Source organism: Numenius arquata, chromosome 8 (genome assembly GCF_964106895.1).
Source record: "Numenius arquata chromosome 8, bNumArq3.hap1.1, whole genome shotgun sequence".
Classification (NCBI taxonomy): Eukaryota; Metazoa; Chordata; class Aves; order Charadriiformes; family Scolopacidae; genus Numenius; species Numenius arquata.
In genome coordinates, this window is record NC_133583.1 from 59,484,376 (window position 1) to 59,728,168 (window position 243,793).

A 243,793-nucleotide genomic window follows, 5' to 3' on the forward strand; every position below is an offset into this window, starting at 1 on the left:
ATGTTCTGATGTGAAATATAACCATTCTACATTTTTACAATTTTAACTGTCTGTTGTCAAGACCTATTTATAACTACTGAAGTGCTTCCCTTGAGTACTCTTAGCAACTAATTTCAGGATCGGGATAAACAGAAAATAAACTTATGCTGGGCTGTGTAAACATTTATCAAATCAAATGATTACAGAAAATTAATCTTTCTATAGTGGTCTGTCAAGTCACGAGAAACCAAGTGCATTTTAAATGCATGAATCTCAATGGTAGGGGGAAAAAAAAACAACAAAACCCCACAACCACCCACCCAACCATATATATTGGCCCCATGAAAAAAACTAAACACGAACCATTTCCTTCTTTTTCCTCTTACTGTCTCACTAGACCTGCACTGCGAATTTCTTTAGCAAACAAACCAATTGGATGGGCAAATATTTGCTCAGTTTTCCAAGTATGTTTGGTCTGAATTTTTTCAGTTGCTGTCTGTTCAGTCAGTTCCTTTTTAAAAGCAAGATTTTTTGACTTTAGAACACAATCTTACATTTCTGTGGATCACCAGAACAAAAGGCAGACGCTTTGGCTACTCTCAGAGGGAAGAATTTGCCCATTATTAATTGAGATAATTTAATGCCATTCAGGGGACTTTAGCTTATCTGTATCTATTTTTCCTTAATGTCAAGTTTCTTTTTAGGAACCATGTAAGCTAAAATACTAAGGGCCAAACTTGAGAGGAGATTTTGATGCTTTAGCAGTTGTGTCATTGTAAATAAGGTCAGAATGTGGCTGCGGAAGCATCAAGAGCCTTTCCAATCTGCCCTTGGCACCAACAGGTGCTTGACCAGCCCAGCTAAGACTCTGCTTAGACATCTGTTGCTCTCTTCCCTTTGAATCCTAATCCTTTCATTTCCAGATATCCGTGCCCAGAGCGTGCTGCCTTCCAACAGGTGATGGTATGGATCTCTTTGGAGATGTTCCGTGCTGAGTACCCAACAGTTTTGCAGCGAAAGCAGCCCGTGACCCCACACACCTGAAGGAAACCCTCCTGCGATGCACCAGGCGCAGGCTCCCCTTCTCCTGCTCTCCAACAGGCACATTCCTGGAGCCACACATTTCTTTAACGTTACTGCCTCGTTGTCTTGACATTCATAATGTGCTAAGCTGGGAAAGTAATTAAAGTTAATTTCTGCTTTGGGGAGGATGAGAAAAGGTGGGGGGAGCATCCTCACTGTAAATTCTTATTCATATTTCTTTCCTGTTTTGTGATTCTCAATCGGAGTTTTCTAATAACAGATCATTTCTTTTTGTCTAACTTTAATCTGGCCCTGCTTGACAAGCACCATCCTTTTCATTGAAGGGTAAGACCACTTAAAGAAAGGCCAATAAGCCCTTGCACTGCTCAGCTGACTAGGGTGATTTGTCACCCTGTGCAGTGGTGGTCACACCAATGGATTTATCTCAAGGTAAATGGAGATGCTGAGACCTGGGACCCGGAGCTTTGATTAAGGCCCCCTTTTTGTAGTGTTGATAGATGTTGCTTGTGTTTATCTATTTGAAATGCCACTAAATCTGTGAATACAATGGAAAAAGAGAGTAGTTTGCAGCTGAAAACATATTAGTGATTTATGTTTCACTAAGAAGCACAATAAAGAGACAGAGGCTATTAAGAGGAGCTATTTTCATGAGAAATAGTTCTGCTTTAAAACATTATCAACCACACCTTGATAAAGACCTACATGCATGCATAATCGTGTTTACTTATCCCTTTAGTTGAGTGCAATATACATTTGGAATGCACAGCCCCAAATTATTAATAAGCCGGTAGACGCTTTGCCATGCAAATGCCTAAGAACAGGACACTTTGCATGTTAATTGTCTTTCAGAGAAAAAGCAAGCGTAATGCACTGACCCGGGACTTCAGCTGGACTCCACAGCCCTTAAAAAAGCTTCAAATTCTACTGACCATTATTGCCAGCATTTATTCACAACATTTTAGTAAAAATAACCAGTGGGGTGACACAAAAGGATTATAATGCATCGACATAACTTATAACATGAATCAATGTCAACAAGACGCACCCATTTAAATGAATAGGGTCAGATGAGAATGCTGTATCACCCTGACTCGTGTGACAGTTACAAATGCATAACCTAGTATGCATAATAGGAGTGTACAAACCAGTAGAGATTTGTAAACTTGGTTCATTTCAAGCAGAACTGACCCACAGGAATGGAAAAAGGAAAAGCCAACTGAGCTGTCTAGAAATAAGTGATTTTGTAGTTTGTTGTTTAACGAAAGGCATAATGAGATTTCATTTTCTCAAGCTTGAATAGAGAACATGGACCTAAACCGCTATTAGGTAGCCAAGCTGCTATTTATCTACAATGTTCAATTAAAAGAAAAAGATAACACATTTGCTTCCAAACACATTTCTGTTTACAAACGCAAAACAAAGCTTCAGCGGTCTGCCTCGTATATGCAAATATATAGGCAAACTGCAATTACATGTTTGGAATTAACTGTGCTGTGTTATGATTTATTGAAATGTTTAGAGGATTCCTCTTCAGCGTTAATGAACTGGGGGGGGGGGGGGCCGTGTGGATGGGGGAAGGCTGTATAATGTGTGTGCACCTGGAGCATGAAAACTAGTCCAGTAAGTTATGTACCTGTAGGGCGATGCTCTGGCTGTGGCTTGGCACCGCAGTGTGCTGACAGTCTAGCAAAGCTCTTAAATCTGGACAACACCTGCACCTCATTTGCTTTACAGAAGCGCCATGACCTGACTGCTGATGGTGAGCCCTCCCTTTCATCCTTAGGATTATGACAAGTTATTAATTGCCACCATTAGCTGCAGCAGCCTGCTTGAGATCTCTGCTGCTCTCTGGAGGTGAGAAACTATGTGCATGCGAATGCAGAGAGAAAAGACGGGAAGCACTGGGGCAAACAGAGCAACAATCTGCCCAAAAGGGATTGTGAGATTGTGAATAATTTATTAGAAAACATTTTTCTTTGTCCTTCCCACAGACCCACAAATCCTCCCTAAGCGCTCTTTACCAGCCTTGCAGATAATGTACTTACACATCTCAGAGCTTGCTAAATAGACTGAACAGGCCACAGAGTTCACTCCTAACACCGCTTCTTCAGAGCGCTTACACAGATGAAACACTCTCATCCTCTCCTGGAAGTCCTTCCTATGGAATTTTTTGTAATTCAGTAGAAAAGTGAATATAAAATGACAGGCCAATGCTTGGAAAATAATTTTTTTCCCTTTTGTTGTAACTATGTACTGAATTTGTGGGTTCCTAGCTAGAGCAGACCAAATTTCAGCTTGGATTCACACCTCATTTCACCCTTCTCCATGCACTTGCTTGAAGGTGCTCAACCTGTCTCATTAACATTTTCAGACACCAAACATCATATCTCACCACCTAATAAAAAAGGTTGTGGTTGAATCTGAGACACTTATGGGGAAAAGCAAGTTCATGATAGGGTAGAAAGAGGAGTGTCAACTTCAGGAACTTAATGCACAGCCACCAGCACACTATGGGTAAATTGGGGTATAAGTAAAAGATCACAATTTTCAGAGGGGACAGGAAAGGGAGATATGGCCAGTGACTGCTCCCAGACTAGAACCTCAGAAGGACTTCTTCAGGAATACAGGCATAGTCCAGTGGTGTAAATTGAAGAGAGAACCTGAAATGTCAGAGGAGCCAAGGACCATTTCCCCGTATTTTAGCAATCCTTTCACAGTATTTACAAGACATCCAATACCATCATGTTCAATCTCTAATAAAATAAAAATATTCTCTATTTTAACAGAATATATTTTAAATAGAATTTATCATTTTTGCTATCTGTCCAAACCTTTCAGTTCCTCTGCCTAGTCATCTTAAACAAAGTGTTCCAGTACTTGCATTTACGTGTGGAAATAAATTACATATGGAACTTATACACCTAAATAGCACTCCTCATCTGGCTGGGTGAGAAAGGATGCGGAATGCTTTTATAGGCCATACGTAGATAGAACATAATCAAAATTAGAGACTAGAAATAAGAGCTACCACTGACTCCATCAGAATCCTCTCCAAGAATTATAGAGGCCAAACATTTTATATTTAGCATGCAATCCCGTTCTTCTATTTGTTATGAGACAAACTTAAGTTTAAAAGTATCATCTTCTCAGGTTTGTTTATATACTTATCTATACAGTATCTCAAAAGCCGCACAAGATTTCATAGCTCCACATACCTTTCATACTTACACATAAAAAAAAAATAAATGTGGGAGTACAACTTGTATAGATCGTAAATTATTACTAATAATAGTACTAAAATATATGCTAAGTCTGAGTTTACAGAAAAGCCTACTGAAGTTTTAGGTCAAAGTAATGCAATTTTGTGAATTGTTTGGGCCAGTTCCCATGACTTTCTCTGTGGGACACTCTCACATCACTAAATAATGTTGTAAACTAAATGCCACAGAGACAAGTCTTAGCTGCTGGCCACGTGCTGCAACCACACAACCTTATCTGGTCACTAATCTCCTCCATGGGGTTACCTTCAAGTCTCCGTTGAGGAGTATGAGAAAGTCTTCAGTTTGAGCCCCAGAACGGGAAACTGCTGGACAAAGCAGAGGTTCAGGACAGAACCCAGAGACCGGAGAGGGACTGAATTCAACTCCTTGAGCAAAGAGCTCTGACTACTCTGTTGTCACATAACGCTCAACTTCTAAAAGGAATGAAATTCCTCCTTTCAAAGACTATTTTTAAGCTTCTATCATTAGGGGATGACTTGGGGCTCTGAATCTTAGGCAGAAAGAAGCGTGCACTTTGTGCCTAGACCCCGGCAGATACTATTATTTATTGGTTTGCTCAGTTTCCCAAATTCCTCGCGTTTGATCAGTCTTTCACAGTGCCAAACCACTGAACACAAAACTCAGCTTTTCAGCTCCAGTTTGACCCTGTACCTTTCCCAGACACCTAAGATACAGCTGTTTCTGTGCCTCACGCAGAGTCACCAGTCCTTACATCCATTAGGCCTAACCTCCTTCCTCCCCATCTCTTCTTCCTTAAAGTGTGTATCACACCATGCACTTGTCTTTTGCAACATGCAGGAATGGGAAGACTACCATTTTTTTCATCATTTTTACATTAAAAATTACTATTAAAATGTGTGAGTTATAATTCAAACAACTTATTAGTTACAGAGTATACTTAGAGTATACAGAAACGGAGAAGTTGTTTTCTCGGCGTACTGCAAATCTACTTTTAATTGGCCTTTTGTTATATAGCAAATTTAAAGTCCACCTAAAAAATGATTGTAAATGTTTTGAATCGTTCATTTTCCTAAGAGAGAAAGAGTTTAGATTAGAGCTGACAGCTACAGACTAAATGAGAGACTGGGTTTTCACATTTAAACTCAGAGGCTTTCATTCCTAAGTAGTTCAAAAGCAACTATTATGTGTTGTCTGTAATCACACAGATACAATGCAATAATCAGAGAAAGGATTATAAAGCATGAAACGTTACCACAGCTGAATAAAAATATCTGGTTTTTAATAAAGACAGAGACATTTTCTGTTGACTGTATGTATTTAGATGATGCCTGAAGCCTTTGGCATCCAACTGCTTTAAAATCACATCGTATTACTATTTATCACAGATAAACTGTAATTATTTATCACAGATAAACAAGCAAGGAGCATTCATCCAAATAAAGTAACAGTGTTAAGTATCTTTAAAGACCAGCAGACCTTCATGCTTCTGTGCCATTTCAAGTGAAACCCTGTGAGATACCAGGAGCTGAGAAAAGTCTGGCAGGGCAGAAATTCAAATGGGAGAGCAAACTGGTGCCGGCAGAGCTGATGCTCCCCAACACCAACATAACACAACGCTGGGCCACACAGAAATTTCTAAAATTGTCTTAAAAAAAGCTAACTCGTTTATGGTACACGTATTTGGTGCTACTTTGGCCAACACCCCAGTTTCTGAGAAAGCATGGACTGTACTTCTCTCTCTGTTTAGGGCTCTTGGGAAGAGGATGGTGCGAGACCTACTGTGACATGAGCATGGGGAGTTCTGTATTGAACAAGCCTGTGTTTCTGTCTAGCTGTATGAGAGAAACCCTTCTTGCCAGGGGTGTTTTATACAGCAGAGTGCAGTTCCTTGAGAGGCATAAAGTCTATCATCTCCTCAAACATTATGTTAAGGTTTGGGTTAGTGACAGAAAAGCACTGGTGAATTTCAGGGATATCTCAGATGGCTTAAGAGATAATTAAAGTTTTCATGTGGTGTCACTGATCCTTCCAGGTTTCTGAGATGAACAGGCTCATATTCAGAATGCACTATACTCTTTGCGGTATATAACATGCCATGTGAAACATACTGGTCTTGATCTAAATCTTGATAGACTACATGGAAAAACTCCCAGTAAATCCAAGTAACCTCTGCTACTTACATGTTATTCTTTAGTTTTAGGTGCTTGATTTTGCAACTCAAACAATGCTCTGTTCACACTGTTTAAGGAGCACGTAAAAATGCACTTTTCCTTACATTCATCATTCTTTGATATAACCATTAAAATATTTTAAACAGAAAAATAAATTATGTCAATTTTAACAAGTCCGAATGTTACGGTGTCCAATATGGACAATTAATATTTTACCGGCTTCATTTGCCTAACATAAAACTTTGTTCTCATCTGCTCACCCAAACCTCTCAGCAATACCGTCATTAATTCTAGTTCTTAATGGCAACTGATAGTAGTCATCGAAAAACAGTTAATATAACTGGACAGCACTGCATCAGCCCAGTACTCCCAACTGGGAGCTCACTGGGACTAGGAACCAGTATGATATAAGAACTAGCCTATTCAACAGTGATGCTGGTGATCAGGATTTATCCATATGTCATGACAGGTGCAGAAATACAAATATAGATGGTTTTATACAGGTACGGGTATATGTGCACAGAGCAGTGAGTAGCTCTACTGCATCCCGCTCTATGTCGTTTTGCAATGCTCAGGAAGGGATTAGCAAGTTTTGAATTTTAGTTTGACTAATGGTTCCAGAAGAGCAGGGGCAGAAAAGGGAAAGCCAGTCAGAGATCTAGCAGAGAGAGGTAAATTTAGGAATCATAAAAACCTCCTTTTTGGCAAGGCTGGGAATCCAAAGCTCACATCTACTCTGCTTTTCCAACGCTGTTTTGAGAACCAAACCTGTCTCTGATGGAGGTAGCACGTTACAGCTGAGAAAGCGAGAGGCAAAGGGTTAAGCTGCGGAGCAAGCTGTGTACACACTCAAGGTATGTTTGTTTCTGTAGGAATGAATAGAGTCACTGTGAGGAGCAGAGTGTTATTTTAACACCTATTCTCTCCTTGACTCTGTGGCCAGTTCACATGTAACTGAGTGTTTCCATGGAGGAGCGAATCCATCTGTGTTTTCTCACCTGCAGGTGTTGGGGTTTTAATTAAAAGCTCTAACTAATATGTTGCTATTTTGTGAAGGGATGTGAATTATAGCAAAGGCAAATTATGAATGATAATGAGAGACAGAATAACTCACTTGGAATCATTTTCTGTGTGCTTTTTTCCCCTTGTAACATAGGAGAATGTACTTTAATGAAATAATCAAGGATAAACACTAATTTACTCTCATGCTCTCTTTGTATGTGCAAGCAAGACAGGTATAGTTTCATTTATACAGGGGATTGCACCAATTTAATAAGCACAACCACTTAAAGAGCTTGACTATCAGTAAAAATCTTAAGATGCTAAGGAAACTAGACTTCTTGCAAAGAGCTTAAACAACCCTTCCAAACTCAGACACACGTAGCAAATTCATTTGCCATTTGCAATAATTTGTCATTCAAGCAGCTGCACTGTGTATATGCAGACACAGAGCTGAGTTTCACAACCCAGACTGGGCCACCCCAGCTTCCTGAATCTCTGGGCTGTTTGCATCCTTTCTGTTTATCAGTGTTAGATCTCATTTTCAGAGCAGAATACAAATAACTCTCTTGTATCTTACCAGAATGGTCCTACCTTCGCCACATACCTGCCATGATTGATGTGGAAGGATCCTTTTAGAAAACTTTTGTAAAGGCAGTCATGCAAAATCTCCATAAATTACCATTAGGACATGTCTCTCTTGCTTCTCCAGACCTCACCATCTCACAAGGGCTAACAGCCAAGGGAGCAAAGCAAACCCAGTGCCAGGCTTCCCTTAGTGCTCACTGCGAAAGCCAGTGGAAAGAACGGTAAATAAACTTGACCCAAGGAGGCTACCAGAGCCTGGGTCAGTATCAAAGGACTCGGAGGCATTAAAGGGCCATAATATATGGTGCAAGCTACAACACAGTTGCAGAAAGACATAAGTCTCTCACTCCCTATCAAAATACACAGTACAGATATGTCTCATGCCTATAAAAATCACAGAGAAATAAACTCGCCGCTCAAGGTGAAATAATAAAGGAAAAGAGGAAGGTGATGAAATGACGGAAAAGGGAGAAGGACAGCCAGTATGGACTTGTAAGTGGGAAGTAATTGGTCATTAGGTGAAAGTAGATAATTAGTCACTGAGGTAACACACAAAAAAAGGAGTAAGAGAAAAGCAAAAACGACAGGGAAGAACAGAGGAAAGGGAGATGGACAAAGCTTGATGCCAGAAAAAGCAGTTGTTAATTACAGTTTGGTGGATTTGCTGTAGACAGTAACGTAACCTATTCTATTCTATTAATCATGAGTATCTGGGTGCCTCCAACAGCACATGAAGTATGTGTTATTTGTCCTCTGGTCATTTCTCTGGGGACAGATGTGTGTTCAGTGGGTATGGATAGGTTCCTTTCCTTCTTTCTTAATATACATGTTGTTGTGTTTTCAGTTTTGAGATGTCAAGGTCAAAGAAATACTCCTTCCCTTGCACAAATATGTCTTTGAGGCATCAGGGAATTCAGGAGTGAGAGAAGAATCAAACAGAGCTTGTAAAAGCAAAGAGATCTTTAAATGTGTTTTTTTCTTCACCTGTTCCTTGGGTGTTTTTTGTTCAGACTTTTGAGATCACCTCACCTAAGAAAAATAAGACTGAAACCTCTACCACAGGCCTTTTTTCCTTCTCCTCCCTGCTGCTTTCATCAGAGCAGAGCTCTTCTTCAGACACTCAGCTCCTACCCAAGCAGAACCCCTACCTCTTGTACCCACAAAGCTGATGCTGAAGCTGCAGCACAAATGAGAATCTGGCGCAGCCCTGAGTCCCACTGCCCAGAGATATAGCTGGGTGAAAAACCACACCAGATAGGAAGATGGGACCTTTTTCTCAAGGAACCTACTATATGAACGAATTTAACCTAATTAACCTCTTTAACCACATCCCGCAGTAGGGCTCAGCAAAGATCCCCCAAGACTGGTATTCCTTGTGTGTGTGTAGCACAACCCCCTGCACGCTCATTATTATATCCTTGTCATTGATCTGACTCCTCATTCTTTTATCAATCATAAGTCACATCCAGACACAACTGATACAACATTGTCACTTGAGTGTCTCAAGGCTCTGACACAGCAAGAGTTCAAAGCACCATAAATTAACTTAGGATATATTAAGCACTCTGGGCACTGCAGCCTGGAAGTAGCAGGGAACACTGTAAGCACAACGGCCACTCAGCATCCGAGACCAGTGTGTGACAGGCACCATTAGCAGCATGTTTTTCCTAGTCTTAAGGAAGGTATATCACTGATCATTATAAATGGATAGTGATTGTAAGGCTAAATTCCCATCAAGGGGTTGATGAGTCATTAAAACCCCTCAAGCTTTGTTCTCACAGTTTATTGCCTCATCATCATCGCCACCCCTTCATGAAATTATTGTCTTTTAATTAGCTCTAGCCCTTTCATTACTATCTGTATCATTGCAGAGAAAGAAATAGGGAAACAGCTCAAATAAAGTATCTGATTGCCCCTTCTGAAGCCAGCAATAAGGTATTACCAGAGTGTCATTTAAAATGATGGCCTTCATGATATGGCAAATGAAGTTTTTTCCTAAAGGAAGGAAAACCTGGATATGTCCCCTGGTGCCTGGTCCAGGGGTGCAAGGATTTAAAACACTACTGCTGCAGCTTCATTCCCCTGCCACCAGGAAAGCCTCCAGTGGCTCCTGTCATTTCTCAGCCTCTCCCACCAGGTCAGAAGGTGCTGGGGCTGCTCAGCAGAGGGGCTGGTGGGCACCAGCGCTGTGAGATTCATCCAGCAGAACACCCTGCACGGGACCATTTCACCTGCTATCCAGTAACGCTATAAACTCACAGATTCTGTGTCTCCAATGGAAGATGCTGATTGGAATATGTTAAATAATAGCAACCATCCCAACTGTAGTGATCTCCTGTATTTAAAACACGGGTTTACATGCTTCATAAATTTCAGTATTTGTAATTATACGATATATATGAACAGAGTGAGTGAAAGAGAGCATATATATTATGTGAGGAAACAGCATTATCGATCCTGTATTATACAGTGCACAAGAAAATTAGTTAACCATACAGCTCATTGGTTTAAAGATGGCAGTAAAGTTTAAAGGCATTCTGTCGTGAAGTTAAATATAACAGCCACGACACAAATAGAACAATCGCTTTCCCCGGATTTCCCTGGCAGCTAAGGAATTCAGGGGCTGGATCCTGCCCCCCAGCACGCTGCTGCAGACCCAAAATAATCCTACAGGAACATATGGAGTTATTCCAGATTTACACCACAGTAGTTGGACCAGGAATTTGGATCCAGAGGTTTAAATAAGGCTTATGTAATAAAAGGGGAATTTATAATGGTTCCCTGTGGAGCTGGAAGGCAAAGTGAAAGCTCCATGTGCTTATATCAGAAACAGAGATAACAGAAAAGGACTTCAGCTCCCTACCACAAATTGTTTTATCTGAAAGACGTTTCCTTTTTTCAATGAAAACAGATCAGAGTAAGCAAAACTAATTACTAAAGGAGGTGCTCCTGGGAAAACAATCCTACTCTACCACAGTTTAAGGCAATTCCAGTTGTGTTCCAGCTTTTAGGCCACTTCTACCTGGGGTGAAGACTGGCCGCTGTGGAAGGAAGGCTGGCACACCACCAAATGCACGTCTGGTGGGGATGTTGGTGCATGGCAAGAACGGGAATGTCACAGGGAGCAGTGAAAGCCAGAAATCATGTGTCCTAGGTCTCATCCTGCTTCTGCCAGGCCTTTACTTTGGGACTTTCAATGTGTCACCCCTGTTCCTTCTCTCTGAGAGGTGCGAGACGGATGGGGACTACAGAAGGGATACAAGGTCTAATTATTCCACGCTGGGGAAGATTTTCTGTTTCCCTAAGAGAAAATTCTACAAAAATACAAAATGATATCCTAGTACTTCACAGTGGCCAGCCCTCTGGACACATCAATAGTTCTACATCGGGCTGCTGGCTACATGCAATCCAGAAGGGGAGTGCAGCAGTGGTAGTCAACAGAAAATACAAGGAATTGCAAAAATACTGGGCAGGAAGATGGAAAAATAATAAATTCTGCATTTAATTTCTCTCCCCCCATTTCATACAAATGTGATCTAATTTAATTTCAAAGAAATCTCTCTCCTGGATGCTTCGAAAAGGTTAAAATGCAATTTTCTGAAACTAAGTTATTAGATAGAGGAATATTAACCTTTGAGCCCCATAGACTTTTACTCTTTTTTATCTCCTTTTCATTTTTGTTTGTGGGTCTATTCATTTTTTGGTGATCTCCGTCATGTTGCTAGGTAACAGGCACTTAGCGTGCAGGCATGTTAGTCTATCTGTCTCTCGGCTCGGTCTGTCTGGTCCAGGCTACCTACTTCCCTAGCGCTTGCTGCCGGCAATGCAGTCCCTTACAAAAAGCATTTATCACGGCCTCGCACAGTAATGGCCACTCAGTGGAGGGGAAATTGAGCTGACCCGAAGGCCAAAGCTGTTAGGGAGACTGGTGGGAAGGGTAAAAGGGTCACAGTACCCTTTTCCCACCCACTTAGTGGGCAGTAAGCAATAGAACAGCAGTGCCACTGTTTTCACTAACATATCCTGAGGCTTTGCACCTGAAATAAATGTTTGTTTGACATTAACAATAAAAAAAAATAAAAATCTGGTTTCCTCACCAAAACTGGTTATGCTATTTAAACTTTAGCGAGGTAGGGGTAAAGAGGGGAGAACGGCTTAAGACGTGATTTGTTGGGCACTTCGGACAATATAATTATTTCCTTTTGATAGCAATAACTCTTGTGTGTTCCCATCTTCTTTGATTTAGAGAAGGCAGGAATCACAAAACCAAAACAGTAAGTCTTTTGTTTCCTTTGGGTTAAAAGCATCACCTACCATGAGTACCTGAAAAAAACAAGTTCTGTTGACAAATCAAATACATAAATAAATACCATCACCCCAAAAGCTACCTAAATATAAGCACAGTCTGATTTATACTTCTGAATGGTTATTGTATAGAAGCATTTTCTAATGTTAATTTAGGTGATTCTTTCAGGCTTATGGGGAAGCATTTACAAATTGAGAAACAAACCATTTTCCAATAAAAAACAGAGAGGGGAAAAAATGGAGAGACACTGCCCCATCTCTGGTTTCCCTTAATAACCTAAATGTCCAATTTCGTCCAGAGATAATATGTGTTCGTAAGAGCTGCAGGACTGAAATGTTAAAGGAAACAGAGAGCCTGGCTTTCTGAACACATTTTAAAGAGCCACATGTATTTATCTTGCTACATTCCATATATACAGGGACCTCAGGCTATACTCCAACCCCTCGTATGGGTAAGGTGCTCTCAGGCAGGTAACGCTCTTCACCATTAGACCCTTATGGAGACCCTTTAACTGGTGTCAGCAAAGAGCAGGACTTGGTGTCTATTAATTAGTAAACCATCATTGCTTATATTGCTTTTTTCTTATACAGATGCAGAACTGCTAGAATCATAATAAGATTGCTGCTGCTGTATCCAGTGTTCTCAAACAACAATATTTAACCAACAAAAAGAGACCGAGTCAATCTCAGTTTTAGTGATTCCCAGGAAAGTCATCAAATAAAAATGTGAACTTTAAAATTGATCAGGATTAATTTCACTGACACTGTATCATAACATATATCTCTTTGGAGACTCATTTGTTGGGCTGCAGATGCAAAGAAAGTAAGGAAAGAAATAAATCAGAATACAATAAGGCAATTAGACTTTTGCCATTGATAGAATACTAAAAATGTCTGATTTATCAAAGCATTAACAAACAGAAGTAAACACAAGATGTATATTTTCCTGCAAAATACCCGGTTAGGAAAAATAAAATAATAACCAAGACCATGTTTATCAATAAATTTAATTTCCCAATATTGTACCTTTCAATGTGGAATGCTATTTCATCTGCTAATTTCAAGAGCGCAGCAATATAAGATGATTTATCACATGAATACCAATACAGCAAAAATCCTATTCTCATCTCTGTGAAATTGTCTTGCTCAGAAGAGAAAATTCTCTCTTATACACTATTATATGCATATTAAGGATAAAATATTAAAGATTTACACGCACACACATATACGTGCACATATACCAATCTAATTTACAAACGTTATATTGAATTTCTGTGTGATTATGAGAGATTCCTTTAAGACTCAATGATTTGGAGCTCTGCAGGATTTACTAGAGATCTAGATAGTGGTAATACTCCTCATAATATTACTAAAGGCATGAAACACTTACATATTTCACAGTTGTTCTGTTATAATAATACAATGAAAACAGTCAGATTGCAAGTTTTATTTCCTATTTCTGGCTACAGTGAGGTAAAATCTAAATGATGTGATGTACTGCTGGCTCATGTATCATATTTAGGCTGCTTACTGTACTCGAACACCTGCAAAGATGGCTAAAGTGCAGTTCAGATAGTGTCGTCTTAAACATCTGAACAGAGTCAAGTCTTAATCTGGAGAGAAGATGGGATGCTGAGTTACCTAATGAACTTTAGAAATATCTGACTTAAAAGGAGCAATTTCACCTGTGAAATGGAGAGAAGGGAATAATCCTTACACGGGGTCCCTACAAGGGAATTTTCCTGCCATTGCTTATCAATCACCATGGTATCCAAATACCACTAGGACATCTGAGCAACTGTAGAGAATTTCTAAGACTTCCCAAAAATGTTTGTTCTTCAGAACAAACACAAAGCTTTTAGAAGGAGAAAAACTAAAGGAAATTAATTATTTTATAGAGAAAAGTGAAGGGTAGGGACTGAAGGCAGAGGTAGTTAAAATATGAGCTAATATTCCTATAAGCGTCTGAGCTATTGTTGGTCAAAAGCCTGGATTTTTATTTAAATTCTTTTATTAAAAAAAAAAGTAAGAAATCAGATGACAGAGATAAAGCCTAATGAGAAATTTAACAGATAAATGTGCAGTACAATACCAGTAAAATACAGATGGGGTATAATTCCCCATCAACTCCATAAGATGAGTTTTTCAATCAGTGTTCAAACCTGGATATACATGTTCTCCTACCACTTGCTTGTTCAGAAAACAAATTTCACTGAATTTCACTGAATTTTTAGAGTTGGAAGGGACCATATTGCATACCTTATATCCTGATCTAGTGCACGCATAACAAAAAATTTCCCTAAACAAATGCAAGAGCTGATTTCAAAAGGCAATCTGCAAATTATTAATTTAAGGAGACTGAACGAAGTGTACAGTGCTCTTTTATTGATCTGAATACAGTGGACCATAGCATAGATCCGTTTTCTATAAACAACAATGGGAAACTCCTCACTGAAGTTAGAGAGGGTCCATAAGCCAGCAGAGAATTTGGCATAAAGTATCTTAAATATGAGATTATAAGAAAGGCAAAGCACAAGTGTTTAACTGCTTTTGTACGCTAGACATTTTGAAACACCCCAGACTAGTCACTTAACAGATAGCAAATCTGGAAAGAATAATATAATTTGTTGAGCACAGCACCAACCTAAATCTAAAAAGCTATTTGAAAAACTAAGCAGGATCATACAAACTTCTATGATTCTATGACTTTAAAATAAAGCTATCGTACTTTCCCCTCTTCCCCCTGTTATCCATTCCTGGAACTATAACATATTGTCTCTTGTCAGGGACCAACATGAAAAGGAAATTACATGGCTGTCTAAAGTTATGTCTTCACTGCAAAACAGTCTTTCACCGCGGCTTTGCATTGATGGCTCTCTTGATGTTACAATATAAGCAAAAAGACCCGGTAGCTTTCTCTTGGTGTAACTTGTACGGGTCAACCTCAAATTGTGGGAAAGAAACAACCACAGCTAACTATACTGGGATGATAACAACATCAGACAGTCTCCTGTGATTATCTTTTATCCTGTTTTGCAGAAAAAATATGCTTTTACTGGGAAAAGAAAATATGAAGGAAATGTGGGAAATATTGACGGAAATCATGTAACAAGGTCTACCTGAGTGTGAAGAGAACCTGATGTAGGGACTGTTTCAGAAGCAGGACTGTCTCCTATTTACCTTAGTAGGTTAACAGCATCAAAACCCAGTAATTAAGCCCAGATGCTGTTAATGATTAATTGTTATCACTTTATAGAAAGAGCAAAGAGATAAACCTGTTCTTTCTGTATTTGCTGGGCCAGGATGCAGTACAGTTCTGAGTTCTCATCACTATTTCCTGCAGCAGAAATTCAGACCTTCCCATCCGTATTTGTTTGCACCTGGCTTGAATAATCCCCCCTAAATATTAGCCTCAGCTACCTTATGGTTACCAACCCTCCTCCTCATTGCCTCTCACTAGCAACAAGACTAGCATGTTTCCTAGCAGCTTCTACAATTAATTATTTCATTATATAGCAATTATGACGGACAGAAAATTTAAGAGCATAATAATGTTCACTGGATTTTAGATCAAATTATGCCAAACTAAGTGCACTAACCTGAAGTGGATTGCAATAGGAGCAGCAAGGAAATTCTGCAGTCCACGTCACTGCTTCACAACTGAAATTGTTCTCAGAGGCATCAGTACCAGCGAGGGGCTCAGTCTGAACATCAAGAGCTGGTTCCCTAGTGATTGTTTGTGCCATTGAAAAAGTCCCTCGAGATACCAGCACCTCTGAAACAGGAATTGTTCAAATCATAAATATCGATTTATTAGCTTTTAAAATATTTATTAAGGAAGAATTTATCAACTCTAAGAGAAGAGGGCAGTCACCACTCATTGATCCTCCATGGAAACCTGGTGCTCAATTGATGTCCTTTGAAAATTCTAAAGCAGAATAAAATCAAGTGATCAAGTGGCAAGAGTGGTCTCCATCCTTACCTGTCAGACCCTGCCGCCTGTGCTCTCATCTCACAAAAACCTACCCTCCTGTTCAGACTGGTCAGCTGTTTCAGAAGCAACATCTCAAGTGCTTCAACTTACAAACCCAACCAAGAGAAACGTGTGTCATTTTATCTTAGTATGTAAGGCTGTAAATACAGGAGTGCAGAAGCTAGTTTGCCATCAGCTGGGCTGTCCCTGCAGCACAGCCAAAGTCTGTAATGAGAGAGCAGCTCAGGCAGGTGGGGAAGGAGGGTCAGAAATCCCAACTTAAGATCTTACCACTGCCTTAGAGAACTATTTCAGGCACACTCACCCTAGACCTGTGAACTGTATCTCTTTATCAACAATCCCTTTTATAAGACTTTTTTATACAACTTATGTCAATCTTTGATGAGGTCCTGAGATCTACTGCACTTAAGAATGTTTAATTATCATTACAAATGACAGTAACCTTCTCCATCTGCAAGTATCATCTCTGTCACAGAGCTTTACACACAAGCACCACAAACCCGCAAGGAGCTTCGTAGCATCAGGCTTGCTTGTCTTAAGCGTCATCTGGGAGGAGGTCAAGATGGGGGAGGAAGGCTTTGTCTCATCACACTCCAACACCAAAAACGTTTGGAGAAAGGAAAAAGCAGCACCTTCCGTTCCGTTAACACGCAGCGGCCACTTTCCTGGACCAATCACTTTTTCAAAGCACCAGGATTGCAAATAAGCTTGCACCAGAAGCTCAAGAAAGTCCAGCGTTCTCCACTGCGCATTAGTGTCTGTGCACTGCTCTCCCCCTGCGCATTAGTTAATGCTAGAAAAATACAGCTGTCAATTCTCACGTAACAGCTGAGATTTGGTAGTTCTTAATGAAATACAAGCTGCGTTAACATGAGGCATGTTAAAACTGTCGGTTCAAATATGTGTTACTAAAACAGTCAGTAGTAAGCTTCACTTGTTCGATAGGCTGTTTACAGACTTACATACCGCAAGTCCAAGTTAATGTGAATAAAAACTGAAACTAAAGTATGAGTGATATCCTTTTGATGTGGCTTATGTGTGCACTTTCCTTTTATAGCAGATGGATATTTTTCTTGCAGGAGATTAAACTATAAATTGGAGAATGTTTTCTTTGACGTTTGACACTATGGTCCTGACGGAAATGAATGTGAAAAATTAACGTGAATGTTTTTTTTTTTAATTGAATTACTTGTCTTTATGCTCCTTGAAGTTTGTGGATGCTGAGTAATGCTGTGCTGTGCCCTGCATTCTCTTCATAGGTTCTATGCTGGCTAAATTAATTACAAGACAAGCCTTTGGAATTAAGTGTATTTTAAGTTCAGAGGCATCTGTTTAGAGTCTTCTAATACCTCCAGCCCCTTTGGAAATATACTTGTTAGTATGAGTGGTATAATTTTCATTTCCGCTGGCATGGTTATAGTAGGACTTCTTTAGTTTCACACACACTTCATTTGACCTATCAAGGGCATAAACTCTGAAAACGTTCTCTCACCATTTTTGTTTTCCTAGCAGATAGAAGTGAAAAGATTCATTTAAATATACCCTAAGTATTAGAAGACTGTTACTCCTGCTGTTATTCTCTTTAAATACCAAGACAATTGTTATTTTTAAAGAAATAAAAAATGCAAGAGAAAAAATGCCTTGAAGATCACAGAAAACTGTAAGAACAATGTACCCGTCTTCCCTGTAATTGGTGCAAAAATAAAATGTGTGAATAAAGTATTAAATATCAAATTCATTAAGTGGAATGGTAGCAATAGTAAGTGGGAATAAATTGCAAATAAAACTGAGACTTCAAGAGGCTTGAATTCAAAGCAGGAGTAGATTTTGCACTCTAAAATGATAAAACTTTGGTTTTGTTTTATAATTATATTGTGAAGGTGCTGAATTTCACATAAATACTCAACTGAAGGAAGAAATTCAAAAAAATATCTGCTTTTAGGGAAAGGATTAAAATCTTCTTCATCCTGGTAGATCTATGACCCACAGATCCCTAATATTCTCAGGGATGTGATTCCAGCAGGCGTTGCCCACAAGGGAAACTGGAGATTAGACAGGGCAGCACAAGTCCACCACGGCTACAGCAGCATTCCTACAACACACCGTGTTTACACCGAAAGCAGAACTGCAACCCAACACAGATACCAACACATACCTGAGCCATACTCATTCACTTGCTAACACAAAACAGAGCTGAATGTCTTCTCCTGAGACATTTTTGTGCACATAACACACACCACGTTGTCACTTCAGGGTTCTAGTGGTGCAGCTGCTCTGCTGTGCCAAAACTGTGGGAAAAGCAGCATAAAAGAAGAAGAGGATGATGTTATCTGGCATTGTGGCTGCTGCTGTTATTGTTGCTGCTTCCAGTCCCTGTCGGTGGCGGCCACAAGAAACACTTGAAAGATAGATGGAGCTCGGAAGGTAGAAACACAATGAGGAAACACCTTATTGCAAAGGGAAAGAACTGACGGAAAGGAAGGAAATCTTATGCCCAAGGGGAAGGAACCCTTCCCTGCAGATCTGCTCCGCAGGAAAACCGGAGCCATCAACTAGTGCAGAAGGACAGTCATCTATTCGGAAGGACGGATCACATTCTGCATTTCATATCGAACGTACACACTAACGCTAGGACTGCAGTCTTTCCTTTCTTGCACAATGGTCAACTACAGGAATATCTTAAAAATCTAAAGAAAGCAGAACCAAATCCTTCCAGGACATGCACTGGAAAAATTTACTGCCATTTACTTGCATCTGCGGACATTTGAAACCCCTCATTACGATACCGTTACTCTGCTGTGTAAACTGGACACAGTTTAAAATGTCATCAGCTGAAAGTGAAATGCCAAAGTACACAGGATTTAAAAGGTCCTCAGCCATCAACGGCTGTGGCCAAACCAGACATATCTTAGATTAAACATGTCAGCTAGCGAGGATACTTGTCATTGAAAGCATATCTCCCATGCAGGCCCCAGGGCGCGCAGAGTGACAGGAGACTCCTGCAGCGCTTTCCCTCCTTTCCACACTTTCCATTGTTTGGTTGTTGTAAGTGTAACACTAACTTAGAATTAATTTCCTGACATTCACTTGGCTCTCCAAACCACACTCTTCTATTACCTTCCTTTCCCTATCTAAATTATTGATAGGTATTTACAGCCTTACCTTCACCTTAATAAGGTTTTTTTTTTGTCTGGGAATTATATTGTGATGATAGTCAGAGCACAGTGAGGTGGTTCTGTACAGAGAGTACATTGCAAATCCCTATGTACTGTAAATCTCTTTCTATGGGCTGTATTAATATTCTACATATACCCCATCAACCCATAATCTCATGGCATTATTCATTTCTAAAGCACTGCTCATCCAGGCTTTGCATTAGCTTTTTCCTCAAAAACTTAACAGATAGAGAGTAAACTAAACTGATGTGAAAAAGCTCCGTTCATTGGAATCTAGGGAAAAAATAAATTGTGTTGGCATATTTTATTGTGTTTCTGAACAAAGCAATAAGGCTCCAGCCTTAGCTGAGAATAGCTGGAATTTTGGAACTCACCGAAAAGTTTTCTCTTGGAAGATGGATTAAATTGATCATTTTTTCCTAGACGGAGTGCACTTCAGGCTCATTTTGCTTTGTAATTAAGAAGAAAGCCAGAAACATCATTTACACATTAAGAATTTAATAGATATATTTTTCTAGCTTTATGCATTAGCACAGGACAGCCCATTAATGAAATAAGTCTTCCTTCAGGGTCAATTTAGATGGGCTGTAATCTTCTGCAAATATATTGCAAATGAGGATCATTTAATGATCTTAAAACTAACTGCCAGAAAAGGATTGTTATAACTCTCCAGACAACAAAAAAGGGTTTTGGCATGGCTTGTAGTACCTTTGTAGTTAGCAAATGTTTAATTTCAACCCACCACATCACAAAATTGAAAATATTGTCTTCAGTGGAGGTCAGCTTCCGACTCTCTGACCTGGGAGGTTAATTCTGAGAAAGGAAAAGCCTGGAGTTGTGTTTGTCAGTCAATAAAACAACAGCTCCAGCCCTCTCCTCAAATCTGGATGCTTCAGTTTGACATCTGAATCCCACCTCTGGATCATCAGACCCTGACATGCCAGGAAGCCCTAACTGAAAGGGTTTAGTAACAGCAACAGCAAATGAGTGAGAAGAATGAGCATTTTACTCAGGCTAGAATTAGTAAGTCTAACTCTGGTAATTGGACAGGTGTATTTTTTCTAGGCAGTCACACAAACCCACTTTTCCATCTCCCACTTTGTACTCTGTCTGTCTCAATGTCTCGTATTTCCCCATGTGTTCCTAGAATATCTTAATGCAATTGTATTTTGTGCTCCAAACTATGGCAGACAGATTCTCGGGAATTTGGGAAGTATATGTGAGTGGGTGAAAGTAGACAGTCAGGGACTCCACATATTTTTTAACATCAATTTTAACTGCTCTACAAGCCTTTTCTGATACTGCAGTATCACCTCTGATATTTCACCCTGCGGCCTTTAATAGCATAATAGCAACCGGAGCACCTTGCTAAAAGATTTGAATGCCCGAGTGAAGTGTTTTTGTTTCAAAATTGGGCTCGTGGAGTTTGTATAATGAACCATCACAATGGCTATTGACTCCTCACACCTTAGGAAATACACCACATACTTCATTCACAACTACAGCTTGTACACACACAACTGGCATTACCAGTGAGCACTGTTAATAGCAAACACTCAGAACTACTTTTTCCTTTTCTTGATAACAAGATCCTGACACCGAGTTTCACTCTCCCATGAGAAATGGTATCCACCAACGACCTGATTCTAGTAATATCTGGCAGCTAAGCACGAAGGAGAAAATGTAAATCTTCCCCTGGATTGTGACCAGAACATGATTTTTTGCATCTTTCTACAATTTACACAGCAGTTTTCTTTCTACCTCATCTTTCTACCAGGTGTAGAAGACACACCTTCAGCAAACAGACCAGCTGGAGTGTTTCACCAGCCCAAGCAAAGAGAAATTCGTATGCCTTTCCCAGACTGACTTTCAGTCCTGTGACAGTTTTTCTAAGGTGTCTTACTCAAATAAATGGGCAATTTGCTGGCTCCAGTTTGAAAAGTTGGTCTCTGTAGAACATTTCTGATTTCTTGTACCAGTAAAAACCTTGGAACGAATTTTGTATTACTGCAAGAAACACACTCTTGGTTCTATACAAGGTTTCCAACCTCTCCTCAAGCTTATGTGTAAAAATAAGTAATTTTCATATTTTCTTTGCCTTCTTTTTTTTCCTTTCTTTCAAAATCACTTTTAGGCATTACTTTTTGTTGATTCACATTTCCTTGTTTTGTGTTTCATACACCAAGAGTAGCATTTTTTGTAAATGGGAGTGGAGTAATGGTTGTTTTGTGCTTGGTTGGGAATTTCACCAATGATTTCAACAGAGCTCCATTTGGGTCAACACCAAATATTAATGGAGATTTTAACCTAAGCTTACTCATATCTGACCAGGTGCTGTTAATGGAAATATCCAGAGCTCAGGGATCTGCAAATCCAATAGCAACTGAATGGAAGTTAAGGATTCTGTGCCACCAGCAAGAGGCCCAGGGTCTTTGTTTTGCTTTAAGAGTGACTTTAGATGGACTTAAAGTTTTGTTTTAAAGAGAAGAATGTGGTAAACTGTGTTTCCCAAATTCTGACAGATTTTTTTAGCTCCTTTTGCTATCTGAGAAGATATTACCCTGTAGGAAAGTTATTACTGAGTGCAGTATTTCTGCAAGATCTGACCAACATGAAACAGATTTGGCTATCAGTTTTAAAGTGGGCTCTCTACCTACTATTTGCATAAAAACTCAAGGAAGGAAGGATTTGTGGGAACATCTCGTAAGCAGTTACTTCTCTAAAATCTTTTAATCATTGTTACGTGTATACTGTTAAAAATGCAAGATTACATGCAAATGGAATGGCAATCATTCGAGTGAAAACTATTTGCCAGCGTGACCGCTTTAATTCACTGGCTCAAACCCTAAGAAATAGTAGAGCTTTAAAAAAGGGCTCTATACATAGGCTGTATTGTTGCCATCAATTGAACTCCGTAAGGAAGAAAACCTCTGAGGCTAACTGGAGGCATTCTGTGCTTCCCTCTGTTTTATTGCACAACCTTGGACACAATGTGTAAAAAAGGTCAAGACATCATGTAGGCTTTTGCATTAAGCAGCAGAACACTAATTAGTTTTACTGACAATGAGGTTTTGTGCTTGTGTTCTAATATTTTGATGTTTAGTTTTGCTTGAAAACGAAGTCTAACATGATACAAAGCCTCTTCTATTCTTTGTTGTCTTTTCCTCAACATTATTTAAAACTCATCATGTGTTCTCCAGCTTGAGTGCTAAGTGTTCTGTTGCTTCGGTTTTAATTTAATGCTCCAACTCAAGCCAAAGAGAATAAAAAAGCAAAATCTAGTAGGCCATCGTATTCATCTCAGAAGTGGCATTTGTAGAAAACATCAGGTAGTAATTGTTTCCCCCAGCTCTGTCTCTGAAATTTGTCCTAATGATAGCCAGCTGCAGAGTTGTCTCTGTGTATTTAACTCACTGCACTCAAAACACATCTTTGCTTTTTATCCCAGGGATATTTGTTCTAGTTATAATGATTATTTGCTATTATTGTAACAAAATAATTATTACAAGTTGTTGTTTAGGTATGGGCCCTACCTAAACAGTGCGAAATTTGTTAATAGGCTTTTGCAACCAAATGATCTTTCATGAGTGCTTTCTGCTTTGAGATAATGCTACTATTGCATTAATTCAGACTCGAGGTTACTGCCTAAATATATATATGTTTGTTGGAAACAAATACCAGCCTCGGTGAGCTCTAAATGTCCTCATCTACAAAACAGTCATACATCTGATTTAGATTCACAGCCAGTTGATTGCTTTTTTGTAAAAAGTGAAACATATGTGTAAATATCTGCAAGATTAAGGTCTGTTAACATTGTGGTTCCCTGAATGCGTGGTGCCTACCCCAGTGAAATGCATATTTCATCACAGTCACTAATGGAATAGCAGTATTACGTAAAAATAATAATAATAACATATCACCATTAAATTATATCCCACCAGTTAAAACATATCCATCCTGCACATTCTCAGAAGAGACGAGCTGCCTCTGACTACGCCGTGAATCAGTCAAGTGTTTCAAGACAACTTTTGCTCAAATGCAAATCCAGTTTATTTAGTCCGGCGCAATACTGTGTTCATGCGGTTGCAGGGCTCTTGATTGGCTTGGAGAGCAGGCAGCCTGAATGCCTGCCTGCCCAGAATGTACTGTGGAGAAATAACCTCCATTTTTGGCACAGAAGTGCTATTTCATTCAAAACAATGATACTGTTAAAAGTACAACAGTTAGGAATGAGAGCATTGCAGAGGCATACTCAAAAGCTCAATTCAACAGCCACATGACAGGCTCAGAGGCAGCTGTAATGGCAGCAGTTCAAAGGTCTAAAGAGCTCAAAGAAGAAGGAAGCCAAAAGCTACTGCTGAGAAGAATTTGTCATAACTCAGTATCCTGAAGCACCCAAGTAAATAAAGCCAGTAAAAAAAAATACGTGCACTTTCCTCACCTTCTAGGAGAAATGGGGAAGGGGGAAGAAAACAGATTAAGTCATACGTAATAAAACAAGAGGGTGAATCTAAGCATTTTGTCCTGCTTTAATCACAAACCCACTGCAGTGGAGCACTTACGCTGATGGTCCCCACTGCTCTCCCTTTCCTGCACCACTGCCAGCAGTAACAAACTGGGTGCCAAAAACTGTCAGTGGGGGACTCCATTTTAAAGAGATGTACTGCTCTGCAGTGAGAAAGAACAGCGCTAACAAGGCTGGCTTTTTCTTTGGTGGTTTGGAATAAAATGGCCTAAGCAATAAAGCTCTAATTATACCTAGTTTTCCCCAAATTTGGCAGCTTTTAGTTTCTAGGTTCTGGTTTCAGGGAGATCCAACATGCAGTTTTCAGTAAAGACCCAGGACAGGATTCCCTGTCGCCATGGGAAGTTTGGATCCTCAGGTGGGGCCAGGTCATCGGCAATGTCCTGGCAGCGTGCAACAGACCCTCAGAGCACGTATCCCCTGTATTAACGTGGTGGCTGAGTCCTCCCATCCTCTTATCGAGTCAAACCAAGCTGGTACATCTGGGGATCCTGTGGTGGAACAGCCCTCTGCATAAGAACGTAAGGAGGGACACCGGGGTGGAATGGCACATGTCCCAGGCATTGCTCAGCCATCTTTCTAGAAGGTCTATGGAAATGTTACAGCACTACCTCACAGGACATTAGCTGACAGCACTGTGGAGGGAACTGGGGCTAATGGGAAGCAAAAACTCCTCTAACTTCCTCCAAGAGTCCAGCCTTGGGCTTAGGTGGAACACAGAGTGTCTGACTCAGTCTGCATTGGGCAACTGTGGGCCCGGCGTAATGTACTACAAAGTAAAAGGTTCAAGCTAAAAATTCTTTGTTGAACAGAAGAGCAGGCTTTTCCCAGTTTTACAAGTGTCCATAACAAACAAGGGTATCGTAAGTGTCTTTCAGGTCCTGATACAGCAGTCTGGGATATTACATATACAAGAACAAAAGGACAGGCTCTGTGCTGGAGGGCTCGTAACACCATAGTAGTTTCTACGCTTAGAACTAACTCTGTCTTGTTTACAATTGAGCCCTTATCAAGTCCATAACATTCAGGGGCCACATGCCCTGATACCTTTATTTCTATTGAGTAGCCTCCTCCTATGTGAGTCATCTTGAAATTTTCAAAGGGAACGCTCAGATAACAATCCACTATGCAGCGTGAGTCAGAATTTTGCCCGAAAGCCTTGCTGAAAATGCCATATAACCTATCTATTCCTGGAAGGAGAAAGGATGTTTAACTCTTTGCTCTTTTTGCTTATCTGCATATTCAGCATGGCTAATTTCACATGGAACTCAGAAATGGACTGTTGCTTGTTGGGGTTTTTTTTTGAAATTTCCTACTTGTCTTTCTACACTGTGTACATAGGAAGCAATACAGCAAATCATTTTGGAAGGACTTGGTTATTAGCGCATCACGATACACAGTGTGTCTTGTTACACAACTCAATATTTTTAATTACTTGCCTTTACTAGTGAGACAAAATTTAGAGTCAAGTTTCAACTAATCCCTTTTATTGGACTAATGCAGCAATATTGACAGTGGTGCTTTAGGGATATACAAAACTCCCTGCAGGTCAGGAAGGGGTTGACTCTAAAGAATGGATTCCTATACCCAGAAAGGTAGTTTGTCAATAGCGTACAGTTAGTCCAATAAAAGGGATTACTCAAACATTGGCTCTACACTTACTCTATAAAGAAAATATCCCAGCTTTTTAGTCAACACATTTATGACTTTAAGTATGTCCTTTTTGTGATGAATCACTTCAAACTTGAGGGTTGCTCTAAATAAACTGTAGTTACATCCTTACTACAAAAAAAAAAACAAACAAAAATCAAACAGTGGGTCCACAGCTTTCCTTGGTGTACATTTGAGTAGTTCTGTGTAGTTCAGAGAAGTTGCCTTGACTTACACAGGCTCAGAGGCTGTCCACAGACGTACAGTGTTAGTGTTTATGTTTATGTTTAGAAAGAACCTTTTATGGCCCTATAATAAGACAAGCAAACTACAAAAAACGAAGAAATTCATTGTCATAGAAGAGGTGTACCCACTTAAACCAAATCTGGATTTGGCCTAGCAGAGACCAAACTGGAAGGTAAGAGGCCATCACCCACTTAGATGGCAAACGTGTTTCATTTCTTGTACTCCCCCACTGAAAGCTTCACAGCCAAAATGAATTTGGTAATGGAGTTACAAGCTCCTGAAAATAGAGCTTTTATAGGGTAATATAAACCCTAACACAACCTTAATTATAGTGACACAATCTCTGTGCTATAAATAATGACATCTTTGACCAATATGATGCATAGTAACATGAAAAGTGATGTAACATAAGCAATGTCACTGCTAAAAGTTAAAGGGGAACACATTTTTCTCAGACAGAATACCCACTATCAATTCAGACAGCACGTATCTGATCTAGATTTATGGTAGTGAATAATAGTGTCATGAATGCTAAAGTGTCTGCGGCTTTCAAATAGTTTGGCAAATCTGTACATCAAAATCAGTCTGAAAAGGAAGCACAACCCTTCCTCTGAGACAACTGCAACTAGAATAACATCACATATACTTTTAACATGTTTTTTAAGGAGGGGCCTTCATCTTTTGTGCTCTTAATAAACACAGTGAAGAATGACGTTATGTATTGGCTGAAATATCTGGAAGAAGCAAGATCTATGCATCAGTGAAAAATCTTTAATAACATGGAGATTATTCAATATTTAGAGAAAATGGTAGATTTTTTTCTTGAAAACTTAGCAAATATTTTGGCAGCTAGTTAAAAACACAGCTTTACTTCAAAACCTCAGGTTTAAGTGTTGTATCAACATTTCATTTTTGATGCACTTGAGAAATGCCAGGCATCAGCACTAAAAACAACAGGTTGTGGTATTCAGGGATGCACTTTATGTTAACCACATATTTAAGTTAAAGCAAAATATCTACATTATTCCTGAGTGCCTGACCTTAATGGGATATATGCTTAAGCACCTACTTCAGTTATGGCCTGAATCATGAATTTTGAACAAAATTTTGACAGTCCTAATGAAATAAACTCCTGTTAAAGTTAATAGGAATTTTACTGGCTGAAAACTGAGTAAGATCTTCAGGATTTGGTCATCAGCCCAAAACATGGGTAATTTCCTCACTGCTTTTCATTCCTGGGAAAACCACTTCTATAACATCTTTACTCCCCAGGACGCTTTCAAAACTGGGAAATAAACACAGGATCCCAGTGAAACACAGCCTGCCCTGGGACAGAAAAAGCCACCAATCGGTACTCAACGCAGCACAGAGCTGCTGGAAAAGGAAACATTTTGCAATAGAAGTAATACTACACCTCATAAAATGGGCTGTGAAATACTGAGTAACTGGATAGAGAAATGAAGAGACTGACTTAACACCTGACACAGTCTCAGCCAGCCTCAGATGCATATATTCAGAGCAGAGACATCTCCAAGATCTTTGAAGGAGGTAAAGGTTATAGTGGGCTGAAACGCCCTTTGCCAGTGCCCCCCATCTCCTTCTGTCTCCCCCATTCTTTTATGACTGTTGTCTCGGTGATAAAAATAGCCATATTCTTCTTTTTTTTTTTTGGCCTTACAACATGGCCATGGTCCTGGCTCTAGATACATTAGATTATGGTGGAGGAAGCAAACCCTGAATCAATCTGGGGGGGTTATAAACCCCTGTACTAATATGGCTTAGCCCTGAGGAGGAACCCAGTGAGACAGACTCCTCGCAGTTCTGCTGCACTGTCTCTTTATTTAAGTATTTAAGTACTTCGGTGCCTTCCCAGCCAGGATTTCGGGGAAGTGCTGAAGCATGCAAAGGCTGAGAGAATATTGCAAAAGCTAACTTTGTTTCAAAGGGATATATCCAGATGATGAAAGAATACGCATGGATTTGCTTTTTAGTGTCTTTGGGACTGACTCTTTATCAGTATAAACCAAGAACAACATCACTGATGTAAAAAGAATTACACCAGCATAAAAGCAATGCTCTTCTGAAGCATGATCACTCATAGATTACTGTAAACATGCGGTGATTCAAACCGTACATAATTTTGCTATTTTGGATTAATATTTTTAACGTGATTAAACAAAGCCCAAAGAACACAATGGCCCTGGTAAGAAAAATGATTTCTTGCACATACATTTTAAATGAAATGCAATGAGACTTTGTGATTCAGACCTTAGTAGGCACAAAATTTAGAATAACTCTGTTTATCTGTGCAAACTTTCCTTAGCCTGTTGCAACTCCAAATGTTTTAACTGTTACACATGGGTGTTTGGTAGAATATACTAAATAAAAAGTTTACAAAGACTTTCTTTTTCTCCAGCCTACAAAGGACTCCAAATCTTTACTGTTCAGCACAGCTGCCTAGAATAGGCACACTGGAGCTTTTGTCCAGTGAGTCAAACTGAGTGGGAGTGAATACCATTAACCCTTAAAACAGAATTATCTTATTCTTTTGATTTTACTGGACACTGTAATATGTTTGTGGCCATATTTGGAACACATCCGGCTTGATCTAGAAGGACACAGGAATAATAGATATCATTCAGATCATAATTAGCCATGTACTTGCAATAGCGGGATGTAAAGTAAAAGGAAAAACACTGAAAATGTTGTTTTTTTGGACTGTGACAAAGAGCTTTTTAAATGAGTTTGGGCATTTTTAGTGTCTGACTCACGTCTGGAGATTTCTGCTATATTCCAGAATCCTTTAACTTTTGTGTTTTTTATTTCTGCCTTTGACAATGACATGCTAATAGCTTCAGGCTTCCTACTGCCTTCTTGTGCATATTGCTCTCCTTTGTTTTCTGTTAGAGAGAAAATGTCAGAATTTTAGAGAGTGGATTTTGTGATCATGGCAAGAGTTAAGGAAATTTTAGTGTATCCTGTGATGACAGATTAGACCTTCTTCAGACAGAGTTTTCACATTTTATATTCTGTTTCTTCTTTTTTCATGAGACTACATCATAAACTCGTAGCAGGAACAAGGAAATATCACTTTAAGAGCCACTGATTTATCAAGCATTTATGTAAGTAGAACATTTTTATTATTTTACCGAAGCTTTATACAAGGCCAATACATGTTAGAACAAGAATGACAGAATGGACTGAGGCCTGACCCTGCCCCCCTGAATTTCACGGCAGCAGTACCATTTTCTTCAGTCGTCTGATGGCCAGGGTCAGACCAGACAGCATTTAGTCTCAGGTAGAAGCCAGCACTTGTAACAGAGCACTCCACAACCAGAGACTTTGCAGGTTTGGCACCTCTGAGCCTGGTCCTGAAAACAACTGAAATCTCACTTTTCTTCTGTAATTCTTATGCAAGAGATTTTCACTAATCCAGTATAAGTATTCAGGTATTACAAATCTAAGCTTGACATTTCAAAAGTGTCTGTAACTTACAAAGGCACATTGGGCTTTTGAAAATGCACTTTAAATTCCATTTCAGAAATTATTTAGAACTCTCTGAACCAAAATACTCTTGGCTTTTCCACTGACCTGGGGTCGTAACAGCCCACATCTCTTTTAAAATAAGTTGAGACCCCTTAAATTTTGAACTGTTTCCAGTGGTAACCTGTGCTGTCTAGTATGGCTGACAATATCACACCATCCAGAAACCCTGGTAATACGGAACATGGCACATGTTACAGACTGACAGAGCCCAGAACACACTATATTATTTTGGTCTATCACAGCATTGCCTCAAACAAACGACCTTCTTCCTTTTAGGCAGCGGAGCTACGTAGCATGCCATCAGCATTCACATTGGCCTGAGGGGCAGATGACAGACATGTGCCTCCTCAGATCACACTCGCCATCCCATACTGCTCTGACACTTGGATAAAGAATGCCCAGAAAGAGAGTGATAAGGGCATTAATGACTTTACAGTGGCATTTGATGGTAAAGAGTTTCGATGACCAGTATATGTCCACACTTGAGAGAAGGTCCAATTGCACATGGCAAGAAAAGAAGGGTGGGTGTGAGAGAAAAAACAAAGGCCTAAAGTCTTTACTTACTGACATAACTCAGAAGTAATTCCTTTGATGGCACTGAATTTACAGTGGTGTCAACCTGATAGTGGAAGATGTCTAAAGATGGCAGAGACAGATGAGCAGGAGGATGGCAACAGGATGTAGAATAAAGTGAGAACAGATGCATATAGGATGAGTGTAAAAATAGAACAAAGCCCAGAGCCACAATTTTGCTGCAAGAGCAGCAAACTATTAATCGCAGTACTGGGGGGACGGAGCCCGCAGCACCTGGGCAGCCACAGTCCTGCACCTCTGTGAATTACACATTTGATGGCAGAAAAAACCGTACAAGCTCCTCCACATTTCGCTAAATGAAGGCTCTAACTGGTTGTGTAAAAGTGAGGAGGAATTCCTAGCATCACTGTACAAAACAAAGAGTCTTCCAGAGATGTTAAATTGGATCTGACCATCATCTTGTAGGCTCCAAATGAAGCTGGCGGGAGTGATTAAGCAAAAGCAGTGTGAAGAAAGCCTAAAACATTCAGAGAGATTAAAAAAAAATGCTCAGAGTAATTCTTTGCCTGTTGTTTTGGTTTTTTCCTTTCTTCCACTCAAATATTGGCTAGTAAAAAGGTGATAAAATGGTATTGAAAACATGCAGTCAGGTTCTTTGTAAATCCAAGAATATGAAAGCTAGCTTAAGGCTGAAGGGTGGCAAGTGCACAAGCTGGAGACTCCAAGAAACAGGAAAAGAAAGAGAAGAGGACATACTGTGCAGGAGGTAATGCCACATATACTGTCATCTTCACACCAAGGAATATTAGTAGGTGAATCTGAAACTGCCTGTAGATCTGATACTGGAACTGGAGGTGTTTGTACTTACATTTTTCTTGGATATGCTGGACTACTCACAATGTTTCAGTTTCCTTTATTAACTGATAACCGTTTAAGAAAAGCTATGGCCTTGTCTTCACTACACTGTTACGTTAGGGTATGGTATGGGTGCTACTCTCGTCCTGACTTTACTCAATACACAAACCAATTCAACCCAAGAGAGGATTTGTGCTCCAACTAATGGGGCGAGTCGGAGGAGAGACTGGGTTGCAGGTGGAAGCTTCTCTCCTGGCTAAGAATGCCACAGAAGCCCCAAGAGTCCTGCGATCTTCCATGCTTTCCCAAATTACCCTCTGATGGTACTTTCTGGGACCCTGTGTCTTTGCCAGCCAATCAGAGATAACCTCTTAAGGCATAATTATCACATTTTGACATGGGAGCTTTGCCTTAGTATGCAACTGCCTGCACCTGTGTTTTCTATAGCTTCACTGTAGCTGGGTAAGCAAATAGTATCTAAGGGTGAGACCCTTCTTCATAGCCCGTGGCTACGTGACCTGGCTACATGACCCAAGCCTTACCCTTCAGCTTCTTACTCATGGTTGTGCTGTGACACCAATAAGATTTATGCTTTGGGGGTCAGCACTTCAAATCAGCATGTTCTCATGACATCACACGCCGGCTGTCTGATGAAAGGATGCATAGGAGTAGTCACAATTGACAGCAAGAGAGAATGGATTAGAGACATTAAAAAACTTGAGTCCCTTCCCATGTTCTGAGCAGTTCAGGAAGACGCTTTCCACTACTCCAAAGCCCTGAATGTGTCTATCACAGGGCACTCAAGGACCTGGGAGAAAATTCATGAGACTAAGGAAGACCTGAAGTTGACATAAGCTTGCACTGGTGGCTATGGCCACTCTTACTGTTCCTAAAACTCCAAAGAGGCAAGAAGACTAGGCCCAGGAGAAACACGGTAAGAAACAAGCAATAAGTAAGACTGTCTGCCTAAGAAGAGGGAAAGCAATCCCTGATGATTAAAGACATATCATAGAAGAGACCTATCATTGCTTGCAGGGGACCACACCGTGCAGGGTAGAAGACGGGCAGTAGAAAAGCTAGAGGAAAAATTCATGGCATTCACCCTTCCTCCTTTGGCACACAAAGAGCTGAGTTTAGGTAATGATGTTCTCACATTCCCTTTTGGCCATAATAAGCCTCATTCTTCCAGTTCCGCACCTCAGTCTCTACCTCCCTTCCTTCAGCTTCTACTTTTACTTTCCCTTCTCATGATTTTGTTAACATGAAATTATAAAGCTGTATTTGACAAACTTACGATTTTTGTCACTAGATCAGAGGACAGCTTATCCTCACTGTAGCTTGTCTGTATTACCTGTTGCCCCACACTAAATCAGTATGTCAGGTGCATATAATGTAGAATTTCAAGAGCTAAATAAAACAAAATACCTAAGGGCAAAGTCACGTATTTTGGTGTCATTTGGGAACTTCATGCTGAGCCCAAACAGGTTTCCCAGAACAAAACGTTTGTGATATTCATTCTGTGATCTGTTAAAAACCAGTCAGTAGTAAAATGGATTTCATAGAGCTGGTGAAATTAGGAGAAAGAAATGAAGCAGATAGATAAAGAGAATATGAAAGAGATAATGAAAACTCTCCTATTGACCTTATTAAAGGATAAACAGAAAAGTAGGAGCTAAATTCTTTGCAGAGTACTGGAGAAATAAACAGAACATGATTAAAACCAAACTGTATCAGGAGGGGAATGCAGTAAAGTTTCTGCAGTCACCTCAGCACAAGGGTGACTGAAGTGACATCTCATGGCCATCTTTGACTCCTCAACCTGGATGATGAGGCAGCAGTTTGCAGGTGGATCCGCTGACAAACAGCCTTCAGTGGGGATCCAGAATAGGTTCAACTGTTTTAAGATACCTTAACTGATTTGTCAGTGCACCCAGGTTAAGACAGTGAAGAAGCCAATGAAAATTAATGAATTAACTCAAAGGACATTGCAGACTTTGATGGGAAGTATCCCTAAGAGAAAATGATGGAAGAAAGAGAGGAGTTTCAGTACTAAATCAGACCAATGGTCCATCTAGTACTAGATATAAAATCCCTATAATGGACAGTTATGCAATAAGATACCCATTGGGGAAATTCCTGATACCAGGGGATTTTATTCTAAAACATGTATTTCTTTCTTGCTTGCTATATCTGCAGATGCTGTTATTCTTCATACCATGGCCTAATCTTTTTTGTTTCTCTGTTTCTGCCTCACTGTCTAGTGACCCATAACCCAATATATTTTCAATATTTCAGTATTTCAATATTTTCAAAATGCTTTTTGTGTTACGTTCATGCAGTGGTTCCCTTGTTTGGGTTCTGGGACAAAAGTTAAAACCAACCATTTTTTTCTACTGTATACATTTCACACAACAAATAACATCAACCTTCTTGTTGAACTAAGAACAGAAACAACATTTTGGCTCCTATAGTATAGAAGCTTTTCAAGCTTCCAACAATATTTATTGCTCTTTTGGAGATCTTTGGTATTTCTGCTACATCTTTTTCAAAACACAGCAACTAGAACTGATCAGAAGGTCAAAGACAAGAATAGGACCTAACACTGATATAATGTTGAGGATGATTCTCCATTCCTTTCTAAATTTTTTTTTGACCAATCTTAGGCAGTGAGAAAACATTTTTACTACAGCCTGCCCACGCTATTACTTAGGTCTTCTTCGTCAGCATGATGCAAGAGAAAGCTGTCAGCTGCGTTATAAGGAATGGTCCCTGACCTGTTTTGCACTGGAAAAGGAGACTGGTATAAAAATGAAAATGTAAAGTCCCATCAAGCTTCACAGCTCCGGTCTAAGAAATGTACTACTTACTCATATTGATATGAAGAAGATTTCAGTCCTCCTTTGCAATGCACAGAAGTATTTCTGTAATCTGGCTGGAGATCTTGTGAGGAAAACTGAACACAGTCATGGCAGAGGTTGCCTTATACATGTTAGGAACCACGTGTACAACATGATTTGACTAATGCGGCTGGCAGTTTGAATTCAGTGTTGTGCCATTTCAACTGAGAAGCTATTCCCTCTTTCCAGAAGTGCCGTTGTTAAATTGACTGGAGAGTCATCCAGGATATTTCATTCATACAGTTCCTTTGACCTAACTTGTTCCCAATTCCAGAACTGAATTCAGAATATTCAAGAGCAACTTGAATATCGCAAAGAGAAGTAAGAAAATACTTAATGGGTCTTGTGATCAGCAAAAAGAGAGTTTAAAGGCTGGAAGGCACAGATTTCTTCGTCAATGGCAGCTTTCATCTTACCTAATGGGAAGATTCCTTTGCAACCATTTCAGCAATAAGGAAATGGGATGACTGTTTTACTAAATGATCTGTAATGCATTTCATCTCTTATTTATAGACAAGACACTCAAATGTACAGAGTCTATAAAGGAATAGAAGTTCAAATAAGTTAATTTGTTTAAGGAAGTATCATACAAATATTGTCCACAGGAAAGAGTAAAAAGCAATAGGAAGCTGATTTCCACACAAGGTCTCCAAAATTAATTAATGGTGAAAAGATTCTGTAAGACACAGTAAGGGTCCTCTCATCTATACACACACATATATTTTAAGGTCAAAGGGGACTGTCCTCTTGCATAACAATGGCCGCAGGACCTCCACACTCATTTCTCTAAGAAGCATACCTTACTGTGCAAGCTGTAATCCATCTTTAAGGGAAATATTCAACCTTAATTCACGACTCATTTTTACAGTTTGATGAACTCAAATTTATCAACAATGACAACAAACTATGTCAGAAGGAGAAAAACAGAATCCCAAATACTCTGTGTGACTGCGGTGCCACAACAAGCATGTTGGAAGAAAAGATGATGTTACAAAATTAAACCCTATTTTTTATCTTAGAATTTAATCTCATTTATTCAAACCCTGATTTTAGCAAACTGAGCACTGTGAACATGTATCACTTTACTAACTCATATTAAGAAAATATTAAGCAGATGCACTGAAATAATTCTCAGTCTCAGAAAAGTCAGTATTAGGATTTGTATCTTTCTTAACCACTGTGTCCTAAGGGCAGTACAGAAGTCCAGATACTTTAGACCAATAAAGTTGAATGTATTTCAGTAACTTCAAGTCCTCACAGAGAGCATGTTACATGGCAAGCTCTTAATACTTCATATCTGCAAGATACACATATACTGACAGCATGTGACAAGAGAAAACAAGAAATTAATGCAGATAAGAATTTACAGGTATCATTCCAGCTAAAGGTCATAAGTAAAATCAATCTTGTATGGGAAGCAGATTTCCCATTACTGAAATATCCCTGGTATCTCATGACTGCAAGATTGCTCAGTACATCTCTAGTAATAAGGTTAACTCTGGCCAGTATGACTTATCATATCAAGAGTTATATAAGAATTATGTTCAGAGAGCAAAAGGTGCTGGAATATGCAGAAGATGCTACCTGCAGCAAAGAATATTAATTGTGTTGGGGCTGGTGGAAAGGCGAGCAGATGAAAAGAAAGGAACTTTGAATGGCAGGGTCTCATCTAACAAAGTCAGAGTTTGTAGCATGTGAAAAACAAGGGTGATTACGAGATAACATCCTGGCGTATGCTGGCAGGGGAGATCTGGTGGCAATGGCAGGGAAGAGAGAACATACATTATTTTTAGTGTAAGTAATGTATTTAGAGGCAAGACGGCAAGACAGAAATAAGGAGGAAAAGGAGGTGTAGAATAAAACTGAATTTCATCCACACCAGAAATTGTTTTCCAGGGGGGAAAAAGTATTCTGAACATAAAGAAGAAAGGACACAAAACCATCATTTGTCTGCATTGCTGTGCCCTGTCTGTAATTAAGGAAAAGCAGCCTTGCAAAGATGGAAAGACACAAAAAGATGGATCCCGCATTATACGACAGTAAACAAGGAATGCGGGGGAAAGAAAGATCTAAAAGTAGATACTGTGTGCAACCACCAGGTGGTTGAGGAGTGTATGACATATGAGGAGCTTAGAAGATCAGCTGGCAGAGGGGATGATTGAGTGGATGCCAGCAGGGAAGAGGCCACATGAAAGACCAAATCCAAGAAATTGGGTCTATGTATCCAAAGCTCTAGGTGACAGCGTTAAAGCAATGAGATAAATGAATCGGCTCTCAAGGCAGCAATGATGATGGATAAGGTGGGATAGGATCAGCTGCCAAAGGAGTGTGAAAAGGTTCTAGAAATATTCAGAAATGCATCATGGAGGGGAGGGGGGAAGAAAGGGTATGGGAAGGAGTTGTTGGTTTACTTGGAAGGTATTATGGAACACAAGCAATTGGATTTTATTTGCTGTCTCAACAGTCATTTTGCTTTATGGAGTTTGTTAATGACTTTGTATAATGTCACTAAATGTGGATGCTAGGAGAATATTATGGGCTTCATCCCAGATGAGGCGCATTGTTTCTTTGACTCTCATGACTAGATACGTACATGCAGTTCTTGCAGGGGTGCTGAGCTCCATAATGGGCCAACTATGAAGAAAATGGCATGTAAGCCAATGTATCAACATTTGACTTACTGAGGCTGTGGAGAGGAAGGAAGCGCAGTCTCTCTCAGGATGATGTTTCAAATGAGAGAATAGAAGGAAATTGTTAGTTCTGTATCTTCACAGCACCTTACCCAAGGTCTGGTTTATTCCACCTTTGTGTGTGAGCTCAGAGCAACACATTGAAATGTAATGAGGAGGTCCCAAAACATTCTGCAGAGCTGTTCTGTCAAAGGTGCAGTGGTGATTGTAAAAAAGAGCCTTTCTCACTGACTTCTCAGGCACAGCTTGAAAGTAAACACGCAAATCCATCTCAAATCTGGACTGTCCAGATCACTTGTGCACTGAGCTTTCTTTATAAATCAAAGGGCAATTGTTCAGGCTCTCTGCTGAGTGAGGACAAAATCCCTGATTTTTTTTTCATAATAGTGTCAGCCTTCCCTCCTGAGTAAGGACTCCAGTTGTTTTAAAAATAAAACCAAATATTGCAGGCCCATTTGAAAACAATTATTCTGGGCCAAATCCCAGAAGGTGCTGAGTGACTTCAACCCCCAGTGCATGCAAGAGGGACTAAATGTGCTTAATGCCGTACATAATCTTAGTGATTTTCCTTAAGTGTAAGAGCAGATCCCCCATATCTTTTAACCTGAGGCACTGCTTACTCCTGCAAATAGAGCACAGCTTGACCCTGGAAGTCCTTTGCATGAAAGGTTGCACTTACTGCTGTGCCCAGCACCACTGACAATAATCTCTACCATCCATAATAAAGTTTTGCAGGATGAAGCCTTAAATAAAATTTATGTCACTGACCTACAACCAACAGCTGCAAGAAAAAAGTAAAAATTCCCAGCCCATTAACATGGATATTGCACTACTTCAGTTTCAGACAAAAGCTGCATTAACTCTATCCTTCAAAAATGATGCAGTCTAAACAGCTCAACGAGACTCATTAAACATCATAGTGGTTCCTCCGTACAATTTAAGGCCTCAAAATTTAAGCATACTTTAAATATGATTCATTAAAATTTTACTTGAGAGACCATCAGCAAGGTAAGTGAATTCCCCTTCGCAGTCTGTGCAGTAAAATGGACAGATGTTGGCTAAACACCAGTGTCTGGCTTTATGTCTTGCAAATGCCCACAGATTTATAAACAAATTATGAAAAGGGTGAGGAGTTAAGGCAGTGAACTGTGGTTCACTAAAACCTAAAGAGGAGACAGAGACTTGCTCTGACCACTATGTCCCTATTTGTACAACAATCTGAGAGCAACTACAAAGAACACTCCAGATTACCTTCATGCATCTGGCCCAGTACATTGAGTGTGCCTGTGTGTTTGTGTGTATGAATCTTCTGTCTGTGAAACGGTTAAAACTTAAGGTTACCCATCCAAGGAGCAGAAAATGAAGGTTCTCAGTTTGATGGACAACAGCTCAGAGATCCCTGATGTCCCAAAATATTAGGTTTCTCTTCTAATAATGTTGGAAATATTGCCTACTGTCATGATTAATCTTAGCAGCATCTCCGGCTGATTGCAGGTGACGCAGTCACAGCGCAGTGCCTGTGTTGGTTTCCACACACCGTCAAATCTGCTACAAATGCAGGGGTGAAGGGGAAAGAACTGTGATACCAGGTATCCCAGTGGCTAATAGATTGTGACATGAAAGAAGGAAACCTTTATTTTAATTCAAAAAACAAAAGCCAAATAGCAAAACTTATGTACGTGCCTAACTTTTTTTTTTCTTCCTCAAGTGGAAAACATTTCGCCTGCTAACAACTCTTGGCTGGCATCAAGGGAAAGTGGAGGTATTTGCAGATGTGGAGGAAGACATACAAAACATTTTTCAAATCAAAGGCTTGAATTATTGCACTGGGTTCATGAAGTTTCACAGGCATGTAGACACACCATTGTCTACACCCTGGAACAAGCTGCCCTTTCTTCGAGAAGGAAAAACAACCCAATGTTTCTTACAATCCGATCTGTATGTATCAGGGAGCTATCTATATTTTGAAATTCTTTGCATTGTCTGTGGTAAGGGTGTGCTGTTTTGGCCCAACAATGGCAACATTGATTTTAGAATTTCAGAATTTTGGTGCATAGAACAAACTGTGAAACAAAACCGGCCTGCTCTCAATAGTACAACAACAGTGCTCTTATATAAACTTGCCTTTCCTCCCCATTTTACATAGTCAAAGATCAATACTGTTCATTCAGCCAACATTATTAAAGCCATTTATCAGCGACTTTTTTTGTTGCTAATAAAAAGGATTTTGCCGACAAAGTTATGTCATCTTCCGCTCACTTGGTAGCAGCGCAGATAATTAGCTTTGTTGTGTCCCCAACAATTGGGCCTTGTTTATGAACTTACATTTATTAAGTGAAAGTATTTGGAAACTGATGGTACATTGAAGTTTGGTTGCCATGGGCAATAATCATCCCAAAAAAGTCATGACCTCCCTGTTATGCAGCTAGTAACTAATTGAAATGATACAAATTACTCTGATTCTCTGTCTGCCAATTTAGAGGCTGGTTGTGGTCAAGGGTCAAATGAGCTCCTATTCATGAAACTATGTTTGAAGTGGCTGCTGCCATAGCAAGGGGTTTGGTGTGGACGCTGCGACTCCTCTGGACATTACCCCATACTGTGGAGAGAGTGTTGCACAGATAGCAAAACAATAACCCTACCAAGACTACCTTCGGCTGACACATCAAAAGCTTCTCCTTGTCAGTCATTTAGCAGTAGTTGCTACCAACCAGGACATGGTTTACTGGGTAGAAATAAGTGTTGCATTCATCCCCAAGGGCTACCTTATACATTTAACTGATGCTACAATGCCTCCTGAGGTAGTTCTAAGAAATCAAAGTATCGTTTCGCTTGCACTCAGTTCACTAGGAAAAAAAAAGACCTCCTTTTCTGTGAGGCATAACAAGAGAAATTAAAATCTGATGAACTATCTGAGGTGTCATCCTTTAAAAACATCTGTGGTAATTCAACTATGCATTAAAAGAATACAACATGTTTATCTCAGTAAATATGGGGGCCTCAACACTAAAAAGTTAATAGTATAATGAGATTTTTGTCCTTCAGGAAATTCCAAGTGATTCCAGGGAACGTTACTCAAAGGGTTATTAAATATATGCCAAATGTACTGGTTTACTGGGTGAACATTTGCAATGCCATTAAAGAGATTTCTTTCTTTGTGTAAGCTCCTACAGCTTTAACGTGTCTAAATCTATTAAAAACGTGATAGAAGAGACCATGCTACATGAACAAGCCAGCCTCCTTGGATAATGAAGATTAACACTTTCTGTGTTTCAACATTATTTGAAAGATTTACCATGTAGTTTGAGTCCAGCATGTTTCAACAAACATTTTTGTCAGTACCAAGTGTGCTGTAGGCCAAACAACGACATGCCTGCACCACCTATGTCAGACAGACAGGATTCTCACAGCTAGATTTATCCCTTATCCGGCTACTTTTTTCTTTTCAGAAGATACTAGAAATAGATAACTATGCACCTACAGCTAGAGTAGCTCGGGATGATCCAAGCCAAGAGATACAATGTCAGAAGTGACATCATACACTTATCTTACCAAGCACTCTCTTCAGGCCATCCTCCAGGCTTCATTCACACCTCCTGTGCCATGAATGAATACATATGTGATCAATTCCCAGATATATCTGAAGCAGCTGCTAAAGAAAACACGGACAAATATATACTTAAACCAGTGGGGATGGAACTGGTCTTGCTCTGGACTCTGCTTTTATCTCTGTAACACAGTGCATGAGTGTCCTACAGTCATAGATATCCTAAATGTTAACTTGATGCATCGAGCACCCCGGAACCCCCATGAGACCATGGAGCTCAGAGTGGGCTAATTTGCCATGATTCTTGACAGAATTTTAATTTGCATTATGAATTTTAGGTTTTGGTTCTGTCACTTTCCCTGATTATGTCCTAGGAACTCCCATGTCACTAGCTGGGCTTAATAATATATTTTTTACACATAGTCTCCCTAAAATGTGGCTTAATTTTAAAACTGCTATCACTGATGCTCATGATCTAAGTAGTTGTCCACAGGTGGAGGTACAAGGCAGAGTGAAACAGAAAACATTCTGTTCCTAAGAAAATGATGTCTTTTTTTTCCACCTACATCAGTGTTTTCCTGGCAAAATTCCTGCTTCTTGTCAGGTAACAAAAAATGAAAAACGTTCATTTTCAAATTAAATGCATCAGTTTGGAAGTGTTGTTTTTTAACAAGACACTGTCATGCTTAGAGGAAAGTGGGCACCTGTCATGAAAAATATTCATAGTAGAAAACCTAATTTTCCTTTAAACACAGAAAAAAATTGACCAGCCCTATTACAGAAGTCTTTCAGTGCCATTCCTTGTCAGCGCTGTCATTACATCTCCTATTGTGAAGACAGTTAAGAACATGTCTTTGAAAATTTATTCTGGGGTCGACCTTCTGGCCTATTGATTGTGCTCTCGCTTCACGTGAGAGACCTGGGTTCGAGCGAGAGGGCTGCCAAGGCAGATGGGCTGCTCTGAAGGGACGGGGTGGTCCCCATGTGCTCCCACAGAAGCCATCCTGACCATCCAAAAGTTTCAAAGCTTATTTTAATCCCATCTTTTGCAGAATTTCCTGCAATGATGGTGTTGAAAGGTTTAAAGAGAGAAAAAAATATTTTTAAGTACTCAGAAAGGTACTAAGCACAATCCCTCTTGAGAAGAGAATGCTCCAGGGAGTGCTGCTGACACATGGGGAATGATGTGAAGGCAGCATAGCATTGCTCATTCCCCTAAACTGGGGAATTTTAAGAGGAATATTTGGACCTGATTCTTCAGTCTACCACAACAGGACAGCTAGAATCTTCTTCATTAGTTAGAAACTAAGTCCCAAAGAACAAAGTATCTATTTCCTTACTTTAAAACCTCTTTTAACTCCTGCTCATAACTAATTTCTGTTCTTGAGGATAATATTGGGCAAACAGCAGGCCTGCTTTTCCCCCCACTGATACCAGTTTGAAGTGTTTGTCCACCCAAACACTTCAGTGGAGCTATTTCTAATTTGTACCATCATGAGAGATGATTCAAGCCAACCTGTCCATACTATAAGCTAATCATAGGGGTGATAAAAAACCAGAGGCCTATGTTTTTCCTCACTGAACCTGCTATGAGTCAGCAGTAAAAGAAAGAGGAAATTACGGCTCTGGAAGAAGAACAGCACGTGTAAAAGACTCTCTCAGACAAAACCTTATCCTGCTGAAGTTACTTGGTCCCACTAAATTCAGTGAACTTGCACAGGCAAAGTCTTAACTGTACTTCACACGGCAGCACTTATAATTAAACAGTAAATTGGCTTCCAACTCAAACGCAGTGCATTCATTTCCATCTTATGACCACTTGCACAATAATAAGGGCAATCTTTAGGTCTGTGTCCTCAAAGACACTTCACAGATGCTGTTTATGGCTGTTATCTCCTCTGATGCCTCAGCTCTGCCAGCAGCACCACTGACTACTTTCATTGTGCAATACACACATTAAACATTGCCCAAACACATTTTAGCATGCGGGAACATATCAGCTTAAAAGAAGGGGCAGTGGTTTGTTGAGTTAATGACATGCTTTCTTCCAAAAGTCTAAATGCAGTGCTAGGTGTTTAATCTGCATTTTAAAAAAGCCTATAAACATACATTTACACAATAAAACATAACCATCTGAAAGAGCCATTACAGCCAATTGTACTTTGTGTCAACTAATTCCTTCCATTCCCTCCCCAAGGGGCTCAGCTGAGTCCCCCTTGGAGACCCTACTTCCAATAACAACAATTCCCTTCCTCCCCAAACCATCAAGCCCCCACCACATGGGCAGCTTCCCTCCTGGCCAGCCCTCTCCCATCCTGACCAAACCTTCAGCCTCTGCTTTCCTCCTCTGAGGCACACCAAGGGACTGCTGTATGTCCCCAAGGTAAAAAGGTCCTAAATCGAAGTGTGTTGAAAGCTTTTATGGTCACTGTTCTGATCTGTACCTACCATAGATGGAGATTCCCAAGATGTTTTTTTTTTCCCCGTTTTGGTTGAGAAACCTGAATTTCATAAAGAGTCTCAAATCTACTGCCCAGATTTTCCCCATCTCTTCTACAGACTAATATAAATCATTTCAAACATAAACCCAGGGGCTGTGTTCGCCAGCTCCTCACCTCTCCTGCTGATCTCACTGATTTGCTCGTGGCTGTATTGCAAGGCAAGCCCAGAGATCTGTGTCCCCAAACAGTGCATGCCTTACATGTATTTTCTTTGACTTCTATCTTAAGAAAGAAGGCATTACAATTCAAAGCACTAAAGACCAGATTCTCGTGGACTGACATTAAACACTGCCCTACTTCCCAAAAAGCCCGTTGCAATCAGTATTTATTTATATTATAAGGTAAATCTCAGCATGGTTAAAGGCAGTACAATCAGAGGCAGTTATATTTTTCCACATATGGAGGGTTGTAAGACTTTCAGCTCCAGTGAATAAAAACATTCAAAGACGATAAAACAAAAAAAGAAAACTGCCATGACAAAAAAAAAAGGACATGCAGATCTCCTCTGGAATATACCCTTTCCTTTTGCAGGGGTATATTCCTGCTTTTCTTCCCCAAATCATTATCCTCTTCATAACCAGCATAAGCTTTGAAATCCCCAAAATCGTAACAGATACACAACTCCTAGGATTGTTCAAAAGATGACAAACACATTTTTGAGTAATTATTAAAATACATATATGTATTCTATATGTAGATATGTATATACATATATATACATAAAGACATGATCAGCATTTTAAAGAAAATCTGCTCTTTTCTAGCAGAGAGTTTTGGCACAACAGCCAGTCTCACAACACTTCTAAATGGAGCACATTCTAACAGCATTTTGTACAGGTTTGGGCACTAGGTGATTTAAAAGACTTTGGATTAAAAACCCATCTTCAAACAGACCTGGGAAGTGCCCCCAGGATTTCTGCCCTAGCATGCAAGTCACTGGGCTACCCTCTGCACAGAGCATGGATCCTTTCTGTCCCATCCTGACTTCAGTACATCAGCTGGGAATGAAGGACCTTCAGGTTCACCTTCAGATTGCAGCAAAAGCTGCTACAGTCGCCCACAGGGCCAACTCCTGATCGTACACCCCAGGAGAGTTGAGGAGGATAGACAGCTGTCGAATGTTTATATTCCTTAGCTTTTTGCTTTTAAAGAATTTTCCCTTTTTAAAATTCATATTTTACAGGTTAGGTTGTTCACTAGTTCAAAAAAAGGCTACTTAAACTATCCTATACTGGGCCAAAACTAATTAATGCACTTGACTAAAATTCAATGAGAACAGAAAATAGATACAAAGTAAGAAAAATGGTATTAACTGATACCCAGTCCCACATCTGAACAAATAACAATGGACTGTTTATGCTGCATTACTCTTTTCTAATCTCCACATATTACTATAATTATTAACTACTAGTCCTAAAATCTATAGAGTTATCATTATTGTTATTATTATGAAACTCAATCTCATTTTCATGTCATAAAGATAAACCAAATCTCATTTCAATTAGTTGCAGCAGGAGGGAATGAACTTTAAACAGACATTTAATTTCTGAAAAAAAAATTAGGAAGTTCTTCATGGAAATGTTATGGCATTTTGAAACAGATTAATAGTTCGGTATGAACACATCCACCCTGCAGCTAAATGACGGCTGTACTGCGATCGGGAGACAGGTTAAATGAGCAAAATCAGTTGATACCACTGGTTTGGATCTAATCAAATAGTATTCATTTTTATGACTTTTTAGCTACATTATTTTTTCATCCCATGTGCTATCTGAATTGTTACTGTGGGTTATCTGCTTTGTAATCGGGTTATATTTGCCTTTACTGCATTTGATTGGTAAAGAAGTACCAGGACCAACGGAGTACTTTGCATTCTGGGTCCTGTCACGAATGGTTTGAAATCGCTGTCCCCACTGAGTGCGCTCTTGGACACACCATGCTTCACAGAAGCACTCTCATGCATATTTTATCACAACTCGAGGGCAGGATCTAACCTACACCAGGACAGGCTGCCTCCCCAACACACCTCGCCTCATCCTGTGCTGAGCTCAGGTGCTAAGCCTCACCCGTGCTGAGCTGTTTAAGGGTTGTACCACGAGTTTGCTCAACGGCAGTTGGATCCATGATGTCGACGCACGTGACAAGGCTGAGAGTACACCACGAAAGGTGCAGTTCTGGATCCTCTCAGCTGGGGAAAAGGAGTCCAATGCAGTTTACTGACTCACTGAACCCACGGCTACGGATGTGGCTCTCCAGAAAGTCTCTCCATCGTGCTCAGTGCTATGACAGACATTGCAATGGTGAAAGAAGCCCTCAAGCCTTGGGAAATCCTTGTGACATTATCAACTACTATAGGTCTCATACTGTGTCCTTTTTACAGATGCTTTTGCAAAGCTACAAAATGATGTAATTATTCATTGCCCATCAGTCCCAAGTTTTAAGCCAGAAGCTGAAAAATTATATAAAGAGATGAACAGACTGGGGATCCCCTCGACTGGCCCCCAACTCTGCCCTCTGCTTCCCCCCAAAGCTGTTGCACACCGCAGCAGCGCAGCTGTGCTGAGCCACTCTACCTTGGCCGTCCTCCCACAGAACACCCCCCCCTCCTGGTTGGCACCCAGATGACAGCTCCGGGACGGAGGAGGCATCCCACCCAAATCCTTCTCCCCAGTGGCAGTTTAACATGGTCATGCGTTTACCCTCTCCTGAAGAACGTTTAGACTTCAGAAACATTAGATGTTTGACATTAGATCCTAGAAACAAAAAGACACCCAGTAGATGTCGGCAAGTATTTCACAGATCCTGTAGATACGAGCTGAAATCCAGTCTCGTGAAGTTTCTCTCTCTCCTTTGGCTACTATCAGTTATTTCCTTCCTAGCACTCAGGCAGCAAAAAGCAGTGGGACATCCAGGAGGCAAGAGCCCTGGCTTGCAGAAAGGGGCACCATCAACCAGCATAGACCAGGAGACGCAGAGCTGGTGAAAGTCTCAGCATAACAGCTGGCAGAAAGAACGGGACCAGGGAATGCAGGACTGGAAGAAACGAGCAGGTGGGAAATTAGGGGGTGAACTTTATTAGCTGAGATACAAGGTTAAGAGAGAAACTGAGATTAAATTAGAGAAAATTCTCCATGTAAGGCCAAAGAGCTGGGAAAAAGCAGAGCAGGGAAGGAGGGAGTAATGGGTGAGAAGCAAGAAATGTTTGGAAGAGGCAGGACCAAGAAGAAAACAGGAAGTAGAGAAATGAAAGGGACTGAAATGAGAGTCAGGGAAAAGACTGTGACCATATCTTGAAACGTGAGGGGAATTCAGGTTTCTTGTATGTCAAAATTCCTCTGCTCTCAGCAAGCATCTGTGAAATCCAGTGGCAAAGTACATCTCATTCCAGTACTGTGCTGGTTCACACGTCAGGATGGCACCTTCTGTTATTAATGAATCCATTAATGCAAAATCCAGGTCACTGTGGTGAATCTAAAGATACCAGCTCTTCAGGCAAACTAAAGCAGTAGCCATATGATGTTTCATACAAGATTTTTCCAGTCGGACCCAGTTTGCCTATTTAACAGCCCAGGAAATCACACAGATAAAATCAACTTTAAAATAATAAACTCCATCACTCCCATTCAGGAATACCAGAATTAAGTTTGCTTCAAACAACTCTAATTTAGCTCCCTTTTATATTACAGCACAGCATTTAGAGATAATGTAATTAACATAATTATCTCCCATTTTTTTCCACAGGACTCTCTCACTGCAAGGGCTCTTAATATCTTTTTAATGCAGGGTTGGGGGTTATTTTGGCTGTAACATAAAATCGAGTGGCTTGTTTCCTTAAAGTAGATTAATCTTGAATTACGGCTATGTAATATCATTTTAGGTCTCTGGTTACTCAAGCAACACTCGCAGAGTTGGCAGCAGAACAGTCTGTTGGCCAGACAATGGGAGCCCCACTTGCCTTTTCTTTGCTTTATATATATTAATCCAATATGTATTTAACAAAAATGAACTGCATGAATTCATCAGATTCTCTCTTATTAATTGCAGGGAAGATCTAATAACAAAACATACAGCCACGGTGACTTCTATCATCACAAAACAAAGATGACTCCACCTTTCTCTTTTCTGCCTGATGCAGCGATCACACCTCATACAAGAATAACCCATAAAGAGCTTGGAAAACTTATTCTAAAGAAAAATAAAACGTAGCTAGTAGCTACTTTGGCTAACAGCCAAAATCACATGGCCAAGATTTCCAAAATGCAGTCATAGTATCAGCATGCACCTTTAAAATTGCTACTTTTCAGAAGATGAGAACTTGGCACTTTATGGATAAAATCAGGCTCCTTTTAGGACTGCTCCGTCTGGACCTCCAAACTCTCTAGCCATTTTGATAAAGCTGGCCCACATCTTCTAACAGTCCTACTGTAGTTATAAGCATCTACTGCAATGCTTCTTAAAATGAGTGAATGGCAGGGTGGTGATTTTCTGAAAGCTTTTGCTCCAATTCAGTGAGTTAATAGCAAGTCTGTAACTAAGGAAAACGTGGGGTTTAGCATATGAATCAGGTGGATCACCTGAGTCATTCAAATCACCAAGGCTTATTTGTTTGCTGTATTTCCTAATTGTTTCTGGAATCAGTTCAATGCTTTCCCTCAACAACAAGTTTGCCTTATTAAGCTTATCCATGCAAGAGAGAGCGAGATTCTTGACACGCTCTGGATTGCTTCTGCTCCCATCTGTGCTAACTAGCAGTGGAAGAAAGTTTTATGGTGCTTACAAACCCCGTAGCTATAAGGCTTCCCAGTCACACCAGATTATGATTTATTAGAGTCGTTAAAATAAAATGGGAGAAGAAATGGTTATAGGGCTTGGAAACTACAGAGAATCACCATTTAAACCACACTCAAATCTCAAAGGAAACAGGATTCACTTGAGAACAACAAAATACCGTGGGGTATGGTTCTCTCTCCACAGGCAGTTCATGCACCAGAGAGTGACTTCCCTTTGCCAAAGGACTTACACCTTAAAGAATCTTAGCCGTATTAGTGACATTTTATGATACTGTTAATGGAATCTCCAGATCTGTAATAATAATGATAATTTGACACTACGCAGTGTTTTCTATCCGAAGATTTATTTGGGATTCATCAGAAATACAGCCACATATGGAGTAGCAGGAATCAGCTATTTAGCAGCATACTGTGATACCACAATAGTGTCAGCTATTCAGAAGGGAAAGTGAAAAATGTATTTCACAGAGACCTCAAAAAGAATGCAGGAAGAGTGAATGTAATAATCCAGTTGTAGCCAAGGTGCCAGGGCTATCTGAAATAAAATCAAAAGATATTCCCCCAGGTTTTCAAGACCTGGGTTTCACTTTTCAAGCTCGCACATGCTACCTGTACAGTATTTGTTTGTATTACTATAGGGCACTACAGTTGCAGAAAGGAAGATACTGACTACCTCTGAGTCAGTGACATGCCATAGAGTTGAAGATTTGCAGTTATATCTGAAATGCTTTTGTTAAGTAAAAAAACTATAGTATTATTATACTAAGTAAGTATTGGCAATGCCTAGATGTCAATGCAACTTTTGTGATTCCCTCCTGAAAAGTTATTCTGCCAATAATGTTTATTTAATGTTTACTGGATGTTGGTGGTTCTCAAATCGAAGGCTTACATGTAAAAAAACCCACAACCTAACACCCATGACTTCTGTTTATGAAAGTAAACAGCAGTTTCATCTTCTTGTGTATCCCTTCTGACCAGTCTTCTTTTGCTTCCTCATTCAAGAATTGTATTCTTCTAGGCACCACTAACCAACAGGGTTTTATATATATATGCGTACATATACATATATAAAAATGCATTTACGTGTATACACACACACATATATATCTATGTATATAGAACTGACAGTCTTCATAATGTTTATTTTGTAAATACTCCTCTTAAAGACGCAGAAGGAGGCAGAGAATGCAATTAATTTCTCCCAAGACTTGCTTCTTGTGTACTACACTGCTGGCTGATGTATTTATTCAGGCCACAGATTTATGCCAGATGCACAAGATGAAACCATTGATCTCCATAATAACCTCTTCAGAACAGAACCGTTCTATGCCTTGCTTTGGAGGTTGCTGCCCAAGCACTGATTAGCCTCCATATTTACAGTCTTGAAGAGCTGTGGAGGAAATGTGCTGAGCCCATACTAGCTTTCGATACAAAGCTAAGGAGTGCTCAAAGCTGAGTGTGCCCCAAAGGAACCCCTCTGCAGGCAGAGGGACTTTACCTTGAGCTGTGAGGCTTTGCTGTAGAGAGCTTTGCCCTTTTTCCTGCCGGTTTGTAAACTGGCAGAACTAAATGAAATGTTCTGAGAAGGGTCACAGCAAAAAAATCCACCAATAGGAATGTTCTCGGAGTTCTTTTATTACTTCTCTGCATTTCAGGGAGGGGTTTGCTATTAATATCTTTCCTCCTGATCTCCTTCCAGGCTGGTCTTCATATTTTCAACAACCATTCTTTTATTTTAGGGCCCTCTCCAACAGTTTATAAATGTCACCATTTGTCATGTGTACATTCATTTTTAAAACAGACTAAAACCTTCCAAATTCATAGATTGGTCCAGGCCGGAAGAGACCTCCAAAGGTCATCTAGTCTGACCTTCCCACAGTCAGCAGGGACACCCCCAACTAGACCAGGTTGCCTAGGGCCTTGTCGAGCTTCACCTTGAATATCTCAAGGGAAGGGGCTGCAACCATCTCCCTGGGCAACCTGTTCCAGTGTTCCACCACCATCATAGTAAAGAACTTTTTCCTAATATCCAATCTAAATCTCCCCTTCTCCAACTTAAAACCATTGCCCCTCGTCCTGTCACTGCAGGCCTTTGTAAACAGACCCTCCCCAGCCTTCCTGTAGGCCCCCCTCAGGTACTGGAAGGCTGCTGTTAGGTCTCCCCGGAGCCTCCTCTTCTCCAGGATTCCCTTGCTGCAGTTCAATGACTGTCCCAATTCTAGAGCAATAAATACTTTGTTGTCTCTAATACTTCCTCTTCATAATGTCTTGACAATGCATCTTACAGGATGTGAGCTATCCCTTCACTTCAAGAACAGCCTGGTGTATGGAATGACAACACATTTGGTTTGGAATAAATATAGCCTTCGGGCAGCAATGTATGAACTGTATAAGTACTAACCAGCCAGCTCCTGTGACACCCTGAGACCAGGTCATTTTCTTTACATTGTACAGAAAGAAACAGTATGTTTCATGGTACCATGGTACCTGTACTCATGATACAATGATGCTGCAGCTGATCTAGGAAGTAGGATCACTTCCCTACTCCCTCAACACCCACTGGAGATTATTCCCCCCTTAGAGCAGCCAACACAACTGTTCAGGTAGCCATTAGTTAGTCCAGATCTGTCAAATGATTTGGCTTAGCTTAAAGAGTTTTAGTACAAGGTTCTTTGAAGCAGGATCACTTCTGACTGAGCTGGGTTAATGACTCATTACACCAGCAGTTGTGCTGTCATAGCTGAAGGCTGATAACCTGCAGAGGAAGCAGACATCATAACCCAGATCAGTTGCATCAGTAGCAGCCCTTCTGATCCTGAGATGACTTATACGAATTCATCTAAATTCAGATCCAGTGATTCTTAAAAATACACCAAAGCCTTGAACCTATCCCAAGAGATTCTGTTGCAGCAACAAACACTGTTGCTGGCTGCAAGGTTAAGTTGGTATTAGAGGGACAACCACACATGATCAGTCATTCACACCTATTCTGGCTTGTTGAGGTTTATGCGACATAAAAACATTACCATAGAGATAACAGTAAGATACTACACCTGTACCAAGGGTAACAACAGTAAGTCAATGTAATGTACTTGTGCATGTACTTTACAAAGCTGACAGGGAATAGTTAAGCATGAAGGATGAGAGAATAGAAGGCTAAGAACAGTTTTCGCCTCAGACTATAACATTTTCAGTTTTCAGATCTCCTCGATTGTGTTTTGTGACCCTTTTGATGGCTGAGAAATTTTGTACTGTACCTTGCTGCCTCTCACAAATATGGCAATAGCTTCCTAATAACTGGGGCTTATTCTCCAAGTTCTTAACTGAAGTCAGTAGAAATTTGCTCATGGACTTCACGTTTGGAGCCACAGACAGTTTACAAGCTGACATTTGGTATCCAGACCCTTAATGGAAAAAATGATACCAAATCTCAGAGAGGCAGATCAACAGCAACTCTGAGCTTGATTTTGCTCCTCTTCATGGGACTTTGTCTTTTACTTCAATAGATGCTAGGTCACTTACAGAAATCAAACACAATCAATAAATCCACTGCAGTATCACCTTATAATTTTACTAGAAAAGAACCATGCCATGAAAAAAGAGAATGGTACTGCCAACTCCAGACTGACAATATAGGAATAAAGCTAGAAATGGTGTCATGATTTGGGCCGGACTGACCATTGAAATGAAAAGTGTTCCTTAATCTCTTGCTAGTATTATTATTTATTTGCATTATAAAGCCACTTACAGGACACGACTAAGCAGAGAACTAAGCATGGGAAGTGCTGAACACACATGTAGCAACAGCCTGTCTGTCCCCCAGAGTTCACAAGCAAAGTAGGCAACTGAAATGTGAAACAATTTCTTCCCAGTATCATGGCTGGAGCCAACACAGAACGAATGAAGCTTGCAAAGAAGGTCTGAGTCCAGCTGGAGGGTGTCCTCCTAGAAAGGCTGAAAGCTGCCTTGTGCCCATGCGTATGAGGGTCAGCTGTCCAGAGGACGCTTGTGAGAAGGAAAGGTGGAACAAAACATGCTCATGACTGCTCTAGAAGCCAAGATGGAAAGAAATAAACAGTAAATTTATCACTTCCGCCAATGACTTTTATCACTTGCAGACCAGTGATCTCTTTTGGCTTTTGACTAGTTAATTAAGAGGTGACCAACTTCCCCATTACTGTATTGAAACCCCCCCATTCAGACTGGGAATTTGGTAACTGTCGGAAGGACATATAGTCCTTACTTCAGAAAAGGCTTAGGAAAAGTTCCCACCTATCTGGGATATTCTACTGCCACGAATGAAAGATATAAACAGTACATGAAGTAAAACAGAACAATTTTGTTAAAAAAGCATGCGTGAGATAAAGCAGACCAAAATCAGGACCAACCAAACACTAGCATCCTCTGCACTACCTTGAAAACATTGCCTGATATACAGATGCTACAGTAGGTTCACTTCTATTTCTAGTCTCTGGCACATATAATTATTATACTCATCTAGGCCAAATAGGCCTAAGTATCCCAACACCTGTACATATGATGTAACACCTGGCTTAAGGAGGCTGCTCTTCCGCAGCAGAGCTGGAATCTAGTACTGCTTCCTCAATTTTTTTTTTCAAGCTTATTTACATGACAAGAGCCTTCAGAATGAGGAGTAAGATAAATGGAGTGGAGTGGGGATGAACTGAATTAATCCAATTACTATGGATTTCCTTGGTAGCACACTGCAGGGGGCAGCACTCTAGACAGCAGAGGCTCAGCCTGGCTAGACTTAATGTTACTTCTTGGGCTGCAGGTCTGGTAGGTGATGAGCATTCACCCTGCTGGGGGTCTGATGGCAGATAAGCCACACGCGCATTGAGGTGGGTTTATTTTTCATTCAAGTCACCAGTTATTTTTTTGCAGTTCCCTTTTCTCACCCCTCTTCTTCCCTCTTTTCCTTCAGATCTGTTTCTTATCTCTTCCAATATACATCTTCTTAAGGCCAGCTATCTTTACCATGTAGAATAGTTTCCTCTACCTACCCTTGCATGTGTCAGTGAGTCAAGCAGACATCCTTGTTATTTCCTCACAGATGCTCAAAGGAGTTATAACCTCTGAAGCTCAGGTCCTTAGTAAGTAAAGTTAGGTCTTATCTCTCCCCTCCCTTCCTCCCAAATTGCAAGTAATCTATAAAATATGGCACACAGTACAACGTTCTCCAGTCTACATTACTCACCATCAATATGCTAATGCTATTCAATACCCATCTGCAGCCATGACTAGAAAAATGTCAGCAACGTGAAAGCAAAGGTAGTTTCACCAGCAATTTCCATCTTTCCATCCAATTTTCTCACTTTTTCCACCTTTCAGTTGTATCACATCTGCCCAGCATCTGCCCAGCAGTGCTCGTCCTAGATCCTGCCAGGCCATTGGATTACTCAGACCAAAAATCAACATACTATTATTATTGTAAGCATGAAAATTGCTGGTTTACAGTAATAGATATTTGGGTATCTGCTTGATTCAATTTAAATTATATCTGAATAAGATTTAGCTAAGTTTCAAAAGAAAACTGTGATTAAAGACCAATTGATTATTAAGAGTATGTTTATTGATATGTAGTAAGTACCACTGTTAAATTTAAAAACATTCTTAACAGTCTTTTTGGATCTGATTATCCTACAATAACTCTTACTAAATTTAAATCAAATCAGTAGCTGAGATACATAATTTAAACCAACTGCAATGAAAAAAACAGTCCAATTACAAAAAAAACCACCACCAAACAAAAAAAACTCAACCCAAAAAACCTACCTCAAACAAAATCCAAAACCAAATCACTTTGAATTAACAGGTGTTCACTAAGATTTTGACTGAAATAAAATGGTCTCAGTTGCTCAATTGTTACAGTTACTGGGGTTCTTGTATGTTGCAGGTGCCTGATTCAGCCACCTTTTGGTGAGTATGTAATTCACTGTGTTCTGGCTGTCTTCAAAAGCCATCTCTGATTGCTATTTGTTAGTAAGAAAAATATCAACTCATTCCTTCAGCTTCATCTGAGGCTGGAAAGCCCCACAGTTGAAAAGGAAAAAGTGCTTGGTAGCCTCAAAAAAAAAAAAAAAAATATTCTGCAATAAGCTCAGAAGTCTTTTTTCATCCTTTTTCATTTCCACCTATCTTCCCAACATTCTTCTACAGTCCTGCAAAAATGGGACATTCTGATACCCAGAATAACCTTCATCTATTTATATGGTGTACACTGTCTAGACTACCCACGGAACCCTTTCCAAAGCAATCCTGGGTGGAAAAGTGCACCAGTCTACACTCTCTGTATGGTACTAGACAGGTGAGAGTGACCTTTCCATAAGTAGGATACAGTATCAGTGATGTGTTACACTATACCATTTGTCATGTGCCAGCCAAACTGGTGTTTGTCACAACAGCACTCAACTCTTAGAAATACCAGTATCCTAAAACACAAGGCCACCCACAGCCAGATTCAGCATAAAATCAAATCAGTGCACAAAACCTAAATGGAACAATGGATGTGGAATTCTCAGGTGAGAAATCGTTCCACCCAAATGGACCATGAATGTAAACACTGACTAACGAGAGTGGTACAGATTGGGCCATTAAAAGCAAGGCAGAGATGAATGGAAATGTCTGAGCAGGAACATAAAACAGACCAATTTCTGCCACTAAGTAGGAGTGGGAGTATAACAGTCCTTGTTATAGAGTTGCTGGCAGTGATGTTATTGTTAAGGCTGAAAAAGACATTACATTCCAAATCTCTCTTTTCACTTGTAAAAGAGTAAGATTTTGAGCTTGATCCTTCACTTCAAAGGTAGCTACTGCAACTGCTTAACAAAGGAGAAACACAAGAAGGATGAGAAGAAAAAATCAAATGGGTTACAAAATGTTATACAGACTGCAGACCCAGATGAAGGTGAGATTTCGGTTCCACTGAAGTTCAGAGTTCTGGTCTTTTGGAGGCACCAAGATTTACCCCACGTCAGCAAGCCAATACAGAAACAGCTAGAGAATAACCCAATTACAGCAAAGATCACAGCCAGAAAAACACACATTTCAGAAGAGAGGACAGATGAGATGACAGCCAATTCCAGACAAAATGGAAAGGAGGTGAAACGGTAAGAACTGATGTCTATAATCTCGAGACTGGAAATGGGAGCCTGGTAACTAGAGTAAAGCAGATGTTCAGTTTTATCAGTGTTGCCTTTAGAAAATAAAAATACAAAAACATCTCTACAAAGATCCTTGACTAATTTTTTTGGCTTTATCCAGAGGTGTACAGAAAAACAGATTTGAGGAAAATGGGGAGGGTTTTTTTCTGTCTGTTTTGAAGAAGGTTAGGATTTATTTACTATTTTATCCATCAACAAACAGTTTTCATTCATCAGTTCCATCTGTGAATTCCAAAAGAACTAATTCATGGCTTGGTTTAAGAACAGTGTTTGGTTCCTAAAAATTGCTAACTGCTTCCACTGGGCTTCTCAGGAGTCAGGCTGAGAGCCATTCTGAGGAAAGGGAAAGAAGAGGCTCACAGTAGAGCTGAGCAAAGGATTTGAAGTTTGAACATTTGTCTTTGTTATGATCAGAAATGAAACCTGAAATTTTCAATGAAGGAAAATTTGTACACCGTGGGAAATAGTTTCAGTGCAAAATTGAAACAATAATTCTAACATGGCCTTTTAGAATTTGACCTTTTTATCTCCTAACAACATTCAAATATAATACAGAATTTGAATATTTGAAATGAAAAGTAATTTCAACATTTGAAATTTCCACTTTTTGCTCTGAAAATGTCAAAATGGGATATTTCAACTTCCTGAGAACTTTTTTCTCTCCCATTTTCACTTGAAAATGAGAACTTTCAGCTTGTGCTACTCATTTACTTGAATCACTGGGACAACTGGCTGTCAGCAGAAAAGGGAAAGCTGATGGACTGCACTATGACCTGTGATAACAAGCCCAGCCATTAATTTCCTATTGCCACCACCCAATACAGTTTATTTTTGATAGGTTGTGGAGGAAGAGGAGGCTTGGCTGGGTTGCGTTTCTTAAATAACTACTTTGTCACTTTGTTAACACATTCTATAGCCTAATCTGTGGCTAAAACTATGAAGTGGCACAAGAAAATACTTGGAAAAGAAAACAAGCAGAGCTTTCGGTGTCTTCAGAACTTTCACCAAAGATGATAATCAGTTGTTTGGTGCTGCCTCCAGTGTTTCACGTCCTGAGAACACTGTAGTTGCAAGGAACTTCTGCCCTATGCTACGAGCAATCCACATTATCTATAGCTTGCTTACCCTGAGCCAGTCTGAAGCAGGCACATGTTAACTGTTGGGTGACATGGCTTGCATACTTTGCAGAGTCCTTCAAATTTTTGGTGCCAGTAACTCAGAGTGAAACCTTGTGAGTTCTGCTGAATCATGCCGGAACAGTTTAAAGATACTTTAAAGATATTTTTGTTATTGACATGATTATGCAAATATTTTAGGCTGAAAATTGACTCTGCCAGCTGTTCATGGGGGAGAAATAGTGATGATAACCTTTTCAACTGCTTTGACTAAATCCAAACAGAACTGTGAATCAGAACTCTCAACCCATCGAGTAACCCTGATGCAAAGCTGGAGTGAGAGAAATCAATTTAGCCCATACTCATTGTCCAGTTCTGCAGTGGAGCTCCAACATGCTACATTTGCGCCTCGATCCAGCCATGCCTCCTGGACAACTGCTGGGCTCAATTCCTGTTCCTCTAAAAAGGAGCTAGTAATTCTACCCACATTTACAGATCATTTTGAGATGTCTGAGTGAAGAGAATTACAGAACAACTAAAAGTTATTATGTATCATGCATGTGTTTGCCCATAAATAATAAATTCCCGAAGCAGACATAAGAACAGAAGTTCCCACTATCATCTACCTTTATAACAAATTCATAAGCAATAGCATTGTACATGATTTCTCAGCTGTTCCTTTTTGAATGATACGTTTCATTCTAGATCCAAATCTATCTCTCTCTTTATCTAGGTTATATGGATTTTACTAGTTTTAGTCTTTCAGAATGGAAACACTGATTTGTGAAGCAAAAGTTTAAAAAAAGTATTTTGTCTTATTTGTTTCTCATTTTTTACACTATTATATTTCTAATTATCCTTATTGAGAGCTCTTGTCCTGCTTATAGTCCAGGAAGTTGCCAAACCTAATCTATACTGCTCACTGATGCCCGGGAGTCTGTCTGCATCAGCAACAGTCTAGTTGCCAGACTCTGTGTCTGGTGCTTTGGTGGTGGTGGCTCTGCTGTACCCATGTTTGGCCACCTGAAATGGCTGGTTGGGCTAATTTCTCTGCCTCTGCGCATCCTACCAGGATTTTACACTGGAAATAAATTGTCACAGGGAGAATATTTAAATTCAGGAAACAAAATGTTCCCCCTAATTCAATGTAGCCATCTCCTGCCTAGTAAAAGTTATGAGTTATGTGTGAAGTAAAAAACCTCTCTGCTGCATGAGATAATGAGAAAACGGGAATTCTTTATTCATTGTACTTGTCCCTCTGCACATAACATTTGTATATCATGCCAGGACTAACCTGTGTCACTGCACTTATAGCCACAGACCAGACTAAATGCCTGCCCTTCACTGTTTTTACGTCATGATTCATATACTCCCTCTGCTCTTTCTGACTGCCTGCAATTACTTGTGACAAATGATTCTTCAGTGTACTGTCTGCTTTACCTTTTCAAAATGTTTCCATGGTTCACAGATAAGTCAGCTAGTGTACACTGTACTGTCTTGTGGGAAGTAAATCCCAGGACACACACAGGAACGGATTCCACGCCATTTTACTCGTAGAACTGCAGACATCCACCTCACTCAGCTGCAGCGCATGTACTCCACATCAGACATGCCAGCCCTGCTGGGGCACCTCGGCTCCAGTGGTGCGGAGATCCCAAACAAACAGATTGTTACTTACAGCTATACTCTCCCAAAAATGTGAATCCTTGTTTCCAAAGGAGTTTGATATCATCTATAGCAAAATAACTGGTCAACATAAGATCATTATTTTGATATCTCCTATGAAAGAACATCCAGCTGAATGACCAGCAGCACTGCACCCATTGGCATGCTCGCTGACCACATATATACCCAGAGGTGAAAGCTACCTTGATTTAAACCTGTGAAAATCCAGGGGGACTGATTCTGCCTTCAGTTACAGTGGTGAATATCAGGGCAGCTCCACCAACCTCAGGGGATGTAAGTGCCAAGAGACTCAATCCACTGCCTCCTCCTGGTAGCACAAAGCATGAATTAGCATTTTGGCTTCTGGGTGACTCCCACCCTGCGATACACAGATCGTACTCATATAATGAGTTTCATGCAGTTATCTGTTCTCTGCCAACACAATGGATCAAAATGTGACAAGCACACATAAGGTGTTTTTTTCCTAGAAAATGATCTTCCATTTGAAAGTGAAACCTCTCAAAAAATAGCTAGCAGGACTTCCCTCTTGGAACACCTTTGATGTACTAGTTGATGTAGTGCAGATTTCATTTAAAACATTTTTACGGCACTGGAAGTTGCTCGTTCTTATTCCAGATCTTTTTTCTTTAATAAATAATAATAATTTTTTAAAATTGCAAAATACTTCAGTGTTTGGAACTATACAATAAATGCTGTGGTAAATGAATGTGGATTCATCGTGACAGCTGTGAACTGACAACAGCTTGAATGCTGGATTTTTCTATTCGAATTATTCTCCTCTTGTCCTCTGTCAAAGTCTGCTTAGGTATGTACACATCTCTTCTCATGACAATAACTTTCCTCAGCAAATCACAGAAACAGGATTCATGCTGCTAAGCTATAAACATTTTTTCTGGCCTCCTCCATGCATATTCCTCTGCCTTAGCTGAGTGATGATATCGTTAAAACACTTCTTCCAGGAAACCCCTCCGTCTGGCTCTGTACCTCTCTCCTCCTTGCTTCCCCTCTCTGCTTCTGAGAGTTACCTCTAAGCTGGATCTGATCGTGCCACTGTTGTGAAGGTGTTAGGAGTGAAAGATACTGTGACGTTCCTGGCTGCTCATTCTGCCCGCCTCCAACATATTTCACGTTCACATGTGGTCCTTGGCCTGCCTGTGCTCCTGCCCATCTGTTTGGGAGGCACTGTGCCTGCCTGCAAGTTGGTCAGGTCTTTGGCCAGCCACCAGGGGGGTTTAGATGGGCAGGCAGCATAACGCTGCAAATGGCATCTGTTCTGCAGGAAGTCGTCTTTTGTGGGAGCGATGGTGTTGCACACCCCCTTCCACTTGATTACACCTGTTGATCACCATGTGCCAAAGCAGAGAAGCAAAGCGGAGCAGGACAGGAAGTGGGTGTTCACAGGCACCTGTGCCGGCCCCTGGGAGAGACTAGAAAGCAACAGAGGTTTGTGAGGTCCCATGCTGTCGTCACAATGCATGGCACTGAAAAGGATCACCCGTCTTGTATTCCACTTACAGACCCGATTTTCCGGGCATCCTCATGCAAAACAGATGCAAAATGCTACCATCTGCTCATGACTATGCAAAAAAGTGAAAAAATACCTGCATGGGCAAGCAGTCTCCATCCAACCCAAAGGGAGACACTCAGTTGTAGCATACAAAGGAAATCATGCAGAAGGGTCATTGTCACAGTGGGTCATATTTCTACTGCAGACAAACATTTCCAGTTCTGAAATATTCAGACACTGTCTGGCACCTTAACCAAATAAAGGTACTTTACCGAATCCCAGTAAGAACAGAGTTTATGGATGTGGCTGGTCCTGGGAGAGAGCAAGAGTCCACTGCCAGGCCTCGAAATTACTTGTGCAGGGGGAACAAGAGAGACAAAACAAAAAATGCAGAGAAGTCATGCTGATGTGGTGTCAGGCTTCTGCCTGGGCTCCAGACCCAAGCACCAGCCAGCAACTCTGTGCTGTGGTTGCTACATATGGTAAAACCTGGGTCACCTTCCCTTCAACAGATTTTGTTGGCAAGATAATAATCAGCGTGGGCATGTCTTCCCATGCTCCAAATGTACCTTCAGTTTGCCATTTAGATGTACCCAGCAGGGCCATCAAGCTTCACAGACCCATCCACACAACTGTGCCTTTGACTAGAGAGAAAAAAATAAAAAAAAAAAGCTTCTGTGGGTGAAAAGCCCTAGAGATAATCCACAGAACAAAATGTGGGAAACTGATGTTCTCCTAAATGCTTTCCGTTCTTGTCACTGGTATTTCTGCTTCTGCTTTACCGCTGTCCACAGTGCACATTCACCCCGGATCCAGCGAAGCCAATTGCTGCTGCAGTCACAGCTGACTGTGCTGCCTCTGACACAAATCCCAACCAGAGGCAGAGGAGCTGGCATGGCAAATCCACACAGGACAGCAGCACCGCTCAAGTTATTTGTTTTTATGGACAGGGACACTGAACCCAGACTCTGAATTGTCAAGTCCCTCTTAGAATGCAGAATGCTAACACCAAAAAAAAGAAAAAGAAAAGCAATTCAGAGAGAAGAAAAGGATGGAAATATCTATCATTCAACAACACTGACAAAAAACAAACCCTGGCAGCAGCCTCCTATGCAATGCCTTGTTTATGCCAATGTTGGTTGCGGCTCCTGTGTGGATCAGAAGCACAACAAATTGTCTGTTCCTCTGAATCCAGCAGGCTCTGATAGCTAGTGACCATGCTGACAGAGCCCATTGCCTGCATTTGAATGGGAACGATGAATAGTAGGAACAGCCACACTTGAACACATACAAGATTGTTTTTATAAATCCAAGACTGTATTTACAAGTTCCAGCTTTTAAGGCCAGGGTATTTTATTTACTTTGCTGTTTTTTTAATGGTGAAAAAGCATGAGAGCAATCTATCTGTCTGAACTGGAAGCTTCTCATAAATAAACAACAATAAAAAACAACACATGAAATTCGGTTTGCCCACTTCTGTTTTGTCTGAGTCCCCCCCAGAATCTAAATCAACAAGAGATCAGACTGTAGTTTGTGAGTAAATTTCTTTCAACTGAAACAAACAAAAATAGACAAAGATAACCATCCTCCTTATACTTTATGCACAGTAATGCAAGTTATTTTCCACTCCATTTAGACTTTTCACCTTCCTTTCATTTACCCTGTTTTTTACAGTTCAATAAATATTTTTCCAAGCTCCACTTGCCAAACAAAAGAGTTTAGCTTCAGTGTTACTCCTGACAAATATCCTTATGGTGTTGCACATGTGAGCCATTGATAAACAAATTAAAATTCTGTCCCAGCTCAGAGCTCAGCTGGCCCATTTCATCTTGCGGTATGGGTTTGTAAAGGTCTGGGTGTCTGTCATCCTCCCCTAACCTTGTCTTTGTCAAAGGGATACAAAAGCCTGCACGCTCGGGGCCTTACGATACTGATTAGTGTGAGTGACAAAGTGGAGTAGCAAGTCCACTCAGCCCTTCATAATAAATCTATCAAAGAGTAATAGAATTCCATCAATTCTGCATCATCCCCGAGGGTCGCTGTGCTGGGATGGAAAGTGTGTTCCGCTGGGATTGTACAACTGTTATTATTCAATTACACTCTTTTCTTCCTAGTTAAAGACCATGATATCATTATCACTTAATGAATACATATAATTGGATCTGGACTCTATGTTTGGCTGATGAATACCACTCACTATTCATTCAGTCTCAGCTCATCTTCTGACCATTTATTATAGACTTTTGGCTGAAAACCATGATGACAAAGGGAATTTGAAATTAGCTGAGATTTCATTCAATGCTCAGTTAGACACAAAGGCAAAATACAATTCTGACGCATAAATGAGGCTGAGACCACACGGAGAAGTTTTGCCTGAAAGTTAATAGCTGTTGATTTCTACATAAACACACTGAGGTAAGTGCAAAGATATTTTTCAAGGCCGCCTCATAACTTTGCAAGCAGAGATTTTCTCCCTCTCTTCCCCAAACAGAAAAAAAAAAAAAATTGTCTCAAAGGTAAATACTAGATCTTTTAAGTTGGTACTTTATTTCCCAACTTAGGCAAAATATTAGCTTTAAAGATGTCATCTGAGGCCATTATGATCTTTAACTCAGCCCTGCTAAGCCAAACACCATTTTATGATTAAATAACATTTAAATCTGACAAAGCAAAAGTGCTTTCTATACAGTATATTTATTACACCTAATATCGAGACCATCATTAAGTTTCATCAAACAGCGTGCCCCCAAAGGAAACTGGCCCTCCTATTCATATTGTTGGGAGTAAATGTAGCATACCTCCTTTGGATCACTGGTGAACAGGCCACCTCATTAATCCTAGTTAGTAGATGCTGCTGGGCATGTGGAGCAGCCAAATCCAGATGCTACCCACAGAGCCTCTCCAGGCAGTTAGGGAATCACAGAGTACCACCTCAAGCCCTCCATACATCACTTCAAATTAAATTTACATTAAGTGCTACTCCATCAGAGCCGAGAGAAGCTGACATCTTTGGAAAATGCAGATGATAATCCATTAAATCCTATTATATACATGTCTTCTAATTTTACTTAAGCTCATGCATACCAAAGTGTGAGTTTGTGTTAAAAATTAAAGACCCTTTTACTAGAACAAAAGACTTTATGAACTGTTGACTTTGGGAGGGTTTATTACAGGATCAGGCTATTCTGTCAAGACAAGTAGACTTTTTTCCCCTGTAAAATTTCTGGTTAATCATTTGTTCCCGGGATCTTTTTTCAAACACACAATGTGTCTTTGCTATTTCCATCTCAAACTCTTTGTTCTCTCAAATAGAAGTGCAGCCTCTTTAACTTAATCAAATGTTATGAATGAAACAGTGGGACACATATTGTCTCCTTTTGCAATTAAGAAAATATTTGCTGGCAGCTTCCAAACTGGCAACAGTAAGAAGATGCTATAAAATCATCACAGTGAAAAAGCTAAGGATTTAATTGCCCTATTACCACATATGTTAATCCCTTTATATTTTCATAGTCCTTAGTCACAGTTACTTTTACTTTGATGAGTCTCTTCTAATTTCATAGCAATGATCTTATTATTTTTGATTCAAAGTACTTAAATTTTTATATTTAACCACTGTATTTTATGTTTATTTTTCCATCTGATTTACTTTTCTCCAAGACCTAAACTAAAATTGAAAATGCACAGATTTCAGGAAAAGGTAATAATTATTTCAGATATTAGGCAGAGTATATTATAAGAAAACATATCAAGAAATAAAATATATACATAGACATGCACACACAATTAATTTAAAAGCTATTTATCAAACCTTTTAAAATTTAATCAGAGTTTGGATTTCAGGCTTAGACTTGCTTTAACTTTCAAACCATTTCTTTCCAAGTATTTCACTGTATGTCTGCTTTACAGTACCTGTAGTACATATGTGTTAGTTTTTAACTATTGTCATTCTTCAGGAATTGAGAAAGTGCTGGGGCAGATTGTCATCTAACATAAATAAGTGTAGCACCATAAAATTCAAGTGAATTAATAAGCTGAAGTTTTTCAGTGCAGTATTTCTGATTCGTGCAAGCTGAGGATGTTTCCCTATATTATTTTCTACCATAGAAGAGAAGTAGCCGATGTTTACAGTCTGGGTTGCTCCGTTCTATCTGTCCAGTCTGGGCAATACCTATGTGAGCTGGTACTACCTTTTAAATGACTCCAGATGCTGCGGCAACAGGCAACAACATACTTTGTGGTGACAGGTTAGCTCACTAAAGCCTTAGCACAGCACACATTCTAATTTTGCAGTATTTTTTTAGTATTACAAATACTGGCTTCGAACAAGGCTCACAGAGGACAGATACTGAAATGAACACGTGCAATTTGGAGATGGCTATCAAAATGCACACAGCCAGTTTATGTGTCCCTAGGAGAGACGTTAGCTGCTCTCCCAAATCCTTACCCACCAGCCTGCCCGGCCAGCAGTTGTACCAAGGCTCCCTTACCAAGTATCAAGTACGACATATGACAAATAAAAACATGATGTAACTGATAAACTGGACAGTTTAGTTTCATCTTCTTGATGCACAGGGTTTTATGCATGTTAGTCCCATTAAAATTGTAGGAACCGCTTGCACAAATTCCCATTCGTCGAGATTACAACATTATCCAAACTATTGCTCTATAATATATTTATACCCTATGATTTCAGAAGCTCACCATCATGTTTGGGCAGTGCCCCTCGCAGCAGTGAGGGGGATCTGGTATGAAGGGCTATGGTAGAATGCAGAATTGTGGTTATTGTGGTCTGTATAAATAACTACAAAAGCTGCTGCTGTTTACACCACTAGGAAGCACTTCTGAGGAGATATTTTTGAATAGTGAAATGGGATACAGCCTCAGTTAGATTTTTTTGAGTCCTCTTCAAATGGCCATTAACACAGATGCACAGGATCTACCTAAACCACCAGGTTTTATTTAAACTGCACAACGTATTTTGAGGATAATGCTACTTGGGATAGGGTAAATATAGCTCACGTTTCTCTATATGTTACAAAACGTCCTCACCACCCCACAGAGAAATGAGTCTATCAGCCTGGAACTAAGTAGCTATTTCCCTTACCTCTGGACATCTCTAACTCCAATTTTAATGCATCATCCCATTAGGAAAATATCATACAACATCTATCATTTCAATTTTCTTATTTCATTTTTTACAAACGGACCTAAGTTGTTATTTAGCAGGAAAAGTGAAACTAGATGATCTTTAAGGTCTCTTCCAGCTCTAACCATTCTATGATTCTACTATTTATTTGCATTTGATTGGTCAAATTTTTAGAATCGCCTGTAACTGGTAATTGAATTTGATAAGTCAAGAACTAAATTGATCTTAACTATTAGGTTATACTTAGAATTAAAAGGATTCTTTGCAAGATGATGCTGAGTACATATACAAAGCAACATGCTCAATTTCACATTAAAAGCTATGTAGCACAAAGGAGGATCATTCTCTTTCTTCTCATATTTTAGACTGCCTTTTCCAGGGACTAAAGAGGAATCAGCCAGACACGAGCACAGTGGCAAACAAAATCCTAGGCTCCACTGTGGAATGCACAGCCCAGTCTCCATACCTGATTTCTACCAGAACAGAACAGAGATGCTTTAAGAGAGTTCCAGAATCTGACAACTGAAATGTCTCTGAAAAGGAAACAAGCCTATCAAAAAAGACATATGTTAAAAAAATGAACAAGTTTTCAAAAGTATCCATAAGGAATAATTTACTGATTCCAAGTACAACCAAAATTTACCTAAAGCTGGTGTCACCCCTACACCTAAAAGAGGGGCTTCAAAACCAAAATGATGGCTAAAAGGATCCTTGAGAAGAGAGAGTATTGCCACCGGTGAAAAACATTTCTGGTATAGCCCTGCTGACAGGTATGAATCTTGCCGTTACATGGAGTTCCCCAAAACCAAAAGAAATTTCAACCTAATTCTTCTAGAAAGAACAGCCATAATCTGAGAGCTCAGCTGCACAACCCAAGTCTGGGTTACCACAGCTTTCCACCTGGTTCACAGTAGATGCCATAAAACATCACATAATTCAACCTAATTTGGGCCAAGTAAGTCACCTTAGTTTCTATTTGCCACATGGCACACATCTGCCTCGTGACTGTACACTGTTGTCTCTGATGTTCAGTAAGCATCTGTAAATTGGGAATCCAGGCGCTGAGAGCTCGGGGCAGCTTGTGATGGCCAAAAGTTGCCTTACGTTGTGATCTGGAGGGCAGAGAATATCTTTCTGCTCTGTGCTTGTTTAGCACCTAGTAAAATACCTCATTAGAGGCTCTTCCTCATTTCTTTCTAGCTTGCCACCAGTTCATACAACCGCCTGCCAACTCATTCCCTTTCTGTGACTTCCTAGAGGAGGAGCTGAATGTTATTATTTACATGCAGCACCACTTGGAGATTAAGCCGCCGCAGAGGTCCCAGTGCGCTAGTCATGGTACACACATACAAACAGCAAGAGGTAGCCCTTGCCCTCAATAACTTACAGTCCAAATAAACAAGACAGACAGAAGGTCAGAGAGGAAACAGAGGCACAAAGAAGTGACGTGATTTGCCTGCAGTCACCTAGTAGATGATTGGCAGAGTCAGGATTAGACTAATAGATCACTGAATCAATCCACTGACTAAACATACTGCTTCCCATTATTTCTTGGGAGGCAAACCAGGAAGAATGATCTCACTCGGCTAAGAGCCATAATAAAAATAACAGCAGTACTGAGGGCAAGTTCAGAGATTTCTACATGATGTGCTATGGATCAATTGGTGGAGAGGCTGCTTTCTCCACCGCCATATTTTGAATTGTCTTCACGGCAGGAATGATGGAAGGCAGAGGAATGGCTGACAGTACTGAATAAAACTCCATGTAAATTCCCCTTATGAACATCTGATAAGTATTTATATGGGCATAAAGGGTTATTTATTTCCCTGTCCCCATGAATGATTTACATGTTACTCTCCATTTTTATAACGCACCCGCTCGGGCTTGAGCAGGAATGTACTCTGACTGGTTCTTTTTCCAGAGAAACAATTCGACACGGAGCTGGAGCCAGGATACTGGGTGGGGGTGGGAACATTTCGAGTGGTTTTAACTACCTCTCACAGTAGCCATTTTCCTCCCTCCTTTCTACTTTTGACCCTTTTTTTTTTCCTCCTGTCACTGAGTTTCATCTTCCCGTAAGTGTCTGTAGTCTCCAAACTCCTTTGCTCGTTCTGCAGGTAGAATACTCCATTTTTATGATGCGACATCTTTTAAGGATGAGATTCAGGAAAGAGACTGCAGAAGTTTTAACAATAATCACTCAGTGAATGAGACTGCAGTGCCTGGGAGCTCCCTCTGGTTCTTTAGCTTTCACGGTATCTCCAGCTGTGCCAGTATTGCCTCAAAGGGCTTTCCTATCCAAGGGCCTCGGTTAGATTTTTGAGAACTCAGTAATTCCACACCAAACTGAGCCTCAGAATTTGGGAATGACTCACTCTGAACCAAGATCCAGTTTTGTGGTTTATAAAGGGCAAAATCAACGTTGGGATCAATTCCCGATATGGAACTTACAGTTCTGCAAAATCTTAGTATTTCCCCCAAATTTGTTTCCTTCTCCCTGCCAAACGTGCATCTTAATAGCATAAATAGAACTTGAATGATGTTATGAGGAATATTACAGATAGATTCTATGTGGGACTTCTAAGGCACTTGGCCTTCTGATTCTAGGCAGATGAGTAGGAGTTCAGCTTGAGGGAGCGCATTTTTTTCCTCACTTCCAGTAATATCAGATTTAATGGATGCAATCCCACTCAGCTGAATTTGATAGCTGGAATAAACACAATAAATATGTTTACAAAGTGTTGGACAAAGATTCATCACTTACTTAAACTTCCAAGAAAATCCTTCTGAAGAGGTCGCATTTTACCAACCCATAGCTCTACAACTTATTCTCTGACCCTTCATATTCAGCCCCTAAAGTCTTAAGAAAATACAGCTACATTGTCTTCATTAGGAGTTCTACTGGATTCATACAGAATGGAGTTTACTAATGCTTTCCATTGGTCCACATTTCTGTAGTTGCATTGCAGTATTAGATTATTCTCAGAGCAAGACAGTCATGCTTGTAAAACACATTCACTGATGAAAAATAGAAAACTAAGGAAAATAAAATATAGAGCTATACATCAGATAGAAATGTACTGTGTACAGTACCTGTGTTGTCAGCTTTCCTTGCCTTGGTCTGCCATTCAAAGACTTCTGATATCAAAATGCCTCAAAAGGAAGACAGGGTCCGCACCAAAGCAAAAACATCAGCACAAATTCAAGGTTGTGCACTACCTAAACCAAGGAAAACAGAGTTAAGGCCTTGTTACCTCGATTCCTAGTTGTGCAAACATCAGACCAAGTTCCTATGAAGTCAGAGTAACCCCAAAGGCTACTACTGCTCGTAACAGCCTCTTCTAAACTTTTTTTAAGATATTCTACAATCCTGACTGTCCACCAGCCTGCCTGCAATAGCTTTGTCACAGCATAAAGCTCTAGGAAGGAGTTTGAAGTGGTGGGCAGCAGACCTTAGTCTCTTAACAACTTCGTATCACTTCTGAGGAGGGGGACTTTCCCCTCACATCCTTGTGCCTCAGTCTGTATAGCTACCAGACAGTTAGCTGCTCTCTTATTTGAATCTCAGTGCAGCTCATGGCCTACCCCAGCACAGGGCAGTCAGATACCTGAGGGACACCTCTGCCAGCCACCCTGTGAACCTATCTGTACAGCCAGCTTCCATTTACATCTCCTTCAGCGTTGGCTGAAACAGGGTGGGCAAACTGACCTGGAAACAGCAGTCCACAACACACTTTCCCCACACAGGCTCCTCAAGACCCAACATGGCGGCAGCCCCACCTCAGTGCCTCTCAGCCCGCCACCTCGCCTCAGGGGCAGCCAGGCTGCCTGGAAGCGTCTGATTGGTCAGGAATGCAGCTCCTCACATGGGGATTGGTCAGAAGCAGACAGGTGGCAGCCTGGGATTGGCTGCAAGGGAAGTGCTTTCCCGCCTCCCTGCTGTCTTTCACAGCAGCCTGAGGTGACCTGGAGCAGAGGGCTGAGGATTGGGGATGGGGAATGGGATGGGGTCATCCAGCACCTCCTCTGTCACTGCTGCCTTTGCTATCCCTGTCTTGGGACCAGTCAGACTGTGTGCTGAGGCAGGAATAATTTGGGGTAACATTCCTTGGACTGGGACCTCTGCCTCCCAGCTGGTTCCTTCAGGCAGGCAGACATGGCGTCCTGCCTCATCTGGGCCTGCGCCGCCTCCTCAAGGCCTTATCCCATTAAATTCAGTGGGGCTGCACTACTCCCTCACGGAGAGCCTGGTGACTGCGGCTGCAGTGGTGCTCGGGGCCGTCTGGATCAGCTGCTCTGGCTCTGGGGTTTTCAGCGGCCACAACAAACAGCCCAAACCCACAAGGGGCACAGTCCCATGCTCTGCTTTTCCTGATGGCGTGAAGCGGCCCAGGCCCACTGACTTCAGGCAGAATCAGCACATTCGTGTGACCATAGAGAGCCGTTGCTGATCATTTTGGTTGTGTTAGCAGGGGAATTTTCAAATGAACAACAACATTAAGAGACTGCAAGCAGAAGAAATTGCAAATAGTCCCCCCTGTTGGAGGGAGGAGTCTGTTTTGCTCCCGCTGCTATGAGATTTTATTGTTAGCTTATTGTCAACAGCTTAAATTACCATAACAAAAGTAGGGCCAAATTTCATGCAGGCAAAGAAGTGAATTACCACCTCGGAAATATTTCACATAGGTACAACAACGTTTCCACCTTCCCCAGGCTTCCCCAGCATGTGTTTGGTTGGTCAGCTTCCCTCGGTGACCTGGTTTTACTAACATTTTCTCACAAAACAAAGAAGAAATTATCATAAACAAAAATTGCATTTATTTTAACACTAAGCTTTTCACCAACATTTAACCTTTATGGGGAATCAAGTTATTTTTTTTCCATGACTAAGAAAAATCTAGTGATATGTAATTAAAATAACAAAGAAGAGTCCCACTCTATACAAGTGTAATTATGTTCATGTGGTATCACTGTAATTGAAACACAGAAGATGTTTCAGTCTGTATTAAAAGAGAATTTCTTTCAGTGGGTTTCCTGAAGCTCATTAGATATTCCCTGGCCTATTCTCCTAAGTAATTAGATTTTAACAGGATTTTCAACAGATCAGAGCAATCTCTGTGGGTGCCAATAGGAGACTCTCCCTCTGGCCTTACCAGCAGGGCAGCATGGATAACATCCAGGCTGGGAGTTAATAGGACAATTACTGGCCTCTTTTAAATGAGTTACATTAATGCACTTAAGCTAAATGGCTCTGCATATGATTAAATATTAACATCTGCAAAATATGAAATCATGATATGCAATCAAGTTTTGTTGTTTTAATTTCCCAAATGCCGGATTTCGGTGGTGTATGTAAATGTGCATTGGATAGTGTATGTTAAACTTTCAAAACACAGATCAACACTATTTGCGAATGGTTCTTCTGGAGCTACTTAGTTAAACATCTTAAAATAGCACAAGGCAAGAGGAAATTATCGAAAATTATATAAAAACAAGAAAAGGGAAAAAAAAACCCCACAACCTTCATTTTGAATACCTCGAAGTGAACCAGGTCAAGATTTCCATTGCAAACAACAGAAATCAAAATTTTAAATTCAGTTCCTCAATACCTCGGAGTTTCTCAACAGGAACAGGAAAAAGAACAGGAACCAGCTGAAATGTTAAATGGCATGGCCAGAGTGGATGCATGCTGAAATGGATAATGTTTTAAAAAAGACTGTTCTGTATGGGTTGCCTAAGGCTTCTTTGCATTATATGAAAAGTCCTGGGTTCGTTTCTTCACATTCCTGCACAGCACACATCAAATGAATAGACTTTTGAATGCCCACATATACGCACGCATGCGTGCGTGCGCACACGCATATACATACAGACATGTATACAGAGAGAGGGGTGTTTTATTTAGTAAGAAACTTTGTCACCACACGTTCAGAGGATTGAGTGATCAGGCCAGGACATACCTCTCATTTCTAAAATAGTAAACTGGGACTTGATGGAGTCTATTCGAAAGCTCATTCCTGTGGAGGAAAATATGTGAGTACTAACGTAACTTGCATTGATATGCATGACCGGGGGAGAGGGAGGCGTGAGCTCTATGGCCATATGACTAAGATTTGTCCCACATTACATTTATTTGTTGTTCTGCGTATCTCATCCACTCACCAGACCCTGTGCCCCGTCCATGCTCACCCTGACCTCTACTTAACGCGTCTGCTGCCGGAGTTAGTCTTCTCTGCAAGTCGACTTGGTTACCCTGGCAGGCTCCAGCCCTCTGCAACACGCTCACAAAATCATCTGACAAGTAAATAGGCCTTTTATGTGGGCTGGAAACACACTCACTTTGCAACAAGGAGACAGGCTGTGTGCTGATAGTTCTCTGTTAATTCCCCAAGTTCTTGCTGTGTGGAAGGATTTCTTTTTGGTTTTAAAGAGTTTTTTCCTGTCAAACCCTCTAAATATTCATTGGATTTCAAGAGCAGCAAGGACTGCACAGCACAGAGGCACTTCTACAGCTCCATCTTAGGCTCCAAAAGTTAATAATGTCAGCAATATGGAGCACATTCTTTCCAAAGTAGTCTACAAATACGAAATAATTACTCACTGCAAGTCTGCTGTATGGCAGAGAAATATTACTACTGTCTTTCAGCTGGGAAACTAGAGCAGAGGTTAAGACCCAAGTCCTTCAGTATCTAAATCCCAGTGAAATCAAATGCAAGGATCTGGTGTGAAAATGTTTGTCCAGTGTCCCTAAAGTGGGCAGGGAGCTGGGATGAACATTAATTCCTGGCTTCCAGATGGGATTTCGGTCCGGCATTTTCACAGAGGGAGTGGTCGGGCATTGGAATAGGCTGCCCAGGGAGGTGGTTGAGTCACCATCCCTGGATGTGTTTAAGAGCCATTTAGACGTGGTGTTGGGGGATATGATATAGGGAAGAACTTTGTAGAGTAGGGTAGATGGTTGGACTCGATGATCCCAAGGGTCTCTTCCAACCTGGATGATTCGATGATTCTATGATTCTATAAACTGTCTTGTGCTTGGCCAAGTCCATAGAGTCTGAAGGAGGACTAACAGTCCAGTCACAAACTCTCTTATTTCCTCCCGTGATGCAAATTTACCCTTCATCATGACTACCAGGCACTGGGTGATGGAACTTAATTTGGGGTACCGTGCAGTGATGTCTCTAGGTGACAGAAACAGCTACTCCTGCTGGGTTGTGAGGGCTGACAAAAGCATTTTATCAGTTGCCTCAATCTGAAATAAATGCAAAATTACTTCTCTTTAGAAAAAAAAAAAAAAAAAAGATAATTTCTATCATCTTTCTTTGCCCAAATTCCCCAGATTTTCTGACCAGTTCTAGCCATGCCCTGGTCTGAACACATGCCCCAGCCACAGTGCATGCTTCCAAGAGAGGGAACTCACCCCGGCTGCCTCGGGTGACAGCGCTGAGCTGTCACCATCTGCTATCTGGAAACACTGCCATGAAGGCAGGCCATGCCATAGCAGCCTCCTCACAAATCTGATGGAGAGACACAAATGTTCACGTGGTGCAGGAGCTAATGATGGCAGCCCTTGGAACCAAGTTGGAAAATATTAGTGTAACAGCATGACGGGAATGGAAAACAAAAGAGAAAAAGCAGGATGAAACAGAGACACAAAATTGGAATGTGAAACTCAGTAAACATGGAGATATTTCAGCCAATGATGCTATTATTAGCATCGTGCAGGCTTGCGATCGTCCAGGAGTTTACCCAGGCGGGCTCCCATGAAGGGTTATTGTGAATACCATGAAAAGTGGGGCAAATCAGTGCCTCCAGTTAAGCTTGTCTGACGCTTCCCATTGTATAAATCTGCTTTCAGTTGCCCGTACCTTTGCCAACCTTTACCCATTTGAGATGAAATATCCCATGATGACTGCCTGCCTCAAACCGGATTATCTTGCTACATTTCAGAAGAAAAAAAAAAAAAAGAAGAAAAAAAAGAGCAGATTCACATCTTCCTTAAAACAAGAATGAGGCAAAAGATTTTATTTTGCCCACATTAAAAGGAATCTCATGACCATTTCATTGAGGAAATCTCACTTCAGTGTGGTTTGTACTTAAAATTTGGCTGCAAGGCTTCCCTTGCTTTGGGGAATGAACTCTTGACTCTTCCCACAAAAACTGTCTGGATTCGGTCAAGTTTTAAAAAAAAATAATTAAAAAAACTCACTAGGGGGTTTAGGGTTTGTCAGCTACATTCTCCGAAGGCTCTGTCTTCTGCACATAGTACATTGCTTCTCCTCACAGCTCCCATCAACCAGGCAACTATGATCCCATCAGAGCAAGCAAGAGAAGAGCAGCCCACAGCTTTGGCACTTGAACAGGACTTCCCAGGCTCCCTCCTGCTTCCACCCACTCTCCCCACTGCACTCTCAGCTCTTCCCCCACAAAATCCCAACAGCACAGACCGGGAAGACATAAACCCTGGTGCAGAGGAGACAAGACCTGGCAGTAAGGAGGCAAACACAGGCACCTGGAACAGGGAGGCAGATGTCAAGGACAAGGACTGGAAGAAAAGGGAATTTTTCAAGTGGGAGGAAAGGGAGAACTACAGCTAGACAAGGCAGAGAGGAGCTTCAGAGACTGGGAAGTGACCAGAGCGTGCACGCGTGTTCATGTGGGCTTCAGAAGCCATCACAGACTCTTTGCCACAGGGTGGTTGTTGTCTCTAAGTTTGTACTTCTTTTTGTTGCAGAAGCTGGGATCATACAGCTGGAGACTCTTTCTCTATCCGGGCATAAGACAGAGACAAATTAAAGTGACAAGAATAGCCCTAAATCAGGCCTTTTCTAACTTTGGAATACTTGGATTGGCACCTTAGCTCTTCCCTCAAGTAATTTTTGGATGCATTCATCTAGTCCTGTAAAGCGAGCTCAGCGCTGCTCCGGGCTGAGAACACCATGGGGCCTGGCCCAGCGGAGCCCACATGGTGAGCGAGACAGGGGTTAGGCAGGGGAGAGTGCCAAGCAGTTCACGGAGACATTGATGTTGAAAGGCTTTGCAAAACCAGGAAGAGACTAGGAGAGTTTTGGTGTGAGAAGGTCACGCAACAGCTCCCCATTTGCACCTCGGATCAGTCCAGCTGCATCCCACCCCATCTCTTAGATTTGTCTCTAATATTCCAGCTAGAAATATCTGTTTAGTGAGCTCAATGTTTGTCAGCGCTGAGCAAAACTTGCCACGGGATTTTTGGTTCTTGAAGGGCTGAGCCTCAGCCCTGGGAGGACGTTTGCTCTATCACCCATGTAGGTACCTGTGTGTCACCACAGGGCTCAGAGCTGTGCCACACCGGGACCTCCTTACCCTTCAGGTAAAGGAGGAGGGTCCTTGCGCCCTGGGGGGAACCTCTCTGCCCCCCAAAGCCAGCTGTTGTGAGGGAACACATCTGGGTGCACATTACAGCTTCAGAGGAAAGGTCTCTGTGTTTCCTTTTGTGATCTGGACCAGCATGGCTTTTACAGTACTATAAGAGTGCTTTTATGAGATTCACCCCTTGCAATGTGAAGGTTTTTATTAGAAACACGCCTTCCCCTCTGTCATTTATGATAAATAATGTTTATTGATGTTCACTTCCTTCAGTGAAATAAAGTGTCAAACAGCACGTCGGTATTTGCCAATTTTCTTTTCACATTTCATGTTATGTGCTTTTTATGTTACATGCCTGATTAAAAATTTAAACATTGTCACCGTCAGTGCTAAAATACGTTGCCAGAGCATCTCTAATTATGCTTCCTTGTCTGCTCTGAGCGGGGACTGACATTTCTGGGTCAAGATCTGGTTGTTGATATGCAGCACAGGAAGTATCCAATAGCCACTTGCTGAAAAATAGCTCCTTCTCTCTCGCACAATTACGGTACACAATGCAGAGCAGGTACCCAGGGGAGACTGCTCGTGCCATGGTAATTCCTGGCTCAAGAGGCCTTATCCACTTTTCTGCACATCGTTTGGGTTTGCAGGTGGTGAACCCAAAATGAAAACAGAGCTGACAAAGTGCTAGAGGACCAACCCCGCTGGCGGAGCTGTGCCGGCAGGGGCGGTGGGCAGGGGTCCCAGCCTGCCCCCAGCACCTGCCTCACCAAAGCAGCAGCCTCAGCTTTGGCCCCGCAGCCTTTCAGGGATGACCTGAGCTTCAACTCGGACCCGAACCTTGTTCGTCCTCCTGGCCACACTGGCCACGTGCTCAGCCTCACCACAGCAGGAGATGCTGGGGGTATTTGTGCCATTTTAGACAGGCCTTGGGAAGCGTTATCCCCTTTTGGAGGAGACCTTGCTGTTCATGCACTGTGCAGGGACAATCACAGTTCCTTCAGTAGATCTTTCTGATTATTTTTTCAAAAGAAAGTGAAAACATGGCGTCATCTTGAGGTTTTTCTTCCTCTATCCAAACTGACAGACCTGCTTCCACTTGGTTAGTAAACATTTAGGACCAGGCTTTTCAGCAAGAGTTTCTTAAGCACACCACGTGTGTTTGGCTTTATATTTTTGACATTTTACTTTTCAAGTACATTTTCTGACACATGCAAGAGCCCGGGCTGGTCTGCAAAACTCCACCTGAGTATGCTAAGCTGCGGAGCGGGGCATCTAACAACACAACTGACCTCCAGGAGGAGCCTTTGTACATATAAAAATGCCAACAGTGATATATGCTGTTGGAAATACGGCTATTAAAAAAACCCTTACAATATTTGCTACATTTGTTTGCAACGGTAGCACACAAAATATAGTTAAAATGAGCTAGGTTTTCCAAAGGAATCGATATTCGGAAAATTCAGCTGTTCTCCTTGAGAGCTGATGGTTGATGAACAGTTATGAAATCCGGCCATAATTTATTGTGAATGTTCAAATTAATTAAAAGGTGGTATTATATATGGCTCAATGTTTCATCAGTACTTTAAAGAGTGTCCTTATTTGACCCATTAAATGCACATTATATGAAGACTGATAAGTTCTAAGGTATTGTAAAAGTCCTTCCTTCTTGTTGCCAGAATTTTTTTGCATTGTTATTTGTTCTCAGAAAATATTAGCATTTTCTCTTTGGAAATAAAAGAGAATAAGAAAAATCTGAAATGAGGCTTCAAATTTAAAAGTAGCCATTGAAATTCTAGAGGCTTTATCCAGTTTCCCATCATTTTCTGAAAACATTAGAATTATTTTTATACATCATTTTGCATGTAACATCCTGAGTTTGTGACCACTGACTGGCACAGAAGCATTAAAGGAAAAAAATTTAAATGGGTAAAGGGAATTTGCAAACAGTTGCAGGATCAGCTACAATTGTTGGATTTAGCTCTGCTGAACCTGGCTTTGAGTGCAGAATAAAAAATACCAGCAAAACAGAGTCAATTTTGGGGCCTTCAGTATCAAAAATATGTGTTTATGTCGCCTTTTCCCTTTATACATGTTACATTATCAAATGTAACATTTCTAGAGTAAATAGCACCAACTTGCCAAAGTACCTGTTGGATTTCTGGACTCGGATGATGTATCCATCTCCTGCAGAAGGAAACGCCCCCTGCCAACCTGCTGCTGTGTTTGGATGGTTGCACAGTTTGTTTAAATTTTTAATAAAACTTCACATTGTCCAGCAAGTGTCTAGTTAGCTGAAGAAATGTGTTCCTGCCACTTGCAATTACTATTTTATTTGCATGATTTTGCTGGAATCTGGATTTGGTCTTTTATTAGTGGTATCCTGTCTAATTAATAACGCGTATTAAGCCATGCTCTGGACACTGATCGCTGATGTATCTGAAAGTAAGGCTCCAATACAGAGTTAGGATTGTAAAAAGCTTGGGCTTTTACATCTGATTGATAGCTGACAGTGTGCTTTACCAAAATACGGGGGTGTTTTTGCCATTTCGTAACCAAGCTGCAAAAGGGGCACTAGAATAAGGAGGATTCAACAGCAAGAAGTGTCTGTCCAGGAGCAGATATTTCAGAGCTTCTGCAGAAGATCAGGTTGGATCTCCAGAAAAGCCACGGATTATCTCTGTGCAGACCTCAGTATGGTCTTCATGGTCCCACATGGTCCCATATTGCTCCTGAGGACACTCCTGTACGCTGGCAGCCCAGAAAGTCAACCACATCCTGGGCTGCATCAAAAGAAGCGAGGCTAGCAGGTCAAGGGAGGTGATTCTACCCCTCTACTCCGCTCTGGTGAGACCCCACCTGGAGCACTGCATTCAGCTCTGGAGTCCTCAGCACAGGAAGGACATGAACCTGTTGGAACAGGTCCAGCAGAGGGCCATGAAGATGCTGGGAGGGCTGGAGCCCCTCTGCTGTGAGGACAGGCCGAGAGAGTTGGGGTTGTTCAGCCTGGAGAAGAGAAGGCTCCGGGGAGACCTTAGAGCCCCTTCCAGTCCCTCAAGGGCCTCCAGGAAAGCTGGGGAGGGACTCTTGGTCAGGGAGGGGAGCCATAGAATGAGGGGAAAGGGTTTGACACTGAAAGAGGGGGGATTGACATGAGATGTGGGGAAGAAGTTCTTTGCTGTGAGGGTGGGGAGAGCCTGGCCCAGGTTGCCCAGAGAAGCTGTGGCTGCCCCATCCCTGGAGGGGTTCAAGGCCAGGCTGGATGGGGCTTGGAGCAACCTGGTCTAATGGGAGGTGTCTCTGTCCAGGGCAGGGGGGTGGAACTCGATAATCTTTAAGTTCCCTTCCAACCCAAACCATTCTATGACTCTATGACACTGAGAGGGAGATCGCAGAAGATGGAAAACAGGTCATCTTGCAGCCCCGTTCCCCACAACACAAATGCTGCAGTGACAAACAAAAACTGCAGGGCCAGGAGTGGCATTTAAAAAAATAAATGAAATGGTTTTAGTTCTTCAGTTCGATATAAAAAATCAGCATAAGCACAGAAATTCAAATGTACGTAGTTCTTCAGCAACAGCTCCAACAAGGAGCATGAGGCACGCTGCATCGCATGGCCAGGCGCAGGAGCTGGGCACCAGCGGTCTCTGTGGCATCAGGCTCGAGGAAAACATTGGTGGAAAACATGTCCAAGACCCTGAGATCCAGCTCTGAGCTCAAAAATCTGTTATTGCTAACGAGGATGGGAGTCATTTTGCAATAGCTGTAATAAACATTTGTTCAAACAAAAAGAAAAGTGAGATTAGAAAACATGCAATATGTCCCGGCATTAATGGAAAACCTATTTGTGCCATCTATTTTGGAAAAATTATTGAAGAACAGTTCACCCATGTGAAAATATTAGCACTGTAATTCTGTCAAGGTCAGTGAGACCTAGAGATTTGCTGAGAAATCACCTTCATTTCACCAGGTAAATAAAGAACTCGTTTTTCAAAGAAGCCTATTGAAGAAGGCACTCCATAGCAACAGTTAAATTATGAATACAGCACATATGTTCCATATCATATCATTTACAGCACACTTTAGCATAGACATAATGCTTAGTAACAAACTACAATACCATTCACAAAATGCATTTAAATAGCATAATTTAGTTCATTAAATTCAGTCATTTACAGTAAATCAAAATTATCACAGGAATTGAAGAGAGTACACAGTTGTTTGTTTGAATAGTTAAGCTAGGGAAGTCAATTCCTTTTTGAAGGTCAAGGACACAGTTGTTTCCATTTTCTGTTGTAAAAAAGATACAGCCTGTGTCATAAGATAATTTAGTATCATCTGAATGTGATCAAGTCCTTTCCCCCTGCTTGTTCCGTATTGTATAACTGGCGCGCCTCGAATATATCTAAGTCAAGAAAACGCTTTACGTATAATGTTATCAAATTAGACTTCTTTTTCTTTTACAGACTGAATGGATGTGATTCCGGGTTTTTAAAAGGATTTAGTCTTGCAAATCTGCAGCCTATTACTTGGAAGCAAAGATGTATGTTTTCCTCCAGTCTAGCCATCAATTGCTTGGCCTGTGGAAATATTATTATAAAAGAAAAGTGGATTTTTTTTGGCCTTTCTAAGAGATACATTCTGGCTTTTGCCGTTGGAGGTGCAGCGTGTGTCTGTGTGTGTGTGGTGTTGGGGAGGAGGAGGGTGCAGAAATGCCTTTGCAGCATAGACCGACTGCACAGGGAGCTCAGGATGAATCACCAAATCCCTCGGGGGAACTCCTGAGGTTTGAACCTTCCTGTCGTTTCTTGGGCATCAAAGGGAGGAAGGTGACAGGGCAGGGCATGGTGCATCCATGCATTCCTGCTCATAGGAGGGGAGACCAGCCCTGCTGCCCTCTGCACCACCCAAAGTCCAAAATCCTCCCAGGGCACCCAAGCCAGGCAACTCTGCTTATTTAGCACTGATAAGGGATATAGCCCCTTCCTAATGGCTCCGCTGCAGGGATGGAGGTGAGGGCAGGACCAGGACTTTGGACATATAGAGAGACTATAAAGCCAGGGAGAATGGCGAGGGTCCCTCAGTCTTGTCTCACATCACAGGTACAGACAATCCTGCCTGTTTAATCTCCAGCATTGCTTTCAAAGAAATGAATAATCCTGATTTTAAAATTGCCAGCAAAAACTCAAGCCACTGGGCCTCTTGTTGAATTGTTCCCCGTGTTTAAAACCACTGATTTTTAGCCTGAATCTACACCTTGCATCTCCTTGCGCCTCACTGTTGTCTTGCCTGATTGATATAGATTGGAAAGACCATGATGAAAGTTTTGTTGTCCTTGTAGAAACTTCTGGGTTAGCATCAAGTCTTCCTTAACCTGCTCTGGGTTGAGCTCGGTGGAGTCCTTTGCCCTAGGGCATGGCTTTGCATCCCTTTAAACCATCCCTGCCATCAAAATCACCTACAGGAAGCGAGAGCCCTCTGCAAGGTCTTCTCTCCCTTGCAAAATTTCGACTGCAATGGAGATGCCTCCACTGCATCCATGAGTGAAATGACAACTCTTTTCTGACCACCCAGGGGGGGAAACGAATGAATAAGCTATGATTTTCCATCAACAGACTATCCAAGCACCTTAAAGTGCTAATTAATTAGGCTTTATATCATCCTGGTGAAAGAGGGAAGAGTCTGGGTGGGCTTTTTTGTTAATGATTGCACAGCGCAATGTATACCTATATGAGTTGAGCTCTAAACGAGCTTATTTGGGTACTGATGGCAGTCTAGCTGCAGGAGGACAGAGGACAGGCACCTTTCCCCCTTCTCTGCTTCTTAGCTCAGCCCACACTGATGTCCCTCTGCTGCAGCCAGGCTCCTGCCAGGACCCAGATGGGTGCTGTGCAGCGGTGGTGCAGCCGGAGCAAACACCCACATCCCCACTCCCACTCTTCTCCTCTGCTCCAGTAGACATGCACCAGTTGCTACGCACAGGCAGGTCTGGAAACTGGGTGAACTGGTGTCCTGGGTTGAGAGACACAGGACTAACTTTTCTTCTAATGCTGGGGAAAATTACACTTTTAGAAGACTCTAGTGTCTGAATTTGTGAAAATATTTATTTTATAGCCAGCCAGGCTCTGTGGGATTCAAGGTTAGTGTTTTCGAGCCTTGCCAGGTGCAGGGACAAGGAGGAGCAAGGCCTGGGCATTTGACCCAGGCTGGCCAACAGGAGTATTTCATACCATGAACGTCACATCCAATATAAATTAGAAAAGTTTGCTGCGTAGCGGGCTCTCTCCCTGATGGCGGCGGTCCGGACAACTCCTTGCCCCGGTGCCAGAGCCCTGAGGCCTTCCCTTCCTCCTGAAGCCATTGCGCTCGCAGTGTCCGATACTTGCTATCCACTGCTGGGAGTGCACAGCTTCCTCCTGATATAGATGGCTGAGTATAATTTCTGTATATCTTATATCAGTATCGGGATTAATACTGATTCTTTAGTATTATTGTTAATTATTTAGTCTTAGTCTATTAAATCTATTTATACTTCAACCTTTGTGTTTTCTTTGTGTTCCCCGATTCCCCTTTCGGGTGGGGAGGGGTCATCGGGTGATAGAATAATTGTCTAACGACAATAGATTGTTATGGGCTCTCTCAAACCATAACAAATTTGGCGCCCAACGTGATATTTTAACAAAATTTGGCATGCGGTGTGGTATTTTAATGACCTTGATACTTAATGTGATAGTTTGCATGTTATTTAAATAGTGCTGGGAGAATCAGAGGCTTTAATTTGAGACTTCTGAAGGGTTGAAGTTGTAAACAGATTTGATCGGATTTGTAAAACAGTCATTATGGATCTATTGGAGTGGTTTCAATGTACTGTAAGCGGAGTTCTCTGGTATCTCTGTGCAGCTGTATGTGGGCAGCTATGGGAGTGGTGCAAGAGGTTGTTGCTATTTCTCACTGGTTTAGGGAAGTTTATCATTTCTAAATGTGGAGTTAAAAGCATTGCCTTGTTATTTTGTGCAGTGGTGTTTTGCTATGTTATTGGGTCTTCTGTAATTGTTCCGTTTTGTGTCACTTATGTAATTGCATCTCGCAAATCGCCGCGATTAGAATCACCTCAGAACGGGGAAGGATCCTTTTTGGGCACCGTGCATAATTACACCTTGGGTTATATTACGGGCCACTTAGTGAGGGGAGGGATATCTTTTAAGGAGTTGTATGTTCCGGTAGCATCAATAGCAACAGTTTTTGAGAGTTTGAAATACCCTTGGAATGTTTTGGTCATTGCGCTTATATTGTTAATTTTTGCGGGCGTGTTCTTTTTTATGGGCTGGATTTGCGGTAGCAGAAAGTGTCTGATAGAGATCCCACTGGCCCCCCCGACAGACACTGCTCCTTCAGAGAATCTGCCAGCCTCCCCCACAGTCAGTGCTCCTGTACAGCCCCCGCAGACTCCTGCAGCAGATGTTCCTCCCGCGCAGACACCGCCAGTCCCCGTGACAACTACTGTGCCTGTCCAGACCCCACTGGCCCCCCCGACAGACATCGCACCCGTGCAGACCTCGCCAGCCCTCCCGACAGACCCTGATCTTATCCAGACCATGCTGGCTCTCATGACAAGACCTGCAGCTGCACCAAGTACTGAATCTACTTCGACCTTAGTAATGGATGATGCAGCTGATCTACAGACTCAATCAGTGCCAGTGTCAGTCAACCCTGTACATAAGAGGAAGCGTGCCGTAGCATCAGATGACAATGGTCAACCAGGGACATCAGGCAATACAGTAACACAGGAAACTATTCGATCATTAACCCTAAGTGAGCTGCGAGACATTCGTAAGGATTACGGCCGCCAGGAAGGCGAGCAAGTGATTCCTTGGCTGCTCCGATGCTGGGACACTGGGGCTGATAGTTTGGACTTAGATGGTAGAGAAGCCAAGCGGCTAGCACCATTAGCTAGAGAATCAGGTATTGACAGAGCTTTTGGAAGACCACCACAATCCCTCACCCTCTGGAGGCGACTCCTGTTAAGTGTGAGAAGCAGGTATCCCTATAGGGATGATATCATGTACCAGCCATCCAAGTGGACAACTATTGAGAGAGGTGTTAAGAATCTGAGGGAAATAGCTGTGCGAGAGATGATTTTCAGTGACTTGGACGACCTGCAGACATCATTAGATCCAGATGCACTCCAAATTACTGGACCTGTTTGGCGCAAGTGGGTACTGAGTGCACCAGCAGCATATGCTAATGTATTGGCATTATTTTGCTGGAGAGATGATGAGGCACCAACAGTGGGTGATATGGATGCTCGAATGCAGCATTATGCAAATAATCTTCTTTCTGCCCCACAGGCCAGTGTCTCAGTGTTGAAGAAATCATTTGGCAAGGCCAATATCTTAGGTGGGGACAAACCCTTCCCTACTAAGCCTGGTAGAGAGAAGCAAAGCACACCACGACACATCCTGTGGTCTACCCTGCGTAGTCAGGGAGAAAACATGAGGAATTGGGATGGAAAACCTACTTCAGCTTTACAGACACGTGTACGTGAGTTGCGGAGTAAGACACCTCCCAGGAGGGGTTCTTCCAGGAGAAGTGTTGCTCCAGTTTCCAGAGAAAAGTCCCCTAGAAGGCAGAGATGGGCCTCAGAGCCTGATTTACGACACGCAACTGTCACAGATGGAAGCGGTGTGCCCTCTCTTCTAAACTAGGGTTGCCCTGCCTCCAGCCAGGGGGAGGAGAGGGACAATCGAGTTTATTGGACTGTGTGGATTCGATGGCCTGGCACACCAGAACCACAAAAGTATAGAGCCCTGGTGGACACTGGTGCACAGTGCACCCTAATGCCATCAAATCACATAGGGGAAGAACCTGTCACTATTGCTGGAGTGACAGGAGGATCTCAAGACCTGACTGTACTGGAGGCTGAAGTGAGCCTAACTGGAAATAAATGGGAAAAGTTCCCCATTGTGACTGGCCCGGATGCACCATGCATTCTTGGCATAGATTACCTCAGGAAAGGGTATTTTAAGGACCCGAGAGGCTACCGGTGGGCATTTGGTGTAGCGGCGGTGGAGACAGAGAAAGTTGTGCAACTGTCTACATTGCCTGGCCTGTCAGAGGACCCTTCTATTGTAGGGTTGCTCAGAGTCGAGGAACAAAATGTGCCCATTGCTACTACAACGGTGCATAGGCGACAATATCGCACTAACCGAGATTCTTTGCTCCCTATTCAGCAATTGATTCGTCAGTTGGAAAGCCAAGGGGTTATCAGTAAGACTCACTCACCCTTTAATAGTCCCATATGGCCAGTGCAAAAGCCTAATGGGGAATGGAGACTGACAGTAGACTATCGTGGCTTGAATGAAGTCACACCACCATTGAGTGCTGCTGTCCCAGATATGTTAGAACTTCACTATGAACTGGAGTCAAAAGAGGCTAAATGGTATGCTACAATTGACATTGCTAATGCTTTTTTCTCTATTCCTTTAGCAGCAGAGTGCAGGCCACAGTTTGCTTTCACCTGGAGGGGTGTCCAGTATACCTGGAATCGATTGCCCCAGGGGTGGAAACACAGCCCTACTATTTGCCATGGACTGATACAGACTGCACTGGAGAAGGGTGGAGCTCCAGAACACCTGCAATACATTGACGACATCATTGTATGGGGTGATACAGCAGAAGAAGTTTTTGAGAAGGGAGAGAAGGTAATTCAAATCCTCCTGGAAGCCGGTTTTGCCATCAAACGAGGTAAGGTTAAGGGACCTGCACAGGAAATTCAGTTTTTAGGAATTAAGTGGCAAGATGGGCGTCGCCAGATCCCAATGGATGTGATTAACAAAATAACAGCTATGTCACCACCTACTAACAAAAAGGAAACACAAACCTTCTTAGGCGTTGTGGGTTTCTGGAGAATGCATATTCCTGGTTACAGTCAGATTGTGAGCCCTCTCTATGAAGTGACTAGAAAGAAAAATGATTTTGAATGGGGCCCTGAGCAGCAGTCAGCCTTTGAGCAAATTAAACGGGAGATTGTTCATGCAGTAGCCCTTGGCCCAGTCCGAACCGGACAAGATGTAAAAAATGTGCTGTACACCGCAGCCGGGGAGAATGGCCCTACCTGGAGTCTCTGGCAAAGAGCACCTGGAGAGACTCGAGGCCGACCCCTAGGGTTTTGGAGTCGAGCATATAGAGGATCAGAGGATCGCTATACTACCACTGAGAAAGAGATATTAGCGGCATATGAAGGGGTTCGAGCTGCCTCGGAGGTAATTGGTACTGAAGCACAGCTTCTCCTGGCACCTAGGTTGCCAGTATTGAACTGGATGTTTAAAGGGAAAACTCCTTCCACACATCACGCAACTGATGCAACGTGGAGTAAGTGGGTAGCACTAATTACTCAGCGAGCTCGAATAGGGAACCCCAATCGTCCAGGAATTCTGGAGGTAATCATGGATTGGCCACAAGGCACAGATTTTGGAGGATCCCCAGAGGAGAGAGTGATGCGGGCAGAGGAGGCACCACCATATAATCAGTTATTGGAAAACGAGAGGCGATACGCGCTGTTCACTGATGGATCTTGTCGTATTGTAGGAAACCAGCGAAGGTGGAAAGCTGCTGTGTGGAGTCCTATTCGACGAGTCGCAGAAGCGACTGAGGGAGTGGGTGAGTCGAGTCAGTTTGCAGAAGTGAAAGCCATCCAGTTGGCTTTAGATATTGCTGAGAGAGAAAAGTGGCCGGTACTTTATCTTTATACTGACTCATGGATGGCGGCGCATGCATTATGGGGGTGGTTAAAGCAGTGGAAGAAGAGCAACTGGCAGCGCAGAGGTAAACCCATCTGGGCTGCTGACTTGTGGCAAGATATTGCTGTCCGATTAGAAAAGCTGTCTGTGAAGGTACGACATGTAGATGCCCATATACCCAAGAGTCGGGCCACTGAGGAACAACAAAACAATCATCAAGTGGATCAGGCTGCTAAGATTAAAGTGTCCCAAGTAGACTTGGACTGGCAACGTAAAAGTGAATTGTTTTTAGCTCGGTGGGCCCATGACACTTCAGGCCATCAAGGAAGAGATGCAACATATAGATGGGCTCGTGACCGAGGGGTGGATTTGACTATGGACACTATTGCACAGGTCATCCATCAATGTGAAACATGTGCTGAAATTAAGCAAGCCAAACGATCAAAGCCTTTGTGGTATGGAGAACGGTGGCTGAAATATAAATTTGGGGAGGTTTGGCAAATTGACTATATCTCTCTTCCACGAACTCGCCAGGGAAAACACTATGTTCTTACTATGGTGGAAGCAACCACCGGCTGGCTGGAAACATATGCAGTGTCTCATGCCACTGCTCGTAACACTATTTTAGGCCTTGAAAGACAAGTCCTGTGGCGACATGGTACTCCGGAGAGGATTGAGTCAGACAATGGGACTCATTTCCGAAATAATCTTATAGATGCCTGGGCTAAAGAGCATGGTATCGAGTGGATATATCACATCCCCTACCACGCACCAGCTGCTGGGAAAGTAGAACGATGCAATGGACTGCTGAAGACTACACTGAAAGCGATGAGTGCTGGAACATTTAAAAAGTGGGATGAACATTTAGCAAAAGCCACCTGGTTAGTCAACACCAGGGGAACTGTCAGCCGAGCTGGTCCTGCTCACTCAGAGCTTTTACCTACTGTAGAAGGGGATAAAGTCCCTGTGGTGCATGTAAAGAATATGTTGGGAAAAACAGTCTGGGTTACCCCGGCCTCAGGTAAAGGCAAACCCACTCGTGGGGTTGCTTTTGCTGAAGGACCAGGGCATACTTGGTGGGTGATGCAGGAGAATGGAGAGGTTCGATGTGTACCTTTAGGAGATCTGATTTTGGGTGAGAATCCTTAATTTAAATGATACGGTGTCAATTGTTGCCTAATACTAACAGTGTTCAATAAGTGTTTTTCAGGATAATGTAATGGTAACGGACCCAGAGTCAGTTCTGTCGAATGGTGTCCAGCGACAGGGAACATGCTGGCCGTGAGCACAACATCTTATATGGATGCGCCCAACTCTAACCATCTGCGTTCCTGTATTGAGGCCTGGTCCTGATCTGACAACTGAGTGAATGCCATATCACTTGTTCCTACCCTAAAAGATTATTATGATAGATGGAACTCACAGTTTTGGACTAAAGAAATTTAATGGACCTTTTAGAGGAATAGCTCATAACTTTAGAGGATTATATATGTCTCTCTCTATATATATGTATATTAGAAGATAAATATAATAGTACGCTGAAGTGTGACATATATATGGTATGAAATAAGGGGTGGAATGTCCTGGGTTGAGAGACACAGGACTAACTTTTCTTCTAATGCTGGGGAAAATTACACTTTTAGAAGACTCTAGTGTCTGAATTTGTGAAAATATTTATTTTATAGCCAGCCAGGCTCTGTGGGATTCAAGGTTAGTGTTTTCGAGCCTTGCCAGGTGCAGGGACAAGGAGGAGCAAGGCCTGGGCATTTGACCCAGGCTGGCCAACAGGAGTATTTCATACCATGAACGTCACATCCAATATAAATTAGAAAAGTTTGCTGCGTAGCGGGCTCTCTCCCTGATGGCGGCGGTCCGGACAACTCCTTGCCCCGGTGCCAGAGCCCTGAGGCCTTCCCTTCCTCCTGAAGCCATTGCGCTCGCAGTGTCCGATACTTGCTATCCACTGCTGGGAGTGCACAGCTTCCTCCTGATATAGATGGCTGAGTATAATTTCTGTATATCTTATATCAGTATCGGGATTAATACTGATTCTTTAGTATTATTGTTAATTATTTAGTCTTAGTCTATTAAATCTATTTATACTTCAACCTTTGTGTTTTCTTTGTGTTCCCCGATTCCCCTTTCGGGTGGGGAGGGGTCATCGGGTGATAGAATAATTGTCTAACGACAATAGATTGTTATGGGCTCTCTCAAACCATAACAACTGGGAGAAGGGAGCAATCAGCTACGGGCAGGTCCATTTCGGAGTCCCAAGGAGCACACATTGCCCCTCCTGCCACCACCACTAGGGCTGAACAAACCAGATCCAGGTTACATATGCTGATAACTCAGTCCTGACATGTCTCCTCCTCAAGGCTACACAAACATCAAACAAACTCTTTGCAAGGGGCCAAATGAGACATCTCAAAGCCTTTGGTTTCTCATCCGAACGAGCAGATAGCACCAATCCTGCATCTTCTCAGAGCTGCCCTCTTCTGAACAGGGCTCCACAGGAGGGTTGGGAATCGGGCAGTAGCAGCCTCCCAGCACAACACCTATCTTGGAGGCAGCAACATCTTAAACTGCCCCAAAGTTGTTTCCTTGGAGCTTTCCCAATCCCCGCTCACGTTGAACACCATGAGAGCCCCTCGGAGCAGAACGTGTTCTGCGGGGGGACAGGAACAGCACAGTAGCCATCACTTGGCAGTCAAGGGCTGACCCTGCTTCGATGGAGCTCTGTGAAACACCCCAGGGAGAGCCTGGGAATAGCTAGGCAAGCAGCCAGCCATGTACAGGGAGGGACAATTAGGGCCCAAACAGAATGAATTATGCTAGAGAGAGCAAATTGCTTGTTGACACTGCTGCACAACAAAGAGGGAGAAGGAGAAAACATTCTTAAGACAAATAACCTTCTCCATCTTCCCGGGCACAGGGGGAGAAGCCATGAGCAGGCACAAAGGACACAGATGGCAGTTCAAATCCTTTGTAAGAGACACTGCCATCACAGCTGTCCTGGGACTGCCAGGGAACCGACCTGTTACAGATTACCCTGGGCACCGAGGAAGCACCAAGAGGGCTCACCAGAGTAAAAGTGCCAAAGTTTTTAAAGGAGAGAGCTGTGAGCCAAGGGTCAGCGCTGCAGAAATGTGTCTTGGTGCAGCTGGAGCCTCCTGTCCTTGCCAGAGTCCCGGAGCACTGCGAGGACCAGCCTTGAGGGGCTGGTGCCCAGGGAGCAGGGTATTGGGTGCCAGCAGCCCCAGCAAGAAATGGACTATGGAGTCACTGAGTCTTTCTCAACTTGTTAGCTTCTCAGCCAACGTCTGGAAGAGTTAGCAGTTTGTTACAGGCTGGGAAACTAAGCTTCAGACCTCTGCAAACCAACTTGGTGGAGACTGGGAAGGAAATTGCACTGATGCAGGGTTTGTGGACTAGATGATCTCCTGAGGTCCCTTCCAATCCCATATCATTCTGTGATTCTGTGGTGGCCATCACCAGGGAAGCCCACAGCAGAGCAGAGCTCACCTGGGAAGGTGCAAGACTTACTCACGTGCATGAAAACCACACATGCAATAGCAGCCTCAGCTAGGAACAAACACAAACAAAAAGCATCCAATATTTTCCACCTCCACCTGCAGGATAGTAAATTTGCCCCAGTTCAACCATGCATTAGTTGTTTCCCCGTTGGGACAGCGTGTGTGACCATGTCCTGTGAACAAACCGGGCCAGTGGACTGTTTTACAGCATCAGTAGGTTGGATTACTCTGCATGTCTCATTTGGATGCCAAAAATGAATTTTAGCTGCAGCCTGCACTGCAGGGAGCAGGGCTGAGTTACGAGGATCAGGATGCTTGAAATGTAAATGCCCATGTACCCACTTGGGCACAGATATCAGACATCAAAGTCACATAGAAAGAAAGGCACATTCCCTGTCTTACACTGTCTACCTTCTTTGGGCAAGCATGGGATATAGCTGTTAAGCAATAACAAATGCATTTACCTAGGACTAGTTTTAGCACTGATTTTGCTTCAAGAAGAGTTGGGTTGATTGTAATCCCCCTTTCCTGCTCTGGGGTATTTCCTATACAGCGCTTTTCTGAAACAGATTTAAATCATTTTATAGAAAAGGCAGGATCTTTACTGATTTTATAGATGTGGAAACTGAGGCACAAGGAAAAAACAGTTACTTGTTCCTGGAGAGCTGCAGCCCGGGGAAGCTCCAGCTTCCAGGCCCCCAGTCTTCTGCTAACTGGTCTGGAAATTGCACAAAATCATTAACTCATCCTTGAAAATTTTTCATGATAGATTGTCACTCTTCAGTCTGTCATCTCCAGAGCCTGCCTCTCTCGGGAATTATAACTATGTACCTGAGGGCTGCCACTACAGAATAGCAGAGGGATACATCACATTGGCTGCCAGGCAATCCTTGATGCGGCTGTGTTTGATTGCTGCCGGGTGTTATTGGTACTAGTACTTCTATTGTTCTTACTTTAACGCTACAGTGTTAATTTGGCACCAAAACTGTATTTAAGGCTTCACAGTGGGACTGGGAAGCAACGAGCTCAGGAGGAAAATTCCAGCCTCACTTTGAGGTAATTATAAATCTTCTCTCTCCCATTCAGACACTATATTAAGGCTGCTGCGTTGTCCCAGAATTTTATCTTTAATTTCCACTTTTCTTCTTTGGATGGGCTTGGGGAGGGGCGGGGGGGGTGGCGCATAGCTGAGCACTGACAAAGGGTCTTATTCACAAACCAGCAGCAGCCCCATTTGCAAGTTCCCCCTGCACCCCGGAAGCAACTATGCCGTGACAGGAGAAACTTGCACATCAGACAAACTCCAGATTTCCCCTGCAGCGACCATTTCCTGATAACGCCACATCTGCACTTCCAGGCACCGTGCTGCCTCCGACACGGCCTCGCACGCTCCTCTTGTCAGGCTTGGAGACCTTAGGCAGCAGCTGTTGCAAGCCGTCTGCCCAGCACTGTGCCAGCCAAGGTGTTATCATTTATTAAAAAAACTTTGCTTCATTCTAAAAAAGTGTCTCTGATTAAGTTCATAGAATCATAGTGTCATAGAATGGTTAGAGTTGGAAAGGATCTTGAAGATCATCTAGTTCCATGGGCAGGGACACCTCCCACTAGACCAGGTTGCTCAAAGCCCCGTCCAACCTGGCCTTGAACCCCTCCAGGGATAGGGCAGCCACAGCTTCTCTGGGCAACCTGGGCCAGGCTCTCACCACCCTCACAGTGAAGACTTTCTTCCTAATATCCAATCTAAATCTCCCCACTTCCAGTTTAAAACCGTTAGTCCTTGTCCTATGGCTCAAGAGTCCCTCCCCAGCATTCCTGGAGCCCCTTTAGGGACTGGAAGGTGCTCTAAGGTCTCCGCGGTGACTTCTCTTCCCCAGGCTGAACCCCCCCAACTCTCTCAGCCTGTCGTCACAGCAGAGGGGCTCCAGCCCTTGGATGATCTTCATGGTCTCCTCTGGACCCACTCCAACAGGTCCATGTCCTTCTTACATTGGGGGCTCCAGAGCTGGTTGCAGTACTCCAGGTGGGATCTCATGAAAACAGAGCTGAGAGGCAAAATCACCTCCCTCAATCTGCTGGCCACGCTTAAGTTAAAGGACTCTGAGCCAACCTCACCAGTATTTCTTGGTCTATACCATTAACTCACCTGGGATGTTGAGCTCAACAGGAATGGATTGCCTGTGTCTGGGACATGGGAATATTACACCCCAGCAGCCGGAGAGGGCTTGGGAGCAAGCAACAGCTGGTGGGTGCCCTTGCCCCTGTAGCCTTACCCCTATAGTCTTGCCCCTACAGCCTCCTATGCAGCCCCGTCAGTGTCCACACTACCGGGGGCAATTTGGGTCCACAGCACTCCCTTCTGTTCTTGTAGAGCTTCATCCCAGTGCCTGGAGTTGATTTGGGCTCGTTAGGTAGACATCAGCCTTGAGGTGTCCGCCCGACCACAGCACCCAATGCGGAGATGAACAACAGCATGAGCAGGTTGAGAACTGCTTGCCTGCTTCAAGTATCTCCTGGTCGAAGTAAGCCCACACAAAACACAGGCTGCAGCAAACACCACTGCCTTCCTGGTGGGTGCTCTAGGGTGGGGTATGTACAGCTGAGACCTTTCAGCAGCAGCAGACGCTCCCCAAATACTTACAGTGAGAGGAGACCTCATCCAGATGGTGATGACCAGAGTCAGGGTCCCACTTCTAATTTCTCTCCGGTGGTATTTCTCTTTCTCTCCATTGAGCACGTAGAAACCCCAGAGCAGCTGGAGAGGGAAACCAAGCAATGGAAAAGCAAGGAACAAGAACACGGTAAGCCAGGCACACGGCTACCCATGGCAGTGTCCCCACCAAAACATGGCGACAAGGTGGCCATACGTGGCACAACCTTGCTTGAGCGGAGATGGGCAAGGCTGGCAGCAGAGCTCTCTGCTCCCAGCCTGCGACAAACCAGCACCCAAACAAATGCTTCGTGCAGCAATAAACCTGTTGAAGGAATAAATTAGCTGTACAGCAAGGTTATGCTTTGGGAATGTCTCCACTATGGCAAAGGTATCTGCTCTACCTAGTGATTAGGTTTATATTACAATGTGGCTCTTAAGGCTCGCTGTGCTGAATAAAAATTTAGGCAATTAGCAATCTTATTTCTCAGGAAGAACTGCTTGCTATCGTATATTAATACAGATTTTGCTCTATTAAAATTGTTCGCAGTCAGCAAAAACAATTTCTGCACTGTAATGAAATAATGAAATAATTATATGCAAGGGAGGACTTCTGATCTTTTTAATTATTCTATTCTTCATTTTTAAAAGGGCTATTTGAAAACGCACTCTTATAATTGATTGCTATAAATCAGTCAGAAGCATTCTAAGGATCATAAATATTCTAACTTTTAAAAGACAAAGAAATGCTAAATATTCAATGAAATCCTTCAATATTCAGAAAATTTAATCTAGGGTAAAAGGATAGACTGCTCTTTTGAAAATAAAAAGTAAATTTGTTGTCCTGTGAAAAATGAAATATCTTGAATGTCAGTAACAGAAATGGAATTAACAAGAGATCTTTTTATTGTTTTTTAAGGTCATTAGGCTGTGAATTCTATAATTATGGAAATTGTCAGTCCAGTTCTGTGGAGTGTTTGCTCCCATCCATAAGGTATTGGAATGTTCAATCAGTCTCTCTCGTGGGAAAGTTAGGTCATAACTGTAAGTGTACCAGCAAAATTGAATTAAGCAAAGAGATTTCATTAGTATTTATAGCCAGAAGGCATCTGTAAAAGTACAGGGCAAAGAAGTTATGTGGAAGTCAAAGGAGAAAAAAAAATGGGTTTCTGGTGACAAAGGCGAATCTGAAAGAGATATAAGTGTATAATGAATAAGAGCTATTGAGCGCTGCTCCAAAGAGGGAGTTGCAAAGATGTCAAATATTGATTTTCTTGTGTATGCCTTTGGACTACATATGTAATTGTTTGGATTTGCTGTCTTCATGATACAACAATATTTGTTGTTGAAGGTTAAAAAGCAGAGTGCGAAACAACCCAAAAAGTCTGAAACGTGTTGGAGAATTATAATAATTCTACAAGGGGGATTGCATGAGCAGAAGCCGGCACTTTCTAGCAAATAAACATTTTTATGACAGTCGAAAGCATTGGTGTATTGAAAATACTGCTCCGGGTGCTGCAGAAGCACACGTTGTATGCAGTGCCATTGAGCCATATTGCATTTATTGATTGAAAATGCACTATTTGCTTCTAATGAGTTTCTCCAACTTTTTATGCCATGAAAATACTCTGCGATCGCGTATATATATGTGCGAAGTAGTGTATGTGCTTTTGTATGCGCTCGTTGTATGTGTCCACTGATAGATAAATATGATCCTCATCCGTGAGTTATTTATATAGGAATGGCAGCGCCTCTCCGGGTGTTAGCGCGGAACTGATAATATATTCCCTGATGCTGATTATTGCCTTAATGAAATAAACCTCTTGAAATATTTTCATTCCGTGGAAACAAGTACCCAAATCACCTTAAAAATTGTTCTCATCTTTGGTAGTTACATAACGCTGATGCGGTGTTTCTTTATATTTCTACACAAAAGGGATTTGTGACTATTTATTTGGAGTGACGCATCATGGGTGACATTTCACACACGTGATCCTTACGTTGGCACACACGGCAATCGAATCTCTGTGGGAGACCTGTGGGAACTTTGTCCCCGACTCCAGCGGGATGTGGGCTTCAAGCAGAGGGTCTCTTGGAGATGTTGGGGAGCTAAAAGCAAAGGGTATCCCTGGAAAGCTGGAGATAACCCCGCTGTCAGAGCCCACCTAGGTGATTCAATCGCTTTTCAGGTGGTCAAGTTGGGAGGTGGGGTCTTAATTTCCAGAGGCACTGGACTCAGGAAAACCCAACAGAGTCTGACAGTCAGGTCTTAGACAAAGAAGTGCCAGGAAGGAGCAGTTTGGGAAAAAAGCCCAAACCCCAGCTGTAAACAAGAACAAGAAAGGGATCAAACTCCCGGTGAACCCTGGCTCTGCTAAAGTCGGTGTCAGAGCTCCCATTGCTCTCTGTGGGGCTGCACCCACCGCCTGTACGAGCTGGGAAGTGGCATAATCCTTGGGGAGCCTGGGGAAAGGTGTTCTCCTTAACGTGTCTAAATGTGTAAAGATCTCTCAGGAAACTTGCTGGTTACCTCCTTGCCACTGTCTCATTAAAGGTATCAAAGCAGCTTATCTTTCATCCAAGTCAGTGCTGCAGAGCAGTCGGTGGTGACAACAGCAACGCTGCGTGCTGAAATCGCGCTGGAGTCGGTAATTCCACTTCCAAACCCTCCTGTGCCTGTAAGTATTATTATTCCCACTCAACAGAGAAAATTAGGAATGTTTTGCCCTGACTCTTCCCTCATTCAGCACAGTTTTACTCTGCCTTACACAGGTGTAACTCTATTTACTCTGTTACTTGTGACCACCAGCGAGATGGGACTAGAGCACAGAGAGATGAAGTGATTTACCCAGGGCCATATGATAAGAAAACCAAGGATTAGAAATCTATGACTCTGATATCCAAATCTATATAAACTTCTCTAGGCTATGCTATAGTATTTTTTTCCTTAATTCAACAAATTCTCCTTAAGAACTTCTCTTTAGAACATCCATTGCATCTCTAGGATAAGACTAATCTCAAATTAAATATACATTTGCTGATCTTAAGTAAAAATACTTTGTATTAAGGCATGTTTAACACCAGCTTCCATGAAAATAACATTTCCAGACCCGCTAAACCGGGAAACTGCTTGATTTTGCAAACATCCCTGAAAGTGCAGGGCAGGACAGTGCTGTCCCTTCTCCAGCCCCAAAATCTCGCGGCTCGCTCTGCCAAGTAGTGAAGGGGCTGGAAGTTTTTGGAGCCCTGCTGTCAGAGCACAATGTTGCCTAAGCAAGCATTAAGAGATTATGGTAATAATAGGTATGCTTACTCCAAATAAAAGGTTTCATTAATCAAGCCATATTGAGATAAACCTGTCAGTGGACAGAGGAAACTAGAAATCAAATGCTGTGAAAGTTCTGACAGATTGTTAAATAGAAACCCTTTAAAACTGAATTTAATTTACTGTGATATTACAGATATTTATGCATCAATAGGCAAGTGCAGATTGAGTTCGGAGGTCAGCTCTGGTGCTTGAAAAATAAACGCGCAGAATGAAACAAAAGGTGACAGTTACCTTTGTCAGAAATTACGGTTTATTAAACTATATATGAAGCTCTCATCTGATTCGTGTTAAACAGGAAGGCACGGGGCTAGGGCATAATTTACTGCAGTAGATTGGTTAACGAATAATTGCAGAAAATACTCCCCCTATTTTTAAAGTTGCATCTATAAACTTTGCCAGAAGAAACCAGGGACAAATCTTGCACCGTAGAAGCACAGTAAGGTACCAAGGGGCAGTGAGCACAGAGACCTTTCAGCAAGATTGTTCACTAATTATGCCATTAAAGCGCTGCTCTTCCGTCGGGCACTGTGTGTTTGACTTCTATACCTAGCATTTATTTATTTAATTTCCCCTTTTGGATCTTTTTTAAACCTCTCCATTTTCAGAGTCGTAGCTTCTTCAGTCAGGACATTCCTCTGCCTGCCTCTTCCTCCTCCTTGGCTTCATGAGCTCAGGCAAGTAATGTGGGAGAAAAGTAAATTTAAGGAGAGGTTTCTGTCCAGGACATTCTGCCTGCAAGATGCGCAAAGTGGTTTGCAAAGGGAAGTGCCATTCACCTGGGCAAGAGCTGCAGCTCTGCCTGCTTCATGGCATTCTTTGAAGGACTAAGACCCCGGAGACTGGTCGCTGAAGTGTCATGGGCAGATAGAAACTAAAACATCGTTCCTGTTTCGAGGTGTTACCTAATCTTGTACAGACAGGCTTAAATCTCTTTGCCATTGATAGGACGGATCCATATCTAACATTAACGTTGGACTTAAACATCATGGTTACATTGCATAGCATGTTTTTCTTTCAAACAGATGGCTGCAGTTTGAAGGGAAAATTTGGACCTAATTATGTTCCAGCTAAGCCAACACGAAGGCTTTTGCTGACTCCACCAAGCACAGAAAGAAGTCCTTGAATACAAGCAGACCGAAGTGAAAATAAGTATGTCAGTGCTATATGATAGGAACATATTTATCTGCCAAACTTATATGAGATCATATCTAAATACATGACTCCAAAACATATAAGTATATTACATTTCACACACATAAGAAACACGTAAAACATGCAGGACATGTTAGCTAAAGCTATGCTAGACATATGTCCTTCCCAGAACGACAGCCCGAAAAGTCCTTACCAGTCCTTACCCTCTTATTCATGCCAATAATTACTGTAATGGAAGCAACCACACGAGTAAAGCTATTCAGGATTTGGCCCATCTTTCTGAGTGAACGTCCTTTTTTGTCCACTTAAGGGATGCAGGACTGAGCCATTAGTTAGTGGTTAACAGGAGCCAAACGGGCAGGATACTGTGACAAAGTCTGAGCCGTGAGCCTCCTCCGGTCATCATCTCTCGTGCCTTAACTCAAACCAGCCCTGCGGGACCCTTCCAGCGCCGCTGACGTTACTCAGGAGCTGTGTTGGCTGCGCCTTCAATACAGGAATGACCATTGCTCCAGGTCGAGGTTCACTAAGAAATGAATATAAAATGGTAAAATCTATCAGGAGAAAGCAAGGAAGGAAGAACTATCATATTTCACATATATGAAGATGAAAATTTACCTTACAAATTTTAACAAGACTTATCTGGAAAATGAAACTCCAATTCAGCTTCAGAATACAGGTAGCTTGAAGCACGTGTTTAAGTCCCATTAATTTACACGGTTTAAATGCTATGCCACTTAATTCTGGAAACACGGGCTATAGGGCTGGAAGAATATTAGGGAAGTTCATCCCTTTGCTTAGAGGAAGACCCTGATGGACCTAACAAAGCCAGACCTGTAACTGCGGGCTGTAAGTGTAGACGGAAGTCGCTTCTACTCCAGAAACAAACCCAACGCGTAAGAGAGGAGCCACCTTCTCACCTGCCAACCCTTGCAAGCTTTACGCTGTCCTGAAACCACACCAGGATCTGACCTGACGTCTTGTGAGTACTAACCCCATCCCAAAAAAAGTGCAATTAGTTTAAATACCAATTCCCGGGCTACAGATAACATGTACGTAGAGGCAGGTCCCAATGGGCATAGGGACCCAATAACTATATTCACCTTTGAAAAACTGCAGCCGTTTCCTATTTCTGGGCAGTTCAGGAAAGGCTGGAGAGGGCAGAGGTCTGCTTTTGGCCACCAGTCGGTAACCTTCAACCCCAGAGCCAGGAAGGACCAAATAAGAGCTTATTGGAAGTGAATCCAGCAAGCCCTTTCTCACTGCTGCAGCGCAGTTACCTGTCCTCTGGGGGCCCAATGCTCTTAGGGTGAAATGGAGCCTGTCCTCCTGCCCTGAGAAACCATCTCGTTCCGATTTTGAGGAGGAAAACCATCTCCCCTCTTATTTGGAGCAGGGCAGAGACTAAAAGCGAGGGATCATAGAATCATTGAATCATCTAGGTTGGAAGAGACCTTTAAGATCATCGAGTCCCACCCTCATGAGGATGAGGATGAGGATGAGGATGAGGATGAGGAGGACTTGGCAGAGCCTGCAAGAAGGACGAGGCTGCAATCCCCTGAGGACAGACCTACATGTTGGGCACTAACTGGGGTTGCTCCTTGTGAACCCCAGTATCTTCCCTTGCAGCACTGGGGAACAATAATGCTTTTCTGTAGTTAAATGAGTTACACAAGTGAAATTCATTCATTTCCGTTTCGTGTTTTGAGATCACTGGCTTGAAAGCTTTATGTCAGCACAAATGTCTTCTTATTATGAATGAACGTTAACTCTGCATTGGTGGTAAGAGGTGTAACAGGCAGTAATGAGTTAAAATTAATAAATGGCCTATGTAGACCAACGACAAGGAGCAGTGTTTCGTAGGTGGTGGAATGTTTTCCTAAGGGAAATGGGGAAAAACCCCACAAATCGGAAAGTTTTAAATAAACCCAAGGAAACGGAAGGACCCCTCTTAGACCTGTGCTGCGTGAGTCCTCAAAGTAAATGATGTACAAGTATCACACAGAGCCATTTTCCCTAGTAAAACTTCAAAGCAGCAGCGAAAAAAACTGAATAAAGAGGAGCTATGATGGCTGTGAGAGTTTCCAGCAGGGCCAAACGCCGCCCGAGTGGCTCCTGTCCATGGCAAAAGGCTGGTGCAGAGGATCGGTCCCCGCATCAGCCAAGCGGCCGGTGGGGCGGCAGCCCCTGGACACCCCCATGACCCCTCCGAGCCCAGAGCTGTGAAACCTTCCCACCCTCCCTCACCATCTGCCATAAACCCCCCCCAGCAGCCCCGAGAGAGGAGTGAGCCCAGCCCTGGGCAGGATTAGGTCTTTTATCGCCTGCCACATAGACCACGTAGCAGAGAGCTGCGACAGCCTTGCACGTTTTATTTATTTAGATGAGTTTACAAAGCAATTAAGACATTTTGGCAAATGCCGAGGTGCAGATTTCCTCCCTTATGATAGATCATTCCTGGCTTTTTTTTTTTTCCCTCTCCTTCTGGACAGATAAATGTTTCATGGTCCCACAGACATATTTTCTCTCTGCCCAGTTGCTTAGAATCCATTTAAACATGCCTGTTGAACTCCTCCATCATGTAATATTTTAACAAGAGCCCCTAAATAAGCTTTATTTACAGACTGTAAATACTGCCTGACAAGCTCAATACACTGTTTCATCACCTCCTTAGCTGGAATTCCTCTTGGAAATCTTTCTTACTTGGGCAAAAGCAGGAAATCCAACCCCAAAAAATTAATGTTGTTGGGGTTTAAGGAATAAACACTGATTCTTCACATCCTCCCTTTTCAGTTGGAAATACCACCCACCCTTTAATGATTTTTGTCAAAATTAAACCCCTCCCTGGCTTTATCCATCCCATCCTAGGCATGAGCTGAATTCCCAACCCGTGCCGACATCACACAAGTGCTGGAAATGCTCATCCGGGCTCTGCGCTGCCTGTGGTCCCTCAAAGAAGCTGCTGAAATCAGTGGGGTTTTACAACATGCCTTGGAAGGCATTAAAATCCTTTAATAAAAGGTTTAATAAAGGTTCCTCTAATAAGGTGAAGGATCTAAATTGAATTCACAGAAGTACCCTAATGGTCAAACTGACAAAGAAGCTTTGTGGGGAACGGCAGGAAGCAGCTCTGCTGGAAATGGTGCATGTTGCCCCCCAAAATAGGAAAAAAAATATATTTTGGCCCAAAAAAGGGATTTGGAGGAAAAAAACCACAAAGACCCCAAACTTTTTTCATTCTGAAGCTGCTGGTTCTGTTTCCGAGAAGTTTGTGGAGGGCACCCACTTCTCATAGAAAGATTGTGATAACTCAGTTCTGTATTTAGAAGGTAGAGGAGGAAAATGTTGGACCGGCGCAGACGTGTGGCAAATCAGGATGGCCCTTTGGTAACTCCCCTTCCTCTGCCGCTAAACCAGGACTTGGAGGGGTTTAGAAATGCATATTTACTTTACAGAAAAAAATAAAAAAAAAAAAGGAGAGAGTCCCCTAAAACGCGTTACAGCGCTCTCCAGAAAAAAGGAGCTACCTGGTTTAGCAGGTGAAGAGGTGCTTGGGGAGTTTTTGACAGAGAGATTATGGACCTGATTACATTAATACCTAGCATGGGTTTTAACCTGCATTTTGGGTAAAATTCACCGTTCTGCAGAAGGCCCATAAAAGGCCTGTGCACCACTTACGCCCCACCAAGGCACCATTTGGATGGTGTACGTGGAGCTGCGGTGATGCATAGGCCCTGTGCCGGCCGCCGGCGTCGGGGGGGGGGTTCATCCGGTATGTATCAATAATATTCAATGTGTTGGGGAAAAATATTAGCGGAGTAATTTTATTAACAACAGCGATAATTCACCGTTTGCCTTTCCGTGCTTAATAAAGGGAATCGAGGGTGTTATACACGAGCCAGAGGAACGGCTTACAAAACTATCCTGGAAAAAAACAAACAAACGAAGCCCTGGGAAGCATGAGAGCACGTGGAGGGGGAGCTGGCTCCCGCCCGTGTCCTGGCTGCCCTGATTAATAAAAACTAATCCTGAATCAGCTCGTGGTGTTCCCTGGGCGCTCCGAGGATGTGCGAAATCTCGGGGGAGTGTCTCTGGGTTCAGTACGCGTTGGCTTCACGCTGGGAGAGAGGTCTGGGCCAGCCCATGGAGGGCTCCCAGCGACGCTGCTTTCGGCAAAGGGATTTCCTGGCATCTCTGGAAATCCTCTTTGCTTCTTCTCAGCCCTTCGCATCTCACGGGCAAGGGGAACATCTGAGAAAAAAGACTGCTGTGCCTTCCTCACACCTCCCGCCTACCTGCAAAGGCAGTAGGAAAACACACAGGGGCAGCGGTTTGAAATGAGCTTCCCCCGCTGCCTCTCCGCTGACACTGGTTTTGAGTTGTGTCCCTTCTTTTTTTGGGTTGCGTCCCCTCTTTTTGAGGCGTGTCCCCATGTTTGCCACCAAATTGGCGCTGTTTCCACCATCCCTTTGGGCCACGCATAGGTGAAGGGAAAAATGTTCTCTCATGATTTACTCCTCTTCCTCGGACAAATAAAGGCGTCTTCATATAAAATGTATCTTCCCTCCCCATCTCTCCTCCCAGACATCCCTGGATTTTGAAGAAGCAGCAACGGCCTGAGCACATCCCTTCCCTGACCAGCCATTCCCTGGAGCACAAGCTGGAGGGTGAGAACATCGCATCCCGGCATCACCGCTGTGTGCGGAGCCGGGCCAGGGGCTGCCACCCCCGGAGCTGGACCAGGGTCACCCCTTCCCACCCATCCCTTCCCTCGATAAAGTCAAATAAAGCAAATTTAAAGGAATTTTTTTTTTTTTTTGAGACTTCCCTCTGCTTTTTCTTCCTGTGCATTTATTATGCCTCCTCCAGGGACAGGGATTTGACAGGGTGTTTAGAGGATGAGTTTTGGCCATTTTGTTGGAGGTGGACGGGGACGCGAGCGGGGCCCTCCCAGGACACCCAGGGCTGTTCGGGGCTGCAGAGCGGATGCGGGGTGCTCGCAGGCACAAACTGGGGACACCTATCTGTTCGTTTCGAGCGGGGATTTGCAAAGTGAAAAATTAAAGAGTAAACGATTTTTGCTTGAACGACTGCCAACCGGTTTGGTTTCTTTTCCTTTTTTTCCTCTTTTTTCCAAATCAGATCCCAGCTAACTTTGTCTTGCACAGAAGGCAGCAGAGTTCCTCTGCTCACGCAGCCCCATTTGCCCAATAATAATTCCGTATTTTAACTTACTTGATTAATTTTGCTGTCTCCCTGCTTTGCAAAGCACCCGAATCTCCAAGCTGTACGGGGTGAAATTCGGGTGATTTGGGGTTTATTTTGTGAGGCTGCGTTATGGGGGCACCTGAGCGCTGCCGCCTGGTTTTGCCGGGTCCCCGGGATGTTCCTGCCCGTGTCCGATCCAGGGCTGTCCCCTGGGAGCCAGCACCGCCGGGTCCCCCTCCACCAGCATCCCTCCACCGCCCGGTTCAGCTCCCAGGGGAGGGCAAGGCAGAGAGGGAGGCAAATGGCCAGCGCCGGTCCCTCGCCCCTTGCGGCAGCCCCGAGGGGGGGGTCCCGAAGTCGCCCTCCCCTGCGCGGCCGCGCAGCCCTCACGGGGGAAAGTCCCGCGTCCGCGGAGCGCCGGCCGCCCCCAGCTTGGGTTTCCCTAAAGGCGAACTGGGGCTAAATAATGAATCGATCTAAAATTAACCGGAGGAATGGAAATGCTCTAAAAATAAGCCAGCAGCTGCCGTGGTCGCAGCCCCCCGCTCCCGTGGGGGCTCCTCCGGGGGCTCCGCGGGGCTGCGCGGGGCCGCGCGGAGCGGCCGAGCCCGGGTTGCAGCGCCGGGAGGGCAGCCGGGATTTACGAGGCGTTCACCGCGGCTCTCCGCGGGCGCGGAGGAGGAGAGCGAGGTTGCGGCCGCTCCGCACCTCGGCGCGGACGGAACCCCCCAAAACTTCCCCGCCTGCCCCGCTGCCGGCCGCTCCCAAACCGGCAATTTATTTTTTTTATTTTTATTTTATATGTATTTTGTAATTTATTTTTTGCGCACTCACACACACCTCCTCCTCTTTCCTCCTTTTTGATCCACGCAGCGATCCTATATTCTCCCGGCTTGTCTCTTTTATTCTTTTGTACTCAGGCGTGTTGTCCTGGCCGGCAGTGTGAACGGGGGCTTTGTAAAACGGGACAGATAAAAATGAGCAACATCATATTGTTTGACAGAATGATCCAAAATGATAAAGTGCCTTCTCCGGAGGGGGTGAAAATGGTGAATTCCTAAAAAACAAGAGCGTCGCTTCTCTCCTCTGCCTCCCTGCGCTGCTCGCAGTAGCCTAAAGGGATCTGCCGCCTGCACCAGCCCGGATCACGTCCAGCCACTCTTTTCAATGGGAAGTCCTCCTTTTAAAAGCCTTCATTTATTTATTTTTAAATAAATAAAGAAAAGGGGGGGGGGGCGGTTTCGACTTGGGACCCCCCGTCCTCCTCGCGGCAAATGGAAAGCACAATTTTCGAGAGAAAGGCTCGTTTTGATTAAATCTGACATGCTGCTGATAACTCCATGCTAATGTGAAATAATTAACATAATAGCCATAATTAAAAGCACGCTAACAATGCCATAAATTTATCACACAATTTTACTAGCTTTCTGCCCCTAACTGCTCTCTCATCGTTAATTAAACGTGTTGCCTTTTACAGAATGGATGTTTATACATTTCCAATACAAATAAATCCGAAACCGTTTTGGAAACATGACCAATTTCGTTTTGCGCTGAGATCTGCCGCTTGCACAGGCGATGTATTACAATTAAAAAAAAAAAAAAAAAAAAAGAAAGAAACAAACAAAAGAAAGAAAGAAAAAAAGAAATCAAACACGTGCGAATAGAGGCCTTTAATTTTTTTTTTTTAATTTTTTTTTTTTAAAGGCAGATATATTTTAAAATCTGCATCCTTAGCGAAAAGCCCGGCCTGGGCCGGGGGCAGGGGGGGGTCCAGGCCCGGGGGCCGGCGGTGTCCCCGCAGCTCCGGCCCCGCCGTTCACCCCGCTCCGGCCCCGGCCGGGAGATGTTTGTGTGTGTGTGTGTGTGCGTGTGTGTGTGTGTGTGTGTGTCCCCTTGGATGTGTTTATTTTGCCGGGATTTCTCCCCCGCAGCCCCTCTCCTGCGAGCCCCTTTACCCCCGCACGTCTGTAACGAACCACAATTGCTGGTTTAATCCAGGTCAGGTCAACGATTTATATAACTCATTAGTGAAAGTAATAGGCTTAAGGAGATGAAAGGGGACACCTTTGGTTTCTCCTTCCTTTAAAACGATTACAGAAGCAGAAATTGCCCCAGCCCTGCCTTTCCTCCTCAGTCCCCCCCCTCCCACCCCCGAGGCTCAGCCTCCGGATTTATTTTTAACTCGCTTCGCAGCCAGGATCTTGCTTTGCCATATTAGAATTAAATTGAGTTGTAATTAATTTCTCCCTCTCTATCATAACTTGTCCCATCCTCCCTTTCCCCGGTGCTCGCCGTGTCTCTATTTGACTCCGTATCGATCCGGACGATACAGTTTGTTTTTCTCCTGTTGCTAAATCTATCTGTCTATATGGGCGCCCGCTTTCTATTTCTGGCGGTGTCATTATGGTGGGTTCCCACCTCCGCGTGGCCTGTTTTTAATGATTTTATCGCTTCGCAGGGCGCAGCCCCTGCTCCTGCTCACGTTCAGCCCTTGAACTTCACCCGCTTCGGGGGCTCCCGGGATATTTCGGGGAAAGTTTCCCGATTTTTAGAAAAACACATCTCCTTCCCCACTCCGCCCGGGTGGGCTCCTAAATACTTTCCAGCCGGGTGGGCTCCTAAATACTTTCCTATACTTCGCTACCTGAAGCCCTGGGAGCGGCAGCAGCCTCCCTGGCCCGCGGAGGGGCGCGGAGGGGCGCGGAGCGGGGCCGCCCCGCCGGCAGCCGTGATCGAACAGGGGATTAGCACAATAGAGCCCTAATCGAGGGGAAACGTTTCTTTTCACGCTAAGCACCGTAATTAATGGTATGAATCAATTAATTTGACTTTTATTGTGCCGAAGAAAAGCGCAACAAATGAAACAGGGGGCTGCGGAGTTGGTCTTTTTTTCCTCCCTTTTCCCCGGGAGACCTTTTTGGGATGCAGCGGGGGGGGGGGGGGGGGAGGAGGGGAGAGGGGGGGCAGCGTGAGTGTGAGTGTGCATGTAGGCATGTGAGTGTGAGTGTACGTGGGAGCGGGCGCTGCGCGGGTGCGGAGGCCAGGGTCACGGTCCGCGGAGATCCGCCGGGAAACGCGTAAAAATGGGGCTGGGGTGGGCTGGGGGTGGGAGTGGGTGGAATCCCGCGGGATGCCAGAACCGCTCGTGGGAAATGGTTCTCTCCTGGGGTATTTTCCTAATTTTATTTAATTTAATTGTATTTCCCGAAATCCGACGACACGTGCGAGAACTACAATAAGGAGGCTACGAATTAAAAAGCAAAAGCCCCGGGAGCCACCCGCGGCCGAGGTCCCGGGTGGGGGTTCCTTCTCCTGGGCGCAACGGGGTAGGGGTGGGCGGCCGAGCCCCCCACCCCCAAACCTCCCCCCCCGCCCCGCCGGGCGCCTCTCCCCGGGCCGGGGCTTACCTGGGGCCGCGTCAATACGGTCCTCACATTCACACACACTCCCTCATTTCCTACTTTTTCATATGCTAACGCCCGCAACGATTAAGTCGTTAACACCTCTGCGAAAAAAAAAAAAAAAATAAAAAAAAAGAAAAAGAAAAAAGAGAGGGGGAAAAAAAAATAAAAGGAACAGGCTAAAAGCTTCTTTATTTATAGTTTCCCTTTGTTATTTTACGTCTTTTTTATTTCTCCCTGCAACTAGCCTAATAGATTAATCAATAGCCATTCTCTGATCTTCCGTTCCCAGCTGGCGCTGCTGTTGAAAAAATAAAATTAAAAAAAAAAAATTAAAAAACAAACCAAAAAAAAAAAAAAAAGAAAACCACGGAAAAGTGATTTCAGAGCCCAAACTTGGTGGGTTTAAGCGCTCTTAACGGCGGCGCATCCGCTGAGCCTGCGCCGGGCCGGAGCGGCCGCTACCGATCGCACCGCGCCGGTCTGCGGGCCCGTCGCCCCGGTGAGCGGCGACGGCAGGTCCCGGCGCGGTAATTTTTCCGCGGGGAGCGGCTGGCGGGGTCCCGGGGCCACCGGGCGGCCCGACGGGGCGGGCGGAGCGGAGCCGCCGCCGCTCTTTGTTGACAGTCCATGAAACAACTCGAGTTTTGCATGACTTCACGGCGGGGCGCCTGACGTCACGCGGTCACGTGGCGCCGCCTCCGAGTATATCTTTAACGGGAAAGTAATCTATCAGGCAGTCCGGACCGCCGCGCTTCCAAAGTGGCGAGCGAGGCCCCGCGACGCCCCGGCCTCCTGCCCCCGCCCCGCCCGGCCACCGGGAGCTCCGTCCCCTCCCTCCGCCAAGGGGGGGGGGAAAAAAACCGACCCAGGAAAGAGGAGGAAAAAGGAGAGAAGGGGGAAAAAAAAGCCCCCAAAAACCAACCAAAAAAAAAAAAGAGAGAGAGGGGGAAAAAAAAAAACCAAAAAACCAACAAAACAAAAAAGCCGAGGGCGGCGGAGCGGTGCGCGGCGGGGCCGCGGCCGCGGAGCGGAGCGGTGGAGCGGCGGGTGCCCGCGGAGCCGCGGCGGCGGCGGCCCCATGCCCGGCGCCCGCGGGCGCCCATCGCGGCGATCGGGATCCATCGTCGCCGCCTGATCCCCGATGCCCGGCGGCGGGAGCGGGTCGCGCAGCCGGAGGTGACCGGGCGGCCAGGGCAGCCCCGCGCCGCGGGACGCCGCGGACGGGAGAGGAGCGGGCGCGGCCGCCCCATGCCCCGCGGGGACGGGGCCGCGGGGGGCAGCCGGGCCGCTCGGGTCTAGCCCCAGGGGCCGGTCGGAGGAGCGGCGGGAGGGGGGCGCGGGGGGAGCCCGCCGCCCCGCCGGGTGCGGGCGGGAGGCCCCGCCGCCGCCGCGCCCCGTCCGCCGTCGCCGAGCGGGGATGACCCTTTCGGGCGGCGGCAGCGCCAGCGACATGTCCGGTCCCGCCGTCCCGGCGGCCGAGGATGTGGATATCGACGTGGTGGGCGAGGGAGACGACGGGCCGGGCAAGGAGAGCGACGGCGAGGCCGGCAGCCCCGTCGCCCTGCCGCGCCTGCCGCTGGACGAGGCGGCGGAGCTGGCCCTGCCCGCGGAGGCGGGCGCGGGCGCGGAGAGCGGCAGCAGCGGCAGCGGCAGCCCGGCCGAAGCGGCGGCGGCGGCGGCGGCGGAGGGCGGCAAGGGGGGCGGCGAGGAAGGGGCGAGCGGCGGCGGCGGCGGCGGCGGGGCGGCGGGGCAGAGCAAGCCCAAGAGCAGCCTGGTGAAGCCGCCCTACTCCTACATCGCCCTCATCACCATGGCCATCCTGCAGAGCCCGCAGAAGAAGCTGACGCTCAGCGGCATCTGCGAGTTCATCAGCAACCGCTTCCCCTACTACCGGGAGAAGTTCCCCGCCTGGCAGAACAGCATCCGCCACAACCTCTCCCTCAACGACTGCTTCGTCAAGATCCCCCGGGAGCCCGGCAACCCGGGCAAGGGCAACTACTGGACGCTGGACCCGCAGTCCGAGGACATGTTCGACAACGGCAGCTTCCTCCGCCGCAGGAAGCGCTTCAAGCGGCACCAGCAGGAGCATCTGCGGGACCAGACGGCGCTGATGATGCAGGGCTTCGGCGCCTACGGCCTCGCCGGCCCCTACGGCCGCCCCTACGGGCTGCACCCCGGCGCCTACACCCACCCGGCGGCCGCCGCCGCCGCGCTGCAGTACCCCTACATCCCCCCGGTGGGGCCCATGCTGCCGCCGGCCGTGCCGCTGCTGCCGTCCAGCGAGCTCAGCCGCAAAGCCTTCAACTCCCAGCTCAGCCCCAGCCTCCAGCTGCAGCTCAACAGCCTGGGGGCCGCCGGCTCCATCGTCAAGTCGGAGCCCAGCAGCCGCCCCTCCTTCAGCATCGAGAACATCATCGGCGTCCCCGCCGCCAGCTCGGCCGCCAGCGCCCAGACTTTCCTGCGGCCGCCCGTCACCGTGCAGTCGGCCCTGATGGCCCACCAGCCTCTGGCGCTGGCCAGGACCACCGCCGCCATCGCCCCCATCCTCAGCGTGCCTACCAACATCATCGCGGGGCAGTTCCTGCAGCCCGCAGCCCCCGCCGCCGCCGCCGTGCAGGCCAAGTGGCCGGCGCAGTAGCCCCGCGGGCGAGTAAGCCCCCCTTCCCCCCCCCCGTTCCCCCCCCCCCCCCCCCGCCGCGGGCAAGGAGCTCCCGCAGCCCCGCCGCCGGCCGCCCCCTCGGGGCTCGGCGGCCGCCCGGGCTGCGGGCTCCGAGCAGCGGGCGCCGGCCCTCCGTACCCCCCCGCCCCCGCCGCTTGTACATATTTGTATCAAAAATCACTGACGTTGCTTTCGGGGTTTTTATTTTTCTAAAGAGGCGAAATGACGGTCGCGATTAGGAGCTGCGAACTTTCACTTTTTTTGAAGGTTCCGGCGCTCCGAGCGGTTTTATCCGAAATAAACGAACAAACGAGAAAAAGAAAAAAAATGTATTAAAAAAGAAATAAGCGGGGGAAATTTTAAATATTAAACGAACGAACAAAAGGAAAAAAAAAAAAAAAAAAGAATTTTGGAGGAAAAAAAAAAACCACAAAGGAGGAAAACGCTGTCATTCTATTATAGAAGTCTGTTTATATATGAATGAATATATGTATTCTAAATGTTATCCCTTCGTGTTGTACACAACTTTGTAAATAAATTTTTAAAATGCTCTGCCCGTCTTTGTGTGAGAGGCGTATCTTTGAGCACCCACCCGAAGGACGAGCCGCGGAGGCTGGAGAACCGCGCGGAGCGACCGCGACCGCGGAGCGCCGGCCCGTTCCTTCCCGCGGAGGTTTGGGTTTCGCCGGTCTCGGTGGGGTGCGGGCGGGTTTCCCACGGTCCCCCGCGTACCTTCTCGCCGCTTCGGGATGCGCCTTCCGCGGCGGCGCAACGACCGCGACCGGCCCCGCCGGTTGCCGGACCTGTCGCCGCGGCGGGGCCAGCATCGCACCGATTCCTCCAAAATTAAATCCTTCCTCGGCAGATCCGAGACTCCCTCAGCCCTGCCGTAATTTTTCCCTAAATATATTAATTTTTCGCAGCCCGGCTTCGGCTCCGCAGCCCGGCGCTGCGGGATCCTGCCCCTGCCCGCCCGGACTAGGGAGGCTTTGGGTCGTCTTCCGCGGTTAATTATAAGGAAAATCGTTTTAAATAAAATAAAACGCGCTGGGGCGATCTAAGCAACGTTTACTATTTATTTTGGCGGGGAAAAAAAAAAAGTAAAGCCGTGCCCGTGCGGTGGGAGAGCGCGGATCTTTCGTTTAGATCAGGAAAATAATCGGTGTGGAGCGGCTCCGCGTTCCCGCGGAATAAGGAACGGCCTTTCCCAGCTAATTCCTAATAACTTTTAATGAGGAAAAAAAAAAAAAAAAAAGTACATTTGTGTGCACTTCGGGGCTAAAATAAAGAGACAGCCAAGGGGGAAATAAAATAATAAGAAAAATAACTCTGTAGCGCATTACAAAATTTAAAAGGCCTCTTTGGGGGTTTAGTCTGGCGACATCTCGGGTGCCGCAGCGCTCGGTGCTTGGTTCTCTCTCTCTCGCAAAAGGTTGAATTTTCGTCGCTTTTGCCAAACCTTCGCGGATTTTTCTTTTTTTTTTTTTCTTTCTGTCATTTTCTTTTTTTTTTCTTTCTTTCTTTTTTTTTTTTTTTTTTTTTTTTTTTCCGCCCAAATAATGCGCTGGCTTTGTTAGGAAAACCGGCGGCGTAAAACGCAGGCGGGATGCAGCGGGTTTCGCTGCGGGAGGAGCTGGAAGAGGCGCTTGTTTCACCTCGAACAGCCGCCGGGAACAGCGGATTTTAAAAAAAAAAAAAAAATTAAAAAAAAAAAGGGGGGGGGGAAGAAAAAAAAAAATAAAAAGGTGTCCTTGCTTTCCTGGTAAGCAGTAAATATTATTTCTTCCTAAGTAAATATTTATACCTCCGCATACATAGACTAAAATAAAACAAGCAGCTCGGTGATGAGATAGTTTGAACTTTATAAATAAGGACTCGCTGATCATCTGGCGCGGGGAGGGAGCCCGGGCACCTGAAGCCAGCGGGGGGGGGCTCGGTGTCACCGGGGCCCGACCCGGGCTCCCTTCCCCGCCGAAAGGGAGCTAAATTTGTGTGTGCGGGGCGGCTGTAAAAGTCACAAGTTGTTTCACAGTTGTGTCTGGGCTAATCGGTTTTTACACAAACAGCAAATGGGAGGTGATTTGTGCAAGACGCGCGGGGGTTATTTCTATATTTAGCGGATACCCCTGGGAAAAGAGCAAGGAGCCTCTTCTGGGATTCGCTTTTAGGCTCAAGAAGCTGCTGATCCCGGGCTTCCAGAGGACACCGGATAACAGGGGCTCATTCCATTCCCCAGCCTTTGTTACTTATAAAATTACTCGCTCATATTTCCCCACATAGCAGCAATACCTCGGGCTCGGCATCTGCGCGCCGGCGGCGGAGGAACCGGCAACTTTCCTCCCCGCCGCTTCTCCCCCGGTTACCTCCGTCCTCTCTTTTCTCTCTCCGCCCCCCCCCCCCCCTCCGGTTTGTGTCCCGGCCCCCCCCCCCCTCCAATTGCCGAGGAGAGACGCCGGCGGGACCCTGCGGAGAAGCCATTCCCGGGGAAGGGGCGGCGGCGGCTCCCGGGGCCGGGCAGCACCGGGAGGGAGCGGGGCTCGGGAAGGGCGGCGGAGGCGGCGAACCCCCGTCCGTCCGTCCATCCGTCTGTCCGGCGGGAGCCGGGCCGGGAGCGGCAGCCCCGCGGGCAGGTGAGGGCTCCCGGTGGCGGGGCTGCAGTGTCCCACCGGGGCCTGCAGGGGGCGCGGCGGCTCCCGCTGCACCGGCGGGGAACGGGCCCCCCCTTCCTCCCCGGGGCCAGGACCCCCCTGCAGCCCCCGGGGCCGGGAGCATCCCCGGTGCCCGGGCCGGGAGCGCTCTCGCAGCCCCGACGGCTACAACGGGGAGTCCCGGCGGGTGGCGCAAAGCCACCGGCGGGGCTCGGGGGGACACGGGGGGGGCGAGAAGTCGGTCCCCAAACCGGGGAGGGTTTGCAGCCGGGACCGGCAGCAAGCTTTCCGTGCTGCCCAGCGGAGAGCCGGGCCCGGGGGCGGCGGCTGGCCGGGGACAGCATCTCCCGGCGAAGTTTCCGCAGCCACTCGCTTCACCCACACAACTGAAAGGTTGTTTTGGGTGTTTGGTTGGTTTTTTTTTCTTGTTTTTTGTTGTTGTGTTTTTTTTTTTTCTTGTTCTTTCTCTTCTTTTTCCTTCCACAAACTTGTCCGACGCATGTGGCAAAACTTGACACGGCCGGTGACAGACGCTTATTAGTGTAAGACGTGTCGTGTCGGTCCCTGGGGGGGTATTGAAAGTAACTAGAGCCCAAGCACCGGGGAAATGTCCACCCTCGCCCCCCGGGGAGTTTATCCAGAGCCAGATTCCATCCCCTCTCCCCAACCCTCCCCGTTATTTATTCCAGTTGCGGACCCGCCGCTCTCTCCGCCCGGGGCCGGTGCCGGAGAAGGCACAAGGGAGACAGGATCTGCCCCCAAATCCTCTAAACCACCACCTTCCTTGAAAAAAAGGGACGAGATGGGGCCCATCAGGGCCATTTCCTCGGCCGGTGAGGGTCTCCCGGGGAAGAGGAGAGACCCTCTCTCTCGCCCTCCCAAGCCGGCGGGGCCGGGCGCTGCGCGGCCGCGGGAGTTGCGCTCCCTCTCCGCGCTAACTGCGCTCAACGCCGCCTATTTATAGCAGAATCGATCTCCCCTACCCTCCCCCCCCCCCCCCCCCCCCCCGGGCACGGAGCGGGGCCGAAAGTTAGAGGCTGATGGGTGCGGGAAGACCGCGGCGAGCCTTTGGAAAGGCAGGGAAAGATCTTTTGCGGTTATTTTAAAAATATCTATTTCTGGCGGGTGGACGTTGTTCCTCAGGAAGGAGCCCCAGCGTTCGGGCTATCCGCACCCCCCCCCGGGCTGCCCCCCCCCCCCCCCCCCAGCTGGCAGCACCGAGGGCCGTACGGGCGGCACAGCCGAGACCCGGAGGCAGCACCGGGGCCGGTGGCGGTGTCCCCGCGGGGGGCGATGCAGCTTGGAGCCCCGGGGGAACGATGGGACCCCCCCCCGGCTCCGGAGCTGCGGGAGGGCAGAGCCGAGGCCGGGTTCGCTGGTGCCCGCGGAGAGGGCACCACCGGGAGCGTCCCGGGGGGACACGGGGGAGGGGTGGCGGAGGAAGATACCCGCTTAAACTTCCGCGGAGCTTAAGTCTCCGCAGGAGGCTGCGCCCGGAGCCCTGAGCATCCGTGCTTGCCGTCCCCGCGGCGTCTCCTCGATGTCACCTCCTCACCGGGAATCCCCGCAACGAGCCAAACGCTCGCCAGCCGGTTTTCTCGAGAGCCAGCACCGGGCTGGTCCGGGGACATTTACCGAATTACGTTTGACTAGTCCTAAAACCTTAAGCGTTACGTACTTAAAAGATACAGAGCGTAGGTATTACATCCGCGGAAAGTATTTTAGCCAGTGGATGTTCAATGTAGCAGGTAGAGATGAACTCAGCACGTCTTCCAGCCCGAACTGGGAACAGACTCTCCAGCCATAAAATGCACTTAACAGTCTATTTAATAGTGGCGAGGTCCTTGAAAATGCAATATCCATGCTAATCTTGCCTTTTTTTTTTTTTCTAAATCAGAAATGAAAAATAGGTCAGTAAGGTAGAACCTTCCCCTTCCATTTAAAATGTGACATTTAATCTATTTAAATAACTAAGTAAACTTTATTAATTCAGGATTTGGTAAGCAAGCTGAGAAAGCAGGCGCCTCGCAACTTTATTAAAATAGACGGCGAAACGTGAGAGGGAGCTTCCTTGAACTCCAGGTTCCATAAAATCCCGGTTTCCTTGAGCTTCAAGCAAGATGGAAATAGCCGGGACACGCGAAAAACCGCTCAGCTTTCCCTCTCCACGAAGGGATTTTTTCCCGGAGGGCTCGGAGCATCCTCCCGGGCGGGGGCGGGGGGGTGTGTGTGTGTGAAGCTCCGCGGTCCCTCAGCTCCTCCGAGAATGCCAGGAATTGAAGAAAACAACCCCAAACCTCAAATCTTTCTAATTACTTTATTAAGTGCTAGTATTTCAGGAGGGGAAAAAAAAAAAAAAAAAAAAAAAAAAGGTGGTGGGGGTGGGGGTAGAACGAGAGGGGGGAGAAGAAGGAGGAATCAATCTCCCTGCAGGTTATGGTGGTGGTTTCCAACGTGTTTACTGCTCTTCGAGGGGAATGAAGATGGGAGAGACCCGCGGCTGGGTCCCAGCCCGGCCGCCTGCCCAGCCTGACAAACGCGCCCCCCTAAATTACAGGGGGGGGGGTGGGTTTGATGGTGCCGGGAAGCCGAGAAAAGGTCAAGATTGTGAATCTCCCATTGAAAACGTCTCCAGAGTTTGTTTCCCCGCTCGCTCCTGCATCGCGGCTCAGCTCAGAAAAACCAAATCCTAGCGGAGTTGGAAAGGAACTTTTTATAGCCGCCAGCCTGCCTCCCCCCAGGACTGCTTCCCTCCTTCCCCCCCACCTCCCCGCCCCGGGAAAGGCTTTCTCGTTATCCTGACCGCATCCCACTCCAGGTTTATGGAATACCCGGGAGATATCTGCCTTGCCACCGCTCGGCTCTACATCAACCCCGAGAGCCGGGGAGGAAAGGAAGAGCCAGCGGGACCCGCCGAAGCCTCCCCGGGACGCCAAGGGTTAAGAAAAGCCGTTTGCCCGCTCATTATCGGTTTCTCGTTACTCCCGAGCACCAAACCCCGCTCCTCTGCTTCCCCGCCGTATCAATGTGTCCTTCACGCCTTTCCCCAGTCATTGATCGGGTCAAAGTCACCGCAGAAACACTAGTGACAGAGACTCGATTCCAGGCGACGTGACCAACGCAAGTATTTAGAAAGCATTCAATAAAAAAGCTTTTTTTTTTTTTTCCTCTCTCTTCCCCCCCCCCCCCCCCCCCCCCCCGGGGAGCGAACGATTCCACCTCGCAACAAAGAGCGCTCGGCTAATTGAAATAATGCACTTGGATGCGCGGCCGAGCGCTCCCGCCCGCCCATCCCAAATTATCAATAACCCCCAAGGTAAAACCCCCCAAAACCTCTTTTATTTTTTTGGCAGTAGGAGCCCACCAGGCAACGCTCAGGGCCTCGCGGCGCGGGAGCGGGTTTTAGGGAATTCCGGGCGTGGAAAATTCCTGGAGGGAAGAGTAGGAGAGAAGAAATTGAAATAGGGACCTGCCGCCGGGATTCTGCTCCGGGCTCAGGCTGGGAATTCCCTTCGTACAGCCCGTTCTCAGTGTCACACACCACGCCACAGCCGCCGTGGGGTTCAGGAGCTGTAACTCTGCCCATCTGCTAATTCACTTTGAAAGTAGTTGACAAATCTTTAGGACTCTGCTTATTTTACAGATTTGTCATGCCAGACACCCTTTAGGATATTATTAATACCCTGAAATTGAAGCATTTTCTTTAGCAGCAATACGAGTGATTGAATATAACATCTTTAGGTACGATATGCAAAAACTGATGACAATCACCCACCATTTTCCACAGGATCACGGCTCTGAACAGCTTTACAGGCCAGCAGACTGGTCTGGCTTTTACGTTTACCTCTGTAAGACCACAGACTCCCAGCCTTTTCATTCTGTCCTGCCTGAGGGGACACTCACAAGCGACATTACGGCAGGCGCAAGAGGGACCGGGATGTCCAAGTAATTGGCACCCAACTGAAAAATGGCTGGGATAGTGGAAATCAGTATTCTGTACGTTACTGGACTGGAAGAACCTCAAGGAAGGAAAGCCGTCTCTGGTGGCATGCAATACTGCATGTTGCCTAATGTTTATATATTGAAAAAAACCCCAATCTACAAAGAATTTTGTTTTTCTATCATCTCTAGTTACTTTAACATTTATATTGTAAGTGATCAGATATTTCCTGGCCGTACTTCCACTTTAGAGCAGCTCAGTTTAAATTCTTTACAATTTTCAGTCCTGGGACTCCAGTCCAAGGAGAGCAACGCTGGCAGTTCATCCGGACCCTCCGGCCACGAAAACCTGACAGTGCGGTGTCACTCTTAAAAATAATCAGTTTCCTACTAAATTTCACATCCCAACCTCAGTTAAGACACACAACCTGCAGAAAAGCACAGCAAACTAAAGAAAATCAGAGAGTGTACTTTAAAATATCGGTAAGGGTTGTATAAAGATAATCTAGGAGCATCTATCCCAGAATCACAGAATAGCCTTGGCTGGAAGGGATTTTTAATATCATCTAGTCCAACCTTAAAAAAACCCAACAAAACCAAAACAAACAAACAAACAAACAAACCCCACCAACACTAAACCATATTCCCGAGCACCATGTCAACCCGTCTTTTGAATATCTCCAGGGATGGTGCCTCAACCACTGCCCTGGGCAGCCCATTCCAAGGCTTGATAACCCTTTCAGTGTAAAAATTTTTCCTAACATCCCACCTGAACCTCCCCCGGCGCAACTTGAGGCCGTTTCCTCTTGTCCCATCGCCTGTGACTTGGGAGAAGAGACCGACCCCCATCTCTCTACACCCTCCTTTCAGGCAGTTGTAGAGAGCGAGAAGGTCTCCCCTCAGCCTCCTCTTCTCTAGACTGAACACCCCCAGCTCCCTCAGCCGCTCCTCATGAGACTTATTCTCCAGACCCCTCACCAGCTTCGTTGCCCTAAATGTTATGCTATATACTTTGTCAAGATCTTAAAGAGCATCACCGATGGTAAAACTGAAAGGCTGTAAAAGAGAGGCCTGTGATGCCCAAGATTTTTTGTCTCCAAGCCGTTTCCTAGACATTGAACCCCAGCCATAGAGGCTGAGGAGCTGCTTCCTGGCTCTCTGCTGCGGTTGAAGAGCAAGTCTTCCAGCTGCTCCCTTCCCTCTGCAAAAAGACAGAAACGGACAGTTAAGATTCCTCGCCTGAACAAAAAGCCACTCTTCCGTGTGTCAAGGTTATGCTTTTCACCAGTAATGCCCCACCATTACATTTTCCCGCTTCCCTTATTGGGATGCAGACACAGGCACCACCTCTGGATGCATGCGGGCAAGGAAAAAAAAACAAACAACAAACGAGCAGCGCCTCCTGACAGCGCCAGCCGGGGTGACACCAGCCGGGGTGACACCAGCCGGGGTGACACCGAGCCCGGGGCAGGCCAGGCCCGTGCACGGCGCTAAGCCATGTCTCCTGAAGGAACGCCGCCATGTCGTCTCCTGAGGGAACGCCGCCATTCCCGGACTCTCCGCCACCTCCGAGGCAGACCAGGGGCCGGCAGGCCTCTCCTGCAGCCCACCCCACACCGGCGAGCCCCTGCCCTCCCCGTCGCCCCGGGGGTCCCCGTTACCCGGGGGCGTCGGCCTCCGCCTGGCCGCGGCCCGCGCTGCGCAGGCGCAGGCGCCCCCTCCCTCCCGCGCATGCGCCCCGCGCCGCGCGCGCCCCCTCAAGGGCCGGAAGCCGCTTCGCCGGCGGAAGCGCGTGCGCGACGGTTGTGTCCAGTAAGGAGCGGCGGGAAGGGCCGGGCTGGGGGGGGGCGGCGGCGGCCGTGCCCGCTCCTTCAGGGCTTCGGGGAGGGGGGCCCGAGGCGGGAAGTCCAGCCGGGGTTGGGGGGGGGGCGGGCTGTACCGCGCCTCCCCTCCGGCACTTCCCCGGGTGCGGGGCCTGAGGGTCGGGGGTCGGTCAGAGCGGGCTGAGGAGAGGGCGGGGAGGCCCGGGGGTACAGCTCGCCCCCGCGCCTCTCTCTGAGGCGGCTGGGGATAGAGGGTGGGTGGGTGAGTGAGGAAACATGAGAAATAAACGCGTTTTCTGACAAGAAGTGGGGGAACAGTAGGCTTACGGAGCGGGTATTCCTTCAACAAATTGCATTTTTACTTCAGCGTTTGCATTTTTTTGAGGAAGGGAAGGGTGCCGCTGAGCTGACATCTCTCTCTAAACCGATGAGTTATGTTAAGGGTCGTGCATCTGTGACTGAGTTCTGTGAGTTCCCTTTGGCGAGGAGTGGGTGGTTTGTATCGGTGCTATTTATCAGAATCTTCATAGTAGGCAGTGTGGAAGGATAGCGGGGTTTTGGGGCTGTGATTTTCACCCTATGCTTATAGATGGCATCTCACTTGAGAGACCCCTTAGTTTCGTCCATCCTGAGGCAGAAGGTGAAAACTTTTGAGACTGGCCAAACCAGCTTTATTATCTCCTGAAAAGTCTTATTTGTTTAACATTGTTAGAGCGCAGTGCTTTTGAATCTAATAAAAAGCATGGCTTTTGTTTCAGGAGGCATGGAATAGCTACTTAAGATGAAAAAAGTAGGAAAGAATATATTAAGAACCACTTTTGAGAGGAGAAATTCAGTATATGAATGACAGAAAATGACAGTTATCCCAAATGTAGGGAATGGCAGAAGGAGATGGGAGAGTCTGTCGGCAGGGGAGACTGGCATTGCACAGGAATTAAGGTGATATATAATTAATACTTGTTCTAACTGGAGATAGAAAGGAAGGCCAGATGTGGGTATTTTATAGAAGGGAAAGGCCAGGCTTGTGGCACCTGGTTTTGGAAGTCTGGTATTACTGGGCCCAAGTTTAGAAATCGTGAGAGTTCATTTAGTGTAAAATAATCTACAGATTCTACCTCAGTATCTTTCATTTAGGTACGTGTGCCTACCCTGTGGCTTAGGCACAGGTGTAGCATTGAAAGCACGCGAATATCAGTGTTCACCTATAAATGGTGATCCACTGCTGTCATAGATTTATATTGCTAAAGTAACTTTTTTTTCCCCCTTGATGGTGGTGTTGGGTCATACCTTTCTGTGAATAGTAAATAAATACGGATTTAGTTTGAGCGGAATAACCTAAACCTGTCTTAGGTGTTACTTGTCTGTTACTAAACCAGCAGTTCAGTACTGCTGCTGTGGGGGATTTTTTTGTGTGTTTCTTTTGGAAGTGGCAAGTGTATTAAACTCACTTAAATCGGATGATGTCTCTTCTGTGAGGAAAGTCTTTGGCAGTTGTACCCAGGCCCATCCACTCTTCTGTAACGTATCTGTTGCTGACTGTGGAGGGAACGGTGCTACTGCTGCTGATTTAGCAGAAGTACAGCCTTTGGATTTAGTGCTGTCTCTCACTGTCAAGCCTGGAGTAGTTTCTTCTTCAATTTTTTTTCTAACTCAGACTAAAAATGTTTTTGATTCTCTAGGTCAAAGTCTGCATATTGTATAGTTAGTGGTTTTTGCATAGGGCAACATCATCACTTTCCTGTTTCTTGTTTTCTGAGTTTGATGCACGTGGCCTTTAATTTGACAGATCTAGCAATGTTTGTTAGTGTTACTGGATCCTTAGTAGGGCCAAGCAAGCTTGGGGGGACATCAGTCTTCCTGCCTTTTTGGGTAGGAGGATGGAAAAGATCTCTTGCGTCTTGAGGTTTTATTTGGTGTACCCTGTAGGGAGAGGTTGCTGATGGACAGTGTGCTTATGCTTGGGAAGGGAGAGGTAGAGTTTCAGGCCATTTTTGGAATATCGGGGAGACTGAAGTAAGACTCGGATCAGGGATTTTTGATCATTAATGCTAGATGTTTGCATTCCTAGGCTAGTAGTACACATTTAACGTTTTTGATTACGTACTGGGTCATGACTGTATTTCTGTGGAATTAGAGCAGATGATACAGAGTTTATGATGGGCCCTGTGCTTTTATAATGGCTGCAGGAGAACAGACAATACCTGATCTAGCATAAGATCTGCCAGTTCATCATTAATTCTTAAATAATTTTTGTATATTTTTAAACCAACAGAGAAGCTTATACCAGATCTGCATTTTGCATAATTTGGCCTTTGGTGTTCTTAATTGAGAAAATAAGTGGCATTAACTTAATACTGGGACATTAACTCGCTCTTTAAAACTGTGTGCTTATTAACGATGTGGTTTTTTTTTTTTTCCCTAGTGAGTTATTAGTCTGGGGATTTTTGTAGACCTATCTGGAGAGGTTTTCCTTGTTTGGTGGCAAATATTAGTTTGTGAGGTACTTAATATATGTGAGTGGCAGGAGTATTTTGACTACCACTACAGTCTTTTCTGCTGGTCTCTTGTAGAATCTTCTCTTGTCACTTACAGGTAAAACGTGTTTGCATAACAAATTGTGTGGACCTTATTAAGACAATGCTTAAGTATGTACAGCGTAGTGTTGATCTGGTATTTGATTTCTCTTAAGTGGTTTGAAATCTTTTCCTCTTTTGCTGTTGGTTTTATGCATTTTGACAGATGCCTTTTCAACTTCTAGCTCAGGAATGGGAGAAATTGCTTCTGGGCAGCATTTGGCTTCACAGTCAGAAATTTTCCAGTACTGAAAATGCCTCCCGATTGCAGTGAGCTTCCAGATGCAAGATAGATAGTAACAGAATGTTTCCGGGAGGGGAGAGAACCGGGACTGTCAGTAGTGCCGTTAAATGCCTAAGGAACAAAAACTTGGACAGTATTGTAGCAATGTTTATGGTGTTCTTTCAGGTACCTTTCAGCTTGTTACAAAAACCCGCTATGGAGAAGTGGAGCTTAATGACAATTACTGTTTTACTAGCACTTACTGTACGCTGGACTGTATCGCTTGGTTCTTATTCAGGTAATACGTGTTCACGGTCTGTAAAACAACCACATGAAGGTGAATTATGGAGCTTGTGATAAATTAAAATAAACTTGCATGTAAAATCATAAATAGGAAGCAACGTGTTATTTCAAGTACTGTTGTGTTTTAGTGCCTCTCTGTTTCCCTAAGGTTCATATAACGCCTTACTCTTATTTTTCTGAAGTGTGCAGGGATTAACATCACAGCCGCTTGGAACAAAATGCTGAAAAAAATCCCACAACTATTTTTTGAGGGGGGTGACGGTCAGTAATGTTTTAGGAGGAGCTGGCTGTTCACCCCTATGTCTTTGCTGTTTAAGTAGCTGCAGAATATTATTGCAGTTCGATTGTACACTTGTTTAATCTTGTCTTTTAAGTTCTATAACAGATATAGACATAATTTATACTTAGATAAAACTGTACTGGTGATAATGAAGACGGTGTAAAGGTGACGTGGAGTGAGCGATTACGCTCTGCCTTGTAGCTATACTTCCTTAAGATTGTTTACAGCATGAACCAGAGCTATATTCTTTTAATAGATGAGTTTTTCTCCTCCCCATCTCATAATGCTTGCAAAGAACTAGCAAGCTTTTTTTTTTTCCCAAACCTCTCAGTGCCATTCCTGCACTTAGAATAAGCTTGCACAAAGCTTGCTCTCTGCAAAATTTATTTATTTATTTATTTAAATGAACCTGAAATGAATCTGAAAGAATCATGAGCTCAGTCAAATTCAACTCTGGTTTTCTGTTAGGGCCATTGGGAGCCTCATTCCCTGAGCAGTTGGAGCCGTTCAGTTGTATTCTGGTGGTTATAAACTGGTAACTCCTGGGTTCCATTTACTTGAAGGAATTTGCTTGAAGATAAGTTGTGTGTATACCTTCTTGCACAGTTGTTTTATTTTGAGTTTGATTTTTGAAAATGCCTTTATGAGAGATCTATAGGTAACTGAGGCTCTCTTTTACCTATCTGTAGGCAAAAACGCAAACACCCTGTCTTTTGCCGTAGAAGACTAAATTTCTGTTGTACTGCAGATATTTACAATTACATTGCAAACTAGATTTTTTTTTAAAGTTGATTTAATTTTCAAACCAATCAAGATTCTGAAAGGGAGTCTCAAAATAATGCCTGAACTGAAATAACAATTTTCAAATCTTGTTTCCTATGCTATGGTTGTGTAACAGGAGGAGCTGAGCCTGATCCAATAAGCAAATTATTAAAGCATATGCTTAACTTTGAGCATTGGCTGGCTGGAAAAAAAGACAAACCTGAATGTTAGAAAGAGCTGTCAAATGCATAAGTACAGTGGATTTTTTTTGCCTGCTTTGACTTTCTTCAGATGTAATAAGCCTTCAATGGCAGGACCAAGGAAGAAAATTGAGCAGCGTAGTGTTTAAACTGATGTGGTCCTGTTGTTTTGCTGTTGCTTTTATGACCTTAAAGATTAGTTGGTCTTAGAGAACTATTGAGGAAAAATGTCATAGATTAATGCATTGCCAAACTGCTGCTAAATGAGTAGAAGTTAAATACCTGTGTTGAAAGGCAGCTTCAGAGCCTTAAAAATGTCTGTTTCCAGGTAATAATAAAAGTGAATAAGACAACTTTAAAGCATTTGTGACTCCCTTAAAATAAAATACTCATTTTTTTTTAATTCTGAATTCTGTCTGTCTGTATATGTGGTGCTTGCTGTAGACGGAAGCTAAATATGCATTAACTGATGTGTGATCAGTATCTGGCTTTTTAGTAATCGAACCTTTGGATTAAGTTGTCTTTTATTTTGAAGCCAATTAATTTCTTTTCCTTTTTTTTTTTTTGAGGGGGAGAAGCTGAAATAAAATATATGTGTGTGTTTATATATATATATATCTGTGTATATATGCACACATACTCTCTAAAATTTGACTAACACCTATTTTTGTATTTCAGTAATCCTATGACAGGTTCTTTGTTCTACTAGCTTTATAGCTACAGAATGGACACTGATAAGACTCCTATTCTCCAGTGACCTCACTTATTTGGGAAACTTTTAGTTGAATGTGGAGATAATCTACTCTCTCTTACTCAAGAATAAATTGGTGGAGATAATATGTTCTCTCCACTACCCAGGAATAAATAGTACATATCTGAGCTTGTGTGATTCCCACAAACATAGATCATGTGAAAAAAATATAGATGGCTTTCCTATATTTTAAAGAAACTCTTAAATCTCTGTCTGGCTGCTGTCAATATTTTACTTGGAGTACTATCAGTCCAGTTTCTGTTCTCAATAAGCGCAGGCTAATAGATTAAATAAACTCTGTGATAAAGATGCTTAATATACTGCTGTTATCAGAGTTAGACTCACATCGAGGGAATTGTTTATGAGTAGACATCTGAAGTATTTGCATAGATAAAGCTTTTTTTTTTTTTCTGTGGAAATAAATATATCTTAGTTTCCTGAGAGACTTAACATATGCATGTGTGAAAAGTGGCCTTTAACATAATCCACTTTGTGAAACTGCTACAGAGCAATCCTCAGTTGAAAAATGTGTGAGAGAGAATTCCTGTAAACCAAAATGGAGCAGTTATTACTTAGAAAGCTTTGTAGATAATAAGAAAAAATTCTTCTAAACCTATTCTGTGTACTGAATGGCCTGATTTAGTAAATGGCTCGTCTTTATTAACTCTTCATTAGGAATTATGCAGAAAGGGACAGACACAAGATGCAGCGTTGTTGCTAGTGTTACAAAGCAGGTAACAGAGGAAGGGGAGAGAACTGAGGGGTCTTGCAGCAGGTTCTAGTTCTAAGTAAATTTAAAAACAAGGCGTGTTGTTACTTTAAATAGCAAGATACCACAACACGGCTGAAACACAAGGGAGAAGATTGTCAATTATTACATACTAAGAAAGCGAAGTAGTTGACACAAAATCAGTATAAGATGCCCATTATGCGCATTTTCTTATTTCAGAGAAAGTGCCACATTTTTCATCTACACTTGGAAATGATTTTTTTTTTTTTTGTCAGATGAGGAAGCAATTCTTCACAGTGGAGTATCTTGATAAATGCTTATCACAGAAATATCCAGATATCCAGAGAGCCAAAAGGACGCATAACTTTTTTTTTTTTTTTTTCCTCCCTGTTAGACTGCATAGCAGATGAGGTCTCTATTTTGTTCTCAAATATCAGAGAGGAATGGAGAATAAAGTTAGTAATATATTAATATGCAAATATGTATCTGGAGGAAAAGCAATCTGCATAAACTGAATAAATTCTTACTTACTCTGTCATCTCTTTTTAGGTGCAGGAAAACCACCTATGTATGGAGACTATGAAGCTCAGAGACACTGGCAAGAAGTTACTTACAATTTGCCCATCAGGCAGTGGTACGTGGTGTCTTGTAGTTCAGATTACAAAGGGGTAAATGTGGTGAACCTTTGGTTCGTGCCTTACTTTAATATACCTTTACGTTTAAAATCTCTGCAACATCTTCTGCTGTTCTCTGAACTATTCTAAAAACCCTTTTGTAGTAATATATCACGCTGTTCTTAGACTGGGGTATTGTTTTCTTCACAAAAAAAGAAAAAAGCTAAAATTTGGAACTTTGACTTGCTAGCTATGAGTTTGTATGACAAAATATTCTGACTGGTAGCGCTCTCTGTGAAGCTCCAGCTTTGTTTTGAATTGGAGAGATCAAGAAGCAGTTTTTTAGACATCGTAGAGAAGCTTTTTCTCCTGGATAAGAAAAAAATGAGTTCAGCTTCCTGAGTTCCAGTTCTCTAATGCCCCAAAACTGTCATGATTATCAGCACTACCGAAGTGAACTCGTCTCCACTAAGCTTAGAGACAGGGCCATGCCAGTAAATGCAGAGACCTGAATTCTTGCACTGGAGACACTGTTTTTTCTTTTTTATACCTGGGAGTTCGTTGTTCTCATCCATGTTCTTAATATAGATTTTAAAAATGTGGGTGGAATGTGCCTGTAATCTAGGTGTAAGGATAGTGAGCTTAATTAGTACAGAGCACTTAAAACACTAGGAAAATTATTCCAAATATTTTACATTATTTCTACATTATTCCTAATATTCCTTAGAGCTTTCATGGAATGGTAAAAATTATTTAGTCCATATATATGCTGCAACACAAATTGGAATACATTGGAACTCCAGGTCATCTTCCAAAAGGGATAGTGGCATTCTGTTTGTCTGGTGTAGTTTTTTCCTCAGCTCTCTCTTGGGGAACAGACCCATATGACAGAATAGAATATTAATAATTCAATTGTATTTCTCTAAATATATGCGGGGCCAATTCTGAAAGTATGGCACTCTGTGGAACTCTGCAGATGACTCTCTGTTGTGACTTCAGATCATCCTGTTGTGTCTATATTATAATTTCTCTTTTACGCTTTTCTGGGGGTGAGAACCCTCCCAGACCAACAATCAAACTGGGACTTAACACTGGGATATCCAAACCCCTCATTGTGCCAGAGTTTGGATAACGGAGAACTGACATAATAATAGACTTGGCAGCTTTGATCCATTCCGCTACGTGGAACTATATGTACTTAAAATTAAGAGTTATAGCAGTCGTTATTTCTGGGTGTTCCCAGGGGCCAGATGAAACTATATTGCAGGCTGGGTTTAGCCTATGGGCTGCCAGTTGGGCATCGCAGTCTTGTTGTATTTGCTCTTTGCTTTATTTATAACAGAAGTTTTTTGGATGGGGTCCGCTTTGGGAATTGAATCTTTAATACAGCGAAGTCGTATTCAGTCTTGGGTGTTTGGAAAACAACATCTCGGCTGACATGCAAGGGATTATGTTCTAGAATACTAAGCTCCCTTTCCCCTCCTGTATTATAGAAATAGGCAGTGTGAAAAGATGTTATACTCCAGTAGGTAAAAATAGCATTCAAATTTGAAGTTGAGGTTCTAATCACTTCTAGTGTTGTTTGTTTAGTGTTTAGAAAAGCTGTCTGTGCAGCAAGCACGTGTTCCTCTGTAAATTTGTCGAGGTAAATCGAGAGAGCAGCGCTCTCGTGAGGACATCGTCCTGTAAGATCTCTTGATCTTTTCACATTACGTTTACTGTTAAACAGGCATGTATAGGTAATATAGCTGCATGTTCCATGCTTTTTTTCTTTGATCCAAAACAAAGATTCATTAAAAACTGCTGCAGTAAAGTCCAATATGGTTTGTACTTAGTTTCTTTGCATGAGATTTCTCTGAGCCAGAGGCCAGAATTTAAATATTTCTTTTTTTATATTATTCTTTAGTGTCTCAACATTATTAAAGGCTACTTTAAGAACATCCTTTCTTATTATACTGCTAATTAAAATGCTGAAGGCTTTTTTGCTAAATATTACTGGGTATAGGGATTGTTTTTGCTGTTGAAACTATGAGTTTATGGAAGGTAAATTAAAAAAAGAAACTCAAACCTAGAAAGTTTACTATGAAGTTGCAGACTCTCACAGTCTGCGTGAAGAATCTGGACTGCCTTGGCGTGAGCAGCCTTGAATTGCAGGATAAGAAGCAGAGATGCAAGTCAAAGAAATATGATTTATCATCAGTTCATAAGATACTTCAGGCAGCTCATAAAGAATTGAAGAAATATCATTTACTATAAAAAATGTCAAAAATTGGCTGCATTTGAAGAGAGAAACTGGAGAAGCCAAGAACTTACCCCATGGCAGTTAGACTAGTCAGTCTGTTTCACCGTGAGATATAGAGGGTCTGAAGCCTTATTTTTGTAACTTCTGTTTTCCTTGGATAAAACTTTCTGTTTGTCGTTTGGAAGAGGTGACTAAATTGTAACTGCTGTCGGCCTTCCGCAGAAATACTTAGTTACAAACAGGAAAATCCTTTTCCTTTCTCTCATGTGGTTTGCCTGAGTTTTGAGGCAGAACTCGGTGGTTGTGGCTAACACATCTGATTGAGGTTGATGACCTTGTGTTGGTTATTCAGGAGGTGTTACTCCGATAACTTGGTGTTCCCTTCGAAGGAACTTTTTAGCCCCCTGCCTCCTACATTCGTGCTGGCAGGATTGCCGAGGTGTGCCTGCTGTGGCATAGTTTTCTTCCAGATCTATGCTGCTTTTTGTTTGCCTGTGGAATATCTTTATGCCACCCTTTTCCACTCCTGTTCAGTTGCTTTCTAGAGCAGAAACAGCTCACAACTTGCTGCGTTAAAAAAGTAGCAGGTAAAGTTTAACTCTTCAGAAGTCATTGTCACATATAAAATGTGCTGTCCAAGTCCAGAAAAAACAGGAATCTAGGATTAATTTAAGAAAAAATCACCAGTGAATTCCATTTCTTTTGAAGTTTCCTTTTAACTGCATTGGATTTATTTCCTTTTTGGTGAACTGATAGCTGTCTTCTGGAATAATTAGCCTGCATGAAAAATGTAGGTTTGGTTTGCAGATGGAGGTGAGGACCTGCAGCGCTTACCACAGGTACATATCTACCGTAGCTCTAGATTTGTTTACCTATTTTTGTGTGAGCTTTGTCTTTAGTCTCTGGATTTTTGGCAAACTCTGTTCACATTAAGTATTTTTGCTCTTCGGGTAAGTCAGCTCTAGGAGCTGCTTTTTTAAATCTTCCATTTCGCAAACAGAAGTCAGTGTACTCTGGATCACTTTTGCTTTTGTGTTGTTGCTTGAGATTTTTTTTTTTGTGTGAAGTAAAATAAAGCAGTTATAGAACTTGCTAATTTCCTTTTGGATTTTGAATCCGTTGATAAAAATATTTGGTTTAATATTGTGCCTTTTCCTTGGGCTCAAACAAAGCTGGAAATGTAGATCCTTCTTTAAATTTTTTTTTTTTTTTTTAGGTACTTCAATACAAGTGATAACAACCTACTGTACTGGGGCCTTGATTATCCACCTCTTACTGCCTATCACAGCTTTCTGTGTGCTTACATGTAAGTTCCTTATTTTAAATACCTACTTCTGTGGAGAACACAAAACATCATATTCACCTTTTTTTTTTCCTTCATTTTTTTTTTTCTTTCTCTGCTGTAGAGAGAAACTAGTAGCTAAAGGAGCTATTGCTCCTCCAAAGTAGCTAAAAAGCTATTGCAAGGAGGGGACTGAAGGGTTACCTTCTTCTTTTTTTCTTTTTGCCAGGTCTGTAAATTTTAGCAAATTTAGATGTGATTTAGACACTTCACTTTCCATTTAAGCCACTGTTGGATCAGTGATGCAGAGAGGAAAGGGCTGTAGGAATTGGGCGCATCGCATGGGAAACCTCTCTTGTATTGAGAGCCCAAGTGACATTTGATGACTGGATATCATGTAAATAGAATTCTGTTATTGGAATACTTTTTCCACAAGGGCTTTACTGCTGTTGGAATGAGACTTATGGAATAAGAATGTAGGTTAAAGTGCACAGGCAGAGTTATGTGGGGCATCTATGTGAACTGTAAATGGTTTATATTTAATACTTAAGTATGAAAGGTATTTACAATTGTTTTTTTAAAAGTCAGTGGAACTAGACAGAAGGTGGTTATCTTGTCCTAATAAATATTGTATTCCATTCTTACTGTTTTCAAATATATATATTTTTTAATTGTGAAACAGCAGCTAAAGTCTATAGTGTAAACTGATCTAGTGGTGAGGAAAATCTTTCATTGATCACTATTGCTCTTTGAAATATTTCTTCTCATTCATCTTAATTCTTGGAATATGCTCCTGTGCGTGTCATCTTTTATTGCTGAAAGGAGTGTAAAGGGAAATGAGAACTGTCTACGTTTTGATGTGTCTGTACTTTGTTTTACAGTGCAAAGTTAATAAATCCTGATTGGATTGCTCTGCACACATCTCGGGGGTATGAGAGTCAGCCACATAAGTTATTTATGCGTACAACAGGTAGGAAAATTGTATTTCCTTAGGATGATCATACAGCTTTGTTTCACTTACTAATTTAGCAAGTCTAATATCATGCAGCTTCTCCGTCTTCACCAGTTTATTCTCAGTTCTTTGACTTGGGTGGCTTTGCAGGTCCATTTATGAACCAGGCTCCTCTGTTCTTTTCTATTCTGCTATCGTCTGTGAAGCTGATAAATATAAAATACACAAACAAGTTTTCAACCAAATTGGTTCAGTAAAAACTAAAAATAATTTTAAAAGCTACTTTTTTCTTGTAGCATAGACCTGTTAATTTTAACTTTGAAAATAGTATTGTTTTCCCTTCCATTCTGATAAATATGCTTTTCATTTTCATTTGGGTTTTACTGTAAAGTTATTTTGCCTGTAGACTGGCATTCGCTGACTTAACAGCCTCTTGAGGTCTCAGAGGTTTTTATTATGAGCTGAATACTTTATCTGAAAGGGAGAGATATTTGATATTTTTAAAGATGTCACTTTTCTTTCAAATAGTCACCACTTCCTAAAGATAAACTTCTGTTAACAAAAAAGTAAAAATGTATTTTACCATCTTTATACTAAATTTCCTTTTCCCGTAGTCACTCATCTGACCATTGGATTATTTTGAACTGCTCTAAAAGAAAAGGATAAAACAAGGGCAGGAAAAAAATGCAGATAATTTAATTCAGTAACTGTATCAGTAGGAGAGCAATGTGGTCAGTGAGCTCTTGTTCTCTAAGCAACGGCAGATGCCATATTATCCTCTTACTATTTTCTTTGATTTTAAATCTGTCTTTTGCTTTGCGTAACAGTAGAATTCCACAAAATGCTTTCTGATTGCACCAGCAGAATTTGTTGTTCATCAGTAGCTTTTCTGTACTTCACAAACCTCTAGTAATTGACTGAATTGAAAAAAAAAAAAAAAAAAAATCACTAGAACTTAATTACCCTTGAAATGGTCTTTATTAATTTTGAAATCAACTCACTTGACAAACCACTGATGGATCCAGGAGAACGGATAACCCTTTTTTAACAATAGCCATTAGGAGAATGCATTAAAATAATTCAGAGTGGTCAATGTCAGCTGTTGGTATTACACCTTTATTTTACGTGTCAGTGTATTTGTTTTGCTAACAACTTGGGTATATTTGTTTAATTGTAGTTTAAGCCTGATTCACCACCAAATAACTGATATCTTTAAACATTTTCTTCCAAAGCCTGTGACTAAAAAGAGGCAAAGTATACTTCCCTCTTGGAATAATTGTACGTTTTCTGAAACCGGTTTGTAGAAATAATCTAAGGTTTTTCTCAGGCTCTTAAGGTAACACTCCAGAAGAATTCACCTGGTGGTTTAAGCACAAGCAGGAGTTGACGTAATTTGAGGCAGGTTTTCTTGTCAACCCTGGTACCTATATTTGCTGTAGGCAGATGATCAAAGCCAAGTAACTAGTTTTAGTTTATTTATCCACATCGCTAGTGATTCACACAGATACAATGGAGATTGTAACAATCCAGCGCTTCTTAATTATTTGTGTCTTCAGACTATCTGTTCCATCAAACAACTTGACTGGATCTAATCGTAGTTGATTTCTTTTGAGAATGAAGAATGCCTTCTCTCGTTTCGGCATGTGAGGAACTAGAGTGTGCTCCCTTATTGACTGAGGCTGTGCCAGAAGCCAAAACAGCTGAACACATGGAAGCAGCAGCTTTTGGACATCAGAAATGATAGCGTTAGAAACATTAAGAAGATCAAATTCTGTAGACCTATTTCTTTTTGTCCTTTGAAGTGGAACTACCCACTTCATTCTCATGAAGGACTCTCTGATATTTTAATGTTTGTTTGCCTATACATTTTCTTTCTCTTCCTGAAAACAATTGAAAAAAAATTAGCTTTGGTGTAACTGCCAAACCTGAGCTACCTTTAAAACAATGAAACATACTGGGACGCAATGTAAGCCAAAAGAAAAGCATATTCAGTTGAAATTATAGTCACGTGCCTTTTGAACTTCAGTTGAATTGAATGGGTGAAGTTTTCAGTGAGGATAGAGCTGCAAACCCCACATTGACATTCAAAAGGTAGGCAACTAGTCTCGCTCCAGCGCTGTGTAGTTATTATCATCTGAGGGTTTTTTGCACCAAATACAACCAGGGTATGGAGCATCCAGAAGTTAAAACTGTAAGCAGAGTCAAAGATTCACAATCCAGCTGAAAATGCACAACTTGAATAGCATTAAGATGAGGTATGTGGGAGGATTCTAACATACAGTTAATCTTTATTTTTCAGTGTTTGTTGCTGATTTGCTGATTTATATTCCTGCAGTTATTTTATATTGTTTTTCCTTGAAAGAAACATCTACTAAAAAGAAGGCAAGTATCTGGGGTGTGTATAAATTAAAAAAACAAAGAAAACATACTGTTAAAACAGGGTAAAAATGTAACAGTATCAGAGTTAATTAATGTATAGAACACCATGATGGCTTCAATTGATGTAAAACTGATGACAATCGGTATATGTCCTATTAAAGGCTTTTCAGTTAAAAAGATTTTTTTTAAAAAAGCTATTATCTTACAGCAATTATTTTAACGTTTTCAATAACAATAACAAGATGCTTTGATGCTGTGAACTCCTGAATTATTTCTTTCTGAATTTATTACTTGGGTAGTAAACCTGAGATTTGTGCTGTGACATGGGGGAATCTGGGAACTGCTTTGTCTTGCACACTCCTTACAGTAGAACCGATACACTTTGGAATAATAAGTCTGATTTTTGGAGCGGTTCCAAGGGTTGAGATGGGTACAGGTGAGCTTTGAGCTGGTTGGCAAAGGGCAGGCTGGTCTCCAGTCAATATTATCTTATTTATGGAAAATCTGTATCTTTTTTTACTCCTCAAAATATGACTGATGGATTACTTGAAGATTCCTACCTATAGGATGCACCGTTTTTGTACTGGAGAAGTAGTATAAGTTCCTTGTCTAATGTCTAACTTAGAGGGGAAAATAATTATTTCTCTTTTTTTTTGATCCTTCTTTCCAGGTTTCTAGTGCTCTCTGCATCCTGCTTTATCCAGGCCTCATTCTTATTGACCATGGACACTTCCAGTATCCTTGTTCTGCAGTGAAATGAATTTCCATTTACACTTTAGTTCCTCTGGAGATGGCAGAGGAGCGTGTCAAGTGCAGCTGTGTCAGATGTCCAGGTCTATAGCGTGCCAGTCTGTCTTGCCTTTGTGATTACCTGAGACTGGATTCACTTCACGCCTCACCATTTAAAAGCAAGGTGTCTGATGCGAGTTAGGCCGTCAGAGCGAACTAGCCAATATTGGTGGCAAACACCTTCACGGGTGGGTCTCTTTTAATAAGATTTCAGGTTTTTATACTTGTTTTGCACATCAACAAGCTGTTGCTTGACTTCTCCAGGCTGTGCTGCTCAGTGCTGTTGAGCCAAAAGGACACATTTCTGGAGTTGTGATATATGTGGATATTTAAATATTCCAAGGAGATACTGAATCTCATCAGCACCTACTAAATCAAGTTTACTAATTTGTGATTTTCTTCCAAGAGTGCATGGTGAACTTGGAAGATGATATATCTTAGAAAGCAGATTTGGAAGGAAAAAAAAAAATTCATCATACTATTGGATATTTGAGTTACAGTTCAGGAATTCTGAAATTCTATTTTTCACCTAAGTCTTTAAAGATGTGGATCGTCTGGAGATGTCAATTACAACAACAGGGATGGGAATGAACACAATTCAGTTTAGGTGAGAGAAGCTGGTGGCCAGGAAAGGCACAGGGTTATGGTTTTCTAATATGCGAAAGGTGTATGAAGAGGAAGGCAATAATCTGTTCTGTGGGTCTTGTGTTGGAAGGGCAAGAAGTAATGGCCCTGAGTTACTGTAGCGAATGTTTGTTTTCTTTAAATATATGGAAGAAATCTCTCAAACTTTAATTACAGTGAAATGCTGGAGTAGATTGTCTGTGGATGTTGTGGAATCTGCAGCATCAAGGTCTTTAAGAAGAGGTTCAGCAGACCTCACGTCAGGACTGACACGGGTGTAGCAGACACTTGAAGCAGACAGGTGATGTTCTGCGTGGTCTCCTGTGCTCTCTCCCAGCTCTGTGACTCTTTGGTGAATAACGTCACTATCTGTGACCAGCTCCCCAGGAGTCAGTAGATTTATTTAACCTTAACTGCGGCTGCACATCTCTGTGAGATCACAATCTTTTGGTGCAACTACCAGCTGATGTGATCTCAAATATACGTGGTGGGTTTGAGTGGGAAATTCGAGCAGGCTGAAAACAAAGTAGGCATCTGAATGCCTTCTCACAGCTATTCATATCGACAAGGAGAAAACAAAATATTGTGGCATTTCTGACAATATGAGTATCTCTTATTTGGTTTCTCTCATTGTGTAAAAATAACAGTGAAAGACAAAGCTAATTTTTTGTTGCAACTTAATAGTAAGTGTAGCTTAATCTCTTCAAACTCTACTGAGCTCAGGTACCTGTTCTTAAAGTCATAAGGAAGCAATGTTGGTTTTAGTAACTATTATTCATTGTTTGTACAGTATTAGCAGCCAAGGGAACCCCTCATGGATGAGGGTGCATTGTGAGTATAATATAATCAGAAAAAACCTCAAGAGGTCTTGAACTAAATAATATATAAATTAAATACTGACATATTTGAATATTCTACGCATACCTTTTGGGAGCTGGGAGGAAAGACTTTTGAAAGCTTTATCCTTAATCATGTAAATACCAAGAAAAAATATTTACCCTGATGCATCTTACCACATACAGTCACCAAAAACTTGGTTGACTGAGTATATATTACGTGTGTGTGTGTGTTAATTATACTATTTGTCCTCACTTTTGCCTGCGCAAGCTTTGAACCAAGCCTTGGAAATATAAAAACTACACTTTAAATAGAAGTAAAATTATTTCTGTCTCTGAACATCATGGTCACAACTGGCAACGTGTTTTTAAAACTAACTTGGAAAAGCTTATTTTGCACGGTATCTTATGCTTGTCCCTCAGGGCGTTCGTTACTGACTTCCAGTGCCAAGATGTGTATCTTGTCCTTGACGTAAAAAAACATATACAACTCAGTGAGCCTGGGCTTTGCCTTGTGGGGTGTTCTCTGTTTGTCTTATGACTGGGACCTTTTGGGGTCAGTGGCATTTTGCTTGGCCTTAAATTATAAGCAAATGGAACTCTACCATTCTCTGCCCTTTTTCTGCTATTTACTTGGAAAATGCTTCAAGAAGGGACTGAAAGGAAAGGGGTAAGTGATTTTAAACCATTTTATCTTTCTCAGGAATATGTCCAGGCAGCCTGGCGTTGAGAATGTGGTTCTTACTTGCATGTGGGCATTTCTGAATTAATTTCTAGTGGAAGATACTTGCCTTGCTGTAATATATTTCTTGGCAGAAAATTAAATATTTCCTGTTGGGATCTATGTTAAGTATTTCCACTGAACAAATAGCAAAATCTGTTAAGGTGTCCTTTCTTGGGTCTCTTCGTTCTGTAAGCTAAATTATATGTGGGCTGCTGCATGATTAGGGTGACAGCTCTGTGGTTCTCAGGGAGCTGTTATCACTAATCTGGGGATGATGAACTTTTTCTGTGGTGCTGGTAGCTCTTGTTTAGATTTGTTACCTTCCATTCTATATCTTTTTTCTTAAAAAAAGGTTGATGCTATAAACTAATAACTGACTTTTGTTACCAGTAGCTGGATTTATCTTTTCTGATGTGAGCTTTTCCTCTTGATTGCAGATTAGTATTATTAATTAAAATAGCAGGGACAGTGGTGGTTTCCTTTGCTGTCTGCTGGCTCCCGTTCTGTACCGACATGGCACAAATCATGCAAGTACTCAGAAGACTCTTTCCCATTGACCGAGGCTTGTTCGAGGCATGCATGTTTTCTTCTCCCCCACCCTGCTCTAAATGTTCTGTATTCTTAGATCCCTTGAGAAACCTTCATCGTGACCTTTAGGGATTTCATGTGGGAGACACACCACAGAACCAGTAATTTGAGATGGCTTCTTCAGCACTCGTTTCTTGCCAGTTATTTAATCCAGTATTTAACCCCAGCTCAGCTGGCATCTTCCAGGATATTATACGAGTAGACAACACTTATCCCATCATCAAACCCATACTTCAATCCATACATTTTTCCATTGAAATAGATTCCATAGTAATTGACAGTGTCAGAAGATGTAACCTTAAAAGTTAACAGCTTCAGCCTCTGTCTTTCGTTCTGCTTGGCTTTTTTTCCAACAGGATTCATTATTTAAAATAAAAATAAAAAAACAGTGGTTTGGCTACAGCCTAGAACTTTCCTTTTGACCCACCTTGTGGAAAGTTGCATTGGAAGTACAATATTTTCCAAAAGTTTTAGGCTGGTTTTAATTTTATTTTTCCTCAGGCTCTCAACATTTGCTGCAAGGTGCTGGGTGCCGTAGCCTGAATCCAGTAAAGTAATTACTTATTTACCTACCGCTGCCCCCACTGGAGTCTCACCCAGAAAGGAAAGGGTACTCATTTCCCAAGTAACAGGGAGTTGGTGTTTTGCTTAATTAGGGCCTGAGTCTTAATATTATGCTTTTCAAAGCAAATTCTCAACTTCAAGTTTAACCAATAAAATGAAACTTTGAATTCTCAGGTTTTGATGTCACGGGGATTTAAGCAAATACTGACATAGTTTGATTCATCTTAAAATTTCTTTTAATATAAATAATATCACAACTGGCCCTATTTTCTTCAAAAGTTAATGCTGATGTGCCAAAGGCAGCATTTTATTGAGGCAGCTGTACGGAAATCTTCTCAGTGTATTCTTGAGTAGTTTATTAAAAAACAAACAAGTCGCCAAAAACCCAAACCAAACAATCCTCTACCACTCCTCCCCACCTCCCAGAAAAAAAAACCCAACCTGAAACCAATTCAATGACCCTATTCCTTCGGAGCTGTCTGGGATTTATAAATAAGGTTTTGGTCACCACTTTTTTTTGTTTTTTTATCCAGTATGAAGTTTAAAAATGAAACCTGTAAATGACAATAACCCATGAGTCTGAAAGAGCGTAAGGATTTTAGTCTAATATTAGCCCGAATATTTTCAGAGTTGATGAGGGGAGTGACTTGCTGGATGCTAATCTAGATAAAATGAGAAATTGTCCACGTAAGCACCGCGCAGTAAATTTATACCGGGGCTGTGAGTAACAGGTTCTTTGAATCGGTTCCCATTTAGAGAAGCGGTAACAAATGCTGATGGTTGTAAAATCGCATTGGCTGTTCAGTCGGCGTCGTGTGCGTTTGCTGGTGCTGCCAAACCCTCCGCTCCCCCCGTAATCCTCAGCAGATTTGAAGTGCATTTTCCGTATGGCTGGTGAGCACGTGAGGCCGAGGGCTCAGTTGTTGGTGCTGGTAACTCTTCTGCCGTTGTGTCCACACAGCTGTGATTCAAGCAGCTGTTTGGGGATGAGTTTCACGAGCCCGATAGCTGTAGTTACAAATTTAATTTTGAAAGCGATCCTAGCACAACTGCTAATGTCTTTAGGCTTCTTGATTTATTAGAGGGTTAACTCTGTGATTGCTGGCAAGCAGTAAGCACAGCTAAATACCTTCAGGTACGTAATGAAATGTGACAATACACAGAATGTCCTCACGTTTGGGGAAAAAAAAGATCCATACGTGGGACTGCTTAATCAGGGACAGATAGGTTCAGAGCCTTATTTTCACAAAATGCATGATCTCACGAGTTAAGTAGTAGTTTCTTGTGCTGAAGAGCTATTTCTCAGTTACTTTAAGAACACGTTTAAATTGAGTCTCTTGAAACTTTCCATTTTTGAAGATCAGAATAATTTAAAGTACATCTAAGAATATGATGTATCTCTGCAAGTGTCTTTTTGCAGTATCACGGTGAAAGCTCAACAGTCCCTCACCTCCTAAGCCCCATTGTTGTCACAAACATAAATTTAAATGAAATGAAAGAAATTATCCCTAATCACCTTTTTTTTTTCTTCCTCTTCCAGGATAAAGTAGCCAATATTTGGTGCAGTCTAAGTGTCCTTATAAAGATAAAGAACATTGTATCGCCTCAAACTCAACTAAAACTCAGGTAAGACATAACTGAAGTTGGTTTAGGTAGAGGGTTTTTTTGTTATTTTTTGCAAAATGAGTAATTGTTGTCAAAGAATTCTGAAAATTGGTGTTTAAAATCTTGAAAAAATGTTTTTTCTCCTATAGTGGACTTTTATCTCAAGTGATAAGGGTTTCCCTAAGTACTGTCAGGAATATTCATAACTGAAAAATTTCCTTCTTGTTTATGTAGTGATTTAAGCTACTCGGTTGGTTAAAACTGAGTTAAAACTTTTATGCTTTTCCCCGTCAAAGAATTGCCTCTTTTAGTGCCCTTAGAAGTCGGAGTTCACAGTTCTGCTTTTTGACGAATTCAGGTCTAGGTCTGCCGAGTCTGAAATATTAATGGAAATGCTTTATTCATAGAATCATCCAGGTTGGAAGAGACCCTTGGGATCATCGAGTCCAACCATCTACCCTACTCTCAAAGTTCTCCCCTACACCATATCCCCCAACACCACGTCTAAACGACTCTTAAACACATCCAGGGATGGTGACTCGACCACCTCCCTGGGCAGCCTGTTCCAATGCCCGACCACTCTTTCTGTGAAAAATTCTTTCCTAATGTTCAGTCTAAACCTACCCTGTTGGAGCTTGAAGCCATTCCCTCTCGTTCTGTCATTAATTACCTGTGCGAAGAGACCAGCACCAACCTCTCTACAGTGTCCTTTCAAGTAGTTGTAGAGAGTGATGAGGTCTCCCCTCAGTCTCCTCTTCCTCATACTAAACAGTCCCAGTTTGGAGAGTTCCTTCTCCAAAAACTTCTGTCAGAGGAGACCCCTCAGTGCTCTTGTGAGCGAGTCTCTTGAGGGATTTTGTACTTAGGAATTCAATTGTAATTTCCCAAACTTCCATAGTTTTCAAAAGTGATTATGTGATGCCAAGGATGTAGTTTCTTAGGTATTAAAACTGTTTTTCTTACAAAATTCTTCAGTTTTGCTGTAACGTTCCTGAGCCTGCTTCCTACTTGTATAAAACTGACTGTCCAGCCTTCTCTGCGAGGCTTTAAATTTGCTTTGGTAAGTGTCTGGTTTTAATTGCTCCTGGTTTTATGTCCATCGCTGCCATATGACCAACAGTTCTCACAGTCGCTGCAATGGGCCCGTACTGCTAAAATAATCCTGTTTCTGCTGAAGAGGGGGGTTAAAAAGTGTTTTGCTGTCACGTGTCCAGGGGGTCTGACCTGTATTTTAAATCCAGACTTTTCCTTAGCCTCAATTTTCTTCATTTAAGGCTGTATTTTTCTTATCTTCCTCTGACGAGTCTTTAGAAAATTCTGTACACATTAAAGCCTCATATAGAGTTGAAATTTGTCCTCTTTTTAGCTTCCAAAGTGCTAGTTTTCCTTAATGCATTGGCTGCAAAATTCAATAAAAAAGTCCCAAGATGGACACTGTAAGCTCATTAGTGATTTGAAAAGAAAATGATACTATTTTCCCAAATGTTTACCTTTTTTTAGCCATTATATCATTGAATTTAAGCACATTAACATGGCTTACATGCAAAAATCAGCTTTCCTTGAAATCAAAATTATCTGGAGCTGGTCCTAAGGCTTGAGGAGTTACAAGCTAATTTTTATTTTTAATTTTATGTGAGTACTGTTTGACAGTATATCCCAATATTGTCTAAGTCTAACTTTTCTCCTTTCTAAGGATTGATTTATGTTTTACAGTGTGTTTGTATTTGGTGGGGGGAAAGAGTTTGTTTACTTTGTATTGGTTGTTCATGATGATGATAAAATTTATGTTAAAAACGCAAGTAGCTCTCTCCAGTGCTTCTGTGTGTGAATATGGCGTGCACTTGGTGGGGACGCTCTTGTCAGTAAAGCCAAGCAAGAGTGAGGGCTCTTTGCAGGAAGTGTTTTCTGCCTAATTCTGGGTAAACTATCAAACAATGTGGGGTGTTTTTTGTATGTAGAGGTGGTCGCAGGAGCAACTCCGGGTGTTTGTAAATTGCACTGGAGTAAATGTAGCAGTTAATTAGAAAAATCAGATCGTTTAGCTCAGACATTCATGTAAAGTCTGTGCCGGCAGAGAAACTAAACCGGTGCTTTGCATTGCAGTCACATACACTAATATCCCTCTGATTTCCTTTTCTAAGGTTAGTTGTGCATTGTCATTTTTCCTGTTCTCCTTTCAAGTTCATGAAAAATCTATTCTTCTAGTGTCAGTGTAAGTAAATTATTTTTCTGTGGATTTATTTTGATCTTTTCTTCGTCTTGTTATTGCATGCTGCTTTCTCGCTTACAAATATATCTGATTTTAAAAAACTCTACACACTTGGTTTTCTGAATAGCTTGTAAATGAAAGTATACAAATGTGGCCGTGCCGGTCTCTCTGGGGCAGTGCTCTGACTGGGTTTCCTGGAGCGGGATGTGGCAGAGAGGAGAGCTGTTTGCCCAGGGACAGGCTGCTGTGGGGATCATAGAATGGTTTGGGTCGGAAGGGACCTTAAAGATTGAGTTCCAACCCCCCTGCCATGGCCAGGGACACCTCCCACCAGACCAGGTTGCTCCAAGCCCCATCCAACCTGGCCTTGAACCCCTCCAGGGATGGGATGGTTCAGGCAGGGAAATCACTTAATTGCCCAGCCAGGCTGGAGCGCGGTGGCAAGTTGAACTGGGCGACTGATACCTCACTAAAACAACGGTAAAGGGGCCCCTCTCTCCCTTTGTCCCTAAGGTGTGGTTTTCCCATCCCTTGAGCGATGCCCTGCCCAGGGCAGAGTGTTTCAGTGGGGTGCAGGGGGGAGCAGGGCACCCCAGCAGAGGCTGCAGCTCTTGGGGCGCTGCCTGTACCTGGATGCTCTGAGCTGGTGCCCGCGGGGAGCGGGCAGAGCTCTGCCCAGAGCAGTGGGAGCGCAGCATCCCTGTGAAAGGCTGAGGGGGTGAATTGCTGGCATCTCAGCGTTTGCATATCTGTTTTTCCTCTTCTCGTTTTAGCCCAGTCTGCTTAATTATAAATGAAATCCCTTTTATGGCTACGTGGTTTTTACTTGTATCAACTTTCAGGTGAGTTGGACCTTGTTAACATTATTTTAAAACCATGCTCTTCCCCAATTCTACTAAATATTGAATGTATTCTTTTCCATCTTTTTACATTCTCCAAAATATAACGTGGAACGTGCGCTCACTCCTGCGGGTAATTGTGTTTTAACAGTATGTTGCCCCTTCTGCTGAAGGACGGGCTGCTGCTGCCCTACGCTGTGACGACGCTGGCGTTCCTCTCCGTCTGCGCGGCTTCCTTCTCCATATTTGAGAAGACTTCAGCAGAGGACCTGCAGCTGAAACCCTTCTCCCTTTCCCTCAAGGGCTATGTTTCTTGGTTTAAGTATTTTCCCAAGATTGTCAGGAGTCTGGTAAGCAATTTTAATTCCTATAACTCTTAGTTGCAGATCTTCATGGTACAGAAGTACTTGCATAAACCAGTTTTATGTCTGTAACTGTGTATAAAGCCCGGAACAGGGAAAGCCGCACTGTCTCAGCATAGAGGAGTGCTATAATTTTCCTGCGGTGTCATCTCTGTATAGATTGAAGAACACAGAGCACCCAAGTAATGAAGCTTGCTCGTTTGAGGTGTTAAATCACCGCTCGCTAATACGTCATTCCTTATCTTACAGTTCCTTCTTTCCGTAACCCTGATGGGCCTCCTGTCTCTGGCCAGCGCCGCGGTGTCCCCTCCACAGAGGTTACCCGACTTATTCCCCGTATCCGTGTCCGTTATTTCTTGTTTACACTTTTTATTATTTTGGGTGTATTTTAACGTTGTTATACTCTGGGACTCGAAGAATAGTAGAAGTCAGAAGAAAATCAGTTAATCAAGGACTAAACTGTGAAAGGACGGAGTATTTTGAGAGAGCGGTGTCTGGTGTTGCAGGTGAAGCTGTTTGTGATGTCATACAATTCCTGTAACCTCATGAAAATCAGGAAAACACATTATTTGTATTTAAACACAAAACAATCAGACTGTTTTAAAGGAGGAGAATTTTGAAGAGCTCTTGGAAATGTGATTTAGTGTGTTTTCTTCAGAAGTGTAATACTTTTGTTACCATTTGTAAACTTACCTATACCTAATAAAGGACCAAATTTTGAATTAATGCTGAAATACCCCAGTTTGTATTAGCAAAAAAATGGGTTTGTTAGCGTGAAGTTGACACCTTTCCCAGCATAAAAAGAGCATAAGCGAGTAGAGCAGAGCAGGCTGAGTAGAAACTCGTGACTGGTAGCTCCGAAGTTGTGTTGCTGAGCTGTTTTACGACACACAGTGATGCGTTGTCAGGGGTTGTTCTGTTCTTCGCTGCAGGTCAGGGGCTGTGACTTGGTTTTAACGCTCTTGGCTTACAACTCGCAACTGTTTCTAACAGGACTGAAAAGCCGAAAAAAATCTTGGTTCTACTGAAGTGATAGCGGTGCAGGCACTAAGCTCCTCAAAATAAAACCCAAACAATAAAACCCAGTCCTTATCGCACGGTGATGTGTGGATGTGAACGGAACTAAACTCCGCAGTTTCTCCCTCTGCATAGTACAGCCCCCACCGCCAGCAGTTCAGAGAACACAAATTGATTGAATAATTATATATATAACAAAGCGTGGAGTAAGAAAATAAATCATAAAGCAAGTCACAGTAGTAAAGTTTAATTAGGAACCGGTCTATCCTTAATTCTGTTCCGATACCATATATAATAAAAAAAGCCAAGCCATCTTTGTTTAAAGCTTGTCCCCGTCCCTCCCCGCGCTGTCACATACCTCCCTCTCACTGACATTAGCACATTGTGGGGCTGTCCCTGCAGCGTCGCTCCGGGAGTGTGTGAATCAGCTGTTCTGGGAACTTCCAACTGTGTGAGTTATGATACTGCAGATGAAGTGGCCACGGGCCTCGGTGTATTTATTCCCTTTTTTCCAGCTTTATTTGTTGTGGAAAAAGTAACCACAGCCAACGTTATACCTCTGGCAGCGCAGACAAAATAAAGGTGGCGTGTTTGAATAGTAACTGGAAGGTTACTGGGGTGAGTACAGTTCAGCGGTTTACCTACACTGGAACAGTTTGCTATAAAGCAACAAAACTTAAATATTTTCACAAGTATTTAGACTTTTTCTGAGGGTGTGACTCTAACCGTGGCATGCAAGACCTCTGCCCACAGCCTGGCCTTTCCTTGTAGCCGCGTAGGCCCGAGGGGCACTGATGCGTATCAGGAGGCAGAAATAGGAATCTTTGTCTCCAGGGGCTGCAGAAGCTGAGAACTGCAGTGTTCCCTCCAGGCAGGGCTGGGTGAGAGACTGCTGAAGTCCAGGCAGCTTGGGGAACATCTACTTCCCACGAAATAATGCCCAAAAGAGCAAATTAAGGTGGAGGGAAGCAGAACGACTTCACGTTCTAATTAGCCTGTTCTCTTGTGTTGATCAGGCTGTGGTGGTGCCATCCTTCCCCCCCGTATAAAAACATTAGTTTTGAGTGTATCTCTTTTCTTTGTCCTTGAGGTGGCCTCCAGGGGTGATAAACTGCGAGTCACCCGATCCACCTTGTGGGGAACTGGAAATGGTTCTTAACAGAGCCAGCTGTTTCTGAAAGGCAAAAGCCTGGAACACCAAGAGGTCAGAGAAACAGTAACTGCTTAAATAGCTAAGGCATGTACGAGGAGTATTTCCAGCAGAAGCTTAGTCTATAACTCTGTATTTCCCTAAAAAATGATTAAACACCAAATTTCATGGTGTTTAATAATTGCTGTGGTGTGACTTACTACTGTAAATCTTTGCGTCCATCACCACCTTTGCTGTTATTTTAATTACAAGTTTTAATTTGTTCTTTTAAGACTAAGCAGAACAGCTTGATTTAGCCTGGACATACCCTTCAGCTACTGGCTCTTTTCAGATCAATAATTATTTAATTTCCAGCTACCGAGGTTACAATCAGGTTCTATAAACTACTGCGGGTTCAGGAAACCCCCCCTTCTCATACAAAACTTCTACAACCACCAAAAAAACCAACAGCATGGAAAGTTTAAATGAGAGTAGTGTAGAAATTAAAGAGAGTAACTGACAGAATTCCCTTCAAACAATTGCTACCTGTACAGGTAGTGAAGTGGAAAAAACACTTTTATTAATGAAAAGCTCCCAAAGAATAGCGTATACACGTTTAACCACAAACTGGAACACAGTTATCATTTTTGTTCCTGGAATTTTAGTTGTAAAAAATCAGTTTATCTGTTCAACAGTGCCTTGCGGTGGTAGAAGGCCATTCAGGTGTGTGCATTTATGTTGAACTTTCTCTCTTTAGAAAAAAAAAATACTAAATCATTCTATGGCCCTTTTTCAACCTGAGAGAGGCCGGAGCTTGGGTATCGGTGCGAGACGAGGGTATTTTGAGGATAACGAACAAGAGAAGAAAGTGTTTTAATAACAGCAGCTCACCCCATAGATCATTAAATACCAAACGTAAACTAAAACGTTGACCTAAAAGGCAAATGTTATTAGAGCCCTGTGTTTTAACACCGTGGGCTTGAAGCCGATGGCTGCATAGACTGTGTCTTAGGGTGACTTTAAAGGAAGCATTTTGCAGGTGACAAATAGGTCCCCAACGGTGGCAGCCACAAACAGGGACACTGTTGTTTGTAAACCACTTACCCATGGCCAGCCCAGAGTAATTCCTTGCACGCTGGAGCCTCCTCTGTCTTTTGAGCCCGATTGCCATTAGATAAAAGTATTAAGGCAAGCTGTCACCAAACTCTATGCATTCATTTAAATCAGGTTGTGCCAGCTTTTTGGGGTGATGGCGAATTGATGAAATGAGTGTGCACCCCCAGGCTGGAAGGAACCATTGCCCACCAGGGGCTGGGCATCCAAAGTTCATCTTTGAGCACAGTTTCTTCTCACCCAGTTCTTGGAGGAAGGGTTATATTTCCCCCGTTTTTTTTTTAAATTAATTTTTAAAACCCACAAGGCAGCGTAGTTACATATTTGCAGTAAGAACGTACAGAAAATACAGATTATTTTCCCCGCAGCAGCAAATGTAAATCAGCAGTTTGTCCACGCGCTTGCATAAAGCCCCCACGCTGTATTATTTGCCTTGAGATTATCTGCTTGTGCACATTGTTAAGTTTAAATAGATGCCAGAAATTTTATCTAGATGTGCACCTGCCCAGTGCAATGAGCCGTCCCGAACTGGTATTTGCTGGGGAGATAGGTTTACAGTCATTTCTTCTCTCCTTTTAAGTCCACTCAAGCAGATGTAGAACTCTGGGTAGATGTGGAATGCATTTTCCACATAATGCCTGCGTGGAGATAAGGAATGACATGAATAAATAGCAATTAGACAAGAGCGTCATCGCTCGTATGAGCTGGTCAGAATTGTCTGTCTGTCCTGTGTCCCGTACTATCCTCATGGCGTTAAAAAACCACAGCCAGACACAGCCTGAGGCGATGCAGAGGAACAGGCGGCCTCCCTTCAACTGCAGTAACATTGTAAGATGTTTTAAGGAAATGCTGTAGTTTTTATCTGTAGAAAAAGCTGAGCAATAATTGCTAAAAGATCATTTAGCTATCATCACAACTGGGTATTTTTTAAACAATAAGAAAGCAAAGGGCTTTGCAGTGTTGGTCACGCTTGGGAAGGGATGGAGAGACCCAGAGAAAAGGCAAGTGTGGCTTTTTTTGGCCATCGGGTGGTCGCGGACCAGCTGCCACTGTCTGATGGGCTCTGAGCTAACCCTGAACTGAAGCCTTGTAGCTGTTTGCAGTCGGTACGAGTTTAGCTGAAGCTGATGACCCAGTGTGAGTCTTAACCTGGTTGTTGTGCCATAGACCGGTCACTCTCTGCCTTCCGTAGGACTCAGAAATTACGCTGAATGGTGAAAATAAGCTGCTAAACAGGACGCTCTGCTGCCCGGCACTGGTTCCCTCCCTCAGTGACGCTGGTCCCAGCCTTTGGTGCAGCAGCTGGTTTGGAAGGAGTTAGGAGCAGGAAGGATCTCTGGCCCAAGCAGCTAAGAAGTAAGAGGGTAAGGTTGGCTTGTGGACAAGCAGGGCTTGAAAGGTCTATTTTGCTACTGGGTTACTTGTGGTTACAAAATAAAAATTAACCCTCATTGAGAAGCCAAATGCATGTGTCTGAGCTCGGTTACACAGCTTATAAAACCTGTAGAGCTGCTTTTCCCTATTCCTCGATTACGAGATTATATTCCTTTAACTTCCCAAAGGAGAGGTGTTCTCACACCACACAGGGGATCGATACAATCTGCTGACTTTAGAGAATTCTTTGTCTCAAGTAGACTTTGTGAAAGATAATGAGTTTCTCATGCACAGGTAACATACGATGACAGGTAAGGTCGATCTCTAACTGGGCTTTCACTTACACCACTGCAACAGAGACCAGTAGCCAAAGGAGGCAGAATTAAACCCCCCATTGAACATGTCTGGAGGTGTCTGTTTGTATATTGGTTTATGCTTGCTGTGCTGGGAACGCTAAGAAAGCTGATGTGGATTGATGAGCAGGGAGCCCGGCCTGTCGGAGGTGCTCGTGCGGAGATGGCAGAGGAGATGCTCCTGGGGAAGGGGGTGGCTGGAAGGGAGCAGCTTCAGCTGGCCCATCTGCCCTGCAGCCCGCGGTCCTCTCCTGGAAAAACTCTGATGAGGAGAAATGCTGTTGGATGTTTCGGAGTGGGACAAGTTTCTGCAGAGTCAACAGGTTGTTTGGCTTAAACCAGTAACAAGGAATATCGCATGCAAAGTAGCGACTGTTTTCCCATCGGGTCTTGACCGCAGGCCTACATACTGTATGTATGTAAATGCTTTAAAATTCACTAAGTATCTCAGTCCTTACGATTATTCTGCCCGTCCGTGGGGGCTGCAGAAGCCGGGCAGCAGAGCGAGGGGCCGCTTACCTCAGTCAAGGAGCGACTTCAGGAAGGCAGCACTCCCGGCAGTCTGAACGTACACTGCGGGGCAGGAAAATCGGTTTTGAGAAACAGAACGACGGTGTTTACACAATTTATGAAAATCCCCTCCCAAATACGAGTTAAATAGGTTACTGCAGTGGTTAGCAGAACCCCAGCTACTGCACGGCAAAAGGAGAGGCAACCACACCTGAGCCCCCTCCTCAAGGAGGGCAGGGGCCGGGGGAAGGGCTGAGCAGATGGTTGGAAGAAGCAGAGGAAAAGTGAGCAAGAGTAGAAAGGAACTCCGGGAATGAGAACATACAGGGGAAGGGTCTGGAAGCAGGTGCATCCGAGTGCCAAGATTTCCACATGGCTTCCTGCAGCAGATGATCAGCTCTGGTCTCAGAACCCTTAGTGTCTGCTGATGGTTCATACTGCATTTTGATCCCACCACCACAAAAGGGTGAAGATAGAATTCAAAATTATCATAGAATCACAGAACGGTTGGGGTGGAAGGGACCTTAAAGATCATCAAGTGCCAACCCCCTGCCCTGGGCAGGGACACCTCCCACCAGACCAGGTTGCTCCAAGCCCCCTCCAGCCTGGCCTTGAACCCTCCAGGGATGGGGCAGCCACAGCTTCTCTGGGCAACCTGGGCCAGGCTCTCACCACCCTCACAGCAAAGAACTTCTTCCCCACATCTCATCTCCATCTCCCCTCTTTCAGTGTCAAACCCTTCCCCCTCCTCCTAGGGCTCCCCTCCCTCATCCAGAGTCCCTCCCCAGCTTTCCTGGAGCCCCTTGAGGGACTGGAAGGGGCTCCAAGGTCTCCCCGGAGCCTTCTCTTCTCCAGGCTGAACGCCCCCAACTCTCTCAGCCTGTCCTCATCTATAAAGCAATTATTTTCTTTATATTAAATATACTGAGACCAAACAGATATTTGCAGTGGCTTATAGCTAAAAAGACTCCTACTGCGAGGAAAGGGGCTGCACGTAAACCTAGACAGAGAGAGGCGTCAAAGCCACCGAAGACCTGGGGGGTGGTGGGGAAGATTCTCCTTGATTCTCACTTGGAATGCTGGGATTCCTTGGGTCTCCCACGCTCCCTGTAGGTGATGTGACCTGGGAGACCTGCCCGTGGATCTAACATGAGGTGCCAGTGACCTTCCCTAGAGCTGATCCAGACCAAGCCAGAAATTCTCTCCTAGGCTAGCTCTTAATGAGGTTACTCTATAAAAATGGCACCCAATTCAACTTTGCCTCAGGTACAAGGTTTCAGCATTATAACTAATAAACACCAGTTTACACAGATTATCATCAAAAACCTACTATTGCTTAAAATCGGAAACTGTCCAGTCTCGTATGGCAAGTAACAGAAAGAGACTGATATTTAATTACAAGTTGCTGTTCTTTGGTTTCTTTGTGCTAAATGCAGCTTCTGAATTCAGTCTTTATGAACCTTTTCCTCACCGCTTGCAGCATTCTGACTGTCCAGCACTTAAAGAACCCAACAAGCCAAAGCTCCCGTGCCAAAATCTGCCCTTCACGCCGAGAAGCCGTCTATAAAAAACATAAACTGCCCAGATTCATGTAAAACATCCTTAACTCAGCTTTCTTCCCAAACATACACCGTGACAGCACATTTGGGCAAAACAGACCTATTTATAGTAATATTTCTACAGACGGCATTAAGATATTCAAATAATATGATTTACTATTCATGTGTTCCAAAACTTACAATGCTTATAGCAGTTTAAGCTTTTTTGGGTTTTGATTTTTTTTTTTAACGTATGAACTACTGAAGATAATGAGTTGCTCTTAAAAACCCCAACAAAACAGGCAAAAAAACCCCCTAACGACCCTTCTCTCTCCTGATATATTTATAAGCAGAACTCCTAAGTAAGCAAAACTCCGTAAAACCAAGGAGAACGTTATCGAAGCTTCCGTATGAAACTCTGTTGCGAGCAGAGCAGCCAGGAAAGGAGGGCTCAGCGGAGGGGACCAGGCAGGTGCCCGGGCTGGGCTGGTGGGAGCCTCGCTGCCCTTCGCCGCGGTGTCTCCCGGCCCATAAAAGCATTAAAAGGGCAGAATCTTCCCGAGTTTCTTTTCCTCTCCTACTTCCACCGCCGTTCTTTCGCAAGTTTGACTGCTCTAAAACATTTACAGATCTAAAAAGCAGGGAGAAAAAAAATGTTCACCTGTCAGGTGATATAAAACCAATCTTCTACTAAATGTGCCAGAATAATTTTTCTCCACCTCAACCACAGTTAAAGCCTTCAGTCTATTCATTACTGTCTTTTTATAGTATTTTTATTTAATAAAACCTATTAAGACTACCATACAAATCTCTTTACTTATGCTTTTATCTTTTAACTGATCAATTTTTATATTGCTGACATCCCTTCTTCACCATTTGCTCATTTAAAAATTCATAGTATATGAGCTATGTCTCTGGAGAAAACGTCTATAAAATTTGTTACAGCTGGCAAATGTGTATGAGTCAGTGATAGCACATGACTAAATGCTTCACAGAAAATAAAATTTGTTTCTGTAGTAAGCAGAACTGTTTAAATGTTATTTATTTTTATGTTTCAAAGAAAATATATTGTGAAGTGCTGCATTGATTTAATACGCAACAATGTCTGTGTACACGCTGTACAAGGAAAATTTATGAAACCTTTGCACAACTCCTTTAATTGAATTTTCCAAATCTCTCACCACACACAAATAATCAATATCTTCTGCAGAGAAAACCAGTCAGAATTATTACAGTCTTTCTTTTCAATTTTGTTGTCATCAGCACATACAGAGCACCTGGATATTTGTAACGTCTGGATAGCAAGTTATTTACACCTCTTAAACATATAATTGCGACTAAGTGAGTCCAAACTAATGTTTCTTTTCTTTTTTATTTAAAATAATTATATTCATGGGAGAAAGCAGTATTTATTCTCACATAGGAGTCGCTACGTGTAGCTGTTGAAAGAACTACAATTCTTTTTAATTTTTCATTAAGCTTAATACTCTAAAGTCTAGATCTACTAGAATTAAAAATTAATAGCTATTGCGTCTGTAAAAACGTACGTAGGAAAATAAGAGTATAAACACAGGTGTGAAATTCATGAATAAACGTGGCTGACACCTAAATATAAAATGCAGGTTGACAGTTCTATATGTATATACGTCTGAGGCCTATAGTCATACGTCTCATGTGCATTTCTGTATCTGCCACAAAAGTTAATAGCTTAATATTTCATCTACATAGCAGAGGGTGGTAAATCATGGGAGAGGTTTGCAATTTGCCCCCTTCCTTCCATCCAAAAAGCTTATCATGTCAGTGACCTCAGACCCAGACGCTTCTCAAATCTCAGGTTGTATTTGAAAATACGCAATTCTTAAGGTGCGGGCCCAATCCAACAGATCCCATCACCCGCCGGGAAAGAGCGCGGCATTTGGGTGGGGGGTGTCAAACAGGAACCCGGCCAACAGCTCCTTTACCTCCCAGTAGACAAGGTTACTCACTTGTCTGAAGAAAATCACTGGCATTGCAGGTTCTGGGGACCGGGCTAAGGGGGTTTTGTTACCTCTTCTAGACTGTGAAGGGATTTGCGTGGTTACCAACTAAAAGAAGACCCCGCCTGCACAGGGTGAGAGAAGACGCGCGGTCAAATTGAGCCTGAGCAGCAACAGCTTTTAATCCAGACGGTACAAATCCAAAGGCGACACGCTCCTCCTGCAGCTGCGCTTTGGGGCAACCTCAGAAATAGTTCTGATTGTCAGTGCAGGGGGATTTCTCTGGGTCTCTGCACCAGAACATTCAAAATAACTTACAAATAAGCAAAACAGTGTGTGTGCGCGCACAAGGACTCGGTGCAACTCACCTCCCCGTCAGCACTGAAACAGTCTGAATTCGCCTAACGCAGCCCCGTTGACAAGAGTTCACACCAAGGTATAACTTAAAAACATAACTGAGATTAACTCTTACCCACGTCTACTTGTAGACAAGTCCTTACGAGCAGAAACAGAGATAGATCTTCCCCCACAGAAGAGCAGATGGACAAGGCCAGGCTTTCACAGCCTTTCTGAGCTGCAGGACTTAAGTGAAAGAGCGCCGATGACCTTCATCTCTCTTCCAAACACAGGGACATTAACTCGGACCAAACCCACCAAGCCTGGCCTTTAGCGTTAAGAACTGAAGTAAGCGTATAATTTGTAAACACGAGCTCTAAGTCTCCATCTAATAATAATCTATTTGGGAAAAAATGCCCTTCAGCATCACCTTTGTTGCTTTTAGAGATGACGTACACCACAAAAAGGCCGCTGGAGAGATCTTGTCAAACCTTTGCTGGAAAGAAGCCTAGGATGTAACCGAGAGGACCTTGGTAGAACTAAGGAACTGCTGCTTGTGTCAGCAACAGCAGCTTTTTCCAAACAGATTAAAACCACGCAAGAACTGAACCTCAGAAAAGTACCACAAATGCCTAGAAGTGGGGCTTGCACTGACAAGAGGAGATTGTCCGCCCTTACAGGCAGCTCATGGAGAGGTTCTTGGGAAGAGGCCTACGCATTTGTTTATCTAACAAGATCTAAAAGGTCTTTCCCAATACCTAGGTCCATCCCCTGCATCCATCTCATCACTTCCCTGGAAAGTGAGTATTTGCTGTAAGCAAAGGCAATCGTGGTATTTGTTCCCTTTGCTCTCAAGGAATGGAAGCTCTGGAAAGAAACTCAGTTTCAAAATAAATTTACTTATGAATTCATTAAGGTCACTTAATAAATTTCTGCTTAGCCAGTTCATGAGCCTTACTTTTCCTAAAAAAAGTATAATGATGTTTTTTTCCCTGCAAGTGGATACAAAGTTGGGCTGAGAAAAACCTCTGTTTTTTAGGTAAGTGTTTTTACAGTCAGAAAAATCCAGATGTATATTCCTCAGGAGCGTATCTGTGAAGTCTGACACAATCCCTTTTCCCCCAGAAATCCCAAAAGAGGAGGAAGGGGAAGAATAGATGGGAGACAGACACTCAAGTATGTCTAAAGATCAACAAACGTATTCTATTTTATTTGAGAGTGAGGTAGGAATAGATTGTAAACCCGATTTACCCTCGCTGACAGCAACCCACCTGCAGCCCAGACCCAAGCTCTTTAGTTGGTTGTATGCAGAGACCCAGTCCAAACTCAAACTGACATGAATTGGGATAAACAGTGGAATATTGTATTCTTATCATTTTATCTCTTTTGAGAAGGAAATCTGCTTATTAAGGAGGCACCTATATTTCACAGTGTTTTGGAAATGGTGTTCTATGTTTCATCATATTTCGAAACATGGTGCATGGGAACTCAGTATTACTCGGTCCGTGATCTCTCCAGCTTTGCTTTCATTAGTAATTTCAAGTGGCATTAAATGAAAATGTATCTAATTAGCCCTGACCTAGTCTCTTGGAGAGCCACCACAACTGCTGCAAACAGTGCAAACTTCAGTCACTTGCATTAAAACCAATATGAAAAGTTAGGAATGTTTGGAACTAAACTTAACTAGGGGTGATCATATTTGGCAGGATGAACGACGACGCAGAAAAGAAAGTATTTCTTATTTCATTACAAGATAGAGTCTGAAAATAGTTTTCCTTAACACTGCAAGTATTTGATCTTCTATAACAGTCTCTTGTTTCTTACTTACAGAGTCATGGATATGGTTTCTGCCGTGCTTTTCTTGTTGGGAAGCAAAGTATTAGTATAATTTGTAATAAGCAGCTTAAGCAACTTTCCCATTTAGAGTGTTACCTTCACTCCTTGAAACTCTGAACCTATTGAATTGTCCTTTAAAATACGCGTATCTCAACCTACACATTTATTCACAATAAAGCATATTTGGGGCTGCAACGCACTGACTAGATTTCATCTCTTGGCAGTTGCTTTACAGTTTGCTTACATTCTATTCAAAAACATTTTGTTTACTGTAAATGCTAGTCATGGACAAACAAAGATGCCATTTTTTATGCTGGTCACACAAAATGATATACGGAGTGCTACATAATGCTGCCCATTGAGCAAGGAATGTTTTGTATTAAGTTGTTTTAAGTAGAGGTTGTTTATGTAAAGTAAATAAATTTCATGCCTCACCATGTGATGATAATGTGACGTTCCGTCTGCATCAAGCCACAGAACAGTCATAAGCATAACTAATTAAAAATAATTATGGAAAACCACATCCAACACTAAAAGGCAAAGTAAAACATCTCCGAATGCTTCCCTTTTATCACATACTTCTTTGCCTCTACTACTACTGTATTTTCAAGAGAGCAAAATTGAATTTATGCTTTACTAAAGCAAAATTGACACTGAAACTTCATCAAAATTGGTCAACTTAAACTCATAATTCTGTTTTCCATCCTCCTTTCACAAAATGTCTCATTTCTCATCTAACAAGTCCGCATATACGTTTAGCATTAGGGGCTAGTTTCTAGAGCAAAGATGGAACTATACATGTATATACTGGTGGGCATCAAAAAGCAGTGCACAAAGGAAGCAGTGACTGTTTCAATCTGCAATGGCCCAAGGGGTTCACCATTCTCAGAGCCAGACAGGGGCTGTGATCGTCTGAGCACAGGGAGCTGTAAATCAGAAATAGCAGATTGCACAAATGAACCAAATTCCCTAAAAACTCATGTCACTCCTTTTCGTTCTGCGATAACCTGCTGGAGACGAGGAAATTAAAGTTTAAGATCAATTTTCTTTCCTTTAAGAGAATTCCCCGCAGCAGAAAGAATTTGTCCATCCCTGGAGGGGTTCAAGGCCAGGCTGGATGGGGCTTGGAGCAACCTGGTCTGGTGGGAGGTGTCCCTACCCAGGGCAGGGAGGTTGGAACTGGATGATCTTTAAGGTCCCTTCCAACTCTAACCACTCCATGATTCTATGATTCTAATTTAGGCCTGTGGAAGAACAGTAGAGATGCCATCACCCATTTTGATTCCGGTTTTCCTCTACTTTAAGACAGAATGCATGAAGATAACAGAATTATCAGAATATCAGTAGTGAATGTTGATTTTACTGGGGGTGAGAGGAAAATATAAATCTTGTGTGTGTCCCCCCGCCACCTTCCCAGCTAGGCAAGGCACTAAAGTGGGTCACGCTATATTAAATGCCACCAACTTCAAATATTTTCTCAGCACCATTTATTAAGAAACCTAATAGTTGGGATTTCACAGTCCCCTGGAGTGTGCTAAATATCTCACAATACATATAAGGTGAAAAAGGTTTTGCTGCAAAGGTTGTATATGCTACTTGGTCTATACTCTGAAAATGCAGGGGGAGGGAGGAGAGTGAGGAAGGAGGAGGAACACTGAAATATGTAAAAGGTGTGTAAACTCTCTAGGACGTGACTGCACTTATTTCTAGACCATGCCTCAAGTGCAAGACCCTTAATGATTTCTTCTCCTTGCACGCCTTGATGGAGAAATACCCAATACAATGAAAGTAGATGAAAAAAATTAAACTTACACTTGAGTAGTGCAAAAGTTCAGGCTAGCCTGCACGCTTAGAAGAGATCTATTTATTATCATCATTTTCTCATACTAAAGGTAACCCAACTTATTTCAAGAAGGGATCAACTAAAAGGAATCATCTAAATATCTGTTACAGAGGAGTTATAAGAAGTTTCTTACCTCGGGCAGGAAGTTTTCTATTGTTTCTTTTCAGCAGCTGCAGTTCTTCTGCTTGACTCACTAGTCAAATAAATAAATGGGAAATCAATAAAATGTTGCCCCAGAGATTTCAAAGACAGTAATACCTATGCCACCTTTTTTACTTTCAAAGCATTTGCATTTTTCTTCAAAAACAAACCCCCCTCCTTATCTATGTATTGTAGTAAAAAAAAATATTAACAAAACATTTTCAAAATGAACAGAATTTTGTGAAGTTGTGCTCACAAGCCTCATACCACATTTTGTTCCCATTTTTGCTGACATGGTGCTTTGTTCCTAATTCAGAGATGGAGGGAGAAAGATGATTCCCACTTCGAAGGCAGCAAGAAGCTAACAAAGAGTGGACATAACAGAAAATCACAGAATCACAGAATATTTTTGGTTGGAAGGGACCTTTGAGATCATCGAGTCCAACCAACAAAAAAAAAAAAAAACAAAAAACCAACCAACCAACCAAAAAAACCCAGAACACCAAAACCAAACCAAAACAAACACCCACAACCACACCCCACCCCACCCACAAACAGACACAAACCAACAGTCTCGGGCACTAGAGCATGCCCTGAAGTGCCACATCTACACGTTCCTTAAATCCCTCCAGGGATGGCGACTCCACCACCTCCCTGGGCAGGCTGTTCCAGTGCCTGACCACCCTCTCAGTAAAGTAATTCTTCCTAATATCTAATCTAAACCTCCCCTGCCCCAACTTCAGACCATCTCCTCTGGTCCTGTCATTATTCCCTTGGGAGAAGAGGCCAACACCCACCTCTCTACAACCTCCTTTCAGGGAGTTGTAGAGGACAATGAGGTCTTCCCTCAGCCTCCTCTTCTCCAAACTAAACATGCCCAGTTCCCTCAGCCTCTCCTCGTATGACTTGTTCTCCAGACCCCTCACCAGCTTGGTGGCTCTCCTCTGGACACGCTCCAGCAGCTCAATGTCCTTCCTGTAGTGAGGGGCCCAGAACTGAACACAGCACTCGAGGTGAGGCCTCACCAGTGCCCAGTCCAGAGGCACCATCACTGCCCTGCTCCTGCTGGCCACGCTATTCCTGACACAGGTCAGGATGCTGTTGGCTTTCTTGGCCACCTGGGCACACTGCTGGCTCATGTTAAGCCGGCTGTCCACCAACACCCCCAGGTCCTTTTCTGCTGGGCAGCTTTCCAGCCACTCTTCCCCAAGCCTGTAGCGTTGCCTGAAAATGTCAACAATCGGTCTGAAATCTCATTTACAGCCTTCTCCTGGATACACGGTTTTACTGCCCTATCCACAGTGTAGGGTAGTAATGTAAACACTGATTATTTTCAGGAAACTTCATTTTGTATAAGAAAGCAGCTGGTTACATGCATTACAGTGGGAACCAGTACAGTGCATACACATGCAAAATGAAAACTGAACGAGCGTTGGAATACAAGTCAGGAAAGAAACGGTAAGTTAAACAACAGTGGCTGCTGGAACTCTCTGGTGCATAAATTCCATTGCTGGGGCGCATCCACCTTAGAATGAGTCTCAGAGCTCTTTGGTGAGAAAAATTCTCCAGCACCAGTGGCTTTACTGTCCACCCGTCTCCAACTGCAAACAAATTAACAGTCCCAGTCACCCTACGTTTTGCTTTCCTACAGCTAGTTCCAGGGATTTTATACTCTGCTGAAAACAGAGCAACCAGACAGGTTGTGGAATAATGTATAGCGGGAAAACACCACATTTGCTGCACGTTAAGAAACTTTTTTATCACCTTTGCAAGCTTGTCCAGAGACAGGACACAGGGACTATGTATATGCATATATTATTCATATTCCCTGGTCAACTGGAAACTAGATTATCAGAGGGTGGTATGAAAAGCCTCAAGAATAATGTTATAGATGCAAAACTTGAGGAGAAGTAGTGCTAAATGCTTAAACACACATCTGTACCACAAACATGTCATGTGGGTAGAGATAAAAGGTGTTGCTATTATTTAAACAAATGAATGAACTCGTCTGAAGCATAAAGATTGTGTCCCCTTTGGTGGCCACAGTTACTTTTCACCACTTTAAACTCTTAAAGGAATGACCCGGTAAGGGAAATCTTTATTTCATCTCCCTGAAAGCAAATAGCTTTTTTTTTTTTTTTTTTTGCAATTATCCCTAAACCAAGTTTTTTTGCATTAGAATATTTCCCCATCACATACTCCCCTTCTAGTTGCAGACACAGTTGGGAAGAGAAGTATGAGTATGCTTTTTGCTGCTAAGGATTCACATGCCCCAAGAACCTCCAACTTGGGCAGGTATAAATGAAAATCTTTGGCTTTCTGGGTTGTTTTGGAAAAGTATTACAGATGTGCCATCTGTAAAGTGCCCTTATCCCAACACCATAAGCATCTGGTATGTCCATCATTCAAAGACACATGAATAGCAATTTTTAAAGCCTGGAAACCTACGTTTGGCCTAATCCTCCTAACAGGCAAACAAACAAAACAACTTCCTTGCAAGAAGAGAAGAAAGGCAATGCAATCAAAGTGCAAAAGTTTAGCCTAATCACTAGCTAACTACCCACTAAGTATCTAACTATTTACATAAGAAAAGGTGTTGCTCTTGCAGGTTTTCCCTCCCCACCAGTGACTTCGAGTTAGAAGAGCGGCCGTTGGGGCTGCATTTCTTTTACGCCCCTGGTTGGATGCACAAGGATATTTAAGGTGCATTTGTCCCGACCAAAAGAACTCATAGGTTGGAGTCCTGGGGTATAACAGAGAGAGATTAAATTGTTATAAAGGGGATAAATAACATTGAAAATCCTCCTTACTTAGCGCTTGGGTTTTCTGCAGTTCAGCACTCAGGTCGCAAGACAAGTCAGAGACACCAATAATATTTTCAAGCTCTTTACTGCCCTCTAAAGCCTGGAAAAAAATATAATTAAAGACACTGTTAAATCTCCTTCCAAACTACTTACTTCGGCGTCTACAAGTTATTAAAAACATCTGAAAGGATGAACTTTTGGTAGTTTTTCATAAGCTGTATGACATGCGTGAGACTGCAGCTCACAGAAAGTCTAAGGGACTAAGAAGTTTCAGGGGGTAAGAACATACGCCACTTTTGTAAAACGGCATTCAGGTGCCTTTGAAAGTGTTACTTAAAATCTCTCGTTATTTACGCTTCATTGGTAAGTCTTCAGCTGTTTAAACAGATTAACACTTGATCCCCAGAAAAGCAATCTTGGCACATGTACAAACTGGCTATAATATGTTAGTAAAATGGAAATCTACAAGCATTTAAGGTTCTATTGAACACACTCCTCAGCATTTCATGGTAGATCTAAAACCATACACTATCTTCCTCAGGAGAAATAGAAAGGATTTTTCAATAGAGTTTTCTAAATCATCATTTCAATTAAAAAAATTTAAATTAGTATGTCTTTTTTTTTGTAAATAAAACATTGTCAGAGCACTTACGCAAGTAAAATAAATCAATAAAATACTTTGAGAACACTGAATTATTTCTCAGATACTGATATACAGCAGCCAACCTTGTGCTAAATTTATTCCAGAAACAAAATGTGAATAAACCAGAAAAGCAATTTGCATTTTAGCATGTATTAAATAGACTATTAAATGACGATACGTTAGTGGTAAATTAAATAGCACAATCACTTCAACACAAAGGGATATTAAGAACATAAAAATCTGCAGTAGTAATTCATACTTCAAGTTATAAATAATAGTTGAGAACTACTTCATATGCTTTTATTCACGTACAAAATGAGGAGTGATACAAATTAAAAATGGTGTGTTTGGAAAAGCAACTCCTCTAGTTTAAAAAACCCCCAAACTTCTAAATTCTGGGATTTTTTTTGCATTTTCTGGATTTCCAAGTCAAACCTGCTGAGTTTCAAGCATTTAATTTGCTTCCCTATTTCTTAAAACTCAAACGTTGCATATAAGATTTGCATTTTTATTCCAAACCCTATATTAAAAGTAGATTAAAAAAATAAATCAGTGTAAACCAGACCTGTAGGCTTGTCAGATTTGCTCTTTTATTCAGAATTCTGACCAACGAACTTTTCACTTTGGACTGCAATTCCATGAACCTGCATAAAAAGTTAAAATAAAACAATTTCAATCAGCCACATCACTACTTGGTGAAAAGCAGTGTTTACAAGGTTTCCCAGAGTTTCTGCATATTGTAATCAGGATGGATCTCGATAAGCTGTGAACAGATGGGCTGTGCAACCACATTGTGTCATATAACACCGAATATATCTTACCTTTGGTTAGGATTTATATGCGGAACTGACAAAAACAAAATCCTAATTTTAAGGATAGGAACTCAGGTTTAGCAATATCAGAGGATTTTCTTATGATGGTGCTGGAAAACAGTGGTAAAACCAGGAATTTAACTCATTTGGGAGTGGGTTAAGCCCAACAGGGACAACATCGCATGCTATTTGTTCAGCTTTGTTGTACTGTCTCCCCTTTTAAGCCACAAATATATTTTATTACCAGCTTTCCGAGTTAAACGGGTTTTGCAATAAAAATTAAAATAATATACAATCAGATTAGAGCTAAGTAGCAGACTTTAATGCATGATTACGGATTTGCAGTGAATATGTATTGAAAAAATTCCTGCTATGGATGTTTAGGCTATTTTCTCTTTGAACCATTTAAACATGCAAATCAATTGGAGACAACAGAGAAATAATCTATTTACTGCTTCCTCCCACAGAAAGGAGAATCACCCTAATAGGAAACCCCAAATTAAGAAACAATATGAGAAAAACTTATCACTGTTGCGTTTCAACACAGGAGCAGAAGGCTATGCAGAAAAGAAAATGCTAATGTCAGTGTATTGTACAATATATTTTCCACTGGTAAAAATAAAGTGTATGGAAATTCACATAAACATTACTGTGTAGGTGTTAGTTTATAAATGTGTTTTACTGGCATGTCACTAACTGCTAGTCTTCTGCAAATCTTGCAATTTTTAAAAAAACATACTGAATTATCGAATGCAAACATTTACATGTCAATGAAGACTATGATTACTCAAATTGTTCTGCAATTCATGGTTACTACCACTAAGAAACGAGCCTATACGTGTTGACCAAGGGATTTACTGAACCACAAAACCTCTCTAATTAATCAATTTACAGCTTTCCATCGGTATAACTGAAGGCATCCATTACAAGAAAAAAACCTGGCCAACAAAGGAGTATGTGGGCAGCGGAGGTTTGCATTACACCAACAGGTGAGCTCTTGGTGATAAACTGGGGTTATAGGAAACACACTGCAGATTTTGGAGTGAAAGTGTGCCAGACCTACAGACAGGAGAATTTACATTAAAATTTGATTTGTATGCACAGGCACCGGGCCTGAATGAAATACAGGACAGTCACGTTACACAGAATGATTAAAAATACAAGTGTAATGTTGTAGAGGAGAGAAGAAGAGATGTGGTATAGCCATGTCGATGGTGAGCTGTGAATTAGATTTTCTCAGATAGACATCAAAGCTGTATGTCAAAATTCCACCAGAGGAGAAGCTGAAGCATCAACTAAAAAGGCAGAACAACACAACAGGATAATAAGATTTCAAGAACAAAAACGTAGACAGTGTTGAAGAAGAATAAGAATAAAGAATTTTTTTAAAAAAAATTGCTAATAAGAGATCACAAGACTCTCTGCTGAATGCACTTTCAGTTGAGTAAAAAGGATGGAAATGGATAGGGATTATATAGGATAATATTGTGTTAGCGGCAAGAAGTATGAACATGCTCATTGAGGAAGGAAACTTTCACATTTTTAGCTAGACTAAAGCTTAAACTCTAAGTAGTGCTACTGAGTATATACAACTTCCATAGTAAAAAAACTTCTAACTTCCAGGACTTCTGAACTCGTCAACTTCCCATATAAATGAAAAGCATCCCCGATACAACCCAACTTACAGAGATTCACAGCTTTTCACTTTTTCACCAAGTTCTATCAGAGATGAAGCAAATACCTTCTTTCTCTAACTCTTAGGGATGGATTTGTTTGCTTTGGCCGAAATACATATTTAGCCTGACATCTCACTGTTTGCGCAGAAAATTTTGGTTCACTTTTCAGCTGAGGTTTGGCAATGCTATAAACAATTAAATATGTTTTTCGTAACAAAGGATAAAGCAATACTAACAAAATGAGACACTGCCAGCCTTACTTCTAACGCATTGTATCAATTCTCCTCCCTCACATTTATCAAGTTTAAGAAAGCAGTTTATCAGACTTCACCTGGAACATTTATTTAAGTGCTTCACTAACTGTGGACTGCCCAAAGACCATTAACGTTAGGAAACTTAGAGCTTAAAATAAGATTGTGCCAGAAAAGACAAGAATTTGAAAAGATTTTGCAAAGCAAACATGAAGTTTCACCATGACTATCTGTGGCTAGTTTTTAATAAAGGCAAAACATACCTTCCTTTCATTAGTTTAATTAGGATACCTCATTGTGTATTGTGACTATGAGCATGACTCCTGTAATTGGCAGTGTTGTATGCCCCGCACTACCAGTGTGGACAGTTGTATTGCAACCCCTGCCATTAATCTGTACCTATAACTGTAAACCTGCCATTCAGTGCCTTTGAATATCCAATCTTGTGGAATCAGAAGTATTAAAAATAATCGCTATTAATTGAAGTCTGTATGAAATATTATTCTTTCACAAGTAAAAATCACGGCACTGTGCCCACAGTGCGCTAAATACACTTACGCATTCTCCTCTGTTTGAGGCTGCCCTCTTCTGGATAATACGCTTTCTGAATCGTTCTCCTCAGCTTCATCTCCTAGGAGGTTCACAAGAAAAGAAACAATGAAGATGAGAATAAGATGTTGAGCATTTGAAACACATGAAAAAGGTGCTAATATGAACCTTGACTGTTCAATGATCTTTTAGGAAGAGGAAAAAAACCAAAGCTTCCTCACAAAGCAGGACAGATTCCCTTGTAATGAAACACTCCAAGTTCACCATAATTTACTCTTGTGTAGTTTGACCTCTCATCAATTCACATTACATTTATATTTGTGGAAACGTTGGGATTATAGTATTAATAACTGGAGTTAGTATAATTCTGACACATAGTCACTGTGTTCTACTTGGAAGCTTTTTATCCTATTAACTGCTTAAATACAGCATTTTACCACAAAGCATTGTCATGAAAACACTGTAAAGACTGAGCAATGAAACCTCCATTTTCCTTTAATAAAAAAATGCCCAGCCCCCAATTCCATCTTGTAAACAACTACAAAGAGATACTGCAAATTACTTCCAAAGGCTCTGACATGCTATGTTGACAATATAATATTCTAGCTCGTCGTATGATAAATCATATGCCAGTTGCCATTATTCTGCGTGGCCAGTCATATTTCTACCTTTCAGCGCACTGATATTTTGAGCAGTTGCGTGTTTCTGTGGGGAAACAGGAATAGGATATTACCACAAAAGTCCATTCCCATGGATTTGTTAATAAAAAACAGGCTCCCGTGGTGTTGGTAAACTAGTGGCCTGCCTTTCTGTCACTGTAGGTTGGGCGTAGTAATTTTCATGCTGTTGTTTTCTTACATGTTGGTCACAGACAAGCAGAATATAGATTATACTCCGACACCTCACTTACAGGTGGTATGCGTAATCTATTAAAACACTGCAACACTTAAGTGTTTTTTCAGAAGGAGAAAAGAAATTGTGGGTTTAAAAGGACAATCTGAAACCTGTGATATAAGAGGAAGTCTTATACACCATCATCTTGTACCTAGATGAATACAGGAAAAAAAGAAGATGGCATTACGGAATAATTATCTGTCTAAATGTCAGCAATGATCATGTGATCTGCCTTTTTATAGGCAAAAAGAATGTTCCCCTATGTCCACACTTAATATCAGTATGGATGTATAGTACACGTTCACCTTTCCCGTCGACATCCTAACATACAGGCATTTTAATGCAAGACGTTTTGCCCCCTTTTTCCTTTCACCTCAGAGATAAGGCATGCAATGCAAACGCAGAGACGCTGAAAAAGTTTTAAAACTTACAGCAGATTTAAATGTTTGTGCATTATCATGTGTTGTGTCACCAAAAAGCATCGACTAAAGCTAAAGGAAAGAGGTCATTAAAGCAGGTAATTACAAACATATAGGGATATTCAAGACAACGTATCTAAAGAGCCATAGCATTTTTAATTTTGCATCTGACTGCTATCATTGTATATAATTTTAAAAGCTTTTTGCAAAGGTAAGTGTTAAAGAGCAGGTGGATATCCAGCCAAGCTGAGGCATGGTTTCATATTCTGCAGACAGCCACAAAATTAAAATCTGCATTTAAAATCTCTGATCTGACGGGGAACACCTATTGGCAACTCTTCTCATTGAGAAGTTTCTTTATGCAGGATGAAGAGATTCACATTTACCATCAGGAGAAGAAATATAGACACGCTTTTCCTTTCACCCAGGAAGTACCATCAGATCCTGTGACTGGTATAGGAGTTAATACACACAAACACAAAATTTCCTTCTTATTGCTGAAAGAGAAACTGCCATAGAAATCTGACCTGGGAACACTTTGAAAATACCTTCCTCTCTGTAGAAAAGTAGAGCAGATATATGTATTTGACATGTAAATTTATTTCCTAACAAACTAAGAATGCTGCGCACTGGAAGAGTTACTTTTCACAGCAAGAAGAAAGTTGGAAATCAGTGGTGTTAGATTGCTACCTAACTTAGTTTAAACTCCAAGGAGAAAATTCAACGCATAACCAGGGGTATCTGTGGGAATACTTAGGACGATGTTTTAAGCAACTTTGATGAAGAGGAAAATAATCCTGAAGAGAAACTGTTGAAAATCTTTTAAGAATGCAGTGGTCAATGGCTGATTAAATGTCACTGAAGATTTCTAGATGCGAAGTAAGTAGGAGTGTGGAGATACTCACTGTGCTGAGTAGTCATCTTTTTAGGAATTAAGAAGAAGCCATTAGTTTTGAGAGGAGGAATTGTTCACAAGACAGGGCAGTCACCGCGGCAAAGATCCTTATTTTCTGGTAGACAAAGGTTTACTCCCCCCACCCCAAACCGGGAAGTACATAAACCAGGCCTTTCATTGCAAATCTCAATGTAGTTCTCAAAAGGCCACAAAATTAAACACACATCAACTGTATGTATCTTAAATTTTGTGAAAGCAAGGGTGTTCTAAAATGCAGGTCCTTTCAATAAACCAGGTTTGCACAACTAGTTGAGACATGCTATCACTCACTGAAAGAATGGGAAGAAATTAGTTTAATTAATCCCCCAAAGGCTTCTTCGAATGTCAACGGTTGAAAGAGTCACTTTTGTAGTAGTTCCACGGTCAAACACCCAATCCCAAAGCATAGCACTGGTGGAGAAGAGTAGCTATTCCAGGGACAACTGGCATCAGCAGAGAACTTGGTAGGAAAGCTGTGAATATTCCGACTGGCAGTGAGAACTTGTGAAAAACTCGACTGGGTTAAAACCATTTGACAAACAGGTAACAAGGACACAAGGCCAGGTCATAATGAAGACTGGCAGCATGATAAAGAATTAGGATATAGCTGCTTCTGGTTAGTTTCTTTAGTTTCCCTTTTTTTTTTTTTTTAGTACATCAAAATGCCCGATACTTCCAATTTTCTTCCCAAAATTTCACATTCCTTTTAAAAAAATAAAATCCTTTTCTTCCTGGAGGAAAAAAATCCACTTTTGCAGATCCAACATGAGAACATGGGGTGCAATAGCTAGTGCAAAAATCTGCAGACATCTAGATAAATTTCAAACAGTGGTTATTCTATCCTGCTCAGAATATTTCTACTCATCATAATTCATGAATGTTAGTGAGGCCTCAATTACTGCACATAAATTCCAAAATATATGGGGCATAAAAAGCTCTTTAACCCAACAAAAAGGCATAACAAGAACTGATGGCTGAAAATTAAAGCCAGACAAATTCAAAATCAGATAGGAGAATTTTTTTTTAATGCAATAGCAAAGGTAATTGAACAAGGAACTTGCTAACAAGGGAAGTGATGGATTTTTTTTATTATTATTTTTTAAATAATTTGAATCTTCAAATCAAGACTTAACCATCTTTCTAGGATTTGTACTGCAAGGAAATAAAAGGTCTTGGGCTCTATATGGGAAAGATGACAAGAAAGTCGCTTTGTATTTTTTTTTTTTTTAATATAAAGAAGTCATATCAGATGACCTAATGGTTCCTTAATACTTGAAAAGACCACAACCTATATAGCTATAAAAGCAGGTTAGTCTACTGAAAACATACTTCTTGAACAGTCATAGTTTGTCTGCATCAAAAACCGTGACTGTGTAACTAACTGGACATATATCTTAATCTGAACTGGAAATAATATAATTATAAAAAGCCATACTTTCTGAGAGAAAATTACATTCAGTGTTATGGTAAATTAATTAAAAATTAATTGAATTATTGATAAAAATGCCACTGAGGGTTCTTTTTTTTTCACTGAGCCAGTCAAACATTTTTAATATTGATCAACAGAAAGCAAAACTTGTTTCACAAACAGCTGTTTCATAAACACCCCCAAGATTTGTACTGAAAAGATTCAAGCTTTAAAAATCAACATCAGCTTTTCCAAAAGAGATTAACATTCTTTAAGAAGAAAAAGAAATCAAACATACCACATGACACATAAGTTGCTAAATCAACCCAATAACCAGAAAAATGTTGTGGTTAGAAAGACAGAACATTCAACTAACCATTTGATGAGTGATTTCTGAGATTTTGTGCATTATGACTCGCAGGAGATGAAAACGGACTCATTTGGCATGTTCCTGTTGTCGGTGAGTAAGACTTCAGATTTTCCTTTCTGGTCTTCAAAGGTGTTGCCTCAGATGGCTAAAACATAGCAGAAGACGAAGAATCTAAATGAATATTGGCTAAAGATAAAGAACTACCTGTGTCCATCAAAACCTACAACAGTTGTAAACTTCCCTTCTGCAAATTAAATATATGCTGGCCCCTACCTTTCCTATCAGTAGAGTCAAATATTGCATCCCAAACCAAAGCCTCTCTCAACATTTACTATCCAGTAATAGATTTTTCTAAGTAATTTCTAACTTTATCTGCTCACGTTTATGGAAAGCCCATGTTATATTTTGTGGTGGGTTGACCTTCGCTGGCTGCCAGGTGCCCACCAAGCCGCTCTATCGCTCCCTCCCCTCAGTCACATTAGTTTTACTTGAAAGAATAAGAAGTCCTTCAAACAGTAGCCCCACAGTTTTCATAAACAAAAAGTATGTGGTTTCCAGAGATTCAGTAATTCTGGCATGAACACCTGTTTTTTTTTAAAGCAGTCAAAACCTGGTATTATTTTTCCTATAGTATTGAAAATTTAAGACATGAACTATAAGCAACTATTTTTAGGTTTTAATTCTATCAAAAGATAGCTATTTCTAGTGATTTTCTGAACAAGTGTTAAAAAAACCCAAACGAGTCCCTTAAATCCAAAATTTTGTCTCTGGATTACGATTTCAGTATGTCTAATGATATAAAAGGAGTTATTTAATGATGCTAAAGGAATTGCGCAGAGAAGATTTCTGAAGAACTAGTCTGCAATTCTGAAATATTAAGTGGGGTTATCTGGGACACAGTTCACTCTCTAGATTAGATGCTGAATTGCAACTCTGAGAAACTGAGATTTCACTGCCCTGCTAATATACAGAATAGAAAACCAAACGTTTGCACATAAAGGGCTTCAGCTCTAGTAGCAGCTTGATTCCAACTGAGAAGTCTACCAGTCTTAAACACAAGACCAGCCACCTCTAAAGAGGAGAATACAAGTAGTGCACAGCTGATTTCGCTGTATGAACATCTGCCACGCAAAGAATAAAGGGACATTTTGGGCAAAACCACTTTTTCCAGTCCCTTTCAAAATTTTCTCAAGGGCTTAAAGAAAGGTTGTCTAAATGCAGTGAAACAGACACTTTTTTTTTTTTTTACCGTTTAATGATTTCCCCCCCCCCGAAACAAAGCAAATCCCACAGAAAGACAGAATAAAAGATTTCTTCTTTTTTTATTTGTTACAATCCTGGGTCTTTGAGTTTGGGGAGCAAATTTACTTATCTCTATTTTTGCAACCGTAGCAAGCAGAGGACTGACTCATCCACTTCCCAACCAACCAGCCTTTTCTACCAACTTGAGCCTCATTGCATCCGTGAAACCGAATATCTATCATTTGTCTTCATGTCACTCATAACCGTCACTCAAAACCGTCACTCAATTTCATACAGTATTTCTTCATTGGAAGCTTTATTGTACATGATTATTCTGTAATCTCTTTAATTTACCTCTCATTTATTATTCAACTTATTAATATTAGAAAAAATATAATAGGTAAGCATATTACACGGTTTCAATACCATGAATGAAATATAAGGTGAGGGTCTGGGGTTTATATTCATTAAAGAATGCATGGTACTTAAGCCAAGTTGGGAAAAAAAAAAAATTAAAAAAGCACCAACAACCTGATATTTGCACTTTGGTAACTGACATTTCCACTGCAATTTCAAATTAATAACTCATTTATTCCCTTTCCATACTTTCCATATCTTGTCCTGCTTCGCTGGAGTAAGACCCTCATCCTATTCCTTTTCAAATCAGATTAAACAATGAACATACAAATCTTCCAGCCCAGTAAGGATTCCTCAGCGCACGCATCTCCTGGGTGCTGTGGGAAAAGGGCTACTGGGGACATGGTGAGAGCAAAGGCAGCCCGAATTTGGAGTAAGGCAGCCCGAATTTGGAGTGTGGTACAGAACAGAAAGACAACTCTGAGAAGGCTTGAACCTTTTTCTAGGTCCCACAAATATCCCCTGCAAAATTTAACTGCAGCAATTTTAGATTTAGGTGGCAAAAGCAGTAACCAGGTAACACGCGAAAGCCACAAGTCGTATCAGGATGTAAGTCTTCTCAGATCACAAAGCTACATACACAAAGGTGACTTAAAGCCTCTACAATCCAGCAGGAATCCAGGACCTGGGTAAAGGGTACATTTCATTACTGAGTAAAATAATGATAGAAGACATTAATGTTTACATAATTAATCTTAAATTGCTGAGGCACTACAAGGAAACTGCTTCAAAAAGGTATGAATTTACAGAGGAACTAGGAATACAAGTTGTACCTAGAAGTATAACAGACAATTAGGTAACCCTCAGAAGTTTTCTTCTCAATTCTAGGCAGTCAGCAGTTGATTTAAGTGTCCTGAAGCACAAAACTCCTATTTTTCACGCCTACATAGATATTCATACTTCTGTTACTTGTATGAATGAGTGGTTTTAGCACAGCTTCTACTCCCTTCTCAACTTCACCAAAATTTCAGGATAAGTTCTAGAAGTTTACGTGTCATATAAGTGTCTATTATTGGCTTTCAGTTTTCCACACTGAAATATTATTAAATTCCTCTTGATTATTTAAAAGTATAAAGAATGCTCAATATTGCCTCTAAAAAGAATACAGCATATTCTTACATCCTTTTCCTGCTCTTCACTACTGAACTCCTATTAAGACATCCTGATCTTTTAATCTCCTTCATTTGAAGGCGTTTCTTGTGCCCCTTGTACCACAGCCTGTGTTCACACTCACTCTCTTCCACAGAATGAGAGAGGTTCAAAGTATAATTTCTGCAATTATACTTTAAAATAGAGTGACAGTACATTCAATTCTAATTCAGGTGAAGACAAAATACTGATTTACACAATGGCATTATACTTCCAGTGTTGCTTGCCATTCTGTTTCTGATACATCTTACTGCACTTTTACACAAAGCTGTGGTTTTGATGTTTTTCTTCTCCTACTCTCTGCCTTGAGTGGTTACTCTTAATTTAGAACATAACGGTGTTAGTACTGGTCATTGGTAACACAACTTGCACCGTATTTCAAAAGATTTAACTTGCTGCCCACTTACCTGGCTTTCTTACAGCTCCTGGATATTACTCTGTCTTGTTTTAGCCTCAAGTACCCTAAATTTCACACCAGCTGCTTATACTCTCTCTTTGCAGTCTATCAGTATTTAAACAATACCTGATGGAAATCTTCAGTCTAATGGCTAATATTTTGCCACATTCAAGCAGGTTAAAGAAACATTTCAAATCGTCTTTAAATGAAATATTAATTAAAGTATCAATGCCCCCTTAGGCATTTAAATGCCATCAAATCTCTTTTGTAACAGGGAGAATCTCCAATCTACTTACACTTTCAGGATATTTTCCCTGCTTGAACAGCAGTCACCTCAGCCACCATATTTGTGGATATGAACCAAGACTTCTTTGAGTAGCTGCCTGGGAAAAGTTACTGTAGTACTTGAATTTCTCTTCCAGGAAGAAGAGAGAGTCTTAGTTCAGCTATGCAATTTTTCAGTGATACCACACTAACACTACAAAATGTAAAAATACGCATTTCTGATCTGGGTAGTTCAGGCACGCTTTGGGTAGTGTGACCAGTAGGTGGAATGAGGGCCTCTGGAAAAACAGCAGAGCTAAAACAGATACTTCACACAAACCACCTGTGTTTATTACCTTACATTCCTTTCCACCTTCTATAACATTATTTAATTATGGTACACTTTAATTCTTTGACATGTATCTGTTAGAGGCATCGTATGAACTAAAAATCATTGTGTAAACCTACATTACCCAGATTCCAGTAAAAGTTTTTATCATTCAGATGGGCTTTTTATTAAGCTTTTTGCTGTACAAGATCCTGAATGCAGGTAACCATCAAGTAACTCTTTCGTTTTATCTGATGGGGAGGGAAGGAAGAGCTTTAAGGCAGAAAAAGAATTGCATGTAATTTCAGCTGGACCACTCATCTACAAAAACGTTACTACAGCCCAAGAAACAGATGCAAAATTACAGTCACAGCTGCATTCTGAGCAGAACAAGTTGGGTAATGGTACACTAAGCTGCTAATTAAATTGCTAATGATTTTTTTTAGTGCCACTGCGGTACTTTGCCACCTTTGCTTAAATTTAAAAAAAAAAAAAAGTATCTAGAAAATTTTTAAAATTGCAAATTTCTATTTTGCTAAATACCAGTGAGACCTCCAAATATGTGCTGCATATAAACAAATCTCTTCAAAATGACACAGGAGTGGAGATTTATTGGGAGCTCATCTGCTGACCAAGCTATTTCTCTCTATATACTTTTCCAAAATTTTCCTTCCTTTAAACGCTGCCATCGTCACAAGCTCTTCTGTATCGATGTCTGCAGCAACACCCACTGTTGGTAGGAGCAGATAATAAACTGACATATGTCATGACATGCTGGTACCGGGAGTATGCTATAGCTGCATTTACAAAAAATAATAGCAACAGTACAATTTTATTTTTATTGTGATAACCGTGGTGAAATTTATTGCAGTGTTAGTACTTTATTGTTTCATTATGCCAGATTAGCTGAGGGAGGTAATTAGATCCTTGACATGAAAATGCCTTTAGTGTTTTCATTTCAATTTTGCAGCTTATAATATGCAGATTACAGCATTATCATAATTCCATATTGTTAGATGTACAATTACACGGCAGAACATTTGCTTCCAGGATAATGGAGCTAATTTCTAATAAGTATTTTCACCAAGGATCTTAACTCATTCAGCTCTTGGGTAAATAGAGATGGCAATAAAAATATGCCTATTTCTCCATTCTTTCCATGTGATTCATGTAGATGTACATTACTTAAAAGCCAGGCAGTTATATGACAAATGGAATACAATAGATTTTATACTAATATTTTCAGCAGTAATTTTGTGCCTTGTTAAGATTTTTCTAGACAACATCCAATCTGTAACAATGCAAATGCAACTCTAATGAAATATCATGTTTATATACACACGTGTGTGCATATAGATATATATACACACACAGATACATATATATATATATACAGTCCAGACAATTCCATACACCAAAAAATACTTACATTATCTTTTGTGCCCAAATTTAATGCTCTCTTAACTCTGAAAGAGAAAAATATGGTCAAGTTTTATGGTCACCTAGACATAAAGATTGCCAGTAGTAAGGTCTATAACCTGTAATTTTAAAGACATTTTCCTTTTTTGTGTTTCATTTTTTTTTTATACTACACAAGAAAACTGATCTCACCCAAAGCAAATACATTAGCTGATTAAAATACCGTGTAACAAAAACATTGGTTGTTTAGAATGATAAAATGTTTGCATAAGAAAATCCAATTCTCCATTTTATACTAGAGATAAAAATACACAGTGAAGTAAAAATAGCCCTGTACATTTGTCTCTTTCTCAAAGACTATAAACAATGAAAAAATGCAAAAGCATTAATATTTACATACCTTCTGAGCAAGGGTTGAAATTATTTTGTCATTAGTAGAAATAATGTATTAGGCATTTAAAACACAGGTACAGCCAAGGTGAAAAAAGTAGTTCTTCCCATCATTTTAGCTCTTAACATGATTCAGTGCTACCAGACTATGACTTAACTGGGGAACAGATGCGCTATGTCTTTACAGGTCCCCAAACCATAAGAAACTATTTTCTAGTCTTCTTCACTATACTGATTCAGGAACATGCCAAGCTCTCTCTGCAAAATCTGCTCTGCTGAACTGGATGCCCAGCTGTTAATGGCAACGCTAGAAGAGGAAAGCTGAATATTTATAATACTTTATATCGTACAGCTGTCTTCTAAAGAGCAGTCATCAAAATTTTATTGAATGCAGACTAAATGCTCAAAGGAAAGAAAGGTCAACATAAATTAAGACTATTTTTCCCAGAGACAACTGAAACTTTTTAAGCATGTTCCTAAACCTTAACAAGAGTTTAAAGCATTATATAAAACAACGAGGAAAAAAAATTTAAAATCTTTGTAAGAACAGTCCCCAAGGAACACATATATTATATCAAATTAAAAAAGATTCAGAAAATGCATCATATTTCAAGAATTTAGTTCAGTTTTCATCTTGGAAAAGAATGCTTTGACTTGGAAGGAATTAAGATGACCTCATTCCAAACATGTTATTTTTAAATTTATGTTACTATTCTGAAACTGTAAATTAAAGTATTGGAAAAATAGAATGAAAACACATCTTTGAAATATAACTCAGGTAACGGTCTTATTGAATACTGTTTTACAACTATCTCTATTACAAAAAGGGAAAGAGAAGTATTCTATCTTAAAAAAGCCAAGTAAACAGGCAACATTTAAATTAAAAAAGTGTGTGAAATTCTTGCCAAAGGGCAGTCAAAGCTGTAACAGTTTGATGGAATTCTTTACAATGTATTTCTTTTTTAAATAGAAACCCATATTGCTTAAGGAATGCAGACTCCATTACATCTTCCACCCCAGTGGCAGCAGAGAAACATTATATTTATTAATACATCTACTCTGAAAGGATGCTCTAGGGGACAATGCATTTGCATGTTATACTAAGGCATGTTATGATGGAAGTTTTTATGATGGACTTCAAAAGAAGCTGGAAGCCAAAGTAAAGCAGAATCTGGACTCAACATCGCTGTAGGATGAAGATATACGAGAAACTACATGAAACTCCCACTAAATTATAAACATTTAGAAAATTTCTTAGAGAGAAAGTTGTGGACTGGTCAAGACAATGTCCTTTAAAGTCTGTCAAGTACTGTGTACTGTGATAGAGTTGCAGCCAGCCCAAATTTCTCTCTGCTGGCCTGCAAAAACCCTTCAAACACCCTGAGCTACGGTGATGAAGAGGCAACGTCGTTCCAGGCAAGCCCTTCAACGATGGAAGGAGCTGCATGGATAAAATCTTGGCTTCAGGAGGTCAACTCTGCCTTGCTTTTCCCACTCCATCCTACCCAGCAGCCTGGTTTGCTTGTGGGCTCGTTTTAGTGATTGTCTTTCTGATGCCATAATATGAGAAGGTAAATCTCTGGCAACTGTGATTCACTCAAAATAAGTTAAAATTTGTACTCTTAGTCTGCATGCAGTCCCTGTCTAGGACCACAGAAACAAAATTCATCCAGACTTCTAACACGAAGACCCCATTGGTCAAACTGTCTTATCTCAGATCTTTCAAAAGATGAACAAGGAGAAAAACCAATACGTGCAACTAGGTGCAAACAAAATTCCTAAGTATTTTAGGAACCACTGCGGAGGAAGAGCACCAGCTTTAGTTTGGTTTATCTTTTTTTTATATGGCATGAAAGCCTTGCTTTGGCTATGGTGTAGAGTCAAACGTCAGTGTGAACAAGAAAAGGACATAGAAAGATGCAGCATACGTGATGATAGTACACAACAGCTTATTTGCCCGAGTTTCCTACCCTTGAATTTGTTCAAAATTCCCTGACAAAGCTTATTTTAACTTTCTCAACTATGTAGAGTATGATGGCGCATGTTTATAGGTAGCTGTAAAAACCTGCAATGATTATTTTCCCCTAGATATTTATCAGATTGAAGAATAGTTCTATCATGTATTGTTCATCTATCATTTCAGGTCATATTTTCAGTTCTTTGCTAGTACTGGGAGACCTTTACTTACTTGAACAGCGCTTTGATGAAGCCACTTATCTGCTTAACAGTGACAGTCTAGATATGCAATCTAATTTGCTATAAAGAAACAGATTTTTAAATATTATTTTTAATTCCACATACACTTAACGTCCCTTCAAAATTAATTTGTGAATGAATGCAATGGTAGCAGTCACATACAGAACCAGGGACTTCACTATATTCTTCCATTAAAAATACTCTAGGGATTATTGTCATGCATTTTGAAGCCATTTCAGTTAGCTTCCTCTTAAGTTACTGCTTTACTGGGGAAAAAACCCAACAACCCACCACAAAAAACACATCTATGCTATTTACATTTTGCTTCATCTTCAAAACGTGCCAGGAGAAATGTCTTATTAATTGAAAAAGCAGAAATATGCAATCATTTTCTATGTTCAGTTTAAATGGTAGTTAAACTCAGCGTGCAACCAGTGAGAAACAGACCAGAAAAATCAAAGCTTGTATATTGCTAAATTTCCCTTGTATTACTACTGTCTGGCACGATTACTTCAACTTCCAGTGGTCAAGAGAAAAACTGGTGGAAGTTGGAACCTGTGTTAGCTCTAACACGTTATCTTTGAAACCACATGATGAGCTGTAAACTGGGACGATATCCCAAGCCTATATACAGGCAGCGTAAGTCTTATGGCCTCACCTTACTGCCGTTGAAGCTAGCAACATCCTACACATTTTCTTTATCGTTCTTCAGAAGCTCACGATTAGCAAAGATACACAAGAATCTATCATCAGACTATCATCAGACTTACATGACTAAATGGGATAAATAAGAAAAGGAGACACTACAAAGAGATACAGCCTGATGGAAAATGGACACGGAATGTGTCATGGCCTGCCATACCTTCCCACAGCAGCCTGCAGCACAAACCCCCAGTGTCGAACTCGACACAACCCATCTGTGAAACGGCTCCTGTGCCTCTCCCACCCCCTACCACACAGCCTCACAAGCTTTATCCATGGGGTGTGTGGAGATAAACAATCCCCTCAGCTGGGGAAGCTGGGAACAGATATAGAATCTTAGAATGGTTTGGGTTGGATCCTTCGGTACCTTGGTTGGGACCTTAAAGATCACCTCCTTCCAACCCCCTCTGCAGGGACACCTCCCACCAGACCAGGTTGCTCCAAGCCCCCTCCAACCTGGCCTTGAACCCCTCCAGGGATGGGGCAGCCACAGCTTCTCTGGGCAACCTGGGCCAGGCTCTCACCACCCTCACAGCAAAGAAGTTCTTCCCCACATCTCATCTCCATCTCCCCTCTTTCAGTGTGAAACCCTTCCCCCTCCTCCTACGGCTCCCCTCCCTCATCCAGAGTCCCTCCCCAGCTTTCCTGGACCCCCTTGAGGGACTGGAAGGGGCTCCAAGGTCTCCCCGGAGCCTTCTCTTCTCCAGGGTGAACCCCCCCAACTCTCTCAGCCTGTCATCACAGCAGAGGGGCTCCAGCCCTCCCAGCATCTCCGTGGCCTCCTCTGGCCCCACTCCAACAGGTCCATGTCCTTCCTGCGCTGAGGGCCCCAGAGCTGGAGGCAGCACCTCAGGAACACGTAACATATATATATATAAAGTATTACCCGTGGCGAGGGGCATCGCCCACACAAACTCTGCCTGGACAAGGCCCGCCCCCGAGGAACGACCATCTTAACTATTTCCCGGTCCCATCCAACAACTGGAAAACAGAGCTAGAAACGTAACCCACCCTTCCCCTGGCAGCCGCCTGCTCCTCCCCTCTCCGGGACAACCCGAGGAGCTCGTTTCTCCTCAGGGAACGAGCTCCCCGCCATAGAGCGGCCGGCAGGCTGCCGGGGAGAAGCGCTCCGCCTCACCGCGTCCCGCACGGGCCCTGGCTCCACCGCCCGCCCCGCTCCAGCGGCTCCCGGCGGGGAGGGGGGGGAGGAGGAGAAGGAGGAGAGCGGCGCCCAGAGCCGAGCTCGGCCGCCCCTACCCGATACCTACGACATTACGGCGCTTGGAGCCGCTCCCGCCGCCTTTTTGCAGAGCTCCCGCCTCCCGCCGCCGCCGTGCACCGGCCAAACGCCGCCGGCTGGAAACGGCGCCTAGAGGGCGGGACGCGGGCTCCGGCTCGGGCGGGCCGGGGGCCGGCTCCCCAGGCCCTGCTCCTGGTGCTGTGTGGCGGTAGGAGCCGGGCCGGCGGCGGCCTTTTCCCCCTCGGGAAGGTTTGTGCTGGGCTAGGAGGTGAGGCGAGGCGAAAGCCGGCCCCTCAGGGCGGCTGGGGACGCTGAGTGGGGCGGGAGAGTTGATTTCCCCACCTGAGAGGACGGGGGAAAGGCATGGTAAGGTCTTTTGCGCGATGGTGGGTGGTAAATTTTGCTCAAGAAGGTGCCTGCGCCCACCGGAGAGGGAGGCAATGAAGTTCATGTGGTAAAAGTTTCCTCATTTCAGGTGAGCGAGGCCTGAGCGCTTGGGTTTGGAAGGTTAAGAAGGTACAGAGCGAAGTTTCCCCCATTTTTTGCCGTGGACGGAGGTGAACCGTGGCCTCGGAAAGGTCAGTATTGCCAAGAAGGGTATGACTTAATTCCTGGTTGGAAGATGGTTTTTAATTGTTAGAATCATCGACTAGAATTGAAAGTAATAGTTAGGCTGTGTTGTCCTCCCTCTGGAGCTGAGGCCGGATTGCTCCCTTCTGTCTATTTTGTCTAAAATGTCATTTGTCCAGTAAAAACGTAACCAGCTAAAGCCAGGGGGCTGCTGGCAGTGCTGCTGCCGAGCCATTGCTCACCGGATCTCTGAGCGATGTATCGGCAGCCCTTCTTGGCAGAGCCGTGGCCCACGTAAGAAATATCTCGGTAATGGGAAGTCTAAGGAGTATAAACGAGAGTTCACATTTTATAAACTAGTTACTGGAAAATTAACATTTATTCTTCTTTTCCTCCTTGACTTTAACCCACTTCCATTTTGTGTGTGTAACACTGGCGCTTAATTATAGTGACACCCGTTTGCAGTAACCAGACTGTATCACAGTGTCCCTATGGGGTCCTTCTAATGCCAGTGTAATATTAAAGTGTCAGGCAGGCGGCCTGTGTATTATAAATAGGGTACTTCATCCATGATAAGCGATTATTATCTTTCTTTCCCAAGTGTAAAAGACCTATATAACTCAAGAAGGTGCGAGTGATTTAGGCCTCCTGAGTAAAAATCCAATGAGTCCTGAAGGGGACCCTATGATGTCGTTGTCTTGTTGCTGAACTTGAGATATTCAATTTATTATATTGGAATATATTTTCTGAAGTCAACATTGGATAAAATAATATGAGAGGCTGTTAGACCAACAGTACAACACGATTTAGTGTCCCTCTGTGATGGCCTTCTAAAAACCTTAATCACCCTTGGTAAAAGCAGAAAGCTGCTGTTAAAGTTTAGTGGCCATTGGTGAGCAAACAGAATTAGTTACTGCTTGAAACATTTAAATAATTTAGCAAAAATGCATTTCATATTTTTCATTGTTTTACAATTATATGGATAGTGTATGTAAAAGATTTAAGTTACACAGTTTTATGCACATTCTTAGCTTCAGACTTTTTATTTCTATTAATTATATTTAGATAACTCTTAAAAGCGCAATTCGGTGTATTTAACTTCACGTACTCAAAGGATTAAGGGTTAAAATTTTGACAAATTTTACTATTGGCCTCATGTTTAATCAAGTTATAACTGTAAAAACAGAAAACAAGAACCCATTCTGGTATGGGAACCAGAAAAAAGCATGTAATCAATTTAATAATTAATATATCACTTTTTTAGCATGGAATGTTATATGGTGTTTATGACATTACACAGTGTCTCTGCTGAGGCTGTGTAAAGCTACCCCATTTTCTGGCTAAAGCAGCCTTGGAAAGATGAAAGTCAACTTTTAGGTTGAGGGAGGAAATCCTGACAAATAAGGAGTTCAGCATAAGCACGCTCACATGTAGTTTTCACTGGAGGACAAAGGGAGCTTTTCCTCTGCTGTTAACACCAAGAAATAAAATAGAGAATCTGACATGACAGTCAGTCACAGAGCACCCTCCGATGAGATAAGCGCTGCATCCATTCTTGGTAATATTTGTTATTGTTGTTTGGTGAAAAAGTCTTTTAAGTAATTCTGTGCCTCTCAGACCTGTGGCTGTGTTTCAACTGGAGTGTTTTTAGGAAAAAAAAAAAAAGCCACTTTTGCTACTGCTGGTGAACTGTAGCAACAACGAGAGTGGCACTGGGAGCAAAACAGTGGTAGGTATGGTATGTTCATTAATTTCCCATTGTGAAAAATCATGTTAGGGATAGACAATGGTCGTAAAGTCATCAGAGCCAACAAGTGTGCCTCTGTACAAACTCTCCCGTTATTTCTGTCATTTGGAGAATTTAGATAACATGGCAAGACTAGAAATTCTAGTAGAAACGTGTAGTAAGGACAAGTCCTAGTGGTTTACTTCTAAACGTGGATAGCAATGGTTATATCACAGATAACTTGAAAATTTGTTTTTATGCTTTCAAATAACATGGCTATATAATCATTGTGATATAAAATGTCTGAAATTAAAATACAATAAAGAATAAATTGTGGGTAGTACTTAGAGCTCAATCTCTTTTTGTTTGCAGATCTCATGGTGCCTACCTACAAGCATAGATATGTATTCCCATCCCAGATTTAGAGAACGGAAAACGTATGACCTAGCTGTTAGGATAATTTGTGTAGTCCGTGTTTGAGAAGATAAAGCAGAGACGTTATTAAACAGGCAAGAAAGTAATGAATTCTAACTGTAATTGTATTCTTTACAGAATGGCCGGCAGTCCTGAGAATAACGCTTCCCTCTCTGTTCAGAAAGTCACACACTCTGAAAGTTCCCAAGCAAAGAAGTCCCAGCATGCAGAAGAAGCCATCTTTTACATGAACTGCCGAGCAGCTTACCTAACGGTTTTGAAAAGCAGTTTAGAAAATATTAAATCAAAGGAACAACTCAGTTTAGGTAATGATTAGATATTTTTTGCTCGTAACTGTTGTGTGTGATGATTGTGGTGGGTAGTTTACAAACAGCAGTCAGCAATTCGGTCGCGAGAGTATCCCAGTGCATAAACTCGGTAACAGTTTTAAGGAATTTACAGCAGTTTTAGATACGGTTCAGGTTTCAAGTGTTGGTGGCTGTATCTTTGAAGACATTTTCATCATTTACCTGTTATATGTCACACAGTGATTTTTCAAAGTTTATAGAAACTACTGTTCCTCAAAGTTTTTCGTTTTCCTCAAATCCTTAATGTTTGTTGCCGGGTGTTGGATGACTCGTGGAAGTGGGAATAGTACACAGAGCTTTTCATCTGTAAATCACCAGTATGAATGGGCAAAAGTCAATACCAGTTGACAGTTTACAGGGGACCTAAGTGAGCTGTTTAACACCACCAAATTTGATGGTAGCACTGTTGCTTACTTGAGGTGCGCCTAGGTACTGCCTTTTGATTGTGACATTTCTGCAATAAATTTTTTCCTCCTACAATTCATTAAGTGAGTTGGTCTCAGTTCAGTTTTTAGTGGGCAATTGCCCTGGCACAGAAGATCTCTGTGATAACTGGTATTATTAGCAAGCACGTTCTTTCATGTTATCCAGGCTTTCTGAGCTGTAATAAACATGCCTTTATAACATCCTAATGATAGTTTTGGATAATCTGGATTTTAGGATAGGAGTGGTGTGAACAAATGTAATCTCTTTTATATATGCTTTGGCTTTCATCTTTATCCATATGCCACTTCACTAGATGGCAAGTGTTTGGGCATTTTGGTTTCAAAATCATCTCAGAAAGGGCAATTAGTGGCTCAGGCTCCCAGTCTTTTCAGAGATATTTAAGGATGACTTTTAAAATTTGTAAGCATTGAGAGTTGTTATAGGCTTACATTGCATCTTAAGTAAATTCTGGCATTTATCAAATGAGTGGTGCCAGTGTTTAATCGTCTCTTGCTACATGTTTGGCTAATATTGTAAACTGTGAAATACTCACTTAGAGATTGGCCCTGCAAAATTGTATTCCTAGGAGTTTTACGTATTCATGGTAAGTAGCTTCATTTCCTATGTTGTAATATTACTTAAGGTATTCAGCAGAATCAGTCTGTAAAGAAGTATAAATAAAAGGTGCAGCCTAATTGAACTTTCAAAAATACAAACTTGGGAGGCAGGTAGGGTGTGGCAAGTGCTGACATCCCAGGATATATAAAAATACAGAATTGCCGTATGCTTGAAGGATACTCTGTTAAATGTAAGGGAATACTGTGCTGTATCGACATTCCAGGGAACTCGGCTGTCCCCATAAACAAACACACAGAGTAACTGCCCTTCCTTGGCTGACCTTGATGTGGAAATCCTTAACAATTGCTATGTGCCCAAGCGTTGCATGGATAAAGATGTGAGCTTTGCTGTATTCTCCTGACTCGCTTGTAGAGGTGACAGGGCAGAAATCTTTATTTCATCCTTGGCATTCAATCGAAGATTAGCAACAAAGGTGTCTGGTTTTGTTTGTTTGTTTTTATGGTGACACAGTTGCCTACTGAGATTTGTAACGATGCCACCATCTCATTTCACAGATGCTCCCGAACTGCTCTCAGCCAGGATAGACTTGGTCATTGGTCAGCTGGCTAAAAACCAAACTGCCAATCTAGGTAGAGATAAAGGATCTCTCGTGTTTCCCTAAAAAACTTGATTATATGGGAAGATATAAAAGCATCCCTCCAGCTTCAGATAGACTGTGCATTTGAATTGAATTTCAATTTAACGTAATACCTTCTTCACACTGGAAACTGATGAAAGGATGTCTTCAGTAAAGGCTTTTAAGAGGCTAACTAGATCCAGCAAATTCATTTTGTAGAATGCCAGGTGTAGGAGCAGTGGGACTGGTGGCATATATGGCATTGGCTGTTGGCCTTAACAACTTCGGTATCTGTTGGTATCATTTTTTCTTTATGTTTGAAATTCACGTTGCGTAATTTGAATTAAGTTCAAATGTTGATAAGTTCAAATGTATAGATGTGATATGAAAGATTGTTGAAGATAAATTCTACACCTGATCTCAATTCTCGGCAAAGTAAATGGAGAGTCTTATGTATATCTCAGCAGAAAAGGGATCTAATAATGTGCAAGCTTACAAATAATAGGTTCTTGATATTAAGACAGGGGGTATAGACACTGTGCTGAAATTTACACTTGTCTCTTGAGGAGCTTGTCTTTGAATTAATGGACATTTTGGTTAATTAGTGGTTTGAACTCATTAACTTTCTTTAAGGGAGACATCCCATTGAGTTTAGTAGAACAGTGCACACGAATAAGTGGAAGCTGCAGATCAGAGCCTTTAAGCAAAATCATTCCTGTCATATTCCTTGTGTTATAAAGTCACAGGCTGCTCTTTGCTTTTTTCCTTCTTCTGTAGAAGAAAGTGGATGCAATTCTCAACAGTGCAGCGTATGTCATCTCTGTGCTGGATCAGAGTTCGCGAGGGATGATGTAGGATGCCAGGCACTGCCTGTTTGATGACCCCTTTCAAAAGAATATGCGAGTGAGCTCATCTGCCCCTCGGGCTGCTTGAACCTCGCTGCTACAAACCACAGAATCCAAGGCCAGGGAAGGTCACAGTCAGTCTGTATCAGTAGAGTACAGGATTGAGACTATAAGCAGAACTGTCCTTCAGACCTGCTTTTCGCTTGGATTGATTTGGCTTTAACAGAAAAAAAAAAGTCTGAATATGGAAAGTGATTAAAGGATGTTTTGAGAAAACTCCTTTACTGACAGCTGGAATATACAGTTAATAGTATGTTTTATTGTTCAGTACTTCAACAGGCCGGAAGAAATCCATCTCAGAAGACAGTTAATAAATATTGGACTTCACAAACGACTACACTGAATTTTGATGATTTTTGTACCATTTTAAAAAAAGAAAAACCAGCTACAAAAACTGAACTGCTGGAAGCATTTGGAAAAATAGACACAGATAACACTGGATATATTTTACATGATGAACTTTATAAAATTCTTACAACAGTGAGTATCAGTAGAAAATTAATTATCCATCTTTAACCATTAGTAGGAATTTTTGGAAACAATTCTGAATGTGTAAACAAAAATTCCTGATCAAAAGAATGAATAACCAATTCACGTTTTTTTTTTTTTTGCAATTTTGTCTAGTTTTCTGTGGTTATCTATGATATTTCTTCCATTTTTTTCCCCTTACAGTCTTGCAGTTGATAACCTGTCAGTCTCTTTCAGCAATTGCACCTTGAAGGTGGAAGCTGGCAGAGAAGATATTTTTAATGCTTTCAAAGAGTGTTTTCTTGAAATCCTATCTATACTGCAGTGGAGTAACAGAAAGGGAAGCACATGTCTCTGCATTGGTTAAATTAGAGAACAGGGGGATTTACACTACAGAGTCCCTCTGCAGCCTTTCAGGGTTATGAACTTTTATTAAGACAGTTGATGTATCTTTGCTGTCCTCTCCTCACAAGTTGTCTACGTGTGTTCAGATGCAAAGTTAAAAAATAACATTTATCCAAGTTATACATAAAATACTAAGGTCAGTGGTTTAGTTTTATCCCAGCTATGATGATCTTAGTTCATTGGGGTCTTAAGATAAGTTGTGCTAGGGTAGGTTAATACTTTGGTTAGAGATTATGCATTATCAGCCCAAAGCATGCAAGTGTCATAAGGCTTACCTGTACATGTCATTATTATGGCTTAAAAGAATGACATTAAAAAATATGTGGAACTGGATTCCCCAGAAGATTCCCCAGTTTATGGAAGATTTTCTGTAATTGACGTAAGTATCATTCACAGTAGGGTTCCAGAAGACACCACAAAACTGTATAAACTGGTGCAATTCATCTGTTCCGTATTTCGTAGCATTGTAGGGACATAGTTTTTTAAGATGTTGACTTCTATTTTGATGATTCAAATCAAAGTCCATTTAAATGTATTGCAAGATAAGATTCCCTGAAAGGATATAAAGATAAACTTTCTTTGTGTTTTTATTAAATGTGTGCTGTAGGTGAACAGCATTCTTGATTAGGAACCCAAACTAAGTTGTTTTTATTGCAGAGAGGTGAAAAAATGATGCAGGATGAAGTGAGTGCCATTATTAAACAAGCAGATTTTAACTGCGGTGGCAAACTTGACTACAACAAGGTATTATTTGTTCTTGTGTTTTTGGCTTAATGTTACTGACAGTATTGGCATTATCAAACGCAATACATACCACCCCCGTGTGTTGATGACCTTACCCAAGCCCCCCCGAACTGCCTATTTACCGCAGCGTGGGCTGGTATATACTTCTGTTTCCCACATTTTATCTCACACAGCACTGTCCCTGCAATTATCCTTGAAACGGTCACTTGCTGCAAGTGAACTTAATGTATTGGGCAGAGCCTAATAGGAAGCATGAAACCTAACGGCATGTGTGAAGAGTCAAGGAATAGCAGGATAAAGATGACAACTGACAGCAAACTTAGCCAATCAGTGAGAGATACTGTGTCTCTGACAGTTCATAATTTCTTATTGTACATGTCAAACATCTAATTTTCAAGATGCAACATCTTATCGGCTTTTTTGGCATCATCTCTAAGCAATGACTAAGTTTTGAACTGAATAAACGGTCCACAAAGATTTGTACGTAAATATAGTTTCGTAGGAGAAAAACAACCCCCATTAAATATATACATAAAAAAAAAAATCAGTCTTCAAATATCTAGAAAGAAATATAAATGACCTCTTGGGTTGGAAGTCACACTTAATTTTCATTCAATATTGGACCTCCCTGTTGAATCATGGCTCCATTTTTACTGTGCCGGTTGTGCAGTTGCCCTGGTTCATGAAAATGAAAATTAATATTGTGCTTTAAGAGAAAATGCATTACATCTGTTGACCTGTCCCTTCCTTACGAATGTTACATTTTAATCCTTAAAATTGTGAGAATGAATGTTTCGCTTAACAGCTTACTTTTCTTTATTTAAAGTTTTGTGACTTATACTTGACAACCAGTGAGCAGTGCTGCAAGACTGCGCGAGAGAAACTGGAAGTTGATAGTCGGTTGAGGCAGCAGCAGTTTGGAAATCAAACTGAAACTTCCTCTGAAGGGATCGCACCGCCAGTGTCCAAACCATCACCAAGAATCTTGAGGAAAACTGATCACAAACTAGCACCAGCAAAAGGTATTTATATTTCACATTGGGAGTTTTTATTCTGTTGGAGTTCATGCTCTTGGTCAATAAACAGTTGAATATTTGCTTAATTTTTCTCTGATTAGTGAGGATGTTCTTGACTAGTATAAATTTCTACTGTGGCAATCGCAAAAATGTCTCAGTAGAATATCTGACCCCCATTTCCAAATGGACTTTGGCTGCCTCTATGACCTGAAGGCCTTAAATTCTTAAGGACGAGTTTCGTTGACTCTCATGTGACACAGTCCAGAGGGAAGAGAGAATATGAATGCTCAGATGTTGCAACAAAGCAAGTTATTTATTTCTTTCCCATATCAGAGGTGAAACCTTAAACATTTATCATAAACATTCTGTTTAAATTATCAAGGCTACTTTTCAAGCACAATCAATATGAGAGTTTAACATTCTTCCTGAAGTTACAAAGATATTTACAAGCCTTCCCAAACTGGAAAAAGACCACAGGCCAACAGACTGCAATGGTACCATGTATGAAATATTGGCACATAGTGAGCACTATTGTAAGCTGCTTCAATTCTAGGTTGTACTGAAGAGGTGCAAAGGTGACAAAACAGTGACAAAGGCTGAGTTTATGTAGCTAAATCAATAATTGTACCAGCAGAGTTGCCCCAACATAAGGAACCTGAAAGTAAAGGCTTGGAAATGATTGCACTGGGCAGCTGTGTATAAGTGATGTGCTGTCTGGCCGGGAAACTATGTTGTCCTGAAAAGAAATAACTTTAAATTAGAAACAGGTTAAACCTTTCCACTTAGGCCATATTCACCTTAATTCCAAGGTAAATGGAATCACGTGGTAAGAATTTCTTGTCCTTCAGGCAGATTTGGATTCCGAGGTTCTGCCATTCATTTGCCCATTAACCTGAGATGCACAGTCAGGGCAGTAAAGAGTTATTAAATGTCATATAATTATAAGGGAAGTCAGCTTATACAATTGAAGTTCTTGTCATTGGATTTTTCTCTGCCTATAAATGTAAGGCTTTATGATAAATAGCACAATAAGTAACTTGAAAGAATGTAATTATAACTAAATACCTATGTTTACAGGCGATAGCAGAACTCCTTCAAGACCATCATCAGCTCAAAGTTGCAAAGCGTCCGTTTCTATCTCTGTCAGCGTGGGTGCTGGTAGCAACAGAAACACAAAGCTAATTGAGCCAGACACAATGAAGGTATCACGTAAGCTACTCCTATTGAAAATTATGCTGTTTTCCTCTAGGCACATATGTTATTGCATTTTAAATAAGAAACCGTTTTTCTCTGATTTTTTGCTTATATTTTATTAATAGTTTGTCAAGGGCAGCTATAAACTACTGAGAGGTTTCTTCATACATATTATTATTAACATTTTTATATACTGTTGGTTTTGCTGACATCTAGTTATTGAAAATAATTTTTCAGGTGTGAAGGTTTAATAGAACAAAGTGTGTTTTTTATAAATGAAACCACTGTTGGATAAAACGTTTAATGACTTTTTGAGAAATTTAAAATTTAATAATTTATTAGGTTGGTGAGAACTTTAAATGCTTAAGTAGTCTGAAAGATTGTGTATCATAAACCTTTATATGAAAGGTAATTGGAAATAAATAACAGATCTGTGAGCATATTCACTTTGTTGAGCATTAATTTGTAAATATATGCTGTAGCCTGAAAATATTGATTTTTAGTTAGACTAATATGTTCCATCAGTATTTTCTTTTAAATAAATCACTCATTCAATACAAATTCCTCTGGGAGAAAGACAACAAAGTCACTTTCCTAAGTCAATATTTGTAGAGTGTTAATATTGATCTTTTTCCTTTGTTTTCCCTTTCTTGACTGAACCTTTACTAGTTTTCTTTCAACAGAAAATAATAGCTGTAGAAATATAAAACATTAACTGGAAACTGCTAGGATACATTAAAAATGTGCACCTTGAGACTCCTGTATAAAAGGGAAAAAATGGTTATGACCACATAGTATAACTGCTGCTGGAAAACTGAACTGATTGTTCTCATGAGCTACATTTTTGTTTCAAATAACAACTCTGTATTTGTTATTGAACTCTGAAGTCCTTTAGATCTTCGACATTGCTATACGGTGACACTTGTTCTATATTAAAATTTAAAAACATAATCTCCGAGGAATTTTTTGCAGTCTGTTTAGGTATCTGGACCTCCATGCAATTTAACCTGCAATTTCACCTTGTTCAAACATGATATGTGGTGTATAAAACCATCGCACAGTTTCCCAATATTGGATTCCTCTTGCTTTGTACAAGCCAGTAAGAACTGACTGAAAAAAAAAAAAAAGCAGATATCGATTGCTATTGATTAGCATCATACAAAAACTGAAAGCAATCAATAAACATGAAAAGGTGTAAGTAGAACTACTATTTTTTTTCAGCCCTAACTATTAAGGACATGATATAAACTCTGTCAAAATCAATGAATTTGGAGCACAAGTCTTAAGAAGAGAGGCTGAGGGAGCTGGGGTTGTTCAGTCTGGGGAAGAGGAGACTGAGGGGAGACCTTATCGCTCTCTACAACTACCTGAAAGGAGGCTGTAGAGAGGCGGGGGTCGGTCTCTTCTCCCAAGTTACAGATGATAGGACAAGGGGTAATGGCCTCAAGTTACGCCAGGGGAAGTTCAGGTTAGATATTAGGAAATATTTCTTTACTGAAAGGGTTGTCAGGCATTGGAATGGGCTGCCCAGGGAGGTGGTTGAGGCACCATCCCTGGAGGTATTCAAGAGAGGAGTTGACATGGTGCTTGGGAATATGGATTAGTGTTGGGTGGTGTGGTGGGGGGTGTGTGTGGGTTTTTTTTTTGTTGTTGTTTTTTTTTTCTTTTTTTTTTTTTTTTTTTTCATTGGTTGGACTAGATGATCTTAAAAGGTCCCTTCCAACCTAGGTGATTCTGTGATTCTGTGAATAAATACACAGCGATTCATTTGGGTGCGGATCAGAATCTAGCACCCAAAATTTCTTCTTATTTATCTTATAGTCAGAAATATTATTTTTCTTTTCTGCAGTTCACCTGTCTTTTTGGGACAGAAAGAAAATATTGCCATAATGAAGTAGGACCAATACCAGCTTTACTTTTCTGTCAGAGGGAAACAGTGGAAGTCAAAACATGGGAAATGTCTAAACGTAAAACCCCTTACAAAACATGGAATGTATTCATAGTACATTCTTCCATGTTCTCCATTCTTCTTTTTGTCAGTGGAGTTTTGTGACATGTTCAAAGCCGTGTAAATAACTTTGGGGAGAAAAAAAATAGACAGTTAACAGAAGTGCTACAGATGTGCATAAACAACATGGAACAGGTTTGTACAAGAGAAAGTGTTGAACCGAAGCCCTGTGCTTTAATCATAGGAACAGTTCCTCTCACAAACATTGCTTTTTATTTGGAATTCTGCATGAGTGTGTGGACAATTTCAGTATTAACTGAAATTGGAATAGCAGTGGAATGTGTTATTTGGGCAGCGGCCAGCACTGGCAGCAGCAGGTAGTGCCTAACATTTCTTGATGATTAATATTTCCAATATAAACGTTTCCCACTATGTTAGCTATTATTTGACAACTCATGTTATGCTTTGAAGTGGCATACTAAAATCAAAACAGAAAATCATCTTTTAGCTTCCCCAGTTTACATACCTGTTCATAATTTGACATGGATAATTTAGAGAATATAGCACCACCTTACGCTCTCTGTAAGAACAGCACTTTAGTATTTGATTCCTAAAGCACTGTCAAACTTTTGTTTACTGTTGCTCACACCTTAATCTTGAGGTATTTTCCCTGCTTACTTGGATTGTTTGATGTCCCTGTTGTAGCAATGTCTATCTAAATGAAAACCTGCAAAAAGTGTGGTCTTTCATCTGAAGTAACAGCTAGAAAATGGAAGGTAAACAAACAGGACAAAGCTACTCCGCATGGACTATCTGTGAGATGATGATTTGAAGGCCACTGCCATAGTGAGAAAGGGGGAATAGAACGTGGCTGTTAAAGTAATTTTTGTATGTGAAAATTGTCAGAGTATCTCTTTTAGTGGTTATAGCACATTTGGGCTGCTGTTTAAACTTACATTGTGCTCTTTTATGTCTCAAAGAACAGCCATGTTGCTTCATTAGCAAGACCTTTTGACTTTGGTCTTTTCAAAATGCCATTAATTTTTCAAACAGTTTTGTAAGGTATTAACTCGTTGGCTCATTCAGTCTCTAAGCTTATCACAGCTGTGTCAAGTTTTAAGGAAAAAATCTCAATTTGCTGTATATAGACTTTAGACGAAGTTAGGAGTCATGCAGGTATTGAAATAAGCAGAGAATGGAATACTACTGGAATGATTTAACAGATTAAACTACGTATTTGAATTCTAGCACTGATTTATGTTGACTGATGTTAATGTCAACTCCCATTATCCACTTGTTTCACTGAGAGAACCCCATTTGTTGCTCAACATTTAACTCTCACCGTTAAGTCTCAGTAACTTTTGTCTCTGTTCACTTCTTTGCCGATTACTCTTTGTGATTGGACCCCTTTTGCTAGAAATCTAGTCTCGTGGATAAAGATCATTATAACATTTTTAGGTGGCCTTGTTAATTAGGTCTATACTGCTACATAAAAGGTGGCCAGGGCCTGATCTCTGACTCTGTGGACCAGGTATCATGGGCAGCTTCACGTCCACAAGGCTTAAGCCCTGCACCCTCTCAGGCAGATTGTGTCCACTTTAAATGGCACTTGGCTTGCTTTTTTTTTTCCTAGAACCCATGTGGTAATTTGGGTTATTTTGGGGTTATTTTCCAATGCCATTCATAATCTTCTGTTTCTGCATCTCAACCAAGACGTTACAGGCTGTGGGGTAGGTCATGGCACGGAGCGTGCAAGGTTATAAAACCTGATGGGATGATGTTGACTGTGTAGATCGCAGGAAGATAAATTGCTTCTTGCTGTCTTTTATTTTGCAGTGTGGATGTAGCTGGTGAGATGAGATCATTGTTCCTCTAACAGCATGCTGTTTCCTCTGCATCTCTGAGGTCAGAGAAGATGGGTGCCCACGAAGGCCCTGGATCCAACATGCTGTCTTAACTGTAAAGTTTATGGGAGGAGAGGGACTGGGATATTAGTTTCCATCAGGGATTGGATGTCCCACTTTAGTTTTAGGTAGCTTAATTGATCTTTGTCCTTTTGATAGTCTGTGCTCAGAGGAAGTGTGTTTACTTTTAAAGTCTCTTAGAACTTCCTTAGCAAAGTCTTAATTTTCTTTAAAAATCTCAAACCTCCACAGAACAGCAGAAAGTGAGTTGCAAAGTATATAGTATTTGTACTTAAAAGTACTCCCTGTTGTCAGCTGTATGCAAATATAATTAGCAGAATTTGACATCTAAAATTGGTATGATGCATTATGCTACCAAAACTATTGGGATACTGAGGATGAAATAATTGTTGCCTTTAGATCAACATCTTGGATGGGATAGGGTAGTCTTACCTTAATAATAAGTATTTTGAGATTAAAATAGTTTCCAGCTATGTAAAATCTGGAATTCTCAGTGTTTATCCAAATTCATGTTTTCAGGATGATATATTTTTGTTCCTTTAGTGTGAAGATTCTTTTCATAGCTGAGTTCGTGCTATTTGGGTGAAACTTATGATAAGAGTGATTCAGAGTCAGAAAATGAAGTGAGAGATAGTATTAGATTCTGCAGGTTTTCTATGCCAATACAGGTGGTTAGTTTTCTCAAAGTACATCTCTCTTTGTTTTGATTAATTTCTAAAAAGTTCTTAGGAAGGAGTATAATGAAGATGAATTTGGTAATGTTTGAATGAGAAAAGTTTAACACAGAGGAGTTGGTCCTGTTCCCGCAGAAATCAGTGGTAACATTGTGGCACAGGACTGGTGGCTCTGAAATCCATAAGTCCCCAAGTAATATATATTCTTAAGAAATATAGAGCTCTGAATGGAGAAATGTAAATTCAGGATCAGAGCTACGTGTATTACCGAGTATGTTACTTGGCATCCTGGGTGTACGGACACTAGTAAAGTCCAGTTCTTGCCTGACACCTTTAGGTCATGGACTGTAAAGTACCATCAACTGAGCATGAATGTGACGTAATGGGAACTGGTTCTTTAAGAGGAGAAATGAAATGTAGCACTGATGAAGACTGTTTAGCTTCATGATAAGCTTGTCTTCTTCTGATGAAGACATTATCTTCCATTGCTAGGAGAGTGACTAGAAATAATGGACTTAATCCAGACCAGGGAAGGCAAATCAAGAACGTCTTGCGTTCCTCAAGGAATACAATATGTTTTTAAGGACTTTATTTTTATTTTGCTGAAGAAGTATCATTGAAGTTACATTTGAAATTGAAAATTGTGACCTGCTGTTTAAAAATAAATAAAAAATTGAAGGATGTAGCTGTTAGAGCATCTCAGCAAAATCATGGATTCTTTAGAAACCATATTATTCACAAACACAGCAGTTTTCAGTTTACGTCACTCCAGTAGCTTTGACAGAAGTCAAGAAGAATCATGCAATTTGACCAGTACTTATGTTTGTGATTTGTCTGAGCAAATAACTCCTCTTTGTTCAGCTAATCAGTTGTGTTCTTTGCTTGACTAGCCTGATGGAACTAATGTAGCAAAATTCCAGCCTTTCAGTGGTAAATCACACAGTTCAGAGAATAACATGAATTCAGTTTGATTCTTCATGGCAATTAAATTTCATTTCCACTATTTAAGCATTGGAGCAATCTGTATGTTTTTCAAGCATTTTCACGAGTGAAGCAGTGTGACTAACTGATCTGCAAAAATTGACTACAAAAAAGGCTATTTGAGAAAATTGATTAAAAAAAAAGATGAGCGCTGTATCTTGTGGTATATTTTTATGCAGGATTTACTAAATCATCAAATTAATTAATATTTCCAAGAAGGTGCTTTTATCTTAATCACAGATGAAGGTGACATCTAATATTTGCTTGGTTTCCAGGAATGGCAGTGTGCACAGTCCAAAGGATGCTTCTACTTAGAAGAAGATGGTGAAATTGTTAGTCACAAGTACAGGTTGCACTTACCTCAAAGGTCTGCAGTATGTATTACCATCAAGCCTTTAAACCTTCGTCAGGTAGAAGGTGAGTGTATTTCTATTTCTTTGGAGAATTTTCCTCTACAAAATTATTTTCTCTCCTCCTGCTGATACGTTTCTCACTTTCAATACTTTGCAATATTTTGTGATATTGCAATATAGCAATATTTTTCTCTGTAGACAGAATCCTATTGAAAATATAACTTCACTTGTCAGACTGTATTTTCTGCTTTATCATTTTGTGCTCACTGCCTGGGCGGTGAAAATCAGGTGAGTCCATTATGTTTCTATTTGTAGTCAGGCAACTTCTTAGGTTATTTTTGGCCTTAGATTTGTGAAGTTTCTTACTACAAAATGGAAATGTTAACCCTGTTTGCAGTATCTCCCTTTAAGGTGTTGATGTATTTTGTGAGCAACAACACCACAAAACTTAGTGAACGTTGCCTGAAAGATCTTGTGTTCTTTGTGAATCTTGTCTGAGAAATTTATATCTTAGTTTGCCCATTTTCATTTTAAGAGTGAAGCCCAGCATTAGGCCACCTGAGATCAGCCTTGTGCTCCGTTTTTTCCAAACACTATTGGCTTTGTTCTCTCTGGTGATTCACGAAGGGGCTTTATCTAGTTGCTACATTGGAATTATTTTTTTTCCCAAGTAGATTATTTCCTCTTTAATCCCATGAAAGAGGAGCCATTAGATCCCAAAGATGTTTTAGAGTCATCTGGACTGGCTGTTGTGCCACAGGCTGGTAATTGATTCTGATTGAGGTTGGTAATAAAAACTTCACTGCCAATAATTGACCGAGAGTAGTCATTTTCCAATTACTACCTATTTGAAATGAGAAGTTGATCAAAAGACTTCTAATGGTGAGGAAAAGTGATCTGATACTAATAGATTTGAGTAACAATGTGTCAGTGTTGTGCTCATGAGTTTTCTTTTTTCACGTGGCACCCTCTTAAACTGTGCCTTAGAATAGTTCTGTTGCAGAATTGTCCAGACGTTCTGTGGAACCAAAAGAGTACTTACTTAAATAAATAAAATTCTATTTTTGCACAATATCATTGTCCTGTATGTAGAAATGTCTTTGTGTTTGGTTGTGAAGGGGAAGGCATAATATTGGTATGTAAAGAAAGGATTCAGGTTAGCAAAGCAATTACTTTTTTATGAGAAATCAAAAATACCTTCAAATTTTTAACGAAGTTGTGCGGTATGTAGCCACTCTGGTAATCTTGACTGCTAACTGTAGAAGAACTAAACCCCTACGTTCATGGTTTTGCTTGGTCTGATTAACTTGAAGACCACTTAATAGCTCATTGATTGATTGCCCTCAGGAGCTGAGCAGCTACAAGAAATCAAAGAGAGTCAAATGGCATCTATTCAACATAGATGCTATTTGAATCTAAGACCAGGCCTCCATTCCAACCCAACCCAAACCAAACAAATCATGCATGATCAGACAAACAAATTATGCATGATGCCACATGGGACGATCTTGCTATTTAAATCTTAGAAATGATTGAAATTTATACTTCTGAGATTTACATCTTCTGGTATCGCTAGCTTTTGCACGTAATCTGGGTTTCCAGTCAAGATGAGTTTAACAGTATTTTACAGAACATCAGATGAGATTATAATACAATTTTGCTAACATCCTTAATTGCAAATATCTAGGAGCCTTAGTATAAAGAAAAGTAATAAATAATAATGTTGTTCTAATGGCAGAAAACAATGAAATTAGCTTCCTCAACTACCAAAGGTTTTAATATTAGAACTATTAAAAGTAATCATTACCTGTAAGACAATCACAAGACTTAGAACAATTTATCTGATCAGCCTAAATAGGAAGGAAGTCCCAATAGCATATAATGGATTCTTTTTTTCCATCTTACATTCACAGGGATCTATATTATAAATACCATGGAAATATCTACTTTGGGGGTCAAAGAAAAACAATTTTATGCCAATACTAAGCATTTGTGTTGGGAATGTTTTTCTTAGGAAAATCTTGTCATTGGTTGTCAGTGGATACAGCTTTGTATATTCTAAAGGAAAATGAAACCCAAGAAAATCTACAGCTTGTGAGCTTTACTGAACAACAAAACAAAGAGGTTAGGTATTTTTGTTGTAATCCTATTTTAATTCTTCTATCTTTAGTGTATGTGTTAATGCTCTGTGGGTGAGTTCCCATGTGTTCAGAAGGAAATCAAACTGTAATTAATCAGACTAGAGGAGAGAAGAAACACTTTTCTGTGCATGTTCCCTTTCAAAACTGATGGAATGTATGCAGGGTAGGATGTAATACTGTCTTAGTTGTGCCCTTTGGATGGGCTGAATTGCAAGCTGCTTGTATAGAAGTTTAATGAAATTCCTGTGAGGACCATATTATCCTGTGGTGTGGTGGCAAGTATTGTTGAGTTTCTGGTTATCTGTACAGATACTCTGTGGAAACTCACTTGTATTCCAATTTCAAAGGTAAAATTTGTTAAAATTTCTTTGGTTTTCTTTCTCTTTGCCATATATATGATTTTGAACTTCATAGTGCACAAAATATTCTTATCCTATGGCAGAAATAAGGGAGGAGAAATGGCAGCATTAAGTTGCTTCCCCCTTCCAAGCCACAGGGAACTCTGTTTCTTAAAGCTTAAGTCACTTGTGACTTTTTACATCGGAGGTTTTTGTTGCTAGTTTGAACAAAGCTACTGAATCAAGGAGGAAATTGAAAACTCAGTGGGTTTTGTCAGCCTGCTTCTGGCTGCTTTTGTTTTAAAGAATGTTACAAAGCTGAAAAATGATAGGATCCAGTAATGACTGTTCTCCTCTCATCTCTGGTCCTGGATGTTTTTCTAACTTTTATTATAACTAAGAGATTCACTAATTTTTGTGGCTCTAAAATGGCATCACGCAGCATCTCACTGTAGACATGTTTTCTTTAAGGAAAGAACTTAGCATTACCAGTGTTTTCAAGTAATTAATCCCTTTTGTATGAATATTAAAAGTAAAAAAGTAATAAAAATACTTCTCATTTAAGAAATAACTTACAAACTTGTCTGTCTTCTTTTAAGAGTAGATGTTTGGATGGAAAGGGGAGCTTGGATCAGGAGTTTACTGGCTACTCCCATTCACAACAGGCTGTAGGTTGAAGAAGGTAAAAACACAAGTTACTGGAGAGGCAAAACTGGTGTATAGAGGTGAAGATGGAGAACTGGTTCTAACCAAAGAGTTCCGGTGAGTCATATTCCCAAACAGGCATGGTAGCTGTTATAAAAGCGTGTGCTCCAAATAACAGCTGGCTTTTTAAAAACTGTATTTTATTAAAGTACTGTTTATACGGAATATTCTCAAATAGACTGAATAGTTATTGACAATACTAAAGTAAAGGAAACAAGTATTTGGAAATAGCTCTTCCTCTTTCATCTTTTAGAGCGGCTTTATTGGATATATTTGAAACAATTGATTTGGATGGAAATGGCCTTCTGAGTTTGGAGGAATACAATTTCTTTGAACTGAGAACTAGTGGTGAGAAATGTGATGAGGAAGCATGGGCTGTGTGCAAGGGTAAGTTCATTAAGGCTATCAATCTACTTGCAAGCTGTTGTTTATAGCATCCTATTATGTATATAATATAGAAGACCTGAGCATTTTGTAGCCTTTACCCCAAACCACATGTAGATACTGTTCTCTTCTCCCTTTATTTTTCTTTTCTTTCCTTTTCCAGTCTCCTGTCCACAGTTTTGCTTCATTCTGGTTTCTGTGCCACTGACCTGCTGAGAAAATTCCTCCCATTGCTAATTGCAAAGTATTGTAGGTGAAAGACTTGATAGCTGCCAAAAACTACAGGTTTTCTAATCATGGATCATATGGTGAATTAAGATGTAACAGGTATTTGTTTAATCAATCTCCTTTCTGCAGATTAAGCTTTCATATCTCAGTGTTGAGAGGGACATTTAATTAGCGTGTATGTGATGCTTTAAAAATGGCGTCTAGAGCTTATGATGATTGTTTAGAAAATTATACATTAGAAAACTATATATTTTCTTCAGATATAAGCAGGTTTTTTTATTAAAAAGCTTTCTTTTGACAATTAATATATAGTGTCAGTTTGCCCATATCGCACTGTATGGCAGCGTGAGATTCTGAGACTTCGTGAATGAGACGAGGAGGCTGACAGACACTTAAGACACTTCCAGCTGTACCTTCATTTTCTATCTGCTGATTCATCTCATCACTGTTCCTGGGCACTGTGCCAGCTCACAGGAGCAGTGTTAGGCCACAAACTTCAATTTTTTGAAGAAAAACGGAATTCTGTGGCATTGCTTTGAGCTTGCGAAGGCCTTGAGAATACACAGATTTATCTTGTAACAGGGTTAGGAGAATGCAACCACTGGTGACTGTAAGGCTGCCCTAATAATACCGTGCATGAAAGCAGTGACTTTCAAAGTGTGGGGATTTTAGATGCAGTGAGTGGACAAACTGGAAATTTAGAAACCATTGTATGAAAACTGGAAGTTTCTATAAGAGGTATAGTTTCTCTGCAACTTATTTCTGAAATGCCAGTATGGCATATAATTATCTATTATAGAATCATAGAATCATCCAGGTTGGAAGAGACCCTTGGGATCATTGAGTCCAACCATCTACCCTACACTACAAAGTTCTCCCCTATACCATATCCCCCAACACCACATCTAAACGTCTCTTAAACACATCCAGGGATGGTGACTCAACCACCTCCCTGGGAAGCCTATTGGCCCATGTCATGATGTTGTCTGTGGTAGGCTAAGACACATTGCCTAATTTGGGCCAAAATACTTTAAATCTGGCAAGTCCTACTGTTTCTCCCCAAAACACTCTAATTAGATATCAGCCTTTTTCCTAAATGATGGAAAGCTCGTACAAAAATACTTTTCTATAAATGAGTTTCTCGGCTCTTTCATCCCTGTATGTGCTTTTCCACACTTGATGACTTTGTCCGTGTTATGGCTCTGTGCACTGGTCTCAACATGAGTTAGGGGGGGGTGGATGCCTGTGTGAAGTTTACAAGAGAGGAAAGAAGAGAATATGGTGAATGTTTTACCAGGTCATTAATCAGTTGAAGGGTTCGGACGAATATCATAAATCTTGACACCAAAGTTCAAGCCATTTATTATAGCATCTGTACTCTCAGATAGATTTATTAAATTGGTAATCCCTTTTTAATAATATATAGTAAAGATTTAGCATTGTTATGAAGATGAGAAAACCATTTTTAAAAACCTCTGACACAAGGACATTTCAATTATGTGTTTGCTGACATTAGAGGGGTCGATCTATGATATTCTATCAAGAGAGGGGTGTTAGGATTACTGGCATTTTATTGCTTTTTAGGAACTAAGTAAATCATTTATATATCAAGGACCTCAAGCACTAAGGGTGCTGGCCCCAGCAGACTTTAATTTCCCATTCCTAATATACCCCATACTGCCAATCTCAGCTACAACAGACACTGCTAGCAAAAAAGAATCAATATGAACTCTGCTTTGAAATCTCACCCTCTTTTGCGTTGTACAAGGGACCAGCTGTTTCTAGTCATTATCTAAAATCCATAGGGACACTGCAAAGAGCGCGTCTCTGGTCAAGGACATTCTTTCCCAAATAATATGGAGAGCCTGAAGCTGCAAAATGACTCCATCTTTTAAACCTTGTTAACATAAGTGGGAGTTTGGCTTTGGAAGGATAAAGGGTGTTTGTAGAGAGAACAGATGTTTAAGTGCTACCTTATATTTCTTTTTAAACAGAGAATTTTGATATGAAGAAGAATGAACTAACAAGACAAGGATTTATGGATTTGAATCTCATGGAAGCCAATGACCGTGAAGGGGATCCTAGTGACCTTTGGGTCACTTTATTGTCTCTGGGCTACAATAAAGCATTAGAAATGACAGAGGTACAGTGGCTGTATCACAAAAATAACTGCTTCACATACAACTTGCTGCATGTGTTTAACTGCAGTACTGTTTCTGTCTGTCATAAATTGATTTCAGTAGGTTACTGATCCAGTCCAAACAGTTAATAGAGGGTTTACACTGTGACTTTGAGTCGTTATGGGTAACCTATTTCTTAGGATAACACTGGCACTGTTGTAAGAGGAAATTTGCTTTTTGCTTTAGAAAAAAGACAGTACTTCATGGGGTTGTAGAGGAAGGAATCTTGGGTTATACCTATTGAAAGAATTCATGCACCTGGCTGGTGGGAAATGATAAGAAGACAGTGATGGTAAACTCTGATCTCTCAGCAAACCTACAAAATGCAGGACTTGCTCTGCTTAAAAAAGTCACTTTCCTGGTCCAAGCTGCAACAGAAGCAGATAAAGAGAAGATAACTTTTTTTCCACATGATTCAGAATTCTTAATTTCTAGACATGGCTATTTCTGTTACTGTTGCCTTTCACAGCAGTGTCTGAAGGTGTGTTATAAAATTTTAATGAAAGAACTTCTGGTGGCACACTGTTTGTTTTACAGGACCAGGGATTATTTCTCTAATGTTTCTGTGTTCTTACAGATTTTTTTTTTCCCCAGAAACTGGTGTTAATAGTTCTCACTAGAGTATACCCTTAGTGAATAGAAAAGAAATTATGAAAAAATAAAGAAAACATTAAATATGCAGATAATTTCATTATTTAACTTTCATTGCCAAGAAAAACTGATTTTTATTTTTTTTAATCATAGTCTGATTATTTCTTAAATTGTTGTTAAACTAAATCAGGTCAGTGTAGTCACCATATAAAGATACATGTGCATGCAACAAATATATACAGAAGCAAAAATACTTGGGGTGGTAGAGAGAGATCAGTTGTCTCTCAGTGAAAATTTGAGATCATGGTGAATGATTTCTTAATGAGTAGCATTTTCTCCTTTTCCTGTGAATAGGGTTTGCAGAACTACAAAAATGTCTTTCTGCATTTCAGACGTAAGAGGGAGCTATTCTCTAAGAAAGAAGATTTTAGGGAGGTTTTTATCAAATAGAAATTTCTTATAGGTATTTTGGACCTTATACTGGCTGTGGTTTGTGGCCATCGTTTTTGCTTTCCAAAGGACAATATAGCTCTCCGAATGCTTTAGTTGTTTGTCTAAAAATGGATATCTACTTAACCCTTTAATTCCTCGATTACAGATGGTTTAAGAGATTGGTATTTCAGGAGCACTGGGCCTCTAACAAATTAAAGACAGAACCGAGAAATCCTAGTGGATTCCAACAGCCATTTGAAAGAAACTGAGGTGCTGTTACTGAGTCTAAGAAAATGCAAATTCCTGGTTGTTACTTGTACTAATCTTAGCCAAGATACTGTAAGAGCAGAGTGCTTAATGCAACATTGCAGATATTTTAAATCTGTATGAAGTGGCCCAAATAGCAAGAGTGTGACAAGTAAAGGAGATGGGTTTATTGCAGACACCGAAATACATCCATACTTCATCTTAATTTCTGAACGTTTTGCTATCCAAGGAAGGGTTTGCCGTGTTGGAGCCAAATGCGCCAACCTGCATATCAAGTGTACTGTGACTGGCAGGAAAAGCATTCATTTGTCCTGAGCTTTCATTTGGTTAAAAAGATTGCCACGGCTCTCACATTTTGAGTATTTAATATTCAGTGACATACTTGTATTTGGATAATTCAGAACATATATGACAGCACTTAGGAGCTGTGGATGAAAATCTGAGGGGAAAAACTGGAGTTAAAGTGATGATAGAACTTCTTTTCTCCATTGCAGGCGTGCCCTTTTGTCATTGACATCTATGCAGAAAAATGCAAACCCAGAATTAAAGCCGTATATCTGGAGGCAGGCAGCTGGCAACTCAACAGGGCTATTTGCAAGTCTGTTGTTAATAAAGGAGAGGCCAAAGTAATGGAGGGCTGTGAAAACATAATCATCTACACCTACAAAGCGGGCAGGAGAATCACTTCTGTTATTGAAAATAAGGTATGGCATGAGACTGGCTTAAGGGACTTTACATTCATGTCTATTATTATTGTTCTTCTTCCCTCCTTGCATAATTTTTGAGAATTATATTTTCTGATACCAAGTTTCTGTATGTAATTCATTTAAAAAAACAATAAAGTGCCTGATACAAAGCTCTTTTTGAGATATGATTCAGACTTCAAAAGAGCTTGGATCAGTGTTCTTGGAAGGGGCAGCTTATTATAGTGAGGCAAGCAGGTTTTACTCTCACATAGAATCTGTTTGCTCGTGTTCACATTCCAATTTTTCAATATTGAAGACATAATATAATAATATTATAATAAATACCATAATAATATAATACCAGAAAACAAATACTAAGAACAGGAAATACAGTTACAGAAAGAGCAGAGACTACAGCATTGGCACTATTTAGTACTTTCAGTGTGTATAAGAAAGTAAAGGAGCAGTGACTTGTGTTGATTGTATTTTATAAGCGCATTATAGGTGAATTGTTAACGGGCTAGTCTTACAGGTCTGCTTACTTACTAATCCAAGCTAAGAATTGTAAATCCAAGCAAAAGTGGTTGGAAGTCGTTAGAAGCAGAAGTTTTAAACCTTTTTGCATAGATCCTAATGAACTTGCTGTTCATTCTCAGTTTCATTTATATTGGGAACCATGAGGAAATAAATTCAGTGTAGTAAGATGCTAAACTTAAGATTCTTTAAATCTTAAAAGACCACAGCAAGAAGTATATTTTTAAAAGGACAAACATGCAAAAGGGGGTGGGTTGGTGGACTAATATTAGGACTGAATGCTGAGGCTCCTTGGAACTACGGGTTTAGATCTGCACTTCGCCCTTTAGGGTGGATATCCTGGAGTTATTTATATGTTTGAGGATATGTCAGAGAGGAAGATGAAGTCTGTACTGAGGCAACTGGGTGCTGTCTGATTAAAATCACTGACCACTGGCATTTATACCAGTTAGGTTTCATAAATACTTCTATTTTGCATCGATGCAAATAGTTGCACTTCCCTGAAAATCTCATTAGAATTTGTAGACCGGAGGCTTTTTTGTATTGTAAATATCTGGAAAGAAGTAATAAAAAAGACAGTTTCATGCATCTGTTGTCTTCTAAGCTTCCCGCAGTGCAAGCAGCCTGATTATATCTTCAGTTATTGTACTGATGATTTCAATGGAAATAATTGTTTCTTTGTTATTTCTGTAATTAAATTAAGGAAATATGTGAGTTCCTGAGGGATTCTGTTTTAGTCTTGCATATGCATTTAATCAGTGGGGAGAGAAAGGTGCCCGTCTTCTAACCCTCCCTAGTCAGGGCATGACCTGGGGAGATTAAAAGACTCAAAATTGACTCATACAGAGCTCAAATTCAGAGAGTAAGCAGTACCAAATCTGTTGTCTGGCCATTTGTGTGCCAAAAGAAATAGTGAGGCATTTCTTACTATCCAAAGCACAGACTTACTATAATATACCCTCTGTGCTAGGTGAATATCTAGGTGACCTTCTTCCTGTTGCCATAAGTATCTTCCTGTACAGGTATTTTTTTCCTTTGCCTTTATCTCACTGCCCTGTAGAACTTCAGCACCGTGATGCAGCAAGAGCAGAATAACAAGCTGCTTAACACTAGATTATCTTTACGCTTCTGCAACAATACCTAATTTCAAGAATTACTGTATTTACACTGTTGTCCACAAACCCTTTGTAGTGTGAGCATCAGAGATAGCTCTTTTTTTTCTTTAATATATTTTTTATGTCAGTCCTTACCAGTCTAATAGCAGCTTCTTTGCTGCATGAGGCTGATTGTGTAAAATAACTGTGTTTCTATTCCATTTCTCAATAGAGAGAGATTGTTAGATTGTTGGACAGCATTGTCTAAGAATCAAACATTTCCCAGCATCTCGGTCAAATCGAGATTTATCTAAAGACAACTGAATGAGGAGGTACAGTAGCATGTCCTTAGGTTTTCTGTCTGAATATTGCCTGGGATAAACTGGTGGTTAAAGAATATTCTGTTACCCAAGCTTTCTGTTTTATATACTGGACTCTTCTTGCATAGCTTTAGCAAGAGAAGCTGTTCTTTAAATTATTATACTTTTATTAATTTCATAGAATCATAGAATGATTAGACTTGGAAAGGACCTTAAAGATCATCCAGTTTCAACCTCCCTGCCCTGGGCAGGGACACCTCCCACCAGACCAGGCTGCTCAAAGCCCTGTCCAGCCTGGCCTTGAACTCCTCCAGGGATGGGGCAGCCATGGCTTCTCTGGGCAACCTGGGCCAGGCTCTCACCACCCTCACAGCAAAGAATTTCTTCCCCAGGTCTCATCTCAATCTCTCCTCTTTCAGTTTAAAACCCTTCCCCCTTGTCCTATTGCTCCCCTCCCTGATCCAGAGTCCCTCCCCAGCTTTCCTGGAGCCCCTTGAGGGACTGGAAGGGGCTCGAAGGTCTCCCTGGAGCCTTCTCTTCTCCAGGCTGAACCCCCCCCCGCCAACTCTCTCAGCCTGTTCTCACAGCAGAGAAGCTCCAGCCTTCCCAGCATCTCCATGACCTCCTCTGGCCCCGCTCCAGCAAGTCCATGTCCTTCTGATGTTGGTGGCCCCAGAGCTGGAGGCAGCACTGCAGGGGGGTCTCCCTAGAGCAGGGCATAGGGGTAGAATCCCCTCCCTCACCCTGCCGGCCTTGCTGCTGAGGATGCAGCCCAGGATGCGGGGGGCTTTCTGGGCTTACAGGGCACATTGCCAGCTTGTGTTGAGCTTCTCATCCACCAATACCCCCAAGTCCTTCTCCTCAGGGCTGCTCTCAATCCTGTCTCTGCCCAACCTGTATTTCTGCTTGGGATTGCCCCAACCCAGGTGCAGGACCTTGCACTTGGCCTGGTTGAACTTCATGACGTTTGCACAGGCCCACCTCTCCAGCCCGTCCAGGTCCCTCTGGATGGCATCCCTTCCCTCAGGTCTGTCGACTGCTCCACACAGCTTGTTGTCATCGGCAAACTTTCTGAGGGTGCCCTCAATCCCTCTGTCTGTGTCTCTGACAAAATGTTAAACAGTGCCAGTCTCAGTACTGACCCTTGAGGAACACCACTTGTCACTGGTTACTGCTTGGACACAGAGCTGTTGACCGCATCCATCCAATTACTTATCCATGAAGTTGTCCATCCGTCAAATCCGTGTCTCTCCAATTTAGAGACAAGGATGTCGTGCAGGACAGCGTCAAGTGCTTTGCACAAGTCCAGGTAGATGACATCAGTTGCTCTTCCCTTAGCCACCGATGCTGTAACCCCGTCGTAGAAGGCCACCAGATTTGTCAGGCATGATTTGCCCTTAGCGAAGCCATGTTGGCTGCCACCAGTCACCTCCTTATTTTCCATGTGCCTTAGCATAGTTTCCAGGAGGATCTGATGCATGATCTTGACGGGCACAGAGGTGAGACTGACCGATGGCCAATTTCGTCAAATGTTCTATTAAACTCTCTATAAACAGAAGTCTTCAGAAATGGCCTGCAGGGGATGTTGCATCCCAAATTGGGCAAGCATCCAGTGACACTTCTCCAGACCACTGTCCTCACCTCTAGTGAGCAGTTCAAGGACTCCATGAGACAGAAATATTTTCATTGTACTTAAAATCTACTGTGAATTTGTCCAGTCACCTCTTGAAACTATGTAAGCTGTTAGAATCTGTAACATTCCCTGGCAAATAGTTTTCTCACTAAGTGGTGTTCCCAAGTTGCGTCTTCATAAGCGCTTGAGTTATTTCAACGAGTCTTAAATTACTTTTGATAATGGATCTGGGCTCCGATGGTGCTGCGGTACATTTGAAGCTGTTACTCTTCAAAGAGAATAGACATCAGCGTCCTTAAAGCGTTTCTATCCTGTAAAATAGCAAAATCGGAGGAAGTAAGAGGGATGTGTAGTTGTTACATAGAGCAGCCACTTAACCATTAAGAGTAATGGGTTCCTTCATGTCTTTCCACCTGCAGTCTGACAACAAAGTGATTATTCACGTCAACAACGAGCAGAGTAGGAACTGCCTGAGTAATCGGGGACTTACAGTTTTTGCTGTAGAAGTGGCACCAAAGTCCATGATGGTAAGATTTTTATTGTTCGGCCCACTTAAAATCTAAGCAAAAAGGAAAAATCATGTGACGTCTGTACAGTTTCCTTCTGCAGGCCTTTTATCGTGATAATGAACATGTGGATAGTGGCATCTTCGTCACCAGTAGAGATGAGATATAGTTCTTGGTGTTTCAAAGCTGGAGCTGGACATGTACTTGATGTGTCCATGTTTCCCTGTGCAAATTGCTATAAAACTCCATAGCTGTTCAGTTTTTCATCCTCTGCCTGTTTGTTGTCCATTCAGTACATGTACCATTTACTAATATTTTTGAATATTCTTTTGCTAAGGCTTTCTTTTATTTTCTTTTTTTTTTTTTTACTTAGCAAATTTTAATCAGAAATATATTGATGTCTGTGAGAAAGAGACCAAGCGTGTGCTAGTCAGAAACAAATATATATATTGCACTCCTTAACGCACAGTGTGGCTTGCAGATGGCTAGTTGTTTTTTTTAAACTTGACTTATGGATCATATTTAGCCACAAGGCAATTTGATCTGCTGGTCCCGGTTCCAAAGCTGGGCAGGCTTTAGGGAAATTTCTAAGGGATGGAATGAGATTGAAAATGTATTCTAAATGCAGATGGTATTTTTCTTTATTCATTTATGAGGAAAATCCATTTTTTTATTATTCGAAAAGTATGGTCTCTTTCTTTCAAAGGAGAGGCTTCCAAACTATTTTATATTTCACAGCTTTCCAGTGTGGATGCGTTCAAGCCCCTACTAAACAGATGCAGTCCCATGACACGGGCAGGGTTGGGGCCTGTTCTGACACTGCTGCTGACACTTTAGCTATCTATACCCTGATCCTGTAAGGTGTTTTACGAATTTTAATTTCGGCTTCATTCAGTATAAATCGTAGGCTCGGTGTCCCTCACTAATATTTTGCTGTCGTGCAATTAAATGAATTACTAAGTTTTGAAAGCAGCTGTCAGTATAGATGATGAATGTTCGTCATTTAATGTCAGTGCTGTAAGTGCTAAACCAGTTCATTTTGCTTACACAGCACTTCAGGTAACAGACACGCAGTTCTCCAATAAATGACTGTTTCATCTCTGTTTTCTCTCTTGTACACAGGTTTCTCAGCACGTGATGCCGCTGAATGAGCAGGAAGAATGGCTTTATAGTTGTGTGCATTCCCTCTTACGTTAAACGTTCCAGTTAGAGAGTCCTTCAGACTAAACCAGGACTTTTTTCTGGTAGTTTCTAGACAATTTATAGTCTTTCCCCTCTCAAAAAGCTGGCATACATTTATGCTTCCCAGAGTTTGATTTGTTAAAGCAAATGAATCACTTATTTCTGGTATCACGCTTCTGCTAATGGCTTTTAAGAAATGTATAGTGATAACTATAGTGATAGTGAACGAGAGGGAATGGCTTCAAGCTCCAACAGGGTAGGTTTAGACTGAACATTAGGAAAGAATTTTTCACAGAAAGAGTGGTCGGGCATTGGAACAGGCTGCCCAGGGAGGTGGTTGAGTCACCATCCCTGGATGTGTTTAAGAGCCGTTTAGCTGTAGTGTTGGGGGATGTGATATAGGGGAGAACTTTGTAGAGTAGGGTAGATGGTTGGACTCGATGATCCCAAGGGTCTCTTCCAACCTAGACGGTTCTATGATTCTAACTTAGAGATGGAATAACTGTAAGTATGTAATATCCTCTGACAGACTATTCCTCATCCGCTGTCTAACCAAATACTTTGACATAAAAACATTGAGAGACAGTAAAAATTAGCACTGTTCAGTAACAAAGCTGACAGTTGTCATGTAATTGTGTTCTATAAAGCCTAGTTTTCCTACATATGCTCTTAATTTCTGTAACATGTAATGTAGTTCCATTACTTGCTGGAACTGTTTCACTGAGAAGAAGTTTGTTTTATTAAATTGGTCTAGTGTGTTCCTAATTAAACACTATTGTGGTTTTGACATGAAAAGTATAAAGGGGAGGGGTTAATGATTTCATATTGCCACCTGATAAAGGATTTTGTTCTTTTTTTTATTAATTTTATTTGCTTTTTATGTCATTTGATGATAATACTCATCTTACACTTGTTCTGAATAATTACTGACTGTTTTTATGCTCTTTTATATAAATAAAGTCTGCCTTTAATATGTGATAAGGAAATAGCATTATTTGAGGAAAATGATGGTTTTATTTTAGGTTCTTGACTGTTAACAGCAATGAATTATTTCCAGGGTCGCTGAAATAAGGAGACTAAAGCCCACCAAATTTAAGCTGCAATAGCAATGACAAGCAACTTTGAGGTACTAAAAATATTCAGCCCATTATGTTTTCCTAGTTCCTCTAAATGTCTGTTAATGCGAGGGGGGGAAAAATGATGACCCTGACCACTGGATGCTTAAAAAGTGTCGGAGTTTAAAATAGACGTTAAATGTCTGTGACCTCATCTGCAAGGGCAGCGAGTAGCGTCTTGGAAAGTTATATTTATCTGCCAGCAACTCCTGGGCTCTGCTGTCGCTCTGCTGTAATCGTACCCTGGGCAAGTAAATGTCAGCTACAAAATGAGAGCTCTGCCAGAGGCCGGCTGTGATTTACGCCCTGCAGCAACTGGTGCTGGGGCAGCTTTACTGGTGACCGCTTAGTTTTCCTCTTTTTTTGGTCTTAGCAGGTACAGCAGATACCGCTTTCATCGTCAGAATTGTCTAAAAGAAGTAGAAGTTGTGGTAAGAAGCCCCACAAACATTTGGTGATTTCTAGCGAACGAGACTGAGCTGTGTTAACGCTCCCTGGGGCGAGGTGTGGATAGGTCAGAGGTTCCCGGCTGCCTCTCCAAGGAGGAGCTGGGAAATGATGGGACACTGTACAGGAGACAGTAAAAGCGAGCACTCCGTTATTTGCATTTCTTTTGTTTATGAAATCAGTCTCGTTAGATGCGGCGGGAATCCCTGAGCTACCCTTTCTGCGTTTTAGGAGAGGAATGGTTAAAACTGCAAGAAGTGCTTTGCTGAGAAATCACTGCACCTGAAAAGACTTGGTTTTGCTACAAGTAGGGTCTAGTTAAACGTGACACGGCGAGGCAGAGAGGAACCTTTTTTCTTTTCTGATCCTCTTGCTGCTAGAATGAGTTTAGTTACTATTATTAAGTAGGAAGATAGGCTGGCTCTCCAGGGTGGGATCTACCTTTCCTGCTCAGGAGGAGATGAGAATAGGGATCTCAGTTGTGTCTGCAGAGTCTTTCCGAGTTTGCCCTAAGTCCGGGTACCACCAAGGTAGAAAAACATTCCAGCATCTGCTTTTGAGGCTGAACACAGGTAAAAGCCTCTCCTCTTCTAAGGGGAGATATTTGGGAAAAAAAGTGCCTGTTAACAGCTGTAATTTGAATTTCTGGAATGTTATCTTTCCTTTGAGAACTAGAGCTGTAATAACAAAATGCAGCTTTTTGGTGGCTTTTGCTAACGCTCTGTTCCCTGACTGCCCTTCTGGGGGCATCGGGTGGCTCCCCTCCCGGTGTGGGGTGGCCAGTCGAGGCCCGGGGTGCCAGGGCCTGTGGTGGTCTCGGGGGACACGGGTCCCTGTTGTGGAGGTGCTCGGTGCCGTGCAGCCCCCGCCGGGACCGAGCCCCTCAATCTTCCTCTTCCCCCCCCTCCCCCCGCAGTTGCTGGCATCGCCATCCTCCTGGCGCAGAGACCCGCCGCCCCGCAGGAAGGCTGCGTCCTCTCTCCCTCTCCTTCCAGGTACGGGGCTGGGAAACGGGGGGCGGGAGGGATCCCCCACACCCTCTCCGGTGCTGCCGGCGCCTTTAAGGGGCGGGCGGCGGGGCGGGCGCGGTGGCGGGGCCGGCTCCGGTTCCCCCCCCCCGGGGCCTCGGCCGCCCGGAACTCGCAGCCTTGGCCGGCCATGGTGCAGATCGTGACGGTGAAGACCAAGCCTTACGGCGACCAGAAACCCGGTACCAGCGGGCTACGCAAACGGGTGACGGTCTTCCAGAGCAATGCCCACTACACCGAAAACTTCATCCAGAGCATCCTGGCCACCGTGCCGGCGGGCGAGCGGCAGGAGGCCACGCTGGTGGTGGGGGGAGACGGCCGCTTCTACATGAGGGACGCCATCCAGCTCATCGTCCGCATCGCCGCCGCCAACGGGGTAGGAATGCTCGGGGGGAGCTGGAGGTCGCTGGTGCTTTGCGTGGCCGTGGCGTGGAAGTAAAGCCGTGAATGACACAGGAGCTGACGCAGCTCAGCTTGTGTTTCACGTAGTAAAAAAAAAAAAATACCCGGTGGTTTTACCTTCCTTTGATACGTGCAGGAGCCATCAGGCTTCTGCGAGTGCGGAGGTGGGATGCGAGTGCAGCTTTCCTCTTTACTGCTTTTTTTCCTTGCTTGGGGCGATAGTTGTGTTTTCCAGCTCCCAGCACAAACCGGTGGCATGACGTGCTGGTGGTGAGGTGTGCTGGGTGGGGAGCGACAGTGCCTTCCACCACAGTGGTGTCTCGCTGCTGGAGACTTCATCCCTCTTGATTCCTCTTGGCCCTGTCATTTGGTCAGCCCCAGAGGAGTCCAGCAGGGAATGTGGTGTTGGTAGGGATGGCTGTACTGAAGCTGAATTTGAAAAGGGAGGCTTTCCCCTCCATTTGGTCTTTTCCAAATGAAAAACATACTCTTCTCCTGGGACACCTGATTCCTCCTCGCCTACAGCAAGCTTTCTTCCTCACAGACTAAGGAGAGAGCTGGGAATGCTTAGTGGATTGGGTCACACATTACAGTAAAACCTTAAGAATTACCTATTTTGACTTCCCAGTGGCAATCAGGTGCCTCGATGCCTTTAAATGTCCAACTTCTTAAGAAAAAAAAATATTAATTTGAGATTGCTGACTTCTTATGGCATAAAGAAGCAAATAACTGTTTCTTTTTAAGCCACGTAGGAATTTATCTTCGGTGATTTGTGGTAGCTGGTCAATTTTCAGTCCCTGTCCCAGCATCCCTTAACAGCACTGGCCTTGCTGTGGTGGATAGTGCAGCCTTCCCTGATGGGAAAAGCAACAGACACTGGTTTATTTATTTTTTCTAAGAAGGGGTTGGAGTTGAAAGTTACAGCGTTCCTGCCTGACTGCAAGCACAGACAGCACCTTAGATCCCTGTGAATAAACAGATTGGGAGACTTGTTCCCTGGGATAAAGCCGTAGCTTGTGCAGGTTTCTGGTTGTGCACATGGGGCCTGGTGGGATGTGGCAGCCTTCCAGGCACCGAGGAGTTCTCCGTCATCTGTGTCTCAGCTGAATTCCAGAAGCGAGCAGGGGCCCGAAGGTAGACCATGCTGGGTACTGATTAGGTATTTTCTTTGGAGGGTGATGAATCACTGCTCGAATCTTCCACCCCTGATGGTGCAGACACTTGTGTACATGCAGCATCACAACACTGAACTCTCTGCCAGAGCTGCAGAAGCAGGTCCCAAGGGGTGTGCTTGCTAATGGACATTTGCCATGCAGAGTTTTGTCCACGTGAGTTCAAAGTGGTAGGATGGAATTGGCTGTAAAGTCAGAAAAATGTGCCTAGAAAGGCAAGAAATGAAACAGGGAGGTAGAGGAAGAAAACAGGTGGAAGAGTGTGGGTTAAGAGCCAAGACGCTAGTACATGAAGTGAAAAGTTTTACTTTAAGAGCTTTTCCTTTTGAATCGTTAATTTATAAAACAAGATAATGGCAGAGACAAAACGTTAGACTATTTCAAGCAAAAATTTGGTGATATTATAGCATTACCAGTGATCTTCTGACACAGGTTCTCTATACCTTTGCACTGCAAAGTTGTAGATCTAAGTATATCACTTAAAAAAAGGAGGAAAAAGGCCTCATAAGGAAGCATTGAAGAGAAGAGCAAAATATCCCCCAAACTCTTTAATAAATGAACAGCAGGTAAATCCTGAATAAGTAACCAGAAGGAGGTACAGTGAAGTGATTTGCAGGATACAAAGCCATTGAAAACTTGATATATAGTTGCTGGCTACGTTTGAGTGGCACTGGCCTAAATAAGACAGTGCAAGTATTGCACTGGCAAATTTAAGAATGGCAGAATTATCAGGTCCGAAGAAATGAGGTGACCTAAAAGTAAAAAGTTTCTTTAGCAAATGCAAAATGCTAAGTTTGTAATGAATTTCTATGTATCTGCTTTCCTTTCTTTGAATGGTTAGGGGATGCTTGCTTCATAGTTTTTCTCTGTAATTGCAAGTCCTGGTTTCCTGATAGTGTAGTTGAGCAAGAGGCTGTGAAAATCCGGTTTCTTCATAATAAATGTGAAGTAACCGGAAGTCACCTACCCTTCGAAGAGAAGGGTGAACTGCTTCTGTTAACCAGTAAGAAAATAAACTGCAGAACAGGGAGCACGTGGTAACTTGTTCCTGGAGACTGGTTTTGTCTCAGTGCTGGGGTTCTTTGGAGGGATCTCTTGATTCCAGCAGCCAGGTCTCAGAGAAAGACTCTGACATCTCATATTGAGAAATACTGGGTAATATAGAGGGAACTCCAGAGGTGGCTGCGCTGCCCTTTCTGGACACCTGAGCCAACAGTGCTGTTTTGTCTGTAGAAAAAATGATTATTACAATGCATGTAAGAGGGACTGGTGTATGGGTATAGTAAGAATGCGGTAAAAATGCAAACAAGAAGTTTTAGCTTTTTCTGGTTGCTCAGTTGCCAAGGTATGTTATAGCAGGCTGCATTCACCCGGATAAAGTCAGCCAGCCCGCCACCTGCCCCAGAGCAAGGGCTGGAAAACTGTATTCTGGTCCTGTGGAGTAAGAGGTGTTTGGATTAATGATTTAAAATCATGTGATTTTAAGGTCTGGGTGAGTGGCTTTCTCAAGCCGCAGGAGAAACCTGAGAACCACAGTTTCTTATTGTTAGTTTTACAACATAAAAGGATGCTAAAGTGAGTTTTAGTTTTGTCTCCATCTAGAATGGTTAATATATAACTAAGTACTCGTATTTGAATAGCAACAACTCAATTTGTAGTTGTGTGATTAAGGAGTGTTTATCCTATTTATAACTTTGCATTTATACAAGTAAACTAAAACAGGGATTGTTGGTTTTGCCATTCTCAGTTGGCACCCATTGTAGCCTCCCTGCTTTGTTTTGGTCTGTTGTGCCAGGTTTCCTTGATGTTATTCCCACGTAGTTGGCGAGTCTGACTCTTCAATTACATGGATAAAAGCTTAAAAGCTCCTGTTGGAGCATCACCTGTCAGGGTGAAATTGTGGCTGTACAATAGCTTTCTGTCAAAAGCATGCAAAAATTACAGAATTGAAGCTATAAATCTAGATGTGATGGTATAGCTAGCAGCAGGTTGATCCGCTAACGCTGTCACCTGCTATTCAACAAATTTACTGTGCCCCTGGTTCCTTCTTAAATAAACAGATTTCAAAGTGCTGCAAAGTAGTTGCATTAAAGCAAATTGCTGGAAGGTGTTTTGAATGCCAGGCAGTGCTTTGCATGTTAAATACTAGCCCGGTTTTGTTTTACTGCTGCAGGACAAACAGTGCTTTTATTAGAAATACTGCTCTCTACCCGAGAAAGTTTGGTTTCCTGGCTTGGCTGCTCCAAAGCTTTTCCCCCACTCAATTATCCCAGGGAAAACAAGTGTTTAAACCCTGTTGCATTGCTCAGCAGCTCTTTATTTGCCACTGCTCTGCTTTTATAGCTCTACTCCCTTTTTCTTTGTGCTGTTCTGCCATAGTCTCCAGACCAGTTCCCATTCTGACAGTGCCGCTGAGCCCATAATAAGTGGTACGATGTGGTGCAGGCCTGGAGAGCCACGTTCTGGTCCCGGCTCGAGTGTGGCCACGTTCCTGGCCTCAGCATCCCAGCTGCGGAAGGGGCATAGTGGGACCAGCACGTTTGTGATTTTTTTGCGCCTACTGTTTGTTATTACCCACCCCTATTTCAGTCTCACTTGTTTTTCTTGTCTATCTTTTAAGAAGCCTGTTACCAGCATCTCTTCTGCTTGATCCTGGCTCCGCACAGCACTGCGCAGTCAGCCTTGGCCTTGTTGATTTACAGACCTTCATCCATTCAGCAATTGGCATCGTTATCCTGAAGAGCAGACTCCCCCCGTCCTCAGGGTCAGATCTTCCCTTTAAGTAAAAGCTCCTGATATTAAAACCGTCAAACTAAAGTGATCATAAAGAAAGTTCTTCCAAAAAGCAGTCCCCGTGTACCAGAATTAGATGCAGTGATGGTAGATCCTACAGGCCGTTAAGAAAAGTCTCAATTTCTGGTCTTATGTTACTGTTTTTCTCAGAAGCAGAAGGGGAAACTGAGATCTGATAATGAAGTAAGGAAATAGATACCAATTGTGCCATGAGCATTCCCGTGCGGATATATCCTGCCTTCAGATCACAGTGGGTGTCAGAAGACAACTCTGCATGCAGCAGCTCTTACAGCTTGGAGACTGCTTTTGCGCTAATTGGCTTATATTAGTTTACAACTTAAGGTTATTAAGGTGGTGGTCCGGTTGTCCAGTTTCGGTGCCTTTTAGAATTTTAAACTCTACAATAATGAGACTCCAGCTCAAGGGAAGAGCTAAGGTGCTTTGGAGCTAATCTCTGCAAATCCAGCAGAGAGCGAGCTGAAATTCATACTAACAGGGGTTTAGCCGTAATCTCCTGGGACAATGACTCTGTATAACCAGAAACCTCAGCTCTGGCTGTGCTGATAGAGCAGCAGGACAGAGTCTAACGCTTTCTCTGCGTCAAGGCAAAGTGTGGAGTAGGTGAGCTGGACTGTATAATAGGTGCTACCCATATGTCTTAGGCCAAGACTGAGCTGCACCAGGGTCAAGAAATGTGCTGTGGTGGGTCCTTTCCATCCTATTGTGGTTCTCTCTGAGCGAATCAATTAATGCTTCAAATGATGAACTAGAACATACTATAGAATCATAGAATGTTTTGGGTTGGAAGGGACCTTAAAGATCCTCTGGTTCCAACCCCCTGCCCTGGGCAGGGACACCTCCCATTAGAAGAGGTTGCTCAACGCCCTGTCCAACCTGGCCTTGAACCCCTCCAGGGATGGGGCAGCCACAGCTTCTCTGGGCAACCTGGGCCAGGCTCTCACCACCCTCACAGCAAAGAAGTTCTTCCCCACATCTCATCTCCATCTCCCCTCTTTCAGTTTAAAACCATTACCCCTCGTCCTATCGCTCCACTCCCTCATAAAGGGTCCCTCCCTATCTCTCCTATAAGTTAGAAGTAAAGAGAAATAACATAGGATATCAGTAAAAAGTGCAGAGAAGGATGCGTAGGCAGACGTAATAAAATGTGAATGTAATATGTACATTTATAATCATAATACAAGTTGTAGAGTAACATACTAAGCAGATCTCATGAGTAGACCACAAAGGCAGTATCATCCAGTTAGCCAGAGAAAGAAATGTCATGCCTAGAGGTTTAAAAAGGGTTGTTGTAAGTGAAACGCAGGAAATAAAGTCACCAGGAATGTAAGTCCTGGTCTGGGGTCCCCCCCCTCAGAGAGGATGCTCTCTGCTTGGGAGAAGCTCCAGCAGGAACGACCTGAGGTCAGGCAGATGGGGCCAGTGAGGAAGGAATGAAAGAGTCGTCTTGGCCTAGAGCTGGGGAATGGTGCTGGCAGTCTGCAAACCTCTGCAGTGGTGCTGCAGGGAGAGAGGTAACAGCTTGTTCTCTGGCCTGCTGGGGACAGGGAAAGAATTAATATTGCAACAGCAAAGGTTTAGGTTAGACATTAGACAGCATTTTGGAAGCTTAAGGCTAATGAAAGGAGTACGTTGCCTGGGGAAGTCATTGAGTCTCTGCCTGGGAAAACCCCTAATGAGAATGGTTTGGGTAGGGTTGACCCTGCCTAGGGCAGGTCTCGGTGACCTCTCCGCAGCCCTTCCAGCCCTTTTTCCTCCTGTACTTAAGCTGCTTTTTATTCCTGGGCCCACAGATGAAGCTTTTCTAGCACATCCTAGCGATTCTGTGAGAAAATCATCGTCTATGTCTACTCCTGTCCCCTTCTTTCTGCTCTGTTTCCGGCCATGTATAGCCACCTCCCTGTCACGTGTACATACTGTGGGTTACTAGCTTGCTTGGTGCTGTACACCTCAGATCTCTGTCCCTCATCCTGCAGGATTTAACCAGATGTATCTCTGCTCCTCACGCTAGCATCTAGCTGAGCCAAGACAGTGCCCTCCCCTCTACGAGGTTGTCTGGATTTCTTGGGTCCAGGTGCTGGTTTCTTTGAGGACCCGGGGATGGGAACTTTCTCCCAGTAGGCTGGTGCCAGGAATCCTGGAGCTTTCCTGGGTCTGCTCGAGGTAAACCAGCTGGAATCCCTCTTCCCTCCCCCGGTGCAGGGGCAGGACAGCAGATACCAGGGCAGTCCAAGGTAACACACAGATTTGGGTGTGCTTTGAAGAGCTGACCTTTGGACAGAAAGTTTCTCAATCTTGGTTGCTGGTGTGTACTTCTCTCCTGGCAAAGCGAGGATCAGCCCCTACTGGTGTGACAAACCTGGAGCCCATCACGGTATCCGTAGCAGCCCTGCAGACGGTGGCTTCATCCCTAGCCCTGCAGAGCCCTTTGCTTATCTATTAATTTTAACGAGGGTGCGTGTAGGTACAGAGCAGTGTGTCTTAATTCTGGAGTGACTCGTATGTACGTGGTTGCATCTACGTGCACTTGTGCTGTCAAGATGCTGCCAGATATTTTGCCTTTCTGGAATCCCTACAGCAACTTAAAAACCTAGATTTTTAATTAATTCTTATGGAAACAAAGAGTTTTGCAGTTGGAGCAGCACTCTTGTGTGACAAATAGGCTTGCACTTGATCTGTTTACTTTACTCTGGATCCATTTGTCTTGGCATTGCCAAATGTCACGCACAGCAGTGGCTGCCTGGACCGGAGTCGTACGCGGGCAGAAAGTGCATGTTTTTGGCAGCTGAGCAGCAGGGCTGTTCAGGGCTGTTGGCACCCTCTTACGGCGAGCGTGGAGGCAGCAGGGCAGGGATGAGAGCTTTTCTGTGGGCAGGAGCTAAGGAAATGCGTTTTCTTTTTTGAAGGAGAGTCACAAAATAAGTGCAAAATACCTGATTTGACTCCGTTTGTTCGCTGGAGTTTCATGCAGTGTTACTTTTTGATGAATCACAGAAAAGGAGCCCACTGAATGGGGAGAGAGAAATGTGAGAGAGGAATGGGAAGTTGAACTGAGAGGAGAGGGGCTGCTCATGGAGGAGAGGACATCATGGACCTCGGAGAAGCCTAACCCAAGGGTGTTTACAGGGGATGAGAAGATAGAATTACTGTTCAGTCTGGCTTTTGTGCAGTGGGTTTTCCCTCCCTCAACTGTTTTGCTTGCCTGAATGTCAAAATACAAGATTGTGGCTCAGAGGAAGGCTGTGCTGAGGTTGGGACAGCCCGGCTGCCCCCTCCCGGGCTTGGGGAGGGCTCCAGACAGCCACGGTCCCGATGGGTGGGATGAGGGAAGATGGCAAACCTCACGCAGGTGGAAAGAGGATGGGACAGGGACCAGCACTATGGAGCCAAGGGAGGAGCTGCATGCTCTGCAGTGTTCTACGAAAGTTTATCTGCTCTCAAAATAGTCTTGTTTGTCTTTTTATCATTAACCAAAGTCAACAGTTCACAGTTTTAACTCTGTTCTTGAATGTCTGCAAGACAGTAAAAGGGGACCTAAGCTGGCAAATGTCCCTGCCTGCAGCAGGTTGGCTGTTTGGAGGGGAAACACCCTCACCAGCCTCTGACTGAGGAATGAGAGACCTAGGAAATACAACCACAAGGAAGAGTTAAGGAGATTGGGGTTGTGTACTGTAGCAAAGAGAGGGCACTCACAGTCTGTATGCTAAAGGATTTTTTTAATATGTGAGAAGTTGTCAGAAGAGGATTATGATCAGTTTGTTTTCTGTGTCAGCTCAGGAGGACTTAAACCACGGCAAGGAAGATGTACAGCAGAACGTAGGAAAACATTTCTAACTCAAGGCTAATTGCAGCTCACCTGGAGAAAAAGATTTCAAGAACAAGTTGTATCTACTTTTTGGAGGATGCCCTAGGTGTGTTTGATCCTGCAGCAGTTCTGGGGAGGGAGCAGATGACCTGCTGAATTCCTTTCCAGCCTGTAGGTGATCTGGGATGATCCCAGTCATCTAAGCAAAGCCTCCCAGATCCCAGTCTGTGCTCTAGTCCTTAAGGTGGTCAGGATCCACCTTTGATGAGCTTTTTCCGCCTCTGAATCGTCTGGCAATTGTGCGATCACCAGCCCCTCTACCAGTCCTGGTTGGCCAATTACTGGTGATTTAGTTTATCCGAAATAGTGATGCACGTGTTGCAGGAAAGCCCTGGGACCAGGTGGGCACCCCAAAGGCGGGTTTGGTGTTTATGCCCTTTTTGTCTCTATGCTTTATATGCAGTATTTCATATTCTGCTTGATAGAATGTGTTTTGTTTTATGTATGTACGCAGTAATGACCAGTACCATCCTCCCCAGCTTAATTTAGTTTGATTTCTCTGTCCAGTACATGTGCACTTAATTACATGCACAAATTCCTAACCCTGCACAGGCCTTTTCGCTGCCGGTAAGTCCATGTGAATCTCCTCCATTCAGCCTCCGGAGCTGGTAGGTGGCCTGTGCCCTCCTCCTGTCACTTAATGCCATGGCATTTCGCAGGGCAGTAAGTTTATCTCTCTGGGAATAAGAACGAAGGAGCTTACTTAGGCCTTTTCCTGCCAGGGGGATGGACTGGTGGGAGGCTCCCCATAGCTCATTTTGGGAGCTGGATTTTATTTTCTGTGCCACTAGAGGGAAACCTGCGCCTTTGCATGAAAATAAAGGGTGTCTGGCTGCAGGATGCTGAGATAGCATGGATGGATAAAACAGAAGCCAGTTGTTTTTAGCTGCATAACCCAGGCGATCTCGCTGCTTGGTGTAAAATGCGCGTTGTCCTGGTTCTGCAGTGCCCGTGCTTCAGTAGGGTTTGGTGGGGAAAAGAGAGGAATTAAGGAATCAGATTCTGAACCTTGAAATGTCCCGGCTTTTGCCTGAGCCATCGCTCGCCCCTTGGGCCAGCCCGGGTAGGCAGCTGCATGGGGCAGCAGCCTTTGGGGTTCCTGCTGATGGCTGAAATAGCTTTGCTTTCTGGGAGAGCAAGCCTCAATTAAATTCTCCTTCTTTGGGAATGAAATCCCTTCCCTAGGGAGTAGAGACGAGAGCTCGCCTGGCTCCTCGGCTCCCTCGCAGGACCTGGCTGATGCCTTTGCAGAAGGCCAGGTAGAGCCTTTGTCTCCAAAGGTGTCTTTCTGCCTTCAATTATGAGGTTTCCCCTCAGTCTCATTCAAATTATCCAGCTTGATTTTAATGTACTGATGAATATAATCCCTTGGGAGAAAATCTGTTAGTTTTTGGAGCAATGACAGAATCGGCACCTCAGAAAACAGTCCTGTGAGTGCCTTCATAAATGGTCACAATTCAGCTGTGAACGCATCTCCTTCACCCCTCCTGCTTTTTAATAACAGGACAAAGCGAGTCATTGTGAAGTGTATGTTCTTTAATTGCTCCAGTATTATCTACAAATTGTTTCCAGCAGCTCGGACAGAGGACACCGAGTGTTATTGAAGAGGTTTGGAGGAAACTCTGTTTTCAGGAAGATGATGCTTCGTAAAAGTTTCTTGGTATCTGAGTCTCTTCTGTATGTGTTTTAAACTGCTCCAAAATCAGCTTCATCAGATGCAGTGTTCCAAAACGTGATAGTTTTTTGTGTTTTAAATAACTCTGGATGAGACTGGTGTGGGTATTCAGTTGAAACCATCGCTCTTGAGGCTTTTTAGCTCGTCTGGGTTTTTCTTGGTCGAACAGAGGCTGGACACCATCCCTGTTTCTGAGAGGGAGCCCACGGCGGAGTCAGGCTGTCAAAGCAGGAGTCGTACGAGCGAACTGTAGATAACAGATCTGTCGCCTTCCATTTTAAGAGTGACCTTTAACTTGCCAGACTTTGCAAAATAACTCTGGCAGAGCCGCTGCCGTGCCCGCGGGAGCCTTACCTCCCGGGGAGCAGCGTGAGGGCCGGCCCCGGCCAGCGGCCTGGCTGTGCCACCCAGATCTTGCTTGGCCAGCGAAAACGCTGGGCTGGGTGCCCGGGCAGCACGTCGGCCGGTGCATCTGAGCAGAGGGCTGAGCTCCTCGCCCCTGCCCCAAGGGACAACTGGATGGATTGAGGGTGCTGGGCTCCAGTGGTTGAGAGCGTGGAACAGCGAGTAGCTGTGCCTGTGGAGAACAGAAGATGATATATAAGACAAAAATCCCCTTTTCCCAGCTGTTTCAGTGAGGGGTGGCAGCGTGGAATTGTGTGTTCTCCATGACATTGATCCTCCGCAACAAGTGCAAGAAAGCAGCTTCAGTTACAGAAACCACATTCAGCTTAAGGTTCCAGGAGCTATTTTTGGGTCCTCAACAGCTTCACTGAACTTCTGCCTAATAGGTGGGCCATTGCTGGTGTCAAGATTGATTTTTGTATTTTAGCATAATTTACTTTTTAAATGCATTTGTATGAAAAGAGAACATGGAAGACGCTCCTCTGCCTCTGGTGACCATTCCAACAGCTCCTTACAATGATCAGAAACCAGGAACCAGTGGATTACGGAAGAAGACCTTTTATTTCGAATCCAAGATGAACTATTTGCAGAATTTTATCCAGAGTATATTTTTTTCCATAGACCTAAGAGATCGACAAGGCTCTTCTATGGTAGTTGGAGGTGATGGGAGATACCTTAATAAGTCTGCAGTGGAACTGATAGTCCAAATGGCTGCTGCCAACGGGGTTGGTAAACGTTAAATGACTAAATGCCTGTAGTTGTGTAGCTGATAAATGCAGAAAACCATAACAAATTAGTCACTGTGAGGTTTAATTTCCCCATAGATTTTATTCAACTGCTAATAGTTAACTTTATAATGGAAAATTGGATTGGTAGTACTGAAAATGTCATTTATTCACTTTAAAGGGATGCAGTTGGATAGAAGTATGTGGGGAATGCACATGCAGCAAAGAAAATGAATACTGCTTGGTTTTCGTGTGTGCTCGTTTTGTGTTCTGACGTGCCACACGCTGTTGGCACCCGTGGCTTTCGTAGTCTCTCCAGCAGGTCGTAAAACCCTGATACTGTTGAGAAGCGAAGTGACTGGTAGAGCCGTATCTCGCTGTTCAATGGCAGAAGCTCTTTCAGCGTCGCTCTGAGCTGCTCAGCAAATGCAAAGGCGAAACGTGGTTGTGTGTTTCTCACCAGGTAGAAGTTGTGGCTGTGTGATAAATACTCTGGGAGCGTTTGAAAATTGAGATAAGAAGAGAATTGGAGAGTAGCGACCTTTACCGTGATCTCCGATTGTGCTGGAAATCTGTAGTTTGGAAGCAGAGCAGGTTTGTCTGTTTGCAGGAGAGCACAGTTTGTGCACTGCAAGGCTCTCGGGCACCAGGGTTTTGTCTGTGTTTCCTTCTGCTTTTTAAGAAGAAAAAAGACTTTGCTGTCTCTCTGGGATCTCTTAGCGCAGAGAGAACTTTATGCTGAGACCTGGCTTTTAGGAATTTGTTTGACAGAAAAACTTATCTGATCACAAAAGGGTCAATGGGAGAATAGGAGAGAACTTTTTTTTTCTTTTTGTTTTTGTTTATTTTTAAATCAATGTATTTTCCATCTTGGGGAAAAAATCCTTTGGCATTGCAAATAAATATATTCCTCTGAAGAATGGAGTGAGCAGAAGAGCTGGAAAAGATGTACGAAGAGCCAGGGCTGCAGCTTGGACTGCTTGACACTGGGACAGGTTTTGTCCTGGTAAAGGTGAGATTAGACTTATCTTCAGCAGTTCTTGTGCATTTCTTTCCAGCAGGCTGGACCAGGTCTGGCTAAAATCTAGTTTTGCTGCGGGTTTTGATATTTTTCATTGATCGATTGTTTTTATGCAGTCTGGCTAATACCTGTGACTGTCAGTATTGTGCTCATCTTGCTTTATAGAATGGAAGGGATGAGTCCAAGGATGTTTTCAAATATAAAAAACCACGTGTTTTGAGGATGTGAAAATCTCTTTGTGGCAGAGACAGATCCCGTTACTTCTACAAATGTGGGATCAGCAGGATTTCCAAATTGTGCCAAGCCCACTCGCTATGTTGTAGCATCACGTTGCAGGTTTTAAATGATTATTTATTTAAAGGAAGTGACCAAGGTAGTTTGTCCACTTAACCTGGCTTGTATAAATAGAAGTGTCTCTATTCAGAGGCAGAAATTGTGGCACAGTGTATAGCACTGGTGCGTCTTGTGACACATCTCTTTTACAGAAGGAGGACCGGAAGGGTGTGCTAATGACACGATGGAGCTGTAGGCACCAGCTTCCTTGGCCTGGAAAACACTTTTCTGGTGTGAAAGCATCAGCCTGTGTTACCTGGGGGAAGGAGGGAGGCCACAAGAGGTCTCCTTTTTCATCCATGTGCATCTTAGTGGGGCTTTCAGTAAAACCAGGGTGGAAGTGTTGCCTGGATTGCTTCGAAGTGCTGTAACCCAGGATCGCCGCACAAAGTGGGTCTGTTTTGAGCAGTCTGTGAAAGGTGTTTCTGCATCGTTATGTCCTTAGATTTTTCTCATAAGAAATTCCAGAGAATTAAAAAAGGTTTAAGTGTAAGTTGCTCAGCATGCTGCTACACCAAGCAACCTTTTCCAGTGGTTACTGCAAAGGACTTAGCATTGGATGGGTGGGGAATGACAGCTGAAAACCTCGGAAAGCCAAGGAGGGCCCCAAATCAGAGGGCATCCCTTCAGCTGCGTGCGAGGCCAGGCAGAGCACCAAACACATGTTTGTGGCCGAACATGACCCTCCAAGGGAAGCTGGGAAACAAAAAGATGATGTTTTAGAGAGGAGCTTCCTGGAGACTGCATTAATTCTCGGTGAAGCTGAGGGAGAAGGACTTGGAGGGTGGAATAAAACACGAGACAAGGTGTGCTGGCTTGGGCTGAGAATGGGGAAAAGAGCAAAGCCCACATAGATTGGGCTACTTCAAATTAAATGTATGGCGTAATAAACTAGTGTGATCAGCCTGGTAGACAGGCACTGTGAGGGCTGTAATACATCCAGTTGAAAGAAGGGCGCTCGCTTTGGGTTTATAAACTGCTGTTTCACATTTATGCTCGTCGTTTGCTAGAGGTACAGCTCTTTTAGCAGCGCCGTGCTCGCCCGGCCGCTGTGTGACAGCTGCAGCATGCAATAACCGATCGGCAGCGAAGCTGGGGCTTAGCACCAGGCAGTGCCGCGGGAGAGGAATCGCAGTCATCCAGTGCCCTTGGCTTAGCACCCAATGTGGACCTTTGGTCTGGGAAGGCTGCCTTTTGTTTGCTGGTTTATCTGGTGTTTGAATGAAATTCCTTCTCTTCTCTCAGTCGTTCACAGGGCCTAATCTCCTCGGTTGATGGAGAGTAGTCTGGTATTTTTTTTAAATCTCTGTCACCTCATTTGGGGGCTGTGGTAAGGAGCGTGTTCTTCCAGAAAAATTTTCATCTTCTGTTTTATTACCTGAACTCCAGCAGCCGGATCCCGATTACCTTCTATTGCTTAGCGCAGTGGTCTGGATTTAATCTCAGTGATATTACTAAATTTATGGGGAGGAGGTGTGTTACCCACTGCGAGTAAGAGAATCTGCAGCTGGTCCCATGGGAGCAGTGATGATGTTTGATTTTTTTGTTTTGTTTTGTTTTGGCTTCTCTCAGCCCCATTGTGTCTTTTGAAAGCAAAGTTTGAGTTGTTGGGTTTTTTTTTTTTTTCCCTTTGGTTGTTGTTGAGATGCCTCCGGAAAGCTCAGCTCTTCACTGCAAGCTGCCATTTCCAGTTGAGCTGCAGCATTCGTTAAAGGAAAACGCTAAAAAGGCACAACAGAGCGCGGGGTCAGATGCTGACCTCCATGGTACACAGCGGAGAGTTTCGGCAGCCTCCCGGGAGCAAGCTGTGTGCTTGCAGAGAAGCAGCACCTCTGCCACCAGCACACCTGGGGGCTCTGGTTTACCTGTCACCAGCATTTGGGGTTTTGGCAGTTTTTTACTGGTTTTAGGATTTTGGGACTCAACGGTGGTTTGGTTTGCTCCTTAATTTTCAGATTGGCCGCTTGGTCATCGGGCAGAACGGCATTCTCTCCACCCCAGCGGTGTCCTGCATCATCAGGAAAATCAAAGCCATCGGTGGCATCATTCTGACGGCCAGCCACAACCCCGGTGGCCCCAATGGAGATTTTGGCATTAAATTCAATACTGCCAATGGAGGTAAGGTCACTTGGTTCATTTTGATTTGCATTGTTTCTGTTTGGCCGTTTCTTGTGTTGACCCCGAGGAACCTAATTCAAACTGTCTTAACATCACAGAGATTGGGTGCCCTGAGCAGTGGGTTTCCCTCAACAGAGCAACTGAGTGATCTGTTCCCTTCGTACTCCTCTCTAGGGGAGGTATTCCCAGCCCCGGGTCTTCTGTACTTGCAGCACTTCTGAAGTGCACTTCTCTTGCAGTCCGATTCTTTAACGTCTTCCCCCTCGACCATTTTATCTTGCAGGTCCTGCCCCTGAAGGTATCACGGACAAAATTTTCCAAATCAGCAAGAAAATCGAAGAGTATGCAATCTGCCCAGATCTCCAGGTGGACCTGAGCACCATTGGGAAACAGCAGTTCGACCTGGAGAACAAATTTAAACCATTTACAGGTAAACAACTGTTTTTCCTTTTGGAAAGTTTCCTTTCAGGTGTTGTGAGCATGGACCTGCCGTGAACGGGCCGGGACATTTGGTGTTTCTGAAGGACAGACATGGCCGTTCTGACCTCTCCTCCTCATTTGTTGGATAAGCCAAGCAAGGATATCGCTCCTGGTCACCCTGGCATTTTTTTTTTTTCCTTATCCCGCATCTTGTCTTGTGTACATACTTCAATTGTATCATTGTTTCTGGCCTACAAAAGGTCGTACTGCAGTAGGTGAATCTGATCCATCAAACTTCACTAAAATCAGAGACTATGTTTTTCTGCAAGACCCTCAGTAACATGCACTTGTGAAACAGACAACTCTGCAGTTAAAGTGTGTTTTCCTGATTAAAAATTACAGTGTTACTTATTTTACTCTTTGTAACTGATTTTTTTCCCCCATGGTTTCACATACAAAAGCTCTCTCTGTGAGTGGGGGAACCATTACATTTCATGTGTGACTTTTGAGCAGTGAAATATGAAAAAAAGACTTTTGAAAAGCACATACTGCAAGTATTTTTTACCATCTCCTGATGACCCGTGCTTGTAATTAAAAAAAAAAAATAAATTAAATCAAAAGATGATAAAAGTGGTATTTCTCTCAGTTCCCATTTCTGCATAGTGAGTTTTTGATATTAACGGGGGTTTTCCTGGCTCTGCCTTTGGCCTTTTAGTTGCGAAGGTGCAACTTTTTCAAACTATTGGGTGCACAGTTCCCATTGATTTTGGTGGAAATTGGAGATCTGGTTTTATATATATATTTATTTTCCCTTTTCCTTTAATCCTGCTCTCCAGTTAAGAGGAGTGGGCTGAGCCCTCTCGAAAAAAAGTCCAGGGAATCATAGCTGGGAACGGTCTTTGTCCTAAGAGTTTTGTTGGTCCGTTTGGTCTGTAACCCGATTAGCAGTGATAGCCTGTAATTAAACTCTTAATATAGGGCCATTAGTGTCTTTATGAAATGATTCTATAGGATGTTTAAAGGCTTTATGCTGAGCCCTGGCCCTTTGCACTATGCCACATGTAGCAAAATCGTTTTTTCTGCAAAGATTTCAGGCTCTGAGAGTTGGTCTCTGTTTGCTCTTTTTTTTCCCCTTAGTGGAAATTGTGGATTCGGTAGAAGCTTATGCGAATATGCTGAGGAACATCTTTGACTTCAGCGCCTTAAAGGAACTGCTTTCAGGGAAAAACCACCTCAAGATCCGCATAGATGCCATGCACGGAGGTATGGGGGGGCTTGGGTTTGGGGGATTGTAGGACACACTGTGTCCCCAGGGCTTTGCCACTGACTTCAGAGAGAAGACTGTTTTTCTGGTATTTATGTCCATCGTTTGTAAATTTGTTTCTTATTTTGCAACATGTTACATTTTTCTTTTGCCAGGCAAACTTTTTATGGCTTTTCATTGTTTTCTTTAGTCAAGTGTTTGGACTTGACTTGGGAAATGTTTGGGTCTGGGGGGGGGGTTGCTGTGGGGCTCACACACGTTCATCCACACCTGAGAGAGAGGACATTAGCACTGATGCTGGGATCTGCACTGCCCTGGCACCTGTGCATCAGTCCATGTCCCATGGAGGTCACAGCAGTTCCGCAAAGGTCTGCCTGTAGATATTTGGCCCCAAAAATGGGACCACTGGACTGTTTTATGTAATTTAATGTATATACCAAGCTTGTGAGTCTCTTTCAATAGACATTTTCAGGAGCCCCCTAGATTTCTTAGCATCTTGTTTCTCTCGTCTCCGGGCCATTCCCATTCCTATGCTCACTTATTTTTTTTATTGTCTGCATTATTAGCTTTTGAGAGCGGTAAATCCTATCGTACTGCTGGATGCCTGTGAATCACACATGCGTTCTGTTCTGCTATGTGTGGGGCTGTTGTACTAATACCTCAGTGTACTTGGGGCATCAGCCCTTCACTTCTTGTCCTCACTCATCCTCACTTCTAAACACACGAGCGTTCTCACGTATTTAGTGGGACAGCCCCTTGGCTGAAAAGCTTCCTTGGGGAAGAGCTTGTGTCCCTGGATGGGTCAGGCTTAAGCACATCTATGTCCTTCTTGGGGATTTTGATGGGAGCACTGGTGCTTGAGTAGTAGAAACCATATAAACTGACCCAAAGTGAGCAGGCTGGAGGCCGGGGTGGTTACGTGGCTGGTGCAGAGCTGCCTGAGGGCAGAGGCTGACTCGTTCCCTCTTCGCGTTTTGCTGTGATAGTTGTGGGCCCTTATGTAAAGAAGATCCTGTGTGAGGAGCTGGGAGCCCCAGCAAATTCAGCTGTGAATTGCACCCCGCTGGAGGACTTTGGTGGCCACCATCCCGACCCCAACTTAACCTACGCTGCTGACCTGGTCCAGACCATGAAGACGGGAGAGTATGACTTTGGAGCTGCCTTTGATGGAGACGGGGTAAATGGGCTGTTCTGTATTCACCATTTTGCCCCCTGGTCAGTTGTGGGAGGAGTGACTGCTCAGCTGCTTTTAAGCAGAGGAGAATGAAGGTGAAGACCTTTTTTCTCCCTCTCTGCCTTCTGTGAGTAGAAGTGAACCACTTGCACTTTGCCACCGTGGCAATAGTTGGCTACTGTGTTAATAACGAAGTCCAAACTGTATTTAAAGTAGCTTTAAAGGCTGTGAAAAATCAGTGGGAAGGTGAAATACTATACAGGTGTTGCTATTTGGCTTTTTCAAAGCTCTGTCTTTATTTCAGTGCAGTCAAAAAATCTCTCTGAGTTGCGGGATTTATAGGCTGCGCCTGCCAAGTAGAGCAACTTCTGCCATCGCAGCCTTTTTGCGCTAAGCCGATGTAAGGGGATGAGAGCTGTTTCTCTCTTGTCTTCACCAGGATCGCAACATGATTCTTGGGAAACACGGCTTCTTCGTGAACCCCTCCGACTCCGTCGCCGTCATCGCTGCCAATATTTTCAGTATCCCTTATTTCCAGCAGACCGGAGTCCGTGGCTTTGCCCGGAGCATGCCCACCAGTGGGGCTCTTGATAGGTAACATCTACCTCTGGGTGGTGGGAGAGGGGAGCCCTGCCAAGGAGAGGGAGTGTCCCTTTTTTTGTGGTTTAACACATCTGTAGCAGGGAGTGAGCGTGTGGCCCGTCTGAAGGGTGAAGCAGTGCCAGCGCTGGGTGCCAGGGGAGGCAGTGAAGTTTAATGGATTAAATCCTGTTTGGGGACATGGCAGAGCTGGGCTCCACTCTTGGCTCTTTGTCTTCTCTACAGATAAGCCCAATCGAACGATCCTCCCCACCCTTTTTTTAATTTTTAATTTGATAGTGATACTTTCTCTGTTAAATGCTTTGAGTTCTACGACTTAAAACTGCTTTAGAAGAGCTGTGTGTTTATAACTATTCTTTAGTTGCACATCCCACCCATTTCCCAAACATTACACTGGGATAAAGTAGAGAATTGCTCTACAAAGAAATGTTCACTGTAAAAAAACCCAACTGAAGCTCCTGCTGCAGTATTTCACGTGGGAGCTCTAAGAGTCCAGCTGAGAAGTGACTTCGCCTTCTTACCTTTGAAGGGTGGCCCAGGCTACAAAGATCGCTTTGTATGAAACTCCAACTGGCTGGAAGTTCTTTGGAAACTTGATGGATGCAAACAAACTGTCTCTGTGCGGAGAGGAAAGTTTTGGTACTGGTAAGTCAGCGTTCCCCATCGCACCAGTGACGGCGTTATTCCTCCTCTCAGTTCTTTATTGTGCTGGGTAGCTTGGGCTTGATCTTTCCTCTGTAGTTGTTAATGCTTCTAAAATAATAAAATAAAAAAATAAAAGCTTGCAAGAATCAGTGTTGGAAAGGAACACAATGCTAAAAGTTTTGTCAGGCAAGAGCTAGTTCTCCTTTCAGTTACTTAGGAAAGGCCTATGTAGATACGCAGGAAGTTTAAGGGCCTCTTTACTAGCCCGGTCATTGAGTCTATGGGGATTAAGTGCAGTGTTAAATGTATTTTTCAACTCTTGGTGGCCAGGAAAACCTTCTAAATGTTTTCATTTCTGGAAAGAAATATGGTTTGGAGCATGCAGTTTTATTAGGGAAGGTTTCAGGTCACTATTAAATCTCTGAGCTTAATAGGGCCCTCATTTTCCTGTTCTAAAAACAAGGTATGATTTATAAAGTTTAAATTAACACTTGCCTTTGAACAGTCTAAGCAAGTTATTGGGTTACTGAGAAACAAAGTGAACATCTTAAGGAATTTACTAGGGGTGCGCACGTGACACACAACTATTATTTGTGCAGGGAAGTTAAAGTGAGCAGGTTTTGCTCCGCATCGGAGCGGTGCGCTCCAGACGCACAGTGTTCCCGGGAGGCCTCGGCAGTTTCTGAGCCCTCCCCTGGCACCCACCACATGGTTTTAACTGGTCCCGACTGTGGAAATGGCACCTTCCCTGCGCGCGGGAGGCCAGCACCCAATTCACGCGCGAAGGCTGAGTCTTATCTGGTCTGAATTCTGCCACAGATCTTGTTTTTCCTGTTCTCTTAACGAGCTCGGGGGCAGCTGGTAGGATCTGCAAGGCCATGAGGGTCTTGAGGGAATTTAGGTTGGATGATTTCAGGCTCAAACTTTGTGTGTTTTCATTCCACCAAGCCCATATTTCAGAAAAACGTTTTAGCCTGCACGTGGGCGTCTCGCAGGGAAGGGATGGCCTTAAATCCCCAAATGCCTGAAATTAAGTGCTTTGTGGAACTGGGGTGCACAACCTGATGTGAAAGGATTACCCCGGCTTTTCTGTAGCTGAGGGAATGGTATCACAGCCTCTGGTTGATAGAGGTTTGCTGGAGTGGCAATGTTTTCACCGTCAAATGCTAGTCTGATACATGGGATTGGAAGGAAAAGGGGAATTTCAGAAAACATGGTATCTCTCTAAAGAAATCGTGAAGTAAATCCTGAGTAAAGAAAGATCTTGGAGTTTTGCCCTGGGTGATTTCAGTGCGCGTTAAGTTTATGTTCTGGACTTGGGCTAATGAGAGGGCACCGGCATTTCAGTAAATAAATAAAAACAAAAAGCAGCAAATGATTCATGGAGCTGCTGATGGGAGATGGTCTCTAATGAGCAGCTCTCTAAAATTGTTTCCATCTTTTATCGTACGAGCAATGAGCTCATAGTTTCTCTCCCTCCCCCAACAGGTAAATGATTTGACATTACAAATAAAAGCGACTGGTTCCATTTGCAGCAGGGGCTGAGAGAGAAGGCTGAGATTTCAGCCATGCAGCATCACCTCTGAGTAGCCAGGGACTGAAGCAGTTTTTCTTGGGGGGGACAGATGAAGAAAGGGCCCAGGAGTGTTGGATGTGCCCCCCCCGGCAATGCAAAGGGTGTTTGTCCATCTGGCAAATGCACTTTAAGGAATGAAAAAGGGGCGAGGAAGGTTATTTGATAGTAAGTTAATGAGGAGTTGTTTGGAGCCGGACAGAACGTGAGTGTTGAAGGGGAGAGAGGTGAAGGAGCAGCCAAATAGACCCAGTAAAAATTGAAACAAACTGTGACCCGGTGGGACTGGAGTCCGGGAGCAATTAGAGTAATGGGACATGACAGAATTCCTGCTTGCTTTCTTGGGTATTTTATTCCAGCAATAAGTTGATACATCACATGGGACTTCTGTTTATTTAGCATTCCTCTCCGTCACCTCTCTCCAGCTCTCTCTGCTGTAAAGGACCGTGAGGAGAATTTATCGCTGCCTCCACAATGGTGGGATTTGTGTAAAGCACCACGTAACCCATGCCCCAGCCCCCAGCCTTTTTCCCCAGACGATTGCCCACTCTGGCAATTCTTGAGAGGGTAAAATGGCAGCTCTGGAGTGCTCTCCGCATTAGGAGGCGTGTCCCGTCTCCTCGGGATTTCATTAATACCTGCTTGGAGGTTTTCCAGAGCTCAACGGATAGAACTCGGGGGTTGTGCATCTGTAGGCTGCAGTGTTGAACTCACAAGCCAGAAGCGGAGAGGCTGGGTTGGGTGTATTCCGGGCTGCCATTTGATCCCTCGTTTAATTTAGGTGTTGGGGGCGCTGGCGACGTTGCAGCACCCTCTCGGGTTTCCTGGGGACCTGGGTGCCCTGCAGTCCCTGCCACTGTCAGCCCCCGTGTGCTCCTCGGGGCAAGGCTGGGCCGGCTTCTGATGGCCTCCTTCTCTCTGTGCTTGCTCTGGAGGAATCCTTTTTTAGCCAAAAGAGGGTCTTTTACAGCCTTTCAGTGCCTGGTTGTGGGGGTGAGGGCGGGCACGAGGCTCTCCTCTGTTTTCCGCAGGTGATCAGTCTCTCCTCGCCCTGCTGTTTGCCAGCCCCGGTGGCTGGTGCTGTCCCCTTTTCAGAGTCGTTAGGGTTTGGCTTCCTCAGCGAGGGCTGACATTTTTCTTGGTGCTGGGCCAGAATCTGTGCTGATCAGAGTATGCTGATTTGGCACACGGTACGTGACAGCTGCTTGAAGAGGTTGATGTTAGTCCTTCCTGAAGCTGTTCCCTTGCTTTTTTTTTTTTTTTTTGATGACCTTTTTACTGTGCGTTCCCCATGACTTCCCTGGGAACAGAATTAAGGATCTGTGAACAATGAGTGTGCGTGTGTTAAAAGGGGCCGAACGTTTTATTTGGGCTAGAGCTAAAAGCAGATGATATCTTGAACCGTTTTTAACAATACAGCAGGGATGGAGCTCGTGAAATGCCTTCCATTTGTGAGTTTGTACAGCTGCCAGTTGGATGGAGAAGAGGAGACAAGGTAGGGCTGTAGCACAGACCCTCGCGTGAAAGGAGGTGGGAAATGTGCTTCTGCTGTGACTCCCTGCAGGCTCCGACCACATCCGTGAGAAGGACGGGCTGTGGGCTGTCCTGGCTTGGCTGTCCATCCTGGCCACCCGCAAGCAGAGCGTGGAGGACATCATGAAGGACCACTGGCAGAAATATGGCAGGAACTTCTTCACCAGGTGGGGAAGGTGCTCCTGACACCTCACGCTTACCTCTGTCCTGTGTTTAACCCTCCAAGGTCAGGGCCCCAAGGGCTGATGGCACCGGTGTGTGCCACCGTGGTGCTGTTCTTGCCTCGTCACGCTCGCTGTTTCTGTCCCCTTGCTGTAATTTAAAACTCCCTGAGCAGTTTGCAACGTATCTGGGTTAAATAAAACAGTGGGTATTCATTCACCTTAACCTTTCATGATGTCCAGTTTAGGATTTGTTACTCTAAACATCAATCTAGTAAGTTTCGAACTCTGCAAAGGCTGTACATTTTATATATGCAAAGTATCTTTTTTCTTTTAACAGAGATTTTTTTCTTGCAAGAGTCTTTTTTTTTTTTTTTTTTTTTTTTTGCAATTGGAACAGTATGTTTCCTGAGACCACAAATCACAAGTTAATTTGTAATATCTTCCGTGATGGCAATGTCTTATTGAATGGGCGGCCAGCTCCTGAGCTGTTATTTACCTGGTCGAGTTTCTGTCCAGTCCCAAAATACTCTAATTTAAACTAGGGTAGACATGGAAGATGAAAAGGGAGGGAGTGAGAACACATAAACAAAGGTGGGGAACTATGTCAGGAGTTGAAAGCGTAAGGCAGAAATCTTTCAGCTTGGGAAGACCTACGTGAAAATTCTTTCTCAAATTGCCAGATGAAAGAACTTGCCTCTTTTCCCCCTCCCCACACCACAAAGCCAGCATACTTCTCGGGCATTTAAACCTGTGGAAAAAATGCCAAAGTCTAGAATAAAAAGGCAGTCTTTTAGCACCAGAGGTACTGCATAGCAAGCTAAGTGCAATAGTAGGCAGGTTGGCAAGCCTGTGCGTGCTCCATCTAGCCAGCCGGGCAAATAAAAGCGGCACTAATCGCCCTGGCAATCAGAGTACAGAGTCTGGGATCCCGGTGTGTGCTTCAGCCGCTCTCTGCTGCCTCTTACCGGGGTTAACGAGATCAAAGCTGGCGCTGGTACCTTATCGTCTGCTGCCATCGCACCTGCGTTTGGCTGTGGGGACGCACAGGAGGATGTTCAGGCAGAATTTCTCATCGTGAGGAACCTGTCGAGATCCTATCGGCAGAATGAGAAGGAATTCTGTGCAGTCAGTGTTGTGGGAGCCCAGCCCTTCGATATGCCCGGCGCGAGACAGCACAATTTACTCTTTCATCTCTCCTGACGCCTGTGATATGTTGCAGCGTATCCCATGGATTTGTATCGGATCATAGCTATATTGCTGCACAGATCTCCTCTCTTCTTCCTTCTCCTCCAGCGAGGGCGTAGAGAACATCTATGGGGCAGTATTTCAGCAAGGGTGTCACAAAACACTGATGCTAATTACAGCCTTCCTAATCTTTGTTTTGTGGTGCCTGGTTGTAGATACGACTACGAAGAGGTGGATGCAGATGCAGCGAACAAAATGATGAAGGATTTGGAGACTGTGATGTTCGACCGCTCCTTTGTGGGGAAGCAGTTGTCATGTGGTGACAAAGTCTACACGGTTGAGAAGGCTGATAATTTTGAGTATAATGATCCCGTGGACGGAAGCGTCTCCAAGAACCAGGTGGGCAAAGCCTGGCCTGGGCTGAACGTCACCTCAGAGGGGTGTTACGCTGTGTATTTTGGGCTTAAACTTTGTCCTTTGCATTTGCACCTGTTTTAAAGCCAAACACTGCATTTCATAGAATCATAGAATGGTTAGAGTTGGAAGGGACCTTAAAGATCATCGAGTTCCAACCCCCTCGATTTCCTCCTAATATCTAATCTAAATTTGTCCCGTAGAAAATTTTTGCTGCACTCTGTTTGCTGGTGGGATCCTGCCTGGCGTGAGGGAAATTGCTGCCTTGGAGAGGGAAGGGTCTGGAGACTGCTCTTGCCCCAGCAGGGCTGGAGAGGGAGCCGAGCTTCCCTATGGCCACTGCAAAGGGGAGTCATAGAATCACAGAATGGTTTGGGTTGGAAGGGACCTCAAAGACCATCCAGTTCCACCCCCTGCCCTGGGCAGGGACACCTCCCACCAGAACAGGTTGCTCAAAGGCCCCTCCAACCTGGCCCAGGGATGGGGCAGCCACAGCTTCTCTGGGCAACCTGGGCCAGGCTCTCACCACCCTCACAGCATAGAACTTCTTCCCCACATCTCATCTCCATCTCCCCTCTTTCAGTGTCAAACCCTTCCCCCTCATCCTATGGCTCCCCTCCCTCATCCAGAGTCCCTCCCCAGCTTTCCTGGAGCCCCTTGAGGGACTGGAAGGGGCTCTAAGGGGCTCTCCCTGGAGCCTTCTCTTCTCCAGGCTGAACCCCCCCCAACTCTCTCAGCCTGTCCTCATAGCAGAGGGGCTCCAGCCCTCCCAGCATCTCCGTGACCTCCTCTGGCCCTGCTTCCAACAGATCCATGTGAGGGTTGAAACCCTCCCGTACAGGTGTCATCTTGTCCCCAGATGTGTTTGTCCCTGAGCTGACGTTGCTCCTCATGTGCTCGTCCCTGAGAGGGCAGGCAGCAGCGTGGAGTGGCTGTAACAGGGGATTGAGTTCCCAGCTTCAGAAGAATTCTGATTCAGAATCCCAGATTCAGAATACGGGGGTATTAAATACGTGTGAGATGAGTAACCTGTCACCAGAGATTATTGAAGAAGAATATCCTGTAAATGGATTGGTTTGACAGCGTAATGTGGAAGCGTAGTAAGCGGGAAGGAATAATGGAGAAATCCTGCAGGAATGATTGCCTGGCCTGTGGGATGACAGAAGCGTTTTCTTGACATCCTATTTTGGTGGAAGAGCAGTGGGTTGGTAACGCTGTGCCTGGCAGAGAAGTCGGTCCCTGGCTCGTTTCCAAGCAAGCGCTGGGGTGAGGGACCTTACAGCAGCAACGTGCTTCATGTTCAGGAGTTCTAGTAACTTCTCCAGAGTGGGTTAGGAGGGACACTACCTCCTCCGGGAGTAGGGAGTGGGTAACAAGGATCTTCTGTGGCTCCCCGAAGAGGAGGAGCTCTGGGGATCATGCAGGTCTCATGGAAAATTTTTGGGTACCCAAGAGGAATGTAGCTGAGAGGCTCTTCTCCTCCTCTTCTCGCTTTCCAGGGCTTGCGGCTCATCTTCTCCGATGGCTCCCGCATTATCTTCAGACTAAGCGGTACCGGCAGCGCTGGAGCCACCGTGCGGCTCTACATCGACAGCTACGAGAAAGATGCTCAGAAGATCCACGAAGACCCCCAGGTACGCATCGCCTCTCAGTCACGGCTCTGCTGGCTCCCAGCCTTCCTAAAACGCTTAAACCTGTGCTTTGCTCACAGCGATGGGGAGGCGCGAGGTATTTTGGAAGCAAGGGGTTTGGTATCTTTAATCCCAGGATAAATTGATGTATTTAAAATTAAAAAAAAAAAGCTCTGTGTGGAACAAGCGTTACTTATTCAGGATCCCTCACAGCTGCTCCTGCGGTCGCCCATGAGTTTTCCTGTTTACGTTACATCTGTGGCTGGATGCAGGTGTGGGAGGACACCGTTTCGGTCCTGAACTGACCTTTTAGTTGAAATGTTGCATCACTAGGGATAGAATGAACTCATTCCTATCCTGAATTTGGGACATACTTGTTCAAAACAAATAAACAGGGGTAAAAGAAGACAGTCGTATCTAAGATGCCGCTGACCTGTTGCGTACTAAGTAGAATGCATGTTCCTTACAGCATCATTTTAAAATGCTGTTGGTCTCTCTTGTAGGCAGGGGAGGAAAAGAATCCTCATTTTATATTTTCCCCAGCAAAGAGTCTTTGAGCTCTTTTTTCATAACTTACTGGGCCATTATTGACAAAAAGACTGAAAAAAAAGTCATATTCTGAGAGGCACAAACAAAGTTATGATTTAACTGTGCTGGTGGGTGCAGCGGAGTTTGAGGGCACGATGAGGGTGGCAGCGACACCAGAACTGTGCTGGGGTTTCCTCTTCGAAGGATGCGGTCGTAGCGCCGCGTCCCTCGCCGCATCCTTCCTCTCGCTGGTCCCGCAGCTCACACTGTGAACCCAAAACGGTCCCTTCGACCAGCAGTTCCGAGTTTTGGGTGTCCCGGGCTGACACCAGACGCCTGCGAGGGAAGGTGTGCCCGTGCGTGGGCTGCGAGTGCCGCTCTGCTGGGCGGTTCTGAGCCGTCTCTTTCCTTTCTGCAGGTCATGTTGGCACCTCTCGTTTCTATCGCGCTGAAACTTTCACAGCTTCACGAAAGAACCGGCCGCACCGGTCCGACTGTCATAACATAAAGGCTTGGTCAGACACCCCTGCTGGAGTGCACACCGAGGGAAAGAAGTCCAGCCTCTCTCCCCTTTTATTGTCAAATCTGTCACTAAAAGAGGAATAATTAATTTTATGGCTGTATTTAAGAACACTATTGAACTTGCTAAGGGTAGACAATAAACCCCAGCCCCTGTCGCCACTGTGTGTGCACGCTGCTGTGCTGCTCTTCTGTGTCACACAGCACTGCTGGCAATTGGTGGATGGTGCTCATTAGCACAGCCTTTTGCTTTAGCATGTCCTTTTTTTTTTTTTTCTTAAACAAAAGGCTCTAGAAATAACAAAGAGACAAAGTTCTTCAATAATACGGTTTTGGTTTGTTTTTTTTCTATCTTGGAAACTTTCCTGGAAAAGAAGCACAAATGCTTTCCCCTTGTTAATACATAGTCTTCTAAATGTGGTGTCTCTGAGTAAGCGATGGCTGTGTATTGGGGCTGAGTATTTCTCACTTGGGTGGATTTTTCCCTTTCAAAACCAAATTATGTAAATTGACCCCCATTTGCCTTCTGTATAAGAAAAAACCCACCACGAACCCTCCACACAGAAATGAGCAATAAGGAGCATTGCAGGATATTAAAGCGATATGAGCTACAATTACTGTTCAGTGCTCTTTTATTTTCCTACATCATGATAGGCTCCCTTTTGAAGAAGAAAAGATTGTTTTGATGAGCTCGTTTGGTTGAACATGGCTAGTAAGATCCTTGGAATAATCAGATTTGCAGGCATTAATATGCAAAATCTTACCCAAGGGCGCAGAGAAGCTGACTCTGGAAACAGTTGTAGCTGTTGGATGTTAAGGCCCTGCAGCTGTACCTTCCTGCCCTTTTGCTGGAAGCCGTCCCCTCGGAGCTGAGCCGTGTTCCTGCTCCCAGCCCCACCGGCTGCCTTGGCCCTGGAGAGGACTAGACGTGCCGGTGACACAGCCTTAGCGTCCCTCATCCATGGAGGTGACGCCCTCCAGCAACAGGAGGGACTCTGGAAAAGAACCCCAGGTAAACCCACGAGACCCTGTTGACTTACTCCCTCCCTCTCAAGGCTGCCATGGCCTAAGCTGTGTTAATAAAAGTAGTGGTGTTAGTGGGAATGATTTTAGGTGACTTTTCCCCCTTTTGGTTTGCTTGCCTTTGTCACCCGAATCCCTGTGACACCCGTGCCCAGTCTCTGCCTTGGCTGTGGCCTTGCTGTAGAGGCTGCACTGCCCACGCAGCTGGGACTCAGGCTGTCCCTGGGCAGCCCCGAAGCAGCAGGTCTGTTTTTCAGGAATGTGAAACATCCCACCCTCAGGCCGCTGCCAGCAACACTTCGGAGGTAGATGCAGATGTGCTGACAAAAACCTCTTTATCTCCTCTTCTGCACCCGAGGTGAGGTGTCTCTTCTGACAGACGGGCTTCTCTGCTCGCTCTGCGCTCACGGTTTTGCTGGCAGAGCTGTTTTGGGGTGGAACATGCTAAAAACCAGAAAACCTCCCAGCCTGGTGCTGGGTGTCAGTGGGTGCAGAGCTCCTGTCCCTGCTGGCTCCCCCAGCCCATCTTCACTGGCCACCCATGGCCACTGGGATGCAAGGCGGAACAGTGGTGCGGGAAGCCGTGCCGCTTCCACCGCGGTCCTGTCCACCCTGCGCTCTGGTTTTTGACCAGCCACAGCCTCTGTGTTGGATGGATTCAGGTCAGCAACGCAGAAGAACACCAGGAGATGATCTGAATGAGCCCTGTGGCGTCTGTCTGAGGATGCAATGCTTGTGCTCGGGGTCTGGCCACAGACTACAGCAGCAAGGATTCCTGATTGCAGTGAAAATTAGCAGCTGTGGCACATGGGTTTGGAAAAACCGAAACCAAACAACTCATGTGCATGAAGATGGACCAGAGTTTCCACCCCAGCACATGGTGGTGGGTTCTTCACAACTAAAGAAATCTAAAATCCCAGCAAACATTGTGGCTTTTCCATTAAGATGAGAAAGGGGGAAGAAAAAAACCCTAAATGAAACCAGAGTTGCACATCAAACCTGGCAAAAGGAAGTTAAATATGGTCAATTTATATTCATTACTTACACCTTTCGCTTCCATGAGGATATATCAAAGTGGAATTTCGCAATCCTGGCACCTCCACGCTGAGGTGGGTGCTCTCTTCAGCTTTGATCTCCCCTGCCCAAAGAGATGCGTGGCTGGATCTGGAGGCTGGTAATGGAACTTGTAAATCCTCGCTTCCAGCCCGTCTCCGGGTGGCAACAACCGCACGTCCCCCTCGGGCGCCGTCTCGTGGGGTGCTTCAGCCCAGCTCCTGCCACGCTGGCGCTGGTAGCAGAGCAGCCTCGGGGGCACGGGACCAAACCCTGCTGCTGGTCACCCCCTTGTCAGATCTCTGCTCCCTCCCCTCTCCCCGGCCCAGCTCATGTGTCCTTTTCACAGGACTCAGCTGTGAAAACTCCTATCTTTTTGCCAACATTTTTTACTGGCAAATACAGGTTTCTGACAGAAGCCGTTGTTCCCTGGGAGTACTTGGCGCTGGGCTGTGATAAAAATGCCTTCTCTTTGCTGCCCCGTAGTAAGGAGCCGGCTCACTCTTCACTCTCTAACCTGCGGAGGAGGTTTGTAACTGTTTTAGTGGAGAAAATGTTTAATTGTTTTAGTGGAGGAAATATTTGGAGTCTTCGGGGCTGTAACGAAGGACGCCATTCCCATACTGTGTATCAGGCATCGTTAGCATGGATGCTCCTGTGGCTTTTGCCAAACAAACGGGTCTGGAAGCGCAAGGAGCGACCAGGAAAGGGCAGCTGCCGGCAGCAAGAGAAACTTCCAAATTAATCTGGGGAGTCTCCTTTCTTCTGAGCACTTGAAAGACCAAGCCTAAATCTACTTGGCAGCTTCTTCTGTAGGGACGCGTACGGCACAGAAACATTTCATCTCCCAGTCAGCTAATAACAAACTTGAAACCGATGTGAATTGGTGATTATAAAATGCTCTGAAGAGACAAAAGAATTTACAACGCGTGCCATGGGTGAGCTGGGGAGAGCCGTGGTTCTCTGCACCGTGGTCCTCGTGCCGCTTCGCTGGGCAGGGTTGGGGCTCGGAGGTTTTTTCCTTGCCGCCAGCCGCAAAGCACGAAACCAGAAAGCTGGAGGGGGAAAAACAATTTGGCCGCTCTAATTTGCCTTTTAAGCGTTGCGTGAACAAGTGACCCCAGAGTTTATGGTTGGCCTCTTTTTAAAGCAGGTCAGCCCCGAGTTCCTCCTGATGGAACCGCGGGCGCTTTGCAGTCAAACTCTCTGTATTAAAAACTGCTCTCTTGCCCGGATTGGCGCCGAGGGCTCGATGGTGGGGCGCAGCTCTGCTCTCCTGGGGCTCCTGGCTTATTTCAGCATCTTCAGAATGAGATGCAAAGCTTTCTGCGCTCTCGTAGCTTCCTCTCAGCTACAGTTCCTCTAACTGTTCCTACAAGCGCTGCGAGTTCAAGTGGAGCTTGAACTGTTTGCCCCCATTGACAATTTGTGCCTTGCCCATTCAGCTCCTGGGATTTGGAGCCTCGCATGGGAGAGGGAGACGGCTACGGGCAAGAGATGGCTCTTTGGGAAGCCGGGATGGATTTGCCCGCTGGGTCGCTGAGCGGGATGTAGCTCTCGGCAGCTGCCTGGGTGCCAGCAAGTGTGATTCTACAGCAAATGAAGGAAAAATGGCCGGTGATTAAGGATAACTGGTTCGGCTCTGAATACAGGAGACTTCCGTTCTACGCACCGAGGTTCAGTTCCTCATAATTTTCTCAGGAAGTGTACTTTTACCCCTGGGCTGCGTTATATAGCGGATTCCTCCCAAGGCAGTGACTGCACAACAGCAGGGAGACGGGGTCAGCCCGTACAGCACTTCGTGGGCTGCGTTTGCCAAAGACGTGGCCACGGAGGTGTTTGCAGAGGCTCGGCCCCTCTGCGCAGATGGGTATTTGCATGAAAAACTACTCCTGCTCGCTCTTTGCTTTCTCCTCAGACTCAAGCTATAGACTCCTGTCCCAGAGGAGCCCAATTAGATCCAGATGTCTCCCGAGTCATACGCGTTTTAATCTCTACCCCGAGTTTATGTAATGCAAGAATCTGATTTCTGCACGCAGTTTCCAACTGCACAAAAACTGAACACACATCACAAAGAGCTCACCGACCAAAGCGCAGCGAGCAGAAGAAACGGGCCCAGCCACCCAACCGCCGCGCGGTGAGTTCTCCTCCCAGTTTGGTGGGTCTCACAGAGGTGCCGTTCCAGAGGGCGAGCTGGCAGCCAGCAGCAGCCGGGGTGCTCGGGGTGATGGTTTTACTCGCTGGTGTCAGAGGCTGAGCCCTTGTGCGAGAGGCAGAAAAGCTCTGAATTCCCCTTCTTCTGGAGGATCTGCTGCTTCCACCCGTGGAAGATGGGCTGCTTCTCTCTAGATGGCAGCATTGGTAAAGACTCTTGGGGCAGCAGTCTCGCATGGACCCAGGGTCTTGCTACACCTTGCTTCGGCCTGATTTCATCTATAATCCAGGCCTTCATTCACAATTAAAAAATTACTGCATCTTTGAGGTCCTTTGTGCGTACACAGGCTGCCAAGCTGTGCCCTAAGCGTAGTCTGCTGAGCACAGAGCTGAAACCCAGCCTGGCAAACCAAAGGTCGCTTGGAGACTGGCTAAAACGACTCAGGAATACGCTGCACCATGCTGGCTTCTGTAGGGAATCTCCATGTGATAAATCCAAAGTCCAACCCCCAGATCTTCAGCAGGCAGAGCTTTGGGCAAAATTTCCAGTTACCATTGAAAAAAATATCTGTTCCTTCAGCTTTGCCTTGAAGAGCTCGTGTTATTCAGCGTGTTTCCATCAGAGCACCGACAGCTACGCCCAGGCGAGGAAAGTGGCTGCAAATTAAATAAGCTGATTATCAAATCAAATAAACGAGTTATCTTTTTTTCCCCCCCTCCATGTTTTCACACAGTGCCCAGGCATGTGAGACCGCCAGCACATCCCCCTGTCTCTGTGCGCTTTCTCCACCATCAGAAGAGCCGCTTCTCATCCCTTCCCTTAGTATTCCCTCCCATATATGCTAAATATGGAGACTGGAAGGTGTAAAAGCCTCAAACCAGTAACAGATTGGGTTTTACTGCCTTTGTTGTCACAGGTCGTGATGACGAGCCAGAATGAGCAGAGATAACGGCCCGATTCCCTGTTACGGGAAGTGGCTTTCTGTGCCAGTGCAGAACCTGCTGCTCCCAGCGTCCCACCTGCACTTCAGTTCCGTAAACTCCCCTTCTCCTCTGTGGCTGAACACTCGGATACACTCACACACAGAGCTTGATTACAGGGAGCAAATTGAGTGTTAATTAGGATAAGGAATCCTAGCGAGGAGTAACAGCTCAGATCCAAAACTCATCAGCGCGCGCTGTGGGCTTGTGTAACAGCGTGCGAGAGGAGCCAAAGCCACTGGGATGGATTCGTACGGCATCCAAAGTCGTTACTAAAACATCCATCCTCCCATTTCCAATGGCACGGGTTGGAATTTTCATCATCTTGGTAAAGGAACCCCAGGAAAACAGCCCTCTGTGCACAGGGCCCGGGCACTGGTGATGTCTCCCAGTATCCCACCGGCTCCCGGACAAAGCAGCAATGCCGTGAACCTCGCCAGAGAAACTGCAGCAAAGTCCTGGACATGGTATATTTAATTTGCCATAATTTTGACCTTTCTATCCATCCCTAGAAGTAACCGGGATGAGATAAAAACATTACAGGAGTTTAGCTGTATTTAATGACTTTATTTCATGGAATCAAGGAATCATGGAATTGTCAGAGTTGGAAGGGACCTCTAGAGACCATCTAGTCCAACTCCCCTGTGAAAGCAGGATTGCCTGGAGCACATCACTCAGGAGCATCCAGGCGGGTCTTGAAAATCTCCAGAGACGGGGACTCCACACCCTCCCTGGGCAGCCTGTTCCAGGGCTCTGGCACCCTCACCGGAAAGAAGTTTTTCCTCATATTTAAATGGAACTTCCCATGTTCCATGATATTTAATATCATGGCATTGCTTAGAAAGGCTTTGCACCAACTTCACATCAATTCAGCTCCCTCCCCTCCTTTATAAAAGCCATTCTGGAAGGACAATTAAAAACCTTTCATGCTCTGCTCCCTCGAGGGGCCGTTTGGGTGACTTTTAGATGTGCTGCGGCTCCCGGCGTGGTGTATGGCTCCCTCGGGCTCCTTCCTCCGCTCTCTCGGGTCCTGGTGAACCTCCTCGCGTCCATGGCAGAAAAAAAGGTTAAAATAAAAAAAAAGGTAAGTTGAAGATGGAATAAACGGGCAAAGAAAGTCCTGTGTCACAGGAGTGAGTGTGCGAAGCTTTGAATCATTTGACTCCGTGTTTATCCACCGCTCCTGGGAGACGGGGGGAGCTGGGGGGAAGTGGAGGAGTTTAGGAAGTTTGCAAGCCGAGTGCTTGTGTTGTTTCTGGCACCAAATTAGCAGTCATGTGTGTCCCTTCACAATGCCATTAACCTCCCGTGGCGAGGCCGGGAGACCATCGGAAGCGATCAGCTCCAGCCCATCCATGAAGGATGACTCGGGCAGTTGATCCCGGCAGCAGCAAGGCTCGGATGGCCGGGAGGAACAACCACGAGCAAGGTGGGGTAGGATCCAGCTATGCAGAATAAATCTGATAAATGCGGGTTAAAACGCTGGAGACAGCAGCTAGTGAAACGGTAAACAGCTTATCTCCCATCCATGCTGAGAGCTGTGGGACGGCTTGGAGGAATCCTAGAATTGTCTGGGTTGGAAGGGACCTTTAAGATCATTGAGTCCAACCATGAACCCAGCGCTGCCCAAACCCCCACTGACCCATGTCCCTCAGCACCACGTCTGCCCGGCTTTGAAATGCCTCCAGGGATGGCGACTCCACCACTGCCCTGGGCAGCCTCTGCCAAGGCTTGGCAACCCTTTCAGGGAAGAAATTTTTCCCAATATCCATCCTAAACCTCCCCTTGGCGCAGCTTGAGGCTGTTTCCTCTTGTCCCATCACCTGTTCCTTGGGAGAAGAGACCGACCCCCCCCTGGCTACACCCTCCTTTCAGGGAGTTGCAGAGAGCGACAGTTGTAGGGAGTAACAGACCAGAACGCTGATAGAAGGTACCAGAACATCCCATTGTCCGAGTTGGGCTGGAGTGGAAAAGTACCTGATGAAAGTACTCAATTGTGGGGCAGGAATTCTAGAGAGACCCTTTAAGCTCTCCTGGATGGCAGCGGGTGGTGGCCAGCATCTCCCCTGAGTCGGGAGCCGCTCAGGCTGACGCCTCGAGGATCAAAAGGCCAGGGCGAGTCGACCGTTCAATTATTGGAGTTATTAAGGAAATCCTTAAATCGGTTAATGATTAAGTGCTGCTAAAATTCAACCTCTTAATCTACCACAAATCATTAATAAATCTTGAATTGCTGCTACATCATAACCGTGTCAAATATGTCCCTCCGCGACGCTGGGGCTGCTCTCCTCCGTGAGCGCGCCCCGGCGAAGGCGGGTGGTGATTCCTGATGCCGCAGATACACGGCCGCTTCGGCAAATTGTTTGGATTTGAGAAAATCAGGGAGGTATTTTGAAAAAGCCAATCTTTCTACTTCTTTACGGTCAGGATAAACATCCTCCTTGTTGTGCTTTTTATTTTTGATTGAGCAAAATGTTTAATGTAAATGGAAGTAAATTTTTTACTTTATTGCAACGCAAAATTGCAAGCAGAAATGCGCTACGTGTACGGGGCTGTTAATTAGTATCTCGCCCGCGGTAGCAGGTGGGAAGGTAGGGCTTCTGGCAACGTTTCAAGCATTTACCGTTGATAACATTTATGGCAGCACTGGCAATGAAAGACATTTTATTTTTCTGCTTTCACCAAACAAAAACCAAACAAAAAACCCCCCAAAAGAAGAGATGGAATAGATCCACGCAAATTAAACAGCAGCAAAAACGAAACTAGACATTAGTGGTTTCAAATACCAGGCTGTACTGGTGAGCTCTCTATCATAGAGGGAATCAAAGTCAATTTTGAAGCAGCTATTGTATGTTTTACTTTGAACTGATTATTGTAAATGTCTTATAAAAAGCAGCTGAGCTGCATTTTTCAATTTTATATACAGGCCTTGAAAACCCACTAAGTGGCTGAATGCCCCTGTGCGTGTATGTTAAACTTATTGTGTGGTAGAGAGAAGGTACAGAATATACCTCAGCTCGTACAGAAATAACACGGTACTAATTTTTTCTGCCGTTACCAAGTGGGCTGATGCTAAACAGCAAAACCGCTGGGTGTTTCACAGGAACTGTTCCTTAGATCCAGGGAAGTGCTACAGATTCCTCTCGCGACGCACTAATTCCTGCAAAATTACGTGTAATAGTTTTGTAGCTCAGTGCCTGCAAACCGGCTCGTTCTTTCGTCTTAACTTTTGGAGTTTCTTCTCCTGTCTTTTTTCCCTTCTTTGTTTCCAGCTTTTCCTCTTCTTCAGTCTCCTTCAGAGTTTTCCAACCTGCTGTCTTCTCTGTACTTAATATTTTTCCCCTTCTAGACTTCTTTTCTCTTTTGTGACGCTGTGCAGGAACGCAAGACTTCGATATTTAAGATCAACATCTGCAAGCCCTCCTCTGGTCCATGTTTTCAGCACTGACTAAAATCCCCTTTGTGGAACTCCAGCGCGGCTGTCTGAGGAGTTACCATACGACCAGGTGTGTTTGCAGAAAAGGCAGGCACTGGCAGTTTTTGTCACTGTCCCCAGAAAGCGCCCAGGGGAGAAGAGCAAGACAGCGGCTCCTCTGGCTCACCTCGGCTGTGGTGGCTCCTTCTGGGCTGGCTGAGGGACTGGGAGAGTTGGCCACGAGTTGTCCTAGTAAAAGATGTTGTGTCGTGTACGGCTGCGTTAAAGCAAAGAACATCTTCCACGGCAACTGCGGTGCTTGTGGTAGCAACAGCACACGGGATCCCCTCGCTCTCACACTTTACAGCACCACAGTGGTTGTCTGTTGCAGGAATGCTGGGAAAAAAGGACATAAACCCAATTTTCAGAGCTGGTATAAACAACTTATGAATGAATCGCACTGAGAAACAAAGGGAAAGAGGCTCATCAGTCGCTGCAAACCTGAGCTGGATGGATTAGACCACGTCCTGCCCAGCTGCACGGCAGCTCCATGGCCACGACCCTGCAGGGCCCGGCTGAGTCAGTGCAGTCTCAAGGGAGCTGCTCCACGCTCCCCCAGTTCAGAACAGGAGCAGAAGCCCCCAGTACGAATGCACCCCAGCACCGCTGGCTGGGCAACTGGGAATATTTAACCCAGAAGCAGACACAAGGATGTCTGCGCTGTGGACGTGGTCTTACTGCCCGAGCTCCAGCACTCCTGCCACTGCACAGGGCAGCGGTACCCGGTACCAATGCAAACACCAAAGATCTTCTTAAAAGTTAATCTGTTGTGGGACTCGCCTCCCTCAAAACAATATTTAAAAGCATACGAAATGTCCTTTGAAAACAAGTTGTCTCTATTTTGACCCCATTCTTTTTTCCCCTATTAAGAATTATTATCATTATTTTAAATCTGTGTAGAGAGACCTTGAGTGATGGCCAAACAGAAGACGCTGGGGTGGATGCCAAAACCAGAGAGGACACATCAGTGACAGGAGAAGGAGATGACACAGGGAGGCATAGGCTACCTTTTAAGAGAATTTTCTTAGCAGCAAGAGATTTTGCTGATGGAATTTGTGACGGAACACTCTGGAAAACATCTCAAATTTTTACGCATTTAAAACTCTGTAGATTTTCAGTTTAATTTACTCCACAGAAAGTAATATAAATGTAAAGAATGTTTTAATCAACATCCTTTAGCATAAATGATACGCTAAAAACATTACAGAACACTAAGTATTCAGTTACATCCCAGGGTCCCGTGGGTTTTATTCCCCATACAATGAAATGTATGAGTCTGAGAGGTAAAGGTTAAATTATGGATATGTATTCAGCATTTTAAAAGTCTAAGAAACTGTCAGGCTCCGTAGTCCCTTTTACATGAAAGGCTTGTCAGCACGTGTTGCCGAGATCGGTGGGAGATCTGCGCTGCCAACCCAGAGGAGACAAGCAGACGTGTCACGAGCTGAAAGGATAAAAGAAGAATAGAGCTAGTAGTGGTCTATAAAACCAATATAACTTGTATTTGTTCCTTTGGCATTGCAGTACCACTCCAAAACAGAGGCCAACTGTTAACAGAGGCAAAGCCAACTTCATCTTTTGCAGCCTGACAAACGGTCATGTAAGTTACCAAATAACCCAAGACCTTGGGATTAAACTTCTCCAATTGTTTTCACATGATGCAACTTTAAATCTCTCTTTTGAACGGTATTAAATTTCCTTTCATTCCCATAAACTTCAGAAAAAGTTGCCTGCTCTCACATTTCAGACTGTGACCCAGCTAACTTGCACTTTTCCCCTCTGCTAGTCTGGAGAACAGAATAATGAAATTCAGACAACAGTGACCAAATGTTGCTCCGTAGAACTTTCCTTTTACAAAACAGATGAATACTCCTGGGCTCCAAAACACTGCAGGGAACAAAACTTTCAAACCTTATGGAAATAAAATAGTAAGCCTAGGCAGTGACTTCATCTCCTTTATCAGATCAGAGACATTTTCGCTGGAATTGGAATGGATTTTAAAAAAACCCTCTAAATAGAGCAAAAGAATTAAAAAATCCCACTGAAGCCATTATTGAAATACTGCTTTATTTAAAAAACCCCACACCCATGTGAGTGAAAGCTAAATTTCACAGAGCTACGGAGGGAAGAAAAACCCCTCCATCGCCCTCATCATTTCCATAGTTCTTCTTGCAGGTAGAGGTGTGCTTTTATAAGAGCCAGGAAAAGAAACATTTTAGCTTTTGTGTTTGTGATGAAAAAGACAATAAGCAAATGTATTGTGTCCTCCGATTTGGACAAAGGGCTATAGAAAATGCCCACAGACACGCTGTGGGGAGGTTCAGTTGCTGTAAGGTCTGGAATTTCTCCCTCGAGGTGCTGAGCGCTCTCGGATCTCGCAGAAACCCGACCAAGTCAGTCCACTCAGCATCTTGCCAGATGAGGCCCCATATTTATGTAACAAGAAATACCCACTGTGCTGCAGATTTGCTGCTGGTGTGAGTGGAATTGCATTCACTTAAGCCCGTTGCAAATTCAGCCACTAGAGTCAAAATAAAAGGAGCCAAAATATATAAATCCAGCAGACGAAGTTTATGGGGGAACTAAACCAAACATTCAACATCAAGATTTAATGCAGCCAAATTGTTATAACTAAAGGGGGTACCTTACATCATTCTGTGTCCTAGGGGCATAGTCTCCATTTTAGTGGCGTGCTAAACTCACGCTGATATCAATAAAAGTTTTACATGCAAAATGAGTGGAAAATACGAGATGTTAGATAGTACGATACAAGTCTATAAACCTGATACCTAAACTCCGCTATCATGGCTTTGCCAAGCCCCCGCTAACTTCCATGCAAATTCCACCAACGGATCTCTAGTCCAGTTGGTCTTAATTGAAAGTCTTAAAGGTGAATTGAAATGTTGTTGGAATAAAAACCTGTTTAAGATGCCAAATCCCTAACAAAATCCCTGTGTAGGCTTAGAAGTACATAAATTGGAAAGGCAAACATACAGGCCTTCTTATTAACCTGTCAAACCACGAATTCTGGAATCTATTTGTCTCCTGCAAAAATTGTGACATTCTTCTTCCTCTAATGACTGAAGTATTTCACTGCTTGACATGCCCGGCAACAAAGATGATATTGTTTTAGGAAGGTGGTGAAATCTCCCTTGTTCGTGCTGCTGACCGCCGCAGCCCTTCCCGGCAGGGCTGCCTATTGCAAGTTGGTCTGGGGCTACCTGCAAATGGTGTGAAGACGTGGACTAAGACAGTTGAGGGTAATATCAGTTGTTTTCCAAACTATTGCCTTACTAACCTTCTCCCGGAATCAGATTTTTCAGGATTGGGTTAATTGATTCCTTTTAGATAAAGCAAACAAACTCCGCAAGAGGACTCGTGGCCCCTTTGAAGCTAATGAGGAGTTTCACCTGAAATTACCTGAGATATTTTGCAAAAGTACAACCTGGTCACGCCTGAACTAAGCTGTGAATCCATTGCCTTCTTTTCAAGACTCACTTCTGGGGCTAATGAGAAAGTCAGAGATAAAACCATGGCAGCTCTTTCCTCCCAAAGGATAACTACAAAGCTCAGCGTCTGAAATGTAAATAACCAGCCTGTGTGACTCTTTGGAAGTGTCGCTGTCACACGCTTCTCCCGTTGCCCGTCCTGCTCAGTACCACCTCTGGTTGTTAAATTAACACTTTGAAAGTGCCCGGCGCAATGGATATCGAATGTAATGAAATGCTGTGGTGCAAACACATAGTTTAAAAAAAAAAAGTAATAACAACAACAAAAGAATACATAATAAGCAGGCCAATATTTGCATATGCTATTAAGTAGTTGCTGGTGTTTGTGTCCCATTCTATCACCCTCGTTTTTCCAGAAGGGTAACATTACATGTTATGGAGGTATGTAATTCAAGGATATAAAGAACAGAGTCCTTTTGCTATATATATAAAATTCCAGTGTAATACACATATGAAAGGGAGAGAATTGTGGTCTATTTCAAGGCTTTTCCTTTTATCTTTTCCACAGCCTCCTGCCAATTTTCAAAGTACTCCCAGATCCCAGACCGGACTAGATTATCTGAAAAAGATTGTGCTGCACCTCCTGATACTCCCTCTGTCATTCCCCAGGGCTACAACCTGTCCTCCGACCCCTGACAGTGCCCTCTTCCTTCGCTCCCTACAGAGAGCCTGGCCTTTGCTTTCCTCTTCAGGCAAAGAAAAAAATTTCAGCCCAAGCAGGAGACAGAGCTGCTGCAAAGATCGGCACAAACGCACCTACTCATTGGCCCAACTGGTTGCCTTTGGAATAAAAAGAGATCCACGGCAGGGGATGCGTATCCCACTACCTATGGACATACCTTCAGCTATTCCCTGATGTCAGCAGTGAAAGGCACGTCAGGAGACATCCTGACAAGGACCTAAAACAACGCATCAAGCGCAAGACGTTGCCTCCCTGGCTCTGGTGTCTTTTCTTACTCCTGCTGAAAACACAAATGCCGGAACCAGCCTTAATTGCTTAACAGCATTCTGTCATGATCACCAGGTTTATCAACCATTTCCTCATATAATTATGAACAAAAGGGAAAGCTTTTTTCTACATGATCGTATAAAGTAAAATTTTTCACATGCATGTTGGCCAATATCTGTATTTCTTAAACTGTCCGCAACAGACTTTTACAAGACACATAACTTGCTGGAAAAAACTCCATAGCACGATCTATGTCTGTCTTGTACATGCCTTTACTCTAGACAGTGGCCGAAATTTTTAAAGCATTCAGAAAATTTACACTCGTATCTTCCCGTTCCTTTCAAAGAAACGTGTTATTATTTGTACTGCACTCACTCCTGAAAACTCAGCTAGAAAACGAAGGATGCATCGTCAGACAACGCCTTCACGTAAGTTAAACACAATTCCTACTCTAAAGAATTGACAGTGTAAGACACATGTAAATCTACAGTCTTTCAAAAGTACCAGCAGTTGTTGTTTTTAAGTTATGTCAGCATTTAAAAATCAGTGGTGAGATCAGATTTACACGTGGTCCTTCTGTGGATGCACAGATTCCAGGAATCCACGGGCAGTTCCAACCTCATCTCCAGGTTCCACTCTGGAAGCCTGAACAGATTGGTGTAATCCTCGCTGAAATTCAAATGGGCAAAGGATGATTGATACGGCCTCAAACAGTCAAATGAAAAAAATCTGGTACGGATTAATAGGAGTATTTAGTGAAAGATGGAAAGGAAAACAAGGATTCTTTTATAATGTGATATGATACTTAAGAACACCCATTGTCAGAGACTAGAAATGTGTAATGCTTCTTTTCTATTTTGCTGTACTTCTGACACTATTCTCTTACAATATTTTGCTTATCATCCTCTTGTGAGGTTTATTGTACTTACAAATTATTCCCAGACAGTCAGCTTCTTTGCTATCTTTTCATTAAAAAAAAAAAAAAAAAAAAAAGAATAAAAAAAGTTTTGTGTGTGATACATTTTCCCTGCGGGAACTAATTCCACAAAGATATTGACTACAAGCCTTTCGTTGTTTTAAAATATGTAGACATGCATCAAACAGTGGATTCTTCTCCCCAGAGTCACCTTCTGAAGCTTTATCTGTGCATTACATCTCCGAAGCCTCCTGCAGACCATGTAGGAGAAACTCTCTCTAATTTGTCCTCCCAAGCCAGTGCTTATCCTTACCTCGACTACTTTTTGCTGTCAGATCGTTATGAATACTCTGTGCTATTCATTTTACGGCGTTTCGGGCTGCGTCCACTCTAGTTCCTTTGTTTAATATATTTTTAGTTCTTCCACTGTGGTATGACAGACTGCAGCATGTTAAAGAAAAAGTAGGGAGAATATTTGTATTGATTTCAAAATGCTGCAGATTGAGAGCAGATGTACCATGTATTCCCCAAATGTATGTTTTAACTTTCATTTATGTGCTGCACTGAACAGTCTTCAAGCCAGGAAGTGATTTATATTTGCTAATTGCATGCACTTTGGTAGATCTGCAACTAAAAATAAGCGGTTTGTTTTTTAATTAGAAATGATTTATCCTTTCACGCTGCATGTATCTTAACACTTAGAAGCTAATTCAAGACTTGGGGAATTTGCATTTAGTTTCCCCATCTTCCATTAACTTCTTTTGTACCCTTGGGCACCCGCCACGGGTTACCCCAGTGCCCAGCTCAGAGGTCTCTGGACCTCAGGGACATCTTCCTTCATTACACGACACAGAGATTAGGGAAGCACTTTGGTGTTACGGCTAAACAAGCTGCTGCCAAAAGCAGCGATTCAGCTGCTCCTACCCCACCCCTGGACACCCCCGAACACTAGCCTTTGCTGGATGTGACACCCCAGCAGCTGGGGGGGAAGCTGACCCAGCTGGCCAATCTGGAGGAACATTGCTCTTCTCTCTCATCAGAGGGTCAGTTTTCCATGGGACCAGTTGGCTGAAGGACTTGCCCGGCTGAACATACTGGAAACAAAAGAGATTTTTTTTTTTATTGCAGGCAGCTTGCTGTTAGATCAGCTGAGAAGTGACTTGAAGTGTCACCTGAGAGGGTCAGGGCAGGCAAGCCTGGGCTGGTGCTGCAGAAATCCTATCCCAGCTGTACAGCCTGACCTTCTCACTAGCATGAGCTCTAGTATTCCTCTATCAAGATGACAAGTGTCAGGACCCTGAGGGCACTCATAGCTCTTAATGACTGACCAGCCCCATCTGGGGCCTCCAACCCCACCCTTGCCCTGCGGCTCTATTTAAGCTCAGTCCTGGGCCTCTCTTAGCCTCTACTTGAGCTGTGTTGGAAGGCTAGCAGTCTGTGACTCCAATGTCCCCGTGCCTGGCTATGGACACTGCTGGCCTGGAAGTGTAACCTGAATTCCCTGCTTGAGCCCAGACCTGTCTTATCCCTATGGAGCTGCCTGGCAATCGCTGGGCTGTGTCCTAGTGTCCTTTGCTGGAAGGGACCCTGCCCTGCAGTTCATTTCCCAGCTTGATCTCGGGACTGCCTCACCATCATGAACTCTCCTGATGATCTAAACTCTTGGTTGGACCTGGGCCTGCCTTGTTCGCCTTGGTCAGGGGTAGGGGGACAGGCTCTGGCTGGTGAGACCGCCGTTCTGCTAGCTGTGGCACCCCTTCAACTCCCTGTCCCTTAAAGAACATTTAATATGCCCTGAGAAAAAGGTAGTTCAAGGTAGTTATTTGGACCTAAACTTACCTAAATTGGTAGTTAAGGACCTCAACCTTGTGAATTTGAAGAGGTAACTATCTCTCAGCTTACTTCTTGAACCATCTCAGCTCCTGGTTCTTCGTGTCAACCAACATGCAGGACTGGGAAGACCACGTGGCTGCCAATGGTGTAGGTC

The 243,793-nt window shown here is 42.9% G+C and overlaps 5 protein-coding genes across 10 annotated transcripts; 4 read left to right on the forward strand and 1 right to left on the reverse strand.

The window, feature by feature from the left end:
• Positions 1 to 104,693: 104,693 nt before the first annotated feature.
• FOXD3 (forkhead box D3) lies at positions 104,694 to 105,914 on the forward strand. Its single transcript, XM_074152419.1, has one exon. It carries the CDS (start codon positions 104,694 to 104,696, stop codon positions 105,912 to 105,914), a length of 1,221 nt encoding a protein of 406 aa, XP_074008520.1.
• Positions 105,915 to 117,357: 11,443 nt separating this feature from the next.
• ALG6 (ALG6 alpha-1,3-glucosyltransferase) lies at positions 117,358 to 137,223 on the forward strand. The gene is made up of 14 exons (XM_074152464.1): positions 117,358 to 117,439; positions 120,717 to 120,801; positions 124,240 to 124,329; positions 125,187 to 125,275; positions 127,557 to 127,639; positions 128,307 to 128,371; positions 130,370 to 130,555; positions 131,047 to 131,182; positions 133,302 to 133,387; positions 134,342 to 134,426; positions 135,508 to 135,578; positions 136,349 to 136,417; positions 136,566 to 136,764; positions 137,026 to 137,223. Exons 1-14 carry the CDS (start codon positions 117,358 to 117,360, stop codon positions 137,221 to 137,223), a joined length of 1,524 nt encoding a protein of 507 aa, XP_074008565.1.
• Positions 137,224 to 138,025: 802 nt separating this feature from the next.
• Positions 138,026 to 170,530, reverse strand: ITGB3BP (integrin subunit beta 3 binding protein). Its single transcript, XM_074151512.1, has 9 exons — positions 170,475 to 170,530; positions 165,929 to 165,965; positions 160,709 to 160,847; positions 156,687 to 156,759; positions 153,955 to 154,033; positions 152,753 to 152,846; positions 149,935 to 149,994; positions 142,282 to 142,335; positions 138,026 to 140,673 (listed from the first exon to the last, which is right to left on the reverse strand). Exons 1-8 carry the CDS (start codon positions 170,477 to 170,479, stop codon positions 142,283 to 142,285), a joined length of 540 nt encoding a protein of 179 aa, XP_074007613.1. The 5' UTR covers positions 170,480 to 170,530; the 3' UTR covers positions 138,026 to 140,673; position 142,282.
• EFCAB7 (EF-hand calcium binding domain 7) lies at positions 170,406 to 199,962 on the forward strand. The gene is made up of 15 exons (XM_074151505.1): positions 170,406 to 170,714; positions 170,922 to 171,024; positions 173,295 to 173,482; positions 176,319 to 176,530; positions 177,581 to 177,667; positions 178,494 to 178,689; positions 179,761 to 179,885; positions 185,681 to 185,822; positions 187,773 to 187,882; positions 188,842 to 188,999; positions 189,196 to 189,329; positions 191,549 to 191,697; positions 193,519 to 193,728; positions 197,711 to 197,818; positions 198,920 to 199,962. The coding sequence occupies exons 3-15, from the start codon at positions 173,296 to 173,298 to the stop codon at positions 198,992 to 198,994; spliced, it is 1,893 nt and encodes a 630-aa protein (XP_074007606.1). The 5' UTR covers positions 170,406 to 170,714; positions 170,922 to 171,024; position 173,295; the 3' UTR covers positions 198,995 to 199,962.
• A 412-nt stretch (positions 199,963 to 200,374) lies between these two features.
• Positions 200,375 to 228,848, forward strand: PGM1 (phosphoglucomutase 1). Of its 6 annotated transcripts, XM_074151509.1 has the most exons (12): positions 200,375 to 200,525; positions 201,458 to 201,536; positions 215,934 to 216,096; positions 216,380 to 216,526; positions 217,654 to 217,779; positions 218,767 to 218,957; positions 219,394 to 219,548; positions 220,084 to 220,199; positions 223,337 to 223,472; positions 224,870 to 225,053; positions 226,568 to 226,702; positions 227,646 to 228,848. In XM_074151509.1, exons 5-12 carry the CDS (start codon positions 217,689 to 217,691, stop codon positions 227,733 to 227,735), a joined length of 1,098 nt encoding a protein of 365 aa, XP_074007610.1. In that variant the 5' UTR covers positions 200,375 to 200,525; positions 201,458 to 201,536; positions 215,934 to 216,096; positions 216,380 to 216,526; positions 217,654 to 217,688; the 3' UTR covers positions 227,736 to 228,848. The 6 variants fall into 6 exon arrangements, with proteins under 6 accessions (XP_074007610.1, XP_074007608.1, XP_074007607.1 ...); XM_074151507.1 differs by lacking the exons at positions 200,375 to 200,525; positions 201,458 to 201,536 and adding an exon at positions 201,638 to 201,945; XM_074151506.1 differs by lacking the exons at positions 200,375 to 200,525; positions 201,458 to 201,536 and adding an exon at positions 211,317 to 212,624.
• The last annotated feature ends 14,945 nt before the right edge of the window (positions 228,849 to 243,793 follow it).

Bases quoted from the DNA above. Each gene is read 5' to 3' on its own strand.
- FOXD3 (XM_074152419.1), top strand. From the start codon at position 104,694: ATGACCCTTTCGGGCGGCGGCAGCGCCAGCGACATGTCCGGTCCCGCC.
- ALG6 (XM_074152464.1), top strand. From the start codon at position 117,358: ATGGAGAAGTGGAGCTTAATGACAATTACTGTTTTACTAGCACTTACT. The intron at 120,802-124,239 runs GTACGTGGTGTC...TTTTTTTTTTAG, and splicing joins AATTTGCCCATCAGGCAGTG to GTACTTCAATACAAGTGATA. The intron at 130,556-131,046 runs GTAAGTGATTTT...TCTTGATTGCAG, and splicing joins AAGGGACTGAAAGGAAAGGG to ATTAGTATTATTAATTAAAA.
- ITGB3BP (XM_074151512.1), bottom strand. The intron at 160,848-165,928 runs GTAAGTATTTTT...GCTATGTTTTAG, and splicing joins ATTTGGGCACAAAAGATAAT to CCATCTGAGGCAACACCTTT. The intron at 156,760-160,708 runs GTTAGTTGAATG...TGAACCTCCTAG, and splicing joins CAGAAATCACTCATCAAATG to GAGATGAAGCTGAGGAGAAC.
- EFCAB7 (XM_074151505.1), top strand. From the start codon at position 173,296: ATGGCCGGCAGTCCTGAGAATAACGCTTCCCTCTCTGTTCAGAAAGTC. The intron at 173,483-176,318 runs GTAATGATTAGA...TTTATTGTTCAG, and splicing joins AAAGGAACAACTCAGTTTAG to TACTTCAACAGGCCGGAAGA. The intron at 191,698-193,518 runs GTACAGTGGCTG...TCTCCATTGCAG, and splicing joins AAGCATTAGAAATGACAGAG to GCGTGCCCTTTTGTCATTGA.
- PGM1 (XM_074151506.1), top strand. From the start codon at position 212,367: ATGGAAGACGCTCCTCTGCCTCTGGTGACCATTCCAACAGCTCCTTAC. The intron at 212,625-215,933 runs GTTGGTAAACGT...CTTAATTTTCAG, and splicing joins AAATGGCTGCTGCCAACGGG to ATTGGCCGCTTGGTCATCGG. The intron at 220,200-223,336 runs GTAAGTCAGCGT...GACTCCCTGCAG, and splicing joins AGAGGAAAGTTTTGGTACTG to GCTCCGACCACATCCGTGAG.